General features: G+C 48.0%; 4 protein-coding genes across 4 annotated transcripts in view; all 4 read right to left on the bottom strand.

Moving 5' to 3' along the window:
* Nucleotides 1-29474: 29474 nt before the first annotated feature.
* MIPEP (mitochondrial intermediate peptidase) lies at nucleotides 29475-162425 on the bottom strand. The gene is made up of 19 exons (XM_030882686.2): nucleotides 162177-162425; nucleotides 159156-159329; nucleotides 156083-156171; nucleotides 153580-153666; nucleotides 150387-150450; nucleotides 145941-146123; nucleotides 145244-145400; nucleotides 140969-141017; nucleotides 139260-139320; nucleotides 135486-135538; nucleotides 119215-119368; nucleotides 117600-117677; nucleotides 115491-115695; nucleotides 114213-114322; nucleotides 88019-88093; nucleotides 85310-85429; nucleotides 53680-53801; nucleotides 51816-51889; nucleotides 29475-29733 (listed from the first exon to the last, which is right to left on the bottom strand). The coding sequence occupies exons 1-19, from the start codon at nucleotides 162312-162314 to the stop codon at nucleotides 29636-29638; spliced, it is 2091 nt and encodes a 696-aa protein (XP_030738546.1). The 5' UTR covers nucleotides 162315-162425; the 3' UTR covers nucleotides 29475-29635.
* Nucleotides 162426-165457: 3032 nt separating this feature from the next.
* On the bottom strand, nucleotides 165458-171692 carry LOC115866795 (complement C1q and tumor necrosis factor-related protein 9). The gene is made up of 3 exons (XM_030882687.2): nucleotides 171527-171692; nucleotides 167688-167750; nucleotides 165458-166230 (listed from the first exon to the last, which is right to left on the bottom strand). The coding sequence occupies exons 1-3, from the start codon at nucleotides 171690-171692 to the stop codon at nucleotides 165458-165460; spliced, it is 1002 nt and encodes a 333-aa protein (XP_030738547.1).
* Nucleotides 171693-180172: 8480 nt separating this feature from the next.
* The window catches only part of SPATA13 (spermatogenesis associated 13), a 206721-nt gene continuing 98535 nt past the window's right edge, over nucleotides 180173-288358 (bottom strand). Inside the window, exons 2-13 of the mRNA XM_070044104.1 lie at nucleotides 249731-251296; nucleotides 228370-228735; nucleotides 226571-226715; nucleotides 195843-195979; nucleotides 194597-194776; nucleotides 194132-194317; nucleotides 192601-192780; nucleotides 190728-190960; nucleotides 187215-187344; nucleotides 185140-185512; nucleotides 184632-184706; nucleotides 180173-182838 (exon numbers count right to left, since the gene is read on the bottom strand). Coding sequence (XP_069900205.1) covers nucleotides 182660-182838; nucleotides 184632-184706; nucleotides 185140-185512; nucleotides 187215-187344; nucleotides 190728-190960; nucleotides 192601-192780; nucleotides 194132-194317; nucleotides 194597-194776; nucleotides 195843-195979; nucleotides 226571-226715; nucleotides 228370-228735; nucleotides 249731-251296 — 3750 coding nt within the window. The 3' untranslated portion in view covers nucleotides 180173-182659. The remainder of the gene's footprint in view (nucleotides 182839-184631; nucleotides 184707-185139; nucleotides 185513-187214; nucleotides 187345-190727; nucleotides 190961-192600; nucleotides 192781-194131; nucleotides 194318-194596; nucleotides 194777-195842; nucleotides 195980-226570; nucleotides 226716-228369; nucleotides 228736-249730; nucleotides 251297-288358) is intronic.
* The window catches only part of AMER2 (APC membrane recruitment protein 2), a 267274-nt gene continuing 230174 nt past the window's right edge, over nucleotides 251259-288358 (bottom strand). The window contains exon 6 of the mRNA XM_070044100.1: nucleotides 251259-251296. The gene's annotated coding sequence lies outside the window, so the exon portion shown is untranslated. The remainder of the gene's footprint in view (nucleotides 251297-288358) is intronic.

A 288358-nucleotide genomic window follows, 5' to 3' on the forward strand; every position in this document is an offset into this window, starting at 1 on the left:
TATTGCTTAAACATGTATTTACTTGCAGCCAAAAGAACAAACAAAAATGAATGTCAGAGTTTATTATTTGGCTCAAAAAAAATGCATCATGCTGGGGCAGCTGAAGGAGAAAAAATGAGTTCTACAGAAATAGGTGACCCCAGATGGTAAGATAAGTAATCAAAGCAAAAATCGTTGGCATTTTAGTGCTTATGAAATCCTTCACCTAAATGCAGCGCTCAAAGGTCCTGCTGCCCTTTTGGGCTCTTGGCCTGGGAGGTGCTGGGCAGAGGTGCTCAGGGCCCAGGAGAGGACCTGGGGTCAGAAAAACCCGGGGAGAAACCTCAATAAATCTCTTAGGTAATGAAAAAGACACTGACTTTAAAATTAATTTATAATGCATTCACCTCTGCTTCTTAAAAATATTATATATACAGACCTTCCCCCAAAGCTACATTTCTCCAGGTGAGAGATGGAATGTCGAACTACTCTGCGCTCCGGGCTTCTGTAGGGGGCTCGGCCCCCCTCCTCCCGGCTCCTGAACCAAAGAGCAGGAAAGAAGGAGGGGCCGGGTCTCAGTGCGGCCACAGGTTGGAGGAGCTGGGCAGTCGCTGTTCGCCCTCACCTTCTCCAGTGCAGCGCCCTGCCTCAGGCACGGACCTGGGTGGGCCTCGCTGCCTCTCTCTCTTCTGGGCTCTCAAACACACACGAGCCCTCATAACCTTTGTCCTCCAGTGAGTTAGCCCTAGCCCTCACCCTAACCCTAACCCTAACCCTACCCCTACCCCTACACCTAGCCCTAACCCTAACCCTAACCCTAACCCTAAGCCTAGCCCTACACCTAGTCCTAACCCTAACCCGAACCCTAGCCCTAGCCCTAGCCCTACACCTGGCCCTAGCGCTAACCCTAACCATAACCCTAGCCCTACACCTAGCCCTAGCTCTAAACCTAGCTATAACCCTAACCCTAACCCTAGCCTTAGACCTAAACCTAAACCTAACCGTAGCCCACACCTAGGCCTAGGCCTAGCCCTAGCCCTAGCCCTAGCCCTAGCCCTAGGCCTAGCCCTAGCCCTAGCCCTAGCCCTAGGCCTAGGCCTAGCCCTAGCCCTAGCCCTAGCCCTAGGCCTAGCCCTAGCCCTAGCCCCAGCCCCAGCCCCAGCCTCAGCCCTAGGCCTAGCCCACACCTAGGCCTAGCCCTAGCCCTAGCCCTAGCCCTAGCCCTAGCCCTAGCCCTAGGCCTAGCCCTAGCCCTAGCCCTAGGCCTAGCCCTAGCCCCAGCCCCAGCCCTAGGCCTAGCCCACACCTAGGCCTAGCCCTAGCCCTAGCCCTAGCCCTAGCCCTAGCCCTAGCCCTAGGCCCAGCCCCAGCCCCAGCCCCAGCCCCAGCCCCAGCCCCAGCCCCAGCCTCATCAGGCCTCAGGCCCCAGCCACACGCCTGGTTTCCAGAGGGCTTCGCAGCCCAAAACGCAGTAATGTGCTACTTTGGTTACTTGGCCGCTGTATTTGGGCAGAGGCCTCCTTCCCAGCATTCCTGCCCAGAGACTGCTGGGACGAAGCCAGCTGCAGTGTGCCTGTGGCTGTGGCCATAATGGCCTCTAATACCAGCAGTACCACCCAAACTGAAGCACCTGGGTCCCCTATCACCGCTGGCCCCTCCTCCATCACTTAAGTGCTAATGATGGGCAGGCGAGAGGGACACGGGGGGTCTGGAAAACCGGACTCCTCTGCCCCACGTTGTCACCGGCGTCAGCCTCAGCTGGCCGGCAGCAGCCCGAAGACCCTGCCGTGCTCTGACGACGCCCACCCGCCAGGCCCTCACACCTCGGAGCCAAACCCAGAGCCCCGCGGGAGCAGCGGCTGTGACCGAGCTGGACGAGCATTTGGAACACAGGGGGCGCCACCAGGGCCTGGGCGGGGATGGAGGGTGAGGGGCACAGGCCAGGACGGCCACGTCTCCCGGCAGTTAACAAACAAGAAGCGGGACCAGCTCCACGGATGCCCACAGGGCCTGACCTCCCTCCGGCCTCTTGTGGGCCACTTTCCACGCAGCCTTCATAAAAGCAGCGAGCTGCTTTATCGGGGGTGCTTGGAAATTCTCGAGGCCTCTTGAAGCGCTGAGGTTTGGAGCAGGGACTCCAGAAGCCAGGAGGGGTCTGAGTGACGTCACCGGGTCGCTGACTTCCAGGCGAAATCCCGGATGTCCTGACACCTTCAAGGTGGGGTGACCGCTGAGAAGGATCCCTGCTTTGATGGCAGCGGCCGTAAAGAGTTAAAAAGATGCTCCGAGGTCAGGAAATTCTACCCTGGATTTCGACAGCCCCTCCCCCGCCCACGCTTTCCCACTAACCGCCTGAGGGCGGCCAGAAGGTCCTGCCAGAGGCCACTTGAAAGAGAGTGGTTTGCTCTGTGCTCCTAGAACTGCAAGTCTGCACGTCCAGAGTCTTTGATAAACATTTGGCTACAGACTCCTGCTCAGCAGTCCCTGCTCCCGGCCCAGATGGAGCGCAGGGCCCCGCTCTCCTGGGAGGAAGGAGCCTGTCGCTTCCCCCCCCAGCCTCGGTGTGGGCCAGCGGCGCGCGTGGCCGGAGCCCTGGCCGGGAGACCCGGGGAACTGAAGGCTCCTCTCAGCACACACGTCCAGCAGGTCCTGGCCGGCCGGGAACTGGCCACTGGTCGCCCGCTCTTTCTGGAGGCCTGTCATGCCAGGCGCTGCTCTCCGTGCTGGGGACACACACAGGTGAAAACACTGCTTTGCCACCAAGGGGCTTAGTGGAAAGTGAAGGGCTGTTATCAAGGTAGATGATGTTTGGTGCTGAGGGGGAGACGCGGGACAGGACATGGGCCAGAGGAGAGGGTGTGCAGCGGCCGCAGGGATGCTGGGCCTCCGGATGGGAGGAAGCAGTCAGCGGGGACCCGTGGGCAGAAGGGAAGCCAGTGTGGGTCCCAAGACAGGATATGGTTGAAGCCCCGGGAACCGGGCTGAGACGCTGAGAGGAAGGGCTCCTGGGGGTGTGTGGAGGGTGGGACCTGCAGAGGCGGGGTCACGGGCTCGGACCTGACTCTCCCCTGGCTTCGGGGACCCACAGAGGGCTCCCAGTGGACGTGAATTAGGGGTGAAGGAGGCTCGCGGACAGAGAGGACGTGATTCAGGAGGGGCTGCCCGTCCCCCGAGCCGAGCTGGAGCCCACACCCAGGCCTCCGTGACACTGACACCCACGGGAGCCACTCGAACACCGGACACGACCCTGACTCACGCGGACCCCTCTGTGACGTAACCCGCCGGGGCGTGGCTGGACCTGCAGTGAGCGGCGTCGGGTGGAAGCAAGTCTGGAAGCGAGGAGGACAGAAGCCCGTCGTGCAGGGCGAAGGGTGAGAGGCTGCAGTCGTGGGCCGGTGGTTGCCTGGCAACCAGGATGCAGCCGTGCTCTGTGGCCGACTCCCCGGCTGTCAACACTCCCATTGGGCCGGTTTCTAGTTACCCAGGGGAAGCCACCGAACAAGGAGTTGGGAAGAGATGTGTACAACTGGCTCTTTGGAGCTGTTCCCACCGACGCCAGCTCGCCGCTGGTGGGGACCAGGGCCTGGAGAGTGCAGAGGTGAAGGGCGTGGGCTCTAAAGCCAGGCAGACTGGGTTCAAATCACAGCTCCGGTGTTGATTAGCTGAGTGATGTTAGACAAGTAACCTAGCCTCTCTGTGCTTCAGCTTATCCCCTTGTAAAATGGGGATAACAGCAGTAGCTACCTGAGGACTGTTATAAGGGTTGAGTGAGCTTCTATTTATGAACACCTAGCATGTAGTAAATACTTAAATATTTTCCAAATAAAGTATGGAAGAAAGAGGTCTGAGTTCCTGTTTTGAATGTTTCTACATCCAAGGACCAGTTCACAAACAGATGTTCACATACCTGCAAAGAATGTTAGACAATAGTTAAGTGTGGAAGGAAATAGTTTATTGCTTTTTAAAATATACTGTTAGTAGTTAACAGAGTTTAGTGCCTTAATATAGACCTCTACAGCCTTCAAAGAGTCAGGCTCATCTCCACCACAGGGCCTTTGCATGTACTGTTCCCTTGGCTCTTCCCTCAGACACCCCACAGCTCTTTCACTGTCCTGTTTTTTTTTTTTTTTCCTCTCTCTTTTTTTTCCTCTCTCTTTTCACTGTCCTGTTTTAAGTCATTTTCCCAGTGAGGCTGCCTCTGACCGCCCAATTTTCCATTGCATCCCTCCCCCAGATTCCATATTCCCTCCCCTACTTTCCCATAGATGTTGTTACCTCTTAACCTCCTACTTATTTTATTTTCCATCATTCCCTGCTAGGATGTAAGAGTTTTCACTGTTTTGTTCAACACTGTATTCCTAGTGCCTAAAAAGTACCAAATACACAGCAGGTCCTTAGTAAGTATTTGTGAAATGAAGAGAGGAATACGTATGTCTCTTTGGGCTCAGCTAAATTCTCAGACTGATTAACTTCATAATAATCGTGCTAAATTGCACTAAAGCTTCAGCTGTGAAGTTTAGTAAGTCTGGGTTTTAACTCAGATATCAAGGTGGTTTGATAAGATTCATCAGTAAGATTGTTACCGTATGATGTGCCCTTTGCTTCAACTCAGATAACCCTCCATCTGTGTTTAGTTACTTCTTTGAACATTTATCTTACGGACTTTTCTTCATGCTTATCCCCGCAACTGGAACTAGACACGAATGACTTTGTACCAGTGTTTCAGGCACTGAGGAAGCAGATTTTTCTCTGACCCATCAAGGTAGTTTCAAAACCCTAGTTTTCCAGACAAGGAGCCTGACTCTGTCCAAGGGGGCACAGCTAGGAATGGCTGGTTCAGGAATTTGTCCAGATCCACCCAGCTCCGAACGTGTTTTGCTGCTCTGTCACGTTACCTCCAAGTGCGCGTTCTAGCTTACTCTGGTTTGCTTCTTGGTTTTTACTTTCTTTTCTTCCACAATAAAGTTAAGTTGATAGTGTCAAAACCCAATGTGGTTTTCCTCCCAGAAATATGTTTAGGTGTCCACCTAAGTAAGTTAATTAGATAAATGTCACATTCCTCTTTTCTCCCATTACTCACAGGTCTCAAGGTCTTTTGGTCCTAGTGTTTTGTAACTTATCTATTTCTCTTGATAATTAGTTTACCTCTATCATTGTAAGTGTAAGTGTGTGCAAGGCGTACCTAGCAGGCAGGTGTACCTAGCAACAGCCAGGTTCTCACAGCCTTTCATCTACAGGTGAAGGAAACTGTCCCTCACGTTCATTCATTCATTCGTTCGGTCATTCAATCCTTTGTTAATTTGTTCATTCATTCACTCATTCGTTCGTTTGTTCCTTCATTCTACAAAGTTCTACTGAATGCCAGCTGTGTGCCAGACATTGTGTTAACTATGAAGGTTACAAAGACACGATCCTTAGCCTCAGAAGCGTTCTACACAGTAGATGGATGTGTAAAGAATTTAATAGCATATCATAAAATTTCTACAGATTCTCCAAATCAGCAAATTAATAACAAGTGATAATTATTGTACGTGCCATTTAGGTAACAGAGCTTTTCTGCAGCAGAGTCTTCAGGAAATCAGGGCCCCTGCCTCTGGGGTACCAGGAAGGCTCACACACACACACACGCGCGCACACCACACTCCACATACATATCCCCGCACACCACACACACACACACACACACACACACACACACACACACACACACACACACACACACACACACACACACACACACACACACACACACACACACACACACACACACACACCCTGAGCAGTAACAGAAATCAAGTCAGGATTCCTTTTAATCTATCAAGTGAGTGATGTGCACGGCTCCTTTCTGTATGTGCTCGCTTTCAGTTAACACATTCTTAAGACATTTACAGTGTCTATAAAGCACTCTGGTCTCACCATCAGATTTGGATGTAAACTCCCATGAAGTCCTTCAGTAACAACCGTGACTAATTCAGAATCATTTAAACTCATTCATGACTTCTGGGAAAGTCAGCTCACACTCTCTGTGGTGCATTTCAGATGCTTTTTCAAGATTTTCAGAACGTAACAATGGCCAGATTTTAAAACCAGGCCCTGCCTGGGAAGTGTACCAGCTGCTTGAAATTTTAGAAACTCATCCTGAGGTCTTGTCCTGGGGCATCTGGGCACCATCGATGCCGTCAGCTAGAGACCCACGTCACCAGCTTGGTGCTGGGCAGGAGGCTCCTAACGGCCCAGGAGGTCCAGGAACCCCTGAAATATGGCAGCAGGTGGGGGGGCTTGTCTTGCAAAGTCCAGGCAGGTACAGGCTGTGGGGCTAGGCTTCCTCTCGTCTTATTCCTTCTTCTCTCACCAGAACATCCAGGGGCCACTGTCACCGCCACCAGCTTGGCTGCAAAGGGCCCCGAACACTCTCTGTTGAGCTTTCATTGCGGAAGCCACCTCTCCTGTCCTTGAGGCGCCAACAGGGTTGCTGGGGTTTTTTCTTTGAAGCGTTCCCTAGAAACTACAGGATATTAGAAAGTGGTAATAACAGGGCTTAGCACAGGGCTGCAATGACGTTTCACAAAGATATGCTGGCCCGAAATTCATCTTACCGCATTCAGAGCTGGAAGAATCTTCCAACACGTTTTAGACATTTTCAAGTCTGATTTCCAGGTATGGAAATGCCATTGGTCCCCTGGGATTTTGCATGGCCCAGGGCACCACCCCACCTCCGACGTGGCCTCTGCTGTGTGAAACCCCCGTTTCCTGTGCAAGGAACTTGACTCCACCCAAGGGGCACAGCTAGCGAACGGCTGGTCCAGGGATTTGCCCACAGATCCATCCAATTCCGAGCCTGTTTTGTCCCTCTTACCACTGTTGCCTCCAAGTACAAGCTCTAGCTTACCTTAGTTCGCTTCTTGGTTTCACTTTTTCTTCCACAATAAAGTGGAAGAATAAATGTGTCTCTGTTGGGCTCTGTGACCTGCCCTCCCCCTCAGCCAGTCCTCACGGGCGCACCCAACACCCAGTGAAGCTGGTTGTCAGGCCAGTTCGGCCCCTCAGCGGTAGCTCGTGTTCGGTCTGCAGGTGGCATAAGTCTCAGACCTTCCGCCTCATCTGACGCCTTCAGCTTCCGGAAGCCGACGCGGTCTTTCCCCCCTAAAGCAAATCTCCAGTCCTCCGGTTGGTCCCTTGGTGGCGGCTAAGTTACGACATCCTCTGCGACTCTCACATCGCCCGCGGGGGAGAGAAGGCACCTGCCTTGTTCTGAGCTTTCGGCAAAGGACCTCGTCCTCCAGCTCCGACCGCCGGCTCCTCTCCCCACCCCCCAGCCCCGTTCTTTTTGTGCCGCGGGTCCCTTTGGGAATTCGAAGCTGCTGTCATCTCAGGCAAATGCACATGCACTCAACGTGCCGCGTACGCATCTAGGGGCTCCACGGACCCTATGAGGCCCAGCCACAGTTAACCTGCATCACATGTCTGCAAACTGGTGAGGTTGTAGGTGAGACACAAAGAAATCATTCCTTTGCTGAATCAGTCGCTTGTGAGTAACCACGATGAGTCAGGTACTTTTCTAGATGCCGGGGATTCAACAGGGACCCGGACAGATGAGATCTCTGCATTAGACAGCTTTCATTTTAGAGAGACGATAGGCAAGATGTCAAATAAATCACATGGTGATCTCAGCCCCTGATAAATGAACGTAAAGGTGTAACCGGTGGTGCCGGGAGGCGTGTCACTGCTCCTACAGACGCAGGCGGGGAAGGGGCTCCCGGGCGACGGCATTTGAGCGGAGACCTCAAGGGTGCCCGGGCCGTCCAGGCCGAGGGAACAGCCAGCGCGGGCGGGACAGAAAGGGCTGCAGGGAGGCGGGAGTGCGGGCGGGAGGCGTGGCCACTCCCGGCGTGCGGGACCCCTGGGGGAGGCCAGGCCCCGCTCCGCGCGCCCGCGCGAGCAGGGAGGCGCCCCCGGGTCTTCGGCTCCGTCCCCTGGAGGCGGGGCAGCGTCTCGGCTCCGCCCCCTGGAGGCGGGGCAGCGTCTCGGCTCCTGCGTCCCCACGGCGGCGCCTGCCGGACCCTGTGGATGGTTGGTGCCGTCAGCGCCTGTTGGGAGAGACCGGCCCGCGCTCCCGAGGCCCAAGCCCAGGCCTCTGCCGGGTCAGTGTCGGGGTCACGTCTGACCAGCCTGAGGTCGACTCGCACGAACGCCAGGCACGGAGCGCCGTCCTCGGGGGGCCCCGAAGGATGAGCGGCTTAGTGGGTCATTCATTACAGTTATGGGTTGAAGTGTTTTGAACATGTACTCGCGCCACGTGAATTTTTTAACCCAAGTTTGTTCACTATGTAAACGATGAAACGTGTAAGCAGGTAAACGTCTGGTGCCGTTTGTGGCAGATTCCCCAGGGAGAGAGTGGTGGACCCGGGCCCGCGGCATTCATGACGGTCCTGCCTGTGGCCAGCCTCTCTCTCTGCAACACACACACGGATGGAGAGAGTGCACTCCAACACACACCACACACACACACACGGAGAGAGTACACTCCTCAACACACACACACACACACAGATACACCCCCACACACACACAGAGACACACACACACGGACAGAGAGTGCACTCCAACACACACACACCACACAGACACACACACAGATACACACCACACACAGAGACACACACCACACACACACACACAGATACACACACACCCCACACAGACACACACACAGATACTCACACACCACACACACCCCACACAGACACACAGAGACACACACACACTACACAGACACACACGGACAGAGAGTGCACTCCAACACACACACACACACCACATACACACACACAGAGACACACACAACCACACACACACACCGCAGACACAGATACACACACACCACACACACATACCACACAGACACACACACACAGAGACACACACACGGACAGAGTGCACTCCAACACACACACACACACACCCCACACAGACATACACAGACACACACACACACGGACGGACGGACGGACGGACGGAGCGCACTGCTCAGCACCACATGGCGTCAAGCGCTCAGTGAGCCCCAGTCACGAGCCCCAGGCTGGTCACCTCCCGCTCTGCCCCCTCCACTCAGAGGCCAGCCCGCACCGGAGCTGCTCTGACTTCCATCCGCCTTTGGACTGTCCGCTACTGGGCTTTAGAAGGGACCTTTGTCTGCCGGTTTCCCATCTGCTTTTCCTCGCTAACTTCCAGAAAGAAACAAAGGGGCCTAAGACAGCCAGGCAGCTCCCAGAGCGAGGATGGCCCAGAATAGTGAACGCGGCCGGAGGGCGCAGAACAGTGACCCAGGCCGGGCCGGGGCCTGCCGCCTGCTGCCGGGGCCCGTGGGCTGCTGGCGGTGGAACCCGAGACCTCTTCTAAGGTGTCTGTCTGAAGACAAGGCGAGTCAGAGGTGGGGAACCAAAGACAAAGCGAGCGCAGCGAGGACGGTGGGCCCTCCCCTTGCCTGGGGAGGGGGGGAAGGGGATGGCACAGCGAGGAGCTGACCCGACGAGACCCCACACAGCTGCGGGGCACACACTGAAGGGCCCTGAGAAAGCCCCCAGCGTGAGCGACACGGGGCACGGAGAGCCTGGCGATGGGCTGACGAGCCAACCGCCAGGTGCTAGAAATCCTGGTGGCCCAGGAGGGTTGCTAGGTGGTGTTCTGGGCAGAAATCCCCAGAACGCCCAAACCACCCTGTAAGTTACCACTCCTCCCTGCATGGCCCCAGGGAGACAGAGATGCACAAACACAAAGATGCAGGGGAGAAGGGCAGCGGCTTTCAGATATGTCTACCCCAACCTCGTCCCAGGGGCTCTAAGGTGATTCCACAGTGGTTACAATTTATTCACTGCCCACCACGGGCCAAGCAATGTCCACACGACTCTCATCCAAAAGGTAGGGGCTATTTAGTCCCATTTTATGATAAGGACGTTTAGGCCTATCTTGCCCCAGCTCTACTAAGAAGTTGTATTTTCTAATGGAAGGCTCCCTTAGACTGCTCAAAATTGAAATAACACTGAGGTGCAGACATTTTGCCATCAAATTCACAAAGATCAACAAGAAAGGCCTGACCCAGGGTGTGTGTGTGTTAAGGAAACATGTTCTCACATATTGCTAGTGGCAATGTCCAGTAACACAAACCTTCTAGAGGGAAATGTGGCATCGAAAGCTTTAAACATGCTAACATCATTTGGTCCAAGATTCCACTCCCAGGACTTTATCTTGAGGAAATTACCATAAACATGGATAAAGATTAATTACAAAGGTATTTAATGTCTATGTTGTCTGGAAACAACCTAAACATACAACAGTAGAGGGCTGGTTCAATGAGTAATGGGACCTTCACGTTAGAGGGGATGCCTCCGTCCCAGCTGCTGGTTTTGTAGCCTTCTCCTCAATCCTGCTGGCTTCTCTCCCCACTCCCTCCTCTTACCCAGAGAGGGTTGGGAGTTGCAGCCATTGGTGAGTTACAGGCAGCAGGTGGGGGTGAGCAAAGGCCCTCTGCATGGGGAATTTGTCCCCTTTCTCCATCCCTCTGCACTTGGGCCGATGGGACGCCGGGGGCCTGGTGAGTTGTCTGCTCTGCCTTTCCCTGCGCTGGGTTCTTGCAAGGTCTGAGCAGAGACTTGCTTCCCCTGGGCTCCTGCAGCCAATGACCAGCTGGCCCAGTTTGTTTCTTGTTCTGGGCTCTGCCTTCCATTTAGCCTTAATTATCAATAGGGTGATATTCTGGTTCTCCACCAGCTGTCTTACCTCTCGATTGATTTGGGTAGCAAGATGGAGGCTACCCACTGGCTTCTTTCAAAGACGTCGCCATGAAAACTGGTCCTGAAAAATACTTATGATTAAAATGGTTGCATTTTTACAGCAAAAGAGTCAGCTACAAAACAATATGTAATAGCTGAGAAAAATGGGGAGATACCCATAGATTGTGCTTATTTTCTTCTTTCTTATTCTACATTCTCTAAGTTTTTTAAAACGAGCCTTTAAAAATAAGAAAATCTGTATTTAACACTTTACTCCGCTTGAACAATCCGCTCTGAAGCCCTTGTCCGATCTTCCTGGCTCCCTGGCCACAGCACGCCTTCCTCTGAGGCCCCGCACACCCGCACTTGGACTGGTTATTACGTCACTATGGAAGCGTTTATGCAGATACTTCTTTTCCGCTAGGTTGCAAGCTCCTTGGGGACAGGGACCTTATCTTTTCCATCTCTGTGACCACTGTAACCAGCAGGCATTGGCTTGTAATTGGTGCTCGCTCAGCTGACGTTTGTCCCAAGAATCTGAGCAGAAGGACAAGGTTCCCGTACCTAAAGGGTGGCGACAGAGGAAATGGCGAGCAGGTGGCTCTTCTTCAGGACAGGACGGAAGAAAGGGAGGGGGGCTGGAAGTAGCTCTAGGGAAGGCTGGCCTCTTTTGCAGACGGTAAAACCAGAAAGCCTGTCACCCACGCGGGGCAGTCTGGGCATGCCTCTGCCTGAAGGCGTAGCGGGGGTGGCGGCCCGGTGAACACGGGAGTCCCTCCCCAGCTACGATTCCAAGGTGAGGCAAGGGAGACCTTTCCTGCTCATCTCACGGCGCAGCCCCACGCTTCGGCCGGTGTGTGCCGCCCCTTGCACACGGGTGTAATCAGCAACCTATGACCCCACCAGTCCCGGGCTCTAGAGGCTAAGCGTCGTGGTCTCAGGGCTGAGAAGAGCAGCCGAAGCTGGACACTGTCCATCCCAGCAGAGCCTGGCTTCCCCTGTGCGGCACTTTGTATCACCTGGTCTGCCCCGCAAACCGCAAAGCCGCGGGGCCCCTCCACTAGGGCGGTGAGCACAGACCGCTTCCCGCCCAGCATCCAGTCGGCTAACATCTCCCACTGCAACCTTTTCTCTCTGCGGGACCACCCTGGTCTCACTCACTCCGCGTGTTTCGGATACGCAGCTGCTTCTGCCTTGCGGGGGGTGGGGGGGGAACAAGTGGCCCAGACCTCGCGAGAGCCTCACGCGGCCACCGGTGAGCTCGGCATCTCTCTGAGGCAGTGCTTGGCTGAGCGGCGAGCATGTGACCGGGGCTGGTCCAATTGAATCCACCCAGGCGTGGCTCGCGTGGTCCACCTGGCGCGCATGCTCCGTCCTTCCGGCTGAACCTGGCTTGAGACCTGCGGCTGCGGCTGAGTCGGTGGTATGGGGCCGCCCAGGAGCGAGGACGCAGGACGGAGACAGTTGTTTCGGAAAGAGTAGAATTTGGAGGTTGGTAATGACCTTTTATTGGCTTCTTTGATCTTGGGCAAATGTAAACTGTAAGCTTATCCTTGGTTAGTAGCGGTAATTATCGTGAAGTGCTGTGTGAGGATCAGATAAACCAGTGTGCATGTGTGAAAAGCCACTTTCATTTAAAATTAGCAGTGATTGTAACGTTGGGAGAAGGAAAACCTCACGAGGAATTGAGCCCAGGAGGTCGTTTCTTTCCCCAGCCGCGCTAGGGCCTGATTCATAGCAGGACACTGGGTGTGAATTGATCTCTATTAAATGAATGAATGTGAAATGGCAAAAGAACAGTGTTTTCTCTGAAGCTCATTGCATGCGGATGTCATGTGGTGGTTCTTGCTTTGCATGGGGCTGTGGAAGTGTGTCTTCTTCAAGAGACGCTGTCGTGGGGAGTCAGCTGACTGGCAGCCCCTGACGCTACGTTACTGAACCAAACTTGGGTCCCTTTGCCCAGCGTGGTAAAGCCAATCTGACACCTGTTCGTGGTGAAGGAAAGGGCAGCCTTTCTGGCAAGGCAAGCGAGGAAAGGTTTTTAAAGACAGGGTGAGGGAGAGGGGTAGGGGGGTGCGTGATCAGCTGGTGCACATTCCTGTGATTGGCTGGTGGTGAGGTAATTAGGAGGCAACAGCATCAACCTGGTTCCAGCCCATCTGGGGCCTACTCGCTGGTGGTCAAGCAGCAGTTAACTTCTTCCACCTGATGGGGGTTTCAGTATCTGCAGAACAACTCAAGGACGGCTCAGAATGTTATCTACAGCCCTGAAGAAAGAACTAAAGGTCTCTGACTTTGTTTAATGGCTAAACTATTATTGTTTGGAATTGTTTGATTGTGTTCCTTTGTTTCTGCATTTTCTCACTTCTCTGATTAAATTTGCTCTTTGGGGCTTCCCTGGTGGGGCAGTGGTTGGGAGTCCGCCTGCTGATGCAGGGGACACGGGTTCGTGCCCCGGTCCGGGAAGATCCCACGTGCCGCGGAGCGGCTGGGCCCGTGAGCCATGGCCGCTGAGCCTGCGCGTCCGGAGCCTGTGTTCCGCAGCGGGAGAGGCCACAACAGTGAGAGGCCCAAGTAAAAAAAAAAAAAAAACAAACAACAAAATTTGCTCTTTGGAACCCAGGGAAGACCTAGGAGGCTAAAGTTTTTCTATAGACAAGAAGGCATTTGGCGGACATGGGGAGAGGGGTCTGTCCCAGGAAGGCCCCATAGGGTCCTTCTCAGTTACAATCTCCCCTTTTCTTTGATACTCCTCAGTCTTGGAGCAGGTGTGGAACAAGAAAGGGAATAAAGTTTTGGATAGAGAGGTTAATCATAAACTCGGCAGAGTAACTTCGTTTTGGGGGAATCAGTTTCAGCTGAGCTTTGAGGTCCACCACTGTGTTAATTGGGCCATGTTTCCCCTGGGCTCCTCCAATCAATGATTGAGCATGGACCATTTCTTTTAAAATTTTGAACAATTTAATAGAGGTATAATTCACGTACCACAAAATTCAGTCATTTCGCGTGTATAATTCAATGGTTTTTAGTATATTCACAGATTTATGCAACCATCACCACTAATTTTAGAACATTCTCATCTTCCCTAAAAGAAACTCTGTACCTATTAGCACTCACTCCCCATTTCCTCCACACCTAGCCCCAGGCAACCACTAATCTACTTTCTGTCTCTATAGAATTGCCTATTTTGGACATTTTATGTGATTGGAATCACACAGTTTGTGTTCTTTCTTTCACTTGGCATTACATTTTCAAGGTTCATCCGTGTTGTAGCATGTGACAATACTTTGTTTCCTTTTACTGCTAAATAATATTCCACTGTACGGATATACCACTTACCAGTTGATGAACTGTGGGTTGGTTCCACTTTTTGGCTCTTATGAATAAAGTTTCTGTGAACATTCATGTACAGATTTTGGGGTGGACATATTTCACATATATATATATATGAATGGGTTATATTCATATAATACCAAATATATCTGATATACTCAATATATTCATATTTCATTTTCTTGGGTATATACCTAGGAGTGGAATTTCCGAGTCATATAATAACTCCATGTTTAACTTTTTGAGTAACTACCAAACTGTTTTCCAAAGCAGCTTTACCATTTACATTCCCATTAGTAATATATGAGGGTTCCAGTTTCTCCACATCGTCTCCACCACTTGTTACTGTCTTTTTTATTGTAGCCGTCCTGTTGGCTGTGAGATGGTGTTACTGCGGTTTTGATTGGCGTTTCCCTGGCGCTTAACTATTTTGAGCATTTTTCACGTGCTGATTTATATGCCTACTTGGATGGCTGTTTGTATATCTTCTTTGGAGCAATGTCTATTCCGATCCTTTGCCCATTTTTAATTGGGTTGTCTTTTATTATTGAATCATAAAATGTTTATATATCTGGATACAAGCCCCTTATCAGAGGTAGGATTTGCAAATATTTTCTCCCATTCTGTGGATTGTCTCTTCACTTTCTTGTTGGTTTAATTTATAGCAAAATTGAAAAGTTTAAAATTCTGATGCAGTTCAGTTTACTCCTTTCTCTTTTGTGCTTTTGGTGTCATATCTAAGAAGCCACTACCTAACCCAAAGTCATCAAAATGTGCAGTTATGTTTATAGTTTGAGCGCTTACATTTAGGACTGTCATCCATTTTGAGGACGTTTTCGTATATGGTGTGAAGTAGAGGTCCAGTTTCATTCTTTTGTGTGTGGATATCCAGCTGTTCTGATTTGTTGAAAAGACTATTCTTTCCCCCACTGAATTGTGTTAGCACCCTTGTCAAAAACCGACTGCCGTAAATGCGAAGCTTTACTTCTAGACTCTCAGTTCTATTCTGTCAATCTATGTATCTGTCCCTGTGCCAATACTACACTGTCTTGATTACTGTAGCTTTGCAGTAAGTTTTGAAATTGGGAAGTGTGAGTCCTCCTACTTTTTCTTTTTCAAGATGGTTTTGGTTATTGGGAGTCCGTTTCCATATGAATGCTGGGTAATTTCTGTGGGACGCAGAACCCATCTAACGGGCAGTTTTGACCTGGGGACTCCACATTGGCCTGCCTGAAACTTTCTCAGAGCTGTGCTGAGACTCTTCTTGCCTGATACTCCTTCTCCACCCCTCTCCTTGCACAGGGGTCAGACAGACCTGCATCAGTGTCTAAAGGCACTTCCTGCCTCCTTCTGCTACCTCCTGTTTATCTTTACAGACATTTCCTCCAGTGCATCTCCTGTCTCAACATCTACTCCTCAAAGAAGCTGAACTGACTCAAGTCCTAAGCTTGGAGTTTCTAAATCCCATTCCAAACCCTTTTGATATACAGTACTTGGAAATACATCAATCAGGTAGGGAAGGGAAATGTCAACTTCTAGAAAACACCCCTTCTTTTAAGAGATAGGGGCCCAGGACCCTTTTCATAAGGAGAGTAAGCAGGTACAGCTCTGAATGTCCTACCTGTAGCGGTTCAACGGTGAGAGGTGAAGTGGCCAGTTTTTCAGTATATGAAGATGAAATATTTTAGGGCGGTTTTCACTTGATCACCCATAACCATGTGGCATGACAGTTTTTTCCCTTGTGGTTTAACCCAGTTTGATTCTAGAATTATGTTACTTGCAGCCAAAGCCCCCTAACTGTTGCTGACGGTACACGGGTGGCTTGGAGACATTCTAGCAGTATCTTTATAAGAAATCATCCATTTTATTCAAGGTAGTTCAAGTTTGCATTCTATCATTTGCAGTCAAGTGAGTAAACAAATAAGGTGTTTATGTTTCTAAAAACCGTGTAGGAAGAAGATAAATTGACAGAGTTAGTTTGCAGGGCAAGGGAAAATCAATCTTCATTCTAACTTTCTCTATGTGACAATATTTCATCTATTTCTGAAGGTGTTAAAACTAAATAAAAAGTGGTTATGTACCTTGAAAAGGGAGGGAAATAAGAATTATGAGCATTAATATGTACTAGGTACTTTCAGGAAGTTATAATTTCATAACAAAATGGAATTGTTTCATCATATACAGAAACAATTACACTTCCAGTCAAACACTGTGTTGTGGAGCTTGTTACCCACGGAGTAGAGCAAGGAAGTACACGTATCTACCACTGTCAGGAAGAAAACTGTTATGGCAAAAGGTCATTTAGCAAGAATTTGCTGATCAGTAAAGCTTTGATAAAGATGCAGCCAGCTGGGCTGCCATATACAAGGCACTCTATTATTTACTGAATAAATAAAGATGAAAGGATACACATCTGGCTTCACAGTGTAGTAAGGAGATAACTGTTGATAAAGCATAATTATAGATTTATTTTTTAAACGGCTTTATTAAGATATAATTCACATACCATAAAATTTACCCATATGAAGTATATAATACAGTGGCTTTTGGGCATATTGCATAATTAACTATATAACTTTTTTTTTGATTTTTTTTTTATACAGCAGATTCTTATTAGTTATCCATTTTATACACATCAGTGTATACATGTCAATCCCAATCTCCCAATTCATCACACCACCACCACCCCCGACAACTTTCCCCCCTTGGTGTCCATACGTTTGTTCTCTACATCTGTGTCTCTGTTTCTGTCCTGCAAACGGGTTCATCTGTACCATTTTTCTAGGTTCCACATATATGTGCTAATATATGATACTTGCTTTTTCTCTTTCTGACTTACTTCACTCTGTAGGACAGTCTCTAGATCCATCCACATCTCTGCAAATGACTCAATTTCGTTCCTTTTTATGGCTGAGTAATAGTCCATCGTATATATGTACATCTTCTTTATCCATTCGTCTGTCGATGGGCATTTAGGTTGCTTGCATGTCCTGGCTATTGTAAATAGTGCTGCAATGAACGTTGGGGTGCATGTGTCTTTTTGAATTATGGTTTTCTCTGGGTATATGCCCAGTAGTGGGATTGCTGGGTCATATGGTAATTCTATTTTTCGTTTTTTAAGGAACCTCCATACTGTTCTCCATAGTGGCTGATTCAATTTACATTCCCACCAACAGTGCAAGAGGCTTCCCTTTTCTCCACACCCTCTCCAGCATTTGTTGTTTGTAGATTTTCTGATGATGCCCATTCTAACTGGTGTGAGGTGATACCTCACTGTGGTTTTGATTTGCATTTCTCTAATAATTAGTGATGTTGAGCAGCTTTTCATGTGCGTCTTGGCCATCTGTATGTCTTCTTTCAAGAAATATCTATTTAGGTCTTCTGCCCATTTTTGGATTGCATTGTTTGTTTTTTTAATATTAAGATGCATGAGTTGTTTATATATTTTGGAGATTAATCCCTTGTCCATTGATTCGTTTGCAAATATTTTGTCCCATTCTGAGGTTGTCTTTTCATCTTGTTTGTAGTTTCCTTTGCTGTGCAAAAGCTTTTAAGTTTCATTAGGTTCCATTTGTTTAGTTTTGTTTTTATTTCCATTACTCTAGGAGGTGGATCAAAAAAGATCTTGCTGTGATTTATGTCAAACAGTGTTACTCCTATGTTTTCCTCTAAGAGTTTTATAGTGTCTGGTCTTACATTTAGGTCTCTAATCCATTTTGAGTTTATTTTTGTGTATGGTGTTAGGGAGTGTTCTAATTTCATTCTTCTACATTAGCTGTCCAGTTTTCCCAGCACCACTTATTGAAGAGACTGTCTTTTCTCCATTGTATATCCTTGCCTCCTTTGTCATAGATTAGTTGACCATAGGTGCGTGGGTTTATCTCTGGGCTTTCTATCCTGTTCCATTGATCTATATTTCTGTTTTTGTGCCAGTACCATATTGTCTTGATTACTGTAGCTTTGTAGTATAGTCTGAAGTCAGGGAGTCTGATTCCTCCAGCTCCGTTTTTCTCCCTCAAGACCGTTTTGATTCGGGGTCTTTTGTGTCTCCTTACAAATTTTTAAGATTTTTTTGTTCTAGTTCTGTAAAATATGCCATTGGTAATTTGATAGGGATTGCATTGAATCTGTAGATTGCTTTGGGTAGTATAGTAATTTTCACAATATGGATTCTTCCAATCCAAGAACATGGTATATCTCTCCTTCCGTTTGTATCATCTTTAATTTCTTTCATCAGTGTCTTTTTTTTTTTAACATCTTTATTGGCGTATAATTGCTTTACAATGGTGTGTTAGTTTCTGCTTTATAACAAAGTGAATCAGTTATACATATACATATGTTCCCATATCTCTTCCCTCTTGCATCTCCCTCCCTCCCACCCTCCCTATCCCACCCCTCTAGGTGGTCACAAAGCACTGAGCTGATCTCCCTGTGCCATGCGGCTGCTTCCCACTAGCTATCTACCTTACGTTTGGTAGTGTATATATGTCCATGCCTCTCTCTCGCTATGTCACAGCTTACCCTTCCCCCTCCCCATATCCTCAAGTCCATTCTCTCGTAGGTCTGTGTCTTTATTCCCATCTTACCCCTAGGTTCTTCATGACCATTTTTTTTTTTGTTTCCTTAGATTCCATATATATGTGTTAGCATACGGTACTTGTTTTTCTCTTTCTGACTTACTTGACTCTGTATGACAGACTCTAGGTCCATCCACCTCACTACAAATAACTCAATTTCGTTTCTTTTTATGGCTGAGTAATATTCCATTGTATATATGTGCCACATCTTCTTTATCCATTCATCGATGATGGACACTTAGGTTGCTTCCATCTCCTGGCTATTGTAAATAGAGCTGCAATGAACATTTTGGTACATGACTCTTTTTGAATTATGGTTTTCTCAGGGTATATGCCCAGTAGTGGGATTGCTGAGTCATATGATAGTTCTATTTGTAGTTTTTTTGTGTGTGTGTGTGTGGTACGCGGGCCTCTCACTGCTGTGGCCTCTCCCGTTGCAGAGCACAGGCTCTGGACTTACAGGCTCAGCAGCCATGACTCACAGGCCTAGCCGCTCCGTGGCATGTGGCATCTTCCCAGACCGGGGCACGAACCCATGTTCCCTGCATCGGCAGGCAGACTCTCAACCACTGCGCCACCAGGGAAGCCCCCTATTTGTAGTTTTTTAAGGAACCTCTATACTGTTTTCCATAGCGGCTGTATCAATTTACATTCCCACCAGCAGTACAAGAGTGTTCCCTTTTCTCCACACCCTCTCCAGCATTTATTGTTTCTAGATTTTTTGATGATGGCCATTCTGACTGGTGTGAGGTGATATCTCATTGTAGTTTTGATTTGCATTTCTCTAATGATTAATGATGTTGAGCATCCTTTCATGTGTTTGTTGGCAATCTGTATATCTTCTTTGGAGAAATGTCTATTTAGGTCTTCTGCCCATTTTTGGATTGGGTTGTTTGTCTTTTTTGAGCTATCATTGAGCTATCATTGAGTTATTGAGCTATCATTGTCTTATTGTTTTCTGCCTGCAAATCTTTTGGCTCCTTAGGTAGGTTTATTCCTAGGCATTTTATTCTTTTTGTTGCAGTGGTAAATGGGAGTGTTTCCTTAATTTCTCTTTCAGATTTTTCATCATTAGTATATAGGAATGCAAGAAATTTCTGTGCATTAATTTTGTATCCTGCAACTTTACCAAATTCATTGATTAGCTCTAGTAGTTTTCTGGTGGCATCTTTAGGATTCTTTATGTATAGTATCATGTCATCTGCAAACAGTGACAGTTTTACTTTTTCTTTTCCAATTTGTATTCCTTTTATTTCTTTTCCTTCTCTGATTACCGTGGCTAGGACCTCCAAAACTATGTTGAATAATAGTGGTGAGAGTGGACATCCTTGTCTTGTTCCTGATCTTAGAGGAAGTGCTTTCAGTTTTTCACCATTGAGAATGATGTTTGCTGTGGCTTTGTCGCATATGGCTTTTATTATGTTGAGGTAGGTTCCCTCTATGCCCACTTTCTGGAGAGTTTTTATCATAAATGGTGTTGAATTTTGTTAAAAGCTTTTTCTGCATCTATTGAGATGATCATATGGTTTTTCTTCTTCAGTTTGTTAATACAGTGTATCGCACTGATTGATTTGTGTATATTGAAGAATCCTTGCATCCCTGGGATAAATCCCACTTGATCATGGTATATGATCCTTTTAATGTGTTGTTGGATTCTGTTTGCTAGTATTTTGCTGAGGATTTTTGTATCTGTATTCATGAGTGATATTGGTCTGTAATTTTCTTTTTTTGTAGTATCTTTGTCTGGTTTTGGTATCAGGGTGATGGTGGCCTTGTAAAATGAGTTTGGGCGTGTTCGTTCCTCTGCAATTTTTTGAAGAGTTTGAGAAGGATGGGTGTTAGCGCTTCTCTAAATGTTTGATAGAATTCACCTGTGAAGCCATCTGGTCCTGGACTTTTCTTTGTTGGAAGATTTTTAATCACAGTTTCAATTTCATTACTTGTGATTGGTCTGTTCATATTTTCTATTTCTTCCTGGTTCAGTCTTGGAAGGGTATAACTTTCTAAGAATTTGTCCATTTCTTCCAGGTTGTCCATTTGATTGGCATTGAGTTGCCTGTAGTAGTCTCTTAGGATGCTTTGTATTTCTGCGGTGTCTGTTGTAACTTCTCCTTTTTCGGTTCTAATTTTATTGATTTGAGTCCTCTCCCTCTTTTTCTCAATGAGTCTGGCTAATGGTTTATCAATTTTGTTTATCTTCTCAAAGAACCAACTTTTAGTTTTATTGATCTTTGCTACTGATTTTTTTGTTTCTATTTCATTTATTTCTGCTCTGATCTTTATGATTTCTTTCCTTCTATTAACATTGGGTTTTGTTTGTTCTTCTTTCTCTAGCTCCTTTAGGTGTAAGGTTAGATCGTTTATTTGAGATTTTTCTTGTTTCCTGAGGTGGGATTGTATTGCTATAAACTTCCCTCTTAGAACTGCTTTTGCTGCATCCCATAGGTTTTGGATCATCGTGTTTTCATTGTCATTTGTCTCTAGTATTTTTTTATTTCCTCTTTCATTTCTTCAGTGATCTCTTGGTATTTAGTAGTGTATTGTTTATCCTCCATGTGTTTGCGTTTTTTACATTTTTTCCCTGTAATTGATTTCTAATCTCATAGCATGTGGTCAGAAAAGATGTTTGATATAATTTCAATTTTCTTAAATTTACCAAGGTTTGATTTGTGACCCAAGATGTGATCTATCCTGGAGAATGTTCCATGTGCACTTGAGAAGAAAGTGTAATCTGTTGTTTTTAGATGGAATGTCCTATAAATATTAATTAAATCTATCTGGTCTATTATGTCATTTAAAGCTTGTGTTTCCTTATTAATTTTCTGTTTGGATGATCTGTCCATTGGTGTAAGTGTGGTGTTAAAGTCTCCCACTATTATTGTGTTACTGTCGATTTCCACTTTTATAGTTGTTAGGCCATTGCCTTATGTATTGAGGTGCTCCTATGTTGGGTGCATACATATTTATAATTGTTATATCTTCTTCTTGGATTCTTCTTGGTTCCCTTGATCATTATGTAGTGTCCTTCCTTGTCTCTTGTAACATTCTTTATTTTAAAGTCTGTTTTATCTGATGTAAGTACTGTTACTCCAGCTTTCTTTTGATTTCCATTTGCATGGAATATCTTTTTCCATCCCCTCATTTTCGGTCTGTATGTGTCCCTAGGTCTGAAGTGGGTCTCTTGTAGATAGCATATATTTGGGTCTTGTTTTTGTATCCATTCAGTGAGCCTGTGTCTTTTGGTTGGAGCATTTAATCCTTTCACATTTAAGGTAATTATTGATATGTATGTTCCTATTACCATTTCTTAATTGTTTTGGGTTTGTTTTTGTCGGTCCTTTTCTTCTCTTGTGTTTCCCACTTAGAGAAGTTCCTTTAGCATTTGTTATACAGCTGGTTTGGTGGTGCTGAATTCTCTTAGCTTATCTGTAAAGCTTTTGATTTCTCCATCGAATCTGAATGAGATCCTTGCTGGGTAGAGTAATCTTGGTTGTAGGTTCTTCCCTTTCATCGCTTTAAATATGTCATGCCACTCCCTTCTGGCTTGTACAGTTTCTGCTGAGAAATCAGCTGTTAACCGTATGGGAGTTCCCTTGTATATTATTTGTCATTTTTCCCTTGCTGCTTTCAGTAATTTTTCTTTGTCTTTAATTTTTGCCAGTTTGATTACTGTGTGTCTTGGCGTGTCTCTCCTTGGGTTTATCCTGTATGGGACTTTCTGCGCTTCCTGGACATGGGTGGCTATTTCCTTTTCCATGTTACGTAAGTTTTCGACAATCTCTTCAAGTATTTTCTCAGGTCCTTTCTCTCTCTCTTCTCCTTCTGGGACCCCTATAATGCAAATGTTGTTGCATTTAATGTTGTCCCAGAGGTCTCTTAGGCTGTCTTCATTTCTTTTCATTTGTTTTCCTTTATTCTATTCCATGGCAGTGAATTCCATCCTTCTGTCTTCCAAGTCACTTATCCGTTCTTCTCCCTTAGTTATCCTGCTATTGATTCCTTCTAGTGTGTTTTTCATTTCAGTCATTGTATTGTTCATCTCTGTCTGTTTTTTCTTTAATTCTTCCAGGTGTGTGTTCTTTAATTCTTCTAGGTCTCTGTTAAACATTTCTTGCATCTTCTCAATCTTTGCCTCCATTCTTTTTCCGAGCTCCTGGATCATCTTCACTATCATTATTCTGAATTCTTTTTCTGGAAGGTTGCCTATCTCCACTTCATTTAGTTGTTTTTCTGGGGTTTTATCTTGCTCCTTCATCTGGTACATAGCCCTCTGCCTTTTCATCTTGTCTGTCTTTCTGTGAATGTGGTTTTTGTTCCACAGGCTGCAGGATTGTAGTTCTTCTTGCTTCTGCTGTCTGCCCTCTGGTGGATGAGGCTATCTAAGAGGCTTGTGGAAGTTTCCGGATGGGAGAGACTGGTGGTGGGTAGAGCTGGCTGTTGCTCTGGTGGGCAGAGCTCAGTAAAACTTTAATCCGCTTGTCTGCTGATGGGTGGGGCTGGGTTCCCTCCCTGTTGGTTGTTTGGCCTGAGGCGACCCAGCACTGGAGCCTACCCGGGCTCTTTGGTGGGGCTAATGGTGGACTCTGGGAGGGCTCACGCCAAGGAGTACTTCCAGAACTTTTGCTGCCAGTGTCCTTGTCCTCATGGTGAGACACAGCCACCCTCTGCCTCTGCATGAGACCCTCCAACACTAGCAGGTAGGTCTGGTTCAGTCTCCTATGGGGTCACTTGCTCCTTTCCTGGGTCCCGATGCACACACTTTGTTTCCCGCCCCCTGCGCCCCTGTCCTGTTGAAGTCCTGCAATCAAATCCCGCTAGCCTTCAAAGTCTGATTCTCTAGGAATTCTTCCTCCCATTGCCGGACCCCCAGGTTGGGAAGCCTGACGTGGGGCTCAGAACCTTCACTCCAGTGTGTGGACTTCTGTGGTATAAGTGTTCTCCAGTCTGTGAGTCCCCCACCCAGCAGTTATGGGATTTGATTTTACTGTGATTGTGCCCCTTCCTGCCGTCTCGTTGTGGCTTCTCCTTTGTCTTTGGATGTGGGGTGTCTTTTTTGGTGAGTTCCAGTGTCTTCCTGTTGATAATTGTTCAGCAGTGAGTTGTGATTCCGGTGCTCTCGCAAGAGGGAGTGAGGGCACGTTCTTCTACTCCTCCATCTTGAACCAGTCACTATGTAACATTTTGATAAAGTATTTTCAACACAAAATTTTCCATTCTAACCATTGTTAAGTGTACAATTCAGTGGCATTAATTACATTCATATTGTTGGGCAACCATCACCACTCTCTATTTTCAAAAATTTTGCATCACTTGAAACAGAAGCTCTGTAACTCTATGATAATTCCCCCATTACCCCACCCCAGCCCCTGGTAACCTCTAGTTTAGTTTTTGTCTGTGATGAATTTGCCTATTTTAGATATTTCATGTAAGTGGAATCATACAGTATTTGTCCTTTTGTGTCTGGCTTCTTTGCATAATTTTTTGAGTTTCATCCATGCTGTAGCAGGTACCAGAACTTCATTCCTTTTCATGGTCAAGTGATGTTTCATTATAGGGATACACCATATTTTGTTTACCCATTTATCTGTTGATGGGCATTTAGGTTGTTTCCACCTTTTGGCTATTGTGAATAATGCTACAGTGAACATTGGTGCACAAATATAAATTCGAGTTCCTGCTTTCAATAACTTTGGGTATAAAACTTGGAGTGGAATTGCTCGATCATACGGTAATTCTATGTTTAGATCTTAGAGGAACAGAATTATAGGTTTCTGGTAATGGTGGATTAGGCATTTGGACTACCCCACAGAAAACAGTTTTTTAAAACTAGATCAGGGCTTCCCTGGTGGTGCAGTGGTGGAGAGTCTGCCTGCCGATGCAGGGGACACGGGTTCGTACCCAGGTCCAGGAGGATCCCACATGCCGCAGAGTGGCAGGGCCTGTGAAACATGCCCACTGGGCCTGCGGGACCGCAGCCTGTGCTCCTCAACGGGAGGGGCCCCAACAGTGAGAGGCCCGCGTACCGCAAAAAAAAAAAAAAAAGAATATCAGAATAAGAAGCAACATGGCATGTATAAAATACACACCAAATAATGAGATAGTGAAGGAACAGAAAATATATCATGCAGATAGTAAACAAAGGAAAACTTGTGTAGTTATAATAAATCAGGCAAAATAGGTTTTAAGCTAAAAGGTACAAGGAGAGATAAAGAGAATCACATCATAATAATTTAAAAATTTACTAGGAAGATATAAGAATTCTAAATTTGTTTGTAGTTAGCAATATGGCCTCAAAATCTGTAAAGTGAAAACTGACCAAATTACAGTAGTAAATAGATAAATATGCAATTATGGCAAGAGATTTTTAATACATCTTTCAGATGTTTTAAAGCAGATTAAGCAGACAAAAGATGAAGAAAACGCACCTTGCACATAACAACTAAAAAATACACGTTCTTCCCAAGCACATCTAACATGTTTACAGTCGGTATTGACCATATACAGGGCCCTAAAGTGGGTCTCAATAAATTGCAAAAGACTGAAATGGTACAGAATATGTACTCTGACCACAATGCAATAAAGATACACTTCTAAATTACCCATTAGACTACATTAGATATTTTGAATAGAATAATAATGAAAATACTCCATGTGGACACTTCTGGGATGTAATTAAAGCAGTACTTCGAAGAAAGTTTATAGACTGAGATGCACATCTGAGAAAAGAAAGGCTGAAAATTAAAAATTAATTAACCCAAGACATAAGAAAATGAATAGGAAAATAAACATAAAGTTGGAGGAAATAATAAATAGATCGGGTGCCTGTGGAGAGCAGTTACCCTTGGCCCAGTGCATCGGGATTGCAGAAAGGCACCTAACACGGTCCTGCTGGTTTCTCTGTCGGTGAGATGGAGAAACGGGCCTGGAGAACAGCTCATCACTGCTGGACCGTCTTACTCAAAGGATGCGAATTAAGCAGTTTATCATAAAGGACCGTCCCAATGGCCACCACAGGCTTGTCCTAGCGCTGCTTCCCACATGGTTTTCTAAAAACACTGAGTCACGATTTAAAGAGTACAAAGGTGCCACCCTGCCACCTGCCACCACCCAGTGGATGGCAAGTTCTGTGGAAGACTTTTTCCAGATGGCCTCTCCTCTCTCTCCTCCCACCCCTCATCCCTCCTGGTCTGATGCTGTGATGTCTCATCATCTGTCTGTCCACGGGCACAGGCTTCCTCAAGCAGAAAGACCACGCGCGACATCAGGCCCAGTGGGCCCTGTAACCACCCAGCGCTCTGTCTGAATGTGCACCTGAGCCCCTGCAGGAGATCCACATCCTCTCCTGAAGACCCGTGCGCAGGGGAGGGGGCACAGTCCAGGAGTCCTGCATCGGCGTGACCAGCTCAGCGGCCGACGCGTCGCCAGCCTGTCTGCCCCACTGTGGCGGCAGAGTCCTGACACTGCCTGCGCCCTGTTACCTCTTGGGCGATGGGTCGCACCTGAGATGACCACGTGATAAAGTTCTTCGTGAACTGAAAAATGCTAAATGAATGTCAAGCACTACTGCTATTCATGTTTTATCTCAGTCGCTTTGAGCAAATCACGCTAACCCTTGGGTATTAGTAAAGTTTCTGACTGTACGGGTTGTTCCCTGAATGTCTCAGAAGCATTTTCTGAATTTGCTTACATCAGCCAAGCATTCCTTCAGAACTGGAAACACGCTTTTAAGTTTAGCTCTGTCATGATTAAAGTTTTTGTAAATTTTAAATTATATTAAAATGAACACATTGCCTATTTTTTTTAAAATTTGGAGATAGAAGAAAAATAAAAGGCCCAAATCTCAACACTAAGGACAATCACATTAACATTTTACTCATTATCCTCTAGTTCTTTCTCTAGATGATGATGATTATTTTTAGCATGTAAGTAGTTTAAACTGGATTTTTGGAAGCTGCTGGTAAACCGTAAAGTACTGGAGAGAATCTTTCTCAGAGGAACTGCTGTGTGTTGTGGGCTTATTCCCATCATAAGGAAAAGCATTCACAGTAAAATAATTTGCTTTATGATTTATCCAGCTGTTGTTGAGAAAAGAGGCGATGACCCCTCAGAATTCTTACAAGTTCCTTAGGGATTTCCTTTGCTTTGACTCGCTCGAAATTACTTATTCTTCTAGTGATTTTTAAAGAAAGGTACAAAGCTGAGATGTCTCCTGAGCCCTCGTATATCTGGGAACGCCATTCCGCATCTCAGCCTTTACCTCTGAAAACTTTTTTTCACCGTCCTCTGGCTTTCACAGCGATGAACAGTTGAATTCTGGGAGCGCCGTCCGCTTTGTTCCTTTCTGTGTGTGTAAGCCTGTTGTTTCTAGCTGGATGCTTTCAACAGTTAGTCCCCAGTGTTCTGACAAATGTCATCAGTAGGTCCTCCAGCAAAGCGGGGGGCCCCCTCATCAAACGTTTGGGAAATAGGTGTTGTGAGTGCAGGACTGCTGATGTGCACATGGTGACACACAGAGCTCACTTGTATTTTACAAATGTATTTAACACTGGGACCCTTTCGAGTTCGTGGAACACTAACAACTCCTGGGAAATGCCCAGTTTGGGATCAGTTGGCTTATAATTTTAATTGTATTTATATTTAAGTTCTCAAAATGAAAGGCAGAGTCTGTCTAGGTGTGTGTGTGTGGGGTCTCTTTTTACTGTTTTCTTTGTTCGTTTTGATCTAGAATGCAGGATTCTCTTCTCTCTCTTTGCTTGCATTTATTTACTTTGCTTTAAAAAATTGTGGTAAATCATACATAACAAAAACTTGACTGTTTTAACCATTTTTAATTGTGTATAGTTCAGTGGCATTAAGCACATTCTCATTGTTAGGCAGCATCAAGGATTCCCTTTTAAATTACACATCCATTTTTTTCCATCTCAAAAAAGTTTCCTTAAATTCATTGACTAGCATGTCTTGACCAGAGCTCCTACTGTGTGCTGGTCACTGTTCTGAGCACTGGGAACACAGGAGGACGCGAGACTTTGGGTTTTGTTGCTGTTTCTGTTCCAGCTGTCCTGCCTTTGTCCCCGGGATTCTGCACTGCTTCCTGGCTGCCGGTTTTCACCGTGTCCCTGAATTTAACCTGCACTCTGAGTGAGATGCTTCTCATTTCTCCTTGGCAGTTTTGGTCTTTTCTGCTTTGATCATGTTTTAAATCACTGCACTATGTTTCAGTTTCTCTGCATTTGTTTTTTTCTTATTCTGCCTGTCTTCTTTTTTAGATTCGCCTATTTTAAATTTCCGCTTGTTCTTTCTTTATGGCTTTCGGCTTCATAAATACCGTGTTTTCTCAAGTCTCACTAAGAATGGCAGAGATGTTTTCTACAGTGTGCCTTAGTTCCTTTTAAGAATAGTGTTCAAAGTTGGGATCTTCCCGCATCTTCCCTTCCTTTTTCTGAAGCTCTGCACAGATCTCCTTTTCTGCTCACTCACCCTCAGCTGAAAAGGGAGGATAAAGGCCCAGGGGCTGGTGGCTCGGTACACCTGGAGCTGTTAAAGCACCTTTTCAGACTTACCTGTAACGGACGGCAGGTTGGTGTCAGTTTCTCCGGGTCCGTTTCCCAGATGAGAGTTAGCGTCGCCTCCCTCAGCTCACAGACCATGTGGGTGGGGACAGAAGCAGCCGCTCCTGCCCTGGGCACTGGCATCCGGCTGTCCCTGCGGCATCACCCCACACCTCCCACGGGGGAGCGACTGCTGCAGGCCTGCCCTCCTTCCCGCCCAAGGATTCTCTGCACTGTGGTTTCCACGTGTTCACAGACTGAGAGAGCCAAACGGGGAGGAGCTGGGAGAGGAGAACAGGCCTCGTGTGGCTAACGCGGAAGCCCCACGGGAGGTTCGCGGGGCCGCGGCTCCCGGGCTGGTGCACACAGCGTGTTACCTGTGTGGGCAGGAGGTGGGGAGAGAACGGAGGGTCGCCCCTCCCCTCACCTCAGCATCCAGGTGGACCCGGCATGCGTGTGTCACTGACGTTTCTTTATCCCGTCTCGTCTGTTTCTAGCTTGTAGAAATTCCTCCAGATTCTGTGAGTAGGTTGGACATGTGTCCTAGTTTTGGGGATTTTTAATTCTGCCTTTTTGCATCAGCACTGGTCTTTTAGGGAGGAGAAGCAGGAAGAGGCCACTAGCAGGTGTCATTTTAAATGAAAGCCTGTAATTAAATTCTTGACTTTGAAGGTGTGAAAAGCCTATTAAACGGTGTCTTTCTTTTCTGTTATTAACACATGGTGATACGGTATGCAATAATGTTTAGGATAAAGACAGGGTTTGAATCCCAGTTTCCGTATTTATCAGTCGCTGGACTTGACACATCATTTACTAATTGCACCTGCACTTATTTTTGTATATTCATCGTTAAGTCAGAAAAGTGTGAGTTCAGGTGCCCTCTGTTCTGAGTCCATCTGTATAGTATATTCCTAAACACACAGGAAAAGCCAACACAGTCGATTACAAATACTTTGGAAACCACACTTGGTTTCTCGGTCACTGTAACTGACTTTCCATTTTCAAAGCCACTTATAAGAAATCACGCAGAGGAGCTATATGTGTAATCTTTCTGAAGACGGCTTCAAACGGAAATAACTTTGCTTTTTATTATGTCTCTAACCAAGTAAAGGTATCGGACAGGGAAAAGCTAGCTCACCAGGAGCGGGGCTGGGCTGAGGGTGTCTGGCCCCTGACGCTAACACCTCTGGGTTCTGGTGTGCACTCGCTCACTGAATGGATTTCCTTATGTTCAAAAATCTGCCAAACAAACAGGCTAAAAGCCAGCATAATTTTAAAAAGTTAGTTATTCCAAGTTCCACTGGTTTGAGGTTTTTCATAAGTTATTACAGAACTGAATGCTGAAATCAGAAACAAACGTTCAAAGTTGTAGCATTTACAACAAAATTGATATCTCCGTGACTGATTTAAAGGATTCACGGTGTTCCCATCATTTAGAATCCATGAGGAAAGTTTCCAAGTCCACATCCAGGTCGGAAACAAGGGCATTTACGAAGTCATCGATAGAAGGACACTTCTGAAGCATACCTGCGGACGAAGAAAAGATGAGCCGCTCATTCTCCGCAGACAATACACAGGGACGAAGACACACATCAAATCTGCAGGGTCAGGGGACATTCGGCCTTGTGAACCGCGAGCTTGACTGTGAGGACGTTTCAAAAAGTCCTGGGCAGTGCATGGGCCCCGAAGCTATTTCTTGTCTTAATGCCTTTTTTACTGTCTAATCAAACTCTTAGCTCAGAGATTTAGAGCCAAATATGTTTCCCGGGGGTTTTATTTTGCACATATTACTGTACACTTGGAGTGATGTCAGAAGACTTAATTTTTCAGCTATCTTTGGGCTGGTTCAGAATTTAATATGTTTAATTACCTGCCAAGTGTTATTATCAAGTCCTGTGCACTTTAAAATCATTCAACTGTTAATTATCTTGCAGAAGTCTTATATCAGACACAAGTTATTGGCTTTCCTCCAGACCTGCCTGTCTTGGAGAACTCCTGATGTCTGGTTCTCAGATTTCCTCATCTGACATACAAGGTTTCAGTAAAGCTAGAATAAGAAGCTGTACTGGAAAGCAGTGAGGCACCCTGTCTAGCATGTAGTAGCAATTCAGTAAAAAGCTGAATCGATCTCCACTCTTCACTCAAGAAGCCAAAGACAACATTCAAGCAATGAACCCTGTGGCCCCGGCCTGTGCTCTTGGCAGGTAATGCTAACTCAAGGTTGAACGGGGCTCTCTCAGTGCAATTCAGTTAACATGCCTTGAGTGTTCGCTGTGTGAAGGACCAGGCCAAGTCACAGTATGAGGGCAGGAAGGACACAATCACAGAAGTACACCGTGTGGACCTGGACAGCCATGTGGGCAAAGTTAACCTTGACCCCTGTCACATACCGTACATAACCATTAATGTGAGATGGGCACAGACCTAATTGTAAAAGCTAAAATTATTAAGTGTCTAGAAGAAAACACAGAATATCTTTGTGACTCTGAGGTAGGCAAAGGTCTCTTAGGACACAGACGGTAATAACCATAAAAGAAAAAAAGATACATTAGAGTTCATCAAAATTTAAAACTTCCCGCCTTGCAAAGAAACTGTTAAAAAAAAAAATGAACAGGTAAATGACAGAATAGGAGAAAATACTGACACAACACATATCTCACACAGGACTGGTATCCAGAAAATATAAAGAACTCCAACTCATCATAAAAATACTTGTAAAAATAAAAAATGGACGAAAGATTTGAGCAGACCTTTCACAAAAAAAGATATCTGAATAAACACGGAACTAACAGGCCCTGAGAAGACACACGACATCACTGTCATCCAGGAAAGGAAAAGCCACAAAGAGACACCATGATGTCCCCCCGGGACGGCTGAAGACAGCAAACGCAGTCAAGGCCTTGGGCGCCATGGCTCGTCGCCCAGCAGGGGCAGAGGGTGAGATGCGAGAGCCCTTCAGAAAAAGGTCCAGCGGTTTCTGTAAAGCTCAGCGCACACCTGCCCCGGGACCCAGCTGTTTCCTCCTAGGTATTAGCCGAGAGAAATGCAGGCACGTTCCCAGCAGCCTAAAGTGGAACGACACAAGCTCCCATTACCAGGCTGCAGGTGGACGTTCGTGGTGTCTTCACACAGTGGAACGGCACCAGCAACGAGAAGGAAAGAACTACTGACCCAGACAACACCTCGGGCAGGCCTCAGACACAGTGCATTGCACACAAGGGCCCACACAAAACACACGCTGCCTGTTTCGTTTATATTCACTTCCAAGAAGGTCCGGACTAAGCCGTGGCGAAAAAAACTGGAGCGGTGGTTGCCTTCGGGAGTGGGGATGGTGACCGACCCGGAAGGTCCTGGTGTGATGGGAAAGTTCTCTATCTGGACCGTGATTTGTGACACCCAGGTATATAGCTCGTCAAAATTCAGTAAATGGAACGTTAAGGATTTGTGCCTTTCACCACATGTAAATGTTAGTAACCAACACTAACTCTAGTTATACGCACACAGAAGCGTCTGGGGTAAAACGTACTTACGTCTGCACCTTGTTTTGAAAATACATGTATGTGATGGGTGGATGGAGGAATGGACAGATGGATACGTGACAAAGCAGAGCAAAATGTTAAGTGTAGACTCTAAAGGGCAAGTATATGAGTGTTTACAGTTCACGTGACTTTGCTGAATGCCTGAAAACTTTCCACATAAAGCGTTCGGGGAAGAGTCAGCTTCGGGTGTTAACAGCACATAGATGGCAGCCAGTGGGAGAACAGAGGGAGAAGGATGTCGTGCGTGGCAGAGATTCCGAAGGCTCCGTGGGGCAGATGGGGGCCTGCAGAAACGTGAGAGATGGGGAAGGCTCAGGCTCAAGCTAGGGCCTTTGCGGTGGAGAGGGCGGCCTAAGCAAGGCACCCGGTGGGCAGCGCACAGAGCGTCTGGGGTCTGCAGGGAGAACAGAGCGCCGGGGAACCAACCGCTCATGACGTTTGGGTGCCCTCCGCGGTGGCACGCAGAGCTCGGGGCAGGCCCAGGCCTGGACCCACGGACACGGTCACTCCCCCTGGGGAGCACGTTAGAGGTGGAGCCGACCCGCGCAGTCAAGCTTGGCCCTCGCGTCCCTGTGAAGTGTCACGTTCCCTCCACAAGCTGCCCACGTTCACAGGGCCCTGCTCTGTCCTCCGTGGCCACACCTCAGGGGCACATGCCCCCCGTGAGGCCCACCTCCAGCCACTTCTGCGTCTCAGAGAAAGGCAGTCATGGCAGCAGCGCGGGAAGAATGCAACACGCTCAGGGCAGTTTTAAATAAAATCCCATCAGAGGTGAATGGTTCAGTAACTGTGTGTGTGATGTGACTGGTAAAGAGAATCCAGACGGAGAGGGATGGGGGAGTCACCGGGGCAGGGATTCTCCTGGAATATGGCTGCCGTGTCCTCGCTTTAATTAGATCGAAGTGTTTGGCAAGTGTCAACCTGAACTAACTTCGGCACAAAGAATTAAGAGAAACACAATGTTTTCAGGCAGTTCCACGAATAAGAAAAATTGAAATTGGCTTTTATGTACGTGGATGGTAAAAAAGATTCCAAGGACTCTGAAGTTTTTACAAAAGCTGACGAACACGTCCCCTTTGTCTTCAAGTCTTAGTCTTAAAAGGGTGGTGATGAGACGTGCAATTTCGCAGGAGCCCCGGGAACCCGGCTGGAGGTGCCGAGTCCACGAGCGGGTGAGTTTACACACGCTTCTCTGTGGACATCACCTGAGTCGGGGGCCAGGGAGCCGAAACAGTAAAACAAAACCGAGGGCAGCTTCACGCCTGAAAGGAGAAGCGTGGACAGCGATGTAGGAAAGGCAGGTGCGCCGGGCCTGCCGCCGAGTCCTCGCGGAAGGAAGGACAGCGGGCTTCCGCCTGCCCGCCCCCCTCGGAGCCACATCCGTTGCGGAGGATGACTTAGTTTGTTTTCCTCCTTGTTTTACCGGAGAGGCAAATACGCTGATAAAAACTGGAACAAACCCGAACCTTTTGGTCCTGACTGCTCTGCTCAAACCACGTGTTCCGGGACCTCGAAGGACGGGGCAGCTGCCCTAAAAGGCCTGACGGCCCTGAGTTACGGTCTCAAGGGTCGCAGGCTGCGTCGCGAGGCAGGAGGGGCTTCTGCTCGGAGGCCCCGGCACTGGGGCAGCTGGGGGGCAGGCCTCGCTGCCCAGCTCCGCGCCCACTGCACCCCTCCGGGACCTGCTCCCGGGGCGGAGGGACGAGCAGCTGCGGGCCATGGGGCGGCTGAACGCAGCACCCGTCAACCCCGAGGAGCTCATCCGCGCCCTTAGCCGGCCCCAGAAGCCACGCGCTCTCAGCTGTGTTTCGGCTTCTCCCTTTGACTCCATGGCGACCTCTGTACTGTTCCCCCAAACTCCTTTTCTGCTTGGTCAGTCTAAGTTGGTTCTGTTCCTTTCAAGTAGATTGCCAGTTGATGAAAAGATTGGTTCACATGTTATGAAGAGGGACTGAGCGATGCCCGGGGGACACTGACATTTCTCTCTGATTAAGGACCAACTTTCTAGACTCACGGTTTAGACTAGAAGCAGGTGGTTTTTGTTTCTTCTTTTTTCATTTAAATGACCATGTCTTCTTTCCCACAGATAAAGTAAACAGGTGACACACAAGCAGGCTTTCCTATCAGATTCCCTCTGTCCAAGCCCACTGGTGGGGAAAGGAGAGCGGCCCTGGCCCCGCCCGCAGCCCTGGCCGCTGCAGTGGGAGGTGGGCAGGGTGAGGGGGCGGGAACACTGCCCCAGCAGCTCCAGGGTCCTCCTGAAATGGGTTCCTTCCTGGTGGGATCGGGGAAGGGAACACCCTTCTGACTGTGGGCCTCAAGGTGCAGTGGAGGTGCATGGGTTGGGCACCCGTCAGGCCAGGCCCTCAGTGCCTGAGGTGGTCGGGACGCGTAACCCGCGCCCCCCCAATTCTGTTAAAATCAGAGATGAAAGCAACCACACTCTTACATTTCAGACGCAGCGCCAGTACTTGGTTTAAATGAAGGTATGTCTGTCGGGTTTCTGTTTAAGGTCTACCGGTGTCATTTACCTAGGCGACAACAAGCCAGCTCTGAAAAGCAGAGGAGCTGCCATGCAGGAGCAGGCGCTGGGCAGGTTAGGGTTTGAGGCTGAGTGGAACATTCCCTGGTTCCGCACAGCATCTTATAATTCAAAATTTCAGTCCATTCTCGTCCCTGACTATCCCGATGTCTTCCTCTGAAGGGTTACCAAGGAGGAAAAGAGAGGAAAGATAACTCTTCCAAGGAGGAAAAGAGTGGGAAGATAACTCTTCCTTGGGCACTGGCGCAGGGGCTTGAGCTACCTCGTCAGCCACCTGGTTAGGGACTTCAGACCAGTCACGTAACTTCTGGGGCTCCGTCTTCTACTAGAAGCAGTCTGAGCAGAGGCAGACTGGTAGAGTGAAATACAATGTCATCTACTTTGCTGGACTGTTATAAGGATTATAAAGTACATTTAACTCATGGAAAGGCTCCGTAACTGGTAACTGCTAACTGCTAACTGGTAACTGCTAACAGTAACCGTCAGGTCGGAAGTTCAAGAGCTGAAGGATGAGGTTGCTTGTTTTTCTGCACAAGTTGAATTTCAAAAGCCTGGTCTCTGATTAAGTATTCAGGACATTATCATCAAACACAATCACAAGCTAATTACCCAGCTAATGAATCGTTGCTTGCTTTGCTTTTTCCTGGCTTTTGCCATCTGCATTTTATGAGATAACTGTTTGTCTACGGAAAGATGGAAACAGAAGAAGGAACTAGAGTCAATCCATTTCTACCTGTTAGCAGCTGTGAGAAAAGGTTTATCAAGAAGAGCTCACTGGGATGATGGAAAAGTCCTGTCGCTGGACAGCGGTGATGATCGCACAGGGCCGTGCAAGGCAACAGTGGTACATTTTATGTTATATACGCTTAACCACAACTTAAAAAGACGTGACCAGGACTACTGAGCCTGTGATTCGCCTACATGTTCAGCTGCCGTGGCTCCGTCCCCTGTTACCAAACATCGGGTTATCCGCACGGACTGGGCAACGAGTGAGGCGTCTGCATGTCTCCACCACCACCCTCGGCTCTAAAGCCCATGGTGATAGTTCCCGGCTGCTTTTTATGCTGAAATAATTATATGTGTCAAACTTGGCTCAGACTGATGGAGAATTCCAGTACAAAGGCTGGCCTGGCAGTTTGAAGAGGCTGAAGTGAACTTTATGAGATCAGCGCTCATTCCAGAGCTGTCTCTCCCGGGCCTCGGGCAGCTGGCTCATCTTTCTCTCCTTTGAAGTCTCCTGGGCTGCCAGGCTGCAGCTGCCCACACCTTTTCCTAAAGGTGGTTCCCGCTATCTGCGATCAGTTCTCGGGGGAACGAGGATGTCAGCCAGAAAGTGAAATTCCTTTCCTCCTTCAAACTCAAGAACTCTCTTGCCCCCTCGGCTGGGCTAATACCTGTCACACTGGAGACGTGGCTCTGCCTCTGGGGTCCCTGCCTGCAGGGCTTCCTGCTGGGTGGGAGCTAACCCAGCAAGGGGAGCCCACGGGCGTGCTCTGTTTACTAATCAGTTTATTCTAATTTCATCGTCAGATTCAACCATTCCATTTACTGGTTACATTTCTGGGTTACAAAACATCTTGCCTTTTGAAGCTCCGTGCCTTCCTTAAACAAACACACCCACACGTTAAACATGTCCACACCCTCTGAAAAAATGAGCGCGTTTACAAAAGGAGGCCTCAGCCTTGGGAAGCCAGGTGCCCGCTGCCACTGCTTTCTTCCAGAAGGCGCTCAGCCACTGCAGAGGCCACGCTGGGTAAAGAGCCAGACAAGCGAAGGCGGAGGGGTTCTGCTCACTTGGCTGTTCAGGGTCGCCATCCACCCTGTTACTGGAACTGTGTCCACTGAATTCTAGGTCTGCTTCCCTGACGTGCTCTCCTCACGTATTCCTGTTACCGTGTGCAAGAAAAGGAGGTTTCTGCCAGTGAGTGTGTTGTGAAGTACCACAGCTGGCCCTGCGTTCATGCATTCTCACTCAGCAGATCTTATTTTGCCATAAAACCACTACTATGTGGAAGGCAGCTGACACCCTGTCAGGTCTAGTTAGCATGTGCGGCCTTTCAGATCTGTCTCTGTGATGTCCTGCCCGGAGAACACAACAGCATCTTCTTTGAGCATCAGCGTACCAGGCAACTCAGTCACCGAACATTATGAAAGAGCAGAGGGGAGATACAGTGCAACATGCACGCAACTACTTCCAAAGCAAAAGCTTCCTGGCCTAGCCCGAAAGAGAAGTTTACGAGCCCAGCAGTCCACACAGGACGGGCCTGAGTTTGCATCCTGGTTCTGCTCACCACGGTGTGACCTCGGGCAGGAAGAGGTTACCTAAGCGTGCAGCACCCAGCACGGGGGCACAGTGGTTCTCATTATTGCTACGTTGGCAGCACTGCTCTCTCTCCTGTCCGTTCAACTGGAGAATACCAAAGTAGTAGAAGTTAGTCTTACTGGTAATGTCCAACATTAAAGTATCTTAGGAAAATCAGTGCACAAGGCTACTGCAACATGTTAATAAAATTCCCACCCTGAAGTGAAAAACACGTGCAGGAAGAAGACAAAAATGAATGTGGGGCTGAAATTCCAATTACTTTGAGGGTGTGATTTAAGATTTTAAGAATTTTGTAAAGCTCTGTTTTGTTTAAACTGCTTGAAGGGAAAATGTAAGTGGAGTTTAGCTATTGTCCTGACCCTACAGCTTAAACTAAACATACTCAGTGCTATAAGAAGAGGGATTAAGAAACTAAACGTGTCTTACTTGACGTACCCTGACATGTGATGGGGTCAAAAAAGAACTTGATCATGGTAGTCAAATGTTTTGAGATGTGCAAATTCTGAGATTAAGGAGGGATTATTCTATCTTACAAACTTTAATGTAAAGATGAACTGGTAAGCAAAGAAGAAAATTAGGTTTAGGTATAATCACGCCTTAATCTAGTTTCGTTATTAGTGATGTTACGTAAGAGTCACGCGGGAAGAGTTTCCTTTGGAGATAGCTGGAGAGACTCGAACACTAGGAGATACCTTGAAAGGATCTTTCAGGAGATGACCCAGTTAAACCAGGAGAAACCTTCCCATCTCCTGCTCTCTGGCAACATTCCCGGAGGTGCTTAGCAAACGTCAGTTTCAATTCTTCCACTGAAATCTGCTCGAAGTCTCTACTAGTAGGAGTTTACCCTTTATCAGTGGACTCTGGAGTGTAGATTCCTCAGTGGATCGCCCCGCCACGATGCTTGTGGCCCCTAATTCCTTAGCCCTGGGAGCTCTGAGCCCCATCCTGTCAGCTGGGAGTGTAGGGTGAGAGCTTTGAGGAGGTGACACCTGCTTTTCTAACAGCACACTTGTACCCACGCGTCAGGAACATCATCTGTAACGACCATCTTTAACGAGCACGTTATGATGTTTCCCCTGAGCAGGCAGAAGACTCCAAAGAATACTATCTACGTTCCTGTTAGAACGTTGTCTACCCAACATGATCTGGAAACAGAATAGTTGGTGTTTCTTGGAGTGAGTCCCCTACAGGGTATCTACCTGCAAGAGAAAGGCTGAGACCTCAGTGCAGTCAGGCTCCAGGGGCACTGTCCCAGATGCAACACAAAGGGAGACGGCCCATCCCATGCACGCAGCAGGCAGAGGGCAATCCGCTGCTGTTCAGAGAAGACGGCCAGGAGGCGGGCAGAACATGACACATAGAGTGCCAGTCTGCGGTCTAGGGTCATGCTTTGGACAGAAGCTGCCAGCATAGGAGGCTCTGTCCCTTCTGACGACAGTGGCTTGGTGCTCAGAGCCCGCGAGGGCACTGTGTCACCCGAAGCTCGCAGGGCAGCTGAGAGGGCTTCCGGACCCATCATGCTTCCATGGGCCACAGAGGTGGGGGGGGAGATGCATCTTGGGTTAAACGTGTCTCTGAAGTTGGGTTGTACTAGAACCTGTCTTTGAATTACCCTTGAGATCCCAGAAGAGGGCTGCGACCCACCATCTCTTCTGAGATGATCTGGGTCTGCCGGCTGGTGGCAGTGACGGGCTGGTGAGGCTTTGCAGGATTCCCAAGACTTCGGGGGCAGGAAGGGTCTGGGTGGAATAGGTTCTGATGACACCAGTGAGCCTAGGAGCACGGCCCACCCGAAGTGAACAGTGGCTGAAAGCCTGTCCAGGGGGACGGGTGCTGGTAAAGGGCTCTGCACCACCGAGGGGGCCCATCGGCTTCTCCCGGCCTTACTTCTGTTCCCGGGAAGGGAGTCGCACGCCCCCCAGAGCAGCGCGGGTGCATTGAGGGGCCACTGTCCCCACTCCTCTCCAGAGAGTCACTCTCCTTGTGGCGTGCCGTCATCTGTTATAAACCTGTTAGAAAGCAGACTGTCTGGAAGCGGGAGGCAGGAGCAGAGGCTGGACCAAGACGGCCAGTGAGCGTGCAGTGGACACACTCGCTCTCCCAGGGCCAGAACCACGCGGGGTGTGCAATGCGAAGTGCGGTCGACACGTTACAGTTAAAATTCTGTTTAAAACCTACTTTCCGAGAGGCTTTTTATCATCTTTGCTAGCAAAAATCATGCTGGTTGAATTTATTCACTGGAGCATTTGACAGTAAGATAGAGGGGGAAACCCAAGGGTAGTAGAGGCTTCTGGGCTAAGTTTAGAGCAGGAAGGGCCTGTCGCTTCCTGGTAGAGGCCGACTCCTCCTACCCAGGTGAAGAGACCAATGCGCATGTGCTTCCCACCGCCCTACACCCCAAATTATACACAACGCCCATCGGTTTCTAGCACGCGGGACGCGGTTATCTTTCTGATGTGTCAACAAGACACCGTAACCCACAGGAGGTGCTCATTCCTGGGATCCCAAAGTCCATTTTTTCAGAAAAGTGAAAAACGGCGCTCTTTCCAAAAGGGCATTTCCCACGTTTTCTCCTGGTTTATCGTATCTTTGAAATACCGGCCTTGTCTTTCAGCCTCAGCTCTTCGCATCTGTAACTCTACTAATCTGTTCTCTCCAAGCTCCACCTTTGCTATTTATATGCAAAGAATGTGATGAGCTCTAGGAAGGGGGCAGCCTGCCTCCAGAACAGACTGGACACATGTCGGGGAGTGGACACGGCTGCTAGCGTGAGGGGCGTGTCCAGAGCCCCCCGAGGCAGGCGGCCTGTCCTGCCCACTTGGGTCTGCACCCTCCGCACGGCCCCTTCCCCCGGTGCAGAGGACGCGAGTGCAAGGTAGCTGACGGGTCGGAGGGCTGAACCCCTGCAGTCCTGAAGCCCCCAAGCCGTGTGCCCAGGCTCAGCCTACACGGCCCAGAGGGGATGCTCTTCGTCATTCCTACAGGACGCTGCACCCCTCAAGTAAATGCAGGATCCGTATCGTTCTTATTTCTGTGTCCCTGAAATGCCTCGTTAGCAGCAAGTATTTGCTAAATATTCGCTAAGTTAAATGAATTAACTTCATCAACAGCTAACAGAAAGCTTTTTTCATTCAATCAATCAGCTTACTTACTGGTCACTAACACAGGACACTGCAGTAATACTTTTGAACGAAAGCCAGCGCCCTGGAGAGAGGTTTCAGTCTCAGGCCCGGAGGTGGTGTGTCTGAGAGAACTCGGCCCCGGAGGTCCCCACGGGCTCCGGGCGGAGCGGGACGGGGTGCGACGGCTGCGGCCTGAGTCTGCTGCAGCAAAGCCCCAAGAGTGGACTCACCTTTGGTAACAGAGTGCAGCGCCCAGTGCCGGAAAAGAGGTGGCAGAATGCACCTCCGACCTCCCCCAGGGGGAAAGTATTCTCCACTTCAATGCCCGTTCCTTAAGTAACTTCAGTAATCTACCCAGACTGACCTGGTCCTGCATCAGGTGAATTATAAAACACCAGGGCAGGCCTGTCTCATTGCGCCCTGTGGGACACCAGGTGTGTGTCGCGTAAGAAACACACGCTGCTTCTGGAGGCAAAGCTGTGCAGGGGGCAGAGCACCTCACAGAGCAAGTGGATGGCCTGGAGGGCGGCTTCCTCCCCCCCACCCCCGCTCCAGGGACTGAGGCCGGGGAAGCAGGAGTCCTGCTGTGGGCGAGCAGGGCACAAAGGCAAAGCTGGCGTCCCAGAGCAAGTGGATGGCCTGGAGGGCGGCTTCCTCCCCCCCACCCCCGCTCCAGGGACTGAGGCCGGGGAAGCAGGAGTCCTGCTGTGGGCGAGCAGGGCACAAAGGCAAAGCTGGCGTCCCGACTTCTGAGCAGACGTGGCGACTGAAGTCAGGGCAGAGGGCGACACTGAGCTGCTGGGTGACAGATGTCTTTCCTAGACCTGCTTCTCTTTTGCGTTATAAAAGTTATATCACAAAAAATATTTGGGCCGACAAAATATTCAGAAAAAATCTCATAATGTGAATAAAAACCTGTCCCTTTTCTAATAATCGTCACAATATTTTTGAAGTAGAGTTGATTTAATTTTATTTTAGTTTCAAGTGTATAGCGCAGTGATTCGGGATTTTTATGAATTATACTCAGTTATTACAAAGTGACGGCTATAGTTCCCTGTGCTGTACAGTGTATCTCGGTTGCTAATCTTTCTTATACATAGTAGTCTGTACCTCCTAATCCTCTACCCCATCTGGCCGCTCCCTCCCCCCGACTGGTAACCACTAGTTTGTTTTCTAGATCTGTGAGTCTGTTTCTGTTTTGCTGTATATGTTCGTTTTACTTTTAGATTCCACATATAAGTCATATCATACAGTATTTGTCTTGCTCTGTCTTATTTCACTAAGTATAATATTCTCTAGGTCCATCCACGTTGCTGCAAAGGGCAGAATTTCATTGTTTTTATGGATGAATAATAATCCACTGCGTGTGTATGTGTGTGTGTGTATCACATCTTTTTTATCCATCCATCTGTGGATGAACACTTGGGTTGCTTCCATGTCTTGGCTATTGTAAACAGTGCTGCTATGAACACTGGGGTGCATGTATCTTTTCAAATTAGTGTTTTCGTTTTGTTCTACATATATACATACCCAGGAGTGGAACTGCTAGATCATATGGTAGCTCTATTTCTAGTTTTCTGAGGAACCTTCATACCATTTTCCGTAGTGACTGTACTAATTTACATTCCCACCAACAGTGCATGAGAGTTCCCTTTTCCCCACACTCTCTCCAATATTTATTTATAGACGTTTTGATGACAGCCATTCTGACCAGTGTGACGACACTTCACTGTCGTTTTTATTTGCATTTCCTTAATAATTAGCAATGTTGAACATCTTTTCATGTGCCTGTTGGCCACAGGTCACAGATGACCTGTATTCAGGTCATCTGTCCATTTTTTGATTGGATTGTTTTTTTGATACTGAGTTGTATGAGCTGTTTATATATTTTTTATATTAACCCTTTGTTGGTCATACCATTTGCAAATATTTTCTCCTATTCTGTAGGTTGTCTTTTTGTTTCATTAATGGTTTCCTTTGCTGTTAAGCTTTGAAGAGACTGTCTTTTCTCCATTGTTCGTTCTTGCCTCCTTTGTTGTAGATTAATTGACCACAGGTGCGTGGGTTTATTTCTGGGCTCACTGTTCCACTGATCTGCGTGTCTGTTTTTGTGCCATTACCACACTGTTTTCATTACTGTAGCTTTATAGTACAGTCTGAAGTCTGGGAGGTTATGCCTCCAGCTTTGTTCTTTTTTCTCAGGATTGCTTTGACAATTCTGGGTCTTCTGTGGTCCTAATACAAATTTTAGGATTATCTGTTCTAGTTATGTGAAAAATGTCATCAGTATTTTGACAGGGATTGCATTAAACCTGTAGATTGCTTTGAGAGGTATGACCATTTTAACAATATTAATTCTTCCTATCCAAAGCACTGGATATCTTTCCATTTCTTTGTATCATCTTCAGTTTCCTTCATCAGTGTTTTATAGTTTTCAGTGTCTAGATCTTTCACCTTCTTGGTTAATTTATTCCTAGGTATTTTATGCTTTTTGATGTGATTTTAAATAGGATTTTTTTGTTTTGCTTTCCCTTTCTGATAATTATTAGTGTACAGAAAAAGCAACAGACTTCTGTATGTTAATCTTGTATCCTGCAACTTTACAGAATTTATTTATTCTAATAGTTTTTTGGTGGAGACTTCAGGGTTTTCTATATAAAATATCGTCATCTGCAAATAGTGACAGTTTGACTTCTTCCCTTCCAATTTGGATGCCTTTTCTTTCTTTTTCTTGTCTGACTGCTGTGGCTAGGACCTCTAATACTATATTAAATTGATGGCAAGAGTGGGCATCTCTGCCTTGTTCCTGAATTTAGAGGAAAGGCTTTTTCGTCTTTTCACTGCTGAGTATGATGGTAGCTGTGGTCTGTCATAAATGTTCTTGATTATGTTGAGATATATTTCCTCTATACCAACTTTGGTAAGAGTTGCAATCATGAATAGATGCTGAATTTTGTCAAATACTTTTGCTGTGTCTTTTGAGACGATCATTTGATTTTTATTAACGTGTTGTACCACACTGATTGACTTGCGAGTACTGAACCATCCTTGCGTACCTGGAATAAATCTCCCTTGATTATGGTGTATGATCCTTTTTACATATTTTGGATTTGGCTTTCTAATATTTTGTTGAGAATTTTTGCATCTATATTCATCAAAGATATTGGCCTGTAATTTTCTTTTTTTGTATTGTCTTTGGTTTTGGTATCAGGGTAATGGTAGTCTTGTAGAATGACCTTGGGAGTGTTCCATTCTCTTCAATTCTGGGGAATAGTTTGAGGAAGATAAGTATTAGCTTTTATTTGTATGTTTGGTAGAATTCCCCTGTGAAGCCGTCCAGTCCTCACTTTTGTTTGCTGGGAGTTTTTTAAAACTACAAATTCAGTTTCACTACTAGTGATCAGTCTGTTCAAAGTGTTTCTTCTTGATTCAGTCTTGGCATGCTGTATGTTTCTAGAAATTTGTCCATTTTTTCTAAGTTGTCCTATTTATTGTCATAGTATTCTTTTATGATTTTTTATCTCTGTGGTATTGGTTGTTATTTTTCCTCTTTCATTTACTTTGTTTCTTTGGGTCCTCTCTCTTTTCTTCTTGGTGAGCCTTGCTAGAGGTTTGTCAATTTTATCTTTTCAAAAAAAACCCCAGCTCTTGGTTTTACTGATCTTTCCTATTTTTTATCTCTATTTATTTTCTCTGATCTTTATTATTTCCTTCCTTCTCCTGATGTTGGGCTTTGTTGGTTCTTCTTTTTCTAATTCTGTTAGGTGGTAGGTTAGACTGTTATATGAGATTTTTCTTGTGTTTCAAGGAAGGCCTGTATTGCTGTGAACTTCCCTCTGCTTGCACTGATTTTGGAGAGTTGTATTTCCACTTTCACTTGTCTCGAGGTATTTTCTGATTTCCTCTTTGCTTTGTTCACTGACCCACTGGTTTTTATAGAGTCCACGTGTTTGTTCTTTTCCCATTTTTCCTCCTGTAACTGATTTCTAGTTTCATACTGTTGTGGTTGGGAGAAAACGCCTGATATAATTTGTCGTCTTCAATTTTTTGAGAATTGTTTTGTGGCTTAGCATGTGATCTATACTAGAGATCATTCCATGTGCACGTGAGAAGAATGTGTATTCTGCTGTTTATGGATGGAATGTCCTGTAGATATCTATTAAGTCAAACTAGTCTGTTGTGTCATTTAAGACCACTGTTGCCTTACTGGTTTTCTGTCTGGATTATCTGTCCGTTGATGTAAGTGGGGTGTTAAAGTCCCCTAAGATTATTGTATTATTGTCAGTTTCTCCCTTTATGTCTGTTAGTATTTGCTTCATATATTTAGGTGCTCCTGTCCTGGGTGCCTATATGTTAATGAGTGTAATATCCTCTTCTTATATTGAGTTTCTTTATCATTGTATAATGATATACAATCTTCTTTGTCTTTTGTATAGCCTTTGTTTTAAAGTCTGTTTTATCTGATCAGTATTGCTATGCCCACTGTCTTGTCATTTCTGTTTGCATGAAATATCTTTTTTCATCCCCTCACTTTCAGTGTGTGTGTCTTTAGCTCTGAAGTAAGTCTCTTGTAGGCAGCATATAGAAGGGTCTTGGTTTTTTTTAATCCAATCAGCCACCCTATGTCTTTTGATCAGAGCATTTAGTCCATTGACATTTAGAGTAATTACTGATAGGTATGTACTTACTGCCATTTTTTTCCTTGTTTTCCAGTTGCTTTTTTTAGTTCTTCTCTGTTCATTTCTTTTTGTTTTTTCCCTTGTGGTTTGACGATTTTCTTTAGTAGTATGCTTGTTTTCCTTTCTTTTTAGTTTTTGTGTATCTATTGTAGGTTTTTGATTTGTGATTACCATGGGGTTTATATATACACTGATCTATAATTTTACCTACTTGTTTGAAACTGATAGTCATTTAACTTCATATTCTAGAAGATCCACATTTTTTACTCCCCCCCCCATTTTGGGATTCTGATGTCATACTTTATATTTCATGTTTATCACTTAACTGCTTATTATCGTTATAGTTGCTTTTACATTTTTCTTGTCTTTTTATCTTCGTACTGGCTTATTTAAGTGGTTGATCTCAGTCCTTACGGAGTTTTCCCTTTTCTGTAGATTCTTACTTCTTTTCCACTTAGAGAAGATTCTTTAATATTTCTTTTGGGGTAGATTTAGCATTGATGAACTCTTAGTTTTTGTTTGTCTGAGAAGTTCTCTCTCCTTAGATTCTAAATGAAAATCTTGCTGGGTAGAGTATCCTAGGTTGCAGGCTTTTCCCTTTCAGCACTTTGAATATATCATGTCAGTCTCTTCTGGCCTGCAAACCTTCTGCAGAGAAATCAGCTGGTAGCCTTATGCAAATTCCCTTGTATATGATTATTTTTTTCTTGCTGCTGCCTTTAGGCTTCTCTCTTTAACTTTTGCCATTTTAATTATAATGTCTTGGTGTGGGTCTGTTTGGGTTTATCTTGTTTGGGACCCTCTGTGCTTCTGTATCTGGATATCCATTTCCTTCTTCAGATTTGGGAAGTTTTCAGCCATAATTTCTTCAAATACATTTTCAATACCCTTTTCTCTCTTCTGGGACCTCCTATAAATGTGAATGTTATCCAGAGATCTCTTAACCTTTTTTAATTTTTTTACATTTGTTTGCTATATCTTCCAGATCCCTTAAGTGTTCTTCTGTATTGCTCAGTCTGCTATTCATTCTGTCTAGTGTTCTCTAATTCACTTAACAATTTTATTACCAATGCTTTCAATTCTTTATCTGATAAATTATTTCTGTTTTATTACTTTTTTCAGGGGTTTTCTCTTATTATTTCAATTGAGAGCAATTCCTCTGCCTCTATGAATTTAGGTGCAACAGTTTCCTATTGTGGTCTTGAAGGGACCACGTTCTTATGAGGGACTGGCCCTGTACAGACTGTGAGTGTCTGATGCCTTTGGTGGGAAAGTTGATCTGATGTGGACACAAGCCATGTCTTCCTCAGGGTGTGCTGGAAGCTATCAGCTTGGTAGGGGTGGGGCTGGAGCTGGGTGTGAAGCAAGACTTCCCTTCTGCTCAGTGGCCATCACTGCCCTATTGGGGGTGGGATCTGATCCCAAGGTGCTGGAGCAGAAGCCCCAAGGGTCAGGCCTGGGCTGGCTCTGCTCCCTGTACATGTGTGCTTTCCCTGCTCCCTACACTGGGACCCTTGCTGCAGAGGCAGGGATGCTGAAGCAAGGGGGCCTGTGCAGGCTGTCGGCACATGCTGGCTGCAGCCAGAGGTCTGGGCTGTCTCTGACGCACGGCCTGTGCGGTGCCCGCCGTGTTCCCTGGCTCTGTGGAGAAAGCCTCAGGCGAGAGTCCCCTTTGTCCCTCACAGCTGCCCCTGTCCGTTGTAGGGCCGCACTGCAGGGCGGATGGGGCCTCAGTGCACACGGGGCTGTGAGCTGTGGTGGAGCAGCTGCTGTCAGAGTTCTGGGCTGGGGGGACTGCTTGAGTGGGTGCCAACACTGGCTGCCACCACCCTGTCCAGGCTCTGTCCCAGTGGCCTCTGGGTCCCACACGAGTCTGCTGCCACCACCCTGTCCAGGCCTGTGCTGCCCAGTGACATGGGGTATGTGGGGCTGGAGCGTGCACTGAGGCAGCCGGCGGCAACCTGGCCAGCGCCAGAGAAGCCTTCAACCCGCCCTTTCCTCTGTGCCTCGGGGCTTGTGCTGGATGCCAGGATAGAGGTGCCCAGTCTGCGGCTCTCACCGCTCACTGCGCAGAGCAGGTCTCCGCCTGTGCCTTCTCTTTTCCTCTGAGTCCCCTTCCAGGGGCACAGGTCCAGACCCGATCACTTTTCTTCCTTTCCTACCCCATTACAGCCTTGCTTGTACAGGAGTCCTTCTGCCAGTTTCCAGTTAGTTTTCCGTGAGACTCATGCCACACGTGGATGTATGTTTGATGTGTTCCTCGGGGGAGGTGAGCTCCATGCCCTCCTCTATTCCACCATCTTGTTCGATCCCCCATAATCACGTCGTTAATGGCGCAGGAGACACCTGCCCTTCCAGGTGAACTCTAACTTAAGTATGCATTAACGCAGCAGGTACCCACGATGGTGTGCACAGCACACCCTGCTGCAGGCACCAGGGCACAGCGCGGGCCTAGCCGTCTCCTCCTCTCAGAGAGCCGAGGCTCGACTCTGGTGCCCCTTGTCTGTGACACCCTGGGAAGGAAGACCCCAGAGGTGAGGTGCCCTTCTCGTCACACTAGGGGTCGTGACCGCATGACTCGCCTTGCTGGTGCCGACCCGGAACACCGGGCCGAGGCAGAGTTCCATGTAAAGTCTCCCTCCCTTCCTTCCAGAGCACAGTATGAAAGGGGGAGGTCACCGCGCAGCCCACACTCGGGGGGCAGGGGGCACCTACAGAACCATCTGAACTCTCGTGCACGGGAGGTCTGCCTGCTGCTTCATTCCATCGTTCCCTGTCAGGCGGGCTCATGGATACACACTTATACTTGGTATTATTTCCCAATGCTGCCTTAGTTACTTTTTTGCTCAAATTGTTAAAGTTCTGGCCATTGAGGGTTCGTTTATAGTGGGCGCCTGTCCCTCGTGACACACATGCCCACCCTCGCGTGTATTCCTGAACACCTTCCTCCTTCCTGGCGCTGCAGGACGCTGCAGGCCAGCCCTGGAGTCAGCCCTTCCCCCAAGGAGCCCTGCTTCCTCTAGGGGAGAAGGTGTCAAACCAAGCTCCGGGCACTTCCTGCTCCTAGGACCAAGGAGAGAGGTTACCGTCGTACACTGTTTGTATTAATCTCCTTGGGGGACGAGGGCGACCATTTGGAATACACACCACAAATTTCTGGCTTGTCTCTTGAATAAGAGTACGATGTAGTAAGAAGAGATGATATAGGATAGTTATGGCAACGACGAATGTGTTTTGAAAGCCACGAAGCTCTGCGGAAGTGTGAGCTCTTGCGATTTTAATCAGCTTACGGTGAGGCCTGGGGCTTCTAGACTTTGGTTCCACAAGTCAGTCTGGCGACACAGAACAGACTGAAGGGAGCTTCGCCGAGAATTTATCTACTATTCCTTTTCATCTTATCTGATGTTTCGTCCTTTTTAAAACTCTGTCAAGTTCTAATGTTATATCTCTACTTTCATACTGCTTTGGGCCAAAAGTCATAAAACTAAGAGTTCCTTTTCTGGAAAGGAGAACAGAAATAAAGCTGTTTAATATTTTATAAGAACCCCTTGGAACGCTAAGATCTTGGGCTTTAACCTTCCTTTCCCCACAAAACCCTTCGTGCCAAGGCTGCAGGCGAGCGCACACAGGATCCATTACCAGAGGCAGAAATGTGAGACTCGGTGGGCACCGTGCTTACGCGGCTGTGGCGAGAATCACCCCATGGGAACGACGGTGACTCAAGTTGACAGCTTTGCCACAGAGTCTGAAGAGCTTATATGGAAACAGATCACGGAACATTTTACTGCTCCTCAGTGGCCGTCAGGCAGGCCTCACCAGTGTCAACGTGAAAACACACACAGACTTTGGGGATCACTGAGGCCTCAAGGCTCAGGCCACTGACATCTTCACATTCTAAGACCAACTCAGTCTCACGTCAGCCTTCAAAGATCGCCTGAGGAAGACGCAGGCATCGGGAGGAAGGTGGCAGGGAGGAGAATGAGCCCCGTTACCTATGGAAAGGGGGAGATCAGACCTGCTTTAGAGGGATTAAATGAGCAGCAAAGCAGGAGGCACCCGGCAAGTGCAGATTTTTCAATGTGTTGGTTTTTTCCTAGTTATTTAAAGATAAGTAACATCTGAACCTAAAAACTCAACAAGGGCCATTTACTGAAGAATTTCGGATAACGTAAAAGAAAGATAAAGCAGTTTACACTGGAAGATGTAACCTCCTGTGGGGACTGCACCTGTCCTTCTTGAACTGCTGCAATAATACCGCTCCGACCCCAACAGCTGTATAACCCCCTCTTCTACCTGCTGTGGGAGAAACAATTCTCGCTCCAGGTGGCTACCACGTATTAGCTCCTTGTTACAAACTCACTGTTTATCTTTCTAGAGACATTCATTTTCTGAAGTGGTCTGCAGACACTGAACTCTGGGTCATGTTCACCACAGCACACCTAAAAACTTTTCTAGTATATGGCAAAATGAATGGAAATGTCATATCATCCTGGTTTATTTTAAGCAAAAACTAAGTTCTCTTATTACTAAGAAATGTGATACTTAAACGAGAAAACACTGTATGGAACGTACACAGAGTTCAACTCACCCCAGAATCCTTGGCAGTTAGAAGAGTTGAATTCAGTCAGGTGTGTTGCCACCCTGTGTTTTAGTGGAGGATTAAAGTAACTGAATATTCTAACATCCTTATATGTGCCATGGATGTGTTTAAAACTAGATAAGGACACAATTTCAACCTGCAGATTAGAAAAGTGTTTTGAAGTCAAATCACGTTTTGCGTCCCTTAGGGAAATCGACTTGGTCGAGGAATTTGCTAAGTACCAGAGCTGGCAACTGCAAATCCAATTCTGTTTTACTGTGCGACGTGACCGCTCCCCTCCTCCCCGCGCCCCCAGGAAGGAAATACTTTCTTAACCACTTTTTGTTTTCTTCCATGGCGTTTAGAGTTTTGAGAGGAAAGAACTATGGGCCCTTGAAGAGAAGTCTGTGTCGCCGCAGGTGGATCTTCCCCGAGGCTCCCGGGCGGCGCTCCCTTCAGACCTGAGGCGACTCTGAAACAGGCCAGCGAGCTCAAGGTTCACCTGTGAGGCGTTTATCGTTCAAAGATCAAAGCACGGCCGTGTTTGACTTGAGTAGGTCATACAGAGAGCACCAGCACAACTCACGGTATCCTGACTAAGGAAGGGCTCGGCGTTCGCCTGAAATGTTGTGTCTCAAGTAAGGAGGTTAAGACAGGCGGCACTTGGTCACAGAGGTACATAACTGGAAGGTACGGATTCTGTTTCTTTACCTTCTGCTACTTAACATAATTCTTTACATTTACCTAGTAAGTAAATAAAACAGATGAAGCACCTATCACGACGCTGAGTAATTTCACAGTCACTCCTCCTAGGGCCACCCCGATGCTATGAGCCATCATGCAGGACGCTCCTGCTTTGGGGGTGCAGGCTGGCCGTTCGCACACAGGAAGAGGGGACGCCACTGCTGATCTTGTCTTACAAACCCAACCCTACGGAGTGACAACTGGCGTAACACCCTCTTGCGCGTGGCCCCATTCATCCGCCGTGTAACCGATCACGTGAATTAAGGAGGTCCGGCGGAACACTGAGGAAAAGGGTAACCCTTAGAAGCCGAGCAGTTCTATTGCTGGTGTTAGCTGTGGTCTGAATACATTCTCATTTCTAGTTTGAACCACAGGCTTGTTTTTCTCTCGTGGAAAAATATTTTTTCTTCACACAAAAATGTTTCATATGAAGAACAGAATTTCCAGAGAGATGATACAACCATCTTGGAAGCAGAGTAGGAAAATACACCAACCAAAAGACAAACACTGAAAAGGATTTAATATTTTTCTTTTGCTGGAGCCATATGTAAGCTAATATTTATGTGCAGACGGCGTTTAGACCCTGGTGTCAGGAAGGATAAACTAAGCACCGCTGCTGAGAGAGCTTTCCCACCAGAACATCCGCGTGAGAACCAGCCCTGGAGCCTCTTCTGCCCCCACTCACAGCGGGCTGTCCACGCAGCACCACAAACTACCAGCCCAAAGGGCGCCATGCAGACCATCACGAGCCAAGTAATTTCACTGTTACCGAGTCCACAAGGGGCCCGCGGCCGGCAGTCCTACCCAGGGAGCTGCTCAGAGCTCCGGCCCTGTGGTCGGGAGTCCCAGGCTCCAATCCTGGTGGGGCTCCTCCGTCTCTGCTGCACCACAGGGCCGGGGCCTGAGCTGTTCCACCATCGGTAAGAAGGTACTGAACACCCCACCTGAGAGGGCTGCTGGAAGATTTCATTAATCAGGACACGAAACCCATTTAAAACAGTGACTGGACGTAGCAGAATTCAACAAGGGCCGGCAGGATCAGCCAGAAAAGGGGGGGGCGTCACAAGCCTCCTCGTCGAGAGGGTGACCCGAGGCGCAACCACAGATGGGAGACCGGGCATCACCCCCAAAGCACAGCAGGGCTGGGCCGCAGGAAGCTGCCGGCAGACCCGCTCTACGCACCGGCCGCGGCAGGGGGCAGACCGAGCCTGGACGAACACATCCTCCCAGAAAAGCTGACGGAATCGAGGTCCCCAGCGGGATTTTGTCACCTCCAGTGCCTGGCACGTGAGCAGCTCTCGGCCACTGGGCTGGATGAATGAGCAGCTACAGCCCTGCCCGAGGGGACAGCAGGTGCAACAGATGTGCGCAAGGGACGTCCCCTCAACCCATCACGAGCAGGATTGCTCCGTTTCCACTAGGAAGACAGCATCCCCCTAAGGCTGGGAGTCATCCCCTAAATGCACTTTCATCAGGTAGTCAGAGGGACCGGCTGCACGGAAATGCCGGCATCCCGAGAGCACCCAAGATCACCCACGTTTCCTTGAAATACTTGTGAGAACATTCCAAGGAACATCATGACGGTCACTTCCATTCACAATTAAATTCTCAGTGGAGAGACTTAAAAACACGTAGGAAAACAAGCATCTGAGATGTCTAAGACTGAATTAGGTTCTAATTTTTTGAGTAAAAAATCCACCCTGATGCCTTGGAATTTCTAACAGATGTATTGCTAGGCTTTCATAAGGGAATAAGAAATGAGTATTAAAATCTGAAAGCAAATTTTCTGAGGATTCACAATAACTTAACAGTTTCCTATTAGAGTGTTAGTAACATTTTGAGAGTTAAAGCCTGAAATTTTTTCTCAATCTAAATAAATCACACTAACTTATTTGGGACACCATGAAACAGATGCTCAGAACGAAGTGCACAGCTGAAGCATCATGTCTTTAAAAGAAAAAACAAATAGACAAAATTGGAAACATCTTTCATTACAGATGACACGAAACAAAACCCAAAGTGCTAATGTTAACACATAAACCTTAAAAAAAAAAAAAAAAAGCGCATCTCAGTGGGCTTACCTTGCACCATGAGCAGGGGCTCCTTGCCCCCGCCGTGCGCCAGCATCTCCCGGCGGTAGCGCTCCCCCGCCGCCCTGGGGAGAAGAGGACTGTCACTGGAGCCTGCACGCACCCACCCACACCCGCCTGAGTCCCCCAAGTGAAGCCACACTGATGTCAGATTCAGAAAAGCTGCCATGCATTATCTTCTGGCTTCTACAAATCTCATTCCGATTTTTAACGTACTCTACGAAGACAGACCAGTGGTGATATAGTTACTGTAAGAGCAAGCCTGCTCTTTCTAGAAAGGGTTGTTTAGTTTATGTGGTACAGAACCAGTAGAAAATCGTACCCCATTCTCCATCATCTATAGGATTATTCTAAAGTGAGATTTGAAATCATTTATGCTCTCCTCTCAAAAAAGAATTTGAAATGGCACCCAACAGAGAGAAAATAACACTGTGACCTAAGAGTAAAGTCAGAAAAGCTGTCAGGAGAGGGTTCATTACAGCAGGAAGCCCTGGCTAAGGATAACAGAGAACACTTGCGGTCCGTGCTGCTCTTCACCAGCTGGATTCAATAAGGAACAGTGTCCCTGACACTCGAAGGGGGGCAGACAGAAATCCTCTAAATTAATGGTTACTCTCTTTTTAAATAGAAAATGCAATTCCTTTAATGCAAATAACTGCAGTTAAATAAAGTACGTTTTCACTCCACTATTTCTGGAGGATCTTTCCATGGGCAATTTTGCGAATATGGTCTCTAATCGGAAATGCTGCCAGCACTTCACTCTCAGCAGCAGGATGACATCGAACGCTTGTCTTGGCTCCGCCCTGAAGGGAGCACTGAGGCCCCGAGGCCCCGAGGCAGGGGGCGTGGACAGGGCAGCTGAGAGGCCCCGCCTGGCCTCGGCTTTGCTGCTTCCAACCGGGAGACTTCTCAGAACTGGGATCAAAAAGGATCTTTTGGTAGAGGTTAGAAATTTTCTAGTCCACTGAGTATTTTTACTAGCTTACTTTTTTACATGCCCGTAAAAGTATAGCAACTGCATGTCTAGGCGAGAATGCATACATAAACAGATATAAATACTGGGGAATACCTGTATTTAAAAGCATGTGGTTTTCTAGTAAAGTGTGATTCCTTTAAACAAGATAGTATTTTGCCGATTTTATAGAAATCTTCAGTGAAGAATTATAATGCCCAGAATTGATTTATGGTACTCAATTTTGGCTTCAGAGCCTTTGAAGATAATAAAATTTTAAAAAGTAGACCAAATGTCTACAGTGTGCAGAGGGCTGAAGTCACAATAGCATGTGGGTACCAAGCTGTAAAACGTTTAAAAATTCTATTACATCAGACTCGAGTTCAAAAGATCCTGGAACTGAAGGCGATGATGAACTGCCGAGAAAACCCGAGCCTTGGCCAACGACATGAAGAGCTACAGGGTCGGGCGGGGGGCGAGGGCCTGGGAATCAGCAGACCTGGTTCCCATCTGAGTCCAGCTGGTCCGCTGTGAAGCCCTGAACGCATCACCCCCTCTGAGCCTCGGTTCCTCTTATGAAACTCCGGCTCCGCCAGGGCTGCTGGGACTGACGCGATAACCTGCGTGGGAAACGCGAGGGTGCTCCCGGCATCTAAGGGGCCGTGGGCCTCAACCTGCGCAGTGAGGCCTCCTGACCGTGCGACCTGTGTGGTGCAGGCAGACCGCCCTGAACGACTGTGAGACCAGGTCTCAGTAGTGCTTTGCTTTCCAAGGAAGCTCCTTCTAAGGACCCGTGGAACCAGAAGCTGGCTTCCCCGGGCTCCTGCTGGGGAGGGCCCCGGCACGCAGCAGCCCCAGGGTCCTGCGGGGACGCAGCAGGCCATGAAACCCCCGTCTCTTTACCTGTTGAACGGATCCCGGAGAAAGCACTCCCTCCAGACCATGGACGCCACTGCCCTGGACACCAGGTAGGAGTAGTATTTGGCACCGTAGCCCACGAGGTGGCTGAAGCGCAGCTGCCAGGCCTGCCGGACAGAAAGGACACAGGAGGCGGTGAGGCTGCGTCCAGACGCCGTGTGGGCCCAGCGCAGGGAGGCACACAGGAAGCTGCAGACGTGCCATGACATGGCACCCCAGGGGGCCGGCCTCACCGTGGTCACTTTCCACGTGGCGCACACTGTGAGGACTGGTGAGTCCCCTCAAAACCCGCATGCCGAGCCCCAACCCCCAGGACCTCGGAGTGAGGCTGTTTGTGGAGACGGGCCTCTAGAGGTGACGGAGGTAAAACGAGGCTGCGGGGGCGGCCCCAGGCCGCCAGGGCTGGATATGTAGGTCCTCGTGCGACGGGGGAGACCACGCCAGGACGGGGCAGTAAGGCGGCCTCAGCAGAACCAGCCCTGACACCGGACTGTTCTGTACAGGTTCACTGCCCCGGACTCGTGTCTGGCAGAAACAGAGGGAGGATGCCCAGACACGCAGCGTAGCGTCAGCAACAGGGCAGCACACGTGTCCCATGATTCCGGCCTGCTGGGAAGCCTGGCCACTGGGTCGGGAGAGGGCGCTCTGGCCTGGCACCGGGTGCCGTTCTTTTTGAGGACAGTGACGTTGTTACTGTAAAAAAAGGCCACGGGAGTTCCCAGGGAAGAATACCCTTCCACTGGAAAACTCTTTTCCTGCAAATACTGTTCTTTTTCTGGACCTACAAGCTGAAAACAAGTAGGTTCTGGGTGGTTAGTAGGAAGAGGGTTATCCAAGTGCAAAGGCATAAGCTGCCCACAGCACAGTCACGACACCACTGCTACAAAAGCCAGAATTACAGAAGCCATCCTCAAATGACACGGTTGTGACTTAAAAAGTTTTACTGAAACAAATCTGACATGCAGCAGTACGCTGCTGTCTTTTCACGTGTGCTTTAGCTGACGGTAAAATTGTTAGGAAAAAAACTGAAGCCTAAGTTTTTAAACTAAGGTAAATTATTATCTAATAAATCTTTTCACCCCCTGGAAAATAAAGTATAAAGTTTACTCATCACCACAAATGTTTAACTAGATAAACAATTTCCACCTAACTGATCAAGCCACAAACTACAAGCGAACAGACAGTTCCCTGCTGACGGTGGGGCGGCGGATCCGAGGACACCTCGGAGTACCCCACGTGGCACACAGGGGCCCGGCGCTCTGAGTGGCGTCCAGCACCTCACGACGGGCGCTCGGCCTGGGCTGGGTGTAGGGCAGGCCGGCCAGCTCTCAAGCTAGAGCTGGAACAGGAGGAGGTCTGGCGGAGGGAACGGGAACCCTCGGGATCCACCCTCCCCTTCCAACCGGGAAGCGACTGGAAGCAAGGGGGGGCTCGCGGGCTGTGTCCCTCCGTCTGTGTGGGACACCTCGCCCGGCCCTCTGTGAAGGCGAGACCCCAGGGGTGGGGCACCACAACCCAGGGCGGTGGTCCCCGACTCCACACGGCCACCACTGGTGCTGGACGGTACACTCGCAAGGCTGTCACAGTAACCAGACCCCCAGGCACAGGTGCCGAAGCCCGGCAGCTCGCCTGGCAGGATCCACACCTGGATACCTGGACACAGAGAGTCCACGGCGTCTGCCTCCCACCAGCCTCCCACCTGGACAGGGCTACTCAGGCATGGCGCACACCTTGCTGTCTTGTTCTTAAATTACAGGTTTCCACACCTCAAGACACGCTAAGTAAGTTATACCACCGGACACCTTTCACCAGCGTAAGCTTACGGCACGCTAAGACCTACAATCCCATTGCTGTCTGACCACAAACAGCTGGACTGATAATTCAGCCTAATGTTAAGTCCTTGTTACCACTTCACTCATTCACCTGGAAAAATAAAAGACAGCATCTCATTTTAAGCCCTGGAATTATGCTGTCCTCTTCCTTTTATCTCCGAGTTTCTTTCTTCCGAAAGGGACCTTTGCCAGATGAACCGAAGTTTTCACCCATCCTCTGAAGCGCAAGGTGAGGATCTGGTCTTCAGAACAAAGGACTCAGAAGCCTTTGCGCTTTCTCTTTTGTTCTGACTGGAGGTGGGAACCGTCCCATCCTCACACGAGCCCTCCATCCGTCTGTCCTGAGTTAGACAACCTCAGCGATCCGCACTTCAGACAAAACCTTGGAGCGGGAGTGGCAGCGCGGCGGGGGCCCCGTGAGCACAGCCGCCAGCTGGAGCCCTGGGCAGGAGGCCCTCCGGGGATCCCTACCTGCTACAGCCCCCTTCTTACCCATGACATTCGTCTGTCCAAATGAGAGACGGGCCCAGGAATGGAAAGGAGCAAAGTAGCCAGTTACTTACACCTGGTTTCAGTTTCAGACCTAGATGAGGGACTCGTGCAGAGCCAGCACCCAATAACTACATGTTAGAAGTTGAGTGACCGAGCTAATCGCTGCTATTATCCTCTCAAGCAGCACATCATTTCTCCACTTCCAGTTACACATGTATAAGTGCATTTAACTAAAATTTTAAAACAATCTTATTACTAGAATATTAAACCACCACATGAGAACAGAAACGACATCACTGCTTTCTTGGTTTGGGTCACACAGAACTGAAATTTCCTTAAGAGCAAGGTCCAGAGGCTGGGCCTGTGTCCAGATTCAGCACGGGGCCTGGAGCACAGCAGGAACTCAGCAGCTGTGCTGGATGGGTGGGCGGACAGGTGGACAGACGGATGGACACTACAGGATTCTGTCCCAGGGATGCTCCGTGTTCCCGACAGACTGGACTTTGGACTGAGATGAGGAGTAACATCCAGACCACGAGCACGAGGACATCACAGCGCTACAAACGCATTCTGGATCTCAGGCTGTTGTTATTATTATTATTTTTTAAAGAATTCTTTGACTACATTATATGACAGTTAAGACTTCTGAGGCTAGTTTTGGCACCAAGTGTACGGCATCTGTGTGGTGTTTCCTCATGTGTGATTCAGTCTCCGTCAAGCTTCACAGACTCTGAACAAGCCACGGGCCAGCAGTACCACACAGGCTTCACGGTGCAGCTGCTGTAACAGGACTAAAGGACAGCAGCCTCCTGAGCTAGGCCAGGCTCTGTGCGCGGACCGCCGGGCTTTTCACATTCCCTGAGTACAGTGCTGCTGGCTTGTGGATTATGTCCTATGACACCCAACCCTGGGCACTTAACCACAGCAGTGAGTGGGAGACCCCCCCCCCGCCCCGGCCTTCTCAGGTTCGTGTTCTCTCTTTCTTAATGTTTTCCATGAAGTAACACAGGCTAGTACTCCTAATTTAATAAAAAGTCCCCACTGACATTTTACCAAAACCCATGAAACAACAATGCCAAACAAAGAGGGATTCTCAGTTTGGAATAAAACTGAGAATTTATTTTAGATGAAACACAGCCGTTGTGGTGGGCACATTCTCAGGCGGCCTCCGTGGATGCCGGTGTGACATCTCCTCACCGTGAGTGTGGGCAGGACCAGAGCCTTGCTTCTGAGGCGGGATGTCACAGCCACAGCGAGTTACTTACTTGAGATGTCTGCCAGGCTGCAGAAACCCTCCTGTTGCCCGAGGTCAGCGGCCCTGGTGGGAAAGCCCACCAGCAGGGACCCTGTGGGATCTGGGGGTGGCCTCTGGGGCCCAGGGGTGTCCAACAGCTGACAGGCAGCAAGAAGCTGGGTACCTCCATCCTACAAGTGCACAGATAAGAATTCTGCCGAGCGACTTCCCTGGTGGCGCAGTGGTTAAGAATCCACCTGCCGATGCAGGGGACACGGGTTCGAGCCCTGGTCCGGGAGGATCCCACATGCCGCAGAGCAAGTAAGCCCGTGTGCCACCACTACTGAGCCTGTGCTCTAGAGCCCGCGTGCCACAACTACTGAAGCCCGCGTGCCTAGAGCCTGTGCAGTGCAGCAAACAGTAGCCCCGCTTGCCGCAACTAGAGGAAGCCCGCACGCAGCAACGAAGACCCAACACAGCCAAAGATAAATAATTCAAATAAACAATTTAAAAAAAAAAAGAATTCTGCCGAGAACCCAGGTGAGCCATGGGCCCGGCCAACTCCCCGACTGCAGCCTTGTGGGGGCCCAAGCACGGGCCGCGGCCTCCTGACCCGCGGGGGCCGTGAGCTGTGTGCTGCTGTAGCCACCAGGCGCACGGCAATTTGTCCCACGGCGATAGAAACTAACACCGTTATCTATTTCAACACAAGAGCTGTGTCCAAAAATACTAACGAGAAAAGTAAATGGAAGATATGGAAGGGCACCTGTATTTATTAAATGTATAACCGTGTCTTCATGGATATCTTTTGAGGAAGGTATTCCTACAAATGCTTCATAATTTTCAGTAAATATTTTAACAGCTTACACTTTACAACAGACTCAAAAGTGTAATTTGGTCAAGGCTGCCAGCAGAGACTGCCCAGTACCCCTCGTCCGTTCAGAAACAGAACTGCCCCTCTGCTGCTCAGCTGGAGCAAGGCCTGTGGCCACTGTTCTCCAGGCCTCCTCTGGGCTCAGGGTGGCTGTGCCCCTACTTCCTGCAACCCGATGTGAATGGAGATAACGTACTTGCCAGGTGCTTCAAAAGAAAGCTGCTCACACCCTCGACCTCCTTCCACTTCCTGCTACGCCTTAAAGAAGTGAGAACCAGACCCACACCTGGGACTCAGAGAAGCCACATGCGGAGGAGCCGCCAGCCCAGCGGCCCTACCTGCTCAGCGCTGCCTTGCTGGGCAGGAGGAGAGGAGCTTCATCCTACTTACATCACTGTATTTGGGGGTCTCTGTCACAGCAACTTAGCCTGTACACCAACAGACGATCACACAGGATTCAGACCCGGCTTTCTTTTTTTTTTTTTTTTTTTTTAGCGGTACACGGGCCTCTCACTGCTGTGGCCTCTCCCGTTACGGAGCACAGACTCCGGACGTGCAGGCTCAGAGTCCATGGCTCACGGCCCAGCCGCTCCGCGGCATGTGGGATCTTCCCAGACCGGGGCATGAACCCGCGTCCCCTGCATCGGCAGGCGAACTCTCAACCACTGTGCCACCAGGGAAGCCCCCCCGGCTGTCTTTCTAATTCAGAGCCCCTGCCTCACTGCTGCTCTGCACTGCACACCCCAAGTATCTAATATGGGACCTACTGCTCCCTACAAATGTGAAAGTTGCAACTGTCTTGATTTCAAATTCCTGATCCCCCCAGCAGATCCCCATGCCGTATTCCTGTGTTTATATTTGACACCTACAACTTGTAAATTAATTTCTATCACGTCAGCTTCAACACATATCAGAACACACCACATAGCTATTTTTACAGCTAAAAAGGAAAGCCCCTGTACAAGTTGATATACGAGCGAGTATTATACTAAGTTAAAATGCTGACACTGCTGGACCAGGGGGAGGACTCAGGGACGTGCGGGCGGCTCAGTGCTGACATCGGCAAGAATGTGGCTGAAGCATAACGATGCCAGTCCTAAGTATAACAATAGTTACAGTGTTAACACTGCTCTCCAGCATATAATAGGCAGCAGCCACAAATCCCTCCTTCATGTTACCATCGAAGTCTGAGTAATTTCCAGAGTGCCAATATGAGAACTTCATAAGATCTCAATGACAACTAGAAACCATTGTCTCTGCTAATGGTAGACTTATGGCTCATTTTAAGGAGACTAGACCCAGTCTTATGAGAAAAAATGACTTCTAACTACCTGACCAAATCTCTTTAGGCAATTAATAGTAACACAAAACATTAACCACCAATTCTATTTATATATAAATATTGAAAAAAATAAAAGCTCTGCAGAACAAAATTTAACCCCCCCCGGAAATAGCTGTGTGTGTCTATCAAAAGCAAATCCACGAGCAGAACAAAGATGTAACCAATCCACATGGAAAGGCGTTTATTAGATGGAACGTGGGAAGGTAACGTTAATCTAATTAAAGGAGATAATTAGGTGAAAAGCAATAAACAGAACTGGCAACTAGACATGCTGGGTTTTTTCCTCCTAATCAAAGCTCCTTAATATTGCTTTTCCCCTTGCCTGTAACATCTCAAGGAAAAAATGGCAGATTCTTCATTTTAAAGGAACCCGTGGTCAAGTAATAAGGACTTCCACAGAAAAAGAGAGCCTCTGGGGTCAGGAGGGCAGCCCAGGGGAGCAAGGCGAGCCTCCACAAGGACAAGACACAATCCGGAAGCTCTGGTGTTGGCACTAAAACAACCAAAACACACTCACAAAACGGCAACAGTAAGTCCGTACCTATCAATAATTACTCTAAATGTAAACGGATTGAATTCGCCAATCAAAAGACACAGACGGGCTGAATAAACTAAGAACAAGACCCAACAGTATGCTGCGTTTAGCTTTAGTCTTTTCAAGGAACTAGAAAAAGAAGAACAAATTAAGCCCAAAGTCAGCAGAAGGAAGGAAGTAACAATCAGAGCAGAAATAAATAGAGACTAAAAAGACGATAGAAAAGATCAGTGAAACTAAGAGCTGGTTTTTTGAAAAGTTAAACAAAATAGACAAACTTTTAGTTAAATTCACTAAGAAAACAATGCACAAAGGAGTCAAATAAAATTAGAAATGAAAGAGGAGACACTACAACTGATGCCACAGAAATACAAAGGATCATAGGTGACTACCATGAACAATTAGACACCAACAAAAAGGACAACCTAGAAAAATGGATCATCCATAAAACTCCAAGAGGAAAACATAGGAAAACACTCCTTGAATTAGCCTTGGCAGTGACTTTTTCAATTTGACACCAAAAGCAAAGGCAACAAAAGCAAAATTAAGCTGAGCAACATCAAACTCAAAGGCTTCTGTAAAGCAAAGGAAACCATCAACAAAATGAAAAGGCAACCTGTGGAACGGGAGAAAATATTTGCAAATCATGTAACAAATGATATATGATGTCATTATATAATGTCTAAAATACGTAAAGAATCCATACAACTCAACACAAAGCAAACAACCTGCTTAATACAGGGCCAGAGGGTCTGAAGACGTTCTCTTCCAAGGGAGACAAATGGCCAACAAATACACGAGAAGATTCTCAACATCACTAATCATTACGGAAATGCAAATCAAAACCACAATGAGATGTCACCTGACACCTGTCAGAATGGCTCAATAATACATACATAAAAAAAACAAGAAAAACCAAGAAGAGGGACTCTGCTACTGTCTTCATGACTGCGCAGTTCAACAAAGGCAGCAGGGCCTCCACGGGTGTGTCGTTCGTAGACTATGCGACTTTCTGCTCGTGCATGAAGAAGGGAACACAGAACAGGAACTCCTCGGCAGGGAGACGAGCCAAGAGCAGGGGTGCAGCCCTGGCCACCGCACCCCGGGGACGGGGCCGGTATCGAACCGGTGGGAGCAGAGGCTCCTGAAGCTCCGCCTTCCCCCCTCCCAGGGACCCTCAGAGATGAGTAGCTATCGTCTCCAACCTACAGGCCGGAAGCCCCCTCTCCTGTGAGATCATGCTGAGGTACAAAGAGGGGAGGACACCTGCAACCATCTGATGTCAACTGGGGCTCAGCACCTTCCTGCAGCAAACAGGCCCGGGACCCGGGAGCTTCCCTTGGAGCCCCGGCTTCCCCGCCTCACTCTGCATGCCGGCAGTCAGGAACCTGTGCGGCTCCCTCCCTACTTCCCTCTGTTTCCATTCCAATGACACTGCAGCTCGAGGCCTCCTCCAGCGGTGATGAAGGGGCACTGCCGACAGTGGGGGACACGCGAGGTCTCCCCCCAGCCCGCCACATCCTCACGGCGGCGGGAAGGCTATGCTGCCAGCTCCCTCCTCTCTTGCTGGTTGGGGCCCTGGCGCAGTGTGTCCCCGGAGTCAGACCAGAGTCCTGGGCTCAGGGCCGCCGCCCCCAGCACGGTACCCCTCTCCCCTCTATTCTCTGGTCAGCACCCGGATCATCCTTGTGGACGGGCTGGGGAAGGTGATCTACGGATGGGGCGATGAAAACACACTTGCTTCATATTTTCAAAATACTCTCCCAGTTCCAAAGGAGTTTTATCGTGCCCTCAGAGTCTCCAGAGAGAAAACTGGAGGGGCCGTTCCTCCTTCCCTGAGCTCCATACCGGCAGCGGCGGCTGGCACCTTACCCACCGGGGGTGGGGAGCTTTGGTGCGATGGCTCCGAAGTCATCCTCTCCATGCCCGGGGGAGCCTTCACAGACGCCGCCCTCACGGCCACACTGCGGCCGGGGAGGCGGACACTAACAAGGGCCACCAGCCTGGCACTCATCACTGTGAGACTCCCGGACCCTCACCTTGACCACGCCCGCCTGGCAGGGCTGCCGTGCGGATTACACGAGGGCAAGTAGGGAAGAGGCCCGCACTGTGCCGGCCTGGGGGGGGCCTCCACTCATCAGCCACAGACCTGATCCTCTGCAGTCGGGGACAACACTGTGACCAGCACGGTGTTCTCAAGAGACAGTCACAGAAAGCAGGTAGAAAGGTAGGACAATTAGAACCAAACTGCTGTAATCTGGACATAACTGACATCTGTCAGTCCCAATTCTCTTTCTGTAATTAGTTTCAGTAATCCCTGAAATTATTAAGATATCAACAGATAGGTAAAAAAAAATAGTGTACTGACTATACACACACAGGCACAATTTCTGAAGTGACAAAAGATATGTACCCAACTACCTTGGTTGGAATAACTGCTACTTTGCAAACTCATTTCCTAACTCGCACGGTGAAAGATCCCTCTGCATCATATTAAAGTACAGCTGGGGCTTCCCTGGTGGCACAGTGGTTAAGAGTCCACCTGCCGATGCAGGGGACACAGGTTCGTGCCCCGGTCCGGGAGGATCCCGCGTGCCGCGGAGCGGCTGGGCCCGTGAGCCACGGCCGCTGAGCCTGCGCGTCCGGAGCCTGTGCTCCGCAACGGGAGAGGCCACAACAGTGAGAGGCCCGCGTACCGCAAGAAAAAAAAAAGAATCTGCTATTAACTTTAATTTGTGTTGCCTACGATGTGTTATAATACAAAAGATAGACGTGTGCAGTGAAGACATATGCCTCACTAAGGGTGATGCTCCTGGTGAGATGAGACTGAATTAGAGAGAGGTAAGAACACGCTCCCCTTGGAGCATGCAGTCTCTGCCCCGCGTGTAAGGCAGGCCCTGGGCCCCTGCCAGAAGTTCCTTGAGCGGCAGCACAGAAGTGCAGCCCGGGGCTCACGATGCTATGTCATCTGCAGGTCGTGTCACTACCTGCATTTTGTACAGAGTAACTGACAGAAATAAAGTTCGTGACTGATCCACTGAAATTACCAGGGCTGCCTGCTTTCAATCAACGTGTCATCAGTCCTCCCCGATTATTTCGTCTGAAGAACGTCCAAAATTCCTGACGTAACAGCTTTTAGCAATTTCTTACCAAAAAAAAACCCCCCAAAAAACCCTGCTATATTTGTGGTTGAAGCATATGGAAAACCTGGGTAATGCCCAACAGTGCATACTACTGCAACTCAAAACAAGTGTTGGATAAAAAGAATCAACACCTAAGTATTATTACAACTTTCCTATAAAAATACTATCAACTAGCATTACTTCACAGTGCTATAATAATAGGTGCTACGGGCAGGCTTTCTTCTTCTCACATCTCCTGAGTTTGAAAGTTCAAGGTGTGATCTTCCAAAGGCTCAGCTGTGAGCAGTGGCTTGTTTAAGGCTGAAATGGACTGGTGGCCTTTTACTTCCTTCTAAATCTCTAGGGTACTAAGTCTCACTTCACGTCACAACAGCCAGCACACCTTCTGCGCTAGCTGACCTCCGGCTGGCCTCGCAGTTCAACGTCCTCCTCGCGGGAAGGAGCACAGCCCACTACGTGTCCCCCATCACAGCCCTGCCCTGCTCCCCGGCGGCTGCCGGCATTCGCTCTGTTTAAAAATTCAGATAAAACTCACACACCATAAAATTTACATTTTAAAGTGATTTTTAGTATACTCACAAAGCTGTGCTATCAAATTTTCATCATCCCCCAAAGAAACCCCTGACCCGCCAGCACTCACTCGGCACTCCTTCCCCTAGCCGCTGGCAACCACCTTCTACTCTCTGTCTCTGTGGATTTGCCTGTTCTGAATATTTCATATAAATGGAGCCGCACAGTAGCTGGCACTGCGTGTTTGGCCTCTTTCACTTAGCGCACCGTTTTCAGGCGTCATCCACGGTGTAGGATGTGCCAGGACTTCATTCCCTTTAATGGCAGAATAATATTCCACTGCGTGGATATGCGATATCTGCACATCCATTCATCCAAACGTCAACTAAAGTACATGTGGTTTGCTTCCACTTTTTGGCTATTATGAATAAAGCTGCTGTTAACATTAGTGTACAAATTTGGGGGCAGACATATGTTTTCATTTCTACTGAGTATATACCTAGGAGTGGAGCTGCTGGGTCATACAGAAACTGTGTTAACTTTGAGCACTGGCCAAACTGTTTTCCAAACCTTCTGCACCACTTTGCATCCCCACCAGAGGTGTATTAAGGTCCAGTTTCTCTACATCCTTGCCAACACTTGTTATTGTCTCTTGTTATTATGTCCATCCCAGCGGGCAAACAGTGGTAAACCTCATTGTGGTTTTGATTTTGCACTTCCCTAAGGACTAATGTTGTTGAGCATCTTTTCCTGTGCTCATTGGCCATCTGTGTATCCTCTCTGGAGAAATGTCTATTGAAATCCTTTGCCCATATTTAATTGGGGTTGTCTTTTGATCGTTGAGTTATAGGAGCTCTTTATGTATTCTTGGAGATTAATACCCATCAGATATCTATTCTTCCATTCTGAGTTGTTGTATCCCTTTCCTGATGCTGTCCTTTGAGTACAGATTTTTAAATTTTGATGATTCCAAATTATCTTTGTGGTTTTTTTGGTGATTTGTGCTTTAGCTGTCAAATCTAAGAAACCACTGCCTTATCCAAGGTCACAAATCATCACACCTGTTGAGATGATCATGTAATTTTTTATCCTTCATTGTGTTGATATGGTGATTACACCTGATTGATTTGCAGACGTTAAACCATCCTTGCATCCCTGGAATAAATTCCCCTTGATCATGGTGTGTGGTCCTTTTAATGTACTGTTGAATTTGGTTTGTTAATATTTTGTTGAGGATTTTTGCATCTATGTTCATCAGGAACACTGGTCTCTAATTTTCCTTCCTTGTGTCCTTGTCTGGCTTTGGCATCAGAGTAATGCTGGTCTTGTAAAATTAATTTGCAAAGTGTTCCCTTCCTTTCTGTTTTTTTGTAAGAGTTTGAGAAGGATTGGTATTTTTTTCTTCAAATGTTTGGCAGAATTCACAATGAAGCCATCTGGTCCTAAGCTTTTGTTTGTTGGGAGAATTTTGACGCCTGATTCAATCACCTTACTAACTAGTAACTGGTCTGTTCAGATGTCCTATTTCTTCATGATTCGATTTTGATAGGTTGTATGTTTCTAGGAATTTATCCATTTCTTCTGGGTGGTCCAATCTGTGTCTAATTGTTCATAGTCTTCTTACAATCCTTTGTATTTTTGTATTATCAATTGTAATGTCTCCTCTTTCACTTGTAGTATTATTTGAGTTCTCGCTTTTTCTTGGTTACGTGTAGCTAACAGTTGTCTACTTTGTTTTTCTTTTCAAAAAACCAGCTCTTGGTTTCATTGATCTTTTCTACTGTCTTTTTAGTCTCTCTTTATTTCTCTCTCATCTTTGTTATTTCCTTTCTTCTGCTAACTCTGAGTTTAATTTTGTTTTCTTTTTTTGTTCTTCTTCTTCTAGTTCCTTGAGGTTTATAGTCAGGTTGTTTATTTGAGGTATTTCTTCTTAAATGTAGGTGTTTATGGCTATAACCTTCCCACTTAGAACCACTTTTGCAGCATTCCATAATTTGATATGTTTTGCTTCCATTTTTGTTTCAAGATATTTTAAATTTTTTCTTTTGATTTCTTTGACCTGCTGGTTTTTCAGGAGTATGTTGTTTAATTTCCACGTATCTGTGTAATTTCCAGCTCTCCTCCTGTTACTGATTTCTAGCTTTATGGCATTTTGGTCAGAAAAGATAGCTGGTATGATTTCAGTCTTCTTATATTTGCTAAGACTTGTTTTGTGACCTATCACATCATCTATGCTGGAGAACATTGCACGTGCACTTGAGAAGAATGCGTACCTTGCTGCTGTTCAGTGGAATGTTCTGTGTTTGTCAGGTCCGTCTGTATAAAACATGGCTCAAGTCCAGCGTTTTCCCATTGATTTTGTCTGAATGATCTGTCCATTGCTGAGACTGGGATACTGAAGTCCCCTATGATAAGGCTGTCTGTTTCTTCCTTCAGATCTGTTAGTATCTGTTTAATACGGTTAGGTGCTCTGATGTTAGGTGCATGTATATTTATGACTGTTACATTTTCTTGATGAACTGACTGCTTTATCATTATGTAATAACCTTCTTTGTCTCTTGTTACCATTTTTGGCTCAGAGTCTCTTCCGTGTGATGTAAGTATAGCTACCCATACTCTCTTTTGTTTTCCATTTGAACGAACGTCTTTTCCCATCCCTTCACTTTTGAGTCTGTGTCCTTAAAGCTGAAGTGAGTCTCTTGTAGGCAGCTTATTGTTGGGTTTTATTTTTTTAATCCTTCAGACACTCTATGCCTTTTGATTGGAGCATTCAGTCCATTTACATTTAGAGTAATTACTGATTGGTAAGGACTTTTTCATGCCATCTTTTAATTGTTTTTCTGGCTCACTTGTAGTTTCCTTGCTCCTTTTCTGATTAACTTCCTTTGTAACTTGATGATTTTCCACACGGTACACTTTGATTTCCTTCTCTTTATCTTTTCTGAATCTACTGTAGGTTTAGGCTTTATGGTTACCATAAGGTCTACATAAAACATGTTATAGATATAACTGTCTATTTTACACTGAGAACAATTTAACTTTGATCACATAAAAACATTTACGCTTCTTTTACTCCTTTTCTTATATGTTTTTGATGTCAGAATTCACATCTTTTTATATAGTGTATCTATTAACAAATTACTATAGCAACAGTTTTTTTTGTTTTTTGTTTTTTGTTTTCTCAGTATGCAGGCCTCTCACTGCTGTGGCCTCTCCCGTTGCGGAGCACAGGCTCCGGACGCGCAGGCTCAGCGGCCATGGCTCACGGGCTTAGCTGCTCCACGGCATGTGGGATCTTCCCAGACCAGGGCATGAACCCGTGTCCCCTGCATCGGCAGGCGGACTCTCAACCACTGCGCCACCAGGGAAGCCCGCAACAGCTATTTTTTAATACTTCTGTCTTCTAACCTTTACACTCGAGTTAACACCATGTTACAATATTGAGTATTCTGCACCTGATCATATGCTTGTCTTTACCAATATGTTGTATGTTTTTATGTTACTAATTAGCCTTATTTCAGTTCAGCTTGAAGAATTCCTTCCAGGTTTAGTGATGCAAGGCAGAGTTAGTGGTGATGAATTCCTTCAGCTCTTGTTTATTAGGGAAAGTCTTCATCTCACCATCATTTCTGAAGGACAGCTTTGCTGGGTAAAGTATTCTTAGTTGGCAGTTTCTTTCAGCACTTGGAATATTCATCCCATTCTCTCCTTGCCTATAAGGTCTCTACTGAGAAGACTGCTCATAGCCTTATGGAGTTGATTTCTGTGTATGAAAGAATTTTTTCTCTTGTAGCTTTAAAAATTCTTTTGTCTTTGATTTTAGACAGTTTTATTATTATGTATCTTGGAGAAGATTGTTTTGGATTGAAATTTCAGGGTGGCCTGTTAGCTTCATGAACTTGGGATATCCAGATCACTCCCCAGGATTGGGACGTTCTCAGCCATTAGTTCTTTAAATAAGCTTTCTACCCCTTCTCTCCCTCTCTTCTCCTTCAGGGACTTCAGTGATAACTACATTACTTCTCTTGATGGTGTCCCATTAAGTCTGTAGGATTTCTTCAGTTTTTTTTACTCTTTTTACTTTTTGGTCCTCTGACTGGATAATTTCAATTGATCTGTCTTCTGTTGATTCTTTCTCCCACTTGGTCAAGTCTGCTGTTGAAGCTCTCTATTGAATTCTCCAGTTACGTTCCCTATTTCTTTGTTGAACTTTTCATTTTGCTCTTGTATTGTTTTCCTCTATATCATTGTTATTCTGTGCTCTCTTTTAGTTCTCTGAGTACCATTAGAACAATTATTTTGAGTTCTGTGTTGGACAGTTCCTGGATCTCCATTTCTTTGGGGTCAGTTACTGAGCCCTGAGGCATACATGGCAGTGGAGGTCATCCCCAGGGTGTCTAGGCTGGCGTCTTGCACTCACGTAGCTGCAGAGGCCTGAGGTGCAGTTCCCAGGCTCCACCAGGAGGGGTCAGAGAGGAAGTGGAGGGACTCAGGTGTCAGGGCACATGTGTACCTGTGGGAGAACACTGGTGAAACCTACAGGGGTCTTCACTGTGCTGCGCGTTGGTTTCTTTGGCGGCAGAACGTGCTGGGTGTGTCTGCAGAGCAGGTCTGTGATCCGCCATCACTCCTGCGACACAGCTGCTGTTGGCGGCCCCTGCTTCTCCTCCTGGTTCCTCGCCATCTCTGTACATCTCACCTTTGCTGATCTGGGGTGGGTGAAACTGAAGTGGACCTTGGCACGCGTCTGGAAGGCTGAGGAGGCTGGTCACCTCCCCCCGCCTCCTTTCCCAGTGAGGTGCACACTGTCCGGCAGGCAAGCTCCCTCTGGACGTCGAGTGGGGCTGGCAGGGGGCTGGCAGGATGCAGCAACGTGCAGCTGCTCCCTTCTCGTCTTGTGAGGTTATTCTAAGCTTTTTATTTCACTGTTTCTGATATTTCTTAAGTGGACTCTAGGACTCTCCCAGAGATGTTTTTGCTCAGGGATAGCTAACTGTTGATCTCTGTGGGGGACTGAGACTGGCATCTCCTACATTACCATTTTGGTGACTTTACTCTTGAAATTCCAGTCTTGATTACTACTGCTTTGTAGCAAGTTTTGAAATTAGGAAATGTGACTCCTCCAATTTTCTCTTCTTTTTCAGGACCGTTTTGGCTACTCTGGGTCCCCTGCATTTCCATATGAATCTTATAATCAGCCTGACAGTTTCTGCAAAAAAGGCAGCTGAGGGCTTCCCTGGGGCGCAGTGGTTGGGAGTCCGCCTGCCGATGCTAGGGGACACGGGTTCGTGCCCCGGTCCGGGAGGATCCCACGTGCCGCGGAGCGGCTGGGCCCGTGAGCCATGGCCGCTGAGCCTGCACGTCCGAAGCCTGTGCTCCGCAACGGGAGAGGCCACAACAGTGAGAGGCCTGCGTACAGCAAAAAAAAAAAAAAGGCAGCTGAGATTTCAATAGTGATTGTATTGAATCTGCAGGTCAATTGGGAGAGTGTTACCATCTTAATTGATAAGTCTTCTAATCCATGAATGCAAGACATCTTTTCATTTATTTGGGTCTTCTTTAATTTCTTTCAACGATATTTTATGGTTTTCAGTATACAAGTGTTAAACTTTTTTGTTAAATTTACTCCTAAAAATCAGTTTATTTTTGATGCTATTGTAAATTGAACTGTTTTCTTAATTTTGGGGGTTTTATTGCTGGAGTACAGAAATACAGCTGATTTTTGTTATTGATATCATATCCTACAACCTTACTGAACCTGTTTTTTAGCTCTAATAGATTTTTGTAAATTCCTTTGGATTTTCTATGTACAAGATCATGTTACTCACAATAGAGAAAACTCTACTTCCTCCTTTCCAGTCTGAATGTCTTTTATTTCTTTTTCTTGCCTAATTGCTCTGGTTTAAACCTATAATACAATATTGAATAGAAGGCAGACAATGTTGTCTTACTCCTATCTTAGCGGAAAGCTCTCAGTCTTTGACCACTGAGTAGAATGTTAGCTGTGGGTTTTTCCTAGATGCTCTTTTATGAGATTGAGAATCAGCACTGACCCTTGATTCCTTGTCCCCAGATACTGATCAGTCCTCAAGTCCTGACAATTTTATCTCAATACATTTCTTAAATTTTTCCCTTATATACATGCCTACTGTCAATGCCCAGATTTAGAAACTCATCATCTCTTGCCTGGATTGTAAGAGCTTTAGGGCAGGGTCTATGTGCATTTATTTTTGTAACCAAAAAAGCTGCATTCATTAAACAAGATCAAGATGCTATGAAAAAGAAAGAGGAAGCATCAGCTACTGGCAATAAAAATATAATCATGAAAATCAAAACTAAAACCAACCAAGCCAAAAACAGGAGGAAGAAAAAAAAAATGAAGGCAATCTCCCAATATAACATTAAACAAAAGCATAACAGGAAGACCTGAAGGGAAGAAAGAGAAACTTGACGGAGGGACGTCAGTTTTGCTGCACGATGAACGTGGTATTTCGAACAACCCTCCTGAATGAAACAACTGAAATGCTGGATAAAAATATATTTTGTAAAAAGATTTTGAGACTGCATTGCTGAGATAGGAGGGAATGAAATATTACCAAGATGATCAAGTAGATCATTTTTACAAATAAAAATGGATGTGTCTAAGTATATGGTAAATTCACTACATTTTTATATGTTTTCTGTTACTTGGATAGATTCTTTTCTCCCTGCCTTCAGTCTCTGTACCCTCCACCTCATCCTCTGTATTGAAACTATAACTCTTCCCTTCTGTTTATATCTGCTCACGTCCCTGCTCTGCTCACAAAGTTCAGGCCTCTCCTCCTGTCACACGTCACTTGTCCCTCTTCCCCTCCTCCTACCCTAGCTTCAGTTGGGGCAGAATCTGAATCAGAAGTGACCAAGCCCAGGAAAGAGGTTATTTCGTACTCCCTGAGGCAGACCTGAACACTCCCCGCTCTACAGCAGAGCATCCCAGACTGCACCATGTCATTTTTCACACTGTCTTATACACACACGTGTCTTTCCTAAAAGACAGTGTCTGTCAAATGAAGTACCACGTGAGGAGAAACGGCGGGGCTGGGATCAAATGGGAGTCGTGGTTTATTTCTAAATGACGTAGTTGTAAAGCATCTCTCTCTGAAAAGGTCTTCTGGTTGATTTGGGAAAGAAGGGTAGAGTAAGCAAAAGAACAGGACAAGATCAGTTAACATGGTGTTCTTCAGACTGTGAGGCCATTTTCTACAGTGGTTTGTGAAACCAATACAGCAGGTTGTAATGAGCATTTTAAAAAATTTAAAAAAAGGGAAAATACTAGAGTACAGTGCACACAATTAGAGTAACTTTTAGTCTGTGGCACTTTTGTTTCAGTTTTACATACCTAAACATATAACGTAAGCATTTTGTATTGTGGGTTTGGTCAGAATGCTTGAAAGTCAATGAGTTAACAGTTCAAGGACACTGATAAGAAAATCAGTGCTACTGTAAGTACAGAGAGATGCCAAGGATATAACAACACATGAAAAAGCTTAAGATGGGTGATCTTAAGATAGTGGATTTCCCCCAACAGGGAAGCACGTGACGAAGAGATCAAGAGCCCCTCCCCGCAGCGCTCTGCATTTAATGCTCGACACTCTAGTGAGTAGAAAGCAGGCTCTCGGATGATGGGCCAGTCTCTCCTGATCCTGCTTCTACTGTCCTGTCTCCAGGGTGATCATGAAGCCTGGTCATCCTCTAAACTGAACAGAAGGAGCTGTAGGTTATAGATTAGGCTCATGAGGTGTAAGCGTTCTGAGGCGCACCGCCCTGGAAAATGAACGACAGTCAATTTCAGGAGTGACCACAATGAGCAAATGCAGATGTGAAAGTAACTCAGGTTACCGAGTAAGGACCGTACCAACGTCGCTTCCCAGACTGGACGACGTACCATGCTAGCACTGGACCTCATCATCGGGGAAGTTGGGGGAAGGAGCGATGCCTGCAACTTACGAGTGAACTGTTTCAAATACGAGGTTATCAGAAATCATCAGGACGAAGTGTTGTGGGTCCTCCCGGGACCAGCGGCCGTGGTCCCCCCAGTGACAGACAGGGCTGGTTCCTCTCTCACCCCCAAGACCAACCACCTACAGCGGTTCCCTCATTTCAAACGAGCCCGCGCAGCAGCACTTGCTGTCACGCTGCTCTTCTAAACTAAGCTGAGGCCGGATATTATTCTCCAAGATCTTCTTATGTATTTACTTATTCACTTTAATTTAAACTCCATATAGGACGGGTTCAAATTTCTGGAGGATATACTAAGTTTTAAGAGGGAAAATGAGTTAGAAAAAGTGTTATAAGTGTAAACGATCGCTTGATTTATAGACCTCCACTGCTTTCATTTAAAGGACTGAGCATCAAAGGGCTGTTTAGACTGTACGCCGGCTTAAGTGGAAAAAAGTTATTGCTGAAATTGTATAAATCATTTCAAATATTGTTTGATTTTAGCTTTTAAGTGTCTGAATTTTTCTAAATGTTCTGAGAAAGTCTGGTTCACTTTTTACTCTCCATAAATCAGCAAGTATTTCAAAGCTTCCCTGAGACTTGAAAAACATACACATGTGAAAAGAATGATTACGTCATCACTTAGTTAGAGACCTGAAGAGAAAGTCTATTAAATAAATGAACCAGCTGGGTGCTTGCTTTCATAATTATTAATTATATACGTTACAAATCGAGATGTAAACGACTCCAAGGTAAACCATTCTCACACATGAATAACCTGGTCGGGGAAACAGTGCTGGAGCACATGGCCGTGGGCGCACTACTCCAGGGACTCAGTGGCCCGGCCCACGGCTGTCCTTGCGGGGCAGGGATCAGCCTCAACATCCTGACCAAACAATGCCGAACACACAGGGATGTCCGTCTGCTTTAACGTATTAACGTGCTTCTGCTCTCAGCCATCCTACATGCAACTGATGAAGTTATCTTTCCCGCACACCACCTGTATCATGAAATCCCCCCTTTCAATGATCATGTATTACACTGACAAGAACAGTAACAGCAATGATACTTAACGTTTGTTGTGTGTTCAATACGTGCCAGGCACTGGGCTAAGTGCTTCTGACATGCATGATCTCACTCCCGCTCCACAATAACCACACAGGTCAGAGCTCACCGTCACAGAGGAACATCTGAGGCCCCCGAGCGGGCATCTGAGCCTAGAGGTCCATATAAGCATCACGCCTGCATCACCCACCACGTGGGGTGACCTCACCCTTGGGGGAGCCTCTGTTGCTCATCCCCCCCACCCCCAAGAACTCCAGCCTCCCTGTCTGTGTCCACACCTCACTGCCTCACTCCTGCCCTCATAATCTGAATACATACTCTTGATCCAGGAATAGTCTCAAACACACGTGCTGGCTCGCTTTCAAATCACAGATCCAACCAGAAATATGCCACTGAGACCGTGAACACGACCAGGATGCTCAATGCCCCTAGTATTACTTGGTGCGATTGTGAAAGTTCAAGCCACTGGACCAGTGAAGGACACCAGGGTCACAGAAATACTGAAAAGGGGCAGCAAAACATTATTTATATGTGTTGTGAGGTTTCATCTATATATGTAAATACACATTTAGAGAGAGAGAGCGGTATCTGGAAAACCTCCAAAACCCAGTGAATATGTATTAAAAGCAGCAGGTGTTCATTAAGAATGCCAGCCACAAAATCAACAAACTAAAATAAATAACTTTCTATGTGCCGATGATAAACAGCTAGAGGAAGTGGGAAAGAGAGACTAACAGACCCATTCACAACAGCAAAAAAAAAAAAAAAAAAAAAAAGTCATACAACAGGAATACATTTAACAAGATGTGTGAGGCACTTCTAAGAAGACCAGTAAATATAAAACGGTGTGATAGGAACAAGCAGCTCCGTAACAGAGTAAGGCATCTGTGTAAAAAAACAAAAACAGAACAACTGATAACAAAAAACGTCACAAAGGATTATCCAGCCTCAGCAGGAGCCCTGAAACGGAAGCTCAGACACAAATCTTGTATATGAAACTCAGCATCTCATAAAGGAGGCCTTTTCAAATCAGTGGGGAAAGTGGGTTTTTCAAAAACCAATTAGAAAAAGTAAAGCTGGTTCCAAATCTCATACTTTACACCACTAGAAGCTTAAGTAATCAAAGATTTAAAAGTCAAAAATAAAACCACAAGAGTCTAGAAGAAAATATTGGCAAAAATTTAAATATTCTCAGGCTAACAAGTTATTTTTAAGCGTGACAGGAAACTCAGAGAAAAGCCTGATAGATTTAACTAAAAACAACGATCACCACCATCTAGCAAACTGACAATAAAACCTTCTGAATGTTAAAAAAAAAAAAAAATTACAAACGAAGTTGAAAGCTGAATAACAAGATGTGGGAAATATTTACAACAAAAAAGATAAAAGGTTAACATTCCTATAAAAATCAGTAACAAAAAGATCAACCTAAACATGGGAAAATGACAAAAATAGGCAATTCACCCCCTAACATCCATACAGATGGAAAAATGTCATAGGGGAAGATGCTGGTTTTACTGGTAATAAAAGAATTACAAGTAAAAATAAGTTACAGCATGTGTGGCCTATCACACTGTCAAGGGAACGCTATCTGGACTTTAACTTTGCACGTGTGTGGGAAATAAACTGTGCGTGACTTGCAGCCCAGCAATCCCACTCTGAGGAATTTACTGTGACAACAGAGCAGCTGGGCAGGCGCACACAGGTCTCTGCGTCCACAGGGTTACCTGCTCCATCACCACCACCGCCCTCTTGGCTCAGGAGGCCACACGACGCCCCCTTCCACGGGTCCCACTTCCCGCCCTCCCCGCTTCTCCCGCCCACTCTCCACTGAGCTCTCGTCGGGAGCAAAACTGCCTGTATTTTCACCTGCCCCCTTGACGGCCCCCTTCACTCTTCTGCTGCAACAGAAACCTGGCTCTCCCCGCGATCTCGGGCCCTCCCCCGGGTCCCCGGCCTGGACGGGAGGCCGCGGTGCTGCCCAGCTCCCGGCTCCCGCGGCTGCGGCCACTCCTTCCCGGAGGCTCTCACTTCTGCCTCATCTTCGCTCTCGCCAAGGCTGCTCCTGTCACAGGTCTGAGGACGCCAGCGACCGCTCAGCGAGTCCTTAAATGCCCCTCCCCCCGCCTCAGAACCTGCAGCTGCCCCTCACAGGAGGCCGCGGGAGCACCCCAGGGAGCACCCCGGGTTACGTGAGTGGCCCCCGAATGCCACCGCCCGCGTCCCTGCAGGAGGGAAGCAGGCAGGTCAAGGGTGGAGGCGACGTGAGAGGGCGACGAGGTGGAGCCGTGCGGCCTCCAGGAGAGGCCAGCGCAGGAGTGAGCCTCCCCGAGCCCCGCGGGGGCCAGCTGCCGGCACAGCGGCTCTAGCCCGGCAGCTTCGGCCTCCCGACCTCCAGAACCCTGAGAGGAGAAACGCCTGTGCTGCTTTAAGCCGCTAAACGGGCGGAGGCCTGTGACAGCAGCGACAGGAAGCTCACGGCGCCCTGGCCTCCGGACTCCTTCCCTTCTTCCCCTCCTTGGGGGACGCCGTCCTCGGCCCCAACTCGTGTCTCGCGCCCACGGTTACGCCTGCACCATCGCTGTCTCCGAGGCCCTTCCCTCACTCTAGGAGCCGGTCCCAGACCCCGCCGGGACTCGGGACCCGCTGAGCCCGCCGCCTGCGCACAGGCCGCAGCCCCGGGACTCATGTTCTCTCTGCCCGGCAAGCCCACGGTGGGTCATCAGGACAGCTCTGCACACTCCAAGGCCACCACCTCCTCCCGTGCCACCGGACCCACGTGGCAGAGCCACAGCCCTGGCCAGAGCACGGCACCTGAGCCCCCACGGCCATGCCGTGGCCCGGCGGGCCTTGCCTGCCTCCTGTGGGCCCCGGGCCCCTAACGCCGTCTTGGGAGCTAGCAGCGCCATGTCCCCACTCACTCCCTAACGCCCACGTGCTGAACCACAGAACAAAGCAGGCCGAAGGGAACGTCCACCATGGCCCCTCCGGGCCCCAGCCTCTTCCCACAAGCGTGCGCCGGCGAGGCTGACCCTGCGCGCCTGTGGAAGACTCACCCCCGGCCACGTCCCCATCACTCTCGGGCAGCGTTATTTGTCAGTCTCTGCAGATCCTTCCCACCAGCCTCTGCGTGTCATTTCTCTTCTTAAAAACCAAAATGAAATCCAACAGAGAAACAGCCTCTCTGCCCCACGCCCCTTCCAAGCCCCATTCCTCTCCCCTCGCAGGAAATCACCAGGGCGTCCCCAAGTCCCCTCCCTCCATCCTCTCCTGACCCGCACTCACTGGGCCTTCACTCCCACGGCTCTACCGGGACTGTTCTCACCTGGGTCACCAAGGACCCAAGAGTACAAACCACACGACAGCCCTTGCATGAGGCTCAAACAGGCAGAGCTAGGGGTTACCTCGTGGGGAAGGTGCGTTGACTGAGGGGTTCAGTGCCTTCTGAGGTCCCGGAAATGTTGGTCTCCTGACCTGGGTGGTGGTTACAAAGGTCTGTACGTATATAAAAATTCATGGAGCTGTATATCAGGATTTGTGCACTGTATGTAAGTCATGTCCAATAAAAAGGTTAAAAAAAATCTTCAATAAATATTTGCTGGGCGTGTACCTTGCATACCGTGTGGGGCCCTGGAGAAGCGGTGAATAAATGAGAATGGGCCTTGCTCTTAGGGAATTTCACTCCATTTGGGACGACAGGAATTAGTCAAATGACATCAAGAAATGAGAACCTGGGGTGAAGGATAAGGAGGGCAGACCTGCTTTCTGTGAGACTGTGCGACAGAGGAAGGACGGGGTCTGGAGAAGCAGCCTTTCCCGGGAGGCAAGCGTGGAGAAGAGGAGGGGGCTCCGGGCAGGCGGTGCGCCACAGCCTGAGGCCAGAATGCAGGACCCACAGGACCGCGGCGGGAAGGCCCACCCCCAAAGGGGTTCCAGGGCACACTGAGAAAAGGTCTCGCTGCAGTGACAAGGGCTCCTCACTAACGGCCCCGCGTAAGGCCGGCCCACCCGGAGCAGAGGCAGGTGAGACGCATGTCTGTGTCTGTGGGAGCCGGTTCCATCTTCAGGTGCGTGTGAGAGAACAACGTGACACGGTGTCCCAGGGGACGGGGCCAGAGTGGGAGGGAGACCAGCTGCAAACCCTTCCACGCCTTCGGATTTTTGGTCACATGCATGCATGACTCAAACATAGTTAAAATGTAAGATTAGCATCACTCAACCAGAGGCCTCTTACAGGAGCTGGTGCTGCCCCCAGAGTCCCAGGGGCACAGGTATAAAAAGACCCCAGGACGAGCCCTCTGGGCCCCGAGCTCCCTGCATCCTGCCCACGCTCACCATGGATCACTAGGGCGGAAGCTTCTGGAAATGTAAACAGCATCAAATCTACAAGACACACGTGTATTATTTAAAATGCAAAGTCTACCTGGTAAAGAACAAATGAATATCCTGGATTTTAAAATTTCCTTTTATCTAGCCTATGTGAATTTTCAGGCAAAAGAAAAAAAGCATAGCACTATTCATGGAAACCAAGATGAAAATGAGAGTCGGCGACTGGGCTCAAAGGACTACATCATAAAAACAACCGGGTAGTCACATAATTTCCTCATGTTTTAAATCAGTGAAATCTAGAGTTGCAGCTGTCCCACAAACTGAAACCATATAAATTTTTAGAAAGTGAGTCAATTGTGAGATTAAAGTTTCAATTTATAACACTTCTGTGTTTTAGTTACAAAGTCATAAATAAATCTAGCATGACAGAGAAGGTAAATATTTTCTCAGTTGTTCATGCAGCCAAAGAGGAAAGGAATTTAACATGCAATTAACCACTTAGGTTTTTCTAGGTATGTACCATATGGTCTTTGTATTTAAGATAGAGAAAAAATAAATATTGTTTTGTTTAATCTAACATTTGCTTAGCAACGTCAGATACTCCAAACTGTGCCACCTGGGCATGCCTTTACCTCCCAGGAGACTTTTTTCATTTGTACCAGAGCCAGGGCATAAGAACAGGAGGAAATGTAACCTCTTCCCCAGGGGGAAAAAGAGCTAAAATAGGAGAAATGAGAATTTCTACCAAATAATTGAAGTGGAATTCTCTGGAGAGAAAAAGATGAACTTTTAACCACCTCGGGGTCTAGTTCTACTGTTCAACAGACAGTATTTTTTCTTTTTGTTACACATTGAAAAGAAGAGACATTTCTGCCATTCTTTGAGCCCACATCTGAGCAAGTGTGAGGTAAGAACAGACAAAGGTCAAAAGCAGACCTCGGATTTCTATATAAAGGCTCCCACGTGATCAACGCTTTCTCTCACCAGGCTTTCTTTAAAAATAACTAATAAGAAAACATCTGAGTGCCATTTTAATCTAGACAGAAATCATCTAATAGATATTTCCTTATCTTAGTGTTTTATCAGTTAATCTAAAATTAGAGCTTTTAAAATAAACTCATGAATGCTTGACACCACATGGTCAATAAGCTGACACAATTTTATTATGAACTGAACTTGTGACATCTATGAAGAGCTTTGAAATATACATTCAAAATTAAAGCTATAAAACCGGAATTCCTCACGTGCTGGAATGCACACATGTCGGGTATCTGCATGGATCTCTATACACACTCACGTGTATATTTTGAAGAAAGAAGTTCTTCAGTGAGCAGGAGAGAAAATAACCTCTAGCGGTAGCACACCCCAACCGTGGGGAGCAATGACATCCTCTCGTGGCGAGTGTTTCTGTTACCTTTCTTCTTTTGAGACTCTTGAAAAACCAACCAAAGGGAAACACCACAAAGCAAGCGCACACGGCCGGGCTGCCCCCAGCCTCTCCCGCTCCCTCCCCTCCGCAGGCTCAGCCCTCGGGGTCAGGGGCGGCACGTGAATGAACGTTGACCCGGGTGAGCACACTGGACAAACGACCGGGTCACCCCTGACTGCACTCCAACTCCCAACTGGTCAACTAGCGGCCACTGTCCTTTGCACATATCATCATGACAGCGGCAAACACCAGCTTAAGAATCTGCTCGAAAACTTGAGCAGTTTCCAGACGGGAAGCCCTCAGATCACATGTGAGTTGTCTGATGAAAGTTTATCTATCAGTCTGTTCTTTGGGAACTCACAACACACATCCACGATAAATGTCCTACAACTGATGGTCCAAGCGACGTAGCACAATGTAACCCTAAATTAATAGAAAAGGGCACAGCGTCGTACTGTAATAGTGGTAGAAATAGGAAATACGTTTAAAATTTCAGTTTTTGCTGGTACTTGAGGAAAAGCTGTTTCAATCAGAAGATCTTCCCACCGACACCGGCTGACCCGGGTGTGCCACCTCTTGAAGGTCCCCCGCACAGGGGCGCTGTCCCCCTCCACAGCTCACAGCATCCTCTCTGAAGGTGAACACCTCCCAAATCTACACGGCTCCCGCCAGGATCTGCTTCCTGGCCTTCAGACCCATGGATCCAACAGCATCCTCACCTCAGACCAAACCCTTCCCCTCTGCACCCCTCCCGTCTTCCTGTTTCACTGACGCCAGCCCTGCCCACCGCGGGGGCCGCCCCTCCCAGCTTATGGAGCGCCAGCACCAAGTGGGTTTGCGGGCTCCTGTGCCTCTGACCCTCCTCTGCCCGTCCAGCGGCCTCTTCCTCCTTGTAGCTAACCTCACAGTGTCACCGAGCTGCGCCTGAAGGGTGTTCAGCCCCCAGGGATGCTGGCCCAGGTGAGGGCACAGCCCAGCAAGGGGGAGGAAGAACGCAGGGCCTGATGAAAACGAAGGCGCCTCTTTTCCTCACCCATCCTTCTGGGGAGAAGCCTGCCTCTGGATATGAAAACTAATATCCCAGCGTACCCGCTGTACCAGCTGTACGATGCATCGGAAAGCCTCAATGTGCTGTAGGTTGTCGTATAAATTATATTTTCCTTTTCTCATTGTTTAATTTGAGGAAATAAAATGATTCATTGGAGAAAAATAATCTCTGGAGATGAGTAGAGGGGAAAACTGCCCCTCCTCTGGTCTCGGGGGACTCGAGAAGTCTCCTGTCCATCTCACGTTAGAACCTGGCAGTCGCCCTGAACCCAACTTCCCGCCCCGGCCCCGCCAGGCTCCCCACCTTCCACACCCACCTTCCACACGGTCCCCGAACCTGCCCGACACGCCCTCCCCCCACCAGGGCTGCCAGCAGCGCTGTCCCAACGACGCACGAATAACTTTCCAGCTGGTCCCCCAACCCCTCTGTACCCCATACACGGCAGCCAAAACAGCCTTTCAACACGTAGGGTACGTTCTACATACCAAGAATATATTCCTATACTCCACAGAATGGCCAATTTATCAACCACAAGCCTATTAATCAGTTTAAGAAATAAAATATTTCTAAGACTTCTGTGCTCCCCTTCCTTGCTCCAAGCGGTTAGCACTGCCTCAATTCTGGGCTTACTATTCCTTCGTTTTCTTTACAGTTTTACTAAGTACGTAGAGATCCATGATAATGCACTGCTTAGCTCTGCGTGATTTTGAACTTTATATAAATGTACAAAATCTGTCTCTTCTGAAGCTCATTATTTTTTTACTTCACATTTTGCTTCTCAAGCTCATCATCGTGATTTCCCTGCTGCACAGTATCCCAGCCAATGAATATGCCCGCAATCATTCATCTATTTTTGTGCTCACAATCGCGTGGGTTCTTCCCAGAAGCCCCCTCCTTTCCCCCTCATTTACAAACAGTGCTGTTGTACACATTCCTATCCTCAACGCTTAGGACCTAAGACAACACTTTCTCTGGGTTCCACGTAGGAGGTGAACTGCTGGGTCACAGGGTCTATCCTCAACGTTAAGAGGTGACACCCAGCTGATTTCCAAGTAGTCACGGCAAACGCAACTCTGCCCACGTGTGACTGTGACTCCACAGCCTGGCCAGCACTGGTCACTGTCTGTGGTTTTCTCTGTCGCCTGATGGGTGAGAGTGAGACGGCATCCTGACACGGCTTCACCGCATGCCCCAACGAACACCGAGGTCATCTTATGCAGTGCATTCAAGGCACCGTCTTTTCCAAGATGGTACTTTTTTTTTTTTTTTTGGCTAAATATCTAAAATTATATATTTTTTAACATCTTTATTGTAGTATAATTGCTTTACAATGGTATGTTAGTTTTTGCTGTATAACGAAATGAATCAGTTATACATATACGTATGTCCCCATATCTCTTCCCTCTTGCATCTCCCTCCCTATCCCACCCCTCTAGGTGGTGACAAAGCACCGAGCTGATCTCCCTGTGCTATGCAGCTGCTTCCCACTAGCTATCTACTATATGGTTGGTAGTGTATATATGTCCATGCCACTCTCACTTTGTCCCAGCTTACCCTTCCCCCTCCCCGTGTCCTCAAGTCCATTCTCTATGTCTTCATCTTTATTCCTGTCTTGCCCCTACGTTCTTCAGAACCTTTTTTTTAGATTCCATATATGTGTGTTAGCATACAGTATTTGTTTTTCTCTTTCTGACTTAGTTCACTCTGTATGACAGTCTAGGTCCATCCACCTCACTACAAATAACTCAGTTTCGTTCCTTTTTATGGCTGAGTAATATTCCATTGTATATATGTGCCACATCTTCTTTATCCATTCATCGATGATGGACACTTAGGTTGCTTCCATGTCCTGGCTATTGTAAATAGAGCTGCAATGAACATTGTGGTACATGACTCTTTTTGAATTATGGTTTTCTCAGGGTATATGCCCAGTGGTGGGATTGCTGGGTCGTATGGTAATTCTATTTTTAGTTTTTTAAGGAACCTCCATACTGTTCTCCATAGTGGCTGTATCAATTTACATTCCCACCAACAGTGCAAGAGGGTTCCCTTTCCTCCACACCCTCTCCAGCATTTATCGTTTCTAGATTTTTTGATGATGGCCATTCTGATGGGTGTGAGATGATAACTCATTGTAGTTTTGATTTGCATTTCTCCAATGATTAATGATGTTGAGCATCCTTTCATGTGTTTGTTGGCAATCTGTATATCTTCTTTGGAGAAATGCCTGTTTAGGTCTTGTGCCCATTTTTGGATTGGGTTGTTTGTTTTTTTGATATTGAGCTGCATGAGTTGCTTGTATGTTTTGGAGATTAATCCTTTGTCAGTTGCTTCATTTGCAAATATTTTCTCCCATTCTGAGGGTTGTCTTTTCGTCTTGTTTATGGTTCAAGATGGTACCTTTCATGTCCTGTGTTTTTTGTACCACAATCAAAATTAATTAATTTAAAAAGGAAAAGAATCCTTTTCCAGTTACATGTGTTGACAACCTCTACTTCCAGTCTGTAGCTTTTCACTGTTTTTCACCTGGTTTTTTGATGAACGGAAGACGCAGATTTTAATACAGTGGAATGTATCAGTCTACTGTTTTACAGTTTATGTCTTTTGTGTTGTCTGTATGACATGCGAGTCCGAGCAGGAACAGAAAGGAGCTGTCAGAAAGACACTCCCATCATCTCTACAAATTTAACTCTTTACTTATTTATCACAGAATGAGAGAGATCCAAGTTTCCTCTTTTCCATATGGACGATGGATAGCGACAGCACCATTTAAAATAAACCAATCTCTTCTCGGCCCACAGACCTGCAGTGTTATTCAGCTTATGGTCAAGAGGCCATAAATGTGCTGAGCCAGCTTTCAGGCTCTGGGCTCTGCTCCACCATCTGTCCCTGCAGCCCTTGCAGCATCGTTACACTGTCCTAATTCCTACAGCCTCCTCTGAGTACTAATCCTGACGGGGCAAGCCCCCCCACCTGCCACTGTTCTTCAAAGCTGCTCCTTGGCCATCGCGCTTCCACATAAAATCATACACTCAGCTCGTTAGCTTCAAGCCAACAAACGAGGAGAATCACATTACATTACGAGTATAGGTTAAATGGAGAAAAGGTGATATTGTTTTTATATCAAATCTTCCTATCTATAAATATGGTTCAGTTCTTTGTTTGTTTAGGAGCCGGAAATTAGCTGCTTTTTTAAAAAGATGTCTGGGGAGGCACCCCCTTATATTTTTTCTTGCCTTACTGGTATATTTACAATTGTTTTGTTTGTTGCTGGTAAACAGAGATGGATTAAATTTTTATATATTGTTTATCTAGAAAAGTTGCTAACTTCTCATTAATTTTAATAATTTACCGCTACACACTCTGGATTTTCTCAGCAATCAATCATCTGCAAATACTGACAGTTTTGTATCTTCCTTTCCAGCACTTCTATCTTTTCTTCTTGTCTTACTATCCTGATGGATACTATACCGAAGAATTCCAATGAGCACCCTGGTCTCATTTTCCATGTTTACGGGAAGGTTTGTTACGGGTCTCATGATGAGTTGACAAATGGATGAGAGGCCGAAGTTGCTACGCAGGAAGGACAGAACACTTGTGCAAATCTAAACGAGCACTCAGACATTAAAAAAAAAAGACAAGCCTTTAAAGAATGCCTTTTTTCTCTAAATGTAGCTATGCTTCTTCTAAAGACCTCCCAAAACAACTGACACAAAGAGCTACAGCTTACTGACCATGAATGGGGGAGGTAATCTCAGTGAAGAGATAAACCTTTATATTTTCTCAAAGGAGTCAGAATAAGGACAGTGGACTTAATAACAACATCCTTCCTTTTAAATTAAAAATAATTTACTGATAGTTGATGCAGAATTGGGTACCAATGTCAACTCATCTTTGTATATCTAATCACTACACAAAAGAAACCTGCATGGTGAGGAAATCTGAGTTCTCTTCTTTTTTATTTTTCTAACTTTGTTTTTATTTTTATTTTGGCCATGCCGCACGGCTTAGAGGATCTCAGTTCCCCGACCAGGGGCTGAACCCAGGCCACGGCAATGAAAGCACCGAATCCTAACCACTGGACCACCAGGGAATTTCCTGGGTTTTCTTCTAAAAAGAGACACAGCTCAATTGTTACAAGACTTAAGATAAAGCAAGCTGGGGGTGACAACTCAGCCAAGCTGGAGTGGCTTCAGAAAGCAGCCCAGTTCCTCCTAATATTGGTGTCCCTACGACTTTACTACCCTCTGGTGATATAACCACGTGGAGTTCAAGTCACACTGATTTTAAAGCTAAGCAAAGAAGAACATAAAATGAGCACAAAAGCACGTGGGTCAGGCAATGCTCCGTAAACGGGAAAACACCCTTAAAGGATGTCGTTTTTCCCTACATGTAGGCAAGTGTTATTATGATTCCACTGATGAAGAGTGAGACTATTCTTATTATTACAGATTTTCACTAATATAGATAATTCAAGTACACAGTAGTACACAGCACTGGAACAATGAATTTCTTATATATATGGTCAAAAATAGGAAGGTAGTGTGACTAGCATTACGCATCACAAAGAGACGACGAAACTTCTATGACAATCAAACACTGCTGATAAGGAATCTTACGAAGATGAAATTTCCTGTGACTTTCCTTGTCTGGTAAAGATGAACAGTCCCACATGTTCAAGTATTAGGACCTGAAGATCTAGTGGACAGTTACAGTTTACTGATGAACTTAAACTCAGCACAACACATGCTGGTATCCAACACTGTTATCAAATGAAACCACATTTATTTGGCATTTTACGGCTTACAGAGCATTTTCAAATGAGCTTTCTTTCTATGAGATGGGCTAAGCTGGACCTTCCGGTGGCCACCATGCCACCAAGTCAGGGCCACCTCCCTGAGAATAAGACAAATCCAGAGAAAGACACAGCTGAAAGACGAAAGAAGGAGAAACATTTCTAACAACACTGTGTAAGAACTAACTCAACCCAGCTAACCGGCAACCAAACAGACCGACCCCTGCACCTTCCAGCCACGGGGCTCAATAAACACCCTTTCTGCTTAAGCCCCTAGGAGTCGGGTTCCCATCGCTTGGACCTGAGGTCTCGAGTGATATGAAAGCGCCACTCTCCTGAGTGCCAGGACCCAGGGCACTCTTCCCCAGCATGCAGCTTCCTCACGGAACCTGGGCTGATGAGGACACGGCTTCAGGCTGGGTGGGAATCCCAACACCACCGCTCACTACCCACGTGACCCTAGACCAGATACGTAACTGGCACAAGCCCCCCGTGCACCCCTATGACGGGTAAGCATCGAGTTCACAGGTCCTTCTGAGTCAGGGTTTTCGCCAAGCAATCGGACGGAGTCTGGCACCTGGTCCTCAGTGAATGGTGGCGATGCGCCCGCTCTCCATCCCGACAGAGCACCGAGGGTGCCCGTCACGGTCCTGACACAAGCGGGTCCTCAATCAGTGTGGATTCTCTTTGCAGTGAGAGCGGCTGGGGACCGATCATCACGTTCATCTTACATCGTTGTTTTTCTCGTCACAAATAAATAATGAAAAAGAACACAGACTAACTCCAAGGGCCTTTTTTTAGCCCACTTCCCTAGGAATCCAGAAAAACCCTGCTGGCAGGAGGAAAATAAGTACATGTAAACGGACGGCTGGGGGGCAGTGGGTGAGTCAGGCGTTTCTAGCATTTGCCCCTCAGGAAACCTCAACATCCAGGAGAGGATTTCACACCCCGCCCACTTGACACGTACCCCCATTTAATGGCACACAACAGGGTCGGAACGCCAGACTCACAGTGTTTGGGACGTACGGTAAGCCATAGAACTTCTCCTGGGTGTCCCTGAGGATGTCTGTGGTCGAGCTCCTCAGGGGATGCTTCCCATGGTAGATCTGATCCAGAGCAGCATAAAAGACCTGGACGGAAGAACGCACTATTTAGTCTGGGCGCCATGCTTACATCTACGATGTAGGCGACCAAAGATGTTACAAGTCTACCAGAATAATAACTGCAAGTCGCAGTTGGGCAGTCACACGTATAAGTGTATGAGGCTTGAGATGTATTTTGCATTTCATACCACATTTAAGACCATGTTAATGATGAAGAGGAAAGCTCTCAACCTCTCCATGATTAAGGATATTAAGGAATTCTGAACCCTATCTATAAGGTACTCTTTCTGTACAGTGTAGTGAATTAAAGTTGTGACCACAGAACTACACACACACACACACACACACACGGAAATATATATATATATATATATATATCTGGAAATATGAAAAAATTAAGTTATGGCCTGTGACCCCTGGAGCTAGCAAATACTGTTTGGCTTCTTCCTAGAATCCTGATGTAATTAAATGAGGGAAACGACAGGGTGAGGATCCTAGTTCGTTGATGAGAGGAGAAAGGCGGGGTGAAGTGAGGTGAGGAAGCAGGGGTGTTACACAGGATTCAGGAGCAGCTGTCGGAGAGTCTGAGGCCGGGACCAAGGCAGACCCCAGCCCTGCTGTCAGGGCTCAGAGGAAGCGGCTGCTGGGCGGGGCGACCCTGGCTTAAGGAGGTGACTGGTAGGGAAGGCTCACTGCTCTCCAAGGAGAGGACAGAGGCCACTGAAACATGAGAGGAGAGTAAAGCATTAGAAGGAGTTTAAACATGAACTGCTGCGTATTTACCAAGCCCTGAAAGCTAAATTTGACGCAGAAAACCTCACGTAAAGTGCTTTTTCACTGCAACATTTGACTTACTAACATTGTCTGCATTTTACCTGAAGCAAGCAAGTAGAAAATATTTTATTTTAAAAGAAAAAACTGTCAAGTGATTATGTTTCCGATACATATCTTTCGGATTCAAAATAGGAATTTGTAGAGAATGTGCAGCTGTTGACTTGAAAGAAGTGAGGATTAGTTTATATAAAAGAAAAAATTTAAATGACCTCTATAACTTCTGGCTTCATCTAGATAGAGAGTTATGGTTCTATATTATATAGTCAAGTTTAAACCTTCGCTGGAAAAATATAGACATTTCCTAAATATTGCTTTGCTATAACTGGCAATCTAAACATATATTAAATACAGCTCTTTCCATTCTATGTTCTGCAATGAGTAACAATATTGGGTTGGTCAAAAAGTTCGTTCGGGGTTTTCTGTACGCTGCAACATCTAGCAGAAAAACCCGAACGAACTTTTTGGCCACCCCAATATTTCATGCTCATTTGCTGATGAACCAAACAACCCTAGGCGACAAGCCCCCCCGGGGGTCCTGCGTGCTTGGGACCAGGAACCTTAGAGCTGCAGAAAAACAGGAGCTATTTCTAGAATAATGTACAGCAATAAATAACAATTTAAAAGGCACAATTTAAAAACCACTACTGATACCCGCTTAGAAATCTGCAGCAACTCCCTTCCACCCTGGGTTGTCCCCACGGCTCGGGGGATGGCTGTGTGACAGGAAAGCAGCGTGAGCGGCCCTTCGGGTGGGAACCTCCTTCCCTCCCTTCGCCTCCAGCTTTTCAACCCCCCTCTCCCTCTCTCTCCCTCTCTCTCCTTATTCTTTTTGGAGGGCAGAAGTACAGAAAGGTTGGTTTTCCTTTTCAGAAGAAAATCACTGGAACAAGTGTTGCAAAGGACGCCAGGACACGGGCTTTTAAAAGGTAGGACTCCCACGACAGATACGAGTAAATCAGAAGACTACTGCCACGTAATGTTAACCTTTCAAATAATCCAGAAATCTTTTTGCAATTGTGTGATACAAATAGACACTAAATAATGTTATTAATCCATGGTTTCGTCTATAGCAGGCATCTTCTTCACTGAAACGTGTATTTTAAGGTCCAAAAAAACAGAGCACATTCATTACTTTCTAGGGACTGAACTTTATACACCTATAAAGCAATTCAATAGTGGCTACACTTTTAAACAGGTGACTGGATCATTAGAAAGTGAATACTGCCTGAGATGAAAGATGGGTGTTTAGGCTGTGTTTACATAACACTCAAGATCTGATGAAGAGGAATAACTCCATAAACAATCTCAGAAATTACAAATAACCTAAACATCTGGTATCACACAGACCTGACATCCAGATGGTTTATAAAATGTTTCTCGTCTTTATCTGGAAACCTGGAACACTGGCTTTGAGTTTTACTAAAAACTAAGTCATTACTGTTTAAACTTCACATCTAAAAACACAAATTTAAAAAAAGATACAAAGTGAACAAAAAGATATAACTTGGTTGCTGAAATGCACCATTTAGAAGAAGTCAGGTAAAACTTTTCCACTCTTTGATTTTCCACTGAAATTGGGAAATAACCTTATTTGACATCTACTTCCTAAGGACGGTTGGAAGACCAAATGATTAGTCAAGGTCAAGTTCTCTGAACTCAGAGGAAAGATGTTTTGGAAGCATAATTATTATAATAAATGGGTAGCACTGGCAAGAACTTAAAGTTATACATTTATTTTGAATAATATCTGTGGAAAACTTCAGAACAAAGGCACACACCCACCTGAAGCTGCATGTCTGCTGCCGCACAAACCTTTTTAGATTCGCAAAGACGAGACACCATATTTCTGGGCAGTGGCTTGAAAAACAAAACAATATGTATGTGAGTAAATTGCACTGTGCACTTCTGAGGCAGGAAGGTTAAAAATAACATCAAATGATACAATTTCATTGTGGTTTAATAATAACTTTGAAATATTTTCAAGGACAAGATAAAGGATGAATACATTCCACTGAAATTCAAAAAGCGGTAATTATCAAATAGGGGTTTGTACGTGAAAATACAGGATTATAGGGAAGTCAGACATTGGCACTGTTCTTTAAAACTCTAGTTAAAACGTTAGGAAAAGTTAGTACTTTTTCTGTCCCTTTGTTAGCAATGAAAGTCCATTCAAGTGCTCTGTTGACCTTAAGAGCACGTACTGACTGATGACAGGAATCAAAGGTCACAAAGTCAAGAAATAAACTCTAGTCCATGGTGCCAGTCAGTACTGGAGCTGAACAACATATCCCGACAAATAACCATGATAATGAACTGTGCCTTCTTTTATTTTCCAACCTGAAAGAATTGCAGGGCTTGGAAACGCAGTCTGATTAATGTCCCTATACAATTTAGGGCTTCCTCTCTAATTAGCCATAATCATGTAACGTCACGTATTCTCTTACAAATAAACTAATAATGTAGCTGGGGAAGTGTTGTAGCCAATCTTACTCTACTTTTTTTTTTTTTTTTTTTTTTGGTACGCGGGCCTCTCACTGTTGTGGCCCCTCCCATTGCGGAGCACAGGCTCCAGATGCACAGGCTCAGCGGCCATGGCTCACGGGCCCAGCCGCTCCGCGGCATGTGGGATCTTCCCGGACCGGGGCACGAACTCGTGTCCCCTGCATCGGCAGGCGGACTCCCAACCACTGCGCCACCAGGGAAGCCCTTACTCTACTTTAAAATCATTAATACTGGCGTTTACTGAAGACAGCTGCCATTTTATACAATTCTATTGACAATCTAAATCAAGTTAAAAGCCCTTCTAAAGAGAAACAAATTATGTAAGAGACTTACGGCAGGTTACTGTGCACTACAGCTGTATAGACTAAACACTGGTGAGTGGTAATGTGAGCTGTGAGCTGGAAGGGGAAGCAAGCACTGCTGCGTGTGTGTGCACATGTGTATCTATATATCTATACAGATCTCTCCCCAGGGCCTAGAACAGTGCCTGGCACACAGCAGACACTCAGTGCACATCTGCAGGAGGAGTGAACTAACGCAAGAACGACCCTGACTTCTGTAGCAGGATGAAGGCTCAGACAATGAGGCCTTTTCTCTTCTCTTTCTGTTTAGCTATAAGAAAAGCAAACCAGCCAAAAAAGGGAATTTTTCAAGAGGTAAAGGACACAGACTGAAGGAAGTTGCACAGTGTAACTTCCGGTGCAGGGAAAGGCCTAGGTCTTCCCGACATAAAACAAAAATTTCCTGCAACAGCATTTTAAAAAGTCACGGTTCAGTGAAGTCATACACGCCAGCAGCTGTATCAAGATGTTCAGCTTTCTTTAAACCCTACCTTATGTTATACCTTCTGTTGACAGGACTGCTGCTGCACTTGGGTTTTTCATGCTTCACAAAGCTTTAATGGTTTTATTTTCCCATAAAAAAATAGTACGCGTGGAAGGATTATCAACAAACAATGGAAACTCCTGGGGGCAAGCACTTTATTAGACCTGAGGGACAGAAAGAGGTGGAGATGGGGTCCCAGCAGCACTGCCCATGTGCGCAGAACCATAAACGGAGCTACGACGAGCAAGGGGAAGGAAGACCCTGCACATGAGTGTGAAACCATGACCCAGAAGGGCTTGACTGAGGGAACAAGGTAGAAGCGGGACCTACAAAGTGAACAGGCGTGAAGCGGGGCTGGGGGCCGCAGGGAGAAGGGCCCTGAGCAGAGGCACGGAAGAGGGGGCCTGGGGGCTCAGTCAGGCAAGGACGGGGTGCCCACCCTCAGATCCTGCAGGAGGCCACTGGTGAGTTTTGACCAAGGAAGTCACCTGGGCCAAGTTGTGTTCTGAAAAGATTCCTTTGGCTGCAGTGTAGACACGCCATAGGAGGGGGCCAGGAGTGACACACACATACCACCAGTGACCTCAGCCAGAGCAGAGTGGGCAGCCGGGGCATGACTGGGGCTGGACTGCGGGGGAAGAGGCAGGGCGGTCAGGGGGCCGAGGTGGGGAGCAAGGTCAGGTCGGGAGGCGCAGGCCCTGAGCAGGGAGTGGAGGGGCGTCCATGGCCATGGTCCCGGCTCTCGGTAAGGTTTACAAGCCCTGCCTGGAGACAGTGAGGAGGAAATGCCAATACTGGGTCTAAGAACCAAACCCAACAGACCCCTTTCATCTGTAAGTAGTTCACTTTGAGGCCAGTGTCTCCCAAGATGCAAACCCATCTAGCAAAAGGGCAAACAAAGGGACAAATTTAAGGAGGCTTAATTCTTTCCTGCTCAGATTTACAATAAAACAAAAGACGCAACGAAAAAGAGCACAGAAAGACAACTGAAAACAGTTTATCAAAAATTACATATCACGACTTCCCTGGTGGCACAGAGGTTAAGAATCCGCCTGCCAATGCAAGAGACATGGGTTCCAGCCCTGGTCTGGGAAGATCCCACATGCCTCAGAGCAACTAAGCTCGTGCACCACAACTACTGAGCCTGCTCTCTAGAGCCTGTGAGCCACAACTACTGAGCCCGTGTGCCCCAACTACTGAAGCCCGTGCGCCTAGAGCCCGTGCTCCGCAACAAGAGAAGCCACCGCAATAAGAAGGCCGCGCACCACAACGAAGAGTAGCCCCTGCTCACCCCAAGAAGAGAAAGCCTGCGTGCAGCAACGAAGACCCAAAGCAGCCAAAAATAAATAAATAAATTTATTTTTTTTAAAAAAAAAAAAGACAAAAAAAATTACATATTCAAGGGAATTCCCTGATGGTCCAGTGATTGGAACTCCACACTCCCACTGCCTGGGGCCTGGGTTTGATCCCTGGTCGGGGAATTAAGATCCCACAAAGCCGAGTGGCACGGCCAAAAAGGAAAAAGAACAATTACGTATTCAGAAAACCCACATGTGCTACATAGCTCTATAAAATGTTGGGGGAAATGAAGGTTACATGGGACTCCTGGATTACTTTTTGCAACTTGCTATGAGTCTACAATTATTTCAAAATAAAAAGTACAAAAAAACCTCCCCAAACTATGTATTCAAGGCCCACTGTACATAGAGTAGTGAATACAAAGAATGTTTACCAAAAATGTAAGGAAACATCTAAGTAGAAGGTAAATACTGTCCTAATAGAACAGTTCAGAGGAAAGAATTATTAACACATCAAATCACAAATTAAGTAATACATTTATATTATGTGTGGTGTAAACAGGAAAATGGATGTTCTTTTTTTTTTTTTAATCTAGTTGGGTTGTTAGTCAACTGGAATTAATGTACTTCAGCTCACGGAAGGGAGTTATATATTTACTCCCTTAGAAAGTACTGCCTTCTTCAAAATTAAAAAACAATAACAAAGATAAAGTAGAACAAAATTTAAATAACACCCACACTGACCTTAAGTTCTATACAATTTTTTTCTGGCTGCACCACACGCTTGCGGGATCTTAGTTCCCTGACCAAGGATTGAACCTGGGTCCATGGCAGTGAAAGCGCCGTATCCTAGCCACTGGGCCGCCGGGGAACCCCCTACATACAATTTTTTTTAATATACAATATTTAGAAGTTAAACCTTAAACTTCAAGTTAGAAACAATGTTTCCTGGTCAAGATTTTCTTCTGTGAATATCACTTTACCAACCAGAGTCATGGCAACCAATACTGACACCAATAATTCAATCTTTGCTGTTATTCCAAAAGTGGATGTGTCCACCGAGGAGCACAGATGTTTCACAGTACTGGCTCCTGAAGTCAAAGTACGGGCTCACTTCTAGTATCAATATATTGAAGAAAGACAGAATGAATACATCCAAGCCAGCAGGCAATGAGCAACCACATAGAAAAGAAAGCGCTTGAAAACACCTGACCCTCCAACAGTATTTTTTCATTATGTTAAAATGAAAATTTAACGAAGTCCAAGGCAGTAGAAATGATAATGACTCTTTCACCATATAATCAGCTGTGTGTTTTACCAGCTTCTACGACGATCTTCATGATTTCCAAAGTAGGAAATACCCCTTCTATGATCACTAAGTCTCCTACCCCAGCCATGATGGGAAGCTGTCTGCTCCCCTGCAGATCTGGGTGCTGCCGTGTTCATCAGAGTGGAAAGCATACAGAGGATGCTACAGATGAAGAACAACCTTCAGATTAACCAATCACAGCGAAGAACCAATCACTGAATTCTCTAAGCCACGTTTTCCTCACTTGTAAAACGTCCATGTTACGGTTTCAGAGAATTAGATAACAATTGAACAAGATAATGTATTTTAAAAGTGTATTATGTCAGGTTTAACAGAGCAGATGCTGACTAACTGGTAGCCAGTATTGCTCACGATTATAGCTGCTCTATATGACACAATAACCATTGACTTTGACCACTTTATTTACATTTTACTGTTCTACCTACCTATTCTCTAAATATGGTCTGTTTCAGATTTATAAATTCTTAGGAGACAGGAATTTAGCTAAACAGTTCTCTCTCTGTAGCACCTAACAAATTCTTAATAAGAAAATGTACTTTGCTTCCTGTTTATATTTCTTTTCATTTATAAAACAGTCAAGTATGCTTAACGAAATACATGTCTCCTCAAATTACCCAGCTTTAGCAAAGGACACTTTCTCCACTGCGATCATCTTAAGGCTTTTAGAAGAACAATGAAATCTCGTTTCACTGTGTTACTAGTATATCTTCCCTATTTCAACATCTGCCACAGAACTTGGTGCTTAACTCAGGTTTTGAAAACATTTTCTCTCACTTTAAGCAGAACTAGCTATCAAACAGTGAGTCAGTTCCTCATCTGCACGGTCCGGTTCATATTTAGAGAAGATTGGTGCTAATGAGGAAATGTTCCTTCTGATGATATTTTAATCAAACATATCTCATGCTACGGATCTTGCAGTTCAGACTCTGTCTCTGACGAGCGCTCCTCTATAATCTCCGTCTTCGTTCCTCTATAATCTCCGTCTTTGTTCCTCTGTTGGAAATGTGTCTTCTTTTCTCTGGCTTCCTGCATGGTCTTCTCTTTAGCTTTGGTCTCCAGCAGTCTGACTACTGTGTGTCTAGGTGTATACTGTTTGCAGTTATACTGCATGGGCTTCTCTAAGCGTCTTGGATTGCTGGCTTGATTTTCATCATTTTTGGCAAATTCTCAACCATTATCCCTTCGCCTATTTCTCATGCCTTATTTCTCTGTTCTCATTTGTGGAACTCCAACTACATGTATGTTACACTGTCTGATACTGTCCCAAAGTTCCTTGCATGCTCTATGTTGCCTCCCCTTCCCCTAACATTCCCCCTGCCCTTGTATTTCTGTTAGGACAATTTCTATTGACGTATCTTTAAGTTCACGCTTTCCTCAGCTGTGTCAAGTGTATGGATGATCCGCTCAAAGGAATTCCTCAAATATGATACCATGGCTTTATTTCCTGCATTTCCACCTGACTGATTCTCATAGTTTCCATCTCTCTTCTCCATCTGTTCATACATAATGTCCACCTTATCCATGATATCCTTTAACACAGTTATTTAAATCCCCATCCAAGAGTTACTTTAAAATTATCTCAGTTACTAGTTATTTTCAAGCCCCTGAGTCTGACTCCAGTGGTTTCTTTGTCCTTGAGTGGGAGCCAGGGTTGTGTGCTGCTGAGTGGTAATTCGCTCAGCAAACATTTACTGACTGCCCATTATGGTGATATAGCAGTGAACAAAACAGATGAAAATTCCAGTTCTCAAGGGGTTTACATTCTAGGAGACTCTGTTAACTTAAAAATTACTATTGATGGAAAAAAGGACATCTTTCTTTATTTCAGTTCCTACAGGCTCAGGAATAAAAGGACAGAGGTTTAACGCATCACCTCCTTTAGGCCACCCAAAAGGATCCGACTGTACTAATTACAATGCTGCTTACGCGTGCGATCTTTACTCACTTGAAGTTCATGTGCGAGCTTTCCGCACCATACATTTAGAAGAGAGCAGGCAGTCAACGGTGTGTGAAGGTGAGCCATGCCTGTCACTGACATCCACACGCTCCCAGAGGGAATGAAGTGGCAAAATGCACAAACACATTATCTCAACACACGCTGACAACACAACACCCACCCTTCACGCAACACGTTCTCAGCACAAGGTGCCATTCCAGGCACCACGGGAAGAAGAAAGACGAAACACCATCTCCTGCCCTCAGAAGACTTACGATTCTGAACCTGCTGTACACGGTGGAGTCTGTCATGTATGTGGTAGTTGTGTGACTTCAGTTTTACAGATTTATTTTCAACTTATTTTCTGTACCCCTCAAATTCAACACTGCACACTACCACTTGATGATAAAAGTAATAACCCTTTGCAAAATCTGTTTTATTACTACTCCAACAAGTTCCCCCCAAAACTGGATTAGCAGTGACGATAAAATTTTCAGTGACTATTGATACTAAGTACAGGTATTTAATATGTAATTAGAATACAATGAATAGATGAGGAAGTTAGAGACGGGGAAGTGGAGGTGAAAATACAATGAGGTCAGAATTGGGGTTAGGCACATAAAACTTAAAGTTTCATTCAACTTTCACAGCTGGGCCATGGACAGAGCGGAACTCAGTGATGTCCCTCATTCAAACTGCTCTGACCACAGGACTAGATCCTTCCACTGGAATTCCACACTCCAGAAAGTCTGAGGACTGAAAGTTTTCACCAATTTGACACAAACACATTTGACGGCAGTGCCTGCCTTGCACAAACGTGGACCTCTTTACTCCAAACAGCCTGTGGCTGGGGCCTGAGCCCCATACACTGCCAGCCCCTGACAGCCAGGCCACACTGACAATGTCCACGGCCAGCCCCAAACCCCACAGTCTTCTCTTCCAAGGCTCCTTTTCCACAGTAAAGACAGGCAGATTTCCACTGTGCTCTGTTTCGAGGGTCTCCTGCTATCAGTGCTGTTCTCACTGAGCCACTTCATTTCAATACAAAAGTACTTCGAGTTATACCTTCAACCACGCTCAGCAATTCGCAACCCTTACAAACTCAGTGCAGAGCTGTTCAGAAACAATTTTCTGAAACAGTCTAAACCCCTTTTTCAATGGGGTTGGAGAGCATTACTGCAAATTTACCTCAAAGTAACACTGACTGAATGAACTTCGTACTTCAGATAATTTACACCCTTGCCTGAGTTTCTTTTATTCAAACACCTGCAGGAGGATTGGTTCACGATGGCAGAGAAGGACGTGCTCTCACTCCCTCTTGCGAGAGCACCGGAATCACAACTCACTGCTGAACAATCATCAATAGGAGGACACTGCAACTCACCAAAAAAGACACCCCACATCCACAAAGGAGAAGCCACAGCGAGACGGCAGGAGGGGCACAATCACAGTAAAATCAAATCCCACAACTGCTGGGTGGGGGACTCACAGACTGGAGAACACTTATACCACAGAAGTCCACACACTGGAGTGAAGGTTCTGAGCCCCACGTCAGGCTTCCCAACCTGGGGGTCCAGCAACGGGAGAAGGAATTCCTAGAGAATCAGACTTTGAAGGCTAGTGGGATTTGACTGCAGAACTTCGACAGGACTGGGGGAAACAGAGGTTCCACTCTTGGAGGGCACACACAAAGCAGTGCGCACATCAGGACCCAGGGGAAGGAGCAGTGACCCCATAGAAGACTGAACCAGACCTACCTGCTAGGGTTGGAGGGTCTCCTGCAGAGGCAGGGGGTGGCTGTGCCTCACCGTAGGACAAGGACACTGGCAGCAGAAGTTCCGGGAAGTACTCCTTGGCATGAGCCCTACCAGAGTCCGCCATTAGCCCCACCAAAGAGCCTGTAGCCTCCAGTGCTGGGTCGCCTCAGGCCAAACAACCAACAGGGAGGGAACTCAGCCCCACCCATCAGCAGACAAGCTAGTTGAAGTTTTACTGAGCCCTGCCCACCTGAGCGACACCCAGCTCTACCCACCACCAGTCCCTCCCATCAGGAAACTTGCACAAGCCTCTTAGATAGCCTCATCCACCAGAGGGCTGACAGCAGAAGCAAGAAGAACTACAGTCCCGCAGCCTATGGAACAAAAACCACATTCACAGAAAGACAGACAAGATGAAAAGGCAGAGGGCTATGTACCAGATGAAGGAACAAGATAAAACCCCAGAAAAACAGCTAAATGAAGTGGAGATAGGAAACCTTCCAGAAGAAGAATTCAGAATAATGATAGTGAAGACGACCCAAGACCTCGGAAAAAGAATGGAGGCAAAGATCAAGAAGATGCAAGAAATGTTTAACAAAGACCTAGAAGGATTAAAGAACAAACAAACAGAGATGAACAATACAATAACTGAAATGAAAAATACACTAGAAGGAATCAACAGGAGAGTAACTGAGGCAGAAGAACGGATAAGTGACCTGGAAGACAGAATGCTGGAATTCACTGCTGTGGAACAAAGAAAAAAGAAATGAAATGAAGACAGAAATGAGACCTCAGGGACAACATTAAATGCAACAACATTCGCATTATAGGGGTCCCAGAAGGAGGAGAGAGAGAGAAAGGACCTGAGAAAATATCTGAAGAGATTACAGTCGAAAACTTCCCTAACATGGGAAAGGAAATAGCCACCCAAGTCCAGGAAGCACAGAGAGGCCCATACAGGATAAACCCAAGGAAAAACATGCCAAGACACACAGTAATCAAACTGGCAAAAATTAAAGACAAAGAAAAATTACTGAAAGCAGCAAGGGAAAAATGACAACATACAAGGGAACTCCCATAAGGTTAACAGCTGATTTCTCAGCAGAAACTCTACGAGCCAGAAGGGAGTGGCATGACACACTTAAAGTGATGAAAGGGAAGAAACTACAACCAAGATTACTCTACCCAGCAAGGATTTCATTCACATGATGGAGAAATCGAAAAATTTACAGACAAGTAAAAGCTAAGAGAATTCAGCACCACCAAACCAGCTTTACAACAAATGCTAAAGGAACTTCTAAGTGGGAAACACAAGAGAAGAAAAGGACCAACAAAATCAAACCCAAAACAATTAAGAAAACGGTCACAGGAACATACATATCGATAATTACCTTATATGTGAATGGATTAAATGCTCCAACCAAAAGACATACACTGGCTGAATGGATACAAAAACAAGACCCATATATATGCTGTCTAAAAGAGACCCACTTCAGACCCAGGGACACATACAGACTGAAAGCGAGGGGATGGAAAAAGGTATTTCATGCAAATGGAAATTAAAAGAAAGCTGGAGTAGCAATACTCATATCAGATAAAACAGACTTTAAAATAAAGAATATGACAAGAGACAAGGAAGGACACTGCATAATGATCAAGGGATCAATCCAGGAAGAAGATGTAACAATTATAAATACATATGCACCCAACATAGGAGCACCTCAATACATAAGGCAACTGCTAACAGCTATAAAAGAGGAAATTGACAGTAACACAATAATAGTGGGCGACTTTAACACCTCACTTACACCAATGGACAGATCATCCAAACAGAAAATTAATAAGGAAACACAAGCTTTAAATGACACAATGGACCAGATAGATTTAATTGATATTTATAGCACATTCCATCCAAAAACAGCAGAGTATACTTTCTTCTCAAGTGCGCATGGAACATTCTCCAGGATAGATCACATCTTGGATCATAAATCAAGCCTCAGTAAATTTAAGAAAACTGAAATTATATCAAGCATCTTTTCTGACCAGAACACTATGAGATTAGAAATCAATTACAGGGAAAAAAAACATTAAAAACACAAACACATGGAGGCTAAACAATACGTTACTAAATAACCAAGAGATCACTGAAGAAATGAAAAAGGAAATCAAAAAATACCTAGAGAAAATGACAATGAAAACACGACAATCCAAAACCTATGGGATGCAGCAAAAGCAGTTCTAAGAGGGAAGTTTACAGCAATACAATCGTACCTCAAGAAACAGAAAAATCTCAAATAAACAATCTAACCTTACACCTAAAGGAACCAGAGAAAGAAGAACAAACAAAACCCAAAGGTAGTAGAAGGAAAGAAATCATAAAGATCAGAGCAGAAATAAATGAAATAGAAACGAAGAAAACAATAGCAAAGATCAATAAAACTAAAAGCTGGTTCTTTGAGAAGATAAACAAAATTGATAAACCATTAGCCAGACTCATCAAGAAAAAGAGGGAGAGGACTCAAATCAATAGAATTAGAAATGAAAAAGGAGAAGTTACAACAGACACCGCAGAAATACAAAGCATCCTAAGAGACTACTACAAGCAACACTGCCAATAAAATGGACAACCTGGAAGAAATGGACAAATTCTTAGAAAGGTATAAACTTCCAAGACTGAACCAGGAAGAAATAGAAAATATGAACAGACAAATTACAAATAATGAAATGGAAACTGTGATTAAAAATCTTCCAACAAACAAAAGTCCAGGACCAGATGGCTTTACAGGTGAATTCTAGCAAACATTTAGAGATGACCTAACACCCATCCTTCTCAAACTCTTCCAAAAAATTGCAGAGGAAGGAACACTCCCAAAACCAGATACCAAAACCAGAGAAAGATACTACAAAAAAAGAAAATAACAGACCAAGATCGCTCATGAATATAGATGCAAAAATCCTCAACAAAATACTAACAGGATCCAACAACACATTAAAAGGATCATACACCATGATCAAGTGGGATTTATCCCAGGGATGCAAGGATTCTTCAATATACGCAAGTCAATCAATGTGATAACCATATTAACAAACTGAATAAAAACCATATGATCATCTCAATAGATGCAGAAAAAGCTTTTGACAAAATTCAACACCCATTTACGATAAAAACTCTCCAGAAAGTGGGCATAGAGGGAATCTACCTCAACATAATAAAGGCCATATACGACAAAGCCACAGCAAACATCATTCTCAATGGTGAAAAACTGAAAGCATTTCCTCTAAGATCAGGAACAAGACAAGGATGTCGGCCACTCTCGCCACTATTATTCAACATAGTTTTGGAAGTCCTAGCCACAGCAATCAGAGAAGAAAAATAAAAGGAATACAAAAGAAGAAGTAAAACTTGTTAAAGAAGTAAAACTGTCACTGTTTGCAGATGACATGATACTATACATAGAGAATCCTGAAGATGCCACCAGAAAACCACTTAGAGCTAATCAATGAATTTGGTAAAGCTGCAGGATACAAAATTAAGGCACAGAAATCTCTTGCATTCCTATACACTAATGATGAAAAATCTGAAAGAGAAATTAAGGAAACACTCCCATTTACCACGGCAGCAAAAAGAATAAAACACCTAGGAATAAACCTACCCAGGGAGACAAAAGATCTGTATGCAGAAAAGTATAAGACACTGATGAAAGAAATTAAAGATGACACAAACAGATGGAGAGATATACCATGTTCTTGGACTGGAAGAATCTCAATACTGTGAAAATGACTATAGTACCCAAAGCAATCTACAGATTCAATGCAATCCTATCAAATTACCAATGGCATTTTTTACAGAACTAGAACAAAAAGTCTTAAAATTTGTAAGGAGACACAAAAGACCCCGAATAGCCAAAACGGTCTTGAGGGAAAAAAACGGAGCTGGAGGAATCAGACTCCCTGACTTCAGACTATACTACAAAGCTACAGTAATCAACTGGCACAAAAACAGAAATATAGATCAATGGAACAGGATAGAAAGCCCAGAGATAAACCCACGCACATATGGTCAACTAATCTATGACAAAGGAGGCAAGGATATACAATGGAGAAAAGACAGTCTCTTCAATAAGTGGTGCTGGGAAAACTGGACAGCTACATGTAAAAGAATGAAATTAGAACACTCCCTAACACCATACACAAAAATAAACTCAAAATGGATTAGAGACCTAAATGTAAGAGCAGACCCTATAAAACTCTTAGAGGAAAACATAAGCAGAACACTCCTTGACATAAATCACAGCAAGATCTTTTTTGATCCACCTCCTAGAGGAATGGAAATAAAAACAAAACTAAACAAATGGGACCTAATGAAACTTAAAAGCTTTTGCAAAGCAAAGGAAACTACAAACAAGATGAAATGACAACCCTCAGAATGGGAGAAAATATTTGCAAACGAATCAACGGACAAAGGATTCATCTCCAAAATATATAAACAGCTCATGTAGCTCAATATTAAAAAAACAAACAACCCAATCCAAAAATGGACAGAAGACCTAAACAGACATTTCTCCAAAGAAGACATACAGGTGGCCAAGAAGCACATGAAAAGCTGCTCAACATCACTAAATATTAAAGAAATGCAAGTCAAAACTACAATGAGGCATCACCTCACACCAGTTAGAATGGGCATCATCAGAAAATCTACAAACAATAAATGCTGGAGAGCGTGTGGAGAAAAGGGAACCCTCTTGCACTGTTGGTGGGAATGTAAATTGATACAGCCACCATGGAGAACAGTATGGAGGTTCCTTAAAAAACTAAAAATAGAACTACCACATGACCCAGCAATCCCACTACTGGGCATATACCCTGAGAAAACCATAATTCAAAAAGACACATGCACCCCAATGTTCACTGCGGCACTATTTACAATAGCCAGGACATGGAAGCAACCTAAATGCCCATTGACAGATGAATGGATAAAGAAGATGTGGTACATATATACAATGGAATATTACTCAGCCATAAAACGGAACGAAACTGAGTCATTTGTAGAGAGTGGATGGATCTAGAGACTGTCCTACAGAGTGAAGTAAGGCAGAAGAGAAAAACAAATATCGTATATTAATGCATATATGTGGAACCTAGAAAAATGGTACAGATGAACCGGTTTGCAGGGCAGAAATTGAGACACAGATGTAGAGAACAAACGTATGGACCCCAAGGGGGGAAAGTGGCAGGGTGGCAGGATGAATTGGGAGACTGGGATTGACATATATATACTAATATGTATAAAATGGATAACTAATAAGAACCAGCTGTTTAAAAAGAAAAGAAAATAAAATTCAAAACAAAAAAAACACACCTGCAGTTTTTGTCTCTGTAGCGGCCCACAAGGTATGAACAGCCCAGGGCTGAAGCCGGCCCTGCCTCTCTCTGGGAGGGACAGAGGAAGCCCAGCAGGCCAGGGAGCAGGGAGGCCCACTGCACTCCCTTTATGAAGCACCCACTGTGTGCACAGCACCCTACCCTGCAGCCAGGTACACTACAACGGACCCCTGATCCTTCTGCCAGGACCCAGAAAAGGGATGTACGTCAAAATTAATCACATGGGGAAATGCCCTACGTGCTACGAAAGAGGTACAGGTGAAGCTACGCAGGAATTCAGACGACAGCAATTACTTAAATGACTGAAAGGCAATTACCTTCACAATTAATTATGCCTATTGTATTACTGTAGAGGAGGTTATTTCTATTTCAAAGATGCATTTTAGCTATAAAATGTAGAAAGATATTGCAGGTTTCCCCCCAGTGAGAAACAGAAAAACGGCAGAATTATTATTTCTACAATTAGAACATAATATGCCAACAGTTAACTATGGTGACCTAATTTGTTCTAATTTATTTTAATAATTCAATATGAATTTTTCCACAATTATCTTTGTTCCTTATTTAAAAACAAAAGTGCTGTGTTGAGTTCTGAAGAATTGCGATCTGGCTTTGTGTGACTATGGCAATGACAATGACAGTGCAGCCTGTCAGCAGTAAATGCCAAGGCTCAGCGGCAACACCAAAGACCCCAAGGATCTGCTGGGTGTTGAGTTCCTATTTCTAGCATTTAGTTAACGTCTTCCTCCAAATCCACTGATGCATCCATGTCTCAAATGTAAATTTCTGGAGCCCCAACCAGACTCTGAGGCGCAGTCAGCTGTCATGGTGTGATCTGGAAGCTTCTTGGAAATACATCGTCTCGGGCCGCTCCATGCCCACCGAGTTAGAATCTGCATTTCAACCAGATCCCAGATGATTTCATGCATATTAAAGTTTGAGATGCCCTGACTCAGAAAAACATAATCATCACAATGATTTGAAAACCAAAGGCGAGCAAAATGAAATCGTCCTAATCTTCTGAGCGAAGGCACTGGCCACAGGAAGGCAGCACAGAGGCGGCGGCCGAAGCTGCAGGCTGGCATTTTCGGAGGCTGCTCATTTGCTTTCTGACAGCAGGCGAGGCTCTGGGCATCCTGCTTTCTCATTTGTAAGACAAGAATTTAAAAAAAAAAAAAAAAAAAAGCTGCAAAAGATTACCATGACAATTTGGTGAGGTAATAGCTATTCAATCAACTTGTGCAAAGTATTGACTGATTGGAAGAAACTGAAGTCCCTGCGGGTAGCTCAGGTGTCTTTCTAAACACTGCCAAAGGGCAACCATGTGTACAGGTTGGGCCTGGAGGCTTCAGGTCAGGGTACTGTCATGTGAGACGGAGAATGACCCCGTCTTCCTTCGTCACAGTGTTCAGGCCTGGAGGCCAGATCACACGGCTGCCCCTGTGCAGCGAACTTTCCCCAGAACTTCCTGACTGTGCCCCGCCTCCCAGGGAAGGGCGCGGTTCACTGTATTCTCGGGGTAAACACAGCTGCACCGTCTGCTGACCACACATGGGAACAGAAATATTAAAATACTAATAGATTTCCTATTATATTCAGAAAGCACATTTTTGGTAAGGCTTCTGAAATGCTGTCAAAAGTGCAAATGTGTTAGCATACTTGGCATTACTTGAATTCTCTGAATGTTTCCCTGTGTGCTTAACTTCTACACAAGAAACCTCACAATCTGTCAGAAATCTTCGCTCACTTGACAACTCACCAGTCTGCATTAAATAGTGTCACGTTAAAAGTTTTGGCATCAGGCTTCCCTGGTGGTGCAGTGGTTAAGAGTCCACCTGCCAATGCAGGGGACACGGGTTCGAGCCCTGGTCCGGGAAGATCCCACATGCCACGGAGCAACTAAGGTCGTGCGCCACAACTACCGAGGCTGCGCTCTAGAGCCCACGAGCCACAACTACTGAGCTCGCGTGCCTAGAGCCCGTGCTCCGCAACAAGAGAAGCCACCGCAATGAGAAGCCCACACACCGCAACAAAGAGTAGCCCCCTCTAGCCGCAACTAGAGAAAAGCCTGGGTGCAGCAACAAAGACCCAGTGCAGATAAAAATTAAAAATTTAAATAAATAAATGAAAAAACACCATTCACTAAAAAAAGAAAAGTTTTGGCATCAAATTCTTACAGAGCCAAGGCACTGCGATAAAATATCTGGCTTATTTATGAGCATTTAGAAAATGTATTACGGTAGAAGCTGCACAAATATTCAAAATGAAGACATCCTCTGGTACAAATCCTTGTTTTCCTACCACCGAAATCCCCTGGGAACGTGCTGGATCTAAAGACACAAACTTGTTGAGACACGGTCCCCTCGAACAAGAAAAGGCTTCAGAGGCAGCAGGCCAAGCACCAAAGCCGTCCAGCCCACGAGTCAGCAGCTTTGATTCGCAGCTCGATCCCAGCACCCTGAGCCCTCGACCTCGGCCCATGTCTACGGCGGGGAAACCACTGGATTTGGCGTGTCTCGAGCTGCCCGCTTTGCTGTTAGTCAGTAATCCGATGGCACCTCATCAATACGACGAAAATGCTGCCAGGCCCGAAGAGGCCAAGTCTCAGCTCTGAACCCAGAGCAAACAGCGTCACTTCCTTCTTACCTGGCTTTTAGCGGTTTAGTGTTTTCTTACGAACTAAGGTGGCATGAAAGAACCTTTGGAAATGCTTGCGTAGTATCACAGACTCACCTGACGGGCGGCACAGAGAAAGCCATACAGGGCTCAACGTGAAACACTGTAATGCGTAACAGAGTCTAACTTCTATTCTCTTCCTAAAAAAAACTGCAGTCCTGCCTTGTTTACAGTTGGCATATATTATTAAATTTGACTGACTAGAATTTTTGATGTGAGTATGGAGCTATTAGTTTTTAGGTTCTAACTCTTAAATTTTTATTTTGTATAAAAGAGCAGAGAAGTCTCAGAAAGTTCCGTGACTGATCTAGGCCACCTGCACCGGCAGTGGGGCTGGGGTCAGACCTGTCTCTGCTCTCCGGTTCAATGGTCTTGTCTAGACATAACTGAGAAACATTAAAGCCGAAAATAAGAAACGTTTCAAAACAACTTAAACTTGCCAAAAGGAATCTAGTTCTAGTTGCACTATAATTTTTACCTTCAATCCTTATTCATATCTCCTGGGAGGATGACAAGAGAAGATTTATTACAAGGCTGTACGTCTCCTTGGAAATACATCTTAAGCAATTTTAGCCTTGGGCGAACTCTCACAAATGAAGGCAACAAGCTAAATCTTATAATGACGCAACACACAACAGTTCTAAAATGAAAGCACTAGAACTGTGCTAAAAATAACACTTACTATGGAAATGGGCCTGTTTGTTTTGTGAGACGTATAAGAAGTATAAGCCATTTCCTATGATATTAAGGGATTTTTAACTAGGAAAAACTGGAAAAAGAAAACACCCACAATGTTATAATACTGATTTGAGTACTACTGTGTGATCCCTGAAAAATTACTTAACCTGTATGAGCTTCAGTTTCTACAAAGTGTGGATAACTATGTACCTACTTCATACACTGCTGGACAGATTAAATAAGAAAAAAACATATGAAATAATAAATGTTAATTTCTATTATTTACTGCTTGATAAGTATTTTGTGAGAAAGATAACTAGAACAATAAACATTTCAGTGTAGTGGCTAATGGACAAAATTATGCAAAAAATTTAGGTTCTCTTGAAAGTCAATTGACTATATCTCTGGTGATTAGTAATGCAGCTGGGGGTTACAAAATTACCAGAAAAAAAAGAATAAACTTGAAGACAAGAAGCATTATGAAGATTAAAAGGCTAACACCCGAGGAAGAAAGGAATAGCTCAACTCTATACTTTTATGCACCTAACAAAATATTCTCAAAACAGAGCAAAAAGCAATTAAATCACTTATAGGGCACTGAAATTACTCTGTATGACACCATAATGATGGATACATGTCGTTCTACATTTGCCCAAACCCACAGAACGTACGGTCCCACAGGTGAACCCCATGTGAACTGTGGACGTGTCAGTGGAGATGCACCAGCTGTTCCAGATGCAGCCTCCGGTGAGGACGCTGATGGCAGGGGAGGCTGTGCGTGAGTCGGGGCAGGGGCTTTACAGGAAATCTCTACACTTTCCCCTCGATTTTGCTGCCAACCTAAAACTGCTTTAAATAAATAAAGTCTTAATAATTTTTAAAAAGAGACAAACCAAGGGGAAAAAATGATACATCCAGCATCCTAGTGGAAGCCTTCCATCTCTCAATTTAAAATGAGTCACATATCAAAGATTTCAACAACACAATTAAAAGGCTAACTTAAGGGTTTGAAACCCCAAGCCCAACAATTAGAAAATATACAATGTACGCAAGCACAAACAGAACATTTCCAAAAACTGATGACACACCAGGCCATAAAATAAATATCAACAAAATGCAAAATCAATACCAGTCGGACTAATTAATTAGATATCAACAACAAAAAGATACACAACTCCTCTACAAAGGTTTAGAAATTGTAAACTACACTTCAAAACAACTCATTATCAAAGAGAAAATTACAATGGAAATGAGCAACCTTAGAAACATTTTGTATTAAAATCATGGCATGCAGCTAAAGCACTGCATCACACAGTTTAAAATTTATAGCATTAAAATGTAAATGCACATGTTAGATAAAACTGAAACTCAACTAGCTAAGTGTCCACCTTAAGAAACTGGGGGAAAAAATGAAGAAGGGAGAGAATAATCATAAAGACAGAAACTAATGAACGAAAACAAACAAAACGGAGGATAAACAAAGTCTGCGTTAGTTCTTTGTAAATACTACTGATACTTATCTTCTGCCAAGATTAATAGAGGAAAAAAAAATGAGAGAAGAATATTAGGGATGAAAAGGACATAAGCATGGATGTGGCAGGACTTGAAGCATGAAAGAATGCTATAAATAACTTCATGCCAATAAACTTGAAAACTTGGGTTAAATGGCTAAATTTCTCGAAAATTACAAGTTAGCAAAGCTTACTTAAGAAGAAAAGGCCAAAGACTCCTGTGACTATTAAGGAAATCAGTCATTTAAAAAATCTTCCCACAGAGAAAATGATAGACCCTGAATGGTTTCATGGCTGAATTCTGACGAAGTTTCAAGAAACCGATTATTACAATTTCATAAAAGTGCTTGTAAGGAAAAGAAGGAGCTCTCAGCAACTCATTTTATGAAATGGGATATACTTAATACCAACACCAGCAAGAGTGAGAGGACCAAGAAAATCACGAGCGCATCTCTCTCATAAACACAGATACAAGAAGTCCTCCACACAAAAAATATTAGCAAACTGAAGCCAGCACTGTATTAAAAAAATAACATTAAGTTAGGACCAAAGTCATTCAACCCTGGCACGCAAAGGTTGCTTAACATTAATATCAACATTCACGACATTACCAGATAAACAGAAAAGAACCACCCAATTACCTCAAAAGACGCAGGAAAAGTCTGATAAAATGCAATAACTGTTAACGATTAAAAAGAAAAAAAAAAAAACCTTAGTTAACTGGGAATAGGAAGGAATTGCCTTTTCCTGTTATCTCCACTAAACCTACGACAACACACAGCTTGCTTTATGGTAAAACATTAGAAACATTTCCTTTAAAAATCAGGATAAAGGCAAATGATGCTCATATTACAACTTCTATTCCACGTCACTCCTGTACTGGAGGGTCCCGTAACTCGAGGGGGACAAAATAAAGACATAAAAGACCTATGAATGGGAAAGGAAAAATACAGCTTATTATTTGCAGCAAGAGTAACTGTTTGGTTAAAAAACTTTAAAAATTCCACAGACAAGTTACTAGAATGAATAAGAAAGTTTAGCAAAGTTGCTAAAAATAAGATATATCCTATAAAGGATAAATTGCACATTTAAACACCAGCAACAAGTAGAAACATAATTTTTTAAAATATACATTTATAAAGCTATCAAAAAGGTGGGGCATCCAGGACTAAATCTGATAAAAGTTAAGCAAGACTCTTTGGAAGGAGGTTTGAAAACACTTTAAAAGGCTTCTTAAAAGACCTAAGGAAGGGAGAGGTGTGCCACAATCGTGGCCTGGAAGACTCAATATTCAAATATCAGTTCTCCCTAAACTGACCTACAGATTTAATGGAACCCCAACCGAACTCTTACCATAGTTTTTTTTCAAGAAAATGGGTAAGCTGACTCTAAAACGTGTAGGAAAAAAGACAAAGGCCCAAGAGTTGACAAGAAATTTCTGAAAAACAAATAAAAAAGATGTCAAGACTTAGTACAAAGCTGTAGTGATGCAGACAGCACGGCACTGGTATCAGGTCAGACAGAACAACGGGATGAGAGGGACCCCAGAGCAGATGAGTGCACACAGGTGGGCACTGGGCACCCATCCCCCAGGTCACTGGACGAAGAGTGCGTGGCGCTCAGACAACTGGTCATCCACCAGGAAGAAGGGAAACTGCATTTTCCCTTCACACCACACACAAAGAGGAGTGCCAACCTGATTAAAGACCTAAAGATAAGGGAAAGACACTAAAACTTTCAGGAAAAAACAGAAGAATCTCTTTATGACTTCTAGGGAAACAAAGGTTTTTAAAGATAGGATATTTAAAGCATTAACTAGGACGAAAAGACTGCTGGATTCAACAAAATTAAGATGAAGTTCAATCCATCAAAAGATACCATAAAGTGAAAAGACAAGCTGTAAACTGAGAGCAGACATACAGCTGACAAAGGATTATTATTCCAACATGTCAAGAAACCTGAGAAATCAATAGAGAAAGGCGAACGTCACACAGGAAAATGAGAAGAGAAACAGGCGTGCGAGAGAAAACAAAGATGAACAAGGAAAAGATAAAAAGAAGTTCAACCCAGACGTACTTGGGGAGTCCTGCTGGCAGTGAAGGTCCTCACGGCATTCCATTTCACAACCACAAAACTGGCAAAGTTAAAACTTCTGACAGCATGAGGATGAGGTGCGAGGGGAACCACGGCCGAAAAGGGTCATAAGTATGAACGTTCTGGACGGCAGCCTGGAGAGGGAAGTGGGTCGGAGGAAGACAAACTCCGCGTGATCTCATTTATGTGTGGAATCTTAAGAAAAAAAAAAAAAACTGAACAGACTGGTGGTTGCCAGAGATGGTGGGTAAAATGTACCAACGTCCAGTTATAAGGTGGAAAAGTCTGGGGATGTCACGTACAGCATGGTGACCACAGTTAATACTACTATATTGTGTGCCTGCAAGCTGCTAAAAGAGTAGATCTTAAAAGTTCTCTTCACAAGAAAAAAATCGTAACTATTTGAGGTGATGGATGTTAACTAAAATTATTGTGATCATTTCACAATATGTACACATACCAAATTAAGTTACATACCTGAAACTAATACAATATGTCAAACATATCTCAATTAAAAAAAAAACAACGTGGCATTACCTCATAAACTTGAAGACGCACACACCTTACAAACCCAGCAATTCCAATCATGCACGTGAATATGAGGAGAAAAGGAAAAAAAATGTTCACAGCAGATACAGATGAACTAGTAAAAACCTGGAAGAACCCACTTCAATGACAGAAGAATGAGTACATAAATTACAGAATATTATGCTGAATTGAAAGTAAATATACTGCATCTACGTGCAACACTGATGAATCTTAGGCACACCAGGATTATAAAAAGAAGCACAGAAGGTTAGAAACCGTATAATACCATATTTTTTTAAAACTCAAATACAAAACTAAACACTACGTTGCTGAGGAATAAATAACTTATGTGTAAAAACTATTTTTAATCAAGAAACTAATAGGAATTCAAGACTGCCCTTACCTCCAGAGAGGAGCATTTGGTAACACTTTACTTTTTAAGTTGGGTGCTGGTTTCCTAGACGTGCATTCTACAATATGATTTTGCAACATTAAGCATTAAATAAAAACATACTACTTTCAGAGGCATCTCCTTTCCAATCATTTTTGAGAAGAATCTACTGAGCTGAAATCAGCTTTATTTGATTCCCATCCACCGTTCCCAGTAATACTGTTTTCTGGAATGACACGGCAGATATATTCTTCCTCTTCATGGTATCCTTCAAATATTAGGACAGACTGCAGCTTCTTTTTCTGGTCTAAAACCATATTCTTACAACATTCCTAAGAGGAAGGGGTTCCCAACTTTACATGATGTGGAAGCCTCTTCTCAGGGTGCTTTCTGGATCACCGATGTCACTGTCATCCCACAAGGAACAAGAGTCCCCGTAGCCTGCAACACCCCGGGCTTGGCAGCCCTGCTGCATGCAGTGCGCTGAGGGCAGAGGCGTGCTGGCGAGGAGGGGGGACAAGGCAGGAAGAGAGGGGGCTGGAAACTGAGGGCCGAGAACAAAGGGGACGGATGAGGCAGACCCTGCGAGGGGAGACAGGGCGTACGTTTCTTCCTGGGATCCAGGAAGAAATACACCTGCGGTCTTCATCCCTGGTTCCTGGCACAGGGCTTCTAAACCCCTGGAACTTCCCGGGGGAGGAGTGAGAGAAGCGTCTTTGTCACTCGTCACGCCCCTTTCAACCGCACAGGAGTTTATGCCGCGTGATGACCAGACTGCAGCCGTGACGCAAGCCGCCCCTTCCTGAGCAGTGCTGAATCTCGGGCTAGCACGATCCTAAGGACTGGCCTCAAGAGAACAGGACCAACGCTATTTCTCATAACGGTCTGTAGCCCCCCGTGCAGGAGTCTCGCGGGCAGGCTGGGAACAAGACAGCACCTGAGGAGAGACCACGAGGAGTGCACACGGCTGCGCGCAGCAGGGGCAGCGACAACCCTGGCCTCGACGATCCATGAGATCGCTTCCCTTTTCCCTTGAAAACCCTTCCTGGTTGAGCGGAATCTTCAGAACTGGTTCCGGGACACGAGTCCACCTTCTCCCCAGGGCGCCAGCCGCTTTATAAAGCAAACTTCCTGCTCCTGCCGGCACCTGTCTCTTAAGTATCCGCTTTCTGAGCAGCGAGCAGCCGAACCGGAGTCTGGTAGCAACGGCAGCTGAAAGGTGGAAGCAACCCACGTGTCCACCGACGGACGCAAGGCTGAACAGAATGTGGTCCGTCCATACAAAGACAATCACTCAGCCTTAGAAAGAAATCCTGACACAGGCTACACCTGGATGAACCTTAAAAACATTATGCTAAATGAAACAAACCAGCCACAAAAGGATAAATACCGTATAATTTCACTTATATGAGGTCCCTAGAACAGTGCAATTCAGGGAAACAGAGCAGAGTGCTGGCTAACGGGCTGGGGGAGGGGAAATGAGGTGCTCGTGTCTAAGGGGGACAGGGCGCCAGGTGCGCAGGATGAACGGCATTCTGGGGATGGCGGTGGTGAGGGAAGCAGAGCAACGACAATGCACTTGACACCCCTGAACGGTCACTGAAACACGGTTAGGCTGGCACGCTGTACGTAATATGTATTTTACCACGACTAGAAAAGGAGCTGCGTATGAAAATGTTCAAGGGAGGACAAAGCCTGTGCTTCCAGAAGTGTGGGACCGCTGGAAGCAACTGGAAGGGTTAGGCTGAAGGCCAGAACCAACGAGCACGGAGAAGACAGACAACACCCCCGTTCCCCAGATCCCACAGGTCCTGCGACGCAGCCTAAGGTCGACCGAGGTTTGGGAGGAACTCCCCGAGACCGCTGATTCACATCAAGTTCATCACGTCTAAAAACCTGGATGTTTCCACGGGAGCTGCTACCAAGTCTGTATTTCTGCTACACTTGTGCTGCTGATTTTAAGAGTGATTTACAACTAATTCTGCTTCAGCTTTGACGCTGTGCTCGTCAGGACGGTGTGAGCCTGGAAGCAGCACCTCTGGTATTAGCTTCCTGACAGCCGTATGGTACCTGCAGATCTGAGAGGCAACTTCCAATTCTATGACCACAAGGCATCCACTGGCTCTGGGATGCTCAGGTTCAGGTAAAATACTTCCAGGTGTTAATAAGTCACCAATACATTCTCCCGAGGCGGACAGCTCTCTGGAATAGCCCACGTGACGGGGAAAAATTCCTTCCCTGAAGTGCAGCAGGACGAAATGAAGCAGAAAGACGCACCCTGCTGTTCCTCTTTAACGTTATTTCTTTACAGAGAGTTAGATTTGAGGGAATTAGCTCCTGCCCTTAGGCTAGAACTGCCCTTAAAGTGAAAGCATCCAGCCAGTTGGTGTTTAATCACCGACAAGAAGAGGCGAGTCAGTGCTCTGCGAGGCTCGAGGTGCCCCGTGCCTCTGGCGCCCTCTCCAGACTCCACGGGTCCCAGCACTGGCTCCTGCTTTGGAGGCTGTGTCTGCAACCCCTTCGGCCCACTGCACGTGCCTCCGAGTCCGAAATGGAACTAATCCACAGCAGCCTGCTGCTCGCTGCCGATCTCATCTCGTCTGCAGTGCGGTTTTGGATTTAATATTCTTTTCTTGAAATGATCTTGTTCAAAAATGGTTCTTCTGACTGAAGAATTCAGTAGTAAAACAGGAATTGTCTTTTTTTGAGGACATTACACCACCCTCCAAGCAGTGGTTCTAGCCCTTCCTGGCTTTTCTCATTGCTCTGGAAACAGACAACAATATTTTTAAACTGACCTCAGTATCGTGGTGCATTTCAGCCCAGCACTTAGGTCCGACGCCGACAGGGTCTCGCCACCGTTCGCAGGCGCCCCGCTCCACGTGTCCTCGGGAACCGGAGCCCCCAGGCAGCTCCTCTCATGGGCCGCTTTTAACCTCCCCACCACTCGGTCCCACACGCCCGCGTGTCCACTTGACTCTGGGTTTCACGCCGGCGCCACGAGCGGCCGCGTGGGCAGCAACGCTGTGCAGCGGACATCCAAGGCGAGAGCCATCCTCCTTCCTCAGATGTGGCCCTCCTCCCGGACTCCATGCTCTCGGACCCTCCCCGCCATCTGACCAGCCGCAGGCCCTTCCCGCCAAGCCTCCGACGGCTGCTCCCCTCCCGGCCCCGCTGCCAGCACCTTGGCTCTGGCCCTCGTCACCGCTGACCGCAGCAAAGGACGGACGAGCCCTCGGGTCCAAAGGTGGACTCCAGGGAGGCTGCCGGCTGGAGGTTAATGAGAAGGGGGGCTGGGGCAGAGTCACAGGAGGGACTCGGCCCCGAGGGGAAGCCCGGGACAGAGGAGAATCCCCCTCGTCACCAGGCGGGCGAGCGGAGGGGCCGGGACTCCCGCGGTGTGGGCAAGGCGGGTGCAGAGACAGATGGGGTGCAGGTTCTGAACACGAGGACATTCCCGCGTTCGTCCCTGTCCGTCCCTCTACCCCCCCCCATTGACCCTGCCACACGCGCTGTCCTGCCTGTCTCAGGACCTCTGAGCCCTGCGAACTGTCCCTCGGCTGGAGTCGCCTTGCCCTCAGCCCTGCTCTGCACCCCGAGACACCAGGCCACGAGTGCAGGGATGCTGTCACACTTACTCCCGGCTGCTTCTCAGGTGCTGAGAACGAAGCCCATTTCCCAACGGAAGGACTCACCTATGGCCTCAGTGTGTCCTCAGTAAACGTTCTGCAACGAGACGGATGAGGGCTGCTGCGAGCGCACTGGCAAGTTGTCACCCGACATACTTTTTCACGACCTGGTTCCTCCAGGAGCTCCTGGTGAAGCCCGTCCCGAGGCCCCAGAGGACCGGCTCCCCGCAAGCCTGCGCCCTGTGCCCAAGCACGTCCGTGCCCCCGAGGACGGCAGGGGGCGTACGGGAGCAACAGCGCGTCAGGCCATCCTCCCCCTTCCCAGACCCCGAAGCATGGAGCCGGGAGGACTAGGCCACTGCCTGATGGGCTACGTGCTTCCACGGCGTTGGCTAAGGTGACAATCCCCAGAGCAGCTCCGCACGTTGATGGGCACGTAGCTGACTGGATCACAGATATTTCAATTCTGTCCTCTTAACCACAGAAACAGATTATGATGGAGACTAACTCAGATTAGTTCTCCAGGAACTCATCCATTATCCTACAGCTGACAGCAGTGGTTAAAGTCAAGTCCAAACAGTAGAAATCGCCGACTCACATTACGCATCGCGAGATACAACCAGAAAGAGAGTCACAAATACAGGTGGGCTTGGGCCCTGCTTTCCCTGGTTCCATTCGGTCCTTCCGTTAATTCCTTTTAGTGCTTTTTGTGTGTTAGGCACAGTTCTAAATGTTGAAGATTCAAAGATGAATAGAATTGTACACAGGCACTCAGGGAGGTACAGTTTAAGGCGGAAAAACACTACCTAATGTAACAGTATATCACCAAAATTCTGAGCAAAGAATACATTTTCCACGGGACACGCAGACAGTAAACACACAATGTTGACAATTAGATTAGCGCTGACTTACCGTGAAGTATCACTCACTTAATCCTACTTCACAGAACTTAAAAACCTTTAACGTCACAAGGCACTATTTAAACCGAAACCTCAAAATTAAGGAATTTTCAGACTTGGCATCACGTAGATGCTACCTAAACACGTCGGGGAAATGTGGCATCACAGTTTACCAAACAACACAGACATTTAGACTGAGAGAATATTCAGAAGCATAAAGGGTAGAGGAAAGAGCAAAGGCTTTTTTGAGGTGAGTCAGGCTTTGAGGCTTGTTTCCCCCTCTGGAAACAGGACACAGCGCCCTCCTCAGGGGGCAGCTCTGAGGACTAGACGGGACGTTACTGGGCATATAATAAAGGGCAGCTACTTGTTGCCCACACATGACTGTAGCTACAGCTGAAGAAAGGGAATCAGGAAACGGCAGAAGGATTCTGGTTCGGAGAAGGTTCTGAAAAAGCAGTAAGAGTTCCCGCTACCCCGCAGGTCACAAAAGCCACCCCCGTGCCCCAGAGGACGGTACAGGAAGTCAACGCTCCCTACCTGCCCCGTCTGATAATGTCGGGCAAACTGGTGAACCACTCGGTAATCATTTGCAAAGTACTCCATCAGAATAGAAGGGACCTCGGCAAAGTCAGTGGGGCACCTGGTCCCTAAAATGGGGAGAAAGAAAGAAGCTGGCCTGAATCACATCAACACGTTCACCCTACTACAAACACTCTTTTAAAATTTTTTGTTTGTACTTCTGATGAACTATGATCATCTTTAATTCATTAAGTCAATACTTCCATAAAATTATTGCACGTATTTACAGAAAAGTTTGTAGTAACCTCTTATTCTCCCACGTATCAGAAGTAAAACAAAATATTTGCACAGCTGGATAGAACACCTTGTAAAGCAACGGCTCACACCCTCTACAAACAAAACTGTCTCCAGCTATGCTGGGCTATACCTAAAACACAAATTACAACATTCTTACTTAATTAACACAGCAATTGAATTTAATTCATGAATTCCATCACCAAGTGCCCGTATCCTTCATTTGTTTTAAAAGTACTTTATCTATTGATTGCTTCTGGTAACAAGGTCAATCCTCAATACAGAAAAGCAACATTTCAAACTCAAAATTATTTAAAGAACAAATCCTGTAAGCAAGTCTTGGTGACACTTTATGATTCTGTCCGGCCCATCTACCCCGGTCTTTTCAAATACCTCCCTCCTCCCCCAAAATACTGTGTGTAAAGTTAGTTACTAAATACTGAAGACCAACACTTGCCCAGGTGGTCGAAGGCTGACTGGCCCTGTCTGATCGCAAGCTTAAGACTCAGAGAGGATAAGCAGGAGGGAAGCCTGGGGCGTCACCCGACACGGCAACCCGTCAGCAGGGGGACCACAGCTTTACGCAGGGGAGAGCAGAGGAGAAACACAAAGCACCTGGCCATACCTTTACAACATGCCTCAAGGTTTTCTAACTGGTTTTGGATAGAAAGAGGCAACGGTTCATTCACTTATTCACTTGCTAAGTCTGTGCTCCTGGCTAAGGAGATACGCTTATTCATACACACGGCCACAGACTGAAATTCCACATGATATAGGACAAAACGTAAAATGGTACAAACTGAAAAGACAGGCAACTGAGATATTCCTTGGTGAGAACTGTTGTCAAGGATGGAAAAAAATGTAACGAAGATCGGGTAGCATCACAGTTGGAAGGACAAGATGATGCCATCTGCGATAAATGACCACAGATTTTCTAAATGAAAAGCTTTTTCCAATTTAAAATGAAATGTACACGTTTAAAGTCCCCTCTTCTTGGCTCACCAGTGACATGCTGATAACGAGTCCGTCCCAGCATTGAATGCATGGCATGCCCCATTTCATGGAAAAGATTTTCCATCATCCCAGGAGTTAATAATGTTGGCAAAGTCTTTGAGGAATGGGGAAGGTTCAGCATCAGAACGACAACTGGGAGCTGATAGCCCCCGTCTTCCTTTAATCGGCCCCCACGGATGGTGAAATGGCAGTCCTTTAAGAAAACACGACAAGTGAAGGGTAATATAAAGTTGTATCAAAATGTGTGAGTACAAATCTTACCTTAATTCCATTCTTCTATTTATTTAGTTGCAAACACTTTTATCCCAATACTTTTTATTTTGCTAACATATTAATTTTTTAAAACACCAATAATACATTGAGCTTGCGTTGATGAACTCATTCCTCCACTCCAAAAGTATGTGTTGAGTGATGCTATACCAGATACCGGAGACAGAGTCACCACTGAGCTTAGCCCTGCGCCCTCAAGGTGCTCACGGCAGGTAGGAAGGGACAGCCGTGGACCGCGGGGGGCACTGATGTTCATGGAGCCCCTTCTGTGTCAGGCGATGAACCAGGAGACACTTTCCATACCACCGTCTCCATCACTTGGAGGTGACGAGCTCTCAACTGCCACAAAGCAAGGAACCTGAGTATCTTTCCCGGTTCGCATACACTTCATCACTTACCCTTCACAGTGAGTCTATGAGGCAAGTATTTCATTTTTCAGATGAGAAAACAAACTGAGCCTTGGAAATGCTAAGTCACGTGTCCAAGGGCAGAGCTAGGGCTGCGGCATCGCAAACCTGAACCCCCCGGGCTGGCACCTAGGAGCTGGGGCTCAGATCACTAACCCGGATTCTCCAGCCTTTCAAGCAGAGAGGAGAAACAGAGGACGCAGAGGTCAACGACCCAGACTCTGGTCCCCCCGTCCAGATCCACCAGCCAATCGCCTTGGAAACTGGGTCACCTCCACCCTGTCGAACGCCAGAGCAGCTGACCAGATCCGTAAGCTCACGTCTGCTAAAACTGCTCTGGAAACTGTGAAACCACTATTTAAATATAAGGTACCATTATTTCTGTTGGAACTTAATAACCTGAATTCTTGACAATTCCAATCACACTGCCCAAAATTGCTTGAAGCTGATCGACCAGGAAACCTGGTTTGCGGCTCGAGGAACTGAACCTCACTTTTCTGCATAAGGAGTGAACTGGTGGTTGATAGGGTCTCCACAGGGACACATCTTGTGCCATTTGAAACTAGGTCCATGTCAAGCATGGAAAGTGGCTGAGAGCTGGGGCTCTACTTAGGAAGTCTGGGTTCAAATCCTAGTGCTTCTAACCGTGTGACTCTGGGCAAGTAGTAACCTTACCTCTCTGACATCAGCTTCCTCACAATGTCAGTGTCCAGTTCAAAAGGCTGATGTGAACTTTCAAAGATGTGACATGAAAAAGGACCCAGAGCACTGGCGGGCCCACAGAAGGGCTGGCAAAATGTCAGCTATCATTATTACTACCGTTCCCATGACCCAGATAAAAGTGACAGATACAGATCTATGTAATTACCTTCATGAGTTTTATTAGCTTTAAATTCTACCCAAATTTCAAATTTATATATTTAGTCACCATCAGTAATGCCTTTTTTTTTTAAAGATTTTTTTGATGTGGACCATTTTTAAAGTCTTTACGGAATTTGTTAACAATACTGCTTCTGTTTTGTGTTTTGGTTTTTTGGCCACAAGGCATGTGGGATCTTAGCTCCCCGAACAGGGATCGAACCCGCACCCCCTGCATTGGAAGGCAAAGTTTTAACCACTGGACTGCCTGGGAAGTCCCCAGTGATGCCTTTTAAATATTAGGAACTACAAAAGTGAGGTATAAAGTTCACATCAAGGGCTTCCCTGGTGGCACAGTGGTTGAGAGTCTGCCTGCTGATGCAGGGGACGCGGGTTCGTGCCCCGGTCCGAGAAGATCCCACATGCCGCGGAGCGGCTGGGCCTGTGAGCCTGTACGGCCACAACAGTGAGAGGCCCACGTACCGCAAAAAAAAAAAGTTCACACCAATACAAACTAACTGCTGATTACTTTAGAGAGACCATTCTGTAAACCAAGCATCACCTGGTGCGGTTTGTCCGCTCGCTGGAAAAAATCACAGTAAATGTACCCCAACAGTCCTTCAGATTCATGAACCACGGCCTGGGGGAAAAAGAAAAGAATTTAGTGGGGAATGAGGCCTTCAGAAACTCTAAAAGAAGAAACACATTCCTAGCACGAGAACCTGTTCACAAAACACCCAGAGCCACAAATATAGACGTTTCATTACTTCCTACGTCCCATGTGACCTCGAGGTGGCTTCCACTTTGCCCTCAACCTCCTCTCCTGCATCTCCAGGACAACTATGATTTAGGAACTCTGTCGGAAGAGGACACCCTCCTCCACAAGCCCTGCATCCTGACTGGCAGTCCCCAGCGACGCGGCTCTACCACTGGGCCCACACCACCCGCAACCGGTGGGAAGCGGTGCTGGCTGGACCATTTTAGCGACAAAATTATAGCTCCTCCAATCTTAGGACGTAAGGATGAGCGAGCACGCCAACCATAACCCTGGGATACAGGAACAATACGCAGTGTCTGCCTTCAGCTGAAGAGCAGTAAGTAATACACCACTGACATCCTTCTCCCAATCAGGCTTCCAAGAGGCCCGGCTCACAGGACGGATGGTCTCCATCTTTGCACAACCTGGGGCCTCTGCCATAAAGAACGGCAACATTATGCTTTCGGGCTTCCTGCAAGCATATGTTCATTACTCCAGCAAGCGTCTACCAAGCATCTACCTGGTGTCAGGGACTGCTCAAGGCATCTGGGGAACGGCCATGAGCAAAGCCGGAAGGGGCTCCCTCCTGAGCTGGGGAAGCTCTTCATCGCCCACATCGTGCCCTTTCACTCTTTTCCCGGTGTGTCTGCACATTACCCACCGCTGCCATTTTGTGAAGCGCACAGAAGGATGCCCAGTGACAACCACGCTCCCCGCTGATCTCCCGACTCCACCACCACCTGCTCTACGATCAGGAAGCGCAGCCAGAAGGCCACGAGACAGTTCACGTTTCTCGTGAAAGGTGCGCTAAGCACGTGAGCAAAGGGTAAAACAAGAGAACACCACCACCTTAGGGCCCATAAAGCCTCAAAATCTTATCAGGAGAAAACGACGACAGTCGCAGCTCACACGAAGCGCGCCCTGACAAAGGGTGGATCCCAGGCTCGGAGTGACCGTCCAAGGGGTCTCACCAAGAGCACAGGCCGCAGGCGAGCATCTGGCGCGAATGAGCCCACGGGCGGGCGGGAAGGGGTGGGAGGTGCCTGAGGGAGCTGGAATTAACAGATGCGACACCTGGCACAGCGGGGACGCACGTGAAGGGCAATGACAAATGTTCGTTTAACCGGGGTTTGTCGACATAAAAGACTCAACCTTCTATCAACTTCCTTAAAAACACATTTTTTTTCCAGAGAAATAACTCTGCTGTTAAAAGTTTACATTAATTTCAGGCAACAACTGACGTTTAGAGGCAAGTGTTTCTTTCGTAGCATCCTGCATCACAAGTGGCGGTTTGGATCTTTCATCGGGCAAAGACAAGCGCCATCGGCGCAAGGCTAACTTGAGATGAAACCGCTGTTAATTCAGCACCAAAGCCGGGAGTCCAGGAACGCGGCTTCCTCACTCCAACCGGGCCGCTTACCAGTTTCCGAACATCTTCACTCCACACCTCTCCCTCTGCAGGCTGCTCCACACACAGCGAGATCCCTAACAGCCTGTTAAACAAGGTATCCAGGCCTTCCATGCACGCTCCCAGGGAGAAGAACGGGCGGTATGCGCTGGGCTCGCTGTCGTACCTACGGAGGAGAAGCAGCTCAATCACAGCTCCGCTGGCTTCAGTTTCTTGAGGTAAATTCAGCTAACTTCTCATTGACAATTTACGAGCCAAGAAAGGACTGAAAACCTATGGTAGGTTTCGAGCTTCTGAGGGACTTTCAGACTCAGTCTTCTTCAGAAGAACAGCAGTCTGATTATAACTGTAGTAAGAGTAATACCAGTTGGAACTATAGTGGTAAAACTCACTCTATGAAATGCGCTATATTCTGAAAAGAATGTCACATGTCACGTCCGGTAAAATATTTGTTAACGGAAAAAGCTCCGAAGCTCTGTCATATAAACAATCAGATCTTAATTTATCTTTTTGTTATATATCTTAAACGAAGGATAATATTCTCATAATATTAATCATTCTTCACCCCAAAACAACTCTTTTATGTTTTTTATTCCAACATAAACCAAAATACACCCAGAATGCGTGAGGTGAATGTTTCTGAATCATTACGCCAGGCCAAACCTTATAACCATAGCCACAAAGAAGAGATCTAGAATGATAGTAGGTACTGAGTCTATTTCTACTTCCTGGGATTAACCAAATATGTACAAACTTACGCTTCTTACTAACTGGGGGACCGGATTTAGGGAGTATGAACTGCACCACAAGTGAGATTTCGGTACAGAATCCACCAATTTACACCTGAATTTCTGATCACTTTTTCATAAAAGCAGACTCAGTGGAGTAAGAGACTCGAGTGGTCCAGCGGCCTCGCTCACTGATTCATTCACTCACGCAGCCATCGACTGGCCCGCTGGACGCCGGGGATGGAAGCGGGCAGAGATGGAAGGGCCCACAGCAGCGGGTACCCAGTAGGCTCAGGGGCCGGCGCTGAGGGAGAGAGGGCAGGGCACGCACAGTGGGGCGGCGAGGGCCAGGGCTTCCTTGTGCAGTGGAGTTGGGAGGGGAGCCCAGGAGAGGCCACGGTTCAACCAAAGTACGAAGGCACGAGGCAGCAGGGCCACTGCAGTAACCAGGGGGTTAAACGAGAGCTCAGGACGCAGGTAGATGGGAAAGAGGGGAAGAGACGCTGACACCCTGTGGGGGGTCCAGGGAACCGAGAGCCTGGCCCGCGAGCCTGAGGAGGGCGGACTGTGCCCTCAGGCATGGGGTCTCCCAACATTCTGATTGTGCATCCCTGTCAATAAAATAACTGGACTTATTTCAACCATAATATGGGTATGTTTATAAATTATAGGCATGGGCTACTGATCTATTACATTTCAAAACAAGACATTTTTATAAGTTGAGATTAAGAAAAGTAAATCCAAAGAGGGCTAGTGGATTATCCGAAAGAGGATAACCTAGCATCTTACGGGGTTGCTTGCGGCCTGGGAGACGCGGGACATCACTTCTGCAGACACCAGAGGAGTGACCTGGTACCTGGAACCTGCCAGGCTGACGGTGAGGAGAGCGGACACAGCACAGAGAGGGCGGGAGTCACCCAACGAGGGTCGGAACAGGGGCAACAGCAGGGGCTCTAAGACCAGGAGCCAGATCTAAGTTTCTTTTTCTTTTAGATGAAAAAGTTTCAGGACTGTGAGGATTTGGAGGCTGAAGGAGAAAGAAAAGCCTAGACTAACATGCAGGTCTCTGGCTTGAGCAACCGCGTGGGTAGGAGCCATTTAATCAGAGCAATGAACACACGCGCATGCACATGTGCGCGCACACACACCAATTGAAGAGGGGAGGGTGGGTGTGTTTGTAGGAGAAGAAGCGAGATTCAGTTTTGAAGACACTGACTCTGACGTCCTGGGAGAAGTCAGCACGGAGGCTATAGGAGGCTGTTATGGCCGAGGAGAGTGTGAGCTGGAAAAGGAGAAGGGGGGGGGCTGACAGGAGGGTCAAGGGCAGGTCCCTGGACTTCCAGGCGAAGGGGTGGAAAGGAAGACAAGGAAGAAGAGTTAGAGACGGCAGACTGTCATACAGAGTGAAGGAAGTCGGAAAGAGAAAAACAAGTATCGTATACTAACGCATATATGTGGAATCTAGAAAGATGGTACAGATGAACGGGTTTGCAGGGCAGAAAGAGACGCAGACGTAGAGAACAGACGTATGGACGCCAAGGGGGGAAGGGGAGGGTGGGATGAACTGGGAGACTGGGATTGTATGCACGAATATGTATAAAACAGGTAACTAATGAGAACCTGCTGTATAAAAAGTAAGTAAGTAAAATTAAATTTAAAAAACAGTTAGAGATGGCAGAGAATTGGAAGAAAGGGATGTCACAGAAATGGGGAAGGGGGATGTGCTGTAAAACGGGAAGTAACTGCCACGTCTGGCCCCCGGCCCAGCGTATAAGGACCCTGGAGGGCAGCACTGTCCCAACGACAAGCAAAAAGCTGAACAAACTGAAACCAGCAGCTCTTCTTGGACCCAGCAGAGAAGTGAGGTCACAGAGCAAATCGCTGGGCCCCAAAACTGGAGAGGCAGGCAGGCAGATCCAGAGAGCCACAATTCACAGGAGGCTCCAGGGGAGACGAGTACGGAGGTAGGAAAACAAACTACGATCGACAAATTGTCTGAGAGCTAAAAATCCCAGGGGGAATCCCTACACTTTTATGAGGTTTCCCTCCAGGAGCCCCACCAGGTTCTCACAGTGAAGATGGAGAACAATTCCCCCATCTTCCAGCAGAGGAAGGAAAAAGTGGCCATTATGAACTACACCAGCACGTTCTGCTCTTCTCAATAAGGCCTGCCCTCCAGAGAGACTCTCTCACCAGAGAGAACATCCACCTCACGCCCCCCAGCCTTCCCATCTCATCAAAGCGGAGGGGACTGGAAAGCACGTGTGAAAGTCGCAGCTGAGACGCAGGGCCCCTAACAGACTGAGACGTAACCAGAGGCCTGCAGGTCACATCTCCTCCGTCCACACATCAGCACCACATCAGCAGGGCTCCCGTAAAACAACAGGGGACACGACCCAGGCCTGCAGGTCCCAGACCTCAGTTAAGCAGAAGCCTCCCGAGAAACCCAAACAGGGGAGACAAAGAGAGCACAGCCAAGGAGAGTTACCTCCAGCCCCAGGGTTAATGGAAAAGCAAGCAGAGCCCGGCTCCTGGCCAGAAAAATATGTAACCTCACACCAAAGCCCTCATTATCTCAGTTCCTTTCACCCAGTATACCATGTCCAACCTTCAACAAAAAATTTCAAGTCATGCTAAAAGACAAAAAACACAGTTTGAAGAGAAAGAACAAGCACCAGAACCAGGTTCAGATATGCCAGAGATGTTAGAATTAGCAGGTTGAGAATTTAAAACAACTGTGATTAGCATCCCAAGCACTGTGAAGAAACAAGTAGAAAACATGCAAGAACACATGGGTAAGGTAAGCAGAGAGATGGGAACGCTAAAAACCAATCAAAAGGAAGTGCGAGAAATTAGAGCACTGCCAAAGAAACAAAGAACGCCCTTGATAACTCATCAGTAGACTGGGTACAGCCGAGGAAAGATCAGTGAGCTTGAAGAGACGTCAACAGAAACTTCAAAACTGGTATGCAAAGACAAAAAAGAAAAACAGAGACAGAAGAGGATACCCAAAGAACTGTAGGACAATCACAAAAGGTGCAATGCACACATGATGGGAAAACCAGAAGAAGAAAGGAATTGAAGGAATATTTGAAGTAATAATGACTGAGAACCTTCCACACTGAAGACAAACACAAAACCACAAATCCAGGAAGGTCAGAACACCAAGTAGGAAAAAACAAAACACAACACTTAGGCAGATCATATTTAAGCTGCAAAAAGTCAAAGACAAAGAGAAAATCTTCAAAGAAGCCAAAGGGGAAAAACGTCACCTCACCTAAAAAGCAACGGTAAGAATTACATCAGACTTCTCTCCAGAAACCACGCAAGAGGAGTATGGAGTGAAATGCTTACAGTTCTGAAATAAAAACCCACAAACCTAGAATTCTGTGCCCAACAAAATTATCCTTCAAAAGTGGAGAAATAAAGGCTTTCTTGGACGAACAAAAATTGAGGAAATTTCTCACTAGTAGACCAGGCTTATAAGAAATGTTAAAAAGTTCTTCAGGAAGAAGAAAAATAATGTAAGTCAGAAACCTGGAGCCACGTAAATAAAGGAAGAGGGTTAGAAGAAATAAATGAAGATATTAAAAAACTTTCTATTTCTTCTGTTTCATATTTGTTCAAAATAGTAATAGCAATGATGTATTAGGTGATTATAGCTTAAGGATAAGTGACATAATGACGGCAATGTTATTAGGAGGGACTGGAAAGAGACCTAGGCGCCTGCACTAACCAACAAGCAGTAAGTACTACTGGGAAGGAGACTCACACTACTTGTAAATGGACATGTAAACTTCAGGGCAACGACTTCAAACAGTGAAAAAAGGAGAAATGCTGGAATCATACAACATACTCAGTTAAAACCATAAAAGGCAGAAAAAGAGTGGAAGACAAAAAAAGAAAGAAAAAAAGATGATACAGGCAACAGATAGAAAACAGTAACAAACATGGTAGGTTTTAACCCAATAATATCACTAATCACTTTAAACATCAATAGTCTAAATGTAACAAGTAAAATGCAGAGAATATGAGAATGGATTAAAAAACAAGACCCACTCTATGTTGGCTGTAAGAAACTCACTTTATAGAAAAGAAACATAGTAAAGCTACAACAACACAGCCTATGCATAACCTAAAACATGTACTGACTTGCCCACGACACCTACATACGATAATCAGGCGAAGCTCAAGGAGACAACTTAGCTTGGAGAAAATCATTTAGGTACAGAATATAGGCTTGTATAATACTCCACATACAACTTCCACTCTGTATAAACTAAATGAAACTGTTATCAATGGTGAAAAGCAAATGGTATTCATTTGAAATGACTGAGAACAAATGCATCAAAAAATAATATAGGGCTTCCCTGGTGGCGCAGTGGTTGAGAATCCGCCTGCCGATGCAGGGGACGCGGGTTCGTGCCCCGGTCCAGGAAGATCCCACGTGCCGCGGAGCGGCTGGGCCGTGAGCCACGGCCACTGAGCCTGTGCGTCTGGAGCCTGTGCTCTGCGATGGGAGAGGCCACAACAGTGAGAGGCCCGCGTACCGCAAAAAAAAAAACAAAAAAGTAATATAAACTCCCTGTTTTTAAAAAAGCTCTCAAATAACATCCCCTGGCTTACCAGTCCCACCATCTAGAGATAACCACTTCCTGTGTATCATCGTTTTATCTGTGTAAGAAGGCTTACATGTGTGTGTGTATACACATCTACATGTACAGAAATACACACAGATATATATACACAGACACACATACAGAATCATACAATTCTTATCCTGCAATTTCCTTTTAACACACATTTTTAACAAAAATATGTTTTCCTGTATTTTTAACAAAAATGTACTTTTAAATACTGTCCGCTTCGGCACATAAAGCTCTGGTCCACAACAAGCACCTGCCGTAACTTCTCCAAAGCGTCCACTCCCTGGTGTGTGTGGCCAGTGAGAGTCCGCACCTTGTAAGCGAGTGTCCGTCCCTGACACTGTCTGCAATGGCCCACACACAGTGATAAGAGGAGCTGGACTTCTGATTGTGTTTGTATCAATTTTAACTTCTCTACAGAAAATGCACCCAGAGCTGTGCGGTCAGCTGCTGTTAGCTGCTGTCAGTTCACCTCCGCGACAAACAGCCCACAAACACTCTGCCAGACAGGTGCAGACCTCTCTGTGGGATCCATCCAGAAACGACGACGCTGCGTAGAGCATGAGATTTCAGATTTTTAAACAGGTGTTGCCAAGTCATCCTGCCAACCCCGCAAGCTGTGAGAGTGTGCACGCCTGCCCTCCAGGCATGGAGGCCTGGGCCCTGGCACCTCAGGCTCCCTGCCTCTCCCTCTGGCTCTGTGGGCCGCTCAGGCTCCCTGCCTCTCCCTCTGGCTCTGTGGGCCGCTCAGGCTCCCTGCCTCTCTTCCTATGCCTCTGTGGGCCGCTCAGGCTCCCTGCCTCTCCCTCTGGCTCTGTGGGCCGCTCAGGCTCCCTGCCTCTCCCTCTGGCTCTGTGGCCGCACCTTCTTTTCCTCTCTGGCAATGTGGTTTTGCTCCTCCACCACTTCTGAAATACTTAACCATTTATTTACTGGTGTATCACTCTCAGATGACATCTACTGATCCTGGTACAACCTGACGCCACATGCTCCTTCACCCTCCTCAATTCTTCTGTTACACAGAGATGGAGATGCAGCTACACTGATGACCTTGTTAGTTTACCAGGTGTCAGGAGGGGAGCAGAGCTAAAGGCCTCTGCTTTGCCACCCTTTCCTGGGTATCCCCCAAGACTGCACTCAGTACAGGAGCAGCCCCATCGGTGGCTAGAAAGACGAGGAGAGGAGCTCAGAAATGCTGAAGACGGGCCTGGCACGGGGAACGGACACAGTCCAGAAGGCAGAGATTCGTTACTTTGGCAAGAGAGGACTCCTTATGGCAAGTATGTCCATGTTCCCTAAATTTAATCTACAAACTGACAGCTTACCCACTGTCATTTGTGCGATGCTGCGGATGACAAGTGCTCACGAGGACCCTGGGCTCAGCCTTTTATATATATCTCACCTAACAGCAGAAACAGCCCTACAAGGTCACACTTCTACCCCCATGTCACCAGTACGGAAACAGGTTTACACAAAGACAAGTCATCTCCCCGAGGTTACGACAGGACTGAGCACGAGGGCTGAGGCTTCTTTTTAACTGGACGACAGCAGTCCGGGAGTAAATGACACCAAGAAGAGGCCTGCAGGCCTGCTTTCTTTGGGCCCAGGCACCGAGGTCCCTCCCACAGTGTGTTACCAGTGGAAGGACTAAAGGAAGCGCCACACCTGGATGTTCGTCCTCAGTCACGTTTCCCAATGGTCGGGAGTCAGAGCCCTGAGTTCCCTGCTAAAGCTGCACCCCGCGAACAAAAAAGTGCTGCCAGTTCAGAGAAGAAACCAGAAGGGCAAATGAGCGGCGGTGAGAAGGCGGGGAGCAGGGCTGAGGGCCCGTGTACTGAAGAAGGAACTTCAGGGAGCAGGAAATAAGTACTGTCAGGAACCGCAGAGGTCGGGGTGTTGAGGGCTAAAGCAAGGGACCAAACTGTGCGCGTGGCAGGTGGCTGGTAACTCGGAGAGACCATCTGATCGACTGTCAGGGCCACAAGTCAGACGACAGAGACCAGAGAGAGGAGGCATCCGGTCTAGACTGCTGGGGGAGGTTTGGCAAGAAAAAAACGAGGACTTCAATCTCTGCAAGGGTCATGGGAGGGGCGACTGTCTGTTTCATGACAAGGAATATCTCAGCACCTCTGCAGGCAAAGGGAAGAAGTTAATCAAAAGGAAGAGATGATACATAATAAAGTTAGAATGACTGCTGAAGCAACACCTCTAACGGTGTGAGATAACATTATCTTAGACGTGCACAGTGCTTCACGATTTGCCAAGCACTTTCACATCAGAAGCCTCCCATGTTCCTTACATAATCCTGGGAGACAGGTGAGGCTAGAATTATTACTCAGTTTTGCTGGAGGAAACTGAGACCGGGAGAGGCTGGTGACAGCCCAAGGCAGTCTCGGAGAAAAAGCCCTGGGCTGGAAGTTAAAACCTTCGCTCTATCTCTTTCTGTGCTTTGAGAGCAAGTTTTTTTTCTTCTGGTTTTTGGGGGCCTCAACTTCCTCACCAGGAAAATGAACTATTGGGTTTGCCAAAAAGTTCGTTCAGGTTTTTCCATAAGATGTTACGGAAAAACCCACATGAACATTTTGGCCAACCCAATACAGTATGTCCCAGGCTCTGCTGATGACCAGACAAGTGCACGCAAAGAAGCTGGCGCTGTGCCTGGAGAAGAGCAGGCACTCCGTCCATCACAGCGACACTCTGGCAGGAAGCTTGACTTAATGCTGTGAATTAATCACCTACTATGTGCCTGATGACACTCAGTGTGGAAAGAGTAAGGCCCCCAAACCATAAAGAGCACCTAATATAAGTGACAAGGGATGTTAGTGCAGAGGGGATGAAGACGAGGCGGTGGTCAGTTCTGTTGGTGGGGGAGGGCATGAGGTCAGGAAGTAGCACGCGGGGGGGGGGGAGGGTCAGGGAGAAGCACGGGGGGAGGGTCAGGGAGAAGTGGGGCGCATGGGAGGGAAGGAGGGAAGGGCATCGGGGGAAGGAGAACCAGGGGAGGGAGCGGCTGCACAGAGCACCACAGGCTCAACCACAAAGACCATCCGCCTCACTCAGCGGCCTCACACCACAAGGAAGAGACCCCCCAGGCCGGTGTCCCACCAGGCTCTCCATGACCCTCCCAAACAGGAGGCTATTCCCTCCTGAAGAGCAGCCGGAAGGGAGAGGCCCAGAGAGGCTGTGAGGGATTCAGGAAGCTCCAAGGTATTTCCAGCAGCTACACCCCTGCCGAGGCGCCCTGACTGCCTTTGTGCACTCAGCTTACATCCGCAACCCACAGGATGTTCAGCGTCACAGGTCACTGAGGCCCTCCGGGATGCCGGGCTCAGGAGGCAGCACACCCTGCCCCCCCGCCGTGCCCCCGGGGCCACCATGCCGCTCCCCCCGCCCTTGCCATGCCACCTGCTCACAGCATGATCCCCGTGAGAAGAGAAACCACTGCGAAAAAAATGTCCTCCGTCATCTAGAGACCCCCCCAAACAAGAGAAAAGCACAACAGGTGACACACAAAACCTCACAGCACGTCAGAGCCACAGCCCAACCTAAACACAGTAAAACTTAAGTGTATTCAGAGGATTTGGTTTCATCACCCAAACTCTTTCCTAGTTCTGCAAGAAGTTTACCGCTATGCGTTGTGAAGGTGTTCCCCTGACTTGAATGCAGGAATAAGAGATCTCTAGAATCCTCAGGAGAAACGGGAAGCAGCTTACCGTTCCTCCACCACGGCTGGTGAGTGAAGCTCAGTAGATTCTCTGCTCTTTTTTCTGGTTAAAAATATGCTACGTGTGGGTTTACAAATTTTCAGTTTTCAGAGAACATATTATAATCAACATGGCAAATGGTATAAATTAGGTCTTTCTTATTAAAAACAATAGAATTTAGCAGTATCTCAAAATCCTCATCAGGAACACTGTCATTAAAATAAGTACAGAAATACTAGTCAGTAAGAGACTTTCCACTGAAGAATTCATTTGTTGTAATTTAAGTTTTTTAAAAAAATCAATGGGGGCTTCCCTGGTGGCGCAGTGGTTGAGAATCTGCCTGCTAATGCAGGGGACACGGGTTCAAGCCCTGGTCTGGGAAGATCCCACGTGCTGCGGAGCAACTAGGCCCGTGAGCCACAACTACTGAGCCTGTGAGTCTGGAGCCTGTGCTCCACGAGAGGCCGCGACAGTGAGAGGCCCGCGCACCGCGATGAAGAGTGGCCCCCGCTTGCCACAACTAGAGAAAGCCCTCGCACAGAAACAAAGACCCAACACAGCCAAACATAAATAAATTAATTTAAAAAAAATTTTTAAATAAAATTAAATTAAAAAATCAATGTATCAGTGTCTCTCTGAAGCACACTCTATGAGTCAGACTTATATGTCAACTTCTGATGCACCTGAGATGAAGGTAAAGAAAGAACTTGGACTTTACTTCCAAAAACCTTGGCACTGAACGTAGTGAAAATACAAAACAGTTCAGTACCGTCAGTGAATCCAGGTTGAAACTGCGGGTACCACAGGCTTCAGTCCCACCCTATTCTTTTCAGTAAGTTAAGGCAGGTGTGGGAATCTGTACAGCAGACAAGTGCTTACAGAGGGTCCCTGCAGGACAAACACGACAGATAACAGACACTTAGAGGCGCAGACATACATGTGTGACGGCACCGTCAGAGCTATTTTCAACCTCACCAAAGGAAAATGAACCACACAGAATGTTTCTGGCATCAGGAATGATGTTTTCGGCAGGATCACAGTGTGACAGCTGGATGACACCGTGAAACTTGTAATCTTGAAGCCACCGGGAGAATGACTGTTTTCTCCAGCTAAATAAAGGTAAGGTAGCAATTAAAGAACCGAAAGGTAGTAGGAACCTGTTTCCCTTTCAGGTAACCACACACTCAAAATATCTTTTTCGTCTCTGTTTCATAAAGAACTGGCCATCGTCCGTTTGGTCCTATCTTGACTTCTGACTCTAGAGGCAAGAAAACAGCTCCAGCCAAATTGCCTGGTAAGGAGGGGGCTCTTTTCCTTAATGGTGGAGATCAGATACACAGTTCACTGGAAACTGCTCTTTTTTTCCCCAAATTTATTTATTTTACTTAGCTTTGGCTGTGTTGAGTCTTCGTTGCTGCGCACGGGCTTTCTCTAGTTGCAGAGAGTGAGGGCTACTCAGAAGCGGTGGCCTCTCTTGTTGTGGAGCACAGGCTCTAAGCGCGCATAGTTGTGGCACGCGGGCTCAGTACTTGTGGCTCGCGGGCTCTAGAGCGCAGGCTCAGTAGTTGTGGCACACGGGCTTAGATGCTCCACAGCATGTGGGATCTTCCCGGACCAGGGCTCGAACCTGTGTCCCCTGCATTGGCAGGCGGATTCTTAACCACTGCGCCACCAGGGAAGCCCTGGAAACTGCTCTTAACACAGATCACAGTACAATTTTATCCTCACCCTAGAGAGGTAGGAAAGGGAACCTTAGGGGAAAGGATGACCACAGTCACGCTGACATGGCACCAGGTGACAGGAACTCATAATAGAGGCTGGAGCCAAATCCCAGGAGAGCAGCGAGACCTCTATTATGACAGCCTCTCACTCAGCTTCTTCAGTTCCATCAATACGTAAAATCAAACAGCCACACGTGAAACACAGAGAGCATAACCAACACAACTGGGGGGGGGGGAGGGGCACGAGATCCACGTTACAGGAAGACAGGAACCAGGGAAATGACCCCACGTGAAGGCAACCAGATCAGCCCACGAGCTTGGAAATCCTGTAGGACCAACGACCTGGTCTCTTTAGCGAGTGGCAACGTGAACAAGGTCGGCTGGGGCATGACGTGTGGGGACCAGCTCTGGAGCAAGAGACTCAGACAGAAAGCCCAGCAAGCCAACTGGGAAGAAACAGACTGGAGAGCATCAAGGAAACAGGGGTGTAGTCGGGGTACGAGATGACGCCCATGAACTGCTGCAAACTTTACTGGGTTCTGGTGGTTCTGGAGTCATATAAGAAAACAGCCACGTACTGAGAGACGGAAAGAATACACAAGAGTGACATGACACAAGGGCTAGGATTCAGCTTAAAATACTTTAGTAACAAGAAGGAAGGGAGAAATAAGAGACCAGTGAAGCTAACATGGCAAAACCCTGATAATTACTTCATCTGGGAGATGAGTATGTGGGGGTTACTTACATTATTCTCCCTATTTCTGTTTATTTTGGAAGTTTTCATTATAAAGGTTTCCTTAAAAATTGAAAGCAACGAGCTCAGTATACATATACTAACAAATAAACTGCACAATTTCACGTATCAAGCAGTTGTATTATCTTGAAACACCACACCATCCTTCTATGGAAGTCCAATGTTTCATGAATAGTTTAAAACACAAAACATTCCTGTATCATTATGTGAACGCTCCCGACATTTCAGAATATACCTTGGCAAGGAATAAACTCTACTGAATCCCACATCCCAATGACATCATTCTATAAAACAGCACCAAAGTAAGTGAAATGTGATTCACTGAAACTCATCCTTGGCAGAAAATAAATAAAGTCCTCGAGCATTAAAAACAAAAATCAAACACTGGAAGGATGCAGTGAACACTGTAAGAATGACTGTTCCTGACGGCAGGGGTGGGAGGAGGCTGTGCGCAGCATTCTAAATACCTCAACGGACGCTTCATGTTGTTTTCAGTTTTGTCCCAACCACGTGAATGTATTAACTCTTCAAAAATAAAAATTCTAAATAAAATCATTGCACGTACGCTTTTCGTAAAGAATTACTTTCACTCTTCCATGAAGAATTTAAAACTTGAAAAAGAAAAAAAATTAAGGTATTTTTGCTCTTGAAGATTCCCCATTAGCTGCTTCTGCCACTGCTTCCCAGGACTCACAGTTTGAAAACACAATTTCCTATCTTTCTAACAGGTTCTTTCTTCTCTTATGCGAACATTAAGAAATGTGAAATAAATCTTAAGTGTTTAACATGTCGGCCAAAAAAAGTCCCTGGGTAACTTGAAAAAAAGCTCAAGTCAAGGAAAGCCCCTTCTGCTTTTCATTTCACGTCAAACCACACATTTTAGGCTTTACTTGCAAGTAGAGGCATTTAACGAGGATTTAGAAATCTTCACTTTGTTCTACCCTTCCAACCTCAAACCCAAACTATTACATTTTCCCTTTCTTTTCTCCTCCACTACCTGCGCCTCTCAGTCTACTCTAGTCAATCAAGATGACTGACACTGCAACCCAAAACTCCATCCTCTGCCTTTTAAGCTTCTCAAAATAGAGGTTTTAAACCCCCCAATTCTTACAATCCCACCTAAAGCATTTCTGCATCCCTTTTCCTGGTTCTTTTACTGAGTTAACAGACAAATAAGTGAACTGAAGTCCCCTGTGGCTGTCAGGTGGGTTACACTGTGTTCCCGGAAGAGTGGTGATTTCTACTCTAAGAACCAGCCAGCCTGGGGAAACCTCTCAACAAAGGAGCATCATGAAGACCTCCAGAGGTCATGCTGCCTTCAACAAACCTGACAGATGAAAAATGCCATCCACAAAAATATGTTCACCAAAACAGTGATCACTGGGTTGCTTTTACTACGGATCTCCAGCCACTGGTGTAGACACAGGCTCCAACAATGGCTGTCAGCCAGCACGTTTCCTGGGCCCAGAGCGTGTTCCCCACTGCACTTCAAACAGAGGAGACACGACAAACGTTGCTCTGCGCTTCCGGGCGTGCCTGACAGTGAGGTCCAGAGGACACTGTGAGCGCCCGGCCGTGCGGCACTTGGGCTATAAGCACAGGCCGGGGGTCTTCGGGGACTCCAGGCACAATGTCACATGTAGGGCAGGGCAGGAAGCCGCAGTCTCTGACACAGAAAGGGACCAGGCAGGGGACAGGGTTCAGTTTGGCCGAGGTAACCTGAGGAGGACGAGGGTGGCGAGGGAGAACCAGAGGGCATGTGTGTATCTTTCGTTAGAGCCACGCGGGCCTTGAGCGACGCTCCAGCTTCATTTTAAAGGCGGCAGTGGGCCTGTGACCTTGAAGACGGAAGGGACCCCTGTGTGCTGTCCTGCCGGCCACAGGCAGGCTCCCCTGCCCTGGACACGGCCACCAGGATGCACAGGCAAGGTGGACCCCTGTCCAGTGCTGTCTCTCTCACCAAAAGCTCTCTGATGAGTATTCTGTTACTCATTTAATATAGTCATTACATTTCAGATGAGTGTTTTCTCAGAGAAGCTTTAAGGCAGAACTGAACCTCCTTCAAAAGATCTGAGAGGACAATTACAAAGCATCTCTCAGAGGGGACCATTCTCTAGAAGAAGGTTTACAGATGGCCAATTCCACATAATAATGTTATTTTAGTACTAAAAATACAAGCTGGCTGAGGATAAGTCACTTTCCCAGACTGTGTGTAGCACGTGTCACAGGGGAGCCAGGCCTGTCCGGGGCCTCAGCCCTCGGGAGCTCCTGGCCACAGGGCCACGCTGTCCCCGATCCTCCCATCTGGACAAGAAGACCCCATCTCTGTGGTGGGTGCAGAGGAGTCAGAATTCCCAACCTTTGGGGGGCTCCGGGATCTCTAAGTACCGAGTCCGGAGTCAGGCAGCAACCTAAAGACGTTCCAGTGGTGCATTTTTGGTATAAATGGAGGACTCACTCCCCTTTATTCAATAGCTTCTATTTAAGATCACTGTCAAACTTCTCAGGGATCGCACACCCTGATTAATGCTTACGTATACTTCATAACTGATTCTATCTTTCCAAGTATTCAAATATCCACATGTAATTTCCACAGAACCACCACTTGGGTATGCTATACTTACAGAGCACAGTGAAATGACAAGAATATCGCTTTCAAATTTAAGGCTAAGGTATTAAAAAATAAGGGATGGGAGGGACTTCCCTGGTGGTCCAGTGGTTAGGAGTCGGAGCTTCCACTGAAGGGGACATGGGTTTGATCCCTGATCGGAGAACTAAGATCCTGCATGCCGCGCAGCACGGTCAAAAATAATAATAATAGGGCTTCCCTGGTGGCGCAGTGGTTGAGAGTTCGCCTGCCGATGCAGGGGACGCGGGTTCGTGCCCTGGTCCGGGAAGATCCCACATGCTGCGGAGCGGCTGGGCCCGTGAGCCATGGCCGCTGAGGCTGCGCATCCGGAGCCTGTGCTCCGCAACAGGAGGGGCCGCGATAGTGGGAGGCCCGTGTACCACAAAATATAATAATAGTAATAATAAGGGGCGGGGGACATGATGCAGAGGAACACCACATAAAAATCACAGTGGCAAAAATCAGAAAGAAACAAGGACATCTAATTTACATTACTTTCCAATGTCAAAAATACAACGAAAAACTTTACATAAATATGGAACATATTAATAAAAAATTTAACATTCCTGTATGCTATGCCTTTGAAAGGATTTTAAGAGAGAAATGTTATTTTTTAATACAACTGTAAGAACAGGATATGAAGTCTTGCAGCCATAAAACACAATTGTGAAGTAATGTCTTATTGCTAGCGTATCTTATGTTAAGCTATGATATATTCTAAGCACTCACTGTTCATCAGGATCAAATTATTACAGATTCTGAACTACAGTTTACGTGCTTTCCTAGAGAAGGTGACTGATGCTGAACCTGGGACACATGTATAAGAAACACCAGCTGACAAAGCATTATTACCTACAGGTTAGGAGACGCCTATGCTCTGTAAGTAACACTGGTTTGGGGAACAGATACGTAAGGAGAGGCCACAGAGGGGAAAAGATGGGAACTCAGTGGGTCAGCTCTGGGACACACTGACCGATCTCAGGCCACCTCCTGCTGCCGGGGCAGAAAGAACAGGAAAAGCTACGGGTTTCTGCTTCTATGACAAATGCCAAAAGAAACCATTAGAAGAAGCGGCGTGTAATTTTAGTGAGGCGCTTACTACCCTTTGCTTGGTGCTGGAATATAACGCATGGTAACCAAAAGACTTTGAAGTTTAATACCAACTGAGTAAGTATATTATCATGATATATGCCAGCACGATTTAGTAAAGAAAGCGGCTCAAAACTTTTATTCTCTTCCAGGACCTGAGTCAATCTCAACTGCATATCTAGAAAATGAACCATAGAGAAAAATGTTAAGGATTTGTTAAAGGCTAAGATTCTGAGATTGTTAAAAAATACATTCCTCTTGCAGATGTAAAGTTGCTTGGGACATAAACATTTTTGTGTTCACTCCAAACAGGCCTCCATATTTTGTGGGTTTACAAGCAAACATAAAAAGGACAGAAATAGGGTATATTTAGGGGAAAAAGCATAGCTGCTAGTTTGCCACAGTTTAATAGACACAGAGGAATACAGAAGCCAGAGGAGTCCCTCTATCAACGTAAGTTTCCCAAATCCTCATTTCATTTATACCCTCCCAGATGTGCCAATAACATGCTGACGTGTTCCAATAAAAATGAGAAAGCATAAGAAAACCACACTGTGCCACGCCAAGCACTACCGTATTCCTCTGCTGGTTCAACAAATACGTGCCGAGCACCCACCCTGGGCCCGAAACGGGACACGACGAGGGTTCTCGCCAAGTCCCAGCCCCTCCAGCTCAGAGTCTAGAGGCCTGGACAGCACCCACAGGAAGAGCCGGAGGGGCTGGATTCCAGCCATGCGGGAGATACTCACAAGGTGTAAAAAGGAATGACAGAAGCCACAGAGGACGGGCTATGGGGGAAGGACCACTACAGGCCTGGGGGAGGGGCTTCCCAACCCAGATAAGTGACCTGAGGACGGATGCTGGCCACTCCGGCACAGGGCCTGAGCTTGAGGGGACGCAGGTTTGTGACGTGGGCACCAAGTGAAGGGACAGTTGCCCAGTTAGCAGGCAAAACGCCCAATACATACTTCTTTCTTCCTTCTCACACACGAGTATTTCTCAAAAAACGTACCTCTCTGCACGAATCACACCACTGTAGTAGGGGGGATCCCAGGGCATTAATTCCTGCAAAGGAAAAATTCACTGTTATGAAAGCTGTTGACTATTTCACAACTTTAATCAATAATTTAGCCAACTTACAAAATGTACACCTGGTATGATGCCAGAAAAAGGTTTATAAAAAGCCTAAACATTCATGACTTGGCAGGAGATGCGTGCCTTTTATTCTGACTTCCCTGCAATCAGGAGCTGAGAGGCATAAATAAAGCATAATTGCAGAAGTTGGGGAAAAGCTAAACAAATGTCATTCTAAAATGTAAACTAATGGGAAGTCAAAATTGATAGATTAAATGAGCCACGCTGAAATTTTCCCCAAAATGTAACCCGTGGATTAATCCATAAAACACACTGCAGGTAAGATTAGGGAACTAAAGGTGAGACTAGAGTTCTTTCTAAATCTAAGCAAGAAGCTTAGGGTGGATCCCAGAAATGAAAGCAACAATTTAAAACGTAACTAAGGCAGAATTAACTCTAATCTTGGCAAAGAAAATATGTCATAAAGAAACACTAGAACAACCATTTTTGACCCCTGGTACACAGTCCACAGTACGGGGACTCGCAGGGCTTCCCTGCCCCCCCACCCCCGCCGGCCTCCTGCTGCTCCTCCACCACAAGGCAGACCCTCCCTCCGGCCTCTGCCCAGAGGGCTCTTCCTTGGCTGTCGCCAGCCCCTCACTTCTTCAGGGCTGCTCCAGTGTCATCTTCCTGGGGGGGGAGGGTCTTCACTGCCCAGCCCCTGTAAGACAAGAGCCTCCATCCACTTTTTCTGCATTATTTCCCCCACAGTCCCTATCACCACAGGACTAGCACGATGCTGATTTTTTCATGTGTTTACTATCTCTTTTCTTCCCCTATGACGTAAGCTTCATGAGGGCAGGGATTTTGTTTGCAATTTTCCCGCTGTATCTTGGCCCCTGAGTTCTGCTTGGTACACAGTAGTCCCTCAAGAGTTACCTGTTGAATGAATCAACAGCATCTCCCAGACAGTACTGCTAATGCACTTCAACTGCAAACAGAACACCTGGCACGGAGAAGAGCTCCGTGAACGAGGCCCCATCCTTATCACCAAGGTCCTTTAAAGGCTCAGTTTAGACACTATCTCCTCTGCGGACAAGGCATTCTTTCTCATGCGCCATGCTCATACTTTTATCAGGGAAGGGAACCAAGGTAAGACATGGAGGTTTCCTTTCTTTCTGCCCATGAGCTCCTGAAGGGCAGGGACAGCATCCCTGGGACTCTGGCCCCTGAGTGACCAGTTCCTGGCACTCATGGCCTCCAACAGATGACTGTTTACTAACTGCTACGTGCCAGACAGAGCGCAGGCTCTAATGCAACAGAGACAAGACACCATCCCTGTACCAAGAGCTGACAACAGTCCAGGCAGCAGGAAGACAAGCAGCCCGCCAATCAGAGAACAGTGTGTCACATGTATGACGCTGTACCACATGAAGGGTGTTAAATCACAGGGGAGGGCAGGAGACGTCTGCAGGAGACAGAGCCTGAGCTGGGCTGTGAAGAACGGGAGCACGTAATCCAGGGGTACGGCATTCGCTGGCACATAAGCGTCAGTTACGACGTAAGAATAAAAGAAAGCACAGCATGGCAAATCAACTATACTTCAATAAAAAATAAATAAAGTAAAAGAAGGGAAAGCAAAGCAAAAAGTACGTGAAAAGAGCACACGAGCATCACGCGGCTGTCAGTAGTGAGCGGAGAACACCGACCGGGCTCCCAGGCAGAAGAGGAGGACGTCCAGGAAAGATGACGAAGGGCTGGGTGGGAAAGCCAAGAAATGGGAAGGTAAATCTAATAATTACCTGAAAATGTTGAACAAAAGAGTGCAAGGCCCAATCAGTGTTTTAGAAAAATCCCTCTGGCAGCCCTGCATTCATTCATTCCCATTCCCAGTAAGTGCACAGGACCTTCTCCATATCCAACGTGGGCCAGGCACCCAGCAAAGCAGTTGGAATGCAGGACAACCTCGAGGGGAGCAGAACAAAAGGCTAGAAAACCAGTCACTGTCGTCTTGGGGAGAAGGAATAATGACCTCAGCCAGGGCTGTGGCAATGGGCACAGACAGGGGACAGAGTTCCCAGGAAGGCAGAAGCTGCAGGCCTCGGGACCTGACATTACGGGCGGGGGCGGGTGTCAACACCCGCAGGGATCACTGACACACAGCTCGTGGCGCTCGAGAGCCTGCCTTTCTACCAAGCGCCCAGGTGCTGCCTTCCAGGGAGCAGTCTGAGAACCCCTGGTCTAGACTTAGTCCAGGGTCTGGCTAGGGGAGCAGGGTGAACGGTGGCACCTTCACCGAAACGGGGGCTTCAGGAGAGAAGAAAGGGCATTTCCCAAACATCTTCAGAACAGCCAGCATCAGTAGCTACATAACATGTCCGGGGCTTCCCTGGTGGTACAGTGGTTAAGAATCCGCCTGCCAATGCAGGGGACACGGGTTCGAGCCCTGGTCCGGGAAGGTCCCACATGCTGTGGAGCAACTAAGCCCGTGCGCCACAGCTGAGCCTGTGCTCTAGAGCCCGCAAGCCACAACGACTGAGCCCGCGAGCCACAACTACTGAAGCCCACGTGCCTAGAGCCCGTGCTCCGCCAACAACAGAAGCCACCACAATCAGAAGCCCGCGCACTGTGACGAAGAATAGCCCCGCTTGCCGCAACTAGAGAAAACCCGTATGCAGCAACGAAGACCCAATGCAGCCAAAAACAAACAAACGAACAAAAACATGTCCAGGGAGAACAACTTCGAGTCATATTAATGAATTAGCTTTTGGCAACACACTTCACCTTTTCTGTTCTTGTGCTCACCAAGCTAAATTCTGACCCATGATCTAGTTTCCTAAGTGGACCTACCTACGAAGCCAAAGTGGGTGGATGGCTAATCCTAGTTACTCTGCTAGATACAGCTCTGACTACCACTTAACAATCTCACATGCTGCTCCAGAAATCGGTGACTACGACAGAATTACTCCATTTCATGCTGGTTGGATCTGGGAAGCTGGTAAAGAGTTTCTAACCCTGCTCAGCAGCCACCAGCAACCAAGAATGACCACCACCAGCAGCTACAGGACAGGGGTCCAGACAGCCCAGCAATCCCGTGGCAGTCCAAGCCAGATGAGGACCCGAGCCCTAACACCTGGGATCTCATCCCTTTTCGGGGCACCCTCTGGCCCTAAGGACACTTAGTCTGACTGGAAGAATCATGTAATCATTTGATCTTAAGATTCAGTGTTTTCAAGACGGGTTACACTTTGTCAGTCAACATTGATCTACTTAACTGAGCTCCACAGGTTAGCAAACAAACGTGTCAACTGCAAGGTGAGCACTGATGCTGAAGCTGCCACCGGCCAGGTCATCCCCCCCCAGCCCCCTAAAGGTGCTTCGCACAGACGCCGACTCTCCACAGAACAGAAGCAACCTCTGTGCGAGCAGATATTAGCACAGACAGTGTGTGTGTGTGCGCGTGTGTGTGTGTGTGAGAGAGAGAGAGAGGGAGAGAGAGCAACCAACCCACAAAAACAATGGATTTCCTGGAATGTCAGACTCGGACATTTGGATCAAATATTTCAATACTTTATTCCCCAAATCCAAGGATCAGAAACAAGACTATATACACCTTCAGCAAATCACAAGAAAGTTCTAGAGTCAAAAGATAAAGACCTCAGCTGACAGACTGTTTATATTATAATAAAAATATCCCAAGATGGTCACTTACAGAATTTTGAGGATTTAGTTTCATTTTCATCCCTCGTATCATCTCAAAATCTTTCATAGTTCTGTAAAACAGGTTTATCATTAATTGTTAGGACAAAATTTTCATAATTACATTATAAAAGAACTAGTCTGCTTATGTTACTTTCCAATATTCATGATAAAATTAGAAGTAATTTGTAGTGCAAATGCAACCACTATTAACCAAATTTTACATGTGCTAGAACAAACAATAATATATACATCAGTAAATTACTACAATTTCTACCTTAAAAAGCACCTTGGCAGAGATATGTCTTGAAAGTACTGAAAGCCTGGAAAAACTAGCAGTGTTAACAGAAACATGCGAAGTGCAAAGTGTTAATCAGTAAACTTTAAACCACTGCTTTTTTTTTTTGCGGTACGCGGGCCTTTCACTGTTGTGGCCTCTCCTATTGCGGAGCACAAGTTCCAGACGCGTAGGCTCAGCAGCCATGGCTCACGGGCCCAGCCGCTCCGCGGCATGTGGGATCCTCCCAGACCAGGGCACGAACCCGTGTCCCCTGCATCGGCAGGCGGACTCTCAACCACTGCGCCACCAGGGAAGCCCTAAACCACTGCTTTTTGCTACACCTTAAAAAAGAGGCTAACAAATTACTTCCTATAAAAGAATATTAACATAGATTATATTTAAGATTGCTAGTCATAATTTTTCCCCTACCAAAACCCTCCAGCTGGGCAATAATCAAATATGCACTTAGTATTTGCAGAACATGAAATTTCCGTAGAATGAACTCCTATACGCCACTATAAAAGTCTGAAGATAAGTCTGCTCAAAACGTAATCGATAGCTACATACAAGTGAAAAAGAACAATGTTTAACCAGCAAGGCAAAGTAGAACCAAGTCTCAAATAACTGCACAATCAACACTACTTCATTATATCAAAGCCACAATAGCTCACTGCATTGAAAGATAATTTTAGAATTTATAAATATAATCCAAATTGGAGAGGACTGTGTTCTAAGGCATGAGTTTATAACAGAAAATGGAAATTGGAGCTAAAATTAACACGCTGGTGCAGTCAGGCAGCAAACGAGGTTTTAGGCAGTGCCACAGGAGAGATCACGGTCTCTCACAAACGTGCCATGCCTCGTCCTAGAGCCAGGGTGTCTGAAGGCTCCTGGGGGGCTGGCCCCCAGAAAGAGCACTACCAGAGTGGCCCCAAGGACGAGGGCCAGCCCAGGGGGCTGGGCAGGGAGAAGGCCGGCAGTTGTGACAGAGGGACCGCTGAGAGCGCTCTTAAAGCACACAGCAGGGCAAACAGATCCGTCTACCACCCCACCAGCCACCCACACTGAGGCCGAAAGAAGAGAAATACTACGTTTCCAGCTGATGATAAAACTGACAGTACGAGCTAAAATATATAGTTTCAAAAGGTTTGGGAAATTTTAAGAAGTCCCTATCAATGATGAGTTCCTCAAGACGGCTGACTGGTTCATCAGAGGGGACGGCCCAAGTTTCCAGGACTGTCACCTTCGGGGGACGACTTTGCACTTTCAAAGCAGGGCTCGCTGTTCACCTAATCTCTTGAATAGTCCACAGATCTGACGCAATATTCCAACACTTATATTCTTAACAGGTCACTTACTAATTGTTTTTTTATAAATCAAGTCTTAAAAAAAAAACCTAAATAAATAACATGTACTCTAAAGAGTAGAATACAAAAACGAACCTTTCAGAGAGTTTGTCAGATAGCTTCTCAAGGAACTGCATGACAGTCTCTAAAATGAAAATCCAAAAGAAAATATCTTTAACTACACAAAATAAAATGTACATGCCTGTTAAAATTATAACGCGGTGATCATAAGTCCATACACTACGACGCCTTTAAAGTGAGGCTCCTCGAAGGGAAGCTGGGTTGCTAACATATGCTAGGCATTTCTGGATGATGATAATCTTTATTAAATAAACGAATTAAACTGACATAGTAATAATCAAAGCCTTAAATGATACCCCAAAATAAAAAGTTAAGGGGAAACGAAAGAAAAGAATCCAAAGGTTCAATCTATTTCTATCTATTCATATGTTTAAGGGAAAAAAATGTCTGTCAGACATGTCTAATTTTTTTCTGAGTTTTCAAGAGATAGCCTCTGATTTGTTCATAAAAATCACTACAACTTAGAAACATCAGATTTTAAAAATCAGTGTTTTTCTGGGTAAATTTTTTTTATTTATTTTTTGCGGTAGGCGGGCCTCTCACTGTTGTGGCCTCTCCCGCCACGGAGCACAGGCTCCAGATGCGCAGGCTCAGCGGCCATGGCTCACGGGCCCAGCCGCTCTGCGGCACGTGGGATCTTCCTGGACTGGGGCACGAACCCGTGTCCCCTGCACCAGCAGGCGGACTCTCAACCACTGCGCCACCAGGGAAGCCCAATATTTTTATTTTTATATACACAGCAGAATAATCTATTTAGGATCAGTATCCAAAGAAAATATTGCAAAATTAGAACATTAAAAATTTAGGCTCGGGGCTTCCCTGGTGGCGCAGTGGTTGAGAGTCCGCCTGCCAATGCAGGGGACACGGGTTCGTGCCCCGGTCTGGGAGGATCCCACATGCCTCGGAGCGGCTGGGCCCGTGAGCCATGGCTGCTGAGCCTGCGCGTCCGGAGCCTGTGCTCCGCAACGGGAGAGGCCACAACAGTGAGAGGCCCGCATACCGCAAAAAAAAAAAAAAAAAAAAAAAAAAAAAAAAATTTAGGCTCTGTTGGAATTTTTTTTTTTTTTTTTTACTACTTAAAATACTTCAGCCATAAGTCACTATTTTGTACAAACCCACAAAGGCAATGTAGTGGAGTTACTGTTGTTTCCCATGATAGGAAATTTTTCATGTGACTTTTTGAATTTAGCACTTTTTGCCACTGTTTAACATGTACAGAGCTTTCACATGTATTTGAGAGTGGGCTGCACACTCTGTTTTTCTATTTTCCAGATGGTCTTTTATATGTTTCAGTTTCTTGTTCAGTTTATCTCTTTTCTGAGTAAAATAAGAGGCTGGGGAAAGGACGGACCTAAACCAGGAACCCAGGGGTCTCCCCACCATCAGTGCTGAACCAGCCCATATCTCGTAACCTGAAAAACGCTGCCTCGTTTTAGACGGTGTTAAGAAAAACAACTGTTATTTAGTTTAAACTAAAGTCTTTATTTCCGGATATCAAACCAGCTAGCATAGAGAACTGTTTTCAAATATATCTCTGTGTGTGCTTTTTATTTCAAAATAACCATTGTTTACTAACTTTCACCTATTTTGCTTTCCTAGCTCTCTTACACATGAAACATCTACCTCAATTACTCTACCTGGATACCGTCATAGTATTCAATAAAAAGGAATGAGTTTGCCGGCCTCGGGCAAGCGCACGCCTCGCTGGAAGGTGACCCGGCACACACCTGTCACGTGGGGTCCACCCTAACCTGTACCCCTCCCACCTCCTGCGCCCGCTGTCGACAGCTCACTGTTCCGCACTGTCCACCTCCAGCTTCACTTCCCTCATGAAACTTTCAACAACCATCCAAGCATCTGCAAACTTCCTGCGCTCCTAAAATCCCAGGGCATTGTTTCCCATATTCTGTGCATTTGGAACTAAAAAGACACTGACCTGTATGAAGGTTTATCTATGTATACGTCCAAGCTCCCCAACCAAATGACAGGTCACACTCGACACAACTGTGTGCACAGAGTCCAGCTCCAAGACATTCCTGTGCTAACCACCTTGGGAGCCGTGGATCTGCTGGCCATCACCCTGGGTGCTCGCTACTGCGGGGCCGGTGACCTCCAGTGACCTCCAGTCACTCGAGCTGGGGCTCAGTCCCCCCCTTCCCCGGGCCCCGGCTGCCCCCAGCGTCCAGGCAAGCCGACCAGTCTCGTCCCGGCGTGTGTGTGCCCCGCTGTCCATCAGTGTTTCCACCTGCACTGACCAACTGGCACCTCACACCTAACTCAGACCCACTGCGCTCCTGCCCCGACCCCGTCAGCAGGAACTGTCTTCCCGGTGGCTCATGTCCAAGGCCTGGCTCTCCCTTCGGGTGCCACACGCCCCAAACGTGACATCTCACCACCTGCACAGCCGCCGTCGGCCTGGAGCAGCCGCGTCCCTCACTGTGGCTACTGCAAAGCACCTCCGGGTGCCCCTCCCTGTGGCGGTTCTCAGCCCCCTCGGCGGGGCCATGACCACTGAAGTCCTGGCTCAAACCCACCTCCCCCGACGACGAGCCTCGTTCAGCTGTGACCTACCCCCGCCCCGCCCCGCCCCGCAGGCTCCCCCTGTTCCTCCTCCCGGCCTCACACCTGCGCCCCCATCCGGACCCTCCGCTCACAGCCTCGTTCACCAGCCCTCGCGGACTGTGCAAGGCCGCACACCTCCTGACACGCGCAGTCCTCCCTTCCCTGTACCACTTTCTCCACAACCTGCAGGCGCCAGGAACAGACCGGACTCTTCCCTTGCTTTTCTGTTTTCCTCTGTCACCTGCACACAAGCAGGGATTCCCATCTGTTCTACTCGGATTTATCTCCAGCGCCTAGAGTAACATCTGGCACACAGCAGGCACTCAGTGCGTATCTGTCGAACCAATGAACTGAAAGAGCCGATGCAGGTGACACAGAAAAAGGGGCAGGTGGTCTCAGGCGGCCTACGGAGGAGCATGAATCGAGAGCCTGCCACTTCTTAGCAATCGACCCGACCTGCAGTTCCTCATCCGTGAAGTGGATACAACCGTCTATCTCACACGGCTACAGAGGAATGAAAGGAAACAATGGCCCAGAGTAGGCATTATATAACTACATACAGTATAAAATAATAAGACGTCATTATAACAACGTGGTGACAACAGTGACTACGGAAAAGCACCCGAGGGGACAGAATACCTGTTTGGGAGCTAAAGTATATAACACAGATTTAAGTGTTCTATGAGTTCAGGGACGAAGGAGTCCAAGGGACGTGGAAACGTTTTAACAGGTTTCATGGAGAGGACGGTGGGAGCCCAGCACTGACACCCTGGATAGGATTTTGACGGACAGACACGCAGGCAGCAAGCAGGCCTCGAGTGCGGGAGACGTGCCCACAGCTGACTGGCGGGAGTGAGGCCAGGCCGAGGGGACGGCGTGCACGAGAAAGAAACAAGGCAGGCTGGGTTCAAGAAGACCTCCGAGGAGCTACGGACACCGCAGGGAACACGGGAGGGACAGAGACAGCACAGAGCACCTCCCAGCGTCCCCCGACCCCGCGATCGGCATGTCTGTTCCGACGCACGGCCAGAGACCCCGGGTGTCCACGGCCATCTGCTCCCCCCACTCAGCCCGTCACCGAGTCATGCAAACCCAACCCCTACAACACACCTGGGTCTGAACAGCCCCACCATCGAGGCCACCCTACCCTGGACTCAGTGTCTAAAATGTAACTGTAATTTACTACACACCTTTGAAAGATGTGCTATATACATTTGTATCGTTTTCATTGCAAACCATTCTCCCTTAAAGATCATAAATCATAGAGAACTGAACGGAGCAAACCCAGGAGATGCCCCCCCACGCCCGCCCCAGCACCAACTTTGCGAAGCAGCCCTCTTCTCTCTGAAAGGACAGGTTTTTACATGACCCAGCCTACAATGAACCTTGACTTCTGCAGAAATATTCTCTCTGACACTAATTCTAACCAATCCGGTTAGGCTCAGCACAGAAACCAGCTGAGTTAAAATGAAAACAATTCAAATCATCATCAGTGAAATTTTAAGTATGATTTGCTCTAAACGTGTACATAAAAATACATAGGTTGGGCAGAATACATTCCAAACTATTAGCTCTATTTAAAAATTCTTCCTAATAAAGCAGCAGAAATCTCAGTAACTGGTCTCTGACTCTATGAAAAATAGAACAGCAATTTATAGCTATTTAAAATCGTAAGTTCAGCCTCATAAAAACCCTACTTTGTCCTTAAAGCTGGAGAAACAGGCTTACCTGGATTTTTAGCCATCGTTCCTTGGAGAGCTCTGTGGGAATATGTAGAATACCCCACTAACTTTGCCAGAAGATCTCTGTTGCTGAGCAACTCTTCTAAACATTTCAATTGACCAGCATTGGGATAAAGAAAAATTTTATAAGCGGCTTCTCGCACCTATGTTTAGAAAGTGAAAGGTAAAAGACATCCATACACAGTACAAAGTCCTACACCATAATAATACAGGGTACCTCCCCCACTTTGTTCTGCAGGCGAGCAACGCTTTAGAATAATGGTGTCCACAAAGGGAATAAAGCTTCTGACTTCATCACTGGTATGGGAGACAAATCATACTCGACTGGGTTCTCTGCTACGGGGCAGGGTGGCACAAATTTTAGCCAACACACATGCCGTGAAGCACCTTTAACCAGGTGACGTGAAAACTCCTGCAATTAAAGTCTGAGTCCCTAGAATGGCCATCACTGCTGCTGTTCATCATACTTTGAAAATGAGGAGTCCTTTATGAAACAGGAATAATCAAACCATTTTCATCATTCAAAAGCATTCACAGAATTAATGACCCCCAGTTCAATTTTTATGCTTAGTGACACTAACGTGTTTTTAAAGGTATGACTATCTTATCACTGAATTTGGGGGTCACAACAGACGTGGCCCCGGTACGGGGACCAAACTGCATGAAGGACGGAGCACACGTACCAAGTCATCCGGCACGTCTGTACGCAGACCATCCACCAGCACATGGTCCCCGGCCAGCTCGAAGTGTTGCCGAATGTGTTCCGGCAGGAGATGCTTCTCAATCTTGCTGGGAAAGTGGGTTCCCATGAGAAACGCGCTGCTCAGATCCAAGATTTTAACGTTCAGGTCCACCGCTCTTTTACGCTGTACGTAGGGGCAGTAATAAAAGTTATTTAAGTAATATTTCACAACTTAATAGGTGATCTATCAGCAAATCAACATATATAGCTGAATTATAATTTAATAAGATACTAAATATATTAAGTGATAAAATGAATACTGAATATAATTTGTACCATAAATGTTTAATTTTATTTATTTATTTATTTATGGCTGTGCTGGGTCTTCGTTTCTGCGCGAGGGCTTTCTCCAGTTGCAGCAAGTGGGGGCCACTCCTCATTGCAGGGCGCGGGCCTCTCACTATCGCGGCCTCTCTTGTTGCAGAGCGCAGGCTCAGCAACTGTGGCTCACGGGCCCAGCTGCTCCGCGGCATGTGGGATCTTCCCGGGCCGGGGCACGAACCCGTGTCCCCTGCATCGGCAGGCAGACTCTCAACCACTGCGCCACCAGGGGAGCCCCATAAATGTTTAGTACACAGTAATGTACTACAAATGTTAACTCTACTTTCGATAGATATTTAATATCCTGACCAAAAAGTTATCTTACGGATTTTTAGTGCTTCTAGGCTTTAAGACGTATGTAACTTCTAGCGTTCTATTCAAAGTCTGGGTTACACAACGCATCTGTGAAATTAACAACATTGGGAAGTCCAGGTCCTCCCCTGGCCCTGAAAACCTCTTAGTTAAGTGAGCCAGGGAGTAGGTGAATCTGTTTGATATGATACTTAAAAGTATTTTGAGACTAAACACATGAAGTATTTGAAGGGCAGATTAGAAAATATTCTCAGTCTTAAAAGATCAGATACAAGGGCAGGGGAAGGAAGGTATAATCAACGCGGCTCTGCGCTGAAGTGCAGCGAAGGGGCACTTCCGAAGCTCTGCTGGGCAGCCACTTGCGGGGCTACAGCAGGACAGCAGCAGAGAGGTGAGGAGGGCTGGAGTCGGGGCTGCTGGGGCAGGACCACGTCCCGCAGCCCCACGGCTGGCACCGTCAGGCCTCAGGCCGTCAGTGACAGTGACAGAAGGGGGTGGGGTTTTCTCATCGGTCACACCCCTAGGACACCAGCTCCTGAGAAAGCCTGTACCATCAAAGGGCTGCCACAAATGCTCGGGACGAGGCCCTCAGAACTGAGGCCCACACCACGGGCCAGGCCCTCCTGGGGACACGGGGTGAATTTTCAGGCACTTGTTACAGGAAAACTAGACAGGCATCCAGACCTGGGCTCAGGACGGGCTTCAGCTGAAATCACAGGCAAGCTTCCCGGCAAGGGGGTCAATAGCTATTAACAGGTTCTAATCTACGCTAGGACCCTAACAAATGATTAGGCAGCACTAGTAGTTTTAAAAGATAACTATGTATGACGCAGATGTACCCTTGCTAAGCTGCCGGAAAAAACTTAGTGTATTTTAATAACAAAAAATTTCAATACAGACAATTCAAACTTCATAGGAAACATAAGTTTTCAGCTACTCCTGCATCTTTATCATCCAGACTCTTCTCTTTGCCCGTTTTCTTTCTGATATGTCCATCTGTCACCCCCTAGTGGTGACCAGTGGAATAACAAAAAGGAAAGACATCTGGAAATCATACTATAGTTCCAAAAACTTTCCTCAAAGCTTTTACTATTTAAAAAAAAAGTGATAAAATTAGTTATTTCAAGGAGTTCATCACCTGTTACAATCCCTGGAAAAATAAAAACGGTTTATTTCCCAACTTCACCAACAGTCTGCTAAGCATATCATTTCATCATTTGGACATAATTAAACATGCGGTACTCGGAGCTCTAAGAATGCTATGAAATTGTTGCATTTATTTAATGACTGCTGAAGAACACACTTCCTTTAATTTCTAATTGTATTCATGAGACCCTAAAATGTAAGTAAGGAATGACCTGGAAAGAATACAGGAAGAACGTAGGCCTTTACGGTTTGTAGGTTGTTAGTGGCTTCACCTCAAGCTCTCTTAAAGTGTGCTGTCTCCCTTGCCCCCTGTCCTAGTGGAGCACCTCTGACAACAGACACTGAAGTGACAACACGGAGTTCAGCAGGTTTACGTTACTGCGTCTTCAATGTGGGTGGGCTTGCAGGGAGTTACCTGCTAGGAGGGGCAGCTGTCCTATTAAGAACACACGTTAGATAAAAGCAGCAAAGTCAGTGCTGGTGAAGCTGACCTTGACCTGACATGCTACTTTTTAATAAAGTTTCAAAAACATCTTTCATGAAGATTCTACAAAATAATAAAACTATTCTCCCAGATTCTCTAATAGCAAACTTCCTCCTGAAAGTATCGAATCTGATTAGTGTTGGTGAGCATCATTATGATTCTCACACATTATTTTATTGAGCCTAAAACTCCTGTGCGTGAAAAAAGAGAAACCACACTCCCTGTCCTTGAGATGCCTGTGATTCAGATAAGCGACGCAGTAGTAACAACCTAAAGGTAAATGCCATGTGTGCGGAGTAAGTAAAATGTGGGTTCGGATGAATACAAAATTCCACCTGGGGGGTTGAGAACAGCTTTGCAGACACCATGGCCTGAAGATGAAGCTTAATGGGGATTTCAGACAGGCAAACCCAGAGGGGACAGAGGACCAGAGCAGGGAGGGCAGTGCCATGAGTAACACGGGGGTAGGGGCAGGGAGAGCTGGGGAGTCTACGTATTAATCACCATTTATACTCCTTCAATAGGCAACGGGAAGGCACTGGAAGGTTCTGGGTGGGAGAGTAAGAACTGAATCAGCGCTTTAAGGAAAGTACTCCAATGGTCAGAGACAGTTTAGACTGACCGCCAGAAGGCCTGCAGGCAGGGCAGCTGGGCAGGCCCTAGAGTAGGCCTGGCTTATGTAATAGCCTCCTCCACCTACAAGCTCTGTGACCTTGGGGAAATCACATGACCTCTAGGTGCCTCAGCGTCTTCACCCATGAAACAGGAATAGTAGTAGTACCAACCTCAAAGCTGTTATGAAGATCTGATGAGAAATATGCGATTTAAAGAGCAAATGCTTAATCACTGTTACTTATAATGGGTGTAGGAAGACAATGGCTTTTAGGATGGCCCAGGTATTTGGCAATAAGGATCAAGGTGAGGTGTTTTGGGGATGCAGACAGAGGCAAGTGAAGCCCTACAGAAACAATCCAAGGACTTGGTCACTGAGATATGAAAGCACTGAGAATGGAAAAAAATGCAAACTGACTCCAAAACTGGATTTGGGTGACTCAGAGAATAGTGCCATTATTGGTACAGAGAAGTGTTAATAACAAACTGGTCTGGAAAGGGGCAAACGTGTCCATTTCAGGCAATCTGAGTTTGCAGTAGAGCCTATCAGCCTTGGGGACTGCTGGGTTAGGCCAGGAGTCACATGTGGAGCCCTTAAGGCCACACAAGTACACAGACATGTGAGCGGCCTCACAATTACTCACACTCAGCACCAACCAAAATGACAGCATCTATGCACGTGACACGTATTCTCAATATCCTGCCCTCTACTTTCCAAGACACTTTGATAAACCAATCTCTGTTAATAGGTAAGTGGCTTTATCGTATATTTACCAGGAGAAACATATTTATCTAAAAAAGAAAGAGGCACCGTAACAGTCTAGGCTGCAGGCAGGCAGGGTGAGACACTGCAGCAGGCAGCTCTTTGGGTGCTGGCTGGACCATCCCATTCTCCCAGCCCCGAGCTTGATACTGAAGTGAATAAGCACTCATTGGGATGTCATGTTCTAGAAGAGCAGCAGCCAGGGTGAGACATCCTGAGGACAAAGGATGGGAACTTGAACAGATCGCTTTGCCTTGTTCCCACACATGTAAAATGAGGAGTCTGGACAAAGAAGGCCCCTCCCATCCCAGTTTCAACACGGTATAACCCATGCTTACTGCTTTCAGAATGAAACTATGGGGGGGTCTGTCCAAGACAGGTATTACATCAACAAACACACCTGCCCTGGGTCTCAACAATACTTCCTGTACTTCTGCAACCAGACCCTAATCTTCAACAGCGCCAGCTTTCCTACTCACTAGCTGGCCTTCCTGATACGGCCCATCTCATCCCACTTCCACGACACCTAAAACGCCCTGCCTCAAGCCATTTCTTAACTCTGAATTATCCTGGGTGACAGGCGAACTTCCAGAGAGCACTATGTTCAAATACAACTTACAGGAGAATTTTATAACATAACCGACCTAGGTGTCTTTATAATATGGAAATTCAAGCAACATACAAGAACCACGTCAACAATATACCAACTAGATACCAGTAAAACAAGAGGAGCCAAAAAACAAGGTTACCTTTTCTCTGTCCAGATGGATTCCACTGATTTCAAAATCAAACATGAACAGTTCGGCCACTCGCCTGTAAATAAAATAGGTGGCAGGTTAGAACAGGTAATGATCATTATGAACAAAAATCAGTGTTCTGCAAAATAAATCCATCTTTTTCAACCTTACTGCCCAAAAGCTGGATGTTTCAACACACACACACACACACACACACACACAATTTGTGTGCTTGAAACCAGGAGCTTAACATCTTAGAAGTCAGGCAAAACAGCTGGCTGACTGACTGGGTTGTAAGCCTTCCTATGGATGATTTGGTATCAGATACACCGTGCTAACTATACAACAAGTCTTAAACTGACAATGAATGACAATTACTCCAACAAGGCCAAATTTTCTGCTTTTTTCTAGAAAGGAAAAAAGGTACATCTTTTCAACTGTCTTTCCTTCAAGAATATCTGCTGCAAACTATACACAACGCACCAAATTAAGTCCTTGTGGGACATACACATGCTGCCTGAACTCTGCATGAAGGTGTGCATGCATAACTGTAACACATCTCCTACTCAGCATGTGTACTGAACAGAACGATACTCTGCTCACCCATAAGGCGTGGCCCAGACGGGGATAAGTACTTTTTGAATGAATGAACACAAGGTAAAAGAAATAATAAGTTTCCTAACAGGAGTACAAATAAAGTGCTTAGGGAGTTCAAAGACCATCAGTAATACCCTTCAACAGGTCAGCAGTATCTGAAACATCACCTTTTTCTCCTGCTATCAAAAAGCAGACTCTTCATCAGCTTCAAGCCACCATCCTCTTCCCCTTGGGCTAAGTTTGCTTAGACTTAGGAGGGAAGATGGCTATTTCAAGAATGAGTACCACTGTGCTTTGTAGAAATCCAGTTTTTAATGATCGTAAAGTGCATCTGCAAACTTCACAATAGGCCCTAATTTTCCTAACCTTTCCTTAATGTAACAATTTCATCCTAATGTCAAGTATTAGCAGTAATAAAAAAGCAACAGCAGAACATAAAGTATCCTGGATAACATCTAAAGCAAGGGGCAACTTTTCAGTAATTTTCTCCTGTAATATTTTATACTTACAAGTTCATCTTTCCCTTTTTATTTTTTTTTAATTAATTAATTTATTTTTGGCCACATTGGGTCTTTGCTGCTGCATGCAGGCTTTCTCTAGTTGCGGCGAACAGGGGGCTACTCATCGTTGAAGTGCGTGGGCTTCTCATTGCAGTGGCTTCTCTTGTTGCGGAGCACAGGCTCTAGGTGTGTGGGCTCAGTACTTGTGGCTCGCAGACTCAGTAGTTGTGGCACACGGGCTTGGTTGCTCCATTGCATGTGGGATCTTCCCGGACCAGGGATCGAACTTGTGTCCCCTGCGTTGGCAGGTGGATTCTTAACCACTGCACCACCAGTCAAGTCCCCATCTTTCCCTTTTTAGTTATAAGCTAATTTAAGATGATTTACTTTCCCATTAGGGACCAGGGGAATCAAAATACTGAACTCATGGGCTTTCCTGGTGGCGCAGTGGTTATGAATCCGCCTGTCAACGCAGGGGACACGGGTTCGAGCCCTGGTCCAGGAAGATCCCACACGCCGCAGAGCAACTAAGCCCATGCGCCACAACTGAGCCTGTGCTCTAGAGCCCGCAAGCCACAACTACTGAGCCCGTGTGCCACAACTACTGAGCCTGCACTCTAGAGCCCACGCACCACAACTACTGAGCCCGTGTGCCATAACTACTGAAGCCCACGTGCCTAGAGCCCGTGCTCTGCAACAAGAGAAGCACCCGCAATAAGAAGCCCGTGCACCACAACGAAGAGTAGCCCCCGCTCGCTGCAACTAGAGAAAAGCCCGCGCCCAGCAACAAAGACCCAACACAGCCAGAAATAAATAAAAAATAAATATTTATAAAAATAAAAATCCTGTTGGCATCTTAGTAACATCTAGAAATGTGGTACATGTCCAATTAGCACAACTCCTTTGTACCTCGAATGCTCTGCCAGTCTACTTCCATTTCTATACATTAAATATGGGAAAGCAGTCTGCAGTAAAGTCAGATCATGAACAACCTGTTGTTACTCAAAGTCAGCAGCAGCTCAGTACAAATCCAGCACAATTAGCAGGCATTCACCTTTTACTCATTTTGCTAACGAAGGTAATAATGCTCATACCTAAAATTATAATAAAGACCCACTGCTGTGATTGTACAGCCAGCTTTACCCATATCCTGAGCATCAGGATCAATGAACTGAAACAGGACCACAGGTAACCGCTTACAGGCAGACAGGCGAAGACAACCCCTCCCTGCTTCTCACACGGCATGGTCACTCGTACACAAGATCAACGTGAGACACCACCGCTGACTGACCCCTGCGGGCTGGGCTTCACTTGGGGTCACAGGCCACGTACGGAGACAGACAACAGAGGAGGAAGCAGACGGGGCCAAGTAAGCATCCCATAAAGAAAAAGGAGATAAACGAGTGCAAAAGGCAGGAAAAGACATTCGTCTCTGTGCCATGACACAAATAACATATAGGCGGGTTAACGACAAACTCTACCACGTCTTATAAATAAATAAATCTGAGCAAAGAAATATAACATCCACAGTCCTGTATCAAGTATATTTGTGTACTGAGTCAGAATTAGGTCTTTCCAATTCAGAATCATAAACGGTATGAACCAAAGCCAACCATTTCAAGGATCTTGACCTCCACCAGTAAACAAAAGCACTCTGCTTTCAGCTCCCGCTGTAGCAATGACAGAACTTTAGGAATGCAGCTGAATGGAACCGTCAACTGCTCACAGGAATCCATTCCCTGGAGAGGGCCCTGCCGCAGGCCGCGGCTGTGGGGTGCTAAGATGCAGCAGTGAACAAATCAGACCAGGCCCTGCCCTCGAGGAGCTTCCCGTCCAGCGGGTGGGAAAGCGGAGCCGACAAACGGGCAGAGGAGAGAAGGCTGGGAGCCTGAGGACTGAGAGAAGCGGAGCTGGGCGGGAGGCCGACGTGAGACAGGCACAGAGCTCTCGGAGGAGACACCGTCTGAGTGGCGTCCAAGGAGGGTGCGGGACTCGTCGCGTGGGGAGAAGCTGTCCGGACAGAGGGGCCGTGAGCGCAGGGACACCGAGGGAAGGGCTTTCAAGCTCAGCTCCAGTCACAACCGCGATGAACGCAAAGGAAGCAGTACCTGGTTTCTGGATCAAGGGAATCCACAAGTTTTTTATCAGCTAATAATTTTTGCAGACTTTGATATAATTCCACATTTGTGTTCAACCTAGAAAAATTACAAATAAAAAAATTAAATGATTTTCTAGTAACTTCTTTTTTTGCTTTACGTGAAGAGAATGGTGTCAAGTTCCAGCATCCACATGGCCAGACGCCAAAGGTTTGGGGAATTGTTTTGTTTCTTCCTTTGGACCAGGAATGGCATAACCGCAGTTAGTGAGGGACGGGAAGTGTGTTAGTACTCACTGTCCCGGAAAGCAAAAGCACAGACTTAAAGCCACAGTCCACAGCTGGGGACAGAAGAGCAGCCAGGACGTGACCCCGCTTCCATCGAGAACCAGCCGCGGCAGCAACATGCCAAGGACCACTGGTTTCTCTAACAGGAGAGGAGCGGGGATGGGAGGGGAGGAACGACCTGCAGTCCTGACTGGGCGCCGGGCCTGGGCTGCCCTGGCTCACCCGCAGGAGTGGCAGGTCCACACCGGGGACAGCTCGAGGGCACCGGCTTCGGAGCCGCACCCTGCAGCCACACGGGCCCCGGCTACCGTGCCCTTGGTCCGAAAGGGTTAGACCCTTAGTGGCCCCCAGGGTTCAACGAGACGCTGGGCACGGCCCCCACTCCCAGAGGAGGCGGCTACTGTCCGCAGCTGCACTCGGGCCCAGCCCACCAAGCACTGCCCGCCTGCCCGCCTGCCCGCCCGCGGCACCACCGACAGCTCCTGAGTCCCTCTCCCGAGAGCACAGTCCGGGCCAGAGCTCCTGCCTCAGGGAAGGGCAAGGGCTGAGCGCCGCCTGCCAGGTCCACTCAGGGGCTCGTGGGCGGTCAGGTTCCCCGGGCAGCTCACACACAATCAAACCCCTGCAGATTCATACGAACCGAGGGGCCTCTGTCACCACGGTGCTCACGGGCCACCCTGAACCTGAGGGACCAAGGCAGCCCCGCCGGCCAAGAAGCGCTCAGCAGGGGGGCAGGCTCGGCCTCAGCCCCAGGAACCGGGAGAAGGTCAGCAAGGACCGCCGCCTCCTCTGGCTGCTCGGCCCCCGGCCGCCCACATCCAAGGGCAGCCGTTCCGAGATGGCCGGCCGGACCCACGTCCGAGGTTTGAGCAGATCTCCCATATCGCGTCCTACATTGTAGGACTCTGAGATAAAGCCTGTATTTTAGTCTATATTTGGCATTAATTCTAAACAAACACATCCAGTTTTATCCTTGCTTTTCCACCACTGGAAAGTCAGTCGATTCTACTCGGGCACCGGAAGGCTTCCTATTCAAAGCTTCCCTGGGCAGTTAGGGTGCAGCTCAGGCTACGGGAGAGAAGGAGCCAGCGCTCAGGAGGGCGGAGGGCAAGGCTCTGGGTTCTGTCCAGTGACAACGGCCAGGTCCCTCGCGGCACCCACGCCCCCCGGGGGGGCAGGGCCTGGTCCCAGCAAAGGACTGAGCTGTGCTCCATGGCCAAGGGGGGACCGCGGGCCGAGCCTCCGACACCACCTCTCCACCAACCGAGGCACCCGCTGTCCTCCTGCGGAACCAGCAGCCCAGGTCCACCGACGCAGCACGCAGGCCCCGGGCAGGGGCCCGGCGCTCTAGCTCACCTCCCCAGCAGCCCTCGGCTCCAGTGCCTTCAGCACACCGGGGTCTGGAGTTTGCAGGGACCAGCTTACCCGTTCAAGGAGCCAAATTTCACACGCACCATCCCCGAAGGGCAAACGCTGCCAGGGGCACGGGCCAGCAGCCTTACGCCCCACGCGAGCCCCGGGGGATGGAGGGGCCTCCGCTGGGCTGGGAGGCACAGGTCCCGAGGTCTTTCCAGCCGGGGGGCCAGGGGCCCGCACTGGCTGACCCCCCGTCCTGGTGGGCGCCCTGCCCCCTCCCCGTTACTCTGACCAGTATTCTTACATTTACTTCGAATCCCTTTCAAGTGACAGACTTCACCCCAGACTTCACCCCAGCCTGCGCCTGCCGCAGCTCCCAGACTGCCTTTACGATGGGCCCAGAGGCCCCAAATCCCAGCCCCGAGGGGACCGCAAGGCCACCGGGCAGAGGTGACCACGCTGACCTCTCGCCCTGCGGCCACAGCTCCAGGGCGACAGCAATTCCACCGCACGGCCATGTGCCAGCTCGCGCTGCCCGCCCCTGAGATGCTGATGATCCCTTCAACGAGGAGAACGAGGACCCCGGGTGTCCGCCGCGCGCCCCCCAGCACCACAAGCACTTTGCGTTTACCGTCTCGTCCTCCTCCCAGCAGCCCTGAGACACAGATCACTCCACCACCCCCCTGACCAGTGAGGAAACCGAGGGACAGCAGACAGGGAGGCGGCCCAGAGTCAGGCTGCGGGCTCCCCCCACCCACCCGCCCCGGGCAGCCCTGTGGCTCACGCCCCAACCCCACGCCCCATCCCCGCCGGCGGGGCACAGACCCGGGGCCCCGCGGCCCAGCACGGTCCGGGAGGAGGGGCAGACGTACGTCTCCACCATGGCACCAATGCTCCGACAGGCTTCCTCCGCGGCCTCTCTGAACGCTGCCTCGGGGTGAGCGATTTTCACAAAATCGGCCTAATGGAGGGGAGACAAAAGCAAAAGGGCGTTTGACGGGAAGCTTGCTTCCAGGGTCTGAGGGCGAAAATGAAAACGTGAACTTTAAAATTTGCCTTGACCAGGAATTTCCATTACTGGAACTTTCCTAAGCCGGCGGGAGGGGCAGCTTCTTCCTGAACATTCATTAATTCTGTTATTCCCGGGAACCAAGTCCATTTCATTTCCTAATACATTCCAAAATACTCTTAGTGACTTTATTTTAGAGAAGTCTCCCTCCTGCAAATGTAAAAACCAAGTGAATTCTTCCTACTTCTATCATTCAAAGGAGAAGACTCTCGCTTCAAATGATCCGGAGCTTTCTCCCTAAGTGTTCCCACCTGGCTCCATGGAATACTGCCTGAGGCGCTTCTAGTTAACACTCACACCTGGTGTCCTTTCCAGGCTGAGTTAAGTGCATCCCAGCCGTTGTGCAGAGAACAAAGGCTGCCTCTGAGTAAACAGGACTCCCCAGCTGTAGCCTACCTGGCGCAGGACTAGAGCTGCTGTACTGACCTTAGAATTTAACTAAGCCAGAATCCCTTTTTAAATTTTTTAATGAAATCTCATAAAACTAGATTTTAGTTTTCATGTTAACTGCAGTACACTGCAAAACAGAAAGGCAGGGAAACTACAAAAAACTGCGTATTTTCTTCATTCTCATGAAGACAACATATACGGCTAAAATGTGAAATAAAATCACCACAAAGTAAAATGCCCTAATTTTATTATCAAATAATTTTTTATGTAGAAACATATAAATCCATAGTTTGATACGACATTTGACGTAACAGTAGGATAACATCTGCACTAAGGCACCTGAAAAGTGAGCTGTGTAAACTTTAAAAGATGCTGTATAAGTTACTCATCTGCATGCCGCACAATTTACAATCAATATTGAAATTCAAAACACCAGCATACGTTTTAAAACTCGTTTGTGATAGTGGTGAGGAAAATAATACAGTTCCACGGGGACTGTGTTAAGAAAGAAAAAGAAAACAAAATGACCAGTTTATAAAACTCATGCCTTACATGGTATTGATCTCACTAGCCGGTAAAATCTTAAAAATTCAAAAAAGGAAGAAGATTCTTTGAGCTTTTTGACCCAAATATTTACATGTATAAATCACATCCTAGTCTTTTTGAATGAGACATTATCAAACTTCATAAATATAAAAAACTTCAAAAATAGGGCAAGCTATGGGGCAGAGAAGTTAAAATCTTTTAGTGAAGAGCAGAAGTAGAAATGTGGAAAAAATGCTAGAACACTGGTTAATTAAGACAGAGGCTAAGACAACAAACACCCAGTAAGTTCTGGGATTTCTGACCGCAAAAGCCAATACTCGATTACAAATAAGTGAAATTTGCTGACCCGCGCTTTCCTTTCAGATTTCAGCGGCACCCGTTAAGCACAGACGGTTCGAAACCTCTTTTCTGACAGTACGTCTCCCACGTCCCTCAACAAGATGAGCCCTCGCTGAGCACATCCTGGAGGGACAGAACCCGAACCCAGAAAAAGCAAGAGCTGACTACGGAGCCCGCGGCACAGCTCACTTCCCCTCAGGAAAGCCCTTCAGGGTGGATACTCTGACCATCTCTTTACAACCGGGAAACTTGCAGCAGTGGGTCTAGGACAGCGGAGGTGCTACTGGCTCAGCGCAGATGCTGAGAGCAAGGAGGCTCTAGAAGAAGGAAACCACAGACGGGGAGCTGCCACCCTGGTGAAGAAAGTCAGCCTCAAACAGTAAATATGATTCCACCTACCTGATACTTAAGAAAAGACAAACTACGGGGATGGAGAACAGATCAGAGGTTGCCCGAGGTGAGAGGCAAGGTGGTGCGATGCACAGGGCGCGTTCTGGGGGTGATGGAAGTTACGCAGCCTGACCGTGGGGCGGCCACATGCACACAGAGTCCACGTTCACAGACCTGCACCATCCCTTAGAAGAAGTAGATTTTACTGCGTAATAATTTTCAAAATGAACACTTTCTCACAAGATGGGGAGGTGACCTTCCTGCCACTCCAGGTAAGGTTCCATTCGGCCCGGGCGGCAGCAGCCCTGGAAGCGTGGAGAGCGAGGCCTCTGCGGCCAGACTGCCTGGACACGAAGCCCAGCTCCACCACTCATGGGCCGGGGAACTTAACCTCTTAGTGCCTTTCTTTCCTCGTCAACAGGTGGAGACGTGCCCAGAAGGCTGCATCAGTCAATCCAGGTGAAGCTCTTAGCTGGGTCCAGTGCCAACAAGAGCTACAAAACAGCCAACACCAGAACATAAGCCCCACGAGGTCGGACCACACTCCCAGTGCCCGGCCAGGGTGGGGCTGCGCGTAGAATGAACGTGAAGAAAGAGCTGTACAGACAGGAGCAGGCGTGACCACGACTGGGGACTTGCGCGCCACTACGATGTCGCGGCCACCCCGGGCTGAGAGGGAAGCCTGCTTCCACCTCGGCCGTGGGCGTCTCAGCTGGAGGAGGGACCTGAGGGCACGTCTATCTCAACTTCAAAACATGGGGGAAAGACGCCTTTGATACAAGCAGTTTGATGTCAAAACCTTATTTTTGATCAGAAAAGACATTCCTGAAAAGGCTTATAAAAACTAGTTTTCTTCTGAGATTAATTTTATTGTAAAGGTACAGATAAATGTTCTACGTGAATTTTGGTAGACATTTTTATAAATGAAGAACCTCTGTAACATGAAGAATCTTTGCCATGTGCGTAATCATTCTTCCATTACATATTACATATCTATTTTATTAAATATACACATTAAAGTACGAGTACTAAATCTGACCTTTCCTATACATTCTTCCCATTCAACAGCACACTTCACTATAACAGATTACACCCAAGAGCTCTCAAACAGTTCAGACATTCCTAACTTTACAGTCCAGTACTGAACCTAATACACTGAGCTTAACTTGCAAAAGTGAGAAGTGGTCTGCGGCCCATGCCCGGCGTCTTACCAAGTCGGCCACCCTGCACAAGGAGTCCGAGAGCTCGTCAAAGATGAGCACGGTCTGGGGCCCAGGAGGCGCAGAGCACACGCGGCGCACCAGCTGCTCCGTTTTCCTCAAGGCCTTCTCCTGGGCGACACGGAATCCTTCAGGGGCGCTGAGCTCAGGAACTCCAAACAGGCCCTGAAACCCAAAGAACAGTTTCCACCGATAACTAAAAACATGACCCGGGGGTATTCAATACAAATACTTTTTTCATAAACAAAATCTTGGTTTTCATTGATATTTCATATCATGGTGACACCTGTCATCACAGGTATCACTTTCACATTCCCTGCGACATTCCACATATGACACTAAAAACGTTTTAGAAGGTAATTTTTCTTCAATTTTTAATTATTTTATAAAAAACAAAAATAGAATGATATGGGTTCAAAATCCAGCTCTGTCACTACCACAGAACCTAACTCACGAAGTGGCAAGGATTAAACGACACACGTTTTTAAAAAACATTTTAACAGTGCCTGGCACACAGAAAGCATTTAACAAATGTCAGCTGTAACCGCTATCAGCTGTGTGAGCCTGGTCAAGTTCTCTCTCCTCCTTGGCCTAATTTCTTCATCAGGCATGAAGGGATGACAGTATGTGCTGTGTCTCACAGCACGGACACAGGAACAAGGTTAGTAAGCTCTCAAGGCCCTGCCCGGCACTGAGTGAGGTCCAGGGCACAGCGTCAAGCACTCCACAAACTATGAAATAGGAACGGTGAGTTGATTACTGAGTACATATATATTTTAGAAAGATTTAATAAACATGCTAAACCAAGTCACAGGCGGAAACTGGCAGCAAATTTTATATCTTCCAAAAGCATTTCAACACCTTGATAAAGATAAAAATCACTATCTAATGGAAGGAAGGACCATCTTCTTGTACCGGTTCGATCACACTTGTTATGATGCCCAGGAAGGCAGACAAAACCACAAACACTTATTACACATCGACGGCACGCCAAAAGTGTACCACGTACTTTACACAGGTTCTCCCATGTAAATCACACAATCCTAGAGCACAAACCATCAATCACCTTTTTACAGATAAGGTAACACTTTCAGAGGTTAAACGAACATGTCTGTGGTCACTAGCAAACAGTGGGAAAGCCACAATCTCAACTTGCTCCAAGCATCCCTAAAGCCCACACGTTCTCCACGCTCGTGGACTGCAACTGGTGTTGGAAAGTCTTGCCTCTGCAAAAGGGCAGCTCCGGGGACTAGGAACCCCGCTCTTCGCCATTTTAACCAGCTGCCCAACGCAGGGCCCAACACAGGCAGGAACTCACGAATGAGGCAAATGAACAGGGCCAGACCGCTGTGCAGACAGCTTTGTATCAAGAGATGCTTAACATGTCAATTGCGGGAAATACCAAGAGGGGAAGCTTTCAGGCCTGACAAGGCCCACTGTTTCTGCAAGAAGGAACGCAGGAAGTTGTTAACTTCTTTTCAAACTATATTAACGAGTTGGAGAAAATAAAGACAGGCAGCAGCAAAACAGAATTAGGACCAAAAATATACTTGGTTACTACAATGATTTAATATGATTCAATTACAGACTTTATTTTCACTTCTTAGCACACCTCCCCACACTCCTCTGGGAATTCTAAATCTCAGCCTACCAAGTTATGGTGATACCAGAAAACTACATAAGCCTGCGGGTTTCTTTTTTTAATCAAAAACCAATTCACGTATTTGAAAATCTGCTATCAGCACCTACAATTATGATGTACAAAAGAAAAATTAATAAAGCTAAAATTAGATCTAGTTCATCCACCCATAACCAAGCTTACCCCTCACGTCTTTTTGCTCAGTACCCACAGGCTGTGCTCGTTCTCACACCAATTATGTCAGTACCAACGTTATTCACCCCCATGGAAGTTGGTGTAGCAAATTTCATTCAAAAATAATTTTAAAACGAAGAAATTTGGGCGTTAAATAAGAAAAACTCACATTATTAGGCTCACTGTAATTATATCCCACACTCATTTTTCCAAGAAAGGCAATAGTAGAAATAATGAAAAAATTAAAAAGGCAAAAATAAAAGTAACAGGGCAAAGTGAGCAAAATCCATAAATGCAAAGGAAAGCAGGCACAGGTAAATCCCTTCCAAGCTTTCCTTCCTTTCACCTTTAATTCACTCAATCATTCAATAATGAGTTTCAGGAGGTGGGCGGTGGAGGAGGGAAGGAGTGGGAGTTTGGGGTTAGCAGATGCAAACTATTATATACAGGATGAATAAACAACAAGATCCTACTGTAGAGCACAGGGCACTATATTCAATATCCTGGGCTAACCCATAATGGAAAAGAATACGAAAAAGGATGTATATGTGTATAACTGAGTCACTTCGCTGTACAGCAGAAATTAACACAACATTGTAAATCAACTATACTTCAATAAAATAAATTTTTAAAAAGAAAAAAATAATGAGTGTCTACTGACTGCCAGACACCGAGCGGGTCGCGTGGATACACAAACAACGAGAACAACACAAGAAGTCAGTGATTTTCTGTGGGAAAATCTACGTGATGGGCTGCACCGCCTTAGAGGACAACAGACTCTTCTCCAACTCGGTGTTTTAAAGGAAAAGAAACAAAGCCGAAAAGCTTGGGAAAATATTAATAACGTCACTTCGGGCATCAATGGAAAGACTAATTACACTAATTGACAGAAGCGGGTCCTGGTATCAAGACACCGAGGCCGTAGGTGAGCTCACCGCGCGGCGCGCGCCTCACTGCGGTCGGGTCTGAGCTACAGGGCTGGGAGTTCGGGGGACGCGCTCAGGACCACTGCACCTGGGGCCCTCGCTGGGCAGGTGCTGGACCCGAACCTGGGGCCGCCCCGGCCCCCGGCACCTGCCCCCTCAGAGCGGGGGGGCCGCCCGCAAGGTCACCCCGGGCGAACGACACCTCCCTCCCGCGCGAGGCGGGCTCGCCTCCCGGACCCCCACGACCCCGCCCGGGTCCCGCGGGCCGCTCACCCGGCGCTCGCCGAACAGGTCCAGGCGGCGGCCCTGGGGCTGGACGTTGAAGGCGGCGCCCACCGGGGACCAGCTGGTGCTGACCCACCGGCCCCGGAGCCCGGCCCCGAGGCCGCCCAGCCGCCGGGCGCACAGCATTGCGCCGCTGCAGCCGCTCCGCGCCGCGAGGGCCCACGAAACCGGACTCCAGTACCCAGCCCGCAGCTCCGCCGGAGAGCGCGGCGCGTCTCCACGGCAGCGCCCGCCTCCCACGTGACCCCGCGCTTCCGGGAAGGGCAGGAGGCCGCGGGGCCAGCGCACATCGGCGTCCCCAGGGCCAGAGCGTCGCCCGCTGCTTTCCCGGGCCGCCGCGTCTAGCGCCGCCGCGCGCCTGGAGGGGGAACCGCAGGACGCCCCGCCCTCCCACGTGGCCGGGCGGGTGGCAGGGTCTGCGCGGCGCCGAGCCTCGCACCCGCTGCCGGGAACACACGTGGGCGGCAGGCCGACCGCTGCCCGGCACCCTGAACCGAGACCCGTCGCCCTCCGTAGGCCTCCGCTCCAGGAGGGTGCGAGACGCAAGGCACTGCGCCCGCACGTCCCAGCCCTGCAGCCAGAGCTGTCGGTGGACCTCCATCCATCGACTGTAAACTCGCAGTGATCGATAACATAATCGACAACGCAGCTTGTTGGGGGGTGGAATCTGCCAAGCTGCAGTCACCGGCGGAGGGAGTACGGGGTTGGGAGGGCAGCGGTGGAGAGGGTGAGGGATGGGGCCGGGGGGCGCCCTCCCGGTGTCCGCGAGCGGAGGCTGTGCAGCGCTCGGAGCATCCCCTGTACGGCCCGTGAGGATGACCCTGTTGGAGGACAGCGCGGAGGCTGCTGCTGGGCCTCGGCTTCGGGCGGAACCGGACGCCCCTGATCCAGTCCCCCAGCGCCCGGCGCGCAGGGCATTGCGTGCCGTGCCGAAGGATGCTTCGTGTCCCTGTACCAAGGACCAGCGCCAACGGAACCTTGTATCTCACCTGAATGCGTGGGCCTGAGGTAGAGTCTGCTCCTGGGAACACCTGTTGGATGTGAGCAGCCCCGGAACCTTCTCTGAAGTTCCAGAGAGCCAGAAGCGAGGGCCAACTGGGGCGGGCTTCTAACCCGCCCCTTTCCGTCCTCACAACAATTTACTGTTAAATGGAGTTTCAGAGTAGCCTGGTGGGGAGAAAAAGCCCCAGTGATAAAAAGAGAGCAATGAAAATTTAGTAAAGGCGAGTGCCAGGGTGCACTTACACAAGTCTCTACAGCGTAACTAGAAATTCTGCGTTCGTTTGTGTACATACGGTAAGTCGTGATTTCATCGTCTGCTGACTTTTTCATCAGATTCCAAATTATTTAAAATCCCCAAAGTCCTAACTCCGTGGCGATTAATACCGCATCGTCTGTGGCTGGTTGGTCCTTGGGGACAGCCACCCCACATCGCAGGCCTGCGCGGCAGGCCCTTACACAGATGTCAAATCTGCCATGTAAAAATATTCATCAATATATGTGACAAAACTACTTACTTTATCATATTTTTTAAAAGGAGTTTCAAATCTAAGAGCTTTTCTTTAGCCCAGAATGGTTCCTAACCATTTTTAATGCAAACAATTGAAGCGTAAAAACACCCTCAAAGGATGCTGGCTTGTGCTACGTTAACGAGGTGTCTTGTGTCTCAGGGAGCCTGGCGTAGTTAGACTTGTAAAAACTGCAGACCAGATCCACAGACAGCAGATGGGAGATAATTCCAAATGGCAGATCAGACACCTCCCCAATCAACTTTATCCTTTTGAAGTTCTTTATAACATGTTTTACATTTCATCTTATACATTTGCCCTGCAAAAAAAAAAGAATTTATGAAAGCTTGTATCCAATATTCTGGTCATAAACTGTACTTTTTTCCTTTATGCCTATCTCACCTATAAAGTTCTGACCCTAATTAGAAGGGAGTTAGTACACGAATTGTTCGGTCCATAACAACACCAGACTTAACACTGGGGAAAAACAGCTCGGCTTATTGCAATTGAAAGAAGCCAAAGCATAAGGACACTCTGGCTCAATAAAGAAAATGATCAGTCCCTACAGCTGGGCCAACGTTAGGGCGCCAAGGCAAGTGGGGGACTTGGGGTGTCTCACGTGCTTCACCCGAGTCCTGGCTCTGTTCTAGAAGAAACATACATTAAGGAAAGCCACTAAAATGCCTATAAACAGAAATGATTTCCACATATATCCAAAGTTTTCCAAAACCAAGTAATTTTTCACCTTTTCATCTATAGCAGTGCTGACTGCTTATAATGATAATTCAGAAAATTCCCATTTTCCCAAGGAATGAAGATACTGTCACAACTGCGCTGACTTGGTTGCCATGTGAAGAGAACAGCTGTAAGTCCGTCAGAGACCCAGGCTGTGATCTGGAAGATGCTGTCGCTTGAATATGCACTGGGCTTGTCTCCTCTTGCTTCTTTATTAGTTGCTCTCAGCTAATGGAAAAGTGTATGGAGTTAACGTAAGCATAGTTAACACTTCCAGAATTTTAGGAGGGGATTATTCGCTGGACCACAGGGCAGTTCCCCTCTAGATTACTTAAATCACCTAGTACAGTGTAAATGCTATGTCAGCAGTTTCCAGGTTGGCAAATTCAAGTTTTGCTTTTTGGAACTTCCTGATTTTTTTTTCCCAAATATTTTCCAACCATGGTTGGTTGAATCTGCAGATACGGAACTGTGGATACGGAGGGAAACTAAAACAGAGTCAAGTTTGGCAAACAGTTTACTAACAACTGTTTGTTGAGTTGAATGGTGATGAAAACCCAAGATAGAAAGTGAGCAGAGTGTCCTGCAGTTTCCCGGGCTGTGCCACTGTCACCAGCCCAAACTCTTATTAGTCACAGATGGAATAAACACTTCCTTTTCTTTCCCTGTAATGTCCTCAGGAATTCAGATGGGAGATACATCATCACACGGCTAGTTCGAGCACTAAAATGATATCAAAACACTCCCCACAAGGAACGCCTGAGCAAAGGATTCTTCAGATCACGGGAATGATGGAATATATCAAATACACTGTAATAAACAGAGCAGGTAGTTTTACATTTACTCTTGGAAGGATAGCGAGTTCTATAGACTCAGTTTTAGGAATAACTTTCCTACTTTCACCTTTTTATGGTTATGACAGTGGTGATATAATTAACGTGGTAAAACCATCAAATAATGTCTTCACCAAGCTGATTCGGGCGGATGGAGAGACAGAGTTAGAACCGCTCCCCGCCCCCCGACCCATCACGCGCTGCTGAACAGGAGGAAGCCCGTGAACGTGGTGTCGTCGTCCTCATCCGCAAACAGGCCGTTGAACCTCTCCCCTCCCGTCACCTGCAACCACACCTCGTCCCCGAGCTTCAGCTGCAGGACGATGCCACCGGACGCCTGGTCCTCGGAGCTCATGTAACCGTCCTTGGTGTGCAGGACTTTTACCCCGTTTTTGACCAAAGACACCTGGACGTTCCTGGAGAAAACGGTGATGTGGTAGGTGAAGTAATAGACGCCGGCGACGTGGCAGGTGAATTTCCCCGTGGCCACGCTGTAGTGGCCAAACTCGTTGTACAGGATCCTGTCGAACTTGATGGGCACGTCTGACGGAGGGAACTTGCTCAGCACCGTGAGCCCCACGGTGAAGGCGCTTTTGGGCAAGACTGGCGTCTCCCCAATTTTCCCTTTTTCTCCTCGATCCCCTTTCCAGCCTCTCATTCCCCGGGCTCCGGGCTCACCCTGGGGCCCCAGGGGGCCGGCATCTCCCCTGGGACCCGGCTTTCCGGTGGGGCCCACGGGGCCAGGTAAACCAGTTGGGCCCGAAGGTCCAGTGCTGCCCTTTGGCCCTTCTGGGCCAACGGGACCCACGTCGCCCTTCTCCCCCTTCTGCCCTTGGGCGCCGGTCTCTCCTCTGAGGCCTTTCTCTCCCATGGGGCCCACAAGTCCCTTTGGCCCGTGTTTCCCTGGGGGGCCTCTTGAGCCCTGATCACCTTTGACGCCCTTTGCTTCAACGTTTCCATCGGCTCCTGGGTAGGACAGGAAAGAACGGAGGAAGAGACGATTTGTGAAACTTTGCTTGTGAAAACAACTTTGGTTTTTCTATTATTGAGCAAGTGAATGAGGTAAGGCAGTGCACAGTTCCAGCATGTGCTCAGGGTTTGAAAGTTAATTTACTCCTAAACTGTGCAGGTACACACACGTGCACAAAACACCCTTTGACTCTACTATATCAGCATCGGGGCTCACGTTAGAAATGACAGTTATTTGGGACTTCCCTGGAGGCCCAGTGGTTAACAGTCTGCGATTCCAATGCAGGGGGCGCGGGTTCAATCCCTGGTTGGGGAACTAAGATCCTGCATGCCGAGCGACACGGCCAAAAACAAAAGAAAGAAATGACAGCTCTCTGCCCGTCCCTGAGGGGACGCATCTTTGGAAGAGGGAAGAAGGCAGACAGCAGATTCACCAGGGCTGCTTTGGTAGCTGACAGCGCAGCCCCGATGACGTGACGCCCCCCGAGAAGCCCCTCACTGGAGTCAGGTGGTCCTGGGTGGGCGCTCACTGCTCGCCGCGTCTGCCGGCCTGTGCACCGCGCCAGGTGCGTGGCGCAGTCGTGGTTCCGCCTTCCCCCCTCCCTGGCGCCTCCCGCTTCCCACGCCCTGACTGGACAGCCGTGGTCCGAGCTCCGGCTCTGGAGTGAGACGCCAGGATCCAGCCCAGTCTCCACCGCTTATGCACAAGCTGATTCCCCAGCTACACCTGGTTCCTCACCTGCACGGCTGGGATAATAAAGTGCCTCCCTTATAGGCTGTTGTATTAAGTGAGTCAACACAAGGAAGGCACTTAGAACGACCCAGTGGGGCGAGAACACTGTTCGCGTTGCCGTGGTAACCATCCTCCCTCCCCCTCGGGCGATAGCTGCCGGCATCCTCCCTGCCTCCAGGGCCCGGCTCAAGGGCCACCTTCTGCTGCAGTGCCACCCCGGGCGCCGAGTCAGAATCCAGCGTCCCTCCTCAGGGCCCAGCGCTAAATCAGGCTTCAGCAAACCATGGAGCGCGGGCCATGTCCAGCCTCCGCCTGTTTTTGACAGCCCGCAAGCTAAGAGCAGTTGACACTTTTAAATGGTCACAAATCATGTTCTGAGATTCGTGACAATTATGTAAAATTCAGGTTTCACTGGAACGCAGCCCCACTTCCTAAGGCATCCTCTACGCAGCTTGTCCCTACGACGGCAGAGCTGAGTAGTTGTGACCGAGACCCCGTGGCCCGCAAAGCTGAAAATATTTACTGTCTGGCCCTTTATGGAAAGTGTGCCCATCTCTGCAGTGAACCCTGAGCTTCTGGAGAGAAGGACCGTGTGGCCTTTATCGCTGGAGCATCCTTGAAGCCTCGTAAGGGACTTGTCCTTGGTAAGCACTTAATAATTCCTATCCTATCACTGACGGCTCCGGCTGCGGACACAGCAGGATGGAAAGCCATCTCTGACCTGGTTCTCCTTTCTCTCCGGTCATCCCGTCCTTCCCTGGGCCACCAGGATGTCCTGGTTCGCCTGATGGAAAATGAGAAAATAGGCAGAAGTTAAAATTCTAGCTCCAGTTTCCCTCGATGTGGGTCCCAGTCAGCGATGGAGGGTCCCAGGGAGCCCCAGCCTGACCCGCACACCCCACCCCTCACAGACCTGCGGGGGGAGGGCAGGCAGGGGCAAGCAGCAAGGGTGCTGAGTGCGCCAAGAAGCGGGTCGTGCAGTGGACTGGTGGGCTTCCCAAGCAGCCAGCTCGGATGATCACGATTGCATGTTTCTCACGTGACAAGGACTTGGGGGGGGGTGGCTTTGTCATTTGTGCTCCTTTTCCATCACTCTGTGGGGGGTGGAGTGGAAGTACTAGCCTCCTATGAAAGTGCAGATGACCATGGTTACACCACACTACTTGGCATGGGAGAGAGGGTTCCCGAAGGATCTCTCTAGCGCCTTACAGTGGTCAAGGTGCTGTGGAGACCCACTGGGACATCAGGCCATGAGGTTCTGCTGCACCCAGGAGTCCTGATGCTCAGAACAGGCTGCCCTGGACACCAGCATCCTATGTTATGTCCACACACGTATGTGTGTAATCTATGTACAGGTAATGTTCTAAAAACATGTTCATTATAAAACATACACACGGGACTTCCCTGGTGGCACAGTGGTTAAGAATCCGCCTGCCAAGGCAGGGGACACGGGTTCAATCCCTGGTCCGGGACGATCCCACGTGCCACGGAGCAACGAAGCCTGTGTGCCACAACTACTGAGCCTGCGTTCTAGAGCCCGCGAGCCACAACTACTGAGCCCACGAGCCACAACTACTGAAGCCCACGCGCCTGGAGCCCATGCTCTGCAACAAGAGAAGCCACCGCAATGAGAAGCCCGCGCACTGCAACGAAGACCCAATGCAACCAAAAAATAAATAAATTAAAAAAATAAAAATACACACAAATACATTTGAAAACGGTAAGACAAAGATTAAGTTAATTTTTAGTGTGAGAAATGTGACATAATATCCTTCTAAGAAACATGCGTATTGTATATAATCTAAATAAACTATATATGTAGCGTGCAAGTCTTAAGGAAGTATGTGAAACTTGAAAGAACGGGGACCATGGAGGAAGAAGGAGAGAATGAGTAGCGGAGAGGTAGAGAAATTTGGTGTTGGATACAGGAGCATCTGTCTTCCTTCTCTCTCCATCTATCTTCTTCTGTGTGTATAGAATATGCTATAACGAGCGTTTTAAATTAAACCTCCCAAATTTGGAGATCGACCACTCAGCGCACACATGCGCCCTTGAGCCGAAGAGAGAGGATGAGCGCCAGACGGGGCCTGTGACCTGGCTCCCACCCGCGCCCTTGGCCTGCAGAAATGTTGCCTCGGCTCTGGAGCAAAGGGGACTCAGACGTTTGTAGAGAAAGCGAGGCTGTGAGCCCGCAGTTTGAGTCACGTAGACGGATGCGACACTTCCACCGAGAAGAGTGTAAAGGAGAAGCCGGCGAGGCTGCCCACGCTGCACAAGCGCTGAGGTTCCCTGGGCGGCGGGCGCCTCCGCGGAGCCAGGTGAGAAAACTGCGGCCGCGGAGAGCACGTGCCCCAGCCCCGGGGGTGCAGGCAGCGAATGCATCGTCCACTCCGAGGGATGATACAGGAGGCCCACAAAGAGCCGCCCAGGAGAGAGGCCAGCATCCGGCCGCCACGCTTGGAGGGCAGCGGAGTCAGGTTCTGACAGCATCATCTGAGCGATGCCTTCCCGCGCTTCTCCCGGCCCAGCCCGCTGGTGGATCCAAGGCGGTCCTCGCAGTGAGAAGGGGCGGGGTGGGGGGAGGGATCTCAAAGACACAGGGTATCCTGTGCGCGTGTGCGGGCACACGCACGCACGTGTACGCACATGTACACATACATGTACACACGTGGTACCACCGGGCGGATAAGGGATGGACTTCAATAAGATGGAGGGTTTGCCATTCACTTGGACAGGGCCTTTCACTCACCAGAAATGAGACGGGCCTAATGCCCCAAAGCGGCGTGGACTTCCTGGAGGTGGTGTTATCCTAGGAGATCCCAGAGCCGAGTGCAGGGCGGGGCTTGGTGAGAAGGGACACTGCCCCTCGTGACCCTCCGCCCCATCCAGCCCACGCAGTAAACGCTAGACCACAAACGCCCTGAAAACACCTGGAATGTCACACATCTGTGCAGCAGACTTCCCACACTGAGTAATTCTTGTTTCTCCAAATCTTAAAGGCTTTTTCAAAATCCATATTCTAACAGCACTTACTGGCAAAGCATTAATTTCAGTCCATTCTGAAATTGCTTTCTGTGTATTATGCCGTTTTAATATTGCCAGAGGAATATCTAACTCCCTGGTATAATCAAGAAATATCAAGAGGCTTCTCAATGTTTATCATTAAGGTTGGTGAGGCTTTCATATGACGTACCGAGAAAAATGACAGCGCTTGTGTTCACGCTTCTCACGAGTCCTGAAATGCCTTACTTAATTGGTGTGCACCTTCCTATGAGTCTGTGATACCCTTGGGACATCCACAGTCAGGACAAGGGCATGTCAATGAACGTAAATGTAAATTCACCTGCCCACAGTTATAATAATTTCCAGGTTGGGGGGGCAGACGTCTTGACAGATCTGACTGACGTTCATCATTGTTTTTTCCTTCTAATGCACATCTGAAGAATTCACATGAATAGAAATGGCAGCTCTGCCCTTCTCAGGATTCTTTACTGCTTTGCATTATCAAGTTCACCCTCAACCATCAGTTTTTTTGCGGGAGTATTTTCAGCACCCATCTCTTTGTGAGAGTTCAACAGCATAATCTGAGAACCCCCGGTCCAGGCACACTTAGTGCAAAACATCCCAACACGCTGAAGGTCAGTGAACGCGGGAGGGTCCCGGCCAGCCTGCTCACACTGTGGGCCACCACTCTTCCCATGGGACATGGTCCAGGCCTCAAATGACACGTGCGTATCTGCAAACCGACCAAGTGAGGCCATTCACACGGATTCATATAGCAAGCGTTTTAAAACCTCAATTTTTTCTTCACCTAAATTTATCTTTTAAGACGTCACTAGAAGTTTCAATGTTTTCTTCCTGCACCCAGATGGGTCCTCTGCTTACATCTTAGGTGTATGACCCTATGGTCAGACCAGGGCTCAAGAACCCCATTCAGAAATCAAGCCTTACAGGTTTTTGTCATGGAAACCACTCACACATCCTGGCTTTTGGGACTGTCCCTCCCAGAGGCTGGATCCTGTCCCCAAGTCCCCAAACCGTGGGGAGGTCCCGGGACACAGCACAGATACCCGAGGAGCGGCTGTGTGGCTCCAGGACCCTTCCTGTTCTCTGGCGTTCTGCACTGCCTGCCTCATGGCAAGGCCTGCACCGTGCTGGGTGCTCCCTGCCAGAGACCTACCCGTCGGATGTCTCTCTAGGACCCGGTGCCAAAGACCCCTCATACCTGTCGCCTGAGGCAGAAAGATCTATGACATCACAAGCTCCTGAAAACGGCCCTGTAGTATCGGAGATGGTGGCCAGCAGACAGGCAGCCCCACTCAGTGGGAAAGCCCACGAGGACAGGGGTCCTCATGGCTCGTGCTGCCCTGTACCCCACACCCAGTCTGGATCTGGCCGGAGCAGGCTCTCCATCAGTGTCTTCTGGGCAATGGATGGATGGATGGATGGATGGATGGATGGATGGATGGAGAGGGGTGAGCCCACAGGCAATGAATGAATGAAGGAGGTGAAAGGAAGGGGGATGAGCGGGGGGCAGCTGCAGGCACAGGTGGTGGGTACCTGCATCCCCCTTGTCGCCCTTTGCTCCATCACGTCCATCTCTCCCGGGCAATCCATTGTGACCTGGGTTCCCGGGGACGCCAGGGTGGCCCTGCCTGCAGGTGTCCTGTGAGCTCACCATCCCTGCGCAGGCCCCGGAGACGAACAAGAGCCACCAGATCCTCATGGCTCAGATGACAGAGCTGAACGGAAAGACGGAAACAGACTGAAGGGAGAAACTCTCATCGCCGGGGCCACGGACAAAGCCTCTGCTCTTTGCAGTGGCCCAGCTTGGACAGCACAGCCAGGGCGGGTCGGGGGGCAGCTGGGAGCAGACTGGCCGCTCACAATCGAAGGACACTGTCCTTGGGAGGACGCGTGTGACTGGGGAGACTCTAATGGTGGGCGATTCGGGAGAGAGCCACGTTCCAAGTCAGGAAACCCCCGCTGACTGTTTCGCTTTGGGCAAAGAAACTCCAACTGACCGTTTCACTTTGGGCAAACCCCTCCTTGCAGCCAGAGGAGAGATTAATGCTTCCCTCACAGGGCTACTGTAAAAACCAAATTCGAGCACATTGTGCATGAAAGCACATTTTGAACAGTAAAGCAAACATGGAATTAGCATTTGCTCCGGCAATCCCACTTCCGGGTATACACGCAAAAGAACCGAGGGCAGGGACTCCCGCAGATATTTCTACGCCCATGTTCACAGCAGCAATGCTGTCCACAATCGCTAAAAGGTGGAAACAACCCAGGTGTCCATTGATGCATGAATGGATAAACAAAATGTGGTCCACCCACGTGATGGATAGATATGATTCAGCCTTAAAAAGGAGGGAAATTCTCACACAGGCTACGACGTGGGTGAACCTTAAAGACACTGTGCTCAGTGAACTAGGCCAGTCACAAGTGGACAAATGCTATGTGATTCCACTTACATGAGGTACTGAGAATAGTCAAATTCAGAGACAGAGAGTAGAAAAGTTGGTTCCAGAACCACTGCAATAAGGTGAAGATCAGAAAAAAATTGAGTCACACAAATTTCTTGGTTTCCAGGTCATAACAAAGTTATGTTTATACCATACTGTAGTCTATTAAGTGTGCATGGCCTTATGTTGAAAAACAGTGTACATACCTTAATTTTAAAAATACTTTATTGCTGAAAAACGCTAACCATTGTCTGAGGCTTCAGCAGTAGCGGCAGTAACATCAAAGATCACAGATCATCAGAACGAATGTAATGGTGATGAAAAAGTTTGAAATATTGTGAGAATTACCCAAATGGAACACAGAGAGACGAAGTGAGCAAATGCTCAACGTAGGATTGCCACAGATGTTTAGTTTGTGACAAAACACGCTGTCTGTGAAGCGCAATAAAGCAACGTGTGCCTATAAGCATAGTAACAAAAACTAGAAGCAAATATATCCAAACGCACATGGTGGCTTTGGAATGGTGAGGTTATGGGAGCTTATCTTTTTTTAAAATGCTTTTTTACAGTGCCTATAAAACTATTTCTACATATACATTTTTAAAACCCAGCTAGACTGTCATCCAGAGGGTCACATCGCCATCATATGGGAGCCTCCATGAGTCTCAGGCTGCAGCTTGATGCAACAAATAGAAGAATTTGGGGACGGAAGGGCAGATGTTTCCCTTTAAAATCACAAACTTACGCCATTTCAGGAAATTGACTTGAGTTTTCTTAGAGCCAAATTCCATAAATAACCTACACCTTCCTCTTCTGTTTAACTCAGAAGTGACTGGTCGTAGTCAAATCTAACTTGCACAGACCAACCTCTGCAGGGGGTCTAGATTTTTCCCTTTTAATTGTTTCAAAATGTGTTACAATTATTCCAGTAATAGAAAGGATCAGGAGCTCCTATAGGTGTCAAATTGGGATAAACTCCATTTTGCTCTCCAGCCAGAGAAGAGCTGAGGTAAAAGCAAACATCCATCCTTCTGTGATTCTCTCCCTGGTCCTGCACACTTGACACGGGCGGAGATGTAACAACCCCAGGCCCGGCAGGTAGACAAACTTCAACAAAGGATCATGAATAAAGGAACGTGCTTTGCTCCCGAAGAAGCAGTGAGATAGGCTGTGGCACCATCTCTAAAGAAAACATTTTTAGAAGAAGGACATGACGGTTTGCACAAGGAATAGAGGAGAAATTACATTCATGTGTTATTTTCCAAAATAAAAAGTTACATTTGCGTTTCTCACAAAGCCTCTGGCTGGCTCCTCAGTTTCAATGTTTAATTCCTACTTCTGGTGTTTCTCCAGAGTGCACTGGAGCTAGGACCCCATCTGTCTCCCATCCTTCCCTCCCCGGCTTCCACCTTCCCTCTTGTCTTCTCTGGATCACTGCCCCCCCTGCCCCGCCCCTTCTCCACGCAGCACCTAGACTAGCGTCACTTACAGGTAACAGCTTGTTGAAGACAGCAACTGCATCTTCCTACTTTCTTATTTTCAGCACTTACAGTCAAATATTTGTTGAGTGGTTGAATGAATGAATGACAGTGAATAAATAAATGAATGAATGAATAAATAAATATTATCCTGGTTCCAACCACATGCAAATCTTCACCAGGGAGGTGGCTGGATGTTACCATCATCAGTGGTAACAGAAATGTCGGTTGGCACATGGCTGCCCACAATAGACTCATTTCCCAGCCACCCCTGCAGCCCAGGTATCACCGTGAAACTAGATTTTGGCCAGTGGGAAGTGGGTAAAAGTGACACGTGCCCCTGATGGGCCAGGACCTTCACGGGAAGGGGTGCGCCCTCCCTCATGAACTGGAGGGCAACACTTTGGGGACAGAGAAATCCTGGTCTCTGATGACAGCGCAGACCAGGCCTGCCCTCCCAGCCCATCTTTGACGTGAGAGAGAAACACACGTGCTGCTAACCTGCCCAAGCCTGTTGTTTAGGTTCCCTCCTGGAGCTAACCTCAGTTTTGATGGATGCAAGGCTTCAGCTGTCAAAGGTGTGCGTGCTCATCCAAAGTGAGGAGGGTCTAGCATCTGTAGTCACTCAGCCCATCGAAGTTGCTGAGGACCCACTGGGTCAAAAACCCTTCAGGTGATACCTTAAAAATCCCACAGCAGGCCCTGCCTTAGAGCAATAAAGTCCGTGTGAACGCAAAGAGAATGGACACAGTCCTTCTGTTGAATGTCAAGTCAGGGGGAAGGAGGGACCCTGGGAAGCCCCTGTGACCCCACAGACCTGACATACGGAAACGGTTAGGGGCAGAGGGATACAGACTGCAAATGGCTATGGAGTCACTGTTTGTTAGACCCAAATGAAATAGGTTCTTACTTCCTATTTCTGGGTTGTTTCTCCTATGCTTGACCTACATTCTCCTTCACGACTGAATTTCTTTCTGAAAGGTTACTCAAGGCCCCTCCTGATTAATTTTCTCCAAGGACATGTTGTCCCTAATTCATGGCCAAGATTAAAGGTTTCTACTCTTCATCATTCTTACTTGCCCAAATACAAAGATTTAATAAAGACCTGCCAGAGCCCAGCTGAGCAATCTTTACTGGGTCTCCAAACCTCTAGCCTCTAAAGGTTGCAAAAAATGCAAGGAACCCAGCATCCCTCCCAGACGTGACGGTCCAAGAACGTAAATCTCCAAATTGCCTTCCTTGAATACGTTTTCTTCCACTTTCTCTATACTTTGTACATATGTGTTTCTTCTTCAACATATGTTGAAGGCCTTGTTTTAAACTACACTGGGTCATATAGTATCGCCACGAATATACAAATGTACATGTTAACATTTGTGCACAATAATCCATGGGCTTCTCTGGAAAGCTCTCTAGAAAGGTCTGCTAATTCTCATGATTTACTCTACGGTTTCATCCCTCCTCGCAGCCAGTCTGCAGAGTTCTAGCAGAACTTCAAAATCTGCTTCTGTCTCTTGTTTAGCCTCTTAAGAATGTATTTCGGAAGTGGCTTAACCCCTTTCCTACCCAAAGCCCTGTAGACAGATACCTACTTAAGCAGGATTATCACACACCAGTAATACAAGAGCTGCTTCAGGACTCTGAGGCCTTAAACTGAATTTAAAGAAATTGTTTCCTAAGGCTCTTACCTGAACCCCAGGGCTGCAGGCGGCACGCAGGTGCTATGCAAACAAGGAATCAGGAGCAAACTAAATAAAAATCACACCTTCCTGCCACGCAATTCCCTAGTGGATGGATCTGCAAAACAGCAGGAAGGGGAGGGAACAAGTAAGCACAAGGTGTCCTGGAAGAACTTAAAAAGTTGAGGCAACACTTGAGCCAGGGGCATCTTCCAGCACCACCACTTAGTTCAGCCAATTTAGCTCCTTCTTTCCGTCCTTTTTATTTTATTTTTCGATTTATTTTATTATAATTATTATTTTTAACAACTTTATTGGAGTATAATTGCATTACAATGGTGTGTTAGCTTCTGCTTTATAACAAAGTGAATCAGCTATACGTATACATACATCCCCATGTCCCCTCCTACCCTCCCTATCCCGCCCCTCTAGGTGGTCACAAAGCACCGAGCTGATCTCCCTGTGCCATGCGGCTGCTTCCCACTAGCTGTCTATTTTACATTTAGTAGTGTATATATGTCCATGCCACTCTCTCACTTCGTCCCAGCTTCCCCTCCCCCTCCCCGTGTCCTCAAGTCCATTCTCTACGTCTGCGTCTTTATTCCTGTCCTGCCCCTAGGTTCTTCAGAACCTTTTTTTTTTTTAGATTCCATATATATGCGTTAACATACGGTATTCGTTTTTCTCTTTCTGACTTACTTCACTTTGTATGACAGACCCTCGGTAGCGAGAGAAGGTGAGGCAGCTTCCAGGTGGGTCTGGAGGGAGAAGTCCCCCCCGGCAGGCGCTTCCCCTTAGACTGACGTTTGTGCCTTTGCTTCCTCTCCGCGATCAATCACGAGCTAATAGGACCAAACTGAAGACGATGCTGTTAGGCCTCGATCGGATCCCGGACCCTTAGAACTGAATCATTTAACTAGATCTCTCTGACTCTGTGTAGTTCCTTTTAGTGTAGGCATTCGACTGTCTAAGAGTTTAATGCCTGTTCTCTCTCTCTCTCTCTCTCTCTCTCTCCCTCTCTCTCTCTCTCTCTCTCTCACACACACACACACACACACACACACACACACACACACGGCACTAAGAAAAACACGGTGCAACTAGTTTTTCAATCCCATGTGATCACTGATTCTTATCTTCTCCCATCAGTGTCTATTAACATTGATTTCTGACTTAAAAATAGCATCGAGAGAACAAGTGCACCCAATGCTGTCACAGAACCAACTCTGAGAGCCAAGCTGGAATGCAGAGGCCCCAGGGAGAGTGGGGTGCAGGGAGAGTCCCCCCTGAACAGAGGTAAATCCCCTACCCTCACTGTGCCTCAGTTTCCTTCTCTGTATGGCAGGCAAAACATTACCAGCATCACAGGGCAGCGGCAGGGTTTAATTACGTCACAGGTTAAGGACCTGGCCTCTTGACCCCTAACTCCGCCCGGACACCTGGGTCCTTCCTCAGGGGCAGGCGTGTGGGCAGCATTCGGCGCTGCAGACAGTCTCTGCCTTCTGCCCTCCTGCCCCCTTCCCCACCCCGGGCCCCTTCCCCCTTCTCTGCCTCGCTCAGGGCTGAGGCAGGGGCCCCAGGTGCATCCTCACCCCCAGCTGCCTGCTCTCTGCTCGGCCCTCCCCCATCTGCATCCCAGCCCCGTGCTTCCACCGGGTGGTCCAGACAGTCACAGACCCACCCTCCATGCCATCCCTTCCTGGATCCGATTACAGCAGCAGCGCCCAGCACCCACCCAGGTGATGACGGGCACCTGCATCCTCACCGAGCATCCTGACAGCGGCCTTCTCTCCTTTCTCATCGTCTCTGCTGGATTCTGTCTCGCCAGTCATCCCCCGCCTCTGGTTTTATGTCCCCCTTTTCTCTGCCCCTGGAGCAGTTCTCCTCGCCTAGACTCCGCCCGGTACAACCCAGCGCCCCGGCCCGCAGCCCTGAGATGGACCTTCCACCATTGATGTCTCAACTCCCATCGCACTTGGATCCCAGCAGCTCACCCAGGGCTGCTCGGGGCTCCCCCTCAGGGGTCTGCGTGCGCCCTGCCTCCTGCCCCAACCCCCCCGGAAAGGCCTCCATCCCTGAAGTCCTTCTAGAACTCAAATGTTTACAATGCACGCTGTGTTCTAGTAATGCTCTACGTGCTCGTCCCCCTGGAGCACACGCCCCATGGGAGGATCGCCCGTTTCACCGTCTGTCTGGTGCCCCATGGGACAGTGGCTCCCGGGCTGGGCCGTCTCCCCGGAACCCCTCTGAGGATGGCCCTACCCTCAGCCCTCTCCTCCCTCCACGGGGTGCCCTCCTGAGCTGCGAGAACTGCCCTCCGAGGGGGGATTAGGTTCCAGAGCTTCCACACCCCTGGCCCCCTAAGCAAAGCCCCTTGAGTCCAGCCCAAGGAGGGGAGCCGAAGGCCGTTACGAGTAAACAACTGAGCAGGGGCGCTGCGGCAACCTTCCTGGGGATGCTTTCCTGATGACGGTCACAGCAACAATGGGCTATCTGCTTAACTTTGCGGAGCTGTTAATTAGGGAAGGAAATTCTTATCCAGCCCACTCACCAAGGCTAAGTGAGTGGGGCCACCTGCGGATCCGGAACCACCGGGAAGGGCCCGCATCTGCCTCGCGCCCCCGGGAGCCAGAGCTGTGTTTCTCACTCCAGTTTTGGCTTTGCCAGTCTCATTCCGATATTTGGTGGCTTCTTTCAAGTCGAGTGGCCGCTCTCTGTTCCCCTCAGGGCCTTCCTTCTCCTGCACCCACCCCAGCAGTTTTCATCAGTTCATTAACGGATGATTTTTTGCTGAAAAGAAGTCTGTCAGTGTCCAGGCAGGGAAGGAGCTGCAAATCCCAGAAAGCCTCCTAGCACTCACTCTCCATTTAAAATATATGTTACGGGTCTTCCCTGGTGGCGCAGTGGTTGAGAGTCCGCCTGCTGATGCAGGGGACACGGGTTCGAGCCCCGGTCTGGGAAGATCCCACATGCTGTGGAGCGGCTGGGCCCGTGAGCCATGGCCGCTGAGCCTGCGCGTCCGGAGCCTGTGCTCCGCAACGGGAGAGGCCACAGCGGTGAGAGGCCCACGTACAGAAAAAAAAAAAAAAATATATATATATATATATATATGTTAAACACACACACACACACACACACACACACACACACACACTCCAATGCATTACTACAGCCAGTCTGGCAAATTAACTTTAATATACAGATACAAAACAACAAATATAGATTCACAGCATTTACAAGAAATCATTCAAATAACATTGTAAATTTTTTTTTTTTTTTTTTTTTTTTACAAAAACTTCAGAGAAAATACATATCAAGTAACAGCGATCTTGCACAACCCAATTCAGCTGTCAACAGCCACCTCATCAGTCTGGAAGCTGTCACTTGACCTATACAGATAACATCACTTTGAGGCCGGTGAGTCAGCACTGAGGGTACAGGTCACCAAAAGCCTTGCGAAGTAGGTAAGTCAAACACTGTGGACGCTAATATTTACAAAAAGAGACCGACTGGTAAATTACAGAATCGGTTACAGTATTTTCTAAATTCAAGTGTCAGATACCTAATAAACAACTGAAGACAGTAATGTTAAGTTTGTTGTTACGAAATATGCATCCGATATTTACGCTCCTGGGTTTGTTTGTTTTCTTCAAGATCACAGTTTCCACTTACTATTTTCAGAACCTTTGGGACTCCACCTCCGCTGCATCCATCCCGAGAAGGGCAGCGTCCGCCAGGTGAAACGTTAACAGGGAGGACTTGCGGGCTGAGCTTATTACAGGGACAACTGCTTTGGGGCAGTGGCCTTCTCGGTGTGCGCCTGGCGTCCCTGGCCTGTGAGCCACATTTATCCACGCTTGTTGGCACTGGACTGTGAGGGACACGTCTGTTTCTCCTCTCCTCAACAAAATATTACACCGCGATTTCCTCCCTAACTCAGGTGGTCGGGTTTTTCTATCCTGGCTTGGGGACTAAGTTGATCTGCACTGAGGAGAATCAGCAGTCTGGGCCCGTAGAGATTCCCAACCGATAAAATGCCGGTGCGTTGCTTCTACAAAAGATTTCTATTGTGAAACAGGTTTTGAATTAAATGTACTTTTGCTCTGTGTCTAGACAACAGCAATGTAGGATTGAGGGGATTTTCTGAACAGGCACGGAGCTCAGTCCTCGTATTACGAATAAAAAGGCACGACGATATTCAGAAGGAGTGTGGAGATGGGGGTGAAATGTTTTCAACTACAAAATCAGGTCTACGGCAGGGGGTGGGAAGAGATCAGATGTACCGAGAGCAAGAGACACAGGTGTCCCAGGAAAGCCCTGGCAAATCCCTGCCACTCTTCTTCCAGTTTGCAGGCCAAAGACAAAGAATGCCATTTCTCCAGGACTCCACAGGTATTCTGTTGTACGACTGCTTACAATCTACTGCAAGGTTGTTATACATGTTAGGCATCATCAAAAACCGAGAAGGCTGCTTTGGACCTGAGGCCATTTCAAAGGTCTTTCAACAGAGTTGGCAAACTCTGAAACATGATAGAGTAAGTGAAATTCATCAAAATCTTATGCCATCTTTATTGGGGGGGGGGGGGGGGCGTGGTCCACCGATACCACGCAGTGTAGTGTTAAAAAGAGAAAAAGACAGACAGAGAAAGCGAGATTCCCAGTGAAATTCATACACAACCTGTACAGGGAGTCTCTTCGTTTTTTCTCTTTTTCTCTCCAAGTGGAACATGCGAGAAATCAAGAAGGAAGTTCAGGGCTTCCCTGGTGGCGCAGTGGTTGGGGGTCCGCCTACCGATGCAGGGGACACGGGTTCGTGCCCCGGTCCGGGCGGATCCCACATGCCGCGGAGCGGCTGGGCCCGTGAGCCATGGCCACTGAGCCTGCGCGTCCGGAGCCTGTGCTCCGCAACGGGAGAGGCCACAACAGTAAGAGGCCCGCGTACCGCAAAAAAAAAAAAAAAAGGAAGGAAGTTCGTCAAATGTAAAAACAGAACACCGAGCCATCTATCCTGTAGAGAACGCAGGCGTTTGCTAATAAACCCAAGCTAGACACACAGATTTAAAGAGGACAAAGGACGTTCTATCCTTTTAAACGCATTTTAGCAGTTTTCAAATCACCTGGAAATCCAAGCAGGAGCCACCTAGGATGGACATCTGACCAAGGGACTGTCACCACGTGCCCTGGTGTCCATGCTTCCTGCTCCTCTGTTGGGAAGCTTGAGGGGAGGAGGGTGGAGCCAGGAGTCAGGTCTCGGCCGAGAGACAGACCAGGGCTGCCGACAGCACGTCCAGCCCTTTGTCCCTGTGCTCTGGACAACGGGGGAGATGGGGGCCCTCTGGGTGCTTCTGCACTGGGGGTGAGTCCTCACTGGAAATATAACATGAGCAACTGATTTTCTTTACTTCCTCAAAGTAATTCTATTAAAAAAAAAAAAAAAAAGCAACCCAACTGTTCACAACTGCCGTATAAACAAACAACTCTGTTTAGCACAGAGGCCCGACAATGTTCGCTGAGGGGGCCCACGAAAAGCATATTAAGCATAGTATTCAAAATGTATCATTGTATCTTGTTAGTAAAAAGGTCAGTTATATAAATGCAACGGAAATTGAGAAGTCTATTCAGAAAGGAAGCACACACACACACACACACACACGAGCACGCGGACCCACGGCACCTCCCGAGGAGCTTCCTCACAGAAGCGGCTTCCGTGCCGGGACCTGGGCCCCGAGGTCCGCAGAGGCAGCACCGCCTGGGTCCCCCCGCCCCCCGGGAACAGCTCTGGGTGTGAGGAGGAGGGGGCCCACACCTGGAGTCTCAGGTGTCCCCTCTGTTAGGACCATACAGGTGTGTTTATTCTCAAGCAGGGACTGGGTAGAAAAGAGAAGTTTTGAGGTTTCAACACCAAAGAGAGATTCCCGAGTAGAAAACCACAAGACATGTAACAGGCCCCCGCCCGGTGCACGAGGTCAACGGAAAGGTGTCTCACGTTTAAAAGCCATTTTCATCAAAATTTACCATCGAGAAAAGGCAAGGAGGTTGCTGCCGACCGGCGTCGGCCGCGTGGCCTTCGCTAGAGCGGGCTGCTCTCTCTGAGTCTGGATCTATTTCGTGAGGTCTCTTCCATGCGGAACCGATCTTCAGAAACCTGTCGACATGCTAAGCATGGCACAGCTGGCACTACTGCTCGGGGGCGTGGGACAAAGTTGGCTTCAAACGTGGAGGAAGCAGGACCCTTGAGCCTCTGGTTTTCAGTGGAAGAAGGTACGTGTCACTGTCCCTCGATCGGCGAGGACAGAGGCAGAGGGAGGAACAGGCACACGGATGCTCTTTTAAGGACACGTTTCAACTGGGAGGTCTGCACGTTCACTTCGTCCTCAAACGAAATGAAATCGGTTTTCCCACTGGAAGTGCACGTGCGTGAAGTTTCTCAGGTTTCTGCTCGGGGAGTGGCACATGGGCGGGGACAAGTGTACAGAGCCAGCAGCGGGCTCCCTGCCCCCTGAAAGCAACGGCGTCTTTGGAGCGCGTGGGTCTCCGTGCACCGCGGGCCCTGGACCATGTGCGCAGGAGCCTGCGGGAGAGGCCGGCCCACCATTTGGCGACTGCGTGGATGAGGAAGACGCCAGGGGACCCCAGGGCCCCAACAGGGCTGCAGTCACCGCCCGCCACCCCGTGACCCCGGCACTCCCGTCCCCTTCAAGACCGAAGGCAAAGTGGCCCTGCCCATCCTCCTCGGGGAGCCCCTCCCGGGGCCTGGACTGCAGCTCGTCCTCGGGGATGCTCCCGGCTCCCCGCCCAGCATCTCCAGAGCCCACTCCGATTCCCCGGCGCCGGCCGCCTCGGTGGGCTCACGGCGGGGAGCGGTCCAGGGGACACTGGAGCTGTGCGTCATGACCCCCCTCCCTCCCGAGAAGGCAGCTGGGCCTCTGCGACCGCAAGCGAGGCCAGGTCCTCCTCACTGCGTCCCCAGGAGAGGTTTTCAGCACCGGATCCCTGTGCCACGTGCGGAGTAGATTCCTTGGACGGGGCCCAGGAGGGGCACGGGGGCCCCTCTCCCCAGTCCCCGCGTCACTTCCTGAAGGGGGTGAGCTTGTTGAAGGTGTGCCAGAACAGCGACGGCTTCCTCTTGGGCTCCGCCAGGGCGAACACCTGCTGTTGTGGCAGGCTGGCGGGCACGGTGACGTGGCGCTGGTGGACCGGCCGCAGGCTCTGGAGCGGGGGGGCCGAGGGGCATCCTCCACCGTAGCCTGATGCAGGGGTGAGGAGGGCAGAGGGCCACGGACTCAGCGCCGGTGGCAGCCCAAAGGGAAAAGCAAGTGCCGGTCCCCACACCCCAGGCCGACCCTCCAGTCACCTCCCCCAAAGGGGTCCCGAACGGCCATCCTGACACACTCAGACCCTGTGTGCCAATTGGGACACAGACTACCGCACTGAATCCTCACTTAAAACCCTCCCAGGACAGTACCGTGACAGCCAAGTGACCGGGAAGGAAACAGAAACCCAGGGCCACTGTGTAAATTTCACCGGCAGGACTGGATCTGGACGTCTGTGTGGGATGAGCAGCAGCGGAGTGCTTTCTGTGAGAGCCTGGAGCTCACGCTGCTCGCCACTTACGGGATGCAATGATTTGGTTCCCCTGAGCCTCAGTTTTCCAATGTCTAAGACGGGGTAACGGTGCCCACTGGGTTGTTATGAGAATTAAATGAGTGAATGTAAGTAACGTGCTTAGAGTAGTGCCCTGATACCTCGTCGAATTAACCAAAACTGTTTCTTTGGAGCTGGCATATAAAACCTATGCACAGGTGGTCAGAAAGTTGTGTTATATTAGCTACAAGACCACGCGCTGTGAAAGTCAGCATGGAGAGAGGAGAGAGTGGGAGTTTGGGAAGAAGAGAGGCCTCCGTCCACAAACCCTCCCTGCCCCTGACCTGCCACAAGGCTCTCCTCTTCCAGGGCGGCAGAGAGGATGACATGGGAGAACTCATGGAAAGTGCAGGACAGGTGACCCCCAGAAGCATGAGAGCTCCTTCGAACTAGCTGCCTGGCCGCTGAGCCAGTGATCCTTGGAAGATATGGACGGGAACTAGTGGATCCCAATAAACTGGTATCTACCAGTCACCTGCCATCCAAAGTGGAGATGCAAGAAATACTTAAAATGAGATTTTCTGCCTTGAAGATATCCGTTAACTTAGTGTGTGTGGGGGGAGGGGGGCGGCGGCAGGAAATTCTGCATTTGAGCAGAGGAAGCAGGGCTTTGCTAAATGCTGTTCTGGTAATAAATTCTTCTCGGCCCATCGGTCCTGGGCTCAACTGGTCCTTGTTTTTGCATTTTCGGGTAGGAAAATACCCAATGGGATAAATTTCACGTGAATAAAGTTTGCAGAAATACAACATGTAGTTTTGGAATAAGAATCCTTATTGTTTCACTTCTGTTGCGCTGAAATATTTGTACTATGCATGTGTGGACTCTGGGGTCCGTGTCCCGGGCCTTGGTATTTTGTAAGAGCTGCCCAGGTCACTCCCACAGAATGTGCCTGCGGGGTAGAGAATCCAGGCCCTAAAGAAGCCAGAGGATCTTCTTTTGCTTTCGCCCCCTGCTTGACACAGTGAACTTTGACATCTTTTTTCTCATCTGAACTAGGACATGCCTTCAGCTGATAAGCAGTCTGGGGTTGGAGATTTCCTCCTCACATGCCCCAGACTCCTGGGCTGGTTGGCCTGTGGATGGATAATCCCTCCCTCTGCAGGGGGGAAGCTCAGAGGGCAGGGCAGGGGGGTCTAGAAGCTCCTCGGCCCCAAGTCAAACACCTTGTACAGACGCCTCTTCAAACGTAAGCACGTACTAAAGGATGTTCAGAACCAAATGCAGATTTGGTTTTTAAACCGTCCACTGCTCTGAACTATCATCTTGTTTTACCCACACTTCTCTCCTTCACTTAAGAGTCGGTCATACCTAACAGCTTCGGGCATTTCTCCCCATTTTAATTCCAGTACTGACATACACACACTAAAGAGGTGAAAAACATTCTTCAAAATTTACCTTTTGACTTTCCATGTCCTGCCTTTTGAGCATTTAACATGGCAAGTTTCTTCTGATTTTCTGAAATTTCCACTCCTGTATTTAGAAACAAATGTGATATGTATTCAAAACAAGTGAAAACATTTCAGAATAAAACCTGCACCGAACCCACATTAACCCTGAGGTCTGCTCCATAACCCGAAGCAAAGGGCCTTAATCCTTCAGGAAGTAAGTATAAGGGGTTGAAGGGAGCGGAGAAGGAGGACGATTATCACCAGGATGGCCACACCACCACTCTCCCTACCGGGACACGTGAAGAGTGACAACCCGCCTTCTAAGAGTGGGCTGGTGCCTTCAGCCTCAGTTTCCTCATCTGTGAAATGGGTCCAACAATAGGACCCACGGCACGCCTGTCCCTGTCGGTCTTGTAGGCAGGTTTAGGAATATCAGGACCTGCAGCTCCCTGGTCTTTTCCCTGCGGGGGGTGATCCGGGAGAGGCGGGGGAAGGGCCAAGACCCCAGGGCTCACCCATCGCCCGGTCCTCCTGCACCCGCCTGCGCTCGTCCCTGCAGGCCTGCAGCCACCGCGCCTTGTCCTCAGGCTTCTTGGCACAGAACAGGTGCGCCTCGTCACCCGTCCTGCTGACCAGCTTGAAGGCGTTTCTGATGCCGAGGGTGCGGGCACCGTCGCGGCCGTCCTCCAGGTCCACGAGTTCCACGGCGTCCATGTCTGTGCTGCCGCGGTAGTAGAGCACGTCCCTCCGCAGCAGGTCTTTCTTGCAGGCCACCAGCTGGTGGTCAAACAGGAAGAACGTCCGCTGCTGGCTCTTGCCCTGCCGGGTGACCCTGGTCAGCTCCCCGGAGTGGATCAGCTCCGAGCTGCGCTCGAGGATGTCCTGGCCCTGGAGGGAAGGGTGGACACATGTCCTGAGGTGCCCCGACGCGAGGTCTTAGGGTACCGGGCATCGGGTGGAGCTGGGGGGGGGGAGGCCCTGGCGTGAATCCCCACGGGCGGGCCAGTTACACGAGGCCCACGTGCAGGGCAAGGCCTCAAAGGCCGGTCAGACCTCGGCCGTCAGCCTCCTTGTGCAGGAAAACTCTTCTCTCTTTTCCCTATTCCATGGGAAAATGTGATTGAGCCCCTATGTTACCTGAGGGGTCTCCCTTATCAGAAAGATCTGGTGAAAAATTCTGGATGGGTGGGATCCAATCAGGATCCGAAATGGCAGCTGGCCTGGACCGACCCCCGAGAACAAGGAGACCCCCTGTGGCTAGGGGCTCAGTGCTGCAGACTCGGGGGGCTTCTAGGCAGCTCAGGGTCTTGGAAACAAGAGGCCAGATGGCAAGCTGCCAGCAAGAAATTGGTAAACTTCTGACAAGAAATTATCCCCTAAATGTCAGAGTCCAAGAACAGGAGGAGAAACACCCTTCTGTAATATTTAGGTCGGCTCTAGTCCAGTGTAACTTTGTGGTATCTGCTATGACACTGGCCTTTGACTGTAAGATTTTACCCTCCTCTAGTCCCGGTTATACACAATAGTTTTTGGAGGCAAAAGATCTCGACTCCGAAATAGCTTTTCTATTTACTTGCCTACAGCGATTCTGTGCCCTGGATTCTGGGCTCACAGGAGACTTAGATCCACGGACCCCAAGGTCCCATCTGAACTCCCAGAGTCCATGAGGGCCTTGAAAGAAGAGTATTTCTCTCCAGTGTTCACTGCTGTCACCTGCTTTAGTTAAAGACCTAACTTCTCCATCCAAACTTTCACAATCTTTGGGGAGAGTGAGCTCTGATCAATTGATCTGATGCAGGATGGCTCTTCCTGTGTCTGAAAACCATCCGAACAACGTGGGCTATTGTCCTCGGTGATGGCCTCAGGGGCAGTGGTCCGTGGGTCCCATGCTGCTCCCTCACCTTTCTGTGCTTCAGTTTCCCCATCTGTTAAATGGGGTAATAACAGTTCCTACTTCATAGGACTATTGAGAGGGTTAAATGAGTTCATATATTTAAACGACTCAGACCAGCGCCAGGCACGTGTGAACACAGTACAAGCACTAGCTACTGTCACTGCTGTTCTAACAAATAAAAGCGTGTGTGTGTGCGTGTGCGCGCTAGGCCATCGCCACAGGCTGTGTATCAAGTGCTCTGTGGCACCGTCTCACGCGATCCTCACAACAGCCCTACGAGAGGTAACGTTTCCCTCCCCATCACACAGACGGATCATCAACTTCACCCAGATCACACAGGAGCCACACTCGCACCATGACAGAACCTGCACTCTAAGGTTCTCCAGCTGCTCTCACGGAACCCACAGTCAAGCAGGAGAGACAGGGTGTCCGCAACAAACTGGTCACAGACGCTCTTCAGAGCACTCCCTGGAGGAGGTGGAGGGTAAAGCTTTGACTGCTTTAACAGTGTGCATCAAAATATCATGCCATTAAAGCCAAGAGCACAGGGCGCCAATCACGGGACACAAAGTGGGCCGTCGCCTTAGACGACCACAGGTCGGGGGTGTGTGGGTCGAGATGCGCGGTGAGCGGGGAGGGTCCCCAGGTGCCCCGCGCCCACGATGGACCGCAGGTGGGGGGTGGGCTCCCACGTACCTCCCAGCCCACGATGGACACCTGCCACCGTGCTATCTTGTCTATGCTTTCCAGCTTGCGTTTTCGCTCATTGATCAAACAGGCGACGTTCTTCATGGCCTCGTACGCTGCCTTTATGTTCCTGTAATCGCTGCAAAGTGAGGGGTTAATTTTAACCACGTAATGGGCACCTTGCAAATGAGGACCTACGAAATAATACATTCCATCTGTGACTGTACACTGACAGTCTAGACAAGATGGCCTTTAAACAACAGCCATTGTTCCCCTTCCCTTGTTCCTTCATGAATAGGCTACAGTTCGCAGAGGTTAAGGGAGCCGACCGAATGCCACCCAGAATTCTGTGGAATAAGAATGCTGTCGTTCGTTTCCCAGAAGCCACAGTGAAATGAAGCAAAGGTCACAAGAAATAAGTTTTAGTCACAGTGATGACAGATTATTTTCATTAATAAAGAAAAGACAGGCCTCTGTTATTGCTCTAACCCTCATAGAGCTAGTTCTGCCATATAAAGTACTTCAGTGATCCCCACCCATTCTCAAGAGGGGTGATTTGCTCTGAGTCAGGAAAGGAGGGGAGGACACAAGTGAGTTACGTAACTGCGGACACGACCTTTCCCTCATCCACGCAGCTTTACTCCTGGTGCTTTCTACCGGCCACAGTCAAATCAGACTCACATGTCTCCCCCAGCAGCTCCTCTAACCCTGGAGGCACCAGGAAAACTGAAGCTCCGATCTGCACACAGGCTGCCAGAGAGTGTGTCTGGGGCCGGAAACGTTTACATTCAAGTCTCGCTTCACGTTAACAATTCAGGGACATGTAAACCGGTCGCCCAGCTAACGAGCTAAGTCTTTTTCTTCCCCCCCACGCTTTCCTGTGTCTTCCAGGACACACAGAGCCTCTGGGTCTCAGGTGGACTGGATTGCAGTCCTCCTGCACAGCCAGGAAAAAAGCCTTGGGAGCAGACTCTGCTGTCTATGTACCAAACACCGTTCATCTGCACTTTTGAGAGGTCCCTGGGCATCCCCGCTACCCCATTCCCGGACGGACCAGACCCCACTGTCTTCAGACAGAAGCGGAGCAGAAAAGAAGAACAAAGTGACACACAGGGGCTGCCAAAATAATGGGAGCAAACACCCCCTCAGAAAGGGCTCCAGCAATGAAGAAAGTGTGCAAAATAATTGCACTTTTTTCCCACAAGTTTTTCTGTACAATTCCAGGAAAGAGGCAGAATGTAATGGTTTTTAAAAATATTTTGTTTTGTTTTACTTCAGACAAGGAAATGGGCTTTTTGTCATTTCTTTTAAAATGATTTGTTTTGAAACAATCAGACTGTGTAGATGCCTCATAGTGAAAAATGCCCTTAAAGGAGAAAAGCTAAGTGTTGAAGGGTGATGAGCACACTCCTGGCATAGCTTCCCCGTCTTTCGAGATGTTCTGCTTCTTAATTTGCTTATTTATTTTCTCAGGTTCCTCATCACGATGACATTTTATTTTTTAAAAAATGTCTTCAAATTTGTGACTCGCTTGACTTTGCTATTTTCTTTCTGTCAAAGTTTTCTGATTTTTCCATCAGAAAAAGAAAAGCATAACATAGCTCTTTCCTTTTATCTATTTCAATCAACTCCTTTCTCTTATTCCTTTCACCTTAATTCTTGAAACTAACATCATCATCTGGGTATGTTGTTTAGCGACCCAGCTCTTTCTTTCGACCTTCTGATCTAATTGCGAAAAGACCCCTGTCCCAGCCCCGTCTCTCCGCAGGAGTCCAGGCGCAGAGGACAGAAGAATGACTCGTCCCCCTCATCCTCCGGAGCAGGCGCTACCGTGGAGAATCCCACTGCTCTCGGGGCAACAGTTAGATGTTGAAACCCAGAGCCGTGCCGTGTGCTGCAGCGGATTCCCTCTGGGCACGGTTTCTCCCCGCTCCCTTTTCTCACTAGACCCCTTCAAGACTGTCCTTCCAAGGGCTGCAGGTGGAGTGAAAGCTTTGTGCCGTGACACGGATGTCACGGATGAGGTCTGGTTCTCATCGAAAACAAAAAGCTTTGTCCTAAAACCTTGCTGGACGACGGCTGTGTCCCCACTGGCCTGCCAGTTGTGGACTGCTGAGAACACAGCGAGGACCCCATGGCTGCCGGCGAAAGGGACCCTGCGGTGGAGACCCTTCCCCACATCTCAGAGAGGGGGCAGGCCTGCTCCAACACATAATGGGTGACAGCTCACGTACAATCACAGCACGATCAGACGTTGTTCTGTGCATGCGGGGAAGTGATGAGTTGCTACTCGGTAAGCAGAGGTCAGTATTTTTGGGTCCCTCAGAAGAATTCACAAAGTAAGCCCCAAAGGGAGATGGAGCACTCAGGTAACCATGACGAGAAGCCCTATGCTCAGAGCCAGAGGGAACAGGGTGGATGGGATCAGGAGACAGAACAAGCACGGAGCTGGACCAGAAAGGGCTCAGAGCCCAACAGGATCTCAGGAGGATGCGCCCCCCAGTGGAGCCCACACACTACGCTGCACCCTTGAGACTCCCTGCTCTGTTTCAGAGTTCAAATTTTTCTGTGTCCTCACCCCTCTGCGAAGGAACTTTTTGTTCCAGCATATAACACAGCCAGCCCTGCATACCTAGGGGTTCTGCATCCGTGATTCAGCCAACCGCAGATTGAAAATATTTGGGAAAAAGATTCCAGAAAGCTCCAAAGAGCAGAACTTGCCACAGGCCAGCAACTATTTACACAGCATTTACATTGTATTTATAACTATTCACATCGTATTAGACATCAGAAGCCATCTAGAGATGAGGTAAGCTATCTGGGAAGCTGCGCCCGGGTTATATGTGAACACTGCGCCGTTTTCTATAAGGGACTGGAGCATCCTCAGATTTTAGTGTCCAGGGGCCCTGAAGCCAATCTCCTCGGACACCGAGGGCTGACCGTACTGCTCTGAGGGTGAGCTGGCCGGAAATATCTCAAGGATAAATAAGAGGAAAGAAAGTATTTCTGAAACTGTATTCACACCAGTCTATTTTTTTAAATTGTTTTTATTCACTACTGAGTAGCTACAAGAGTATTTATAAAACACATGTCAATTATAATGACAGACAACACAATAAAAATCCCCCACCTGCTCATGACACAGTTTAAGAATTAATTCTTATTTTCTAGTATCTCTAGAAATGGCTATTCGGGAGGCTCTTCAATGGCCCCATTTCAGTAGTTAACAACCGTAAACTTTCTAAACGACCTGGAAACGTCTTCCCGACAGCTGACTGAGAGCACCAGGAGGGCACCGCAGCCCTCCCCGCCCCCCGCCCCCGCACCGTCACCGCTGCCCCGCGCCCCACTGCTCGCTGCCCCCCACCCCGCCCCCCGCTGCACGCCGCCCCCCCTCCGGCCCCCGCACCGTCCCCCCCCGCCCCCCGCGTGCTGGCATCCAGGGGAAGCCCCTCCCCTGCACCCGCCCCCAAGGCCCCTGCGGAAGCTTCACGTGACCCTGCATCCTCTTCGGTGCCTCACCTGTGCTCCTGAGTGGTGTACTTGAGCAGCTCGGCCAGCTGCAGCGGGTACTTGCAGATCTTCTGCACCGGCGTCAGCAGGAAGCCGTCAATGGCGATGTCGATCATCTGCTGCAGCAGGCGGCAGGCCTCGAAGAAGTGTCGGTAGCGGCCCTGCTTCATCAGGCCCGCCAGCTCGGCGCAGGCGCCCGGGTGGTTGTTGCAGTACTCGGAGTAGATGGCGAAGCCTTCTTGCTGGGAAGGGGGGGCACAGCTCTGTCAGGGCGGCTCTGGACCCTGACGAGGATGGACAACACCCAGCGCCTCCCCCCCACCCCCGGGGAGGTTCCTGGACAGGGGGCCCCGTGGGAAGGGGCCACGTCCAGACCCTGGGGGTGGAGGGAGAGGCTGCCGAGGACGCAGAGTCCTGGCCCACGCCAGGCCCCTTCCACAGACCCTGAAAGGGCGTGTCAGGCACACAGGCCGCCCTGGGGAGTGGCGCCCTCTGTGTCACCCCCTGTGTCGCCTGATCCAGGAGAAGAGGGAGGTGCTGTCCCTGCGCCTGGCTGCCGCCTGTCCTTTCTCCTCTCCCGGGCAGGTGGGCGCAAAGCCCCATCTCCTGGTCACAGGTCTCCTTCCCACCCTGCCACCTGCCATCCACGTAGGGGCCACCGCCTCCCCTCCCCCCTCCTCCGCCCCTCCCCCCTCCTCCAGGCTGCCCCACCCCCCGGGATTCCGAGGGGGCCCCACCCAGCTCCCTGAGGCTCCTCAGCCCCAAGGCCGCTGCCTTCACACAGGTCCACCTGCCCGCAGCTGCGGTGTCTTCGGCCTGGGTCCTACCCCAGTTTATACCCGGCTGTCCTCTGGCTCACCACCTCTCCAGCCAAACCCCTCTTTCTGCGTCCCTGATGCTGTCACCCTCGCCCAGGCCCACCTCCCTGTTACCCCAGAAGCAGTGACACCTCTGTCCCCAAGCTAGGCTCTCCTGTCCTCCACAGCAAGATCCGCGTGCCACCCTGCAGCCTCACCTTGGCTGACCTGGAAGCTTCTCTCCTATGACTTGTTCCCGTGAACCTCCTGCTCTGGCCAAACAGTTCTCCTACGAAGCCCCAAACAGGCCCAGAGCCACGGGCCCACCCCTGCAGCTGGAGACGGCCACCAGCAACAGCGCCTCCAGCCGTTTACAGACAGTCCACCCGAGGATCGGCCCCCATTCCACAGCCACTGTAACGCTGCTGGGCCCAGAGGAGCGAGTGCTACACTAGCCCGGTCATTGGTGTTAGCACTACCGGTACTGCGCCCTGACCATTCTGGCTGGGGATGGAATCTTCTTCCTCTGAAATCTGTTGTATTAAAAAGTGACAGTCAGTCACCAGTGAGCGAGCTCAGGCCAGCATCAGGAGACTGTTCTGAGGCAGGTACAGGCTTGGGTCCCAGAGCCGCACGCCTCTGGCCTGAATCCACTTCTGCCAATTACTCATGTGTGACGCTGCGTCACTTACTCTCTGGGTGAAGCCTGGCTTCTGCATCTGGAACATGGGGAAAATAATCATACCTGCGGCACAGCAGTACAGGAGCTGGCATACAGCCCTGAACACAGCGATTAACATATAATAGACACCTGGTAGGTATTACTAGAAACTACCCCAAATACAACCCCTAAGTCGAAACTGCATAAAATTGAAAAGATTTTGAAATAATGGACTCGGGGCACTCAGATAAAGACCAACCATGTACAGCAGTCCCCTTAGCCTCCGTCCTGCAGGAAATTAATCTAGCGAACAAAGGAAGAAATGAAACAAAGTGGAGCAAAACAAAAAGGACCCCTGCGCTTCAGCGAGAAACATTTCAAAATGAGTTAGCCGGACGCTATCGGTAAGTGGAGGGCGACGTACATGTTCAAGAAAGCAGGACCCTATTTCACTCAGGTGAGGTTCCTCTTGATTGTATTGTTTCTCAAGGTCTTTCAGAAACTTTCTTTGGAATTTGTAAATATCTTCAATATTTCCAAAAATGGTGGCGAGCTGTGCGACCGTGAACATCGCCGTGTGCTTGCGACACTGTCGAATGTAGCCCTACAAAATAGGAAAGCGATGCTTGGTTTCAAATATTAGAGCCCAAAAATTGGTACTGTCACACTTTTTCTAAACTCTTAAGATAACCATTCTCTCATTCCTAAGTGCATTTCACAGCCGAGAAGGCCTGTCCAATACAGATGCCATCGCTGGCTGAGCCGCTCAGGGAGCAACGCTCACTGTCACGGCCCAGAGCCAAGAACGGCTTAGCCGAGGGTTCCACCATCACCCAGTTTCTACAGGAAACAACACAGATCCGTAGATACCTAATCTGAGGCCTAATCGGAGCACCACTAATTCTCTACGCCCAATGCCCTGGTTGTACGCGGCTTGGGTAGGATACGGGGGTAGGAAGGAAGGGCCACAAAAACGTGTAACAATTATCCCCAGGTGGGCACCGCGTAATTACACAGACTGAACTGACTATACGGTAAAACACAGACCACTGACTCTTGGGGATGAATTTTAACAGGCTATAGGCCAGCAGGTCTGGTTTACGTCTGGGCTTCCTCATCCGTAATGGGGGCGCGTGGGACCTGCCCGTGAGTGTCATGGGGTCGAGATAAGCCGGTGAAGGGCACGGTCGTGCTCAACAGGTATCAGCAGTGACTGTTTCCCTAAAATGCCACTTCAGAGGAACTCCCTCAACCGCAGGTTCACACGGAACAAGACGGCTGCCACAAATACGCCCAACGCCGGAGGGTCCTCATCTGGGGGTCAGTCCAACCACACAGCGGGGCGGGGGTGGGGGGAGCGCGGCCCGCACTTGGCCTGCCTCCTGCTGGACCCTCACAGCTGAACGGAAGGCGCAGACATCAGCACTCACGGCCAGGACGCCGGGGTGACCCGCGGGGCGCATGACGGTCTAGGGAAACGCTCTACAGAATCCACAGAATTGAAAATACCACAGGGGAGAGACCTGACTGCTGAGCGGGACCCCAGACCCTGTAGGACAGAGCCCGGGATGGCGCCAGACGCCCCCATCTGCATGACCCGGGGTCTCGCTGTGCGCCAGAGATGAGAGGCAGTGGTTGGTGGACGGTGACAGACCTTCGGTTCTTCACAAAGTCAGCTGGGTCTCACTTACAGGTGCCGCCTCCCCTGAATGTCACTCCCTCTGAACACCCGTGGCAGCTAAGTCCCGCAAGGAGGTCGCCGCATCTCACCCTGAAGACGACCGGCTGCTCACGCTGCCCGGGGTGCACCAGCATCTGGTGAGCGAGCGGCCCGTACAGGGACCACAGGCGGGGGTGGCGACGGGGCTCCAGGAACACGCGTGCGCAGAGGGTCTGGCTGGGCGCGGAGCGGCCACACGGCACGGCACGCGGTGCCACGAGGCCCCCAAGCTCACCTCGCAGATGTCCCGGAGGTGCTTGATGTACACCCGCTCGGTGTCCATGATCTCCTGGATGACGTTGGTCCGCATCTGCTGCTTGCTCTCGGGGTGCTTGTGGCGGCCCCGGCCCGCGTCCTCCGCCGGCTCCTCGCCGGGGGTGCCGCTGGAGCCCTCCGCCAGCTCCTCCTGGTTGACCCGCAGCTGCGGTCACACGCAGGGCACAGGTCAGCGGGGCGGCACCCGGCCCGCCCCCGGTTTCCACTCCCCGGGGACGGTGAGGAGGGTAGCGGGGGGCGGGGCGCGCCGGGCACGCACGGGCCGAGCTGAGCATCGCAAACGCATTGGCGGCGCCAGACGCCCCGCTGACCCCGGTGGGAATTCTCCCTTCCCACACCCCAGCCTCTAGGAGGTCTGGTTCAAAGGATGACGAGGGGACAGTGGCTCTTGCCCCTGAGCCCCCAGAGGCAGGAAGACACTCACTCGGACGAAGCTGGCGGGGAACCAGGCCTCCCTGTCCGCGCTGCGGCCCCACCACCAGTCCTTGTGGGAGGCTTCCAGGACCTGGATGACGTCCCCGGCCTTGAAGCCCAGCTCCTGCTCGTCCATCGTCACGTGGTCCCACAGGGCCTCGGCGCAGACCACGCTGCCATCGCTGATCAGCTGGAATGCAGAGGCGGGCGCTCAGCGTGGAGCGCGGGAACCCTGAGCTCTCCCGGCCCCCGAGTGTTCACGCCGATGGCGCTCAGCCGATGCTCAGCGTGTGACGTCACACGACAGGGATGGGGAGAAGTACCGGGCGGGCACCCCTCCTGTGCTCTTAGAGGAAGCCCCAGGTCCACTCATCTGGGCATCAGTCATCCAGCAAGTGTGACTATCTGGACGCTTCGCCCTGGAAAGGGCTTCTGAGCAGCCAAACTAGACGTCCTGGAGCCGAGCCGTCAAAGGTCAGCACACCCTTTCCTGCAAGACCCTCATGGCGTCACCCAGAACCTGCTCTCCGTTCCTTCCTCACAACCTTAGCAGACTCTGCATCTCACTGTGTCGTTTACTGCAATTAAAGAGAACACAGCATGACGTCTAGATGTTCAGCAGGTAATTTAAGCTCATCTGTAAGCGGCCTGTAGGGGCTGAGGGCCGTGCAACCACTCAGCTCCCGGGATGTCATGGGGACACCGTGGATCCTATAGCAACAACTAGTGATGTTGCCAGAGAAGTTACACTCCACATGCTCTGTTCATGAGCTCCAAAGGCTAGAGGCGCCTTCTGGAAAGACTTCTGTAAAAAGGCCTAAAGATGCAGAGGGGCGGGGAGAAGCCCAGATCCGTGGCGAGAACCACGTGGTTAAGTTCAGCTCTGCCGTCTGCTAGCAAGTCGTTCAGCCTTAGTCTCAGAGTGTTTGCTAAAATGTGGACGGTAACTAACGTTCCCCTCCTAGATTTATTATAACAAATGTAGGGAAGGTATATCCTGAACTGAGAAGCTCTCTCCACGCATAAGGATGGCTGCTCTGACCGGGAGGGATGTCTTCAGTTAGTTACCTGCAACACTTAATCACATAAATCAACCTTGAAAATGCAAGAAAACCATACTGGCTTTCTAACCAGAATTCTAGGTTTTAGCATATGTTCACTAAGAAATAATCAGAGAGCAAAGTATGAGTGGGTTCCAGGCCCTGAAAACCGGGCCTCCTGCACTGGCTGCTGCCGTGTGGAATTAAGCCCAGTACCTCGTTGATGGCCAGCTGCTCCCCGCCCGGCTGCAGGTACCGGGGGTTGGCCCGACAGAGGTCTTCATAGCTGTAGTCCTCCTCGCTGCCATTGTCATCCGCTAGGGCAGATGACTCCGCACCGCCATCAGAAGAAACTGAGTGAGAGAGAGAGAGAGAGAGAGAGACGGTGCAGTTTAAAGGACACAGCTAATGTCAAAAATATAACCACAAAACCTATGACCTCTGAGAACGTGCCCTCAGGGGAAAGTAATCATTTGTATCTAACCCAGAATAAGACCATTAGAAAATGTCTACTGATCTAGTAATCCACAGGTAGCAGCTGAGGCTAAGCAGAGCCGGGGTTGAGTGCCCTGTCGGTGAGAAAGGGGACACTTCAGAGACTACCGCCAACGGCGACGCACAGGGCTATTTCGCGAGTCAGGGTACTGAGTGAACGATGTGTGGCTTAGCTGGAAATCTGTACCCCACGGTGGATATACAAGATACAGACAATGTTTCTAACTCATGTGTCCATAAGCTTGAGGAGGAAACGAAAGTGGAAAATATTGATACAATCCTTCTTTTAAAGAGTGCCCTGCTTCCGTCGTTTCCCCGCAAGGCACAGCGAGGTGCTGCTAAGATCAGAAGGTGCTGACGGTTCCGTGAGTGAAGCCGTGCACCATGCTTCCCAGCTGTCACAGAGCGAAGGGCCTGGACCCACAGTGTCAGAACGAGCAGTTACCTGGCACCTTTACCAGAATGAGACAGCCCTTGTGAGGATGGGTGTGGCATTCTGGACGCACCACCTGGCACTCAGATCTCCTGCTGCGACAGCAGGCCCCTCACCAAGGCTCGTCTGTCATTGAACGTCCGCTGTGAGGCGGCCAAGGCCCCACGGCACAGGCACCTGGCTCTCGCCTGAGGACGCAGTGTGGCTGGCCTTGGGCACGAGAACATCTGACAAAGGGTGGGACCGGAAGGCAAGCCTAAGGGTTAGAGCACGCACCGGGGCTGCTCTCGCAGGGCCTGAGCAAGGGAGTGGCAGGTGTGAACAGAGGCCCCCTGGTACCGCAGAAAGACACCAGGCGTTCGAGTGAAGGAGGCCCAGGCTGACCTGTAGCCCCGCCCCTTGCGGGCGGGGACCGGAACCAGGCAACTCAGACTCTCCCAGCTCCACACGCTTCCGCTGTAAACGGTAGTTTCTTTCTTTTTGGAGAATCAGGTGGGATGATGTGTGTCACGTTCCCAGCATCCTTGGTCCGTGGCTGGGACTCGCCCAAAGGAGCCACCATGGTGATGGCAGCGAGCGCGGTCGTGGCTGGGCTGAAGGAGCGCGCCTTGGCCTCAGCACGCGGCGGGCGGGCCGGATGCTGGGCCCAGGAGACCCCGGGTTAGGCGGGCCAGCTGGATCAGGAGGGCTCACCGTGCCGCAACACGGAACCAGCCGCCGGAAGCGCAGTGCGAGGACCCGCACGTCCAGCTGATGTGGCAGCAACAAAGGGGGAAATCAACGATGATTCGGAAACTCCCGAATTACTGGGAGAACTTTCCAGAAAGGGAGTCTGGGGAGGAGCCGGTGGGGCAGGAGGGTGAAGGCCGAGCTGGATGCTAGTGGGATAGCTCCGTGCGCCCTGCTTCCTTCAAGGACCTGAGAGTCGGGATTTCTAGTAACTTTACCCTCGGGGGACGGGTCTACTTTCTAAACTGAGGAATCTGTTTTTAAAAATGAGATATTTTCTTTCATTTTAAATTTGTGTTTCATTTTATTTTTTAAAGTGAGATATTTCCTAGTCTTTATTTTGTACTGAGTCTTCAACATCTGATGTGCATCTTACATTCCCCATCCCCTCTGGACGAGCCACGTTCGGGTGCCCTGCAGACACCTGTCCGTCCCAGGACCGGGCTCCCAGCTCTGCACACCAGGCCCCCAGGGCTCTCCTCCTGCCCTCACTCCGGCCCTGCCACTCGCTCGATGCACACCTCCCATGGGTGTGTGTGTGTGTGTGTGTGTGTGTGTGTGTCCGTGTCCATCCTCAGGCCCCGTGCGGCCACTCCTGCCCTGCGCTGTGGTCACAGCGCTCTCAGGCAGAGGACACGAGGTCACCTGACTCTTGCTGGGTTGCGTCTGGGGGGTGGGGAGAAAGCCCAGAGGAAGCAAACGCACTTGCGGTAAAGGCACGAGCCTTTCTCATCAGGCTAGCAGGGAGGTAACGGTAAGGCTGCAACCCTCCTCTAATCGGGGCAGCTGACCCAGCACTGCGCCCACTAGCACGGTGAGTAACAGCGGGCCTGGTCTGTCGGGGCCCAGAGCACCGAAGGCCGCGATGAGCCCCGAGCATCCCTCCTCCCGTCTCAGCAGGACTGCTGCGCCAGGAAAGTCAAACACCTGGGCCCCTCCCCACAGTGGAGTCAGAAACCACGCTGTCCCTAGAGACCCTCCGAACTGCGTTTCCCAGGAGAATTCTTTACCACCTCGTCTGGAGTTGCTACGAAAATCAGTAAAGGGGAAAAAAGCCAGGTGATAACGTGCAAACCCAGAGTTCACAGGAGTTTAATGAAAAAAGGATTCTGTCAAAAAAAGGCTGAACCTTTACGGGAGGCAGAGGGTAGAGTTATCTGGAAACAGACGTGAACCTCACATGCTGGACGGGTGACCGCATCACAAACGCCTGGAAAAGAGCTCTGGCTGAGGGGCCTCACGAGAGCGTTTGGGTCCCTCGGGTCAGCGTGTCCTGAGCCACGGAAACGAGGTGGTCCCTGTGCTGTCAGCCCGTTCGGTGGGGTAGGTCGGGGGGCCTGGGCGGGAGAGACGCCGTGTGTCCGGGGACCAGCAAAGGAATCGGAGCAAAAGCACCTGGCAAATGTCCTAGCTTGACCAACTTTCCAGCCAAATGAGCTGGAGCCAGCCTCTGGGCCTCTTCTACCCCACGTGCTCATCTGTACAGTGGGCACAAGTCCACACGTCCCATCTGTTCAGAGGTCACTCTTCTGCCTCACGTCCCACCTCTGACGCGTCTGCAAATCCGGACCCTCCGCTCAGCACGTGTCCAGAACCTGCCGCTCCCCATGGCTCCCCACAGCTCCCCACGGAGCTGTGGTGGCCTCAGCCACCTCAAGCTGGGTCACTGCAGAAGCCCCTCTGCACCCCCGCCCCGCCCCCTCCACGAGTCTCACCAAAGCGGCCAGAGTGATGGTGCTAAACGCCCCAGACATCGGACCACTCAGGCCCCTGCCCCAAGCCACCCACGGGGGACAAAGCCCAGGTCCTTGAAGACCCCCCCAAAACACACACCGTATCTCCCCCCCACATACATTCAGCTCTGACCCTGACGGCTGCCCGCTTCCTGAACCTGGCTCCCCTCCTCAGGGCCTGCTGTCCCCTCCCCCAAGGGCTTCCCCGACATCCCACCGAAAACCGCCCAGTCTTCTCTCCCAGTTTATTTTCCCCACAGCATTTATCACCACCTAAGATACTTTGCTTGTCATCTGTCTCCCCCACTAAAAGGTAAGCTCCCTAAAGCCTGCTTTGTTCTCCACTGTACTCCTGGTACCCGGACCACTGCCTGGCACACAGGTGCTTGGTTAATACTTGCTGGAGGCCTGACGGACGGATGGAAACACAGCACACGGGCAAGAGCGGGGCGGGGCTTCGGGGCCAGACAGACTGCTTTCAAACAATGGTGCAGCACGATGGGTTTTGTTTAAGTGGGGGTCCTTGGTCACCCCTTTCTGTTTTTTCACCTGCAAACGTGGATGATAATACCCTTCTCAACGGGTCATTTGTCAGTTCTCAACCAATAATTGTTATTCTTAGTTTGCTGGGAACCTCAAGTGAAATGACATACACAAGAGCACCCTGTCAACTGAAAGGCAACGCAAAGTGCAAGGCCAGCTCAGCGGGCGTCTGCAGTGTGCCAGGTGCGGCTGAGGGCGGATGCCATCAGCTTTCCCACCTTACAGATGAGTAACTGAGGCCCCAACACCACACGGCTGGGGCAGCAGCAGGGCCCCAAGCCCAGGGCGTCTGCATCCCGCCCACTGGGGGCCGGCCCTCCCAGGGCTGCCTTTGCTATCAGTGTCAGAAATCACGCAGTGCCCACATCCTAGCACTTCCGCGTCGCTCAGGGTCCTCTGCTCGCCGTTTCCTGCCCCCACTCCCAGCGCATCTGACTGACCTCATCCTCTCCCGTTCAGGGCGTTAACTGCTTTCATGGTCTTAAAGTCCCTTCTAAGCTGATGTCTCCCTGTGTTTCTGTCCCATGATGTACAGGCATTTTATGGAGTTGGATTTTTCCAGCGCCTGCACGGGGGGGATTAGGTGGTACATTTCGAGGCTCTATCTGCAAGGGGCACGGTCCCGTCACGCCCACACTTGCCGCCTTTACATGTGTGTTTCCCTTCTGAGGCCGGAACTCCCTTGAGAGAAGAGACGGGGTCTATTTTTGTACCCCCAGCACCCAGTGTCATGCCTGGCATGTAGAAGGCATGCAGTTAAGTGGACTGCAAATTGCTGATGAAGTTTACCTCTTCATCTGGGGGCACGAGGGCTGGGGGGAGGCAAGGTACTCACCTGGGTCTCCCTCTTTCCAGCCTCCATCCCGCCCCGGGCCACCCCCATGCTGCCCCAAGGCCAACTTCGGAAAACATGGTTCCACCGTGTGTGCAAGAAACCACACAGCAGGGATCTGCTGCGTCATCACAAATTCTTCCGCAGGATGCCATCTACCCCGGCCCCACCAGTTAAACAGTCCCCTGTCCCACCCAGAGCCCACCCCGCTGGGCAGACCTCCTCCCCGCGGCTGCCCTCCCCCACCCCACCCAGCAGCCCCCGGCTCGACAGCATCTCCTCACCAAGGAGTGTGTGTGTCACATAAAACCTTCCACTGCAGACGAAGGTTCACACGGTGCCTTTCTCGGAGATTAAGTTTCATTCTTTCTTTTTTCTTTTTTAGCGGTGACTTTTTATTTAGGGGTGTTTTGCATGGTGTAGATTCATGTAGGTTCAGCAGCGTTAAGTACATTCACATCGTTGTGCAACCACGTCCAGAACTTTTCCACCTTGCGAAGCTGAAACTCTGTTCCCATTAGAGACGAATCCTTTCTCCTCTCCCCCAGCCCCGTTCCTCGGCAACTAGCTTTCTGCCTTCTGGTCCTGTGATCTGAACGCTTTACCCGTCATGTGAGTGGAATCACACGGCATTTGCCCTCCTGTGGCTGGCTTATTCCATTGAGCACAGTGTCCTCGAAGTTCATCCATGGAGTTACCTGTATCCAATTTCCTTCCTTTTTAAGGTGGGATAACATGCCACTGCACCTAATACCATCCGTCTGTCCAGGTGCATTTGGGTGGCTTCTGCCTCTTGAACGTGGCCATGCAAATACCTCCTCGAGATCCTGCTGGAAATTCTTCTGGATGTGTATCCAGAGGTGGGATGGCTGGTCGTGGAGAAATTCGATTTCAGCTTTTCTGAGGAACCTCCACACCTTTCTCCACGGTGGCCGCACTATTCTACACTCTCACCAATGGCACGTGGGGTTCCAGCGTCTCCAGACCCTTCCCAGCTGTACTACTTCTTCTGTTGAATAAGTAGGTGTGGAAAAGCCGTGTTTGAAAAGCATCTTGTAAACGTTGAGCAAAGTCTGTTGCAAATTGAAATGAAAACCTTGAACTCCTAGACAGAGGATCCCGAGAGCAGACGTGTTGCTCGTCCACCACGGCTGTGAAAGCCGCCACCACGCCCGGCGGGAACATCCTTCTGGTCCAAAGGCTCTGCGTGCTGATGACAGCACCCACCTCTGCAGGGACAGTTCTGGGACCACAGAGTAAATGTGCGTAAACACTCTACGTTTCTGCAACATGAATTTATCCCGCGCTTGTCTCATCTTCATGGTCAACGTCCCCCGTAAAGGGGATGTCGTCCCGGGTCTCGAGGGGATGCGCTGGCTGGACCACTGCCCCCTTCACCCGCCGGTCCCTTCACACAGTCGTACCTTCAGATTCAGCCCCTGAATCCTCGTTTCCCCCAAATCTCTACACACTTCCTGAATGAACCGATCTGAGGAAACCCCGTCCACATTTCCAGCCCTGGCCTGACGCCTTCAGAAACATTCAGGAGAGAACCCTGTAGCCAGAGGACGTGCCGTTGTACAGTCAGGACGGCTGCAGGCAGTGGAGACGATGGGAGTCTTTTTTTTTTTTTTTGGTCACGCTGCGAGGCTTGCAGGATATTTTTTTTAAATAAATTTATTTATTTTATTTTTGGCTGCGTTGGGTCTTCGTTGATGCGCACGAGCTTTCTCTAGTTGCGGCGAGCAGGGGCTACTCTTCATTACAGTGTGCGGGCTTCTCATTGTAGTGGCTTCTCTTGTTGTGGAGCACGGGCTCTAGGCGCGCGGGCTTCAGTCGTTGTGGCACGCGGGCTCAGTCGTTGTGGCTCGCGGGCTCTAGAGCGCAGGTTCAGTAGTTGTGGCGCACGGGCTTAGTTGCTCCGTGGCATGTGGGATCTTCCCAGACTAGTGCTCAAAACCATGTCCTCTGCATTGGCAGGCGGATTCTTAACCACAGCGCCACCAGCGAAGTCTGACAACGGGAGTCTTATAAAAAAGGCCAACGATGAACAGTGTCCACACTCCTTGGGGAGGGTGACATTCCTCTGTCTGAACCTGGATTTCACGTCTGTGAGGGGACAAAACCTGACAACTGATCCTCAAGGTGAGTTTTTAGGACAGGACACATCACACATCAGCAACAACGGAAAACTTTATCCTATAACACACGCCGGAGGTTAAGGCCTTCTTACAGGATCCTGAGTCCCACTTGCGGCAAACAGGTCCCCAGCCCGTGTCCCGGCAGGAATTTTTCTCAGGACACACATCAGATCTCTCCTGTTTGGCTTAATTTTGCACGTTTAAGGACTTTTGATCAGAGGGATGGAATTTCAAAAGCACAAGACCTTGCTGGGACCCCAGCCAGGCCCCTCTTTGCAGCTGGGGAAAAATGTCCCCTTACCTGTCACACGGGGTCGGGGAGGGCAGGGGACAGATCAGGGGAAGGTAAGAGCTAACATGGCAGGTGTCATAACTGGGCACCTGCCGTGCAGGCCACATGGGTGTGGACACCTGACCGGCACAACATTCTCCAGGGGTGTTCCACTAAACAAGGGTCACTTCAGGGAAGTTCCCGTACTTAGAATAATCCGTTAAAAATACGGACGTTAGGAAACCTGCTGATCACTCAGGCTTCCTCAGGTTGGAGATAAACCGTTCTCACGGGCCATCCTAAGAGCAGAAATGGCAAAACCAGGCGGGCGGGTGGGCGGTCTGCGCTCAGAGCCTAGGACGGCCTTCACGGGGAGTTGCTGCAGCCGTGTCTGGACCACTGGCCAGGTCCCTGCACCCGGCGCGGCTCCCGGGCCCCAAGATGCAACAGGGGGCATGAACCCGGCCACGGGGGGCCTTGGATGTCGGAACACACCCCCGACTCCAGGGCCACTCCTCTAGGGTGGATGGCGTCCCATCACAGGGGTTTGCTGAGAACCTCTTTCCAAAGCTCCCCAAGCGACTCTGACGCCTGGCTACATTTGGAAACCACAGGCGCTCAGGCTAAGCTTCCTTAACCCCACGTGCACGGGTCTGCCCTGGGATGTGCACTGTGTGGCCCGTCTACACAGCGACATAGGCTGGAGAACACTGGATGCTGACTCGTTGCTTGAACACCTCCGCTGTAGCCACTCTGTTAGCGTTCCCTGCGCTCTACAAAAAGGACGCGATCCTTTGGTCCACACTGACCTGCCCACCTGGAGCGATGTCCCCACCCAAAGAGCCCATCAAATGCCCCCTTCTCCTTCGGGGCGGCCAAGCTCTCACGCACCGGTGATGGGTTATGATTTTCCACTCTCCTGCCTACGCTCCCTGCCCCTGCGCAGTAACGGTGTCGGGTTTTAAAACGTTCACCATATTTACACTGTCATCATATTTTAGCCGTTTCACTACAATATCCTCCTTAGCTGTGTGTGCATCTCTCCTCACATCTGCCCCACTCCTGCCCCATCTGACTTCCTCAGGGGCAAGACCATGCTTATTAGTCAGTGTCAGGTCACCGAATTAAAGCACGAAATTCTTCCTGTCTAGAATTTAATGTTGCTTCTAGGAAAGTCCCTATTAGCCTAATTTAGACTTTCAAACCACTTTCCATACACAGTATTTTTGAATCTTTTAAACATGTTGACATTAAGAAGGTCAAAAAGGTACTAGAAATGGGCGCGCTACCCTTCACTGATAACCTTTTATAATGTCCACGGGTCTTCTGGAAATAGCCCTCCCAGCAGAGAACTTTACATCTGGACTCAACTTAGGGCCTCGGCCACCTTCTGATGCCCGAGCAGCGATGGGAGTCATGTCACGGTGGGACTCAATTTACACCAAACCTCCAAGGTGCACTGTTTCTACAAGGAGTTTAAAAAGGTTTGTTTTAAACCACTAAAAGTGAAAAGTTTTCCCTCTTCTCAATGTAAAGGCAAATCCTGCCCTAGAGGTGTATCCCATATGCTCTCTATCACCTGCGGAAGGGGCACTCCGAGCCCTGAGACAGGCAGGTTGGGGTTTGGGCCGGGAGCCCTGGGCAGGCACTGCCCCCAGGGTCTCTGTGCTCCTGGAGATGCAGCAGCTGGACAGTCCTCAGCCGCCAACCCAGCCCTGGGGTTAGGCTCTGGGCTCCTCTGCGTCCTGCCACAAGCCTGGGCTGGCCCCTTGCAGTCTGTTTTCTCCTCTCTTCTTGGGTGTGGCTCTGACCGCGGTGTGGCTGCCCGTCCATCGCAGCCTCGCCCCCTCCTCCACTCGGCCGCCCCCTGGCAGCTCGAGGCTGCTCACCACACCCCTCCCAGCTCCTGGCAGCTGCCTTGCAGGCTGGCTGAACAAATCCTGAGGAGGAACCCTTCCAGTCTCACTGCATCCCCAGAATGAGCTCACAGTGTGTACCAGGCACTGTGCTAAGAGCTTAAATAAATCATCTCATCCAAGCCATGTACGCCTCCTGGAATTACTACTGTCTGTTTAAACAGGAGGAAACTGTGGCTCAAAGAGGTTAAGGAACCGCTCCCCGGAGGTGGGGCTGGAATTCAACCCCAGATCTGTCTGGCTCCCAAGCCATCCTGCCATGCACCTGCCTGGCCCTGGGCTCTCTGAGCCGCAGTGACTGGACAGCTCCCGCCCCCAGTCCCTGCAGGACATCCCTCCCGGGAGCCGCCGAGCTGTCCCGTAGGCCCCCTGGCCAATCAGGGATCTCAAAGAAAACAGAGCCCCCCATTCAGCAAGCTCTCCGCTTTATTTTAAGCTGGCATGTCACTTAAGGATGATTAAACATCGCGTTTGCATCACACACACATACATGCTTCGTAGAGCGAGTACATGAAAGACGGTCCCGGGAACACACGGAACCAGTGGGAAAGGGAAGATTCGGGCCGAGCTGCCTCCTCCTTTCTCTTTACAGCCAGGCTCATCAAAGGCCGGCAGGGCTGGAGTGCGGGAGCCGGAGGGCACACGGGGAGGGGGGTGCGGACCCCACGCAGGAGGCCTGACCAGCTGCGCATCCCAGCGACGGGAGAGCATCCGGCTCAGTGTGGAGGCTGCGTCCAGCCTCCCTCGGCCTCCGCACCCTGGGAATGAGGATTGGGACCCGTGCCCGCCCCGGGAGCAGAGGAATGCGGGGGGCGGGCTCCATCAGGCTGGCTGCCCTGGAATAAACACAGGCGCGCACACACCCCTCCCCCGCCCAGGGTGAGGCCGGGCGGCCAGCACTCCTCCACGCGGGACAGTGGGACCACCGGCCACTCAAGTGACAAGCACAGCCCCTTGGCAGGCAGGCCTGTGCTCTGAACGCAGGAATATCTGGGCTACTTCTTTTTCTTTTTCTAAATGTTTGTTAGTGAAGAGGCCGGAAGCAGGAGCCCTGATCACAGCCCTGTCTGCTGTCGGCCTGCACGGAAAGCCAACAAAACAAGGAGGAAGCACAAAATACACACTGCATTGCAAGGCCCAGTGCTGACTTCAGACTCACCTGTGACTCCCACTCATTTCAGCCTGAGCTATGATGTAAGGCAAAAACAGCGACAAGACTTCTTTCTTTTTTAAAGCATCCTACTGCACCCATGTGTAGCAGTCAGCCAGAATTCTTTCTGTGGAGCATTTTTTCTCACTCCCCTTAAAGAATACACGGGCTCCAATTGATAACTTCCTAGTATCAGAGAACCATGTTTCCTTCACACTTAAATAGGAATTAGTCTAGCTGACAACACTCACAAAAACACTGACAAGCAAGGTGGGATAAAGCACCACACAGGAACTGAGTCTTGGGCAGTAACACTTTCGCAAACAGTCGACAGTATTTCTCAAAAATCAGTTCATACCCTTAAACCTCACACGCCCCAAATTAGCAAGGAACACTGTTACGGACCCCAACAATAATCTCCTGTATAAAGAAATTTCATGTAACAGAAGCAAAAACTAGCGCAACAAAAACCAGACCCGTAACTCGTAACGGACAGCCCACGTTTGGTTCTTATTTCACACCAACGGCTGTGCTGTAACCCACACCAGCTTCTCTGATTCACTGTGCCCATGCCTAGAACTGCCCTTAGGACCCCGGGCGGGACAAGTGAGCTTTCTCTCTCTCTCTCTTACACACTTACACACACACACACACACACACACACACACACACACACACACACACTCGACAAGAAGCAGCAGAGAGAGCCCTGCAACTTGCAAGGACACAGAGGGGAATCGGCAACATGGCCAGACACAGGAGTCCATTCTCTGCACACGTACCCAGGTGAAGGCTTTCCAGACTCCAGAATCTTGCAATTTCCCCTCTAGCCACCATCCTTCTGTTTGGAAAAGAGCCACGTTCAGAGCGGGGCTGGGGGGTGACTGTGCATCACGGAGACTCGCACAGGCTCTGGCTGAGGAGACGACAGAATCGCTTATTCACTGCTGACGCCTGTGCCTGCCGGCCAGAGCCTCACTGCTCACAGCGCCCGCCCACGGGCGGCTGAGGTTACAGCCTCAGACTGGACGGCGGGGAGGAAAGCCTAAACGCAGGCCAGACGGCCACCCAGGAAACCAGGCACCACATCTGCCTACCAGGGGCCCCGGAGAGCCTCCGATGACGGTGGGAGAAAGGCTGCTCTTCATTGCAATCCCAAAGCCCAAGGCAGACCCGAAGAGAGCTTTCAAGATGTAAGTTATTACATACAGGAGGAAAAACCACCAGCTCCTACAGTGAACTATATTCACTACCCTGTGATAAAGCATCATAGAAAAGAATACTTTAAAAGAATGTATGTATGTGTGTAACTGAATCACTTTGCTGTACAGCAGAAACTGACACAACACTGTCAATCAACTGTACTTCAATTAAAAAAATAAAGGGGCGGGCTCAGAAAAAAAAAAGAAGGAACCCATTTCATGGGGGAAGAAGCAGAGAGGTTGCTAGGTTCAAACCTGGAGTTGGGATTTCATGCTAAGGCATGACAAAACTTTCAGTTGTGACATTACACTGTTAACTGCAAATCCGTGAACTCATTTGAAAAGTGGGGTTTGCTTAAAACATATGCACATACGTGTGTATGTGACAGGGGTAGGCGTCTCTTTCACTATATGAAGTATCTGTTCTCTATAATGAAGAGAATCGTCTTTTCCTTTTAAAGAGGCTCTCTCTAGCTGACACGGGTTATTTATTTCCTGTATACTTTTTTCCCAGTTATCTACAACAAGCAAGTCATATTGTGAAAGGACACCTATTAACAAACAGCTTCCTTCAATTTCCTCACAACACTGAAGATGCTGACTTTTTAAGTTAATGAGCAAGGAGATGGTATACACACAGTAGGGATCACATGGTTGTCCCCCAGTAAATGGCTCAAAACTGAGCCCGTGAGTGCGTGCCGGCTCTGGGGTGATGGGCGCCAGTTCCAACCTCCAGGGTCTCCGTGTCTGGTCTGTACAGTGGGGACAACCAGGCTCGGACAGCGCTCTCAGGGTCCCTGAGAACATATCAGAACAACGCGGGCACTTTCTTGGGGATTAATGAACAGGACAGATCATGCAGCAGCTACTCTGACAAACCTCAGGTCCGCCGACCACGCTCGAGGGGCAAAGCTGCATGATCAGTGACGTCACCCACGCCGACCACGCGCTTCACCATAGGCTTTTCTCATCTTGAACTATTTGTGGCTGTTTCTGCTGATTTGGTGCATTCCACCTTTAAATCCAGCGAAGTCTTCAACAAACCACAACAAAGGGTAACCTGCGAGCACACATATGCCACTCACAGAACCGGGGCGGCTTCGAATCTACCCCTTGCAAGTATCTTTAAACGACTGAAAAGAGTAAAATTTTTAAAAACGATGAATAGACAGTTCATTCAACAGGGGCACACCTATTCTTTCTTTCTTCCTTCCTTCCTTTCTTCCTTTCTCCCTCCCTCCCTCCCCCTCCCTCTCCCCATGTGTGTATGTATGTGTGTGTGTATATATATATATATATACACATACACATTTTTTTTTGGCCGCACTGCAAGACATGTGGGATCTCAGTCCCTGACCCCCTGCAGTGCAAGCATGGTGTCTCAACCACTGGACCCACCAGGGAATTCCCAGGGCATATCTATTCTTAATAAAGGCAGTGCTTCATTAAATGACGGACTCAAAAGATTCCTTGAAATTGTTTTTCAGGGCAGACCACTCTCTGTGAGGTAAAGTTTCCTATATCCCATGTGGAATACTAGTATAATATGGTCCACGAAAAGTGTCTGAAAACCACTGAACACTGTATCTACTTCCTGGAAATCCAGAGGATATGTCAGTCCCCGCAGGCTACAAATCCAGATCGTGACATCTGTGTCACCTTGTTTAACACAGAATTTCCCAAAAGGCCACAAAACTCTCTGTTTACAATAACACGTTATTACTGCCCCAAAGGGTGCGGTCCAGGGACCAGCAGCGCCGGGTGACTGGAGAGCGGGTCCCTGGTGGGGAGTGCAGACTGCAGACTCCACCGGCCTGTGGAATCACAGCCTGACTTTAACCAGACCCAGGGATCTGGGATCAGAGGCACACTCAGGCTTGAGAAGTGTTAATTCAGAAACAAAGGAAGACCATGGAATGCACGGGTGGATCTGGTTTTCGTTAGAATGAACAAGTGAAACGCTGAATACTGAGACACAAAGCAGCGAAGCGGGAATTAATTCTGAGGAGCATCTTTTCTAACAAAGCTTAAAATCCAGCAGGAGGCAAATAAAATCCGGAGTGTTTTCATTTTCTTAAATTTTTTTTCTGGTTAAAGTTGCAAGTTTTCAAAAAGCAGCAGCTCTCTTGGCCACATTTCCTTGGTATTGTCTCAACTTGGCTCTACGGCTCACTTTCACTTTCCCTGGGCAGCTGGGACAAAGGGCAGCTTCTGTTTCCCAAGGACTTTTTCTAAATCCAGAGATGGGGTCAGGGTGCTAGATTAAGGTCCTTGGGATTTCAGGATCTTAAACCAAAGGCATTCACTAAGTAAACTTACTTTACTGCACAGACACTCAAAACAAACATAAAGATAAAAAGAAGGAAAAAAGTAAATAAACAAACAAAAACTGCACTGAATTCAGTGGGGCAACTTCTCAAAGGAAGATGACCCAAAAAATGCTTCCAAGATATTTTTGGAAAAAGCTACAGAGAAGGTTAGACTTTTAGGTCTGGAAAGTTCTTTAGTGATTAGAGCCTATATTTACCAGATCAATAAGAATACTGCAACAAAGACCTTAAGCATAGTGGAAGGAAGTCTTAACCTCCTCCACCCCCCCCAAAACCCTCCATCCCCCCAACCCCTCCGCCCCCCGCCAACACACGAATCTATTCTCCTTGGATAAGATGCTGCTATGTGGTCAAGACTAAGCTGTCACGAACCTTGACTACTGGTACCACGAAAAGAATTCAGCAAGGGATTAAGTCCCACGGGCAAGTGGAGAAATCCAAATTATACATTAACATCAAATATTTAGAAATCAGAGATGATAAAAGTCAGAATCACGCGGGATGTTACGATGATTTTTACTCTACAGTAAGGCTATTTTCGGCCCAGTGGCCCTAAGACCCCTACATAGTTACATCCATATGTGTGGAAAAGAAGGCTGCTGGCGAGGTAAGTTAGCAGTGGAACCTCCAACTCAAACCAGTACTCATCCCTCCACCTGCCCAGAACTGGTTCTTGAGATGAGCAGGTGGTCGTTAAGGTTCCATTTAGCTCTGAATTTTTGGTATCTTCTTAAGTACAATACGGTACAGGTTTTCTTTTTCTTTTTTTTCCTTTGGCTGTGTTGGGTCTTCATTGCTGTGCCCAGGCTTTCTCTAGTTGCGGCGAGTGGAGGCTACTCTTCATTGCAGTGAGCGGGCTTCTCATCACGGTGGCTTCTCTTGTTGTGGAGCACAGGCTCTAGGCACATGGGCTTCAGTAGTTGTGGCTCGCGGGCTCTAGATCGTGGGCTCAGTAGTTGTGGCGCGTGGGCTTAGTTGCTCCGCGGCATGTGGGATCCTCCCAGACCAGGGCTCGAACCCGTATCCCCTGCATTGGCAGGTGGATTCTTAACCACTGCGCCACCAGGGAAGTCCAGGTACAGGTTTTCCTACATGGCCACCTTCTGATATTGGGCAGAAAGATCACCAGCACTGGATATCTACTCAGCAACAAACGTTTCCCAGCTGTTGCTGTTTCACCAAAGCTGCAGCTTCCCTGCATGGTTCAGAGATGTCCTTAACCTGGTAAGATTCTAAAACTTCCCCTCTTTTCTAGGCTTGGGTAAGGCCCCATTACCAAGAGCTACAGGACAGACACAGGGCGGCAGGCGGCCCCGAGGACAGTCATGCTGTTCTCCGGCCCAGCACTACTGCCAATTTCAGAAAATGAGCTCAAGGTTGGGTGCACGTCAGAACCGAGGAAGCCCCTGCCCTCGGCTGGACTGAGCCCCAGCCCAGACCCCCACCTGAGCAACAATGCCCCAGAATCAAGAGGAACACAGCGAGGGTTCTGAGTACACTCCCCCGCTGTCCCCGTTGCTGACACGGGGCTGCAGTTCCCAAAGCTGCAGTGGGGGCATTTCTGAACAGGAAGTAATCAACTACATTTGCCATCAGCTACTCAGACCCACATTCCCTTGTCTATTAGCATAAATAATGGAGTTTCCAGAGGGATGCCTTTATTCTAAATGGATTAAAGACAAACATTAGTACTAATCTACAGGTCACAGTTATGTCATTTCCCAGAGAAACATAAGAAAACACCACCAGAGACAGTCAACGCAGCACATAACGTTTTCTAGCACATACTGACGTAGAACTGTAGACCCCGTTTCGGTAAGCTGCCTGCCTGAGGATGGCTAAGGTAGGCTCCATTTAGGTCTTCCTGAAACAGCGTGCAGCAGCCAGCCTCCCGAACGCAGAGGGGAGGGACCATCACTTAGACACAGGAAACGGAGCGGGGGAAACACGAACAAGCCGTTGAGAGCCAAAGGCAGAGGACGAAGAGGTGTGTCTTCAAAGCTATTGCTCTTTCACCCGAGGTACCGTGTGCCTATCCACCCTAACTGATGGAAGATGTGCTCTCAATGACTTAGTGAGCCCTCCCATCTACCCCACCCCACGCCCCCCACTCCAAAACCGCCCCAAACAAGACAGTGGTCCTGGGCTCTGACTACAATTTTTAGACTAATTCAGAAACAGATACAAAGTTGTCCTTTAAACGATAAGGTACCATCTCTATGTTAAGACGGAAGCCTTTCCTGTCTTCTGGAAACAACCATGTGGGGTTTCCATCCTTCAAGGTCTGGGACACATTTCACTTCTTTTCTGCATTTATTTGTCTTTGGATCCTTAGGATATGGTTCAAACATAACAAGAGCAAAACAAGATAATGGATGAATTTCACTTTTTTCTTTGTTGTAATCAAAGGCAACTATTAGGGTGTGGACTTAAAACCTGGCACATGGGTAAACTTCTGTGCACATGAATGAAATAGCTTTGTGCTCTGTTCCTGCAACAGCACAGTGCCTGGGAGACAGCCAGTGGGACGGACCAATGCGGGCTTTGGGGTCTGTCTGGCCTGCTTTGATCGCTGGCTTCACTATCCAGGACTCAGATCTCGACTAGCGAGCGAGTAAAAAGCATGGCATGTGTTTAAGCCTCAGATTCGGAATGTCCGCAAGACCAGCGACACGAGCGGAGGCTGGGTGCTTGGTGGTGGTTTGCTCCATGTTCAGTTCTCTTGCTCTCTTTCCCCTGACTTTTAATGTTCTTTCTTTTGCTTTTTTTAAATTTATTTTATTGACGTGTAGTTGATTTACAACGTTGTGTTAGTTTCAGGTGTATGGCAAAGTGATTCAATTGTACATGTATATATAAATATTTTGTTTCATATTCTTTTCCATTACGGTTTATTATAGGATACTGAATATAATTCCCTACTCTTTTCCTTATAAAAAATCCAATGTCTTAGACTTGGCATTAGACACATGATATTTTAAAAACTTTTTTAGCTCTGTAGTTTAGAATGATTGGAACAAATACACATCTTAGAATCGAGAAGCTTTTAAATGTTAGAAGATGAGAATTTCAAGAGTTTGCTGGAAAAACGTTAAAGAAACGTTATGATGTTTTTCTGAGACAGGAACTAGAACACTGTGTTCCTTTAAAAAAAAAAAAACAACTCTTGATTCTGGGCACTGATAAGGCTGAGACAGCAGCTAAGCGCTGCTGAAGCCCACACACCTCTCAGACATGCAGGCCTGCGGTCTAAGGCCCTGGTGTCTGTATCTGCAGGGCCTGTGCCTGCAGACAGAACCCTTTCCTGGCTCTAAATCGGTCTGACCATGGAGTCCACGTGGTCTCACGGCGTGGTCAGCAGGGAGAGGATCTAGCCAGGACGGTGTCAGGAGGCAGGAAGACACCCGCCTAAAGACGAGAGAACAGAATCATCTTGTTTCACAGATAAATACACCCAGCGCCCGCCATCACTGGCAGGAGAGCGTGAAGCAGGCTGGAGACGGGAGAGCCCAGACCCGACGCACGTGCACACCTGACCATCAGGGCTCGATGTCACCGACCCTTCAACCAGCCTCCCGAGAGCTCCGCTGCGATCACCCTCCACAGGTCCTGAGCAAGGACGATCTGACTAAATATTTTCTCTGTGATTCATCATTGAAAGAAAACTTTGGAAAAGCAGACGCAGAAAGAGCTCATTCAAACAATAAGAGATCAGACAAGGTTTGGTTAAAATAATCTCAAGGCATCACACACACCCTTCAACACCTGCCATTCCTTTTCTTTTCTTCTTTCCTTTTAACAAAAAGTTGAGAGGCGTCTCTGGGTGATGTGATCAAGAGAGTCAACAGAAAACATTCATTCGAGTTACCTTCTTTTTTCCTATAACCTGAGTGTTTGCCTTTTAGATCAGTTTAACCTATATTTGGATAATAATTAAACAGAATATTGTTCCATATGGACTCCTGGTGCCCTAGGGCCTTACCTATTAGATTAAGTGACTTGTCAAAGGTTAAACTGCTTGTTAGCGCAGTTGAGTTAGGAACTCAGAACTCTGGTTGCGAACACAGCTCACCAATCATCACTATCCTTGTCCCCAGAACAATTAGTGCTTCTCTTTAGGTCTCTGTAATAATTTACTGCACACTTACTGTGTATCAGGTCACTCTCACCCATCTGTGGGATGGACAACAATAATATTTCCTATACAGACGAGGACATTAAGACTTCGAGGTTAAATAACTTGCCAAGGTCACATGGCTGGTCAATAGATGACTGGGACTCCACTGTTTTTTTGACCCAAAGTCTGGTTCATAAGAAAATTAACTTTCATAACAATTATTAGAATAGAACAACGCCAGAATAACAAATTAGAAGTAGGATCAACGACAACAAAAAACTAAGGCAAAGGGAAGAAACCTGTTCTTTGTCTTGACCAAGTAAAAAATAAAATTAAGGTCTTAATGAAGTTAATAACTTCACTGCAAGACTTAAAAAAAATATGCTTCAGTAATTTCTTACAATTTATTTAATTTAAAAACATCAGAGTTGAAATGGCATAAACCCTTATGATTAAACTGCCCCCAGTTCCTTCATGTTGGGGTATTAGAACAGAACTCTAGATCAAGGAATGGAACTTTCTGGTGTATATTTAACAGACTATTTCTTTCAAAAATATTTAGTACAAATGAACATTCACACAGTCAATTAACGAGCTTTCAGATAAGGTAATGTAAAGCCAAAATAGTTTTTTTAATATTATAGCAAAACAGTTTTTAATTAGCCCTAGCACTTATGGGAAATTTTTGGCCATCAAATCAGAAAACCAACACCAATAAACAAAATCGATAAAATCCCTTCACACTCACACATAAGGTCTGGACTCCCCGCACAATCTTGCAGACACCCTCCTGCATCCCGGCTCTGCCCACTCACTGAACTGAAACCGCTTTTCTCAAAACCCACAAGTTCCTAATTGCTGCTGGAGCCATGCGTATGGTTCAGAGCTTCCGACTTGGCCCTGGGCACAGGTGACATCATAACCACCACCTCCCCGGAGCCCAGCATCCTTGGACATCTGGACACCACTCACCTGTCTGGCTACTCCTTTTCTTTCTTTTTTTTTTTAAAAAACAGAGTCACAGATTTATTTATTTAGGCTGCATTGGGTCTTTGTTGATGTGCACGGCTTTCTCTAGATGCGGTGAGCGGGAGCTCCTTTGTTGCGGTGCACGGGCATGGGCTTCTCCTTGCGGCAGCTTCTCTTTGTTGTGGAGCATGGCCTCTAGTTGCGTGGGCTACAGTAGTTATGGCACGCGGGCTACGGTAGCTGTGGCACAGGGGCTCAGTAGTTGTGGTGCACAGGCTTAGTTGCTCCACAGCATGTGGGATCTTCCCGGGCCAGGGCTCGAACCCATGTCCACTGCATTGGCAGGCAGATTCTTAACCACCGCGCCACCAGGGAAGCCCCACTCCTTTTCTATCTTCTTTGTGGATTCCTTTCTTTACTGGCTCCCAAATGCTGACCCTCTTTTCTCACTCCACACACACCCTGGATGGTACCCCTCCCTGCATCAGCTTTGAGAGCCAATCACTTGCTGTTGACTCCCCAGTTTCCCCTCTAGCCTGGGCCACCTCCTCCTGAGACCCTCATGGTGAAGGCCAGGGGATAAGATCTCCACCTAGCTGTCCCACCTGCGCCTCCAACTTCAATGCCTGGAACAGACCCAAGCCCCCCACTCGTGTGCTTTTCTCCTATGCTCCTCCCATCACCGGGGCACTGGGGTGTCTGCCCCCCAAACATCCGGACAATTGTTCGACCTCCACGTCTTCGTTTTTCCAGGAGAACCGTCGAGTTTCTAGTTCAGGGCTCTGCCCACTGACTGCCTCCTCTGTCCCCAGGCAGGTCTACAACCTAGCCAGTGACATCACCAAAATGCAAACCTGACCATCCCACTCCACTTAAAACCCTTCTGCGGCTCCTGGTTGCCCCCAGGATAAAGTCTGACCCCCTTCACAGGAGGCCCTGAATGGGCAGGCTCTGTCCGACCTCTGGTAGTCTGATCCCTCGTCTAGACCCGCCTCTCGACCCTGCCCCTCAGCTCATCTCGCTACAGCCTCAGGGGCTGCTGCAAGGCCTCCCACCAGGTAGTCCGGCTGCCTGAAAGGCCCAAGTCAAAAACATGACACACGCATCATGCCCAGAACACCTCAACTTCAACGTACAAGGTGCAGCTGATTCACCTCCGTTATCATCGAGGACCAGAGGTCTCCCCCTGTGATCATTCTGCATGTCACACCCATGAGGCGTCAACTACGATCGCCAGTTCTGGATGCTTTAAAGTAATGACCAGAAGCGTTCTGAGTACAGATTCCCTGATTTTTCCATGTTTTACAGCTCTCAATTTTTATCTGACTGAAAACAATTTTTTAGCAATTCACCTTGATTAAGCCTCTTCAAAGTATTTAGTTTTCATAAATATGAATCTCTTTTGAGTCTCATATTTACATTTCATTGGTTTATGGAGCTGAACTAGTTCCGTGACTACAGTAACGACTACAGCTGCCAGAGCTAGCTTGGAGCCATGGCCTTGACTCCCAAGAAGGACACAACTCCACCCATGAGAGTGGCATAGAGGGCGCCGTCCCCCCAAGCGAGCCCTGGGCAGGTGCAGGCCTTGTCCGCACCAAGGACACTTCCATCTGATGAGCGCATGGCTGGGTTAAGAAAGTTTCTGAGGGTGACCCAAACCTGGGTTTCTCAAGTTTCTCTCCTCTGGCTCCTACACTCCCCACATGCTGTTCCCCTGACATCTGGGACCGTTTGCTGCTAGGGCTTCAATGCTTGCACCTGGACAAACTTCTCCTCCAGCAAGAAAATACAAAGAAACTTGCAGGACTAAAAATAACTGCATGCATGTGCAGTTGGGACAAATTATGGACAAAAAGATACAAAAGACTAAAAAAACTCAACTGCCGCTTTTGAAGAGCCTGGAGCAATGGCAGGGCACTGCACATGCCCCCTGCCCTGAGCACCACCTAAGCGGTGGGCCAACTGCCTAAGCCACCCCTCCAGCGCTGGACACACCCCTACCCTCACCCCGTATAAGGGACCACCCCCCGCCCCTCCGGGAATGAGGGAGCAAGGGTAACTGTTACTTGTTCTCAATCCCCCCTGCTGCAGCAGGGGCCCCAGTAAAGCCCTGCCTGAATTTCTCATCTGGCCTCTAATCCATTTCTATTGATTAAGGAGGCCAAGAACCCTGGTCTGTATCACTCCCAGCCTGGAATACACCCTCTCTCAACAACACACTGCATCTAACTCCAGCTCAGCCTTCAAGTCTCGGCTGTGACGTCATTTTCTGGGGAAAGCCTGGGGACTCCCCAGACGGGATCTGCCTGCTCTGCGGTTACACTCACCTCCTTTGCTGTTGCAGTGTATTTCCGGGTCTGGACACCAGCCGGGAGGTTCCATGAGCTCAGTCTCTGGCTTCTGGGAGCAGCCAGCCTCCACAAAGTGCCTCACTTATCACAGGGCTCATACTGATATAAACGTATGTGTTACACAACAGCAGGTGTGTGTGTTCAGTGGATCAATACAAACGAGGTGTCTCCTAACCCAAGAGCATACTAAAAGCTCAAGTCAGAAAGGCTTCCGCGCACCTTGGACGCATCCTGAAATGCCACTGTTTGACTATGTCCTAATGGCACATCCTACGTCATTTCCTAATGATATTATCAACTTCATAATGAGGTTGGATAAACTGGCCTTTACACCCAATACTAGTTCCTAAATGCAGGAAAGTAAATAAGCACATACATAAGGAGATCTCTCCATGGCTGAGAAAATACATCTCTGCACAAAACCAAACAGAGCGACTGGAAGTTGCGGGCGGGGAAGGATATCCCGAGTGATAACCTCAGTTGCCCTTTGAAACTACTGGGCTTTAAAGCCAGTGGACCGTCTTGACACACGCCTTTTTCCCGTAGACAAACCAGCCTGAAAGCTGTGTGGGAACCTTCACCAGAGGAAAGCCAGGCTGGCGTGCGGGCTGCGCGGGGGCAGCGGGCGGCAGTTGCGGGAGGCGCACGGGCAGCTCCGCCCCCCGCCCCGCGTGCAGGACCCCGTGTGCAGCCCCGCGCGCAGGACCCCAGGCCCTCCAGCGCCGCGGACGTGCGGCCGCTCCCCCCGGGGCTCCGGCGGAAGGCAGCGCCCGTGCGGGGCTCGGGAGTTTACGGGTCCACCCGAGAGAGGTCGCCGGGCTCATGATGGGCTAAGTGGGACCGGCCCGGGCCCCCGCGGGAGCTTCCGCCCGGCCTTTCCGCGGACACGGACGGAGGAAGCAGGAACCCACTCGGGGGGACACCTGCCATCCCTTTTCAGACCTGGACACGTCTCTAAAACGGGCCTCAGTGTGTCCTCGGCGAAAGGAAAAAGGCAGCATGCTGGATTTCTCGTCATAAGTTCATTAGTTTGGAAATTTCTAAGTTATCCAATTCCCCACCCTTCTCTCTAAATTGATATTCTCGTGGTAGACCCTGATCAATGGCAGTGCGGTCTGTAGCATTGTTTTCTTGCTTTCTCACTGACAGCAGAACTAGGAATTTTTAAACCTCAGAGTAGGTTTTCAAAATACCTCCTCCCCCCAGCAACACTGGCCGGTTCACACATCGGTGGCCACTTGTGTAACTTGGGTTATTCTTTTATAGAACAAGATATTATTCATATGCATCATGCCCTTAAGGACTGGATTTTTTGGTTGTTTCCTAACGAAAATATAATGTACACAGGTGGTTATGAGTTAGAGTTTTACAGCGCCATGGGTGACAGCTTCAATGATGACATGATTCTGCTGCAGATCCAGCAATTCTGGCCCAGGTCACTGGAGGGCTACACTGGTTTAACATGATCCTCTTTCCTAGCGTGCAAAGTGACTATATTCATAAGAAATAAAGATGTGGGGAAAAAAATCAAATCAAGCAATCATTTGAGTAATTTTGAATTTTTTTTTTTAATTTTATTTTTTGGCCGTGCCACACGGCATGTGGGACCCTAGTTTCCCGACCAGGGATTGAACCCACGCCCCCTGCATTGGAAGCGCGGAGTCTTAACCAGCGGACCGCCAAGGAAGTCCCTTTTATTTATTTATTTTTTAATTTTATTTTTTTGGCCACTCCACACAGCATGTGGGACGAAATACTTTAAAAAGCCATAAAGAGTCCATCAAGTCAACTCACGTTTGTGTCTCCCCAGAAAGTCATTTTCTCTATTTTTTATAATAAGTTTTCATTGGACCTAATCCTGTCATTTTCTTTCCTCTGTGGTTTGGCATTATTACAAAATAATACTTTTTGGTTGAGTAAAAGCCTTATTGAAAATGTAACAAATATATTTTTTAAATGGCATACGCAAATCTACCGGTTCAGTGGCATGCTATATTCCTTTGCTTGTGACCCATTAAGATTCCATCCAGGGCTTCCCTGGTGGCGCAGTGGTTGAGAGTCCTCCTGCCGATGCAGGGGACACGGGTTCGTGCCCCAGTCCTGGAAGATCCCACATGCCCCCGAGCGGCTGGGCCCGTGAGCCATGGCCGCTGAGCCTGCGTGTCCGGAGCCTGTGCTCCGCAACGGGAGAGGCCACAACAGTGAGAGGCCCGCGTACCACAAAAAAATAAATAAATAAAATAAAAAAGATTCCATCCAGCTAAGGAAACTGGATGTTGTTCTTTCTGGGAGACAGTTAAGACAATCACTTTGTTTACATCACAGAAGAAAACTAATCTGAACTCGATGCATGGGATGGGTAGAAAGAGAAGCATGAGTAGACATGAAAATAAGAATTTTGAAGGGCGATCAAATCTGACTTCTGATCAGAACAGGTAGACTAGTTACGAGAGGAAAGATGGCAGGAACGGAAATAAGTATGGGAAAATCAGGCTGCGATGGAATAAGCTGCCTTGGATGTAAGAGAAAACATCATAAAAGGCAGCAAAGGTAGTTCCCTAGGAGAAAGTCAGCACTGCACAGGCACACTTGCTCAGACCCAAGGAAGAGCACAAGGGGCACAAGACCCAAGGGGCACAAACACTATCGCCAACAGAGCCACAGGGTTTTTATAGGCTGGCACCCTCCCAGCCGTGAACTTGAGAAAAGCACTTCTGAGTACCACTGTGATTCATGGTGGAATTCTATTATTCCAACACCACACCCGTGCAGTGGGTAAGCGTGACCAAGGATTGCTCCATGTAATAAGCTCTCGTCAGCGACATATGGGCCAGGGAGGAGGTGAGACAAGAGCTCTAAACAAAGCCAGAGAGATGTAGCTGGTTCTGGAAAATAGCCCAGCACCGTGCTGCAAAGTTCTGAGGAGGACCTCACGTTCACCTAAAAGGAATAGGTCTTCATTTCTTAAGAAAAGTTAAACTGCTCATGGTCACATTTCTACATTTTGAGAAAATGTTAGTTGTGGGCACTTCTGGGATTTGGAGGTTTTGACAACACTTGACCAGGGCGGAGGAAACACCCTTTTCATTATTTTTAAAACCTTTTATTCTATGAAATTGCAAACGAACATGAAAGGAGAGAAATTATATGATGAACCCAGAAGGATCAATATTTTACAATTTTTCCCAACTAGTTCCCAACAATATTGGGGATATTTTAAAGCAAATCTCCCATGTATCATTTCGTGCAACAAATATTAGTATGTACCCAAATGAACAAGGACTTAAAAATAACTACACTATCGTTATCCCTATGAACAAAATTAACAATAATTCCTTTTCTGAATACTGATTCCATGTGAAAATGTCCCCCCTTGTCTCGAAATGACCTTTTCGCAGCCGGCTGGTCGGTATCAGAATCCAAACAAGGTTCCCACACACGGCATTTACTAAACATAATTTAGATCAGACCAAATCTGTCCCCCTGGGCGGCACGCACCAGGGATCGTGCATTCAACACACGGGCTCCTGAGGCGGGGCGGCCACTCCAGCACGTTGGTGGGACGGGCACCCAGGGCTGCCCACTCATAAGGCAGCTGAGAGGCCAGCTCTCCGAAGATGAAGAAGAAGGGGTGCAAGTCTGGGGACAGAAACGCTGGAGCCGGTGTGTCAGGTCCTCACCCTCCCCTGGGCTTACCTCCCAAACCAGATCATGGACGTGGCAGCTACATTATAATCAACCTGCTGCTAATCTCCCTGGGCCCAGGGAGCCAGCAGGAGAGGCTTCTATTTCAAGGAGTCCAGGACCCCATAGAGGTGGGATGTCCACCTGGGAAAGTGGGCGTGGCTTCTGCCCTAGGCAGCAGGGCCTGCCCGGTCACTGGGACGGTGTGACCCACCTGATCTCCGGCTGCGCTTCACTGATACAGGGTCCCTGGGGGACAAAACTGATGAGGGGCTCCGTGAAGGTACTGCTTGACTCGTGTAGCGGGAAATGGCCAACTCCGGTGAGCAGAGGGCGCACCTGAGCCACCACCACAGGGAATCGAGGGACCTCACTCAACTCCCAGATCTAAGTCGGTTCCAGACTCAGGGCCTCCTCGTGGAGCAGAAGCCAGGTGACCTTGGGGTCCGGGGTCCCATTACTGCAACTCTTCCTTCGAGCCCTCCTGTCACTTCCCTGGTGCCCCCGGAAATGGAAGTCCCCCCAGCAGTAAAATCTAAGCGATACTCTGGCCTCAGTGAGGGGTGAGCCTGTGTGGATTCACGGTCAGAGCAAATGGCTTTTCTGAGGAGCCACTGGGGGAGCTTGGAGAGAACAAAATGGGTTCGTGGACGGCTCTGGGGCAGGGGTGTGATTGGATACGTCAGAATACACTCAAAGCACGGGAAATCATCTGTCCCACAGGAATCCCACAGCAAACGAGGCTGTCTCACAACCGTGTGGCATTATGTCCCACGGGGCAAATGTCCATCTTGGTTCCTGGTCGTCTTGATGCTGAATCAGTGGGTTAAAAAAATAAAATGGCTCTGGTGGCAGGCACAGACGCCAAGCCTGGGCTAAACCACAGGGTGTCCCCTCAACAGAGTTAATGATATGGTTCCTTGAAGGACCCAGACGACTACTTGTGGGGAGTTGATTACAATGGACCCTTTCCATAACAGAGCGGTGGATGGTTTGTCCTTACTGGAAGAGACACTTATTCTAGACTCGGATTTGCCTGCCTTACCTATCAGAGCCCTGCTGGAATCTCCCCAGAGAGAGGGTGATGTTCACCATAGCCCAGAAACGAAGAGGGCAACACAGGGGCTTGGGATCACTTAATAATACATTGACAAAGTATTTTATTTCCCTCCGGTAACTCAGCTCTGTCCAAACTGAATTTCTTCCCCCAAGAGAGAAGTACTTCCACCAGAGCCCCAGCCCTGGCCCCGCTGACTCAGAGCGAAGGACCGGCTTTCAAGCTTCCTCGTGCTCTGGAAAATGAGCGTCCAGGGAACACATGTGTGTCTTCTGTGGTCGCCGCCACCATCGTTTCCCAACTGGACCAACGCAATAACCTTCCAATTAGCCTCCTTCCTCTGCCCTCTCTCCGCAGACAGCCTTCCTCTCTGAAGCCCAGCTGGCAACGGCTTCCCGTTTCACTCGGAATAACCCCGACCGCTTCTCGAGACCTGCGACGCCCCTTCTATCCAGTTTCTCTCTAACCTCCAGGCTGCGCCGTCCGCTCCCACCCGATTCCCGAGCTCCAGGCACCCCCGCCTTCTCGCTGAACCTCAGGCACACCAAGCTCCTGCCTGCGTCGGGCATCTGGTGCCCCTTCTGCTGGGACCTCTCCTCCCTCAGATCTTCCAGGTCTCGGCTCCAACGTCACCTCTTAGGGACACGAGGTCGCCCTCCACCGTGTCCAGCTTCACCTTCTCCAGAACGATCATCAGTGGCTGAGCTAATCCTACTTACCCACTTCCTGAATCTGTTTAAATGCTGGAATGTAAACGCTTTGGGATGCTTTAATCTCTGCTGTTCTCCAAATGGTGAAAGTGGTGTCTGGCTCAGAGCTGATGCTCACACTTTTTTTTTTTTTTTTGTAGATTGACTGATTTTTGACTAAGAGAGGGGAATAGAGGAGACCATGGCGACTCTAAACAAGTAGAGCCAGTACCAGCTGAGAGCCTGGAGTGAAGGCTTGGAGCGCCTCAGCTGGCAAAGACCAGCACAGGCCGGGCTCGGGGCAGAGGCTCCGGAGCAAACGATGGGGTCAAGTTGGGCAGAGTCAGAAGTAGCACGTGTGCCTCACAACCAGAGGCAGAGAAGAGAAGCATCCTTTCCTGGCATCACGTGTGCATGTACACACAATATTTATGTATTTTCTATTTCCTTTCCTCCACCTCTTTCCACTATGGAAGGGTGTGTTGCCTGGACTTACTTCTGGGCATAAACACTGATGAGGCTTTGCAGTGGGGCTGGAGCACAGATGGAGGTACTCAGAGGCCCTGGACTTGGGAGACGTTTGCAGTTACTGGTGAGCCTCTGGGTTGTTTCCCTCCACGGAAGGAGTGAGAGGGTTTTAATTAGACGTGGAATAGGTGCGTCATTGTTAAAACGATGTTCTTTTAAAAATGAATACCCTCGGGCTTCCCTGGTGGCGCAGTGGTTGAGAATCTGCCTGCCAATGCAGGGGACACGGGTTCGAGCCCTGGTCTGGGAGGATCCCACATGCCGCGGAGCAACTAGGCCCGTGAGCCACAACTACTGAGCCTGCGCGTCTGGAGCCTGTGCTCTGCAACGAGAGGCCGCGACAATGAGAGGCCTGCGCACCGCGATGAAGAGTGGCCCCCGCTTGCCACAACTAGAGAAAGCCCTCGCACAGAAACGAAGACCCAACACAGCCAAATATAAATAAATAAATTAATTAAATTAAAAAAAAAACAAAAAACAACGAATACCCTCTACCTGCTTTATCTTTCTTTACGGTGTGCCACCTGCCATGTAACAGTTCCTTGTTAATTTATCATCCCCGCACTAGAATGTGTGTGAGGTAAAGGGCTTTGCTGTGCTCATGGCTGTCACCTGGCACATAGCAGGTCCTCCAAAGACACTGAATGAATGAACAAATGGGGCATCTGTCCAGAATCTATTTCTACTTCCAACACCACTTGGATTTCCCTTGGGGGAACGACCTTCCCTCCATCGTGGTCAGGGAATCCACGCACCTGCCTCCTTGTACCGAAGACAAGGGGTCCATCCCTGGAGGACCCCATCCTCCACTCTGTCCCAGTGCCCCCAGGTGGTGGACACGTCACCTGAGCTGCGGAGTTGAACCCCATCCTGGGACTTTGCCTCTTGAGCGACTTCAGAGGCAAAGACGGACAGACTGGCCTTCCTCGGCTCCTTGCATGTGGCTCCCCGACTCCCAGGAGCAACCCCGACTGCCATCTACTTCCTAGACAGGCTCCCGTCCACTTCCTAGACAGGTTCCCAGACACCCCATCAATTCTGGGAACACCTGACACCCTTCCAAGACGTTCTCTTTTGCTCCAACTAGGTAAAGTCAGTTTTTGTTGCTTCTCAACAAAAGAACACTCAACTCAAAACAAAGCACAGAAAGTGCAGAAATGAGCTGTTTGTATGAGGACAGGGTTAGAAGAAAACCCATCTATATTCCTACCCGCCTAACTACACTGTTTTCACTTTTGCATATTCTTGGTAAACCTTTGACCACATGTGTACACGCCGTATACGGCTGCAATCATGGTATGTTATGGGTTGAATTGTGTCCCCCCCCACGCCAAAGGATGCTAAAATTCTAACCCCCAGTACCAGTGACTGTGGTCTTATCTGGAAACAGGTCTCAGTAGATGATCAAGCTGAGATGCGATCATCAAGGTGGGCCCTGATTCAACAGGACGCTGCGTGAAGACGGAGGCAGAGGTGAGGGAGATGCATCCAGATGCCGAGGTACAGGGGACCCAAGGCCGCCAGGAGCCAGGAGAGAGGCCGGCAGAGGGTCCCCCTCAGGCCTCGGGAGGAACTCACCCTGCTTCCAGCCTCTAGAACTGAGACAATTCATTCCTGCTGTTTAAGGCACCTGGTCTGTGGTACTTTGTGACGGCAGCCCTAGCAAACTAATACAACACTATTTCCCTTTTTCTCACTTTAATATTACATCGGTCATTTTCCACGTTGTTACGGGCTTTCCCTAACGATGCTGTAAACTGTTTTGAAGTGGTCGCCCATATGACCCTAGACTATCCCACTGAAAGTGGGCATTTCCATTGTTTCAACTTTTTTTCCATCACCAGTAACGTTTCGAAGGCATCGTGTGCTTGCAGCCTTTTCTCTCCTCTTGGACAACTTTCTCGAAATGCATCACCAGACGCTGATGACTGGGCTGGAGAGAAGCAACTGCTGTGCAGAGAGATGACAGGTCCCCAGGGCAGTGAGTTTTGAATTTGGAATGGAATGAACGTTGCCGTATGTGAAGGGAAGGAAGGGGAATCTGGGCAGAGCAAGCGGAGAGCCGGGCGGTGAGGGAGCGCCGGAGGAGATGCGAGAGCAGCAGACCGTGGCGGGCAGGCGGCAGAGAGTCTGCAAACTCGCTTAAGGGGCTGGGACTCCATTCCAGTGACGGTGGGGAAAGCTCACAGGGAAACAGCAGTAAGGACCGAACAGGAACTCTGACCAGCGTGGGCGGAAGCCTGGCCTGAGGAGGGGGTGGGGGGGCCGGAGGGCAGGGGCCCCGGGACGGGGTTGGGGGGGCGGGCAGTGCAATGCCAGGGGCCCCACCTGCCCGGCCGAGAGGACCACAAAAGCAGGAGATGCTCGAAAACTCCCTCGGCCTCCAGCCGCCCCCGCTTCCTCTTTCCTTTTCACCCTGTCTGACGAGAGTCCAGCCCGGATTCCTGCTGAGGCAGAAGCCAGGCGGCACCATGTGGAGGACATTCCCTCACCCTCACCGTTCATGCCTCCCTGACCGCCCAGCACGAGGCGCGGCCCTCCCAGGACACCCTCTGCCACCATTTCCGGGTCACAATCCATCAGCGACCTTCCCGTCACCATCTCCATGCTCTCGCCACCTCCTCCATCCTCCATCCTCTTCGGGGGAGGATGACTGGGGCCTCGGCCCACCTGTTCCCTCTCTCTTCTCCACCCTCTGTGGCCCCCCCTCCACTCCCTCTCCCTGAAATGTAAAGAGGCCGAGTGATGCCCTCGACCGCCTTCAAGTCTCTGGAAAGAACACTCTTTAAATCCCGCCCCTTCTCGCGGCTCGGCTCCAGTCACCACCGTCACATGGAGGTCGTGCCCACTGGCCGGTGGGCAGCAGCGCTGCCCAGAACCCAGGCGTCCGAGCACCCCATCCATCACTCACGCGCGCCGCGCGATGCTGCTTTTCACAGGTAAGACGGTGAACCCGGCAACCGAAGGTCTGGTCGTCGGCAGGCTGCTGTGTCTCTTTAGAGTCGCACAGTTCAGTGGTTAAAAACGTGGGCCTGCAGTGAAAACTCTATCTGACTGCAGATTCAAGGCCCTTCTCTGCCACATCGTTGGGGGCTCCCTTACTTACACTTGGGGTTTCTGGTCTGTAAAAGGAGGATGACAGCAACCACCAGAGCTTCACGCGATCAGAGGAACTAAGCAGCGGAGCACGCGGGGCGGCGCCTGCCCCACGGCAAGCGCCCGTCCTACTCCTGCCCCGTGCGCCTGGCCAGGCCACTGTCCAGCCAGCGCGCTGGCTCGGACGTCAGCGTGCTCTCTCAGGGACCTGCATCATTCCATGAGTTCGGGTCAGCACGTATTCACCGGGTAAGGACTCAGGTGGCATATGAACAACTCTATCAGATAAAAAACTCCTCCATGCTGCTCAAACAGTACTGGTGAACCTCAAACACCCAGAAAGAGCTGTGAAAGTCAGGTTAAGACAAATCCTCCCCGGGAGCCCATTCACGGTCAGGAGTTCATTCCTCCATGGTAGGAACTCGGTCCCCAGACCTTCTCAAGGTCAGGCTCACCGTGATGGCTCAGAGCCCACAGGGCACCCTTCCTGGACAGGGGGCGATAAGCTGGCCCCTGCAGGGGCAGCTCCTGACACCCGGTGGGTCCTCCCCACCCCTGGCCCAGGGCAGGCGGACGGGGCGCAATGGCCCGGGCGCCTCCGTTGAATGGAAGCTGCCCGGTGGAGGACTCCACCCCCATCTCCCGGAGCGGACCAGGGAGGCCCGCGACACTCACTGTTGGATGCTCTCATGAGCCGCCGGCGTCCCACGCGGTCCAGCCCGATGGGGGTGCTCTGGGAGAAGGCGCACGGCCGCAGCCGGGCCGACACCGCGCGGTAGGGCGGCACCTGGTGCGCGGGCACGGGCGGCCGGGCAGCAGGCTGCAAAGGAAAGGGGAGGCGGTGAGAAGGGGCAGGAAGTAGGGGCCCCGGGATCTCAGCATCCTCACCTCAAGCCTCTGATCACAGCCCGGCCCGAGCTGCGCAAGCTCAAGGACGACCTTCCTCTAACCGGAAACCCCAGTGCCGACCCCTCAGGGCATCACGTTTTGGCCACCTGCCAGGACACACCCCCAGGGGACACTCAGGAAAGGCCAGCGTGGAGCAGGGGAAGCTGGGGGAGGAAGTGGTGCCCCACCCCCGGCCCAGCAAGCCCCAGGGAAGCAGAGGCAACGCCAGCCACCCCCACCCCCGGCCTCCGCCCTACACCCACCCGCAGGCAGGGACCAGCATTTGTGGAGCACAGTTCTCATTCACCGAAACTAACAGGGCGGTGGAGCCTCGTCTACGAGGAGACTTGGTTTCCACAAATTTAGAATCATCCGTATGTCCTTGTGACCTTCCATATGAATTGTGCCTACAGCTACACTCAAGGCCAAGTTGGTCCCTGCTTTCCGTAGGTTTTCTCAGCATTTTTCTACCCAGTTCCCCAAATGAGCTTAGAGTGCACAAAATTATCTTACTCCATTTTCTTTTGGACGTTCTGAAATGAAAAAATGTCTGTAATGCTTTAGATCTCCCCTAGGCTGTGTTTCAAGTTAAAATAGATTACAGTTTGCTTTCATTCAGAATTACTTCTTGTGTGGCACTGGTGACACACTGGTGAGCAGAGCCGCCTTCCAGAATTATTTCCTAGCATGCAGAGCATCTTAACACAACAAAAAGTTTGAGGTATTCTTCAACATAATTTGTTTTTTACCTTAAAAATTCAGTTCAGTTTAGTTCAATTAAGCAAGAGGTTTTTGGGTATTTGCTATAAATAAGCATTGTGCTGGGCTTAGAGGGAGAATGTAAACATAAAATCCAATACCAATGTAGAATTGCCCTTTTAAGAGAATTTATGGGCTGTGATATCAACTGGCAAGTTTAAAACAAAATGAAACTGGCACTAGTCATGTATGACTGTGAACCCTGGACCACGGCTGGGGCATGAGTCTCACCAAATAATAGAAACTCCTTCGGAACAGGGCCTTTATTTAAATGTTTTGTAGCTTCAAAGGGCTCTCTGGGTAATTGATAAACACTTGTTGAATTACTAAAGGATACTAAGGGAATAACAGTAAGATTTTAACCTATTGTCAAAACAGTTACGAAGCTGCAACTGACGTGCAAAGAGTAAGAAAATGGTAGAAAAAATATTTTCTCATCTCTAGAAAAAAATTGGTTTATCTTTTTCGTATCTTTACATCTTAAGGATAAGCGACACTTTCTCTTTCCAGATTTCTTCTTTCAGGAAGCTCACTAAATATGCAAGGCTACTTTCCCCAGACGATTCAGAACAAACAGCAAACCAGTTTCCCGTATTATTCAAGATCCCAGAAAGAGGATTAGTAAGAGACATCCAAATGTCAGTGGGTTAGTTCTAATTCATGCATGTTTTCAAAGTCAGGAAGAAAGGCTGTGAGCAGATGACGTCATCCTCGAGGCAGAGAGAAGAAAGGAAAGCGTTAAGTTTCCTGGTAAGTTTGCAGCCAGAGGACAGAGGCCAGGCGGCTGGAGGGCTGAGTGGCTTTGGTGGCAGCGTGCCCGGGCTTACTTGGGGCAGAATGGCCTCCCCCTCCTCCGCCTGGCTGCTCCCATAGAAGCCGACCCCGCCGATCACGGAGATGGGGCGTCTTCTCGGCGCCCCCCGGGGGCAGCCCCCAGCAGCGGTCTGGTCTGCAGGGTCGATGGGGGCCCCGCTGGGCTGGTGGTCACCGTCCTCTGTGTCCTCTTTCTGGGGGTCTACGGCGATCGCGTCTTCAGGGATGGACAGACTTAGGCTGACCGGCTGGCCGTAGTCAGAGAGTGGTCGGGGCCTTGACCTCCTCCCGGGTCCGCATCTCCTCCTGGGGACCCTCTGAGCCTCCAGCCTCTCTTCCTCTGGTGCGGAGGTCCGCCTCCAGGACCCCTCGGTCACAACCTTTTCAAATGCGGAAAAAGTTAGGTGAGGGCGACTTCCAGGAGGGTAAAGAAAAGGTACGAGCCAGACGTCCCTGACCCCTCCCCAGCCCCCCAAATTGTTTGCGTACCAGAAAGATGTGACCGAGACATGGATGAGAAGAAGCAAACGTGTCTTTAATTGGAGGCTGAATTAAAACCCTAATTTCATTAGTGATGTTTGGTGACCCATGATGAGCCATGATACAAGATACTGAGAAAATCAGCACCACGGTGAGTTAATAAAAATGACTTTTAACTACAGCGGGTGTCTCCCCCAATATACGTAACAACAGGCAGGGTAACGCAGGCCTGTAGGAGAAACGGCCCTAAGGCTGCACTTGGCAACCTGAGGCCCCTTCTCTCAGCTACATTCACAGACAGAAGGTGCTTCGAGAGGTTCAAGCCTGGGCTGCTCAGCACGGTACTCACACCTGGGGACTTAGTCTGCTGGGGCGAGCACTGAACCCGGGGCTCCAAGGGCGAGATCAGCTGACTAACTGGCTGTGTGCGCTGGGACTGGTCACCACTAACCCTTTCAGCATCTCAGACTCCAGACTAGACAATCCCACAGCTGGAGAGTCTGCAGCCCTGAAGTCGGCAAGACTTCCTAAGTTTTCAAGTAACTTTTTCAGAGGCAAAAGGCAATGCACTATTGCAGGAGAAAGACCACGAGGTGTGGAAATGGGCACACTTCTGTGTAAATCCGGCTGGGCGCCCAGCTGGTGCTGTAGGCCCAGGCAAGGTGCTTCAGGTCTGCAGGCCTGCTCCAGCCCCTGTCCCCTCCTGGGACCTGGGAGGATGAGCTGCGACCACGGTGAGTCAGAGGGCCACCTGCATCGGCCCTGGTGGATCGCTGCTCTTAAAACACTGTGCCAGGGAACAACCGTCCCAGGCCTCAGCCCACCTGGAGACGAGCTCTCCCCCAGCGGGTCCTCCAAGTCTGGGCTCAGGGGAGGCCGCTGCGGGCTCTGTGGGAGGGAGGGGGGCAGGAGAGCGTGCAGGCGCAGTCCCGCGAGCCCCGTACCCTCCGCTCTTCCGTCCCGAGACATCCTGTAACAACCAAGTGAAAATAGAACAGAGCCCAGCCCGGGGAGGGCTGTGCTAACCAGGCAAGTCATGTGACTGCAGGGCAGGCAGAGCGGGCCACCCTGGCCGAGCGCCCAGCGGGGCAGATGTCCCCCTGCAGCCCTGCCCTGAGCAGTGGCCCAGGGACTCTGGGCTCTCGCCAGTCAGTGGCAACTGAGACCAGAAATGCAGGTCCCATATTTCCAAGCTGAGACCCGGGGAAGCGAGGTGACTTGCCCAAGGCCACGCAGCCAGCTAGCGGCAACAGAGACACCAGGTATGGGCCTTGTAACCTCTGTCCCCACTAAGCCACGACACTTCCCATATACCAAATCACCTCTGCTCGAGAGACAGAGGGCTCTAGCGAACACCACTGCCTCCTTGCTACCTGCGGATTCGATTCTTACAGCTTGGACCACTATGTTTAATTCAAGTCACCAGGGACAGAGTCCAGAATACACCACTGTAGCATAAACACCATTGTGAGTGGAAGGCACTTAAGAACAGGGTTTTCTTCTGTGTGAAAGCAGAACTCAGTGGTCATAAGTCCCCTCCCTTGGGACGCGATTCTCCTTCTTCCAGCCAGGGAAGATTGGCTCTTGTCACTGAGACGAGAAGCCCTCACCGAAACAGACGCAGGCACAAAACTACCCTGTCTCCCAGCTGCTCACCTACAGGCCCCTAATCTTTCCCAAAAGTCACTCGCTTTCCCGTGAGAGCCTTTCTCCACCCGCTTTCCCCTATTAAGATGTTCTGTCAGCTCCCAGGGCTAACCACTTCCTGGAACCACAGTTTCCTGTGAACTCCCACTTACTCACATGAATAATAATCTGTCTTCTGTCAGTTTAATTCACACACCTCCAGAAAAGAATGTATAAGAGGGTGTATTAAAACATTTTCCTCTGACACCGTGGGAAAATATGAGAGCAATCATGGAAAAGTTAATATTGTTTTTTTGCAGTACATACATATAACAAACAGGCTATTATAGATGGTTTAACTCAATTACTAAATCAAACGGCACAGACAACTTAAGCACACAGTGAGAATAAACCCATTTATATCATCACCCAGTGATAAAAAGGTTGGGAAACAACATGCTAGAAAAACAGTACAACAAAATTGCAGGCAATAAATTGGTCACAAATCTATGTGCAGTTATTGTTTTTGTTGGTGGTGGTGGGGTTTTGTGGTTTTTTTTTTTTTTTTTTTTTGCACGTATGCAACCTCCAGCCTGCTTTCCTCATTGATGCCAAAAAAAAAAAAAGAGAAAGAGAAGGAGACATGGGTTTAGGAAAACCAGCAGTTGTCGTAGTTGCTCAGGTAACAAATCCTTCTGAGAGCAAACCGGCTCCAGGAAGTGATGGGGGCGGGTAAAGGAAGGCGTGCAGAGGTCAGGAAATCAGACACTGACTGCGTAAAGCCTCGTGCCCACAGGGCAGCACGAGGAGAACCAACAGTGATTCTCGTGTGACACATCAGTACCGTACAGCCCCACCCGAGACCTGAAAGGAGAAAGCATGCCTTCCGAGTGGTACCAGATGCCCCAGGAGGTGCAGGAATTAGTTAATAGAATCATAATATATAAAACTGAAACGTCCATTTTATTCAAAGCAAAAGTACAGAAGGAGGGACAGAGGGATGGGGGAAAATCTCTCAGGTTTAAGCTCACATTCAAACAGTGAGGCTTTGCCAGAAGACAGGTACATTCAAATAAAACAAATGTGAACTTTCCTGCAAATTCTAAAACTGAACCTTCTTTTAGCAAACATTATGTGCTTCTGAAATACACCCTTGGTTCATCCCGGGGAACACAGCTTGAGTGCGACTCTTCCCGGAAATACAAACACCCAGCAAAGAACGCTCCACACCCAACGAGCCAGGACCTACCCCAGACTCTGCTACAGGCAGTGGCCCCAGATGCTGTGAAGGGACAGCAGGTGACCACATCCACGCCCTCCGAGAGTTTTTTCCTGCTTTAAACACACTCTCATTGGGTGTAAGTGGCTGGGCCGGAGCTCTGCTGGCCCAGGTTCTCCTCACAGCCCAGCAGCCCAGCGCAGACCCACCCGGGACCAATTCACACCCAAGTCACCAACGTCTGTGAACAGACCTGTCCGTGGCCTTGTTAATTCTTGCTTCCCAGCATAGTTTTAAAATACTTTCCCTAGTTGGGGGGCGGTTTGCATTTTTTTCTTCTATGCAAGATTCCCTCCCTTACGTTACAAAAGTAAAAGGCAAAATAGATCTCATTACCTCTGCTTAGACACTTCAAAACATATTTTGAAACCACAGTGAAAGTGAATCATCAACCTGAGGGAAAAGCACTGAGCCCACACACGTCCCTTCAGAACCCCGTCTAACGTTGAGTCTCCAGGACCGACAGCAAGAGCTAGGGTTGAACTGTGTCCCCTGAAGATCTACTGGGAGTCCTCACCCCCATACCTGTGAATGTGACCATAGTGGCAGGTACGGAGTCTGCAGGTGCAGTGGAGTTAAGATGAGGTCATACTAGTAGATGAGCCCTAATCCAATGGCTGGCGTCCCTGGAAGAGGAGGGAAATGTGGACACAGAGACAAGAGGAAGAAGGATGTGCGGCCCGAGGCAGAGATGAGAGCCACGCACCCGTGATCCGAGGAGCCCGCAGGGAACCCCGAGGCTGCAAGAGGCAGGGGGTCCACCTCTTGGGCTTCCAGGGGTGGGGCCCCGCCTGCTCAGCCATGACTGCAGACATCTGGCCTCCGCAGCAACGAGGATTCATGTCAGCTGTCTTACCCCCGTGGTAATTTGTTACAGTAGCTCCAGGGAAGCAGCACAGCAAGGTAACTCAGAAGAAAATATTACAGGCAAGCATATTCTGACCATGTGAAGATTAAAAAATAAAATAAACTAAAGCAAGGAGACTTTCCTCTGGATGAGCCAGAGGTGCCGTGAAGATGCAGGTGAGTACAACGAGCAAAGCCAGGCTTTCACAGGTTGGCAGAGTCCTGGGTTCCGCGGGGGACCCAGCACAGGCACCGGGCTGGAGGGGGAAGGAGAAGCATCTTGACGATGCATGTGGCAGAGACCGTGGAACAAGGTTACGTAACGACAGCTGTGACTCTGGAACACCTGTGACCTGCTGGAACCACACCAGGCGTGTCACCGTATTTAATCTTCACAACCACCCTACGAGGTAGGGGCCACATTTTAGTGATCAGGACACTAGGGCTACAATAAATAAAATTACTTGCTCACAGAGCCAGAAAGGGGAGGGGCCCATTTTATACCCCAGTCTGTCTGATTTCAAAATTTCTGCCTTTTCTGCTCGGCCACCTGCATCCAAGGCGTGTACCATTACAGAAGGAAAACAGAACTCTGTAGGTTTTCCAGCCCTTGGCTGTCGAGTGTTTGGAGGGAGCGGAGAGGAGACGGCAGTTATGAGAGGCTCTGATATCTGTGCCTGGGGAACCCACAGACCGCTTCTCAAAATCTCATTTTAAATGCATAAGATAAAAAGTGTATTCCATCGACAGACGGAGGGATAAAGATGTGATACACACACACACACACACACACACACACAATGGAACACTATTCAGTCATAAAAAAGAATGAAATTCTGCCATTTGCAGCAACATGGATGGACCTAGAGATTGTCATACTAAGTGAAATAAGTCAGACAGAGAAAGACAGATACTGTATGATATCAGTTCTATGTGGAATCTCAAAAATAAAACAAAACTAGTGAATAGAACAAAAAAGAAACAGACCCACAGAAAGAACAAACTAGTGGTTACCAGTGGGGGGGAGGGGCAAGATGGGGGCAGGGATTAAGAGACATAAACTACCATATATACAATAAATAAGCTGCAAGGATATATTGTACAGCACAGGGAATACAGCCAATATTATATAATAAGTATAAGTGGAATATAACCTTTGAAAATCGTGAGTCACTGTTAATATACCTGAAATTTATGTACTATTGTACCTCAACTATACCTCAATGAAAAAAATATACACATCAAACATTTACAGAAAAAAAGACAAGATAGTATTATAAATGAAGCTGATTATTTTGAAACGCAATTTTCAAAATATTAAAAGAATCTTGATATAGTAGTATAGGTAATATGAGTTAAGAGGACTGGGGATAGGTCCAAAAGCTGTCACACTTTGAAGTACTGTACTGAGGAGTACGAGAAATTTTAAGAATATCAGCAAAAACTGTCGTAAGATGTGAAAAAGATCTGTGATTTCCATGGTGATTATATCACAGGTGTTGCTAAAATTGCTCTGGTTTGATGCCTACATTCATAACAGAAGGAAATGCTATCTTTTAGTGTGAAAATAATAAAATCCCCACTTCCTGATTTCCACTGACGTAGTCCTTGGATGAACGTAAGTTAAAACCTCCTAGTTTAAAATGCTGAAGAGGGTGTGGAGAAAAGGGAACCCTGCTACACTGTTGGTGGGAATGTAAGTTAGTGAAGCCACTATGGAGAACGGTATGGAGGTTCCTCAGACAACTAAAAATAGATTTCTCATATATGATCCAGCAATCCCACTCCTGGGTATGTATCCAGACAACTATAATTCAGAAAGACACCTGCACCCCTATGTTCATAGCAGCACTATTCACAATAGCCAAGACACGGAAGCAACCTATGTCCATCACAAATGAATGGATAAAGAAGATGTGGGGGCTTCCCTGGTGGCGCAGTGGTTGGGAGTCCGCCTGCCGATGCAGGGCACACGGGTTCGTGCCCCGGTCTGGAAGGATACCACATGCCGTGGAGCGGCTGGGCCCGTGAGCCATGGCCTCTGAGCCTGCACGTCCGGAGCCTGTGCTCCGCAACGGGAGAGGCCACAACAGTGAGAGGCCCGCGTACCGAAAAAAAAAAAAAAAAAAAGCAAATATTAACGCGCATGCGGACACTTAATTTACTACTGATTGCCCAGTTCTCCGAGCATAAAAAAACCCTTAAAAGTAACTATGAAAAATCTGGGCTCTGGAAGTCCCCCCTCCCCTGACTTTGTAATAAATCATTCACAGGAATTCCATTTCTGGGCTTAACTAAAACCCCACCATCCTACCATCTCAGAATCAACAGCAGCACAGTGCTAGTTTGACATCCAGGTAGAGAAATGATACAATTGTAGGTTGTTGTTTTACGTGTGGACACATGAAAAGTGAAGAGACAGTTTAAAACCATCGTATTATGAAATAAATGCACATAATGACTCCACGTTAAAATGTATTTTATCTGAAACACATGATGAAGTATAGAGAGGTATACTCAAACTTTGCTTTCAGTTAATAAAAAGCATGATTTTATAAAAATGAACTTGCTTTCCTCTTTAGAAATTGTTTAATGGTTGAGGACAACTGAATATTCCAAATTCAAGAACCACGTTTTGAATGTCAGAAGAGCTGAATGTCAGAAGCCCACTGTTTTTCTAAACCTTTTTTTTTTAACATCTTTATTGGAGTATAATTGCTTTACACTGTTGTGTTAGTTGCTGCTTTATAACAAAGTAAATCAGCTATACATATACATACATCCCCATATCTCCTCCCTCTTGCGTCTCCCTCCCACCCTCTCTATCCCACCCCTCTAGGTGGTCACAAAGCACCAAGCTGATCTCCCTGTGCTATGCAGCTGCTTCCCACTAGCTATCTATTTTACATTTGGTAGTGTATATATGTCCATGCCACTCTCTCGCTTCGTCCCAGCTTACCCTTCCCCCTCCCCGTGTCCTCAATTCCATTCTCTACGTCTTCATCTTTATCCCTGTCCTGCTCCTAGGTTCTTCAGAACTTTTTTTTTTTAGATTCCATGTATATGTGTTAGCATACGGTATATGTTTTTCTCTTTCTGACTGACTTCATTCTGTATGATAGTCTCTAGGCCCATCCACTTCACTACAAATAACTCAATTTCGTTTATTTTTATGGCTGAGTAATATTCCATTGTATATACATGCCACATCTTTTTTTTTCAAACTTCTACTCTTTTTATACAGCAGGTTCTTATTAGTTCTCCATTTTATACATATTAATGTATATGTGTCAATCCAGTCTACCAATTCATCACACCACCACCCGCCACTTTCCCGCCTTGGGGTCCATAAGTTTGTTCTCTACATCTGTGTCTCTATTTCTGCCCTGCAAACTGGTTCATCTGTACCATTTTTCTAGGTTCCACAAATATGCGTTAATATACGGTATTTGTTTTTCTCTTTCTGACTTACTTCACTCTGTATGACAGTCTCTAGATCCATCCACGTGTCTACAAATGACCCAATTCCGTTCCTTTTTATGGCTGAGTAATATTCCATTGTATATTTGTACCACATCTTCTTTATCCATTCATCTGTCGATGGGCATTTAGCTTGCTTCCATGACCTGGCTATTGTAAATAGTGCTGCAATGAACATTGGGGTGCATGTGTCTTTTTGAATTATGGTTTTCTCAGCATATGTGCCCAGTAGTGGGATTGCTGGGTCATATGATAATTCTATTTTTACTTACTTAAGGAACCTCCATACTGTTCTACATAGTGGCTGTATCAATTTACATTCCCACCAACAGTGCAAGAGGGTTCCCTTTTCTCCACACCCTCTCCAGCATTTGTTGTTTGTAGATTTTCTGATGATGCCCCTTCCAACTGGTGTGAGGTGACACCTCATTGTAGTTTTGATTTGCATTTCTCTAATAATTAGTGATGTTGAGCAGCTTTTCATATGCTTCTTGACCATCTGTATGTCTTCTTTGGAGAAATGTCTGTTTAGGTCTTCTGCCCAGTTTTTGACTGGGTTGTTTTTTTAATATTGAGCTGCATGAGCTGTTTCTATATTTTGGGAGATTAATCCTTTGTCCCTTGATTCGTTTGCAAATATTTTCTCACATTCTGAGGGTTGTCTTTTCGTCTTATTTGTAGTTTCCTTTGCTTTGCAAAAAACTTTTAAGTTTAATTAAGTCCCATTTGTTTATTTTTGTTTTTGTTTCCATTCCTCTAGGAGGTGGATCAAAAAAGAACTTGCTGTGATTTATGTCAAAGAGTGTTCTTCCTATGTTCTCCTCTAAGAGTTTTATAGGGTCTGCTCTTACATTTAGGTCTCTAATCCATTTTGAGTTTATTTTTGTGTATGGTGTTAGGGAGTGTTCTAATTTCATTCTTTTACATGTAGCTGTCCAGTTTTCCCAGCACCACTTATTGAATAGACTGTCTTTTCTCCATTGTATATCTTTGCCTCCTTTATCAAAGATAAGGTGACCATATGTGCATGGGTTTATCTCTGGGCTTTCTATCCTGTTCCATTGATCTATATTTGTTTTTGTGCCAGTACCATATTGTCTTGATTACTGTAGCTTTGTAGTATAGTCTGAAGTCAGGGAGTCTCATTCCTCCAGCTCCATTTTTTTCCCTTAAGACTGCTTTGGCTATTAGGAATCTTTCATGTCTCCATACAAATTTTAAGATTTTTTTGTTCTAGTTCTGTAAAAAATGCCATTGTTAATATGATAGGGATTGCACTGAACCTGTAGATTGCTTTGGGTAGTAGAGTCATTTTCACAATGTTGATTCTTCCAATCCAAGAACATGGTATATCTCTCCATTTGTCGGTATCATCTTTAATTTCTTTCATCAGTGTCTCTTACTTTTCTGCATACAGGTCTTTTGTCTACCTAGGTAGGTTTATTCCTAGGTATTTTATTCTTTTCGTTGCAATGGTAAATGGGAGTGTTTCCTTAATTTCTCTTTCAGATTTTTCATTAGTGTATATGAATGCAAGAGATTTCTGTGCATTAATTTTGTATCCTGCAACTTTACCAGATTCATTGATTAGCTCTAGTAGTTTTCTGGTGGCATCTTTAGGATTCTCTATGTATAGTATCATGTCATCTGCAAACAGTGACAGTTTTACTTCTTCTTTTCCAATTTGTATTCCTTTTGTTTCTTTTTCTTCTCTGATTGCTGTGGCTAAAACTTCCAAAACTATGTTGAATAAGAGTGGTGAGAGTGGGCAACCTTGTCTTGTTCCTGATCTTAGAGGAAATGCTTTCAGTTTTTCACCATTGAGTGTGATGCTTGCTGTGGGTTTGTCATATATGGCCTTTATTATGTTGAGGTAGGTTCCCTCTATGCCCACTTTCTGGAGAGTTTTTATCATAAATGGGTGTCGAATTTTGCAAAAGCTTTTTCTGCATCTATTGAGATGATCATATGGTTTTTATTCTTCAATTTGTTAATATGGTATACCACATTGATTGATCTGTGTATATTGAAGAATCCTTGCATCCTTGGGATAAATCCCACTTGATCATGGTGTATGATCCTTTTAATGTGCTGTTGGATTCTGTTTGCTAGTATTTTGTTGAGGATTTTTGCATCTATATTCATGAGTGATATTGGTCTGTAATTTTCTTTTTTTGTAGTATCTTTGTCTGGTTTTGGTATCAGGGTGATGGTGGCCTCGTAGAATGAGTTTGGGAGTGTTCCTCCCTCTGCTATATTTTGGAAGAGTTTGGGAAGGATAGGTGTTAGCTCTTCTCTAAATGTTTGACAGAATTCGCCTATGAAGCCATCTGGTCCTGGACTTTTGTTTGTTGGAAGATTTTTAATCACAGTTTCCATTTCATTACTTGTGATTGGTCTGTTTATATATTTATATTTCTTCCTGGTTCAGTCTTGGAAGGTTATACCTTTCTAAGAGTTTGTGCATTTCTTCCAGGTTGTCCATTTTATTGGCATAGAGTTGCTTGTAGTAGTCTCTTACGATGCTTTGTATTTCTGCAGTGTCCATTGTAACTTCTCCTTTTTCATTTCTAATTTTATTGATTTAAGTCCTCTCCCTCTTTTTTTTGATGAGTCTGGCTAAAGGTTTCTCAATTTTACTTTTCTTCTCAAAGAGCCAGCTTTTAGTTTTATTGATGTTTGCTATTGTTTTCTTTGTTTCTATTTCATTTATCTCTGCTCTGATCTTTGATTTCTTTCCTTATAATAACTTTGGGTTTTGTTTGTTCTTCTTTCTCTAATTGCTTTAAGGTTAGGTTGTTTGAGAATTTTCTTGTTTCTTGAGGTAGGATTGTATTGCTATAAAATTCCCTCTTAGAACTGCTTTTACTGCATCCCATAGGTTTTGGGTCATCGTGTTTTCATCATCATTTGTTTCTAGGTATTTTTTTATTTCCTCTTTGATATCTTCACTGATCTCTTGGTTATTTAGTAGTGTATTGTTTAGCCTCCATGTGTTCGCATTTTTTACAGATTTTTTCCTGTAATTGATATCTAGTCTCATAGCGTTGTGGTTGTAAAAGATACTTGATACGATTTCAATTTTCTTAAATTTACCAAGGCTTGATTTGTGAACCAAAATATGATCTATCTTGGAGAATGTTCCATGAGCACTTGAGAAGAAAGTGTATTCTGCTGTTTTTAGATGGAAAGTCCTATAAATATCAATTAAGTCCATCTTGTTTAATGTATCATTTAAAGCTTGTGTTTCCTTATTTATTTTCATTTTGGATGATCTGTCCATTGGTGAAACAGGGGTGTTAAAGTCCCCTACTATGATTGTGTTACTGTCGATTTCCCCTTTTATGGCTGTTAGCATTTGCCTTATGTAATGAGGTGCTCCTATGTTGGGTTCATAAATATTTATAATTGTTATAGCTTCTTCTTGGATTGATCCCTTGATCATTATGTAGTGTCCTTCTTTGTCTCTTGTAATAGTCTTTATTTTAAAGTCATTTTGTCTGATATGAGAATTGCTATTCCAGCTTTCTTTTGATTTCCATTTGCATGGAATATCTTTTTCCATCCCCTCACTTTCAGTCTGTATGTGTCCCTAGGTCTGAAGTGGGTCACTTGTAGATAGCATATATACGGGTCTTGTTTTTGTATCCATTCAGTCAGTCTATGCCTTTTGGTTAGAACATTTAATCCATTTACATTTAAGGTAATTATTGATATGTATGTTCCTATTACCATTTTCTTATTTGCTTTGCATTTGTTATTGCAGGTTTTTTCCTTCTCCTGTGTATCCTGCCTAGATAAGTTCCTTTAGCATTTGTTGTAAAGCTGGTTTGGTGGTACTGAATTCTCTTAGCTTTTGCTTGTCTGTAAAGGTTTTAATTTCTCTGTCAAATCTGAATGAGATCCTTGCTGGGTCTAAACCTTTTTGAACATGAGACTTTGTTAACGCTGTTTGACTTCCTTTGTACAGAGAGGGAGAGGAATCAGGAGGAGGGGGAAAGGGACTTCCCTGGTGGTCCGGTGGTTAAGACTCTGAGCTTTCACTGCAGGGGGCGTGGCTTTGATCCCTAGTCGGGGAACTAAGATCCCGCTTGCCGCATGGCATGGCCAAAAAATAAAAGCTATCTAGAGATGACTTAAAGTATATGGGAGAATGTGAGTAGGTTATATGCAAATAATACACCATTGTATGTAAGGGATTTGAGCGTTCGTGGATTTTGGTATCTGTGAGGCGGAAAGGAGAAGGGGAAGCAGGGCCCAGCTTACTCTCTGTGGAGGACAATGAAGGATGATGTCTGTGTTCCCAGCATCAATGCATTTCAAACCACGGTTGGCAGCACAAATATACAAATCAACAGCCCAGAATGTCTTTAGAATCAAGGAAACTCAGGGCCACTGGAGTAGAGTGCAGAATAGCATCTTCATAATCATGATGGCCTCTGTGTTCTAGCTGAGGAGGTCCCAGGTACCCAGTCGTCCCATGCTGGGCGCCCCTCAACGTTTCCCTCTCCCTCCCCAACCAGAGCTACAGCTAATCTCAGGAGGAATCTAGTCCATCACGTCCCATGGAACAGTCTCCTAATGCTTCCTTGTCTCCAACCCATTCTCCATCCTACCACTAAAACACACATCAGATCGCAGCTGGCTGTCACCCCAGAACAAACCCGGGGTCATCAAAACCTCATCCAATGTGCCTTTCCAGCTCCGTCTTCACACGCAATTATTCACCAGCCACACCACACAACTCGCCTTTGCCACACACCACTTGAGGCAATTGGAAATGAGGGAAAGGCTGCTCCCACTACGATACCTTTTTGCCCCTGTCAATCTGGAAATTTTATCCTTCAGCATTCAGTTGAAATATCACCTCCTGCAGGAAAACTTCATCAATTCCCCTGGGCTCTGAGCTCTCTTTCCTGTGCCTCCGTTAAAACCACTGCCATATTTTTATAGCCTTGATTTATTTATCTGGGTGTCACATGACAGGAGCTACTTACATTCTTTCCAAATTATCCAATACCATTGTGACATCCCCGGAGTCCGCAGCCTGGGAAACTGGCAGTTTAAAAGCTTCATGAATGGGTCAAGGGATGAACGGGTGACTGGTGGACAAAGGAGCAAATAAGTGAGCAGTTCTGGGTGGCAAGGAAGCTGTCCTCACCCTACATTTATATGTGATTTTATAAAAATGAACTTAAGTTATCACTTGAGGATAACTAATATCTCGAAACCTATAACAATATCTTAGATCAGGAAATCAACTATCCCATTCCTGTCTCTTTCATAACCGATTCGAATTCCATGTACCCTGGAAACAAGCCGACTTCAATTTTCTTTCCCCCATTGTCAACAATCCTGTTTTAAAGTCTCCTATTTGGGACTTCCCTGGTGGCACAGTGGTTAAGAATCCGCCTGCCAATGTAGCAGACACAGATTCGAGCCCCGGTCCAGGAAGATCGCACTTGCCGCGGAGCAACTAAGCCCGTGCACCACAAGTACCGAGCCTGCGCTCTAGAGCCCGCGAGCCACAACTACTGAGCCCACGCGCCACAACTACTGAAGCCCACACGCCTAGAGCCTGTGCTCCGCAATGAGAAGCCACCACAATGAGAAGCCCGCACACCGCAACGAAGAGTAGCCCCCGCTCGCCGCAACTAGAGAAAGTCCACGTGCAGCAACGAAGACCCAATGCAGCCAAAAATAAATAAATAAGATAAAAATAAAAATAAAAAGTCTCCTATTTGGTACCAGACACGTGGGGGGCAAGGTAATGCATCTTTTCTAACCAACAAGTTTCCTCTGCTGGTGACAGAGTGTAAAAGGAAAGATTTAGGCCTTTTCAAACGTCTCTCTTCCATATTTTAGGCTCAGTGGGAAGCATCACTGCATTGGGAGGAGAAAAGGGCCCGGGACGCAATGACAGGAGGCAGTGGATGACGAGGGCGTGGTGACGGGAGGGTGGGAAAAGCACTCCAGAGGGAAGTCAGAGGAGGGAGGGCTTCGTGGGGACCCGCTGTTCCTTTCGGCAACACTCACTGACGTCAGATACACTCTGTCACCCCCTCCTTTACACTTGAAAGCGTCCAGCCCATGAACCTGAGGAGTCAAGTAAACCTCGAGCCTGATTAGATCTGCTGTTCCCCAGGAGCGCTCTGGGTAGAGCTCCTGGGGCTGTGGGAACAGGGACCACCCCGGAGGGAAGGAAGACCACGGCGGCACCAAGGTGTTCCGTGAGAATTGAACGCGCAATGCTGCAAAAGATCTCGAGAATGTTTAGTTCAAAACCTGCAGTAAAAGAATTACAGATGGGGCTTCCCTGGTGGCGCAGTGGTTGAGAGTCCGCCTGCCGACGCAGGGGACACGGGTTCCTGTCCCGGTCCAGGAGGATCCCACATGCCGCGGAGCGGCTGGGCCCGTGAGCCATGGCCGCTGAGCCTGCGCGTCCGGAGCCTGTGCTCCGCAGCAGGAGAGGCCACAGCAGTGAGAGGCCCGTGTACCGCAAAAAAAAAAAAAAAAAAAAAAAGGCCTGGCTCCAGCCCCTGTGGGGCTTGGGAGGGGCCTGTAACCTCTCCAGGCCTCAGTTTATTCATTGTTTAAAAACAAAAACCCAAATCCAAAAATGTTGACCTCCTTGACAGGGTGGCTGAGCAGAATCTATTCACTGAAAAACCATCCGCTAAACATGAGTGGTTGCTGTTGATACTTTTACTTGTAAGAGCCAATGACATTGTTAAAGTTCCAAAGGGAGGCGGTAAAACTCCCGCCCCGGCAGAGGGTGTAGCAATTTCTGATCAACATATTTTAGACCAAATTCTTTATTTCACCATTTACTTCTTGCTTGAAAGGTGTTAATTTCATCCCTGGGGAACTGCTGTTTGTACTCTATAGAGATTCGTATCCGGTTAATAGAATCCAATGAGAAAACCAGGACTACAAGTCACGTTTAACTCTTTCAGGGGTTAATGCCTCTCTTTCCTAAACCAAGAGTCAGCGGGGGTAGATGTGGAAGAGAAATGCCCAAACCTAACATACAGGATATCAGTACCTAGAGGAGCCTCGGCCTGGACAGCAGGTCGCAAGCTTCAGTGCCTGAGACATTTCCCTGGGTACAGCGTTAAAGGTCCAGATTACTGCTTCTGATTCAGTAGCCCCAGGTGGGGCTCAGGACCTGTGCCTTTACCTTGCAACCTGGGTGGTCCGATTCCAAACTGTGAGACACTCCGGCTACAAGATGGGAAGTAATTTGCAGAATTTAACTGGTTTGTACTGAAGGGTCTGACCAAAGGCGGCAATTTTAACCAACAATGAATATGATAAAAGCTAATATTTATGCTTTATTGTTAATATTAATGATTACTAATATAGCCAATAGTATAACTTTAATTATAACATATAACATGTAATGTAGTAAAATTTTAATTTTAACTATAGAATTAATATAATTTTTATAATATTGTTTAATAATATATATAATAATATTATATGTAATATAATAATATAGTTTGTAATATGACAAGATAAACTATAAGATTAATAATAATGATAGTAAGCTTAATAATATTCTACTATGTTCCAGGCACTGTGGTATGTATCTTATACGCATTATTTCATTTACTCCTGATAGCTATTATTACCTCCATTTTTAAAGAAATGAGGCTTAAATAAGTCAAGTATTTTTCTTAAGGACGTACAGCTGGTTAGCAGCAAAGCCAGGACCTGAACTTGGGCAGCGTTCCTAGAAAGCCCGACTATTCTACACCGGAGAGCCTCCCCACCACTGGGAAATGCTGGCATCGCTGGCTGGCAACCAATCCTGAGGCTCCCCCGCCCCCATTCCTGAACTGGGGGCGACCCCCTGAAGTCTTCCCCTCAGCTTCACCGTGCTCCACCTGAGTGAATGGAGCATTCTCATCGTCCTTGTGTCCTCACACTCTCCCTGGTGGGAGAAACAGGGGTAGCGTTCGGTTTATACAGGGACGTGTGACAAACTGTGATGTGCTCCTGTCAACTCATGCCTACGGCCTTCCTTCTGACGGTCGTGGCAGACACATCAAAGTGAACGTGTGTCACCGGGCCAGCGGGAAAGTAATTCCCAACCTCGGACACTCTTTCTTGATTATCATAGGGAAGCTTAAGATGAGAAAAACAGAACACGAGAAAAACGTGTGTACTGCCATCAGTTTCTTAACCATCAGGCTCAAATTTCCCGCAAAGAATACTGACACTACTTTTCTACATTCCATAACTTCATTAAGCCTTTGTTACCCACCTTTGTTACCCACAAATTAAAACAAGGCACCAAATAAGCAAAGATACTAAAACTTTGACAAATACACTGTGATACTGGTTCATATCATTTCTTTTAAGAATTTCATATACTTTAGAAAGCTTAAAATTCATAGCAAATATGATACAGTATATCATTTATACTTGACTACAAATGGTTATTACAGTAATTTCTATAAAAACTAGGCTCTTGCGCAGGTATATAGGTATACCTACAATTGGTGAATTTTGTCATGCAAATTATACCTCAATAAAGCTCCTAAAAATCTTGGGCAGGTTTTCTAGGGTCACTACATTTACCTCTATGTAGGCAACCTCATCTTTCTGGAATTTCTAGGCTCTGTGAAACAGCTGTGGATAATTCTAACCTCCAGCAGAACTGTTTAAATCTCCCAAGTACCTATTTAAGTAACCTGGAGAGTAATGTCTAAGTAATCTGCAAAGAGTCAAAATTATGCAATATTTCCGTGTCTCTGATTAAATTACAGAAAACACAGTGCCTCGGAACCACCATTACGTACGAAGTACCCTAGCGAGCATCGTAAAGCTCTGGAGTTCCTAATCCACGCTGAAAACAGGCCTGACTTAGCGCCTCCTGACCTGCTGGAGTGATGATTCCAGTACCAGAAGCTAGACAGAGGCTTTATTTTAGTGACAGTGTACCTGCTGATGCCACAGAAATACCCTCCGTTTTCAGAGGCAGCAGCAAAACGTTGGCAGTGGTCCAGGGGCAGGCGCCCAGGCCGGACAGCCCCAGGGGGGATGGTGACCTTGGCGGGTCGAAGCCCCACGCAGGAATAACACTGCATCCCGCAGAACTAGAGTCTCCCAGTCCAGCGCTCAAATCGTCTCAACTGCGTAAGGCTGCAAACTGCGAGGGCTTGCAACGATTTTGAGGGCACACGTCCCTGAGGAAGAAAGCTACAAGACCCTCAAACACTTGAGTGCTGGAGCCAACTGTAAGGGTCCCCTTGAGCTGCCATCGTGTTAGCGCAAGGGCTGGACCTAAGTTCAGCGCTGGTCCAGTGTCTTTGGGGCTTGATTCTGGGTCCCTACACAACAGTATCCTCTCCGTCGGCAGTCACCTGTGACTTCTCTTTCCGCCCAGACACTCCAATGCTAATTAAAAACATAACTGCAAAATCACTTTAGAATGAGCCCCTGCCCCATTTCCATGGCCTTAGTTCAGCGCTCATCACCACTGGACTAGACTATCGAGAGACTCTGTCTGTCCCCAGGGCCGTCCCATCCCCAGCCTCACTGTGTAGCCAGCCGCACTCTGTGGTCCCTGCCTCACACTCCTCTGGCTTTCCACAGCCTGCAAGGTCAAGTCCACACCCTGCGGGGCCCAGCGAGGTCCTTCCTAATCGTGCTGACGGGCCTCTCCAATCTCATCGCTCCCGCTCACCCAGCCACCCTGTCCAGCAATGAGCACAGCAGACTCACCTCCTGTGGACAGGCTACAGCAAAGCTGGGAGCTAAGGACTCCACGTGCATCACCCTCTTAACCTTCCCGAAGACCCTGGGCAGCCTCTAGGCAGCCGGCAGCCACTCTTGCCACTTTACAGCGGAGGAAAGGAAGCTCAGGTCGCTCCCCTGGCTGAGTCCCGCCCCGTGCCCCACACCTCCCCCTCCCCACGCTTCCACTTGGACTGGAAGGCCCTGCCGCTCTCCCTCCATTGCCACCTGGTGCATCCCCATCCTGATCTCCTTCAAGACCCCACTCCGGCGTTCCCCCCTGCATCGTGCCCTCTTCACCCGGAGCTAAGAATCCTGTCTGTGTTCCTCCAAGGCGCCTAGTACATTCCTCCTGACACGTTAGTTATCACAATTACCCTTATGTATCCCAATCTACCACTTGGACTTCGAGCCTATGAGAATAAGAGCCATTTGCTTTTTTTTTTTTTTTTTTTTTTTGCGGTACGCGGGCCTCTCACTGCTGTGGCCTCTCCCGTTGCGGAGCACAGGCTCCGGACGCGCAGGCTCAGCGGCCATGGCTCACGGGCCCAGCCGCTCCGTGGCACGTGGGATCTTCCCGGACCGGGGCACGAACCCGTGTCCCCTGCATCGGCAGGCGGACTCTCAACCACTGTGCCACCAGGGAAGCCCCCATTTGCTTTTTAACTCTTTCTTTTCCGTGTCTGGCACACCCAGGTAGGCAATAAATGAATGACAAGGTACGCTTTGTTTATTATGTGTTGTTTCACTCACTCTGTCCTTCCTCACATACTGGATTCCCTCCCCCATGTTTCAGAGCCTTGTTACCTCCAAGATCTCTGTGGCAATAAGTTCCTGACAGTGTTCCCTCCGGTCACCTTGCTAGTTTTCTTCTTTACTGATGGTGAATTAATTTCTCCAACACACAGTTTTGAGCCTGGCCCTTCTCTATTCAGAAACATCTTTGATTCCTCAATGCTTACCAAGTAACGTACAGACTATCTGGAATCCAAGAGTCCATGATCTGAACCTAACAATTTCATCTTAACTGGGATGGTTCTGCAACATCAGATCAAACTGTTACATCCTGTTCTCTCAAACCACATAAAATCGCTGTACATCTGACCACTGAAATGCCCCACCTTCCCCTCCATAACTACCTGCAGAAATCTCACCTTCTTCAAGTCAGATGTGATCACCCCTATTAAGCTTTCCTTGATTTGGGACGTGGGTAAGAACCACAACTCCTGTGAAATCCCGCAGCATTATGGCTTTCCCTCTTTTGAGGAATTTAATCCATTCTTCATATTCTACTATGACTTAGATACATCTTGGGTAATCAGTAATCTTCCTCAACATCACCCACTATTCCTTAGAGCTACACCTGAGTGTCTTACACCTGGGAGGTCCTCCAGAATTTGATGAGACGTGTTACTGAATAAACATGTAAATCTCACAGTCCTCCAGAAGCCTGCAACAGGGTGAGTGTTAACAACCAGTTTTGGAAAAAACGGACCTTAACTGGCCACTGTCTGAAGAAGTCAGGTCAATCGAGGATGGAAAGATCATCAAACGGATAGTGACCAGCAGACAACGTCAGCCAGTGTGGACCGTCAGCCACCGTTTCCTTGGTTCTTACAAACCTCCAAGGCACAGAAAGCTCTCGCACATTCCACCTCTGAGAGGTTCAAGGGCTTTTGCCTAACGTGTGGCATCTTTTGGAAGGCAGAGCTGGGACCCCAACCAAACTAGAAACATTTACCCAAAGAAGACTTAAGCTCCCTGTAAAGGAGTTCAATGGATTCTCATCACTTAAAAGAGCTTCATCTACGGTACATGTCAGCACCACCAGGAACTACGGCCTGTGTCTGTACCTTTTAGGGCAACAGGTATAAACGCTCAGCTGCATTTCACAACCAAGGAACGATTTCAGTCTCGTTCCCCAGATCATCGCTGTTACAACAAAGTTTACCACTAGGTGGCAGGAGTACAACGCCAAGGAGGCTATTTTTGGACATTCTTGTTAAACTGTGCAGTTTTTCAAAGATTTTGTCCCTTTTAGAGTAGTATGTTACAAATAAATGATTCTAAATTTAAAAAATTATTCTCCCTTATTGAAAATTTCATGATGCATAAGCATCTTAAATAACATCATAATATACACAAGTTTCAACTTTCTAAAATTCAACCATAACCACAGCTCAAAATAGCTTTAAACATATAGGTGGAACCATACTCTGAATACATTAAAAAATAACAGTGTACATTAAAATATAGTAAAGACTGTTATTTAGTTTTATGGGAGGCTATATAAGACTGATAAATACTGCTTCTAACCCATGAAGGTTGGAACTGTTGCATTTCGCAAGGTGCTTTTTGTTTTGTTTTGTTTGCACTTTGTTTCTAAATGTCAAAATAAAAGAGGACGTTTCAGATTATATTTTGCAAGTACTTCTCTGCAAGTAACACTAAATATTACCAATATATACAATGCAAACTGGGCAAAATCATCACCATATCTTCTCTTTCTGACATTTACTCTAAAAGCACAAGAGGAAGCTTGTTGTGCTACATGAGAATTTTGCGGAAATGAATGCAACCTAAAACTGTAATGAATATCTTCAAGAAAATCCGTAGAATTATCAACATGCATGCACTCCTAATAACTTGTGTCCTTCTGCTTTCTCTCTTTGGAGATCCCTGGTGGGTAGAAACTAAATGATATAAACTAAGAACAGCAAATATGCATGTAAAAGTATATAATGGTCAAAAATTACCCTGGGAAGTAACTAAGTTAGAAACTTAACTCTTGAATATGTTTAGTTAATACGTGCTCAGGAATAAAATATTTTAATGATTTTTTTTTTTTACTGATTTTGTTAAGCAGAAAATAAAATCTCCACCTTTAGGATAAAGAACCCTCTAGAACTAGGCAAATCCCTCTTCTGAAGGAGGAGGGGGGTGTCCTGAACCATCAGTATGGCAGGACGGGGGGCTTGGGGTAAGGAATTACACTTCATCTCATCATCCAGGGAGAGGTGAAGCTCAGACCGGCTTGGGCCTTGATCAGTAACACAAACCAGAGCAGAGTCGGGAGTCCTTCCCACGGCTGACACCTAGTCCCGTGTCCTTACAACTGTTCAATGGACTTCTTTGGAAATATGCAAATGAGCAAGTGGTCATCAACATACAAGACCTCTGGAAGACAGACTGGCCGCCCCAGGTCTCCATGCAAACCCAGATCCAGAAAAGGTGAGGCAGCCTCCCTTCTCTGGCTACCCAGGGACCCATGAGGCAGATTTAGATCTCCTCTAAGTGATGTGTGGTAGGCTCTACCTTCTAAGACTCCCTGTAAAGCAAAGGTTAAAAACAGTCCAGAGGCTGCCTTGGCTTCCGAGTTTGCTGTATCATTACTCATCTGCACGCAGCAAGGCAAAACTGAGGTCCTATCCGGGGATCGGTGGGAAGGAACCGCTGCAAGCACCAACTTATACCTGTGATACAGTCTAGGAACTTACGGATAGAACAATTTGCAATATGGACACATGCATGCATCTATCTCCTCGGCTCTCAGCTCTGTAAGGGAACATTACTGAATGCATTTATAAAGTGAAAATTACACAGTGAGGCTGCCCGGATTCTTGACAGGATATGAAAAGACCATTGCTCTCGGAGCCTTGACAGTTATTAGTGAATTCAATTCATGAGATGCTTATGTTCTACGCTAAAAATAAGTACATGCTACTTTAGATAAATAGGCTATTTTTAAATTAAAGTATGTAGTTACCAGTAAAAAATAAATAAGTACAATGACCATCATAAAAATTCCTTTGAACCATCAACACTCAGGCGTTGACAGGTATCAAACTGCACGTTTCTAATTCAACTCCCGGGAAATAAAGCAGTGGCGGGTCACCAACGATGTCCCGCTCGGCCCTTACCTCGTCCGTCTTTTCTTCTGGACAGTTCGTCCCCCCGAGGCTCTGCTGCGGGTGGCTGCCGGCGCCGGTGTTCTCACTGCCCAGGTCACAGGCGGTTTGCACCGCATCCTGGAAGGACCCGGGGCCTTGCTCCCTCTGGACGGGCCCCTCTGCCCTTTCCTCGCTGTCCACTGAACTCAGGGACAGCGCGCTGACGCTGTTGGGACACTTGGCAGGTGCTGCGTCGGGGCTCCGAGGGCTGGGGGGCTTGGGCGTGGTGGGCCTCGGAGGACCGAGAGGAGGCTCGGGCTCCACGGGAGACCGGTCGCCAGGGCCCGGTTCCTTGGAGCCTCTGTCCGACACCTCCCGGGCCGGGGGCCTGGAGGAAGAGCCGGGGGCGCGAGGAACGGCACCTCCGGCAGCCGCGTCACTGGCCGAGCCCCCAGCACCCGCCAGCCCGGGGTCCTGGAGCTCCTCGCCCCTTCGCCCGCGCTCGGGGCCGGCGACCGCGCGGCGGGAGTAGTCGTCGTGCAGCCGGCTGTGCGGCCGCGGCCCAGGCGGGGCGCCCCCGGGGTCCCCCGGCCGGCCGGCCGCGCCGTCACCCACGAGCCGCAGCACCCGGGCCAGGTCCGGGGCCCGCAGCGGGCTCCTGCAGCGCCTGGGCCTCGCGGGGGCCCCGCCGGAGCTGTCGGAGTCCGCGGACGAGCCGCTCAGCGTCCTCCGCGGGGCCCCGCTCTCGGGCGCGCGCCGCAGCTCGGCCAGGTGCGAGGCCGACTTCCTCCGGAAGGAGCTCTTCTTGAGGAAAGTCAGGCTGTCCGTACTCTTGCTCCGCCTGCAGACGCCGTTCCTCTCGGGCTCCCGCGCCGGGGCCTCGCACGCCGCGGGCTCCGGGGCGGGCGGCTCCGGGTCCAGGAGGCGAATGCGCCCCAGGCCGTAGGCGCGGCGGATGCTGCGGGACCGGGGAGCGCCGCGTGCGAAGCCGTCGTCGGGGTCCTCGGGGTCCGAGCCGTCGGACGCGAAGCCCGGCCCCGGGGGGCACCTGCCCGCGGGGGCTCCGGCCGCCACGCCGTTGGGGACCGCCTTGCCCAGGTCGCGTTCCTCGGCCCCCTCTTTGGCGGCGTCCCATCCCTCCCGATTCTGAATTCCCTGGAGGACCGAGGTCTTCAGTTTTTTGAAAGACCCCATTTTCCGGAAGGAGGCCAGGGCGTTCCACGTGGAGGAGCTGCCCACGAGGCCGGCGGGCCGGGGCCGCTCGGGGTCGGCGCGCGTCCTGTTCGCGCCGGCGGAGAAGAGGCGCAGGAGGCGGGCCGGGCTGAGCCGCGCCTCCCGTCGACACGCCGGGTAGGTCACCATGCCGGGGTCTTTGGGATCAGAGATGGGACCGGGGACCGCAGCTCCGCGCCCGTGGCCGTTCTGGGCCGTGGTCATGGTCTGGGGTCCGGGAGCCCGCGGGCACAGGGCAGCGCGGTTCAGACCCACGCGCGCCTCCGTGTCCCCCGGCTCCTCGCGCACGCCTTCCTCCCAGAGGCCGCCGGCCTGGCCTTCCCGCCTGCCGTGCACATCAGGCTCCGCGGTCGTGGTCACCGCCTGCAGCGGAAAACAAAGCAGGGAGTTAGCCGTCTGCCCCCAGAAGAGCCTCCCTCTATCAACGGGGGCTCATCTATTTTGTTTAATAATTGCTAACAGAAAACCAGACCTGCCCCCTGACAGGGCCGATCACATAAAACCTATTTTAAATTAAGTTAAAATGTTACTTTTTTCTCCTAATTCATTTCGCATTAAATGAGAGGGAAGAATGCAAATTATGCATTCATTAAAAAAAAGATAATTATAGGTTGTGCATTCAATATGATGGTAAACCCTGAAATCCACTGGAACTCGTTACAGGAACTTTTGAAAAACTTCTAGAATGAAAAAGCCAAGGCATCATTCAAGACTATGTCTTCTCTTTATTCGAAATAGAAGACATCTTCAGTTATCTCACACACACGCGCACACACAAAACCCAACACTATTTCAAAATGTGCCACAGGGAAACGCTGAACTAGGTTAAATTTAATGCGGCTGGTAGGAGGCTGAGTGCTTAGTATACAAGAGGCCTCAGGCAGGGATGCGTTGTGATGGAGACCAAGACACTTTTAGCTGCATATTGTCTACAGATTACCCCAAAACTCTAATGACTGAGCTACAAAGCGCCACAGGGCCACAAGAGCAGGAGGGACCACGCTGCGGTGGCCTCAGGTCAGGCTCTGTGAAGGAAACGGCATTAGAAGTGCCTCTGTCAGAGGACTCCATAACTGGCTGGGGAGTGGAGGTGAGGATAATACTGAAACATTAGAAATTCAGACACAGAAATTCAAATTAAACAAATGCCCGCACCGTCTACCTTGCTCCCTCAGACCCAGAAGCCCACTGTACACCTGTGTCTGTGCTCTCCCCCAGGCACAAATGCTGCTCCCTCAGCTTTTGCCTATCAGCCCTCAAGGGCTAGCGTGCTCCCCTGCACTCAATGAACGATAGCGGAGGGAGGGAGGGAGGGAGGGAGGGAGGGAGGGAGGGAGGGAGGGAGGGAAGAGTCCGATCATAACCCGAAAAGGCCACCATTTATGAAGTGCTTACATGTCAGGCCCCTGTACTAAGTGCTTTCAAAACATCATGACACTGAGTAGTCATGCAAACCTACAAGGTCAACCGAATGACTTCCATTTCATACACAATCAAATGGACGCTTGGGCAGGTTAGGTAATTCATCTGGGGGTCCTGCGGCTCCCCCACCCCAAAGCCTACGCGCTTCTTCACTGCTTCAAACTAATGAACAAAGACAGAGGCAGAGATGGGATTTGAACGCAGGCATGACTCCAAGTTCAGTGCCTTATGACATAACCCGGACTTAAGTCAGATCCCGGAAGCCCTCACGACGGCAGTCAAGGCCGTTATTCCGGAGGCAACATTAAAGGCAGAAGAGAAGGAGCAAGTTGTATAAAGACCTTGAGGTGAGGCCCCAATTTGGGTTATTCCTCTCACATGCAGAAAAAAAATCTCATGCAAAGAGGTCTCATCTGCTTCTTCTCTCCAAATTCTCTGATGGGTTCATTTTCACTTGCCCCTACCTTGTGCCCACTGAGGAGGGATTTCCAGGGAGAATCATGGTTAAAGCGTTGATTCCATCCAGGACCAGGGAGGCTACACGGATGTAGACCCTGGAGCCTTTCTGATGTCCACTTACCCAGTTCCGCTCATCAGAAGGTGGATGGGGTGCCCACATGCCCTCTGCAGTCTAATGTTCAAACAGAGGCATGAGGAGCCCGGAGAGCTGTAGGTTGCATTTGAATGAACCATATCAGTAAAATCTCACATCATCCCGGCGCCGAGGGTGGATGTGAAACCTACAACCAGCTGCAGAATGAATCCAACACCCAGCATCACCCGTCCATCCTCACCTGCTCTGGGAGGGACAGGGCATGAGGGTTGTTGCAGCTTGTCACAATCTTGAAATGAAGCGGATGGTCTGTGCCAACTGTCAAGTCCACTGACTGCACATTACGTAATAATAGTCTTGTTATGACCTGCCCTGAACCCAGGACAGACAGGATCCCTGCCCTGTCATCTGGCTGGACGAAGACAACATACTGACACCACCACCAGAGGGCGCTATGAGACCGTCTATAACCAAGGACCCAACTGTTAAGCTGACCCTAAGGGCGCAAGGGGTGCAGGGAAGCGTTGCTTTGCTGCTGGGTGGTTTGAGAATGGTCTGTGGAGGACCAGGGGCCAGGTCTAGGTCTGAACTGCCGCCTGAATCTTGAGTAAAGTCATTTCAGTAACCTGTGCTTCAGCATCGTCTATAAACTAAGAGGTGCCGACGTTTATGTGCATCTCAAACAACCAGTCAATTCATGAGCCTCTGGTGGCCTGTGTTGGATGGCTGTAGGCCCCATGATAAATTCAAGGCAGTGACAAGGTGACTGCCCACTCTAGGGGGAAAATGCCACGGGTACAGGAAGATTGGGGGGCAGTAAGTTCGGGTGCCCGGCTGTCCCAGTTGGCCCACGGATGGGGCGTCCTCCAGGTTATGGGACTCTCAGGGTGAAACCAGGAAAGTTCGCGGCAAAGCGGGATGACTGTTCACCCTACATTAAGGAGAACAACGTAGTTGGAAGGATGGATCGATGAAATGTAAGAGTGGAAACTCGGTGAAAACAGCTTTAGAAAAACCTACCTCCCCTTAGTCTACCTCTGAGACCGTCTGCAGGTGTCTGTCACCTTCTTTGAGAATCCCTTGCTGCTCCCCCTAAAGTGAATTAGACCCCTTACTCTGTGGGTTCCAGGCATATCACCAGATTGTTTTATAAAAGCATATTATACTGATCTATATTTATCATTTTAACAAGTTGACGTGGCTGCCTTCAGAACAAGACCATTAACTCTCTGAGAGTAAGAACTGTGCTTTGCACACCAAGATTATTTAAGTTTATCTGGATATGAATTTTGTATCTGTTATCCTGCCTTGTCAATAACGGTACCAAGGCTAACAATTCCTCATTACGTACCACCATATCATTCCAATGTGAAGATGTTCACATTTTTACAACACTCAAAAGTCTAAGTATGTACTTAAAGCTTATATAAGTCTTAGGATACAGACCCAGTAAAATACATTCATATCTGAGTTTCTAATTGGGGCAACATGCTTTTAAAAGACCAGTGACTTACTATTCCACGAACAACGTGACTGTTGTCTGCTGCTTGGAACGAAACGGAAAATCACGGAAGAAAGCTTTTCCTGGAATTTCCGAGTAACATACCAACTTGCATTATTTAGAACTAATACTTTGACCTCTATTCACTAACAAGGGTTGCAATTCAATCAGTGGTTTTGTAGCAAGTCTTGTAAATTGTGGGAGCTCAGCCAGAGATATTTATGAACAGAACTACAAGAATTTTAGATGGGAATATTGTGAAATCCATTGTCTAGCAGCTGGATTCTGGATTGTTTGAACTTTAGAAGGGAACATTTCTTTTCATTCGTCATGAGAATTCTCTGAAAACAACCATGACCAGTCATTTTTAAATAAGAACTGGTACTTGAATTTGAAATTCAGGAATACATACCAGGCTGATGTACAAACGAGGTTTTCGTTACATGTTCGGGTAAATTATAGGAAATGTGACACTGGAAGCGAACACTGAGACCTGATGCTAAAGGGGTGAAAGCACAGAGCCTGGAATCACAGCACGGCAGAATATGGCCTCAGGGAACGTCCAGCTCCTAACCGTAAAGATGAGGACCCTTGGTCAAGCTACGACAGGTGAAAGCACTGGGCAGCAGGGGACGTACTGGCCAAGCCCCAGGGTCACCCTAGCCCTCTTCCTTTCCCGCCAGACCTCAGCGGTTAGCCTAAGAGATTACACTGTGCATCTCGACAATCCTGGTCTGGCCCCCCGCCACCAGTGCGTCCACCTGGAAGGCTTCCCTGACAAGTCCCCTGTCCTGCGGTCTAACTCACCCCCCATTCAGCCGCAGTGTCCTTCCCAGAGTGCAGACGGACACGTGCCACTTCATCTAGGGATGCTGGCTGCCTCCAGACCTCAGAAGTGTCACGTCTCAGCCCAGCATGCCATACCTTTCCCTCTAGGGATGCCGAGTGACTTACAGCCACAGTCCCTCGCACTGCCATGCTCTGGGCCGTTTCCTCACTGGCTCTCAGAGCCTTTCGCAGACATTCTTGTCTCTCTGTATTAGGGGACCACGGTCCCCAGGCTCCCCTGACCAATGGCTCCCGGTCAGGTTGGCCAGTGGGAAGCACGGGCGGGAGACGCCGTGTGCGGGAAGAAGGGAGATGACGGGGCATCCCCTCTGCCTGGGCCGCTGCTGGGGCTCATCCAGAAGCTGCTGTGCCCCTCCTTAGCTGCCACTCCTGCTGGGGTCCCTGCCGGTCCTCGCTCCTGTGCGGGGGGGTGGGGCACTGGCACCTGGCCCCCCCTTTCTCTCCAGCCTCGGGAGACAGCACCTTCCTCCTACTGTCCATCTGAGCTCTTCTGGCTTCTCTCGTTTCTCAGCTGAGCAAAATAATCCCTCAGTTAGGGTCTCTTTGGAACGTCTAGAGATGCTTCTCTTTTCCTCACAGATAAACATGCGCCCCGCCTGTCTCTAACTCAAATCAGCTCTTCCCTGGAGGCTCTCTCTCCTTCCTCCCCAACTCAGATGCCCGTCCTCTGTGGGCTCCCGTGGGAGCTGCTGTTTCAGCACTTGCCACGGTGCTCTGCAACTCTGGTCTCTCTGTCTGCTCTCTCCATGCAACTCCGGTGAGGTTAAAAAGTTCTTTGAAGGCAGAGACCAGGTCTTATTGAACTCTGCATCCTCTGCTCCAGCCAGTGACTGACTAATTAAGGATGGGAACTCCCTCCTCTTGCACATCCAGGGCCAGATCCTCCTCAGCTGTGAGGCTGGCCTGTGCATTGTAGGATGTTCAGCACTGTCGTTTGCTGAGCCTGCCTGTTTTATCCTCCCCTTTCCCTTCCTGGTAGGTCCTTTCCTTCTCTTATTCATTCCAAAATCTTTCCCAGAACCTTGCTGGAATCAAGACTCTGACCGGGAGTTCAAATTCTAGCATCCACACCTTATGAACAGGTTGTATTCTAAAGGGTTACTTACGGGCAATCTATTTCCCCATAGACTCTGTCCACCAAACTACATTTAACCGATAATATAGTGAATTTAAACATAATTTATAACATTTCCATAGGAAAATGCATCTAAGATTCAATGGTGGGTTCTAGTTCCAAGGATGAAGTTCCTTTCCCCACTGCCCGGTCCTTAATACAAAACCCTCTCCCTCTCCCTTTCGACCCCGGTGTCCACATCTCAAAGGAAGACTGTCCTTCCCCCATGGACGTGGCATCCTTGGGGCCTCTCCAGGTGAAGACGGGGGAGGATGCTTCAACAGAGCAGAGCTCTGCCTTCATTTAAATACCCAATCATTTAAGTGTCTAAAACTGAAAATATACATAAAACCGTAGCTCGGACAAGACTGGGTCACTGTATCTCTGGGAAGGGTGTCGATTCTATACAAGGTGTGACGGGCTGGCTGGCCTTATCTGGGTTACTAGGCTAAACCGCGTTCCTGCACGTGAGAATGGGGTTTCCCAGTAGGGAATGGATGTTTGCTTTGTCAATTCTGAGGGTCTGCAAAGGCAGGCCTTAGGCCAAAGAGAGGAAAACCTTCCTTTGGTCTCTGAAGTCAGGGGTGGGCAGGTCTAGCCAGGCGTGCTAGGGTAGGTCTGCACCTGAGCTGTGCTTCCTGGCTGTGATCTCAACGCTCAGCGGAGTGCCAGCCTCTGAACCCCGCGTCCTGCCCCCTACTCTAAACCCCGGGGTTCCTGCACCTGTTCCCCAGCCCCCATCCTTCTCACGGTAAGTCTGCAGCAGTAACCTCCCAAGTTCTCGGTGAGGACTACGTCATGCCAGCAGCCAATGCCACAAAGGATGTCACCACAGCAACGGGGCCTCCCCTGCACTGACGGTTCAGAGTAAAGGAAGTTTTCCAGATGGGTGGCCCTAATCTTGAAGGCACTTTGAAGGTCACTGGAGCAAAAGCAACGTTTCTGCTTGCGAGAGGCCGTTTAGCGGAAATCTGGAGCTGTGCGTCCCTGGGCTCACCCCGCAGGCTGCACGCAGGCTCCAACGATCAATACAGCTTGTATACCCAGCATTATAAAAACCATTTATAAGGGTATATATGTTGGTGGTGTGTTTTCCCTGAACTTACGTTACCGCTCAAGGTTTTTGGTTTTGTCTTTTTGCATAAAATGTCTTTCTGGGCATAGAACCCCAGTTGATAACACTGCCTTTTGGAGGAAACAAGATCAGCCTTCCACTCCGTTTCCATCCAATTAGGTCTCAGTTTAGGGGGTGTGGGAGCAGCACGTCCTGCCATCACTACGGACAGGGGTCCAGAAAACACCCTCCCCTGCTCTGTTCAGTCGGCATCCCGCACCCTCACAGTGTTCACAGCAAAGCAGGTGCTGAAATGCCTTGTTTGTCAAATTTAAACGTCGTCTTCGAACCGAACTGACGTCTGGCTGTCGTTTCACAGACGTCATCCCACAGGAGGCACCCCGGGTACCAACGTGAATGGAGCAGTGGCAACCAGCAGGCACCCGCACCCATGCCTCCACAGTTGGGGAGGGCAGCCCCACAGGAGCTGCGCTGGGGCCACTCTGTTCGAGGAGGGGCTGTTGTGACGAGCCCGCCCCAGGGGACATCAGTGGCCCCTCTGAGGCTTGAAGAAGGGATGCTGAGGGCCTCAGACACTGTGCTCGAGCACAAAGGAGACCTCCTCTACTCAGGGGGCCCCGGCCTCACTCTCCTGTGGCTCAGAGGGCCAACCGGCCCCCAGGGCGAGGAAACCTTGATGGAGGAAAACGCCAGACGCATCTCAGGCCCTCGCTCAGTGCCAACTTCTCAGCTCACGTTTGTCCTTCGAAAAGGGACTCGCAGGCAGCTCAGGAGAGCTCCTCGGCAGCCTCGGGGTTTTACCATTCTCTCTACGACAAAGACTTGGGCCAGAAGCTTCCATGGGATCGTATGGCCCGCTCCATCGCTCGGCTTCTTTGCCAAGGGCCCCTGCTACAGGAAGGGCACCACTCCCGGGGTTGCGCACACCAAGCTCTCACTGGACAGTGATAGGTGACACCCCTCCTGTGTCCACTCTCTCTACTAGCCCACCCCCTACTAGTGCAGGAGACAGGCCGTGCGACGTGCTCCGTCCCGTAGACGCAGCCCGCGGGCATCTTCCTCTCCTCCCAGGGTCAGCTCTGACCTCCGCCCCCGCCTGTCCCCCTAACCCGCGGGCTCTCACACCCCCACCCTCAGCCAGCCTCCAGCTCTGCCCGTGGGGACACTGGCCACCAGGTGGCTCCGTCCCACTCCCAGCCCCGTTCACCCGACGGGATGCTTCTAGCTCTCTCATGTCAGAAGCTTCTGGAAGCCCAACGGAAGACAGGAGCATGTGTCAGACTCAGGAAAACCCCGGCATCACACCCCACTGACACAGCTCCCTTGCCACAAAGCTTAATAAGGTTCTAAATATGTCAGATGCTCGGAGGACCTAACATGAAACGAGCATTATATTCTGTCTTTCATGAAAAGTTCAAAACCAGTCTAGGTGCTAAAAAAACCTCAAGAATGACAAAGACGGAACTATCTTGAACCTAAAATAAGGAGAGTGGAGGAAGGGGGGATGTGAGCAAGGTGGGGGGACTCCCCAGGAGGCTCGGGGAAGGTGAGCCCCAGGCGACCAGGAAAGGACACAGGTCTGCTCCCCGCCCCGCCCCCAAGAGCCGCTGCAAAGGACCCGGTGACCACAGACAAAGCCAGGCGCGTTCCTCGGTAAGACCAGCCTCAGAGAGTTAGGGGGTCCCCGGGCTGGGGTAACAGGATCCCAACACCCCTGAGAGCACCTCACAGGTTTTCAGGAGACGCAAATGCATCCTAAACAGAATATTTTCATTGGAATATCAGTCCCGCTCGTAACAGGACACCTCTCCCTGTAAAGCATAAGTTTTATCGTTATAGGTTAATGTGAAAAAGGTAAACAGGAAATGGAATTCTACATCAAATTTATAGATCAAAAAGAAGCGCAATACTTCTCCGTTGGAAATTCAATGGACGTAAGCCTCTTACAGGCGAATCTGGACTGAGGCAACAGCAGCATCTCCCACGGGGTCCATGGGGGTGCAGAAAAGGCCCCACCTGCACAGGTCACTGCTTTGTGATCCAAGATCGGAGCTCCTCCTCCACCCTCCAGCCAGCCTGCCGGGTCAAAGGTCACTGCCAGCCCGCAATGAAGGACCGGAGAAGGGATGTCTAAACGTGGATGTGGGGGAAATGCCATTATTTCATTTTTAAACTAGTTCTATCTTTTCTCCCTACAGATGGATAATATATGCTTCAGGACTCCTTTCAACCCTGACTATGACTTGTAAGTAACTGACATCTCCAATTGGGACACGTGGTATTCTAAATGTCAATGTAGAAGTCAATGGTTCAGAATTTAAAACACATTTTCTTGTAAGAGTCTATCATCTTAATTCCTAATGTAAATAAACTGTTACCAATAGTAAGGAATGTGCTCGCTATATTAATGATCGTTAATTATTAGTGTATTATACTCAATTCATAATAGGAATTAATAAAAAGAGGAACCTGATCTCTTTGGCTTACAGGCTCGTATGGTAGCAGAAGTAGAAGAAAGATGGGAAAGCCCCTCTGTGGTACTGGGAACAGGTGGGCTGTCCTTGGACTCCTCACACGTCCCCTGCAAAAAAAACACCCTGCCCAAGTCTGCTGGTTCATTTCTTTGCTAACAATCGTTTCAGAACTGTAATGATACAGCAGTCCCCGTCATCCCTCCTAGACCGAACGCTCTGATGCAGGAAACTGTGCTTTGGCAGAACTCTCTCCTCACTGCTTCCGGGCGGGGACACAAGCAGCTCAGGGCCACGTGCAGGTAATGGCATCACCTGCGTGCAGAGGATTAGAAAGCGGCACCGGTGGCTTCCATTTCAGTGGACTTCCTGCGGCTTGTTCTGAAACGTCATCTCGTAACAAGAAAGAACCTCATGTGAGGCCATCATCATCCGTTCCTTCAATCATTCCAGGAGGTTCCCCTGATCCCTCCTGTCTGACTGGTGTCGGGACAGACAGAGGAGGAGGGAGGGGAACAGCAGACACCGTCTCAGCCACCACAGACCTTTATCCCACTGGGGAGACACACGATTAAACAAGCAATGAAGTCTGCATCGTTATGACACCTGGACGGGCTCCTTCAGAAGTGACATCAGTGCCAGAACTGAAGCTGATGGAAGGTGGGAGCACCTGACAAAGGTCCGCATTTTACTTTGCTGACTTGACCTCGACAAGAACCGTCTTTCCGTCTTTCATTCCCTCGCCCCACGCCTTAAGTGTGGCAACTGAGTTTCAACCAATCTTCTAAAATTAGAAATTAAATGAAGTCAAAGCCCCTGTCCTCCGGAGACAACTGAGAACCTAACTGGGTTTTAACAGAGAAACAGGAACGGGGGCCTTTACGACAATTACTGTTGATGTTTTTGCGATCACACTGCATTTTCAAGCTGAATTCCTAAGTCTGCCTTGGCCCTAAGGATAGCTCCTGATCCCCTCGGTTAGGGTTGGGACATTTCTCACTGAGTCTATCGCTGTCATTACAGGTCCCTGTGTGTGTGCTGAGAGCTCACCGGTACTGACGCCAAGGTCCACACAGGCCTGTTCTGCAGGAGATTGTAATCTTGTCCAGAAAACAAGAAAAACATCATCAGAGATTCCTATTTTCTGGGAATACTGCATTTTCCACATAATTTTGTAAAACTTGAGGTTAAAAACCCCCCTATATCCAGTCTTCAACGAAAAGTGTGTATTCATGTTGCGACTCCTGCTTGCCTTCAAACTAAACCAAGCACACGAATTTCTGAAATTTCTAATTTTCTTCTCTCTCTACACTTAGAAACAGCCTTCTTTGGATGGCTAGTTAAAAACTACTTAATAAATGGAATATTTAGGTGTTTCTTTTGGCCGAGGGGCTGCACGAGAGACTTGCTGAGAAACCAGGACACATGGACTAATAAGGAAGTTTGGGACCCTCTGGACCAGGGTCTAACCTGCTCGCGGCAGAGAGCAGCCTGGACAGCACCTCCCCCGACGGGGCCTTCAGGACTGCCTCTGGGAGTGGCTCGCTCAGAAACATGCATGTGTCCTTGAGGACGGGCCCGTCCTCGTCGTCCTTCGCGTCCACGTGGACACAGCGTGTCCGGCAGCTATCAGCAGCTCAATGAATATCTGATGAAACATCCAGGGCCTCCGTGCAAACACTGAGTCCGGATGCCTTCAAAGTAACCTTACCCTGCGGGAGAGACTGCCAGGTCCTTCTCCTGAAGTAACTGGGCACTGTTAACATCCAAAAAAAATCCTTCTGGCTTCTTTTCCCACCTCTCTACCAAGAGAAATGAGAAATAAGTCTGAAACTTGGAGGGGGCCACTGAATTTAAGTGGCAAGCAATTCCCTATCCCAATTCTCACCTTAGGAACTAGCCCTGGAGTGAAGGGAAGGCCCCACGTTACTGAGATCAGGCTCTTCCAACACACGTGACTGTCACCCACTGGTCACACACGGAGACCCACACAGGGACCCATGGCCCATCCTTGACAACGGAATTCAGGGAAACCATGCAAAGGGCCAGGGACGTCTGCCCTTTGCTGAATCTGACACCCGACTCGTCACCAAAACAGACAATGAAGCGAAGCTCGTGTCTCTGTGATGAACTGAGAAAAAGGTGGAAAAAGCTGCAGTGTTGGCATGGCTTCCTTTCCTGCTGAGGGACGAGGATGGCCAGGCACCCATATACACCCTGCCCAGAAGGGTCCCCTGCAAAGAGCCAACTCCACACGTGTGCTCTTCGGAATCCTCACAGAATAAACCCGCGCGTGACTCTAGGGGCCGTTTACTAACTCCTAAATGAGTGAGGGTTTACGACTCCCTTCTCAGCTACTCCACGGCCAGAGTGGACACGCTCGGGGGTGCTTTAGCTCACAAAACTGGTGGAGTCCCTACGCTGTTCTCGCCTCCGGCGCGGGGCTTTGTCACCTTTGCGCATGAAAATCTCTGCTGTCCAGTCATTAGAGGTGTAAGTGGAGACGCAGAACAAAAGACAAAACCGGTCTAATGAGAGCTGTCAGGGTCCCCCCCTGTGTCTTCTGACAGGAGTAGCAGCCTGTTGTCTGTTACTTTGCGAGATCCTTCCTCCTACTCCCTTCAGGTATTAAACCCCAATTTTAACTTTCTTCCCCAATTTGCACACACAAAGTCACAGCAGCATTCTAATATTGTACCTCAAAGTACAGGTGAGGCTAAAATACAGGAACTTATTAGGTCTCTGATGGAGGCCAGTGCTGGGGTGGGGTCTAGGGACTGTGCTGGCTGCACACCCGCCGGCCCAGGACTGGGCTCTACGAGCTTGCTGGCTGGGTGCCCCGTCCGCTCGGGTGCAGAAGAGACACTTGTCCCTGGGCTGGTCTCAAGAACGTGCTGTTCCCTGTGGGACCAGCACCCCTTTATGATCATGGGCAAAATATTGACGGCTGTTGGCCACCTATTTAGGGTGACGGTGCCGCTTTACAACCAAAAGAGGGCTCGGGGGCCCCGTCAAAGGAAGATCAAACTCTTCTCCACAGTGCAATTATTCACGTCCTTCTGAAACTGAGTCCTGGAAGAATTAAGAAACAAACTTGCAAACACACAGCAAAGTGATTATCTTTTAAAAGGGAGAATACACTCAGATGTAGCAAAGAATATAGGAGTCAAGTATTATAGAGTTACTTATTGTAACTGTATAAAAATAAATGTTACTACAACATGGACAGCCTTCAAAAGCTAAATGAAGCCTTAAAGGGCGAAGTGAAGGCAGACGGCACGGAGATGGCATGCTGTCGGCTTCTGGCGACACTGAGGTGTCCCGGAAGGGTGACCCTACCCAGCAAGTCGAGGGCCGTAGCCGGGGGCTGGGGAGGAAACAAGCAGTGACTAAACATGGCCACGAGGGTTCTTCTGGGGACGATGGTTGCTCAGTTCTGTAAAACTTACTAAAAATAGCTGAATCGTACAATTGCAGTGAGTGAATTTTATGGTACGTAGACTATATCAGTAAAGCTGTTAAAAGCACAAAGTTGACGATATTAAGCATAATGGCCTCGGGCATAGTCTAATAAACATCCTGAAGAGGATTTAGACACATAATTCAAGGCAAAGCGTGTATTTACTCTAAGTACCCAGAGCATGTATTTTGGTCCAAAGAGCCACAGTGGCTTCCCGAGTCCCCAGCTCAGAAGAGTCACAGGTTTCCGTCCTCATGACCAACGGCCTCAGGAAAGGCCTCTCTCCTGACGGTGCTTGCAACACTCTTTTCAGGGGCTTTAAAACGAAGATTTTGATTGCTCAGTGTCTGCCTGTGTGGACTTCCTAAATTACACAGGACAGCGACCTCCCTTCCTGTGACCTTCCTGTGACCAGCAGCGAAGAAGCCACGAGAGAGACCCTCACAGCAAAGCGACCAAGAGCTCTCAAAACCGGGTGTGAACCAATGCTTCTCCTCTGAAAGCCAGGCTCCCGGGCCGGCGGGCCCTCCGGGCGTGCGCACAAGAGGGACCATCTGCCTGGGCATCGAGACGGGCTGCCCGCGTGGGCGCCGGGGCCCGGACGGCGGGGCTGCTGTGTTTCAGCTGCTGCGACCCCACCCTCAACCCCCGCCCCGCTAAGCAGGAGCATTCAGCACGTCTGCCCACGTCCCAGGCCCTCCTGGGCAGCTCCACGCGTGACATCGGTGACAGGCTGAAAACTAGTCCCGTAAACCCAGCAGCCCCCAGAGCTCCCCCACCTCCACCGTCTGCTGCTCTGGGGTTTGTTTTCCATTTTAAAAGACTTCATCCCCATCTTCATGCTCGGGGCTCCATCCAGCCCCTGTTTCCCCCTTCTTCCCCTCCCGCGGCCCCTCCTCTTGGGGACCACAGTGTCTCCCACCCTCCTGGTCCTGTTCCTAGATTTCCGAGAGTTGGAAGCAATAAAGAGCTTTGTCCGATGTCTCATTTTACCCAAGAGAACAAACCGAAATAGCTGACACGTCTAGAGCAGTTTTATTCACAGTCGCCAAAACTTGCCAACAATCAAGATGATCTTCAGGGGGTGACTAGAGAAATGAACTGCGGTGCATCCAGATGACAGCGTAGTATTCAGTGCTAAAAAGAGCGGAGCCAGCAGCCATTTGGGAAAAAAACCATGGAGAAACCCTCAAAGCGTAAAGCTAAGTGAAAGAAGCCAATCCCAAAAAGCCACATACTGGACAGTCCCAACTGTATGACATCCTGGAGAAGGCACAGCCATGGAGACAACACATCAGTGGTTCCCAGGGGTTAAGGGGAGGGAGGGAGGGACAGGCAGAGCACAGAGGATTTTTCAGACGGTGAAACCACTCTGTGTGATGCTGTCATGGTGGATACTTGTCACTATGCACTCGTGCAGACGCAGAATGGACAACCCCAAGAGTGAACCCCAATGTAAACACACCATGGACCCTGGGTGATGACAAGGCGTCAGTGTCAGCTTGCAGATTGGAACAACTGTGCCAGGCCGATGTGAGATGTCACCATCAGGGAGAAACCGTATGTCAGGCAGAGGGGTATTTGAGAACACTGTACTTGCTGATCAATTTTTCTGTAAACCTAAAAGCACTCTAAAAAAGGGTCTAAATTTAAAACATAAAGAAATAAAGAGCTGCTTAGTAAGTGGGACGGTCAAGCCAGTGACACAGACCCTTACCACCTGAGAGCTTTGCGTACGACGCAGAGGCCCCGCTCATCCAGGCAGGCGCCCGGAGACCTGCCCCCTGAGTCGGCGATCAGGCACAAGGTCTTGTAAGGGGAGAACCAGGACCACTGCATCACCAAGACTCAAGAACCGTCATCAACGTCCAAACTCTGTGCGTGTCCCCCCGACCTGCTGACTGTACCGTTCACACGAAAGAGCAAGGGTTGGGGTACCTGCCATATTCTGGGTGGAGGGGGACAGGGAGGGGCCAGGTCAAGAGCCTCGATTTTATCACAAGGTTAAAGCTGGGTTATTACACGAAACCGAGCATTTTAATTGCAGAAGTGAGTAGTTTGTTTAAACTGGAAGTGACTGTGAGATTTTATGACCCACAGGTGACAGGGAGAGTCAGGGGACCTAGCTGGGTTTTCATGGAGGAAAGAAGCACAGAATTAATTCACAGGCCCCACGGGGAGCAGGAGAAACAACTGCCTGATAGTCACAGCTCATACGTTATGCTTATTCAACTAGGAAATTATGAAGAGTAAAGTATTACTGAGGAGTATTTATCTGTGCGGAAAACCAATAATGAAAAGCTAAGGAGTGATAAGCCCAAAATTCAGAGTGACGGTTACCTCTCAGGAGGGGTTGTTAAACTTACACATGTTACAAAGATTCTTTGTATAAGTTAAATATTTAATGAAGTCATCTTTTGGAAGATATACCAGTGTTAGAAGGATGAGTCAGCAAATACTAATAAAAATAACCTATAGGGCTTCCCTGGTGGCGCAGTGGTTGAGAGTCCGCCTGCCGATGCAGGGGACATGGGTTCGTGCCCCGGTCCAGGAGGATCCCACATGCCGTGGAGCGGCTGGGCCCGTGAGCCATGGCCGCTGAGCCTGCGCGTCCGGAGCCTGTGCTCCTCAACGGGAGAGGCCACAGCAGTGAGAGGCCTGCGTACGGCAAAAAAACAAAAAAAACCAAAACATATAATCTAATAGGACTAAGTAGCTGTACCAATCACCTGGCATCAGACAGACCTGTGTTCGAATTCCTACTGCAGATTCAACAGCCATACAGCCCTGAACAAGTGACACAGTTCCCCCATCTAGAAAAAGGGGGAAAAGAATGGTATTCTTCAAGTTGGAGTTGGGTTAAATAGCAAAATGCCTGTTGAAGAGCTCAGAGGAGCTGGGCAAAGAGAATAACCGCTCCCATTCAGATCATGGACCACGTGCCAGGAGCCCTGGGAAGTACCCTACAGGCACAATCCCACTGAATTATCTCAAGGTCATATAGTAATAAACAAAGGAGATAGGATTTGAACCCACAGACAGTCTGACTCCGGTGCTAGGCTAGTAACCATCATGCTACTCTTTCTGTCTGATGAAACTCCTATATTATTATTAATGGTGTTGCTTACCATCATAACTATTCACGGTTTTAAAAAATCAGGTTTAAAAATTACCTATACATGGCTAAGATGGGACCACTTGACACAAAGAACCCAAAGATGTAGAAAGCCGGGTGGCCACTGTGATCCGACATTGTCACGCGACTCTCAGAAATTCCAGTACGTTCACCTCCACGCACAGGATAGGAACCGAGCTCGATCAAAGAGGCAACGGTCTTTCCCAGCCCTCCCCTAACCCGTACCCTGGCCAGTTAACCTGGGATAATACATCCAGTTCTAAGCACCACATCTTAAAAGAACAGACACACTACAGATTGGTTTGGACAATGACCTAGTACCCACGGCCTTTCACAAACAGTAGAAGGATCCTGGGATACTCAGCTTTTAACACAAATTTTAGGGATTTTCCTAGGGAAGGAGTACAGATTTACTCACACGTGCACCCTCTGGGAGAATCAGTGCATAGAATATGGTTGCTTTCCTTCTGGAACAAAGAATTTACGAACAATCAAGGAATCGGGAACATGCGTCTAGCCCCCAGGACGGCCCAGCGGCCACAGACCGCAGAGGGCCTGGGGGCTGGATGCATCGCCTCTGAGGTTTCCTCCACCTTTACGGTTTTGTGATCCTGAAAATACGTATATCTCCTAAAATTACAATCCTTCCATAAACTGCAGCCAGGGCCCTCTGGGGAGGGTGCCGCCCACCGCGCACGCCCTCGGGTCATCACTTGATTAAACCTCTTCTGACTGTGCTGAGTCCCCGTCACCTCCCAGTGTCCACATCCTCGTGACCACAGGTGGGACAGGCCACACAACTCCGGGCTTTGCAGAGCAAGGACAAGGAGAAGAGACTGGAACAAATGCACCTGCTCACTTGCTGAAGCAGACGGCCAGTTTTAAGTTCCCGCAAGACTTAACTTAGGAAACCGGCGTGAACTGAGCTGCCCCAAGAATGAGACAAGCACGATGCTTCCACGGTGACCCCAGACCCCACTTCAGCAGACTTAACCGGGCATCGAACCACACGTACCCAGGCCCCGGTGGGAGACGCCTGCAACGTTGTTACTGAGTCTAAAGGATTTCATGACAAAGGGTTTGAGAGACCGCTAGCCATTTTTTTCTTGTTTCTGGAACAACCAGCAAAGCCATCTGTCTCTGAAATAGGCCTGCTGCTTTATTCCTGAGTCCCTGCCTGTTCGGGGGCAGGGAGGCTGTGAGGACCTGACACTGAGCACAGTCAGTTTAGAAACAAAACAAGTGAAGAGGAGAGGATGGGGTGGGCGAGGGGAGGAGCTGGAAGAACAAGGGCTCTGCTTCCAGGAAACCGAGTATATGTCACTGGGCGGCTTGTCCCCCAGGACGCCCCGTGCACGCCGAGTCCCAGGCATCCTGGTAATTTCAGTGATATTAATGGTCCCTCTCTAATCCTTATACACATTTTAAACATCCGGAAATGGAAACCCAGCAAAGGGTGGCACCTTTCACACCACAGCGGCTCCAACAGGACCACCCAAAGGCCATTTCATTCTCTAGGAGAATGTGCCTTATTTTGACGTGCTATTTTGTGCTGATCTGGTAAGTTACAGATTAATTTGCAGATTATCTGTGGCCAGTAGAGATGCAGATCATTTCTGCCATGCAGAAAAGGTCACGGTTTTACTGCCTGTAAGGCATTAACTGGTCTTGTCTCCAACTTAGCAAACCTTTCAACCTTTCCTGCCAGACGGTCTAATGCGCTGATCCTCAGTGCCGCCCCCCAGCCCCCTGCCCTCACTCACCGCTAGATGTCTTTCACACAAGCTCACAGTGGCTCCGTGGGCTAGTCATGTTTTAACACTTTGAAAATTGTACCTTGATACATTTAAACTATACTGCCACCACTGTCCCATTACTCTTTTCATCTTCATAACCTTCTGCTGAGTCTGTGTTATGTCACAGTTTTTGTCACTGTTATCATATACTCTTAAATGTTTTATAATACAAATATTGTCGATTTTGTAGCAGTTATAATAAAAACAAAAACAACAAAAAGTTTTATCACGAAGTTAAGATTTCTAAATAACCAAGTTCCACTTTTCCAATATATCTGATCACTGCCCACCTACACAGGCAACTGGTTGCTTAGTTCAACCTGGACTCTTTCTCCTCAAACTGGTTCTCTTTTTCTAGGTAATCCAGTACTCTAGTCTAATTTAGAAATCATGCCTATCACTGTCTCTTAAAATACGCTGATTCCTACTCATCTGCCGATTTCCTTAGAGAGCAAATAACACTTCTTGAACATTAACCGCCAGACATTGTACAGACGATCCGTGTGTTTGAACAAACAGGCAAAGAGGAAACCAGAATTGTTTTAAAAATGAGCTGCCGGGCTTCCCTGGTGGCGCAGTGGTTGAGAGTCCGCCTGCCGATGCAGGGGACACGGGTTCGTGCCCCGGTCCGGGAAGATCCCACATGCCGCGGAGCGGCTGGGCCCGTGAGCCATGGCCGCTGAGCCTGCGCGTCCGGAGCCTGTGCTCCGCAATGGGAGAGGCCGCAGCGGTGAGAGGCCCGCGTACCGCAAAAAAAAAAAAAAAAAATGAGCTGCCGTCTTTACTCCACTCTTTAAAAGCCATGACCCCGAGTGGTGATCCTCAAAACTCCCATCTCCTTTTCGGGATTTTCTACCCGCTAGGTGCCTTCCATCTTTCTCTCTCATTTTCCTGCGCTGCTATTATTGATGTTATATTGCAGTTCGGTACATGGACCTGCTTCGCTTCTAGAGCTTTTGGAAATGTCCCTCTGCTCTGCTCACCCTCCCGATTCCACACCGGATGCCCCCACGGATGCAAGATCCGTGCAGTCTGGTCGCTCGTTTCTGCTCCACGCGCAGCTCTAATTACCTTCATTTCACCCAGAGGACAGTGGGTCCTGGGACACACAGGGGGTCCAGGGCTCCCAGCAGGAGGCCCGAGCTGGGCACTGACAGGAGAGCAGCCTGACCTTCTCTCTTCTCCACACCACACTGCCTCTCAGCACGGTCCCGGTTCCAGAAATTTCCAAGAAGAACTTAACCATGCCTGATCCCTTGGGGGAAGCAAAGGGATGCTTAGAACGAGCAGGTCGCTTGACAGAAGTCACAGAGCCAGCATGAGAACTTGGAACACAAACTCAGGTCCTTTCAGCTGTGAACTGTCATCTTCAATGACTTAGTCACGAATATTTAAGCCCCCGGCCCCCACATCTCCTCCACAGCATCCCTGCGTCGTTTTCATTTCATGTTGACTTGATTTCTTCTATCAGATCTTAATGATGTTTCCTTAAGTACCTTGTAGGACCTTTAAGGACTAACATATACACACTGCTATCTATAAAATAGATAACTAGCAAAAACCTACTGTATAGTACAGAGAACTATATTCAGTATGTATTTTGTAATAACCTATAAGGGAAAAGAATCTGAAAAAGAATACACACACACACACACACACACACATATATATAACTGAATCACTTTGCTGTATACCTGAAGCTAACACAACAATGTAAATCAACTATACATCAATTTTTAAAAATCCAGATTAAAAAAAAGAAATCCTTCAAGAAAAAAATTAGGGATAATATCTCTATACTTTTTTATCCCTAGTTCAGCGACCAATAAACATTTATTAAATAAATGAATGGCGCGGAGTAAAAATGTGCTCTATGTAAACTGGAGCTTTTTTAGTGTGCTGTGGGAAGGCGCAGCTATTTTTATTTGATCTTTTGTTTTTTAAGACTTGGTTTTATAGTAAGATAAATGTCAGTTATCTATTCTGTGACCATGATGAGACAGAATGTAAACTCCGCAACTGTTAAAGACCGGAGTTGACAGCTCACAGTGACGTTCGCTGGCGAAGGACCTCTTGACGCCAAGCCTTCACCCCGTTGGAGCGAGTGTGTCTTCCAGCTCACCATCGTTACGGGGGCTTCACGGAAAACATCGGAGAGGTACTGACCATGACACCCCCTCACCACATTTGAGTAACACAGGAAGCTCTTGGAAATATTACCCCAGACCCCTTTAGGTGTCTTGAAAACCCTGCATGAAATTAAGTATCGCCACTTTAGTTGAATTTCTTGGCACCAAGAAATTAAATTCAAATGCAAACGGAGGCGATAAAATTAAGTTGCAGTTTCCCCTATACAGTGGGGATAATATAGAATATTATAGGGGATAATATATATAATATAGGGGATAATAATATAGGGGATAATAATATAGGGGATAATAATAATATAGGGGATAATATATAGGGGATAATATAATAGGGGATAATAATAATAATATAGGGGATAATATAATCATTCAGATAATACAGAAAATAATTAATTTTCAATATTTGCATTAAAGAAGACACAAAATTTACAAATTATCACAGTACCTCAGGACACAGCCCCGGTCCTACAGAGAGCTACTTGACATTAATCCAAAATATCATGTAAGCTAACACAGTCAGCCTTTCTCCTTAAACCTTTCTGGCCAACTTGTTAACAGGTGTTAATATGTACCTACATTAACCAGTTTAACTTCTCCCACGGTCCCCCCTATCCCCAGGGAAGTGAAACTAGATATTGTTGAAGTGAAACCAACAGGTCAGTTGCTTGGAAGACAAAGAAAGAAAGAGAAACCAAAATCCTAGAAAACCCACCTCACAGATAATCAGTGCCTGAATAATTAGGAGTTTGCTAGAATACCGTATTGTTCTCGACAATAACAAGTGTTGACAAAGATGTGGAGAAATCAGAGCCCTCCTACACTGCAGCTGGGGATGTAAAATGGCGCAGCCACTTTAGAAAGCAGTTGGGCAGTTCCTCAAATACAAAGTTATCATACGACCCAGCAATTCCACTCCTAGGTGTCTACCCAAGAGAATCGCAAACATGTCTACACAAAGACTTGTGCATGAATGTTTATAGCAACATTATTCCTAAGAGTTAAAAAAGTGGAAACAAACCACATGTCCACCCACTGATGCACGAATAAACCAAATATAATGTACCCGTAGATCTGAATACTATTTGGCCAAAGAAGAAGCACTAATACATGCTACACGTGGATGAACACTGAAAATATTATCCTAAGTGACAGAGGCCAGTCTCGACAGCCCATATACCATGTGATCCCATTTCTATGAAATGTCGAGAACAGGCAAGTCCATGGAGACTGAAAGCAGACCAGTGGTTGCCAGAGGCTGGCGCTGGAGGGAGGGGATGGGGAAACTTTCAGAAAGCTACACTGCCTTCTTTCCACAAATTTAGCCGTAATTCACCCTTACAAGGTGCACTGGTTTACCTCCTGCTCCAACAGGCAAACATCTTGCCGCTGTCCTTGGACAATACAGACGAAATCATTGACTCACACCCAGCCGGTGAAGTCAAGACTCCACATACCTTAAGCAGGTAGAATTTTTAAACAGCATACAAGTGATTCGGCCACGGAAGAAACCCAACTTAGCACAGTGGCCAACTCAGTCTGAATGTCACCGATGCAGTCATCAAAGGACCACAGTTCGAAAACGGTCACAGGTTAAGAAGACGTGAAGTAACTGTCTTTTCAAAAGTCACGGGAGGGGGAGGTTGGAAGAAAAATCAGCGATCCAACGCCACGGTCCGTGAACGACTCAGATGTCCACAGGAAACAACTACCGCAATATCAACAGCCGCGTCCCCCCGCCGGCCACGTCCCGACTCTCGCAGGGCTGCTCCGCCTCCAGCAAAGGGCCCGGACTCTCCTCTCCAGGTCCTGCCCTGCTCTTGCAGGCCAGAAGGGAAAGAGAAATCTCAGCGTGATGTTAGCTACGTGAGCTTTCCTTTCTGTTCTTTAAAAAAAAAAATCCTGTTCTGAATGACAAAAGTTCAGGACACCTAGACATGCACATTTAAACCACCGCGTCTACGGGCACTCGCCCGACATAACGGGCATTTCAGCTCCATGTACAACTGGGGTCTCACCGCTCTAGAATCTGTTCTTCGAGGACCCTCTCCATGTTCGGGGGAAGCTGCCAGAGCCCACGTAACCAGAGGCAGCGAAGACCCATGAGGCGCCGTCAGGGCCTAAAACGTGGGCCTGTAGGTGGGAAGATGGACCAGACGCTCGCACAGCTGAGGCTCCCACGCTCTCTTCTCCAATTCCCGCCCCTCTCCTGTGTTCCTACGGTCCTCAGGACCCCTCCCGTCTGGACTTCTCTCAACGGATCCCCGCTCCCTGATGACTCATCTCACCTCACTGCCCGGAAACGCTACGAGGGACCAGGCTGCCTAAGCGCTGCCCATCGCTGTAGCTCCGTCACCCAGCACGCGTCTGCGCGCGGAGCCCTCGACAGAGGACTGTCCGGGGGTGAACGGCTGCACCTTTAACCCTGCCGCTGCCTCGCTGCATTTGGAAACCGCTCTTGCTATACGACTGCCGACGTGCTACTGCCCGGCACCAATCAAAGGCGCCCTCCTCACCTCCCACCCGACTGCCCTGCAGCCGGGGACGCCGTGACCCCCCACTCTTCTCCAGGCTCCTGGGACGCCCCGGCCGCTGCTCCACCCGGCGCTGCTCCCCGTCTATCCATCTCCTCATCGGCTGCCCTTTGCTCCACAAGGGGATTTCTCCAGCTCCGTGTGCCCCCCCTTCCCTGCTGGGGGATGAACTCTCCTAAGAACCAGGAGCATCTCCACCAGGACCCACGGCCTCTTCTCAGCAGCCCCCGAGACAAGGAAACCTCCAGCATCTCCTGCTCGCGCTGCCCGTCCTCCCCGCTGTCCACACCCATGGCTTGAGGACACCCCACGTCCCCGCCGTGTCCTCACCTGTCTCCCGCCCTCACATCCAGGTCTCTGTGTCCATGTCCACATCCACACCCCCTGCCTCGGGCTGTGCTACTTCTCACCGAAAGCTGTGATCATTTTCCTGCTCTCCATCCATTCCACACCCAATGCCATGTCCTCAGGGAAAAGTCCTACAGTGTGTCCCCAGTCACAGCCAGCACCTTCCACACTCCCGTCCCTTCCTGGGTCGAAAGTCAACCTCCCCAGCCTGGTCCTCAGGCCCTCATCGTTCACAGCCGCCCTGACTCACACCGACTTTCATAAACCGTAAGGAACTCCCAGGACGTGCGAGGCTCCGAGCCGGGTGTTCAGCGAGCAGCAGGAAGAACAGGACGCTCTCATCCGACCCCGTGCGGATGCTCGGGACCTCGGTCCGCCCGCGTCTCCGCAGGTCTGCGCTGTCCCACCCACACGGAGGCCTCTGTGGCCACGGAGCCTCTCAAAATCCCCTGAGACCCGCCTCCCGTGCCTCTCTTCCCCGGCCACACCCTCCGCGCTCCCCGCCGCCCCACCATGCCCCGGCAGTGGGCAGACCAACTCCGTCCCCTGGAGCCCGAGGCAGGGGACACGGCGCTGAGAGCTGGTGGCTGGGCTCTGCCGCCACATCAGACGTGCACAGAACTGGTTCCTGACTCACAAGAGACCCCGGTGTCCCGGGATGTGCGGAGTGAGTGAACGGCTGCAGCTGAGAGGGAGGAGAGCTCCAGAGCCCCACATGCAGAAGGACGTGCCCTCAGCGCGCTGCGGAGCGGCGGCAGGGCAGAGCCAGGCGGGCAGGTGCACGGCCACCAGGCAGAGCTTCGAGTACGCCGATCGACAGGTCATGGCTGCAGAGAACCAGGAGTACCGAGAAAAGGCCGTCGATTTGAAAATTCGGAGATCACCATTTAACTTGGAGTGTACTTTCACTACCTGGATGACGTACATCAAATTATATCGACGAGAAGTAAACGCAGGGGGAGGAGATGGGTGGCTGTTCTCCATGCCTCTGTCAAACCTCTGTAGCAGGAGGCCGCAGGGACACTGGCAGCACGGCTGGCTAGAACCAGAGGCGGCTGCGGCCACTCAGAAAGGCAGCCACGGAACCCTCGGGGGCCACAGCGAGCTCAGTGGCCTCTGGACATGGCCCCCGCACACCCTGAGGCCTCAGAAGAAGAGGTCTGGGCTGGCCTGGAACTCTCCCCTTTCTTGGGACAGTGAAGGAATTCATGGGTCTGAAAGCCTGGACGCCTGTGACCAGTGACAGCACAGGTGACGCTGCTCTGAAAAAAGGAGTTTGCTGCCGAAGTGTCACAGTGTAGAGCTCGGCGTCTGCGGGAAGGGCCTCCCGAAGGAAAAGGATTAATACAAAGCTCTTTGTTGATTCTGCTCCGTTTGCACAAACCCGCTCCCACCCACCTGACCCACACCAAGGCCCTTTTAACTGAACAGCGGACGAAGTGTGACTCTGTAGAAACGGAATCGCTTTCTTGATAAATTAACCAATTAGAACTTCCCCAGGACTCACAGAAGCCAAAGGCACTACGATTTCCTACCCTATCTCTTGGAATTGCTTTCTTTTTCTCTCCATTTGATGGATTTTTTCCAATAGTTCTATTGCCCATTTCAAACAAATTGCCCCGTGGAGCCCTTCGCTCTAAAACCTGTGTTTTCCATGCAGAAAATTAATGTGCCCACTCAATTACTGTGCTTTGCTTTCACTTCCTGAAATTTAAGGCTGCAAGATCCTGAAAGGTAACTTCTCTCTAGCGAGGGGGCTGGGCACAGCGGCCTGACTCAGACCCTGATGCCAACCGAGAATCATTTCTGCTGGAGCCTTAAGTCAGGGCGCGTGGTTGAGCTTCCACCTGGGTGCAGGTCTGGGGCTCTGGGGCACCGGGGCATCACCTTTACTGGGCTGTCGCCGCCGCTCTTGCAACTCGCACGCCCTTCCCTGTCTGAAGGCTGCTTTCGGCCCCTGCACCCGCAGGACATGACCTTGGCATATCCTTGACGTGTCCTCCCCTCCTATCCTCAGTCACACTTCTCGTTTCTCATCACTGGTGAAGCATTGAATTTTCCTGTGGTTACTCCCCAGCTCTCTAATTTTCCACTTTTACTTTGAAATTAACTCCACATCATGTGAGCAGGTAGAGGAAAGAGAACCTTTTATCGTCCACACAGGTAAACTGTCACATCCATATCTCCCCACTTGGCGGCGGTGATGGTTAATGTCACGTGTCCACTTGGCGGCAGTGATGGTTAATGTCACGTGTCACGTGGTTAATGTCACGTGTCCACTTGGCTGGGCCATGGTGTCAGTCATTTGGTCAAACGCTAGTCTAGATGTTGCTGTGAAGGCACTTTTTAAAAATATGATGAACAGTTAAATCAGGAGACTTTGAGTCAAGCAGATGACAGGACCCTCCACAACGTGGGTGGGCCTCATCCAATCAGTAGGTGGCCTTAAAAGACTGACGTCTACCAAAGAGAAAGGGATTCAGCCGCAAGATTGCCTTCGGGGCAAGACCGCGACATCAGCTCCTGCTAGACTCTCCAGCCTGGCGAGCTGCCCGTAGACTGTGCTGTTGCCAGCCCCGCAACTGTATGAGCTCATTCCTCAAAGCCAGTCAACTTCTGGGTCTCTCTCGCTCTCTCATTTCAGTTCTGTTTCTCTGGAAGAAACTGTTAAATCCAGGTAATCAGAAATTTTCAATAAAATGCCTCATACGATCTCTAAAATGCCATGCCTTGTATGTTAAGACCAATGATCTGCTGAAGGTTTCTGAAATGAGAGCATATTCAAAGACTAGATATGCAGAATTGTCAATAATCATGATGTCAAAAGTGACAGGCTACTAATGGACTCAAAATTGAGGAAGTAAATTATTCCCAGAGGTAAAATCAAAGTCCTAACTTAATTTGGCCCTTGCACATCTCAGTCCCTTAATTCTCTGCATTGGTTTATTTCTTACAGAATGGATTTCCAAGTAGCTTTCGAGTAAATTATAGCCTTGAATCAGAAAAATCTAAATTATAGGCGCCTAAAAAAATCATACTCGTGGCCGAACGTTGCCAATAAATAAAATCCCTTGTGAAAAAAATCTTTCACAGAGCGAGCAATAAAATTTTACCTAGTGCCTGTCAGGTGTGCTGGGAACAGTTATAAGCAGAAGCATTTACTGTACATTCTTTGGTCACACAAACTAGCATCTACTCAGCACCACAAACACACGTCACAGTGAGGTGCTCTGGTCTCCATTATTAGGAAAGGCTTATATTAAGTTACATAAAGGGGGGAAATGCCCAAATTGGTAATAAATACAATTACAGAGTAGGTCCCCTGGAGAAGCAAAACATAATGTAAAACGAATGCACTTTCGGTACACGCTACCACTTGACCTTAAACTCAGAACAAAAATAAAACAATGGGTTTTCCTTTAACTCCGATCTCCATTAAGATAACGAAAGAACTATTTCATTTTAAAACGGCAGACTGGACCCATCCTACCTTTCCAAGTCTTCAAAAGGCCACCACCGAGGTCACACCACAGTAGGGATGAGTTTATTTTAGGTCCTGGTCGCTCAGCAGGAGAGCTCAGACCATGAAATTATCTGAGCTTTGAACTTTGTCCTGCGCAGAACACAAAAACCCACCAGTGCGATTTGTAGGTTCATGCTGCTGCCCGACGTTAAGTTAATGTATAACAACAATTACACATCAGAGAGAAAAGAAATCAACAAGTTAAATATACACTCCAGAAAAACCTTAACCAGCAACAACAACGAGAATGTGATCATCTTGGCAATGCCGCCGGCCCTATCTGTACTTTTCCCCCTCTTTCCCGTACGTGGGAGGGTGCCTGCTTGGGACCAGGCAGTGGGTGTATGGACAGGTGACAGCTGGGCCCACCTGTGACCCAGTCAACAGGGGCGGTTCTGTTCAGCTGCATGGTTTGGGTTTCAGGACAAAAGCAGTCTGACTATTTGGGTTCGGGTAGAACCAAAACTTCTTCCCAGAGGATTTTCTGTGGGAATTTCAACATTCAGATGAGTTTAACACTGATTTCTCAAAATGAGTCATTCACAGTGAGCACAGAGACCAGATACCTATTCAAAATCAGTCATTCAAACATGGCAGTCAACACTGCCATGAATAAAGGAGACAGTCATTATATATGAGGTGATTTGAAAACAATAATGAATATAATTCAACTATCAAATTACTACCTGCTTTTCTTTCTAGTGTGAAATGTAAACTCAGGTTTTTGATGGGAATCTTTTATATCTACTTCCCCATGGATGTTTAAAGACACTGTAATGTAAAATGTACAATGAAAATCTAAATGGAGATGATGTCTGCCATTGATTTAAAACATTCCTATAGTTCAGCGTTCAGGGAATCATTCTTTGTATTCAACTAAGACAGAGGATCGTTCTAAATTTTAAATTGCTTTTTAGGATAAAAAGATGGTAGTTCATTAAAATCCTGATAAACATTCACTAAATCAATAGATAGAAGTCTTGAATATTAGTTGGCATGTTTGAAATAAATACATCTTCATCGATATCCAAGAAAAGGATAGGTAACTCTTCCATAAGATGTTATAAAATTAATGTATAATACATCCCTGTTTACTAAATGATTAGCCTCCATTTTGTAAACCATGGAAAACACATTTCTCAGATCATTCTACCAGAAGAACAAGAATCCTTCTGAATTCCTGTAATCTTTATTTTGATAGAGAATCACAGGTGGATTGTTAAAGGTTTATTTAGGCTATGTGGGAACTTAATATGTTAATTAATAAAACTGAATGGGGTTTTTTTGTTGGGTTTTTTTTTTGCGGTACGCGGGCTTCTCACCGCTGCGGAGCACAGGCTCCGGACGCGCAGGCCCAGCGGCCATGGCCCACGGACCCAGCCGCTCCGCGGCACGAGGGATCCTCCCGGACCCGCCCCCCGCATCGGCAGGCGGACCCGCAACCACTGCGCCACCAGGGAAGCCCTGAATGATTTTTAATACGTTTTAAAAAAAAAAAGAATCAGCTAGTGACTCTTCACTTAGTACTTTATGTAACTTCTCACAGCAGTCCTGTGAAGAAAATTAGCTTTTCTGGGTGATTTTTAACAAGTTACCTAATCTCCCCGAGCTTAGTCTCCTTCACAGGGTGCGAGTACTAATGTCTGCTCACTGTGTTGTATGGACGAAGTGAACCAATATATGAAAAACCCAGGTAGCACCATTTCAGAGGATGCTTACATGATCATTTTAAAAATCGCACAGGGCGGGCTTCCCTGGTGGCGCAGTGGTTGAGAGTCCGCCTGCCGATGCAGGGGACGCGTGGTTCGTGCCCCGGTCCGGGAGGATCCCACATGCCGCGGAGCGGCTGGGCCCGTGAGCCATGGCCGCTGAGCCTGCGCGTCCGGAGCCTGTGCTCCGCAACGGGAGAGGCCACAGCAGTGAGAGGCCCGCGTACCGCAAAAAAAAAAAAAAAAAAAAAAAAAAAAAAAAAAATCGCACAGGGCAAAATCAGGATTTGAACGAATGCTCTAAATTTCGAATCCCAGTGTGGAGAGCAATGCAGGTCACCTCTCTTCCTCCCCCAGGCCAGGTGCGCCAACAGGTAAGGCCACCGTCAGCCAATGGAGAGCGTTATAAAGTAATAAATGCCTTGATTGGGATCTCTGAAAACTTTCCATGTAGAAAGAGTTCCAACTTTTGGACATGCCGCTTTTTTGTCTACTAAGTTTAAGGAGTGAGGATGCCTGGTCAGATGTTTCTAGTTCTGCCACCAACCTTGGTTTGCTTTGATGGCATTTTCCACAGGGAAGAGTTATGTCTGCATGGAAGGAAGATTCTATTCATTATATTTGACTTATAGGTGAAAAATGTATGTTCAGTTTGTGTGATTTTTGAAACACTCAGCCCTCTGCTAAAACAACCTCAACATACAAATGAAAGAAAACGAAATGAAGAGATTTAGATTCAGTAAGAGAAAGAACCCAAGAGAGTACGGGAAATAATAACTCAAAAAAAAAAGAGGCTTTAACCTTATTGCTAGGAAGTCATGTGTGCATGTAGAAATCTTTCTCTACCTTTGCCGGCCAGTTACCATGAGCAGGAAATATATGTGAGTAGACGTCTTTCCTGAGAAGCTCCATAAAACCCTATCCCAAATGCAGCAATGACAATCGTGGTGCCCCTCGCCCCTGTGAGGCCCCCCACCAACACAGAGAACAGTGCCACGACATGCGAGTCACTGCGGTACACACCCCCAGCCCACCCCCCGGGGTCTCATCGGGCGCGTCTGGATGGACTAGGCCTCGTTTAATGGGTCTGCTTAACGACGCAGAACACGGTGAGTCTTCTGATGCCGATAAAATCTGCACGGCAAACTGTAACCCCATTAGTAGCACCCAAAATTACTAGAAATGAAGGCTTTGAAAAATTAAGGGCTACAGCTTAAGGGAGGATAAAGACAGGACCATAAAAATCATAGCACTGAAGTCATGCTAATCTCATCTTCACACTAAGGGTGGTGGGAAGACTCAGCCTTTCTAGAAATAGCTTGCATGTCACCCAGCCAGCCTTCCTTCCCAAGGCGGGATTCCTCCTACAGGGGAAAAAAAAAAAAAAAAGAAACCGAAGAGGAGTTTTCCACAAGTAGGTTAATAATTTCAATGCAACTTTTCACTCAGACATGTATTGGCTGCCAGGCTATACCAGGTACTGATGACAAATACGGGAGCACAATCACTTAACCCTCAGCTCTTACTGAACGCCAGCTCCTGTGTGAAATCAGGAAGCGGGGAAAACCACAGGCCAGTGAGTGCCGGAACTTGGGCCCAGGCCGGCTGACTCTGGAGCCCACGACCTTAGGCATTTCCTCAAGGGAAAACTACATTCTTTTACAACAGCTTCCAGAGACATTCCAAAGAATTATTAGAAAAAAAGAGTACTCCTTTGTCAAAGAATTTAATGAGGAAAAATTTCAGCTAATCAGCTGTTAAAATTTCATATACTGAACCAAATCATCTATTATTTCAAACAAATACTAGAATATGGTTAATACTAGATAAATATTAAATATGAATATTAAAATATGGCTAATATCAGCTTCATTCTTTAAAAGGAGCTTAAGCCATCAGTTATAACAGTCATTATTTATTGGTAACTAACTGCACAAAAAATTGGGGGTTTGGGGGGAAAGGGGAGTGACTGTTAGTGGGCATGGGGGTTTCTTTTTGGGGCAATGAACACGTTCTAAAATTGACCGTGGGGATGATTCGCATGACTCTGTGAATATAATAAAAACAATTTAATTCTGCAGTTTAAATGGATGAGTGGCACAGTATGTCAATTATATTTCTTTTTTTTTAAATTGTAGTTTTATTAGTTTCAGGTGTACAGCAAAGTGATACAGTTATGCATATATGTCTATATTTTTTCAGATTCTTTTCCCTGATAGGTTATTACAAAATATTGAGTATGATTCCCTGTACTATACAGTAGGTCCTCGTTGGTTATCTATTTTATATATAGTAGTATGTGTATGTCAATTATATTTCAATAAAGCTGTTTAAAAAAGAAACAAATGAGGCTAGTGGCTTTGCTGTGGTGCCAATTCATTCTTTTATTTTTAATTTTTATTTCATATTGGAGTATAGTTGATTAACAATGTTGTGTTAGTTTCAGGCGTGCAGTCCACTCACTCTTAACAGAGTAAGAAGGTGGTAACAGGCAGGAATGGTGAAGAATGAACCACAGGGTTACAATCTCAGCTCAGCCATTAGACAGCATGTGTCAGCTCAGGTCATTATTTAAACTTTCTGGTCTTCAATATGTGCATCTTATGCGGACAATAACACCCTCCCAGCACCGCATGGCATACAGTAAGCATGCTTATTATGGTACCTGTTATTACTAGTACTATTAATCACTATATACAAGTAGTGTCACGTACACGCTGCTATATTTAAAACAGATAACCAACAAGGGCCTACCGTACAGCACAGGGAACTCTGCTCAATGTTCTGTAATAACCTAAATGGGAAAAGAATTTGAAAAAGAACAGATACATGTATATGTATAACTGAATCATTTTGCGGTACACCTGAAACTAACACAACATGGTTAATCAACTGTACTTCAATATAAAATAAAAATTAAAAAAAAAAACAAGTCATGTCACAATTGTGGAGTAAAACAAACTCTTACTACAAGAAGACAGATGCATGTTTCTCAGACGTTTCTAAAAGAGCTCTATTGTGGCAGCCATATCATAAAGCAGCTCAATGAACTGCTGCTAATTCAACACACGTTTTTAAGAGCGCGCTCAGGACTGGCAGGCACGGGCTTTCAGCTTGCATTTCATACCTCTCGTGCCTTTTTGGCCTACACGGGGAGTTTTTTTAAAAACCGAGTTCATTTTCAATATTTAAGAATAGAGAGATTTTGGGCTTCCCTGGTGGCTCAGTGGTTAAGAATCCGCATGACAATGCAGGGGACACAGGTTCGAGCCCTGGTCCTGGACGATCCCACATGCCACGGAGCAACTAAGCCCGCGAACCACAACTACTGAGCCCACGAGCCACAACTACTGAAGCCCACGCACCTAGAGCCTGTGCTCCGCAACAAGAGAAGCCACCGCAATGAGAAGCCCGCGCACCGCAACGAAGAGTAGCCCCTGCTCGCCGGCTCGCCGCAACTAGAGAAAGGCTGCACGATGCAACGAAGGCCCAACACAGCCAAAAATAAATAAAATAGAATAAATAAAACATTAAAAAAAAAGAATAGAGCTATTTCACTTGCATTAAGATTTCTGGATTCTCTTGGAAAATAAGAAAGTTTGCTAACACTGGGCCACCTTCCCTTGGGACCCAACAGGCAGAACCTACTGAGTTTCCATCCAAACTGCATAGCTCCTGTTACATGCCTGGCCCCAAAAGGCAAACGCATTTGCAACATTGGGGCTGTCATAGATACAAAGACCACCGGCCACAGCTCTCTACCCACTGGAGCTCAGAGACCAGCCAGAGATGCCAGTGAAAACAGCCATAACTAAATAGGCGGGGTCCCTTATGATCAGCCAGATTCACTTCACAGACAGGGAAACAGGCTCAAAGAAGTTACGTGATTTATCTAAGGCAAACCGTATCAGCCAGACCAACGGATACACGCCTGAATTGTTATAGAGGCGTTTGATCACTTTCTTCCAAATATCTCTAGGAAGTTAATGTCACAGTTAAAAATGATGGTGAATCAGGGAAGTAAAGCGGTGTCCGTGTCCGCCATGCTGTGATTAACTGAGGAATAACAAAGAAGTTGAATAGACCATTTTCCACTTCTTTTTATACGAGGAAGAAAGGAGGAGGCTGGTTAATAAAATGATAAACAATAAAGCATGAGCTTGTTATTTTTTAACAATTCATAGTCTGTCAACCACCTATAATGGAAGAGAATGTAAAAAACGAATATATATGTTTATATATGTATGTATAACTGAATCACTTTGCTGTACACCTGAAACTAACACAACATTGTAAATCAACTATATTTCAATAAAATCTTTTTTTTTTTGGCCGCCCCACGCTGCTCGTGGGATCTTAGTTCCCTGAACCTGGGCCTCCTGCAGTGGACGTGGGGAGTCCTAACCACTGGACCACCAGGGAATTCCCAATAAAAATATTTTTGAATAAAAAGTAAAATATCAAAAATAGATTATCAACCAACCACCTACCGTTTACTTAGATATATGGAGCTTCTTTAGAGAATTAACAGAAAACACGGTGATTAAATTAAAGAGCCCCACGGTGACAGAAAGAAGACAGGACCATTTCCAGGGATCATGCCAGGTTCCTGTGTGCTTAATCTGTCCTTGGACTGGCCTGGCCCCATTAATCAAAGCAACTGGTTTTCTGGGAGAATAACATGTTTTCGTGATCTGAAAAAGAGATATTAAAGGGAAACTATGATGTCATTGTGAAAAAGAGAGCAAATACTATGATATATTTAACTGTATTTTCTCACTTTTTGTTGTGTTACATGAAAAGTAATAGACCAAGGTCTTTGCTGCCCTTCTATAATTACACCTGGTTAAACAGGTTAAACTAATAGTGTGTTTACAAAACGATGTGAGGTAACTTCAGTACTGACACTGATACCGGATCTGTTTGTATTTAAATTCAACATGACTTACGTAGATATTCTTTATATAGTTGTGTTACTGAAAAAGTGATGTAAATAAAACTTTTCAGTATACATGGAAGCTTCTATTTCTCAAGAAATAATACATAAAAATGTATATAAAGTTTAAGAAATTTACACTTGGCCTCTATCTTTATAACAATCAGACTTGAGAAAGAAAAAGTACACCAGGGGCTAAGCAAAGCCAGATCTCCTGCACTCACTTCAGTGCCGGACACACAGGAGACCTGCAAGAAATGCCCAGCTTCTAACTGACAGCGACTCCGCAGCCACGTAATGAAACAGGTTCCCCGCACAGCATAGTCCATACTGCTTTTCATATGTAAGTGGCAGCATCTGAAACTAAAATAATCTTCAAGGTTTAATTTATTCTTATGTTTTCCAGTAATCAGTCTTTGCGGAAGCCATTGAGATTTCTAGGTTTTTGTTCTGTGGGAGAATAAAAAATACTTAAGTCCATGTCTCTCCAGTTTATTTTTATATTATCAGGAACTAATACCATATCTGGAATAGAGGAATTACATAACAAACTTTTTAGAACAGATTAATAATATAGCTTTTATGTCAATAACCCATGACTCTGCTCTAGATCTAATTAAAGGTTGAATACTTAATAAGCAATAAGCCAGTTAACAAATAAATACTATTCAACAAGAGGTAATGTACACAACCTTGAAATATATCCTTTTTCTCCAGTCCTGGTCAGCAACTTTAGCTGCCTGACCTCTAATTTTGAGATCAAGCATGGTTTTCTTCAGACTTTCTAATCCTAAAACAATGGTGTAATAAACTGGCCCTCTGGTACCTACATTTTCAATAGAGAATATAAACTCTACTCTTTCCTTGGATGGTTGCCAAAGTTGCCCTAAATTGGCAATATGGAGTTTTAGTCTCCTTATTCTTGCCAGACAATATGATTTCAAATTCTTCACTGTCTAATCCTCATTCCCCTTCCCTCACCAGAAAAAAACAAAAGCAAGAAACAAATAATAACTATTAACATCACTACAACAAAACACTCCATTTCAGGATTAACAGCATTAACCAACAGGATTAGACAGTTATAGCAAACTCCACCCTACAGCAACAGAATATATATAGTCTTCTCAAATGCACATAGAACACAGATCAAGACAAACAATATTCTGGGCTATAAAACAAACTTCAAAAATTTTTCAAGAACTGAAATCATACAGAATGTGTTCTCCAACCGTAACGGAATCAACTGGAAATCAATAACAGAAAGATAAAAGGAAAATCTCCAAACATCTGGAAACTAAACAACACACTTTTAAATAATCCACAGGTCAAAGAGGAAGTCTAGAGAGAAATTTAAAAAATACATTTAACCGAATAAAAATGAAAATGAGAATGCAACATATCAAAATTTGTAGAACACCGCTAAAGCAGTGCTCTGAGGGAAATTTACAGCATTAAATAAATACATAAGAAAATAAGAAACTTCTCAAATTAGTAGTCTAAACTCCCAACTCAAGAACCTAGAGAGAGAGCAAAATAAACCCAAAGCAAGCAAAGGAAAGAAATAATAAAGGCAAGAACAGATATAAAAGAAATTGAAAACAGAGAAACAGCAAAACTCACTAAAACTAAAAGCTGGTTCTTTTAAAAGAGTAATAAAATTTACAAACTTTCTAACAAGGTTGACAAAGAACAAAGAAAAAAAGACACAATATACCAATATTAGGAATGAAATAAGGTAACACTACCGACACTGCAGACATCAAAAAGATAATAAGGGGGGACTTCCCTGATGACACAGTGGTTAAGAATCTGCCTGCCAATGCAGGGGGCATGGGCTTGAGCCCTGGCCCGGGAAGATCCCACATGCTGCGGAGCAACTAAGCCCATGAGCCACAACTACTGAGCCCGCGTGCCGCAACTACTGAAGCCCGCACACCTAAAGCCCGTGCTACGCAACAAGAGAATCCACCACAATGAGAAGCCCGCGCACCACAACAAAGAGTAGCCCCCACTCACTGTAACTAGAGAAAGCCCACGCGCAGCAACAGAGAGCCAACGCAATCAAAAATAAATAAATAAATAAAATTGATTCTTTAAAAAAAAAGATAATAAGGGAATACTATGAACAACTCTATACACACAAATTGGACAACTTAGACAAAATGGACCACTTGCTCAAAAAACAAAAACTACCACAATTCACACAATATGAAACAGGTACCTTCAACAGACCTTAACCATTTATGGAAATTGAATATGTCATTTCAAAACTAAGAAGAAATCTCCAGGCCCAAATGCTCTCACTGAAGAATTCTACTAAATATTTAAGAAAGAATTAACACCAATTCCACCCTTTGTCATCCAGGAAATGGAAGACATCTTCCATTCATTTTATGAAACTAGTATTACCCTCATACCAAAACCAGATAAAAATAGTACCCTACCACCACCACCACCAAAAACAAACGAAGACAAAAACAAAAACCCCACTACAGACAGACCAATATCCTTCATGAATATAGACATAAGAATGCTTAATAAAACAGAAGATAATACAGCAATATATAAAAATAATTACAACACATGACCAAGTGGGGTTTATTCCATTTGGGGTTATTCCAGGAATCCAAGGCTGGTTCAGTGTTTGAAAATTAATCAATATAATTCATTATATTAACGGGCTAAGGAAAAAAATCATATGATCATATCAATCGATAGAAAAAAATTTGATAAAATTCAGTCATCATAAAAAAAAACTCTCAAAAAAATGGAATAGAAGACAATTTCCTCAACTCGATAAGGAGCATCTACCAAAAACCTACAGCTAACATTATACTTAATGGTGAAAAGACAGGATGCTTTCCCTCTAAGATCAGAAAGAAGAGGCAAGGACTTTGCTCTCACCACTCTTATTCAACACAGCATGAGAAGTTCTAGCCAGTGCAATAAGGCAAGAAAAGGAAATGAAAGGCATACAGCTTAGAAAGGAAGAAATTAAACCATCCCTATTTGCAGATGACATGACTGCCTACATAGAAAATCCCAAGAAATCTACCAAAAAACTCCTAGAACTAATCAGTGAGCTCTACAAGGTTAAATAATACAAGTTAAACATCCAAAAAAAATAATTATTGTATTTCTATATACTAGCGATGAACACATGGACATTGAAATAAAAAATACAATACCATTTACAAGTGCTCCAAAAAATGAAATACTTAGGTGTAAATCTATGCAAACATGAACAGAAATTATATGCTTAAAACTAGACAATGCTGATGAAAGAAATGGAGAGACATATTGTGTTCACTGACTGGAAAATTCAACATAGTAAAGATGTCAATTCTCCCCAAATTCCAGCAAGATTTTTTTGTAGATATGAGAAGATTATTCTAAAATTTATGTAGAAAGGGAAAGGAGCTGGACTAGCTAAAACAATTTTGAAAAAGAATAAAGTGGGAGGAATCAATCTACCCAATTTCAAGACTCATAGCTCTAGTAATCAAGACTGTGATACTGGCTGAGACACACAGCTAAATTCAACAGAAAAGAGAACTCAGAAACAGACCTACACCAATACGCCCAACTGATTTTTGATAAAGGTGCAAAAGGCATTGAACAGAAGAGGGATAGCCTTTTTAACAAAAAAGGGGCTGGAGCAATTAGACATCTACAGGCAAAAACATACAAACAAACAAAAACCTCACAAAAAACCACAACCTAAATCTCACACCTCATACAAAAACTAACTCAAATGGGTCATGGACTTAAATGTAAAACTATAAAACTTAAAAAACAATAGAAGGAAATCTTCAAGATCTAGGGCTAGGCAAAGAGTTCTTAGACTTGACACCAGAAGCATACTCCATAAAAGGAAAAAAATCAATAAATTAGACCTCATCAACACAAAAAACTTTTGTTCTGCAAAGGACCCTGTTAAGAGGTCAAAGAGACAAGCTGCAGAGTCAGAGAACATATATGCAAGGCCCATATCCAAAGAAGGGGTAGTATCACCTTCAGAGAATTGTGTTCAGTGAGAAAAGCAACACCTAACACACTGTATGATTCAAATTTTATAACATTTTTGAAATAAAAGGACAACACAAGTGACCCTCTTGGTGATGGAAATGTTATTTATCTTCATGTATCAATGCTAATATCCCGGTTGTGATGTTGTATAATATCACATAAATATCACTGTATTTTACCATGCATGTGAATCTATAATTATCTCAAAATAAAAAAGCTTAATTTTTTAAATTAAATAAGAATTTAAAACTCTCCACGAATACAATTACACATTGCCTTAACGCTCGAATTCCCACTCTCTTCCGCCAACACCTGCCTCTTCTGTGTCAGAGGCTGACTTTTACCAATGTTAGTCCAGCTAAAGAAAACCACCTACGCACCACTGCTGCGCCTTTCACACAACCAAGCACCAGGACTTGGGTATTTTACAGAGACCTTTCCTTGACCATCCAAACCTCATGACTGACGTAGACAGGTTCAGCCGGAGAGCCCAGGACAGATGCCAGAAGTCTGAATTCCCACATAGATACCCCGTCAAGCACCAGCAAGCAGGGGTGGCCACCTCCCTGCTGGGCCATCACCGTAGTTACCAGCCCTCTATAACCACTTCTTTGAAACCATCCACCTCACCCTGGTAACATTTCCAGCATCTGGTCCTCCACATGGAAGCAGCAGGTGCTCAGATCTGTCCCGCAGGTTCTGAGATGAGGGCCACCACTCCCCCATCTCCCTCCGCCTCTCGCCAAGGCAGCACGGAGCACACGAGGCAGCCAGTGGGCAGCACATTCCAAGGGCTTCTGCACTCAGATGGCACGCTGCCCT

This window comes from Globicephala melas, chromosome 18 (assembly GCF_963455315.2).
Source record: "Globicephala melas chromosome 18, mGloMel1.2, whole genome shotgun sequence".
Taxonomy (NCBI): Eukaryota; Metazoa; Chordata; class Mammalia; order Artiodactyla; family Delphinidae; genus Globicephala; species Globicephala melas.

Coding starts and splice junctions, on each gene's coding strand:
- LOC115866795 (XM_030882687.2), bottom strand. CDS start 171,692: ATGAGGATCTGGTGGCTCTTGTTCGTCTCCGGGGCCTGCGCAGGGATG. Junction 167,751..171,526: donor GGGCGACAAGGGGGATGCAG/GTACCCACCACC, acceptor ATTTTCCATCAG/GCGAACCAGGACATCCTGGT. Junction 166,231..167,687: donor CGGAGAGAAAGGAGAACCAG/GTCAGAGATGGC, acceptor TGTCCTACCCAG/GAGCCGATGGAAACGTTGAA.
- MIPEP (XM_030882686.2), bottom strand. CDS start 162,314: ATGCTGTGCGCCCGGCGGCTGGGCGGCCTCGGGGCCGGGCTCCGGGGC. Junction 145,401..145,940: donor CAGACGTGCCGGATGACTTG/GTACGTGTGCTC, acceptor TTCTAAACATAG/GTGCGAGAAGCCGCTTATAA. Junction 85,430..88,018: donor CAGCAGACATGCAGCTTCAG/GTGGGTGTGTGC, acceptor TCTTCCGTCCAG/GTCTTTTATGCTGCTCTGGA.